This window comes from Carcharodon carcharias, chromosome 9, assembly GCF_017639515.1.
Source record: "Carcharodon carcharias isolate sCarCar2 chromosome 9, sCarCar2.pri, whole genome shotgun sequence".
Classification (NCBI taxonomy): domain Eukaryota; kingdom Metazoa; phylum Chordata; class Chondrichthyes; order Lamniformes; family Lamnidae; genus Carcharodon; species Carcharodon carcharias.
The window spans coordinates 113337112-113625469 of record NC_054475.1 but is presented as its reverse complement, the minus strand read 5'-3'; positions in this window follow the sequence as shown (position 1 = coordinate 113625469).

Genomic DNA, 288358 nt, shown 5'->3' with positions numbered 1-288358 from the left:
TCAAGTATCAAAGACCTGAGAAGCAGCACTTTTGGCTGATATCTATAAAATCTCACGCAGACAATTATATGTGGGAAGACAGTCATATGGAAACCAACAAAGAAGCTGGAGGAATAGAAAATCTTGTGATAGAAAAGGTAGTTCTAGAGAACAAACAAAAGGATGCCAAAATAATAAAGGAGATAGGCTAGAACCTAAAAGTCACGTAAAGAAAATGGTATGCTTTCATTGTAATAAACCTGGACATACTAAAGTGAATTGTTGGAAATTAAATGGGAGGATATTGTAGCAGTAAGAACACCTAAGGAACCTTCAGGAAAGGCTGCATCAACAAAGGAAATGGTTTTAAAATAGTAGCAGTTGTACAAGTGAAATGTGCCCCTTCAGAGCCTACTAGGAAGGAGAGTATGGCAATAAACTCTTTCCTTGGTAACAGCTAAAGAGAGTCAGGCTACTGGAGGGCGTGGATCTATTATGTCAAAGGGAGATGAGTTCCTTTACCCCTCCAATAAAACAAATAAAGAATTTATGGAAAGGTTTAAAGATTTTGTTTGTAGAGGAGAGGTAACTCCCTTATTCTTCTAATCAAGGAGATAAACTAATAAAGATATTGAGGGACACTGGCACAAGTTAGTCACTGATGCTGGTTGATGATGAAATTTGCCTTCCAGAGGGGCTAATAAAGGAAAAAATGTTATTTGGCAGTATGCGCGGAAATTATAAACTCATCCCATTGTATAGAGTTGGATTAATGAGTGATTTAGTAAGTGGAGAAGTTGCAGCTGGGGTAATACATCAACTCCCTGTAGATGGAATTGATATATTCTTGGGGAATGACCTGGCTGGCTCAAAAATATTAGCTTCAGCAAGGGTGTTGGAACAACCAATGGAAGTGAGAGAAGCTGAGATGCTATAGGAGGAACATCCTAGATTGTTTCCTGACTGTGTCATGACTAGGTCTCAGGCTCACATAGACAAGAAGAGGCAGAAGCTATACCAAAGAGAGAATGTAGAAATTAAATTATCTGACACTATTTTTGAAAACTTAGGTAAAAAGGAGGGATGTAAAGAGAATGAGGCTGACATGTGTAGTCCGTCTTCTCTAATATAAATGCAACAGGCTGATCCTGAGTTGAAAGAGCTATATTAAGCAGCCTACTCAGAGACAGAAGAAGAACCAATACCTGAGTGTTATTATTTAAAAGACAAAGTGCTAATGAGGAAATGGTAATCACTTCAAATATCAGCTGATGAGAAATGGGCAGTAGTTCATCAGGTGGCAGTTCCATTTGGGCATCGTAATGAAATTTTACGAGTGGCTCACAAAATTCCAATGGCAGGTCATTTAGGTATTAAGAAAACACAGGCCAAAATACTGAAACATTTTTATTGGCCAGGATTGCATAAAGATGTGGCTAAATTCTGACAGACATGTCTTACATGTTAGGTAGTGGGGAAACCCCAATTAAATCTGCACCCTTAATTCTGATACCAGCTTTTGAAGAACCATTTAGCAAAGTCTTAATAGATTTTGTAGGACCCCTACCTGAAACCAAAAATGGGAATCAATACCTTTTAATAATGATGGAATTTCAATGAAATTTCCTGAGGCAGTGCCTTTGGGGTAAAAATGGTAGTGGAAAAGTTGGTACAATTCTTTACAAGATATGGATTACCTAAGGAAATACAATCAGATTGACGCTTAAATTTTTTTGTCACAAATATTCAAAGAAATTAAGAATAATTTGGGAATAAAACAATTAAAATCTTTAGCTTATCATCCACAATCACACGGAGCATTAGAAAGATGGCATCAAACTTTAGGGCAGGATTTTCAGTCGGTGGCTGGCCACAATTGGTGGGCCCTGGAGCAGTTGGAGAATGGACCACCGTTCGCAATTGCCCTTCAAACGCAATTTCACGCTGGCTAGCCAATTAACGGTCAGCCAGCATGAAAGGTGTGCTGGAAGGCTTAGCCCTGCCGGGGTGGGGGTGGGAGGAGATCAAGGGCTGAAGTCAGCATGGGCGTGGGGGAGCGCAGAATAAAAGCTCCCTGAAGGCAGAGAGCTGTCTCAGGGAGCTGAAGAATTCAAATTCAATAAAAACAGATTTTAAAATCCGGAAAAAATGCCCACACACCAGAATGAGTCACCTAAACATATGGATGCTGAACTTGGTGTTCTTTCAGTTCTTTTGTACTGATATATAGGCATGAGGTGAGAGGACAACTTAATTAAAGAAAAATTTATAAAGCAAAGTTTCAAGACTCCGTTTTTGAGCTATGTATCACATTTTCAGAAAAGATTGACCAAATTATGTGAGTTGGCCAAAGAGCATTTGAAAATAGCTCAACGAACAATGAAAGCTAGAGCGGGTAAAACTGTCAAAGCTCGAAACTTTGCTGCTGGAGGCAAGATGTTAGTGTTGTTTTCTGTTTCTGGTGAACTGTTAATAGCAAGGTTCGCTGCACCTTACCAAATCAAAAAGAAACTGAATGATGTAAATTATATAGTTAGTACTCCAGGCAGGAGGAAAAGTCAGCATGTGTGTCACATTAGTATTTGTCAGGAGAATATAGACAGGAGAAGAGTGTGTTTACAGTGGTAAAAGCAATAAAGAGTGAAATAAAAATTTTGAGAATGAATCAAAAACTGAACCCTCCAATACTTAAATTGGTTAATACAGAGGTGCTTAAAAATTTAGATGCAATTTTATGCTCTTCTAGAAAATTGTTGAAGTGGCTTACGAAAGTTATTCCAAACTCACTAATCAATTTGTGTAAACAGGCCAGAGAAAAACGTCAGTGGCCATACATGATGCTAATTTGCGGGATGTATCACCCATAAAGCAACATCCTTACAGACTCAATCCAGAGAAGTTAGCTCGAGTGAGGGAAGAGATCAAGTTCATGATGGAGAATGATCTTATTGAACTGAGTCACAGCAGCTGGAGCTCACCCATTGTAATGATACTAAAGCTAGATGGATCACAAGGATTGTGTATAGACTATTGCAAAGTTAACACAGTCACAAAGGCTGATTCATATCTGATTTCGCGATTAGAAGACTCTATTGAGAAGATTGGACCTGCAATGTTCATTAAAAAATGACTTATTGAAGGGATACTGGCAAGTTCCATTGACCAGTAAGACTAAAGAAGTATCACCTTTCATAACCTTGGATGTATGTTATCAATGTAAAGTCATGCTTTTTTGGAATGAAGCATGCACTCGCAACTTTTTAAAGATTAACCAACAAGGCCATTGAAAGATTATGTATTTATTGATGATTTGGCTGTGTTCAGCCAAACATGGGAAGAACATTTACAACAGTTGAATGAATTGTTTGATTGATTACAAAAAGCCAATTTGGCCATAAACTTGGCAAAAAGTGAATTTGCCAAAGTGAAAGTGACTCATTTGGGTCATATTGTGGGACAAGGCCAATAGCACCTAGAGAAGCAAAAACAAGGACTAGCTTGGATTTTTCAGTGCCTCCGACAAAACAAGAGATTTTGCAGTATGTAGTCATGAATGGATTTTATCGGAAATTCATTTTGAATTTCAGCACTGTAGTAGCTCCCTTGTAAAGCTTATTAAAGAAAGGCAAGAAATTTGAATGGGTAGAATGTCAAAATGTCTTTGACAGCTTGAAAGCTGTATTGGCTACTGCACCAATTTTAGCAGCACCGAATTATGTTAATCCATTTAAACTGATTGTTGATGCCAGCAGTATAGGTGTTGGTGCAGATTTGTTACAGATAGATCACTTAGGATGGGTGACATGGTAAACCAAAGTACAGTTCATCTTTTCCTTTTACTGTAGAAAATAGGATATGTTGTGTTAAGTAATACTTTATTTGTATTGGCATGTATGTTTTGTTCAGCAGTTAATTCTGCTTACAAAGGTGAACATAAGAGGCAAGGACTGCAGAATATGTAACAGTGAATTGTTTAAAAAACAAACTGCAGTACTTTAGTGCCAAGCTAACTGTGTGCATCAGGAAGAATAAAGCTGCTTAAAATTATACAGAATATTTTTTGCTACATATTTCGTAAATAACTCCAGACATGTACTTTGCTAGTGACTGACAGTGGCTTGCTTTGTTGTACAATCAGTTTGTGCAGAAAGCCAAAAACCTATTTAAGTATCAAAACTTTCGACTTGAGTCTTTCGATGTGTCTACAGGAGGATGAGATGGGAATCGAATGGCCAGTCAATTACTTCTCTCAAAAGTTAAATTCTTGCCAGCGGAAATACTCAGCTGTGGAAAAAGAAACTTTAAGTTTGGTGTTGGCTCTGCAACATTTTGAAGACTACATATCCAACAACTCTTCAGAGACTGTTATTTATACCGATTGTAATACTCTAACCTTTTTAGTAAAGTGCCATAACAAGAATTTGAGATTATTTTGATGGAGTATTGTTCCCCTCCTGCTTCATTAATAATGCAGCCATAAGATACAAGCTGCCTTGCTGGAGGGCAGCTTCTGAATTGCCCGCCATGCCTATACCTCAACATTAGTTCACTCTGGGTGCCATATCTAAACTGCAGCCGCGTATACAGTTCTCAATGGACTGGTCCATTGAAGACATGACTCTGAAAGTCAAGAAAAGTTCAGTGAACGTCATTGGAATGCCTTTTGGAGGCCAGCCATGATGTCATCCACTCCCATACTGCCCGCAGGAGGTCCAGCAATCTCACCACTCTGGGTTGGGAGGTGGCTGCGCAGAGAAGGTCAGCCATCCAGTGCAGAAAGAGGATGAATGCTCTCATCTGTGCTGTCAGGGGAAGGCAACCATCTCATCACTATAAACTCACACGCTCACGAGCCCATCACCATCACAGGCACCTCACTCTCTGCCAGCTCAAGAGGCATCATCACTCACTCTCTCGCACACAATCTCACATCTTCACCTTGTTTCATCTCCTCTGGATTCGGCCTCCTCAGCCCTCAACATCTCGTGGCCACTTGCACAGATCAATATGTGTCCCCACACACACGCTGTGATACCCCCTTTTCCCATTTCAGTCTTTGCTCTGCAGCCTCTTCCCCCCCTTCCCCAAGCAAGGTCTAGCCCTGCAGTCATTGAAAAGTCACCCCTGCCATACAGCTGGCTTGGTAGGTAGAGACCTGCCCATAAGCCCTTGAAAAGTGATGCTGTGCAGCCTGCGAAGCCTGGCACTGATGACTGTAAGTGTTGCAAAGCAGGCAAATAAACCTCAAAGTCCTGAGCACATGCAGATCATTGTGAAACACATCGGAATTCAATCATGTCTACGTGCCTGGAGGATCCAGTGTGGGGGGATGGTTCCAGTGAGCAGGACTTAAAATGAGGTGCCAAAGTATCAAAATTAGGTTCCCAGCATGTGGTGGTGGGAAACATGGTCTGCCATTGATGGGTGGAACAGATGATTGCAAACTGGTTTCACATAGGTGTAAAACCAATTTTTAGCCTTCTCACCATATTGTCTGCTCACGCCCACCATTCTGCCCACTGCCAATGGGAGCAGGTCATTCAGCTCTAATTTTTATGGTAAAATCTTGTACATTTGATGTAAATACATTGTTACTGCAAGAGTAAAATCTACATAAGTAAAAGAGAGGTAGTGATAAGTGGGGATGATAATGGAAAATGAAAATGCCTTTTAAAATATTTTTTTTTCTCTGCGGGGAGATGTTATGAACTAGAGATAGTTTTAAGTAATTTATACCTGTATTTTTGGGTGCTAGGAATAAAATATAGATTTACATTTTTTTTTAATTTGTTTGTTAAGAAAGGTGAAACTTGGGTTTTGGTTTCAGTTTAGAGTTTTCTGTGAAATGTAGCCAGGGAGTCTTGAGGCCTTGTTTGTATACATGCATTTTTAATGAGGTTTTATTTCTCTTGAAGTGAAGAGCTGGGGGGGGCGGTTGGGGGTCAGGGGTGGTTATCATATAGTATATGTAATATAGTTAATGTTTCTTGTTTAAATAATGTTTTATCCTTTTGTTAAAAAGTTAACAGCAGACCCTTGTGAATCTGTTTAGTAAATACTCTCCATGCTCAAAAAAAATTAAGATTATGATCTACCAAGCCAGGTTCCATATTGGGATCTGACCTGTCCAGTAATACCACCTGGGATCATAACACAATCATCAATACACTACAGCAGCTATGCCTGTACCCTGAGAGATACTGGAGTGTATCCAACAAATTTAAAGATCCCTCTGTGTGGTTCTAATATTTACACCCTAAAAGAACTAAATCAGCAGAAAGCATGTTGTGCACTCATGATGGACAACATCCTTTGTTTTCATCCACATCCTTCATGCAAACAAGATACTGAGAGATGTGGATAATGGTCACTACACTTAGATTCCAGGATTCAGTTGATCAGTTATTTAGGGCCATCCTTAAGGTTATCCATTATTATATTATGGTATCTTACAATTTTCAATGCCTTTCTGAGGTGAGGAAGAGATCAGTTCCTATTTTTTCAGGAACTGCCTTGTTTTAGAGGGAACACCAATCCTATGCCTCAAGATGTTGATGTCCTTGAGCTCACAATTGTGCGCAAGCATGTTTATAAACTTCTGAACCGTCCAGCAGATGAATTCTGCTTTTAATTTTCAATCCCTATGTTATGTTTTTCTATGAGGCCATCTTGCTCGCAAACTGGTTGCACGCTTATCTGTCAGCAGGCGAATCAATTGCAATATACTGCAGATGCAGAGAACAATGAGAAATGAAGCACATACTATTTATTTACACAAACAGCAGGGCACTAACATGATGTGTGCTTCTCCAACCCGATCCTACTCTAGACTAACATTAACATGGTAGCATGCGCTACACAGCTATTGGGTTTTACAGTCATGTGTTCAATCTGCTCACATTCTCTTAAAGCTGTACTACACCTCAGATTACCATATCCCTACCCCTTTACTTGAAAGTACATTTTACAAAATATTAACTATTTACAAATATGAACTATTTATACATTTAGTCCCTCGAGAGGCTTTTTCAAACAAGTCAACCATCATAGTTCTACGACTTTGGATAGTTTATCTGAGGCCTCCCTCTCAGGAGCTATCTGTCCACTAGGTTTCCCAAGTGGAACCTGTAAGTTTGCCTCTTTGACTCTTTCAGGCTCAACAGGCTCGACAGGTACTTCCAAACCAAGGGGAATTCCTTTTACTTCTACCAGTGTTGTAGGGTCCAATGGGAATATTTGGTGCACCTTTTCTCATTGACCTGTTTCCGTTTTCCTGAGGTAATCTATATGTCTTCTGATTATCTGACCTTCAACCAATATATGGTAGGACAGGGGTTCTGTCACTGCACTGACTTCACCTGATAGCCATTTGGGCCCATCTCCAAAGTTCTTTGCAAAACCTGCTTCTCCTACAGTGAAGTTTCATTCATGACTGTGGTAATTGTGTTCATTTCTCTGGCCCTCCTGACTTCTTTTTACCCTTCCCCCTAAATTTGGCCTTATGAGTCTTAACCGTGTCCTGAGGCATCTCTTCATTAATAACTCCATAGTGGCAATACGGGTGGTCGTATGTGGCGTAGTCCTATAGCTGAACAGGAAACCTGATAACCTAGTTGCAATACACTCTAGTTTTTTCATTCCGGACTTGAAGGTCTGGACTGGCCTCTTGGCCAACCCATTGGATGCAGGGTGGTATGGAGAGGTCTTAACGTGTGTTATGCCGTTGAGACTTGTAAATCTTTGGAATACCCCGCGGGTGAATGCCGTTCCATTATCAGGCATTATTATCTCTGGTAAACCATGTATCGCAAAACTCTGATGCAATCTGTCTATGGTGGTGGCAGATGTGGGTGACCTCATCTCATATACATCCATCCATTTGGAGTGAGTGTCGATAAATAAGACGAACATTGTGCCCAATAAAGGCCTCATGTAGTCAACATGGAGGCAGATCCATGGTCTTCCTGGCCATTCCCAAGGATGCAGTGGAGCAGAAGGAGGCAATTTTGGTACCTGTTGACACTGCTTTCAGCTCTTATCCATGTTTTCAGTTTCAATGTCCATCCCTGGCCACCATAAGTAGCTGCATTTTCATCCTAGAGATGCCAGGATGGATACTATTCGGTCAATAATGGTTGTCTTCCTCTGGGAGGCACAATGACTCTCGCTCCCCACAGGAGGATGCCATCCTGGCAGGTGAGCTCATATTTCCTGTTAAAATAGAGCTTCATTTTTGTCTGACTTTGGCTCATTAGACCATCCCTACAAGACTTGTTCCCTGACAGGAGACAAAACTGTATCACAGTCTGTCCATTCTCTGATTTATTTGGCATTCACTGGTGATGAATCCAGCAAGTTTAATAACAAGACAAGTTATTGAGTAATGGGGACATTCACAATGCTGTCCTTTAGGGGTAATCAGCTCAGCCCATCGGCCTTGGCAATCTGGCTGCCTGGCCAGTGGATAAATGTATATTTGTAATCAGCTAGAATCAGTGCTCACCTTTAGATGCCGTGCCGAGATGATTGGAGGTATTGCCTTATCTTCCTCAAACAATGCTAGTAGTGGCTTATAATTGGATATGATGGTGAAATGGTGACCATGGATGTATTGGTGGAAATTCTTAATGCCAAATACAATGGACAAGCCTTCTTTCTCTATTTGTGAGTATCTTCATTCTGCCACACTGCGTGTTCATGAGCCATAGCCAATGGGTCGTTTGGAGCCATCCGCCATCCGGTGGCAGCTTACTGCCTCTACTCTGTAAGGGGATGCATCACAGGTTAAAATCAATTCTTTTTTTGGGACAACATGTACCAACAGGGCCGATGAATGTAGTAACTGCTTTACTGCCTTAAAAGCCTGTTGTTGTGAGGCTTGCCAAGTCCACCTGTGTTTTTTCTTGAGTAGCCCATATAATGGAGGCAGTACTGTTGACAAATTTGGGAGAAAGACTTGAGTTCTGTGGCATTTTTCCATGCTGGAACCTCACGAATAGTTCTAACCTTGCCTTCTACTGGGTGAAGGCCCTGCGAGTCGACCCTATGACCCAGGTAAATCACTTCTTTTGCTTGGAAGAGGCTTCTACTCGTTGAATGTCCAGTTGATTTATGACCATGGAAGTGCACCTTGCAGGTCCTTCTCTTCTTCTTTGACATCTTGTTGAACCAGTTCTTGACTATTGTTCCGGAAGTAGGGGCCTCAGATGTTGAGTTCCAGTCCAGAGGTGATTCTTGGCAGCAAGTAAAAATACTTTAGCTGTAAAAGTAAAAAAAAAACACAACTGAGCAAAAGGGATCACCATTCCACTGTCCTTGCTCCAAAGAAATCCTCCCATCACACACGCAGACAGGTAGCCCCACACAAGGCTCTTAAGTCTGACACCATCCTCCTAATTTCCTTGGTGTTAACAAGCAGCTCTATCTGAAACCCCAATTTCAACCACTGCAGCATCACCTTCAAGTAAATGAGAGGGGAACAAGGGCACCATTACTTGGTTCTAGAGGGAAGGTTGATGTAGCAATCCCCTTCAAAATCCATCCCTAATATATTTTAATACTTAACTTATTCCTTTTAACATATATGGCCTTTGGTGAATCTCACAGAAAGAGTTGTGTTACATTATAGGCACTATATAAATCCAAGTTGTTGTTGTAGAAGTTTTGCACTCAGTCACACTACCCTTTATTATACTGATAAGATGCTGTAAAATTCCTACACATCAAATATGACTAGTTAGAGATGTGTAATTATAACTACTTATGCTCCTATTCAATGTAAATTTTCGACAGTGAAACCTATTTTTAATCAAATTATACAGTTACTGATGAATAATCCTTCATTTGTTTTTCAGTTGATCTTTACAGAAGAGTCTTCTTAACAGCCTGTAGTCCAAAACCATTGCATTAATTTTTACTAATAGGTTGTATACTTATTCAGTTTAAATACTCTTGCAAATTTTACCTCATTTTGCTATAATTACCGTATGAATTGTCAAAATGAGTGTAATTACCAAGGCTGCAAATTTATGGTTTTCTCTCTAGTAAATAGCTCTATAATTGACACTTGTTATAAATTGTACTGTAGATCTGTGGAAAATTATTTCCTCAAAGTAGGTGTGAAGTAACTCCATTTGTCAAGTAAACTCGTTTACAGAAAATTTGTGATTTTTTTTTGCATTTGTCTGTTAACTGATGTGGAAATCATGACAGACTTGCTTTCATTATATTCCAAGTATATTAACAAATACCTTAACTGCACCCCACTAGATATAATGTTTGGAATATTGTTTTCCATATTGGTCACCCGGCAGAAAAAGAATATTGAACAGTTCAGTGAAAAGCCACAAAGGTGAGTCTATGACACAGAGGGACCAAAAACGTCATCTACTCGAAGATAGAAAATCCACCTTAATAGTAGATCTCAAACGCTGAAAAGCATGAGTAGTATAGGCGTAACAAAATTATTTATGGCATGTGTCAGTTTGGTTCAGTGTACCACCATTAAGTTAGAATGTCGTGGGCTTCAGCTCCAGTCAAGGAACTGAGGGTAAAGCATTCTGGATGCTGGGTTAATTAAAGGGAGGCTGATGGAATTAAGGGATGTAGAGCAAAAGAGGCTACTTCAGCCTTAAACTATTTGAGTGGCAGAACAGGCTCAAAGGGCTGAAAGACCTATTCCTGTTCCTACATTCCTATGTTCCTATAACTAAGGCAAAGATTTCAGTCCTCCAATGAAGGACTGCGCTATTTTCAATTATGTTATGTTTCGGATGAGACATTGAATTGAGCCCTCATTTACTGGTGCACTTGAACATAAAAGAGGCCATGGCTCTATCTGAAGAAGAATGAGGGGTTCTCTTGGTGACCTGGGTAACAATTAGTTCCCTGCGCAGCACCACCAAACCAAATTAACTGACCATTCATCTTATTAGTGTTGGCCCTTGCTTAATACAAACTAATTTCTGAGTTTGCCTACAAAATAGTTGTAATGGTATTTGAAAACCGTATAATATTTTTGTCTTGAAGTGTTTGGAACTTCCTAAGGATAATGAATTGTCAATTAAGTAAAATTCTTTCTTTGTTTAAGCAGCAATTGTCCAATTAGAAAATGTGCAAACTAAATAGAGGACCAGAGATGAGAAATCTTTTGCCCCACATAACAGCAATAAATATATCGATCAGTTTCCAATCAATAGGATATCTGTCTACATAATTGAACCCTAATCATGTGTATTAATTAGCTAGCTTAAAAATTAGTTGAGAAAATACTAGTCAATGAAACATTTGTTTCACAGGTAAGTATGGCTCAATAGATAGTGCCCCTGCCTCTGAGCCAGAGGGTCTGGGCTGAAATCTCACTCCTGGACCCTTTCAACCATTTCTAATACTCTTCTTCCACCAGGACCCCTCCCTCTGGCCTTTTACCCACCTTTGATATTTTCATTGAGAATTGTAGGCATGGTGCAGGCTGTCTTAATTTCTCTGTTCCCTTCACCCATTGTAATCTGGCTCTCTTGGAACTTGCCACATTCTGTTCCACACACTAACTTCAACTTTGTTATCAAACCTGCTGATAGGGGCAGTGCTGTTGTTGGCTGGCGTACTGACCTCTATCTTGCAAAGGCTGAGCATCAACTCTCAGGCACTTCCTCCTACCTCCCCCCAGGCCATGACCCCACTACTGAACATCTAGCTATTGTTTCCAGAGCTGTCACGGACCTCATCTATTCTGGATATCTTCCCTCAACAGCTTCCAACATCATAGTCACCAATCGTGTACAGCCTGCTTCTACCTCATTCTCAAGATCCACAAAAAGGACTGTCCTGGTAGATCCGTCATTTCAGCCTGTTCCTTCCCCACTGAACTTATTTATTCCTATTTTGACTCTATTTTCTCTTCCCTTATCCAGTCTCTTGCCATCTACATTCGTGATTCTTCTGACACCCTATGTCATTTCAACAATTTACTGTTTCCTGGCCCTAACTGCCTCTTTTTCACTCTGGAAGTCTAATCCCTTGACACCTTCATCACTTATTTTTTGAATGGAAGCCCGAAGAGTCCCCATCCACCACCACTCTCCTCTGCCTGGTTAAACTTGTTCTCTCATTGAACAATTTTTCCTATAACTTATAAAATAGAAACAGAAAATGCTGAAAAAACTCAGCAGGTCTAACAGCAGCTGTGGAAAGAGAAACAGAGTTAATGTTTTGAGTCCGTATGACCCTTCTTCAGAGCTGGCGTAATGACCTTTACCTTGCAGAATGACCTCTACCTTACAGAGGCTGAATGCCAACTCTGAAGAACAGTCGGTTCTGAAGAAGAGTTGTGCGGGCTCGAAATGTTAACTCTGCTTCTCTCTCCACAGATTGCCATCAGACCTGCTGCGTCTTTCCAGCATTTTCTGTTTTTATTTAATATTTCCAGCATCTGCAGTACTTTGTTTTTCTCCTATAACTTGTCTCATTTTCTCCAAATACACAGTGCGGCAATGTGTATCCTCATGGTCCATCTCTGACACTTCCCTTCCTTGACTTCTCTCTCTCAATTTCTGGGGACATCGGTCTACTAATATTCAATACAAGCCCACTGACTCCCACAGCTACCTTGACTACAGCTCGTCACATCCATTAAGGATTCCATTCCATTCTCCCAGTTTATCTGCCTCCATTATATCTGTATTGATGATGTTATCTTCCACAAAGGTGCTTCTGACATGTCTTCCTTTTTCCAGAACCAAAGAATCCCCCCACTGGGGTTGACAGAGCTTTCAACTGTATCCGACCCATTTTCCACACTTCTGCTCTCACCCTTTCCCCTCCCTCCCTGAACCATGATAGGGTTCTCTTTGTCCTTACTTTCCACTCCACCTGCCTCCATATTCAAAGGATCATCCTGCACCATTTGCGCCTCATCCCCTTCTTATTGCACCTTTCTATGCAATTGCAGGAGGTGTAACACCTGCCCCTTTACCTAGTCATTCCTCTCTGTCCAAGGCTCCAAATACTCCTTCCTGGTGAAGCAACAATTTACTTATGCTTTATTTCAATTTAGTCTACTGTATTCTCTGATCACATGATAGTGCCCTCTACATTGATGAAACAAAACGCAGGCTGGGTGACTGCTTTGTGGAACACCTCCACTCAGTCTGCAAGCGTGATTCCGAACTTCCGGTTGCTTGCCATTTCAAATCACCACCTTGCTTCCGTGGTCATATTCCTTTCCTTGGCCTACTGCAATGTTCCAGTGAAGCCCAATGCAAATTGGAGGAACAGCACCTCATCTTCCGATTAGGCACGTTCCATGGACTCAATGTTGAGTTCAACTTCAGACCATGAACTCTGCTGCCCATTTTGATTTTTTCCTCCTAAGTGCTAGCTTGTATCTTGTTTTCATGTTTTTGCTTTCAGACAGAGCTGTCCGTTATTCTGCTTTTAACACATATTCTGGACCAATGTTTTTTTTCTTCACTACTACCATCACCACTCCTTTTGCCTTTTGCTCCATGGCATCTTTGGCATTTAACCTCCTCCAGCCTCTAACCGATCCCTGACCTTCCCTTTTGTTCCAACTGACTCCCTCCCTCATTTTTCAGCAGCAGAGAACCCATCACATTTCTGCCTCTCTTTAGTTCTGATGAAGTCATCTTGGACTCAAAACATTAACTCTGTTTTTCACTCTACAGCATTTGACACTGACCAAAACCACAGCCTGCCTCTTTTCATTCTTCTGGTGTATACATACCAGACTTGCTGAGTTTTCCCAGCACTTTCTGTTTTTATTTTATCCCACTCAAGGACTTGTTGGCCACATGCATGATCTGTTTCAAAAGGATTGATAATCAGCTTGCCAAACCTTTCAAAACTTGCCAGTGTGTGTGGAAATGCAAAACAGATAAATAAGACGAAGATTCTGAAAATCAAGGCTACAAAATCCAGCACTGGAAAGCCACTGGGGGGCTAGGGTTCAAAAAATGGTGTAGGGTCTGTCACCGTTGACTTCTAGCATTGCCTGTGTAATTGCCTTACTAGGAAACGCAATAGCAAGGGAGTCGCGTGTACACACCAGAAGAATGAAGGAAGGCAGCTTGTGGTTTCGGTCAATGTCAAATGCTGATTTGGCACTTAACCTGTTATTTTGAACCTCACAGGTCGTTTAGCAACCTCTTTCAAACACTGACAAATAAACATATGTTAAGCCTGTTGTTGCAATCCCAGCTAAGGTTACTGCTGGTCAAGCCTGATCCCAGGTTGGAATCCGGCTTGATAGATCCTAACTTTTATTTTTTGTTTAGATACGTGGAGAGTGGCTACTGAACAGAGTCACCGGAGTCAGCTGATGAACTTTTAACAAAAGAATGAAACATTTATTAAACAAGAAAAGATGAACTAGATTACAATACTCCTTCACCCACAACTATACCTTTACAGATATATACAGATCTGTAAGGATAACACAAGTTACAAAAACTATCTTATAGTCTACTGTTCACAGTAAATACACAGTCCACGTAAACCATTAAGCAACCTGTGGTCAGACAAAGCACACTCTGAAATCAAGTGACAGATGCCACCCCAAACAGATGCAATGAATCTCTCATCAGCTCCCCCCAGACACTTGTCACACCGAGAGCTAACCAGTCTCACTGAACTCTGTCCTTCACATGAGGGTTTCCAATTTCCTCTCTCCAAGAAATGCTCTTGGAAATTTCTCCCAAACCGACGATTTCTCTCAGATGCCTTCTGCAAGGGCTCACCTCCAAGGTTTCAAGCTTATTCCATGCTCTCTCTCACACTGTCTCAACTGTCAACAGTACACCACTGCTTCACATGCCCATAGCAAAGTATCACAGACCTTCAGCCTTCTCTTCAGATCCCTGGCCTCTCATAAGCCTATATTGCTTTGAATCTGCTTCCTGTAGCTTTCGTCTCTTTAAGCTTGAAGCTTTGAGACTTCCTCTGCTCCTCACTCTTAACTTCACATTACAGGACCTTTGTCAGGTTCCTGTCCTCCCTTTGACTAGAAGGTCTGCTTGGGACTTTCTCCTGTTTCTGTCTCACTCCTTGGCCTTGGGAACTTTCCATTCTTTTAGGAAATCTGCTCTCATTCTGCAGCTCCCCCTCCCAGTGTCCAGTCTCTCTGAAGTCCTGGCTTCAATGGAACTTTGGTTTGGTACTAGCTATCTGTCCCTTCAATGCCCCTCCTGTTGGCAACTACCTCCAAATGAACTTAAAATTGCTATTTTTTGTATGTGTGTGTGTGTGTGTGTGTGTGTGTGTGCATGCGTGCACGCATGCATGTGTGTCTCCCTCATGCAGGTATACAAACAGATCTTTAGACCTGCTGTCTCCATTCAAAAATGAAACTAAACTCCAGGTTTCACCTTTTAAAGTGAAACTAAAACTTGACCTTTTCTTAACACAAACACAGAAATACAAATCAAACGTAAACTTTAAAGTTAAACCTTATTCCTAACACCCACAAATACAAATATAATTTACTTAAACTGGCTCTATTTCCTAACACCATCTACAAATGCTACTTAAAGAGATCACCCATGAAAATTACAGGTGAAATATTTAACTTTAAACATTCTTTTGCTACTGCAGAGTTGGTGGAAGTGCTGTTGTTGGAGGAGCTCACACATATTCTTTGAATCAGAAGAGAGTGCTGCTGGATGTTTGTAAGGATTGGGGTGGATTTTAAAGGCTTCTGCTCAGGAAATTTTCTCCCAGTCATGAGGGCAATAGTTGCAGTTCCTCTTGGGTTACAGCATGACATGGAATTAGAGCAGAGGCAGCAGGGGAGCGAAACTGTTCGCAGAGAAGTAGGAGTTGGGCTCTCAGTCAGGGGCCATATCCACCTAGAGTCTCTCACCTCAGCCAGGAACAAAATCTGGGATGGCAATGCTTCACCAGGGAGATTACCAGTTAGAATTCTACTTGGTTATACTTCTTAATGAAAATATTTTCAGCTTTGAGTCGTCATCCAGTTTAACTTGTTCACATCTTAAGGCCTTATCAAGCGAGACTAGGTGTGAACATTGCATTTTGACTGTTGGTGAGCAAGAAGTCTAATGGATAAGTTGTCAGGGCATCACCTGCCCCTTTGTATTATCAGACAGGAGATACTGGCCCATAACCTTCTATCCCTCCAAAGATGCACTGGAGGACCCTTGGAAGTCCCCATGAAAGGTCTACAAAGTAATTACCTGGGAAGTTCAAAATTCTGTTGGGCAATTACCCTGCAATGGGAACAAACCCATACTCCAATTTAGATTGGGGACTTTGGATTGTTCCAACTGTCTTACAGAAATAATTACCCAGGAAAAGTTAGAAGGATTAAAAACACTTCTATCTCCTAGATAACAATAATAATGAACACCCCCAAAACCCCCAGACCCTCCATAGGACTGCCCTCGACAACACTCCCATTCCCCAGAACCCCTAACCCCCTGATTAGCCTCCCAATCGCCTAACTACCCCCCAACTCCACCCACTGATCGCTCGACTCTCCACACCGACCACTCGGACTACACCCCGTACTGACATCCGACCCTCCCACTGATCAGCTTCTCCCACTGATCACCAGCCCCCACATTGAGCACCCGACACCTCCCCACTGACCACCCAAGTCCCTCCACTGAGCGCCCAACCCTGCCCTACACTGACTACCTTACACACCCCCTTCAAGGCTGGGACTTTTAGACTTACCTTCTTTACCATAGCTAGTGCCGTAAAAAAGGGGACATGGTTTCCTTTCCCCCAACACTGCCGCACTTGACTGAGAAGATTCCTGGACAGCTGCACTGCACTATTCTCACTCGACCCGAGTCAGAAGGTTGGGAGAGAAATGTGCGTCTGCATTTCAGCGTAAGTAAATTGGAGCAGAGTGACAATCTGACTGTGAAGTTTTGGCACATTGTGTTAAACTGATTAAGAGTCAAAAAAACAAGGTTGGAAGGTATAGTTTAAGAACGCTGAGGGTGATTTTGAATGCCAGGGTTTGCCGACTGGATGAGTGATGGGAGTGTCCTGCATTGAATAATGCGAACTATAGTGCCTCTGAGATGATGATGCGCAGGTGCATTCACCCATCTTGACCACCTGAGTGAAATCTTTAAATTTTTTAGGCACTGTTGCCAGGTTCTGGGAGCCACATATTTAACATGCTCGTGCCTGCTCTCATTCCCTTCAGAGGATCAGTCTTGAAAGATTCCTGATCCTTGTTGAAAACATGGCTTCATTCCAGACGTTGATCTCTCTACACAGTGCGCCCTGGGTGGTGTCACTAAAATGAGGATTTTTCTCCTTACCCTAGTGCTTTCATCCTCAAAGGCAAAGATAACCCTCTGGTTTCCACTGCAAACTGTCTTCTTAAACCCCTTTTCTCTGTCCTTCCATCCTCACTTCCAATAACAAGTGTGAGGAGCTCATGGATCTCTTTGTTAATAAGATTGAGACAACCTGATCAGTTTCCTCTGCTGTATCCCTCCCTTCTACTAGTCCACCTGGTTAAACTTTCTTTAATGATCCCATCACCCTGATCTTGTATATTTCTCCAGTATTTCCCCTATCTCCCATCATGCCTTCTCTGAACTCATTGCCCTGAGACACACCACCCATTGCCTTGCTCCCATTCACACTAACTGCTAATCACCGAGCTTCCCCTCCCTCCACTGTATATGGTTGTCTTTCTTCAAATGTTGTCCCTCTCTACTTTAAATTGGCCACCATTACCCCTCTCAAACACCAACCCTTAGTCTCACCATCCTTGTAAACTATGGTCTCATCTCCAACCTCCCTTTCCTCTCAAAAGTCCTTGAACATTTGTTGGCTCCCAAATCCATTCCCATCTTTCCGGAAATTCCATTTTGAATCCCTTCAGTCAGGTTTTCACCTCTGCCACAGTACCAAAACAGTTAATTTCAAAACCGTCCTATGTGATTGGCAAACGTAAACTTTCCCTCTTGGTCCTTCTCAGCCTGTTTGCAGCCTTTGATGCAGTTTTCCCACTCCAGGGCTTGATGGCCAAGGAAGGTGCATTCATTGGGCGGCCAAACATGTTGAATATCAACTTGTAAATCCTTCATACACCAATGGTTGGCAGTAAGAGTGGAAGAAATTCCTGGTCAACCATATGTTGGGAAGAAAATTAAGTCTCTACCATCACTATCCATAACTCCAGGCTGCAACATGCATGTAAAAGTGCATATTGTCACAACAACTCGGACTCCTTGGGGGCTGGGTGGATCAGATTGGTGGCAACAGCACAGGGTTTGATCTCTGTTCTGGCCAGGAGCGGATTCAGGACCTGCCCCCTTGCCCTTCCCGTGTGGAGATCATGGCACTGTGGGTCAGACCTGCCCTGGGGTAGAGGAGAGGAAGAAGGAGGAGGAGGAGGCTCCATTGAAGTATTCTGCTCTGAAATATTAAGGGAATGCCACCCAGTCAGACGTGCTGTCCTTTGAATGAGATGTTAAACCTCAGTCCCATCTGCCAAATCTCAAGTGGATGTAATAGATCCCTTGGCATTTTAAAGAAGAACAGGGATGTTATCCTCAGGGTCCTGGTCAATATTTATCCTTCAATCACCATCAATAAATCATTATCTTGTCATTCTCATATTGCTGTTTGTGGCAGCTTGCTGAGCACAGATTTGGGGAGATGGTGGCGTAGTGGTAAGTCACTGAACTAGTAATCCAGAGACCCAGGTTAATGCTCTGAAGAACTATGGGTTCAAATCCCACCATTGTAGCTGGTGGAATTTGAATTCAATTAACAAATCTGGAATTGAAGGCTAGCCTCAATAATGGTGACCATGAAACTCTCATTGATTGCTGAAAAACCTACCTCATTCACTAATGTACTTTAGGAAAGGAAATCTGCCATCCTTGCCTGGTGTGGCCTACATGTGACTCCAGACCCATAGCAATGTGGTTGACCTCATCTGCCCTCTGAAATGCAAACCAATTCATTCAAGGGCAATTGGGGATGGACAATAAATGCTAGCCTTGTCAGCGAGGCCTGCAGCCCATGAAAGAATTTTTAAAAAAACGCTTGCTGTGTTTCCTACAAGAATTATGACATTTCAAAGGTACTTTATTGGCTGTAAAGTTCTTTGGAACATCCTTAACTCATGAAAGGTGCTACATATTTGCAAGTCTTTCTCTTTTTAGCCTTCTTGTCCAATGCAAATGGAATGCGCAATTATTAGTGGTTCCATTGTGCTCTTTCCTACAATACTATGGTAGGTTGGTACGAAGCAATGAATGCAGTTAGATACTAGATTATTTACTGCTCCAAGTGAATAATAAATGGTGAATTCCATTTCTTGTGGTTACTTTTTTTCCAATAAATATTAATTATCCAGTACCACTAATGTTATATTTTATTACTAGCTCACCTATTGAAACTTTCTTCCTTTAAATCAGATGTTCTTGCATCTATAGAGATTATCAATTTCCCATCACAGGTCAGATGACAGTGTTTACAGCTTGTTCTGAAATGGACCATGTAATCTGTCAGAAACTGTCAGAACTGGTTAAAAAGTGACTGGTTTTATTTTACAGGGATATTATTACTGAATGGCTCCATTGAAGCATTCTGCTCTGAAGCAAATAGGATTATGTTGGAATGAAGCTCTGTTACTGTCACTTATTGTGGTATTTGGGCCTGACAATCTTAAAGGCAATGTTTGCAGGCCAGGGCGATAAGTGCTGCTTGAGCAGTTGATGAAAACATTAGTTCGTTCCCACAAAGTTGAACGTATAGTTTTGCTGTCCTGGTACTTTTATGTTATTTTATACAATATTTGATATGCTAATCCTAATTTTAAAGTGTATGTCTAGACTTATTGATATGGTTCAGCTGCAAATCATCTTGTGAACAGATTCCCATCACTTGCAATGTTGATTATTACCTTTTGGGGGTGTGGGGGTAAGTAATTGGCTGAAATGAACAGTGTTAAATATCAACCATGTAACAATTTCAGCAAGTGGCATGGCAGAGCAGACTTTATTAACAATAATTTTCAGGGATAAAGATGAGGCCTCTTCTGCAAAATTTATCCTCACTCTCTGAGCATCAGAGTATCAGGACTATTTAAAGACAGTTACAGTTTTTATTAACAAAAATACAATGTGTATGAAACTGATTCGCACCTTATATTTGGTATGCTACTGAGGTGTTGTTCACTTTCATATATGGGCAATATGCATTCACTCTTTTAGAAGAAATTAAAGCTTTCCAGCATCCACAGTATTTTCCTCTTCAATCAAAATTGATCAATTATTGATTTATTTGTCTAAAGTGAATGGCAATTAACATGGATAAGTTTCAGTTGTCAAAAGGAAAGCTTCAGCTGGGAAAAACTAAGTGCCCTTTTTTTTTTACAAGCAACAACTCCATCCTTTAGCCTGGAGACCTCCTCTCTGCCATTCTGGACAGCAACAGAAGATTGCACAACCAGTGCTTTGGGCATGTAGCAGCAGTTGGATTTCCATCTCTGTTTCCAGATTCTACCAGATAGTAAGCATGCACCAGGGAAGCATCTAGCCTGGATGAATTGCATGGACTCAAACATCCAGACCATTCAAGATACAGAAGGTGCAGCGTACTTGGACTTCTTTCTGCCTGCTTTTCAGTTTGGTGTGGATGAGGGAGGAGGAGGAGGTGGAGGAGGGAGGAAAATCAGTTCTAATATTTATTCAACTGATGGAGCAGAATGATGAATGCATAAGTGGTAATTCTCAGTGGTTACTGAGAGACACTTTAACTAAAACAAAATATACATATGAAAACCTTTTGTAAGCATAATTATAGATAAGCACAATACCGTATAAAATTTCATTAAAGCTAATGTCCCTAGCATCTCCTTATATCATAAGCTAGAGCTTGGATTGATGCCCCCTCTCTTTACTTTCTCAATCTGAGATACTACAAGTCCCCAGTGATCAATGGTTCTTACCTTCAAGTAGCCAGACCCATGTATCCTTGTGTGTTTTTTGCGATACAGAATTGTAAAATTCTCAATGGTGTCTCACTGTCCACATTGTGCTGCATGTACCCAATTTTTCCACTGAATTTATGGCTTGCATTCGTTTTCTATAGGTTGTATACCCATTGCACTGCTAACCAACAGCACCGGTGAGTCTCAACTAAAGCTCAGACTTATGTCAGTGGGAACATTTGTAATTGGACCAGTTCCTGGATTCCTTTCATGAAGTTGTCATCTCCTTCCTCTGAAAAATTGGCTTGCTGGATCTGATACTTTATGCATTTAGAGCATGCTGCTGTTATGGTCTCAGGGACTGAGAATGCAAAATGCATCATATGAACCTTTTTTTAAGAGAACCCTTGTTCCCTGGCCAGTGCTCCTACATTGTTTTGGATATTAACAGTGTTTCATGTGGCTCATTGACCACTTGTTATAATTTCTCCAATCCAAAGGACCAAACAGAGCCTTCCATTTCTCAGTGGCACAGATTTGGCAGCAAATGACATATTCTGCATCCATACCCTGACCTTGTGCTGCTATCATCTATAGCTGAAATGCTTTCTTTCTGAGAAAATGAGGTACTTGTTCTCCTGGGCTATGGTTAGGTGACTGCAGTTGTTTGGTTGTATGGAAGAGGAATTTACCTTATCAAATACAATTGAAAAATGTGAGAAATAGGAGTGAACCAAATGGCCCCTGAAGTCTTCTCTGTCATTCAATAAGACCATGACTGATCTTGTTCTTTAATTCCACTTTCCAGCCTACACCCCATATCCCTTTGAGTCCAAAATTCTATCTGTCGCACTTTGAATATACTCAACAACTCAGCATTCACGCATCTCTGGGGCAGAGAATTCCAAAGACTCACAGCTCTCTGAGTTAAGAAATTGCTCCTTATCTCAGTTTTAGATGATTGATCTCTTACCATGAGACTATGACCACCTAGTTCTAGACTCTCTGGTCAGGGAAAACAAACTTTCAGCCTCTATCCTGTTGCGTCCCCTACGAACCTTAAATATTTCAAATTGATCCCCTCTCATTCTTCTAAATTCCAGAGAAAATGGGCCTAACCTGTTCAGCCCCTTATCATAGAACTATTCAGCAATCTCAGGAATCAATCTAGTGAACATTCAATGTTCCACTTCTAAGGCAGGTTTTTCATTCCTTAGATAAGGAGGCCAAAACTGTGGACAGCGATGGTCTTACTAAATGCCTGTACAATAGCAGTAAGACTTCCTTACTCTTGTACTCCAACCCCTTTCAATAAATCCAACTAGCCATTTTTTTCTTAATTGCAGGCCAACTTTCTGCCTGTTTGCTACCTGTTTGTGGTCAATGATCACCCTGCAATTTTAGAGTACCAACTTCAGTAATCATTTTTAACCCAGTAAGCTGAAACAGATGCTTTTGAAATTCAATAGTTTCTCCAGCTCATGGGTGCCAAGAGGTCCTGCATATGTTTTTGTGGTGTTTCCCATTATGTCCTGCAAGTAGAAGGGTTCCGGCAAATCAATATGATGTGTGTTATGGTACATGGATTAAACCTTGAACATATCTATTAACATGTCTCCTCCTTTCCTGCAAGTTCTCTAATGGTACCATTTTGCCAGTTATAATTCTGCAAAAACAGTACCTTCTTTAAGTTGCATACTTGAGACTAATGGGCCTGAAAGTGCTCAAGTCCTTTATGCTGCAGGTTTTCATTGTTTATGTGCTCATTCAGTCATAAATGCTGAAGCTATCCTTTATCTGATACGTCTTTCAGATGTTTACTTCACTTGTTTATTTCCCTTGAGGCACATTATACTCATCAGCTGTAATAAAGCAATAAGACTCTCCTAATGCCAAGGGATTAACACAAATAGATGCCTTGTCAGTACAGTGCAAGTTTCCATTGGAATTACTTCCCTTTCAACGTCTCAGAATTGTAGCTGCAGTACCTTCATTATTCTGTTCAGACTCAGCATTGATACATGACCAATTTTACAAATAACACAACTAGCGGCAGCACATTATCTGGAAACAGTATATGTGCTGCGAGCAGCTTTCCTATGTGTATAGTTGGGGGAGTCATGCATATTCATACAATCAACCTTACCATGTCAATGTGCCACTTTCTCCGAGAGACAAAGTCAAGGATTCTTGGTTGATGTGTGACCTGCTGAACTTAAGCTGTGGTCAGCCAGCACATCATTAATAACAGGCACAACACACTCACCAATATGGGTTTCCTTCCCAGACAAAGCTGCCATCATATATTCAGTTCCTTCAGACTATGTAGTTGTTTCTGTGGCCTCAACTGCCTTCATATCAATAATAGGGCTATAAAAGTGCTGCAAAGTTTATTTTCCGTCATTAATATGAACATTGGAGTTAAACTATTGTCAAGTCAAGGGCAAGGTCTATACCAGGCTTGTTGTGGCAGCTGATAATTTGTCATATTAGCGGCACTGACAAATAATCAGACCCCCGTTACTCTCGAACAAGTGTCCTTCATGATCAAAAATCATCTCCCATCCTTGCTCCTCGCATTCAAAATACAATCAAAATGGAAAAGCATTGGTTGCGTTTGAGTTCTGTTATGATCTCAGATCCGTTTCCTTTGTCCCATTTTACTTCCATACTCCAATTATGTCCTACTGTCATTAAACAGTAGAAGAAATAGCAACTTTTATTATTGCCCTAATTATTCTTGGTTAAGTATAACATCAATTCAATGGCATCTGGCCTTTGCTTACTTATGAAAAGAAAGAACAACTTTCCAAAGTGATTTACAGCCAACCATTTGGAAACACAGCAAGCTCATTTAAACAGCAATATGTTAATGTCCAGATAATGGCCCAGATCTTCCAGTTTTCAGATAGATCACCCCCGACCCACCCACCAACTCACTCAGTCTACCCAGATCACTAACCTGCCACCCTATCCTCCCACCACCCAACTCAGCTACAACCATGCCCAGCTGTCACAATGTCCAGCTGCCACCCTACCCAATTATGCACTAACTTCACCCACCTTACCCACTTACAAACCCACACATTCACCCATTCACTTATACACTCATTCACTAAGACACCAAAAAGCTGTTTAAATGTTTAAAAAGGATGCGAATGACAGGCCAGCAAATTATAGGCTGGTCAGTTTTACTTCGGTGGTGGGCAAATTATTGGAAACAATTCTGAGAGACAGGATAAACTGTCATTTAGAAAAGCATAGATTGATCAGTGATAGTCAGCATGGTCTTGTTAAAGGAAGATCGTATCTTACTAACTTAATAGAATTTTTTGAGGAAGTAACAAGGAGGAATTATGAGGGTTGTGCAGTGGATGTTGTCTACATGGATTTTATAATTACATCTGACAAGTTCCCACATGGCAGAATGGTTAAGAAAATTAGATCTCATGGGATACAAGAGAAGGTGGAAAATTGGATCCAAAAGTGGCTCAGTGAAAGAAAACAAAGAGTAATGATCGATGGATATTTTTGCAAATGGAAAATGGTTTCCAGTGGTGTTCCACAGGACTTGGTGTTGGGGCCCTTGCTGTTTGTTGTATATCTTAATGATTTAGACTTAAATGTGGGAGGTATGAGTGGTAAATTTGCAGATGACACAACAATTGGCCATGTAGTTGATTGTGAACAGGATAGCTGCCAACTCCAGAATGATATCAATAGCTTGGTTGAGTGGACAGAGAAGTGGCAAATGGAATTTAATTGAGAAAAGTGTGAGGTAATGCATTTTAGGAAGGCAAACAAAACTAGGGAATACTCAATAAACGGGAAGTTATTGAGAAGTTCCAAGGAGGTGACAGACCTTGGAACGCATGTCCACAGGTCCTTGAAGGTGGCAGCACAGGTGGACAAGGTGTTCAAGAACGCAAATGAAGTGTCTTCCTTTATTGGGCGAAGTATTGAATACAAAAGCAGGGATGTATTGTTGGATTACATGTATTAAATGCTGATTAGGCCACAGGAAGGACATAATTGCTTTGGAGAGAGTACAGAAGAGATTTACAAGATTATAGCCAGGGTTTGAAAGTTGCAGCAATGAGGGGAGATTGGATTGGCTAGGGCTGTTTTCCTTAGAACAGAGGAGGCTAAGGGGTGACCTAACTGAGGTGTACAAAATTATGAGGGGCCGAGATAGAGTAGACAGTAAAGACTAGCTGAGGAGTCAATAACCAGGTGGCATAGATTTGAGGTGATTGGTAGAAGGGTTAGAGGGGACATGAGGAAAAACTTTTTCACCCAGAGGGCGGTGGGCATCTGAAACTCACTGCCTAACTTGGTGGTTGAGGCTGAAATGCTCAACTCATTTAAAAGGTACCTGGATCTGCATCTGAAGTGCTGTAACCTGTAAGATTATGAACCAGGTACTGAAAAGTGGGATTACAATGAGCGGCTAGTTTCTTTTTTCAGCTGGCACAGGCAAGATGGGCTGAATGGCCTGTTTCAGCACCATAACTTTTCTATGGTTCTATGTCTCAGCTTTTCAGTGCTGGTGAACACTTACCACATTATGCAGCTTCTGCCATAAAAAGGAGACGTGTTTTGTCTTTCTCCCGACAATCCAGCGTTACAAGGAAACAGTTCAATGGAAGACCGCTACTCATTTTTCAAGCAGTCAGGATAAGAAAATCCTGCCAGAAATGTGGAATTCCTTAGGGACGCAGAGAAGTAGGAGCAGAATGGCCATCCGATGGTGATTGCCACTCCTCGGAGAATTTGGGCCAATCTGTTTTAGTGATTTTGGTTGAGAGATAAGTATTAGCCAGAAACTGTGAGGAGATCCCTGTTCTTCTTCAAATAGTACAATAGGATCTTTTACAGCCACTTAAAAGGCAATTGGAGCCTTGGTTTAATATCTCATCTGAAAGATGCTCCTCCAATACTACTGCACTGGAGTATCAGCCTTAATTATGTGTTTAAGTCTCCAGAACAGGATGTGAGACCACAAGCTACTGCCTGAGAGAGAGAGAGAGAGACAAATATGTTACCAATTGAGCTACAGCTGATGCCATTATGTTGATGGATAACCATTGTCTGCTGGGCACAATCTTCTGTTAGACATTTCACCTTTGCTGAGGATTAAGTCAGTCAAGTGGATACCATTGCCTCTTTGGTCAGGAGTCCTCATGTTCACTCTGCTGTCAATTTCATGTGTATTTCAGGGATGTTAATAAGTAAGGAGGTACTATTTGTCCTTACTGAACATCCACATCAACTAATTTGAAACCAATCTGCCAATTTTTCTCACTTGCACTCTTATAGACTTCCTGCATAGTTAACTACATCAATCAATTCCCAGATATACCAAAGTTCCTCAAGATTTTTCATCACATAACTGACATATGCTGCCAAATTGATAAAGTTCCTTCTGATGATTGTTATATATTTCTCTGTTTGGTATAAAATGAGCAATTAATCACCAGCCATGTTTCTGCTTTAAATGTTACTTTTTATTCCAGTCTCAGTGTTAACTTCAGCTTTTACTTTGTCATTAGCTTCAGTTATTTATATTTAACAGGCATGTTTCCCAATAAATAGATAACCTACCCTATTTATGACAATACAATGCCATCTTAATAAATCTCAAGAAAAGTTGGCTGGCTGAGGAGTGCAGGAATAGTGTAGTAATAACACATTTATAAAGCACTGCTCAGATGGACACATATCTTGGGTTGGTGTTGTAAAAGAAAGAGGTTGAATAAAATACAAATTACTGGTAAACAGCTTTTGATATTGATGGCTAATGGAACACAATGCAAACATCATTCTGCATTAATAACACACACAAGAATTATATACATACACAAAAATCACAATGTTGGAGAAATTCACTATTTTGTATAATTACAGCTTCCAGTTGTTCTTGAGTCTGTCTTGCTCTATAAATGTGTCAAATTCATGGCAACAGAACAAACACAAATTCAATTGGAAGTGGCTCAGCAATATAAAAAGACTACTTAATAGTGACTAACAGGCAAATAAAGGGTGATTGTTGCTATTATTAAAGATTTGCTGCTTCATAACAGCAGTGCAGTCCAGAAATCCTGCATGATGCAAGTAAAAGAGCAGCCCCATTCTGAAGTCAGTGTTCATTAACTAGCATAAACTACCACAGGAGAGAGAGTTGGATTTTCCTGAATCCACCCAAGGTGTCACCTGTTACCCCAACCCTGCGGTAGTCCCAGCTCATCACCCCTTGGGTTTCAATGATAGCAGCTGAAGAGGAGGCCCAAATCAAACAAGCAGAAGAGCCCTTGAGATGGCAACATCTTTAATGCTGGACATAGGAAAGTGGGGCACTTCATGATACTGCCACCCTTTTGGCACATGCATGGAGTAAGGAGGCAGGTGGTTTTATATGGCATCTAGTGTGTGGAGAGGAAAATAGAAATTTGGGGTGGGAATGAGAAGTCATCATTCAGGGCTGAAGGGATTTGGTAGAGTATTTCCTCTAATGGGAGAGCCCAGAACAAGGGGGCACAATGTTGGAATTAGAGATAGGGCATTTCATAGTGAAATCAGGAAGCACTTGGACATACAAATGGTTCTGAAAGTCTGGAACTCTAACCTTCAAAAGGTTATGGATCAGGGGTAATTATAATTTTTAGTCTTAGATGAACTGGATTTTGTTAGTTAAGGAATATAGAGTTAATTGTTAGTCATATAGTAATAGATTATTTAATTGCATTCAGGTGGTGGGCATAAACTTGCAATTTACTTGGCCCCCTGTATATAGGAGCAGTCTGACACTATGGGTTGGATTTAATCGCCATAAGTCGGGCTGGCCACCCTCCCCTGCGCTAAGGGGAAATATGGCTTGATGATGTCGGCTTGGCAATCCAAAATCATCCCATCAGGCTCCGATGATACGGAAGGTGAGCGGGCTCCAAAATCCCACCCATCATTTTGAAAAAGAAAGAATTAGCAGACTATTGAGCTTGCTAAAGATACAATGAACTGCAATTTTATACAAAAACAGAAATACCTGGAAAAACTCAGCAGGTCTGGCAGCATCGGCAGTGAAGAACAAAGTTGACGTTTTAAGTCCTCATGACCCTTCAACAGAACTAAGCAGAAATAGGAAAGGGGTGAAACATAAGCTGGTTTAAGGGGGGTGGAGGAAGAAGGGAGGGGTGGCGTTGTTGGGACAAGCAAGCAGTGATAGGAGGAGATAACTAAAAGATGTCACAGACAAAAGAACAAAGAGGTGTTGAAGGCGATGATATTATCTAAAAGAATGTGCTAATTAAGATTGGAGAGCAGGACAAGAAAGATAGCTCTAGTGGGGGTGGGGTGAAATAAACCATGGATGGAATACATTTAAAAATAATGGAAATGGGTGGGAAAGGAAAAATCTATATAAATTATTGGAAAAAACAAAAGGGAGGGGGAAAAAACAGGAAGGGGGTGGGGATCGAGGAGAGAGTTCAAGATCTAAAGCTGCTAAACTCAATATTTAGTCTGGAAGGCTGTAAAGTGCCTAGTCGCAAGATGAGGTGCTGTTCCTTCAGTTTGCGTTGAGCTTCACTGGAACAATGCAGCAAGCCAAGGACAGACATGTGGGAAAGAGAGTAGGGTGGAGTGTTAAAATGGCAAGCGACAGGGAGGTCTGGGTCATTCTTGCGGACGGACCAAAGGTGTTCTGCAAAGCGGTCATCCAGTCTGCGTTTGTTCTCTCCAATGTAGAGGAATCCGCAATGGGAGCAACGAATGCAGTTGACTAAGTTGGGGGAAATGCAAGTGAAATGCTGCTTCACTTGAAAGGAATGTTTGGGCCCTTGGACGGTGAGGAGAGAGGAAGCGAAGGGGCAGGTGTTGCATATTTTGCGTTTGCATGGGAAGGTGCCGTAGGTGGGGGTTGAGGAGTAGGGGGTGATGGAGGAGTGGAGCAGGGTGTCACAGAGGGAATGGTCCCTATGGAATGCCACCGGTGTTGGGGGGGGTGGGGGTGGGGGGGGTTGGTGAAGGGAAGATGTGTCATGCTGGAGTTGGCTGAAATGGCGGAGGATGATCCTTTGAATGCGGAGGCTGGTGGGGTGATAAGTGAGGATAAGTTGGACCCCATCATGTTTCTGGGAGGGAGGAGAAGGTGTGAGGGCGGATTCACGGGAGAAGGGCCGGACACGGTTGAGGGCCCTGTCGACTACCATGGGTTGAAAACCTCGGTTAAGGAAGAAGGAGGACATGTCAGAGGAACTGTTTTTGAAGGTAGCATCATCAGAACAGATACGACGGAGGTGAAGGAACTGAAAGAATGGGATGGAGTCCTTACAGGATGCAGGGTGTGAGGAGCTGTAGTCGAGATAGCTGTGGGAGTTGGTAGGCTTGTAATGGATACTGGTGGACAGTCTATCACCAGAAATTGAGACAGAGAGGTCAAGGAAGGGAAGGGAAGCATCAGAGATGGGCCATGTAAAAATGATGGAGGGGTGGTGATTGGAAGCAAAATTAATACGTTTTTCCAGGTCCCGATATCACCCCACCAGTCTCCGCATTCCAAGGATCATCCTCCATCATTTCTGCCAACTCCAGCATGATGCCATCACAAAACACATCTTCCCTTCACCCCCCCCCCCGGTGGCATTCCATAGGGATCGTTCCCTCCGTGACACCCTGGTCCACTCCTCCATCAGCCCCTACTCCTCAACCCCACCCACAGCACCCCCCCATGCAAACGCAAAATATGCAACCCTGCCCCTTCCTCTCTCCTCACTGTCCAAGGGTCCAAACACTCCTTTCAAGTGAAGCGGCATTTCACTTGCATTTCCCCCAACTTAATCTACTGCATTTGTTGCTCCCATGCGGTTTCCTCTACATTGGAGAGACCAAATGCAGACTGGGTGACCGCTTTGCAGAATACCTTCGGTCTGTCCGCAAGAATGACCCAGACCGCCCTGTTGCTTGCCATTTTAACACTCCACCCTTCTCTCTTTCCCACATGTCAGTCCTTGGTTTGCTGCGTTGTTCCAGTGAAGCTCAACGCAAACTGGAGGAACAGCATCTCATCTTGCGACTAGGCACTTTACAGCCTTCCGGACTGAATATTGAGTTCAACAACTTTAGATCTTGAACTCCCTCCTCCATCCCCACCCCTTTTCCGTTTTTTCCCCCTCCCTTTTGTTTTTTCTAATTATTTATATAGATTTTTCTTTTCCCACCTATTTTCATTATTTTTAAATGTATTCCATCCATGGTTTATTTCACCCCACCCCCACTAGAGCTACCTTCCTTGTCCTGCTCTCCAATCTTAATTAGCACATTCTTTTAGATAATATCACCACCTTCAACACCTCTTTGTTCTTTTGTCTGTGACATCTTTTAGTTATCTCCTCCTATCACTGCTTGCTTGTCCCAACAACCCCCCCTCCCTTCTTCCACCCCCCCTTAAACCAGCTTATATTTCACCCCTTTCCTATTTCTGCTTAGTTCTGTTGAAGGGTCATGAGGACTTGAAAAGTCAACTTTGTTCTTCTCCACCGATGCTGCCAGACCTGCTGAGTTTTTCCAGGTATTTCTGATTTTGTTTTGGATGTCCAGCATCTGCTTTTTTTTTTGTTTTTATGACTGCAATTTTATGTTGTGCACTCCATTTGTCAGTAGTCACAAGGGAATAATGTTGGGAGTGATTTGCACCATGTTTGAGGAGACAGCACAAGGGCGGATGAAAAAGCCTGCAAATGGGGCCATGGCAGCATGTCACTACAGAATCTACTGCTGAAGATGGCAGTGTTTGGTTGTTAGTAGACTTTACTCCTTCAGTTTTTATAGGCTGAAATTATAAATAAGGAGAGAGTGAGAGGGAAGGGAGCCTGAAGACAGTAATATCCTTGAGGGTGAGTACTCCAGCATAGGAATCAGAGATCACGTGGCCCTGGGGATTGTGCATTCTGGAGGAGGTTCCTCCAGTGACGAGGAAATGAGGAGAAAGATCCAGAGGAGGTCAACTGCCCAGTTGCACACCGCGGCCTAGTGAGAGACCTGCTGTTGCACAAGGGCCAGAGCAAGGCAAACAATAACAGCCAGTCCCCGGTAGGAGAAGGCGCTACCCTGTACAGCAAGTCTATCGGAAAATGATGAATTACCTGCAGCTTTCAGAACTTTGGTTTCTTCATAACTGTGTCTCTCCAGGAAGGCAGTGACCTCTGTTTATGAATTGCAGGCTAGGAAAATCAGTTCAAATTGCATTCATGGCCTGTTGCTCTAAATATTACTGTGGCCTTGAACATTTTCTAAAATTAATTTATGGGATGTGGGCTTTGTTGGTTGGGCCAGCATTTATTGCACATCCCTACTGCCCTTAAGGTGTGGTGAGCTGCCTTCTTGAATTGCTGCAGTCCATGTGGTGAAGGCACACACATAGTGCTGTTAAGGAGGGAGTTCCAGGATTTTGGCCCAGCATTGGGGCCATTCCAGAAACCAGCCAGAGACCTTTGCGGCATATCTCAAGCTTCAGTTCATCCTTTCATAAAGGGAGTCACGAATGCTATATTTAGGCAACCAACTGACCTCATCTTCTTCACCACCAATAACATCAGTCAGTCCAAGATAGCCAGAAGTTTTGTGTGTATTACTGGATCCCCCAAAGTTCATGATGGGATAGGTTGCACACATGTGGCCATCAAAGCTCCATCGGACCATCCTGGTCATTTGTCAATCATAAAGGTTTTCATTCCATCAACGTTCAACTTACGTGTGACTATTGCCAAAGGAGCATGCAGGTGCGTACCTATTACCCTGGGACAAGTCCTGACTCTTACATCCTTAGGCACTCCCAGATGCCATCATGGTCAATCCACCAGAGCTATTAGAAGGTTGACTTCTTGGACAGAAGAGAAACCTGCTGAAGAGCTGGTTCATGACCCTGTTGAAATGTCCGCAGGCAGAAGCTGAGATGCATTACAATGAGAACCACACATCCACCAGTGCTATCACTGAGCAGATCACTGCTCTGCTCAGAATGAGATTTCAGTGCTTGGATCTTGCAGGTGGGTCTTTGCAGTATTCTTCAATTCGTGTCTCACTAACTGTCGTGATCTGCTGTGCTTTACACGATCTGACTTTCCAAAGAAAGGAAGCCCTGGCAGATATGATCTAATAAAGTGAGCACATTCTCGGGACAATTCTGAGGATGAGCAGGAAGTCATCGTTGAAGCTTGGGGCTGTCCGTAGTCTGAGCCACACCATTTGGCTTGACAGCTGCAAGAACTGGTGAGGAATCAAAGCAGAAAATGCTGGAAATAGTAAGGTAGTCTTTTATCCTCTGTGGACAGATAGAGTTAAATGTAGAATATGTCCTTTTTCTGAACACTTATTATTCAGAAAGGGAATGGGACAGGTGTGCTCGATGTTATTTCCTCCCTACCAAGGATCTTGAATGAGACATTGCTGACACAATAGTCCACAGAATGGAAAAACATGATCTCACCTGCTGCTTCTCCACTGCTTGAATATGTGCTGTAGATGTCGCCTTCTTCAAAGAGTGCTATCACCAAATGCAGATTTCTGATGTAGCTGCCACCAACTTGATACCTTTAAATGAGTGGCCGTGACCAACTTCCAGTTCGTGGCCAAACTTAGCTTCGGCCGAGTGTCCCGCCCTACACACCCATTTGAGCATGGAACCCCCTTCCTGGCGCTAATTGGTTGGCCTTCCACTGGGCAGCCACTGATTGGACAGTTGATTATTGACTCACATGCTGAAATGGTGGTGTAGGGTTAAGCATTTCCCGTTCCCCTCTTTTACCTTGCTGAAAACTGTAAAATGCACCTCTCTGGTTGTTGGGTTAGAAGGTGCATATTTGCAATGTGTGTCTCTGCAAATAAAAGCTTGTAAGAGTCTAAAGAATTGGGTCCGGTTACCAAATAAAGCATTCCAAGGTGCTTTGCAGGAGCAAGATAAAGGAAAATTCGTCACCAAAATGGAGTTGAGATAGATACCATATCAAACTGAATGGCAGACATAAAGCTGAATGCCTCATCACCATTGTGGTGAGGATGGGGCCGTAAAATGCAATGAGCCATTCTAAACTCTATTGACTTCGATGGGAACTTAAAGTCCCGCTGACATAAAATTCAGCCGCTACATTCCTCAGAAAGCCTGCACTTTATTCTATTTGTATTTTATTTTTCATGCAAAGGATTCTACTGGACAAAACAGTACCAATGTCATTTAATCTGCATGCATCAAGTGAATCTGAATTCATTTAATTTAAAATGGAACTAGTTGACCTGCACAATTTTGCATATTATTCACCTTATAAAGTTTTAAACTGAATTACTAGTTGCAGCACAACTGTAGCAGAATAAGAACAGCAAATTAAAATGCTAATCTGATTAAAAATTAACTATTATTTACAAAATTACGTACTTTTGTGGATCCACATTGAGAACTGTGTCAAAATGTAACTACCAGTTAAAGATTAAATTCCAACAAGAAAGAAGGCTCTCAGTAATTGAAAGTAGAAATGTAGCTAGAGTTAAAGGAGATGCCACTGATTTGTCCAAGCAGTGTTTCAAGCTTAGCAAAAACTTTCATCTGTGTACTGAGATTGCCAAATAGTTTCTGCAGATCCCCTGAACTTGGAACAATTACTGGAGCCAGTGTTGAGAGGCATCTTTATTTGCTGAATTTGCAGTTGGTTTTATGTGTTACGACCAGTCTCAGGGCAAGGTTGCTCCAAATTGTTTTGCTCCCGGGTGAGGAGGGATGAACTAGTTCCCCTTCTTTATTCAACCTGCTCAGTTGGTCACAGCAAGGTTAATTGAAAAAAGAATCCCTTCCCATGAGGATACCTTTTCCCAGTCCAAATGTATTAATGTTTTAAAGGGGCAAAGGTAGAAGCGTTCATGCCGCGGCCCTGTTTCAACCAATTATACCACCAGCACGCACAGCAAGTAGTGTATACAACCTTTTTGTACCATTGATTTGATCAAGTACCAACATCATGCCTGAAGACGGAAGTTGTCGATGTCAGAAACACGGGTCTTTTTCAAGACCGACATTGACTGTTATATCTGCTAATGTTGAATGGTTCTTGTAGCTAAACAAAACATCCTCACTACGTTATGCAATGAGTTGCAGTGTGATGTCCTCTGCCTGCAGGAGACACATAGAGGAAGGTGGACACGATAAGATGAAGAATGTTTTAAAAGTAGTCAATTTAACCAGGCTTTCTTGAATCAGAGAAAGAGTACATTTATTAGCTGCTAAAACAGGAGAAAAAATAAGAAAAATATAACACATATACACACAGATTAGAAATGAGATGTGAGTCCAGAAACAAAAGTTTTAAAAAATGTACAAATCAGTCTTTGGCTTGTCTCTGAGGAGTATACGGTGAAACTTTACGGCCGTTAAATTGGGGTGATTCCAGGAGCACTGATTTTGGCAGTTGAGCAGCTGGTTTGGAGATTATTGGTTCTACAGGTTAGCTGAAAGGAGTTGTCCTGTTTCTGTTTTGACTGTGGCTTTGCTGACTTGTGACTTGCTTTTAGCAATCAGAGAGAGATTTTTTACTTGCAAGCACAGAGAGGCCCAATTGATGTTCTTCAGCTGTGATCTTCACAGCACACACACTAGCACCAGAACAGACTAGCACATGGGGACCAGGGTTGCAGTTGTCTTTTTAACCCCTTTCCTTGTGTTTTCCTGGAGGGGAGAAAACAAACGTGTTTTGCCCTGAAATTAATTTCTTTCAACTTAGATCATGTCCAGAGTCTGGGATATAACTCACAGGAGATGATTTCTGCTGAGACGGTAATCTTTGCAACCACAGGAGATTACAGTTCAGTTTTTGCATTGCATCTTTCCCTTTGAAATGTCTCTCTCTGAAGTAGGCCTTTATACTTTTTACGTGCAACATTCTTTCTCTCTGGACTAGTTGGTCAAGTGTAATCCACATAGGAATTTTCCAGCAAGTCGCTACTTTACAGTCCCAGCCAGCTTTTGCTTATAGGCCCTTTATTAAAAAACACATTTTACTTAAAAGTTCAATATGTCCATAAGTAATTCGGGGCTATGATCTGTGATCATGACATATGGTAGATTGATAGCTATGGTAAAATGGGACAAACAAGTTTATGAAAGCAGTTTTATATTGGCTGATGGTGGTTTAATCTAGTTTTCTGTGATTGGTGGCTCAAACCTCATGTTTTCTTTATCAGTTATGACAATAACTTAATATTCTTGCTGATGAAGTTGCTGGTGAACCTATAGCTAATTTTTTTCTAAGCAGCAACAATTTTTTCAGGAAACTGAATAAGCAAATCAGACAACCAATGCTGCGCCTTTATCCAATACTTAACTGCTGCAAGTTCCTTTCAATGTGTTAGGTTGTATGGTATTTATGAAGTTCTACTAGAACAATAGTGTTTCTGAATCATAAGATTTATAAAGATTTATAGAGCAATCATGGATTTGTGCATAAAAGAATTGCACAATCATGTCTTGAGGTGAAACAATTACACAGACAAGGTATTAAAAGAGTCATCCCTCCTTGTTTGGCAGACCTACATAACTTATGTGCCTTCATGGGAAATGGCTTGGTTCCATTTATTTCAGAACATTTTTTGATCTCATGCCGATGAAGTAGTACAAAATGTGTCTTATATTTCTGTATTGGAAGAATAGAATAGCTGACTTAGCATTTCAAGATATATCAAACTGAATTACTTTAACTTATAAGGTAAGTTTACCCACTTGAGCACCGCATTGGGCATTGTTAAAGATTTTTTCTGTCATATGAAATATTAAATTGTGGCTCCATCTGCTTGTGCTGGTGTTTGGATTCGGCAGAACTATTTGAAGAAAAGCAGTGAGTTCACTCTCCCGGTGATTGGCCACCAATTATACCTCAACCTGCACTGCCCAAAACAAAGGAATTTGTAATTTAATTTATTGCTTTTATTGGGATTTTACTTATTTGCCAACATAATAGCAGTGATTTCATTGCAAAAGTAACTTTTTGGTTGTAAAGTGCTTTGTAATGCCCTGACCTTACAGGAAGTGTTTTACATGTGCAAGCTTCTTATTTCTTTTTGTAATATGCCGTTTTCTCACATGGCAATTTTCATTAATAACTTTGAAAACAAAATTTTCATCCACATTTCCTGTACATGATTGATTTCCTGCCACACCTTTGTCATTGTCACCTTGAACCAAATACTGAAATTTTCCACTAAAGCGCTTATTGTCTGTTCAGCACTTATCCATTATAATCTGCCTAAGATCGGAAAATAAACACTGTGCAGAAAGCAACGTTCCACTACTTTGGCTAACTGCATTCCTGTTCTGGTTAACTACGCTGCTGCTTATTACCACTGAAGCAAATTTTTACAGATTCCTTCCAGATCCTAACATGTAAAAGGCATTCTGCCTTGATGTTGGGCTATGCATTGTCAGAAATTTATCATGGGCAGTTTGCCTGAGATTCCAGGGATGAAGTACCTATTTTCCAAACATATGTTGAGCATGTGAACATACAAATTAGAGGCATGAGTAGGCCATTCAGCCCCTCAAGCCTACTCTGCCATTTGATATGTTCTGATCTGATCATGGCCTCTAATTTCCTCTCTACCTCTGATACCCTTTGACTTTCTTGTCAGTCAAGAATCGATCTAACACAGCCTTAAAATTATTCAGTGACTCTGCCTCCGTTCCCCTCTGGGGAAAAGAATTCCACAGACTAACAACCCTCTGAGAGACAAAGAATTCTCCTCATCTCTTTCTTAAATTTTTAAACTGTGTCCCATTTGTTCTTGCAAGGGGAAACATCCTGGGTGGGATCATCCCAGAATTGCACTAAGTGCGGTAGCGGGCATGTAAAACAACATTTTACGTACCAGCCTTAATGGTGGGTTTTCGTACCGTATCATTCCCTTCCCACCTCCTTATTTACGTAGTCATGAGGAAACATTTGTTTCACTGGCAGGCCTTCTCTAATTTTCCCACCAAGTCATCACCTCATTGCTGCTTCATGCCAGGCGTCATATTTGAATTGCAGCTGTGCACACAGCTTTCAATGCTTGCAGCCCAGGACTGCTGCACAGAAGACGTGGCCTCGAAAGTCAAGAAGGCTACAGCCCAATGTTTATCTAATGCGCCCCTGGAATGCCTTCTGGGTGCCTGAGAGGGCCACTGTGATATCCTCTACCCCCACTCTGGCCACAGGAGGCCCATCAGCGTCACTATACCGGCTTGCGAAGTGGTAGCAGTGGTGGTCAGTGCCAATTCTGCACAGAAGAGGTTCACCATCCAGTGCAGACAGAGGATGAATGATCTCATCCGTGCTGCCAGGGTAAGGCAATCATCTCATCACTTGAAACTCACACACTCAAGCCCATCACACATTCACTGGCATCTCCCTCACTGCCAGCTCAAGGGACATTGCCATTCACTCTCTCACACAGACCATCATATGTTCATCTAGCCTCATCTCCTCTGGAGACTTCATCTTCAGCCTTCACCCTCTTGAGACCACTTGCACAGATCAACATGTGCCCCCACACACACCCTCAGATACCCCCCCATCACCAGTATAGCCCTAGTGCTGCAGCCTCTTCCCTTGTCTGAGGCTACTTCTCCCCCTTCTCCCTTATCCAAGTAAGCCCTAGCCCTGCAACTGTTGAAAAGCCGCCCCTGCCTCGTTGCTGCTCTCAAAAGTACAGTCCTGCCTGTGAGCCCCCCCTAGAAGTGCTGTGGTACTGCCTGCGAAGACAGACGTTGATGACCATGAGTGCTGCCCGAAACAAAGTAGGCAAGCAAACCTCAAAGTCCCAAGTGGAGTACAGCTCACCAGGTGCACGTCGTTTATGTTCAGTTGTGAAACACATCGGCATGCACTCACGCCAATGTGCTCAGATGATCCAGCGTGGGGGTTGATTCCAGTTGGCAGGCAAGATGATGAGATGCAAATGCATTGAACTTAGGCCTGACATTGCACGGCGGGAAAGGCGGCCCATCATCGACGGGTAGAGAGGACCATGGCTAACTGGTTTCACGACGACATGAAACTGATTTTTGGTCTTGCTGCCATATTGTCTCCCTGCCCCCCACCTGCCATAACACCGCTGCCAATGAGAGCGGCACATTTCAGTATCCACCCTGTCAAGTCCCTGCAGAATCTTATATGTTTCAATAAGATCACCTCATTCTTCTAAACTCCAATGGATACAGGCCCAGCCTACACAACCTTTCCTCCTAGGATAACCCCTTCTTCATCCTAGGAATCAGTCGAGTGAACATTCTCTCAACTGCTTCCAATGCAATTAAATCATTTCTTAAATATGGAGACCAAAACTGCACACAGTACTCTAATTGTGGTTTACCAACACCCTATACAACTACAGCAAAACTTCCCTACTTTTATGTTCCAATCCTCTTGCAATAAACAACAATATCTCACTCACCTTCATAATCACTTGCTGTACCTGCATACTAATGTTTTGTGATTGATGTGCCAGGACACCTAGATCCCTCAGTATTGAAGAGTTCTTCAATCTTTCTTCATTTAAATAACATGCTGCTGTTCACATTTTCCCTTGGTAAACTCCATCTGCCACAAAATTGCCCATTCACTTAACCTATCTATAGCACTTTGCAGACCCCTTATGTCCTCTTGACACAATCTTTGTGACATCAGCATACATTTGGTTGCTCCATCCAAGTCCTTGATAGAAATTGTAAATAGTTGAGACCACGGCCCTGATCCCTGTGGCATTCCACTCATTACATCTTGTCAAAGCAAAAATGACCCATTTATCCCTACTTACTGTTTCCTGTTAGCTAACCAATCCCTAATGCTCTACCCATGCTGATATGTTAGCCTCTATACCATGAGCTTTTATTTTATGTAGTAACCTTTGATGTGGCACCTTGACAAATGCTTTTGGAAATCCAAGTACAGCACATCTACAGGTTCCCCTATTGCATGTTATTACTTCAAAAAACTATAATAAATTTGTCAAACACAATTTCCCTTTCACATGGCTTTCAAATTTCAAATAGAAAGATGTGGGCTAAAATGCTCAACTTTTAGTCTTATTTCTTGCCTTAAAGATACAAGTTTTGATTAATTTGTTTGCAAAGCTCTCAAAGTTGGTTTCAGCACTCGAGATCCAATTATATCTGGGAGTATTGGAGGGCACTTAGGTTATGGCAGAATGTGTAGGTTTCTTCAAAAGGGAGATTTAAGATAAATGTTCAGTTGAGCTTTTCCATGATGCTGGGGAAACTTTTTGCAAAAACGCCATTCCAAATTTCACTGGCTAACGAGCTATTCTGTCATTGTCTGCAGAAACAAGTCCTAAATGCCCTGTATCTAAACCACATTCATTTCTTCTAAAAACATTGAAAAGTACTTAGATGGGAAGTCAATTCCCATCAATGAGTGGGAATGTGGATCTTTTTCACAGTGTTGTTTGAAAATCCTTGGGCATTTGGACCCTAGTCTGGGGGTTGTTGTCATAGAAGGAGCCAACTGTTTGTGATGAGCGCCACTGTGGTGGAGGGAGGTGGCATTGGGCCTGCCACCCAATCATTGGAACGCCATGAAGAACAAAGCCACAGCAAAAATTCAACTTGTTGGGAGACAACTTCCAAATTCTAAAGTGCTTTCACCATTTTTTTAAATCAATATTGAATTTGAAATCTGGTCCCTGGCTGCTAAGTGGTTATATAAATAAATGAAGGAGCAGGCTATCTACAATCAGAACTAAGGAAAATGAATAGGCAAGCTTAATCATGAAGGGAAAGCATGTCAGTGATTGGAGTAGCAGGAAGTCTAATAAGAATTAAATGTTTCATGAGAAGCTGGGTCAGCTACAAAAATTTTTTAACAAATTACAGATATTCAACTATAATCTGTAATTATATGGGTCAATTCTTCTGCTCTCTCTCAGGCCAAGCATTGGACAGCAATAACCTGTGAAGTGTACTGTATCTTTCAGACTGAGTTGTAGCAGGATTTTCTTTCCTGGCCCACTGACCTGGCCGGGAGCACATCCTGTCCAAACCTAGACCCTGATTGGGCCTTGCAGCAGAAAACTGGGCAGGAGAAAAAGTATAGATGTAAGCCCGAAGCACAGCAATTAGATGCTCTGGGGTCCCAAGGTTGCCTTGGCTAGTAGTGGGGGAGAGGGAAAATAAATATGTAGTTGACAACTTATTTTGGGCTGCCCAATGGAGCCTTGCAGATCACTCAACCTGCAGAGATCCTGGTCTTAGTCCCAAGGCCGATAAGGGCACACTACCAAACAGGAAATAGATAGGAATCCAATCTAATTTACATGAGATTGTCAATGTCTATTGTAGGTACTAGCCCAGTTCCAGAGCAGATGTCACTTACCCCCACCTCAAGTAAGATCCAACAACATAAAGAGGACAAGAACCCTTTTTTTATTAACTTTGTGTTCAGGGATAATCAACACCATAATTTTAATTTTTAAATATTAAAGTATTTTAACACCTGAATTTTACCTTGAAATCAACAACAAACACTAAAAAATTATAACATTTTGTGGAAAGTTGGAAATCTTTTATTATGGGATAGCAACCTCCATGATAAGATTGGACTAGTTTCTCTATCTTAGTTATCATGCATCTCAGAAATTTTCATCATTCAGTGCAGCACCAGGAGGGTGCTGTACTGTCAAAGATGCTGCCTTTTATATGAGATGATCCATGTAGGTACCAACAACATTGGCAGGATGAGGAAAGAGGTTCTACGTAGTCAGTTTGAGGAGGGAGGCACCAAATTAAGAAGCAGAACCTCAAAGATAATAATTTCTGGATTATCACCTGAGCCATGTGCCCATTGGCATAGACAAATGAGATTAGAGAAATGAATGCATGACTCAAATGCTGGTGTAGGAGAAGTGGGCTCTGGTTTGTGGCACTGGCATCAGTACTGGGGAAAGTGGGATCTGTACCGTTGGGACGGTCTACACCTGAACTGTGCTGGGGCTTGTATAGAGAGGGTTTTAAACTGAGTAATGGGGGTCAGGGATCAAATCTGGGAAGATGTGGTAAACCAAAGAGTAGAGACAAGGCCAGAGAGACAGGTATTAACATGGGAAATGATAAACAGACTGTAACAGGAAGGGACGAGACTACAAATCTAAGAGTAAATCAGCAGATAAGGCTACATGCCACAAAAATAACAAAAGGATAAAACTAAGGGCAGAGAATCTTCTGGTCGGCGTACGGGGGAGACCCAACATGGCAACTCGTAAAATGACGTGTGATGAAGTTGGACATGAATCCTAACATCATTGCACGTCATCTCGACATTTTGTTTGGCGGACGTGCGCCAGAGTCGGCTGCGCACCCACTGAAATGTTAAGGGCCTATTAATTCCCTTAAGAAATTAATTAAATTAGTTAAGAACACTGCCCGTCCAACCTTAAGGTTGGCAGGAAGGCGAACAGCCCAAGGGGCCTTCATGCTTTTCAGGAAACTTCATCCACGGGCGTGATAAGGTTTCCTGAAGCTTTTATAAAATTAATAAATAATTTATCCCACCTTTATAAACATGTCCCAACTCATGTAACACTGCCATATGAGGGGACATGTTTGATAAATTTTTACATCATTCATTGAAATTTTTTATTGTTTAGTCAATCTCCCTGAGGCAGCTCCATGCCTCAGGGAAATTGCTGCACTCTTTCACCTGCATGCACGCAAGAGCGCAGGCCCCGACTCTCCCTCCTCCCCCTGTCAGCCATAGGAAAAATCCAGGCCTGAAGACTCTGCATCTAAATGCACGTATCATTCAAAACAAAACAGACGAATAGAAATAAGTAGGTATGATATGATAGCATTACATATCTCTATTACAGAGATATGGCTGTAGGATGACATAGATTAGGGACTGAATATTGAAGGGTACATGACTTTTGGGAAGAACAGGCAGCTAGGAAAAGGCGGAGAGGTTGCTCTGTTAATTAATGATGGTATTAGCACATTACAGAAAGATGAGCTAAATTCGGGAACCCAGAATGTAGAAGTAGTTTGGATTGAGATTAGAAATTATAAAGGCAAGGATTCACTTGTAGGAGTGACCTCCTAATTGTAACTACACATTATGACAGAGTATAAAGAGGTGATAATGGGAGCTTGTCAGAAAGGTATGCTGATAATCATGGGGAACATTAATTTACATATAAACTGTAAAAATCAGATGGGCAAAGGTAGTGTAGATGAGGAGTTCATAGAATGTTTTCGGGATAGTTTCTTAAAACTGCATGTCTGGAGCCAACCAGAGAGCAGGCTATACTAGACCTGGTATTGTGCAACCAAATAGCATTAATTGATGATGTCATATTGATGGCGCCCTTAGGAAGCAGCGATCATAACATGATTGAATTTTAAAGTCATTTTGAGGGAGAGACCAGTGCTTGCAAGATTAGTATTTTAAACTTATATAAGGGCAGTTATGAGGTCATGAAAGCAGAGCTAGCAAAAGTGAACTGGCAAATGTGGTTAAGGAATAGGTCAATAGAGGTTCAGTGGCAGATATTTAAAGGGATATTTCAGAATGCACAGAACAGATACATTCCAATGAGAAAGAAACATTTCATGGGAGGGCCCACCATCCATGTTTAACTAAAAAAAATAAAGGCAGTATCAAACTTAAAGAAAAAGCATATAATTGGGCAAAGACAGGTGGCAGGTTAGAAGATTAGAAAGAATATAAAGAACAGCAAAAAGATTAATAAGGTGGGAAAAATTAGAATATGAGAGAAAGTTAGCTAGAAATACAAAGGTGGATAGTAAGAGATTCCATTTAGATATTTTAATAAGAAAAGTGTTAACAAAGTGAGTGTTGGTCCTATTGAAAGTGCATCTGGGGAATTGATAATGGAAAGTAGGGAGATGGCAGATGAATTTAACAGGTCTACAGAGGACACAAATAACATCCCGGAAATAGCTATAAATCAGGAAATGGAAGAGAGGGGGGGACTTAAGAAAATTGCAATCACCAGAGAAGTGGTATTGAGCATATTGTTGGGGCTGTGGGCTGACAAACCCCCAGGTCTGGATGGAATGGCTAGTGAGATAATGGATGCATTCGTTTTAATTTTCCAAAATTCCCTAGATTTGGGGAAGATTGAAAAATAACAAATGTAATTCCTTTATTCAAAAAGGGAGGGAGACAGAAAGCAAGGAACTACAGGCCAGTTAGCCTAATATCTGTCATAGAAAAATGTTAGAAGCTATTATTAAAGATGTTATAGCAGGGCGCTTAGAAAAATTCAAAGCAATCAGGCAGTGTCAACATGGTTTTGTGAAAGGGAAATCATGTTTAACCAATTTATTGGAGTTCTTTGAAGGAGTCACATGTGCTGTGGATAAAGTAGAACTGGTGGATATACTGTACTTAGATTTCCAGAAGGCATTTGATAAGGTGCTACATCAAAGGTTATTATGGAAAATAAAAGCTCATGGTGTAGGGGGTTACATATTGGCATGGATAGAAGATTGGCTAGCTAACAGGAAGCAGAGAGTTGGCATAAATGGGTATTTTTCTGGTTAGCAGGATGTAATGAGTGGTATACCACAGGGACCAGTGCTGGGATCTCAACTTCTTACAATTTATGTAAATGACTTGGATGAAGGGACCGAAGGAATGGTTGCTAAATTTGCTGCTGACACAAAGATAGGTTGGAAAATAAATTGTCAAGTGGTCATAAGGAGACTACAAAGGGACATAGATAGAGTAAGTGAGTAGGCAAAGATCTGGCAAATTGAGTGTAATATGGGCAAATGTGTATTTGTCTATTATTATCTAAATGGTGAGAGATTGCAGAGCTCTGAGATTCAGAGGGATCTGGATGTCCTAGTGCATGAATCACAAAAGGCTAGTATGCAGGTACAGCAGGTAATTAGGAAAGCTAAAAGATTGTTATCATTTATTGTGAGCGGAATTGATTACAAAAGCAGGGAGGTTATGCTTCAGTTGTACAGTGCACTGGTGAGACCACATCTGGAGTATTGTGCACAGTACTGGTCTCCTTCTTTAAGGAAATATGTATATGCATTAGAAGCAGTTCAGAGAAGGTTTACTAGACTAATGCCAGGAGTGGGCAGGTTGGCTTATGAAGAAAGTTTAGATAGGTTAGGCTGTATCCACTGGAATTTGGAACAGTATGAGGTGACTTGAAACCTTTAAGATCCTGAGGAGTATTGACAGAGTGGATGTGGAGAGGATCTTTCCTCTTGTGGAAGAATCTAGAACTAGGGATCACTGTTTAAAAATAAGGGGTGGCTCTTTTAAGACAGAGAACAAGAGAAATTTTTTCCCTTAGAGATTTGTGAGTATTTGAAAGTATCTTCCTCAAAATGTGGTGGAAGCAGAGTTTTTGGATATTTTTAAGGGAGATCTAGGTAGATTCTTGATTAGCAAAGGGGTTAAAGGTTATTGGGGAACGTGGGGTTAAAGTTACATTCAGATCAGCCATGATTTTATTGAATGGCAAAGCAGGCTTGATGGGCCGAGTGGCCTACTCTTGCTCCTAATTCGTATGTTTATATATTACACTGAGGCCCTGTTTGCCCTCTTAGGTGGATGTAAAAATCCAGCAGCCCTGTTTAAAGAAAAGCAGTGTGGGGGTGTTTGGGGTGTGGGGTTGGGTAGCGTGGTGGTATTTCTCAGGAGGCCTGGCCAGTATTTATCCCTCAAATAGCTTTAGTAACATTAGATTATCTTGGCATTCATCTCATTGCTGTTTGTGGGACCTTGTTGTGTGAACTTTGACTGCATGACACAACAGAAACGACCCTTCAAAATTACTTCATTAGTTCTGAAGCACTTTCTTTCATCCTGAAGCAAGAAAGATGCCATATAAATGCATATTCTTTCTTATTAAAATCCCTCAGCTGCGTTGCCAAGTCTGTGAGAGTTGCTTGCATTGCTCGTAGAAATGAAAAATGGTCAAGCTTTCGTAAAATTGGAATAAAACTTTTTAAAATTGAGTATAAAAATATCAACATAATTTTTAATGTGGGGTTGGCATGTAAAATTATTATTTGCTCACTGGGGAATAGTTATCCCTTAAATCATAAATCATTATTGAAGATTAGACAGTTGGCACTCGTAGCTTGGGAAAAAAAACCTCCAATTTTATTTCACGTGAACTGCTTGGCACTTTTCTTAGTTTGTAATCTTTATTTGAACCTTCACAGAAAGGACTTGGAAATGAGTTTGGCTCGAGTGCTTTAAAGCAATGTGCTCTTGCAAAGGTTTATAAAACCACAGACTGCAGCCACTTAGGCTGAGATTTTCTGGCCCACCCCATCCACCAGGACCAGTCCCACTGAAGTGAATGGAAGTTGAAATGGTCCACCTCATCCACCAGGATGGGACCCACTGTACTGGGGCTGGAAAATCACATCCTTAGACAAATGAGGCAGAAATTTTCCTCACCGGTGGGAAACTGGAATCAAAATATAAACAGAATGTGCTGGAAATACTCAGCGGGTCTGGCAGCATCTGTGGAGAGAGAAAGGGAGTTAACGTTTCAAGTTCACTATGACTCTTCTTTAGAACTGAAGTGAGGTAGAAATGTGATGGGCTTTATGCTGTTGGAAAAACTGGGGCAATAGGGGTGGGGATGGTCAGATAGAGCAAAAGGGAAGGTCAGGGATAGATTAGAGGATGGGAAGGTTAAATGGCAAAATGTTATGGAAGAAAAGACAAAGTGAGATAAAGAAACAAAGCATTGGTCCAGAGCAGGTGTAAACAGCAGAATAAAGGTCAGCTCTGTCTGAAAGCAAAAACATGAGAGCAAGATACAAACTGCCACTGGGAGGGGGGTGGGGGGAATTCAAAATGTAGGACAGAGTCCATGGCCTGAAGTTGTTGAACTCAATGTTGAGTCCAGGAGGCTGTAAAGTGCCTAATCAGAAGATGAGGTGCTGTTCCTCCAGCTTGTATTGGGCTTCGTTAGTACATTGCATCAGGCTGAGGACAAAAATGAGAGCATGAGAACAAGATGGTGAATTGAAATGGTAAGCAATTGGAGGGCTGGGGTCCTGCTTGTGGATTGCGCGAAGTGTTCCACAAAATGGTTACTCAGTCTGCGTTTGGTCTCCCCAATGTAGAGGAGCCAGCATTGTGAGCAGCAAATACAGTAGACTAAATTGAAAGGAGTACAAGTAAATTGCTGCTTCGCTTGGGAAGAGTGTAAAGTAAAGGGCAGGTATTATACTTCCTGTGATTGCACGGGAAGGTGCTGTGGGAAGGGACTGAGTTAATGGGTGGGATAGAGGAATGGATCAGGATGTCGCGGAGGGAATGGTCCCTTTGGAATGCTGGTCGAGGAGGGGAGGGGAAGATGTGTTTTGTGGTGGCATCATTTTTTTTTTATTCATTCATTGGATGTGGGCGTCACTGGCTAGGCCAGCATTTATTGCCCATTCCTAATTTCTCTTGAAGGTGATGGTGAGAAATGGGTTTTCTGTTGATTTCTACTGTCACGTAGATTGGCTCTGTTTTACCTATTTTTAAGTTGTGTGGTGAGTAAATATCTGAATCTGTTTATTCTGGCTCCTCCATTATATAAATTTCACGACTTCTGCCTTTTTGTTTGAAATTTGGGTTAGGTTCTTTACAAAACACATAATGTGCCCATTGAGACGGCAGTAGAAACACTCGGTTCTTTTAAATTGTTGTTTGTTTACAGGCTGTCTGGTTCCAATTCTGCTATTATGAATATGATTTTTATTCATTAAGCTATTGCTTTGTGCTGGTCTGTTAATGGCGGCTGTTTCCCTCCTTTCCACGGAGCCCTGCACTTCCCTCCCGACGTGAAGGACGGCACCATTTTGTGCTCCCTTGATTGCTTCTGAATCCCTGGCTACGCTCTCCATTGCGAACGTCAGCTCCAGTGCCTTGCTGAGGTCTAAATTTGTTTCTGACAACAACCTTTTTGAATGGCGTCTTCCTTAATCCCATACACTAATCGGCCTCTTAACATGTCATTAACCAATGTCCCGATCTCACAGAGCTCTGTCAGTTGTTTTAAGGCTGCTACATAGCAAGCAACTCTCTTTCCAGGGGCGCGACACCTCAGATTGAATTTAAAATACTGCGTTGTTACCAAGGGTTTAGGTTGAAAGTGGCCTTTCACTAGATTCACCAACTCATCAAAACTCTTGGAATCTGGGGCGTTGGGTGCTGTTAGACTATGAATTAGGCGTATGTTTTACTTCCACATGCTAATAAGAGGATCGCCCGCCTCTTCTCTTCTCCTGATATGTCATTCGCCAAAAAGAAAAACGCGAGGCATTCAATATAATGTGACCAGTCTGATCAAACAGCTTGGTGCAGCCAAGATGTGGCATACTGGAGGGCGATAGCTTCAATGACTACAGTGAGGGATCACAATTGTAATGTCCTTACTATCGGCCTGCAGGGCACAGCTAATTCACTACAGTTGAGTTTTTGCAGCTTTCCTTGATGTCGTCGATTGGTTGTGTTTTGCTTCATCGTCAGTTGTTATGTTCTACAATGGGGTTGCATTGCTCGCGAATCTGTTGGCAGGTGAGTCGATTAAAATATACTGCAGATGCAGAGACCAATATGAAATGAAGCACATACTATTTATTTACACAAACAACAGAACGCTAACATGATGTGTGCTTCTCCAACCAATCCTATTCTAAACTAATATTAACATGGTAGCCCACGCTACACAACTATAGGGTCTTACAGTCACATGGTCAATCTGCTCACATTCTCTTAGAGGTGTATTACACCTCAGATTACCACAATCATATTGAATGGTGGAGCAGGCTCAATGGGCTGAATGGCCTATTCCTGTTCCTGTGTTCCTATGTTCCTGAGCCAGTACGTGTACTAAATTATTTTTCCAGAAACCAACATAACCAAAACAGTCATGACAAAAATAATGATGAACTGCTATTGGCCCTGAAAATACAATTATTGGAATGTAATGTCCTATTGGACTTAAAACAAACCTTCAATATCTTGAACCACTGGTTCCAAACAAGTGAATTTGTGCTGAGCCAAAGCAATTAAATAGTTTGAGTTGTTGGAGCACAATAGCTGGTATTGAAGCTAATGAAGTGGGGTTCCAACAGGCATTCATAATTGGTAATAAAAACAAAAAAACTGCGGATGCTGGAAATCCAAAACAAAAACAAAAACAGAATTACCTGGAAAAACTCAGCAGGTCTGGCAGCATCGGCGGAGAAGAAAAGAGTTGACGTTTCGAGTCCTCATGACCCTTCAACAGAACTTGAGTTCGAGTCCAAGAAAGAGTTGAAATATAAGCTGGTTGGATAATTAGTTAATTAGATAATTAGATAAGCTGGTTCATAATTAGTATCCTTGTGTTCACTGATAATGATCTCCCTAAAGACTGACAGACAATTTAATACAATCTCTGTGCAGATAACTCGCTACTAAAATATTCTGGAAGGCTTCTGACACAGTTGTTAATGGAAGAACTAAGCAATTACTCAAACTTTCAAAGCTTAACTATTATGGTCTTTATCTCTTGGTCTTACAACATTTTTCTGACTTATAATTCCTTATAAACATTTTAAATAGGGTACTTGGTTCAGTGTAATGCTTTTGTCACTGGGTCACAAGGTTGTGAGTTCAAGACTCATTCCAGAGCTTAGACACCAGAAACCAGGCTGATACATCAGTGCTCTACTGAGGGAGTGCTGCATTGTCAGGGATCCTGTCTTTCAGGTGAGATGTAAACTGAGATCCTATGTGCCTATTGAGGTTCACAGTATAGCACTCCCTCAGTTTCACACTGAAGCCTCAGTCTAGATTTTGTCTTTAGACTGGAACATGAATCCAGATTCCTCTGACTGAAAGATGAGAGTACTATTACTAAGTCACAGCTAATACTGTAATCTGCAGCTGAAGAAAATCTGACAATCACTGCTAAGTGGAATTTTATGTTGCCTGAAGAGTGAAAGTTAAAAATTATATACGAATAAATGCAAAACAAAACTTGGGTGTTTTAGAATAACCTTTAATCACTTTTTCAATACAATAAATAGTTAAAGAAAGAATAACTTATATAGTGGCCTGAATATTTGCTCCTGGGTCAGGAGCGCAAAGTCAGGACAATTCCCATCTCCTTAACCCTGACCAAGGAAAAAATGCCCCGGAACTTCTGACTTTCAGTTCAGAGGAGAGGACTGGTGTGTAATGGGAATCATGGTGGGCGACCCAAGGAACAGTGCTGAGACAGCACAGGGGCTGCCAGGTGCAGAGGCAGGCTGGGAGGAAAGGCCCATTTCGTTGCTGTGGGATTTTGATGCAGCTTTGAAGGAAAAAAAAAATAGCCCTCTAGCCCTCACCCTTCATACTCTCTCACCTCCCCACACATTCCCATGCCCCATCCATGCCAATCCATGCCACCTCATTCCTCTCACCCACCCCCATAACCTCCATGGCAACCTATGCCCCTTCACTCACCTCCCATGGCCCTTGGCAACCCCCATGCCAACTTAGTGCCAACTCGTGCCAACCCATAACCCCACCCCCCATCCTTTGCTCTTGCAGACTCCTTGCCAACTCACCCAGTATCCAATATGGGCAGACTTCAGGACGCATGCTGCAATTAAATAAATTTCTTAAGTGTCTAGCAATGAAATCACTATTTAAAATAAACGCTCTCATTGATAAAATCTATTCACTACATTTATTTTCCTTGAAATACTTAAAACTTAATAATAACAACAAGGATTTGTGTTCATAGTCCTATTTCAAAGGCTTTCTAAGCACTTGGAGCTGTCAGTCAAACAATGAACTAATAGGCAACCCAATGTAATAATATAGGTTGTGAAAAAAGTCACGGAAGTACTAATCCTATAAGGATAGCTCTCAAGCTTTTGTCAACAGGCAGAGTGATGTAGCCAGGACTTTCTTTTAACACTGCAGTTTTTTTCAAATATTTAAAGGACAAGAGATTTAAATGACTTGACAGCTTGACAGTTTCCTTTCATTCCCCTGCACTTCATTGAAAAGGAGCCATGACATCTTTTACATCTACCTGTGACAAGAGACAAGGCCTCACTTTAACTCATTCAAAAACAATACAAATGACTAACTGGTCCATGCTTCAATTCAAAATGAGATTCTCAAGACAGTAACTGAGTTCCCGTTGATGAATTTACTTTCGTAAATGTTAAAATATGGAACTCAAAGAAGTCAAGCTCTTGCCACATTTTAAAGGAATGGGGAAAAGGGTCTGTTAACCTTAAACATATTGTTGATGAAAAGAGTGGACAAACATTTAACACACAACATTTGTTTTCCTGTTATATTAACCCAGCCATTGAAATGTATATTTTTAATTTTGCTTATTAGTTAAGTACAACAGCAGATCATGGGATGCCCTATGAAGATTTCAAATAGTAAATTGTGTAAACTGTAAACCATCAAGGAAGCATTTTTGTAATCTTATAGTTTTGCATATATTATAGGTGACTCTCCCTTCCCCAACAATTTGGTTTTGTGCATTGCTTCACAAATATGCAGATATTTCTGATGCTATAAAACCAGACCTTAGCCCAGAAATTCAAAGTAATATTTGATCCCCATAAAGGTTTGCTGCAATGCAACTTTTCAATAGATTTGTGACTGTACCTTCACGACTTGAATGCAAAACAGTCACTCAGTGCTGAAAAGCGGCATGTTCATTTGCAACTTTGTACTGTGACAAGAAATATCTGCCACCCCATGACAGAAAAGAGTATAACATTTGTAAAATTTCCATTTCAATAACTGCACACTCTTTCAAGCCTAGCTCATCAGTTTGACTTTTCCATTCACAGTACATATTAAGCTATGACCTTTTCACTTTTGATTGCTAAATTTGCGACAACTGTGCCAAATCTAAGGACAATCTCTGTGAACTTTGACTAGAAATTGGGAGAAGGAGACTGACTAAACTAGGCTTATCTAACCTTTTCGCTTGGGGGTCCACATTTCCATTACTTTTTCACTCAATTTCAGAAAAATAATGTTTGGCACATTAAACTGAACTTCAAAAAAAAATGTTGTGGTATTAAGAAAATGAAACAACTTGCTGAGGAAAAAGCAATGCCAAAGCAATAAACTGTTCAGCTAAAAACAGAATAATTAATAAAAATGACCAGAGTTGCGAGGGTCAGAGTATGTGTTGCACTGTGAGAGTGTGATCACAGCTCTAGTGTTGCAATCAGATGCTCACTAACTCACCTTCACCCACTGTGTGTGGGTGTGAATATATGTTGGGGTGTGGTGGTGAGAGTGAGTGAGAAACCTGGAACAAGGAGTAAGGCAGATGCACACTCACTGTCTCACTCCCACACACACACTGACTCAATCTCTCACACAAGCCAGCCAGCCTCTTCTCCACCACCCCCCCGACCCTGGGTTCCACAGTGTCTCATTCGAACTTATGAACATACAAATTAGAAGCAGGAATAGGCCACTCAGCCCTTCGAGCCTACTCTGCCACTCAATGAGATCATGGCTGATCTGACTGTAACTCAACTTCACACTCTTGCCTACCCCCAATAACCTGTCACCCCCTTGTTTATCAAGAATCTCACTACCTCTGCCTTAAAAATATTCAAAGACTCTGCTTCCACTGCCTTTTGAGAAAGAGAGTTCCAAAGATTCATGACCCTCTGAGAGAAAAAATCTCTCCTCATCTCTGTCCTAAATGGGAAACCCATTATTTTTAAACAATGACCCCTAGTACTAGATTCTCCCACAAGAGTAAACATCCTCTCCAAATCAACCTTTTCAAGAAACTTGGCCTCACAGCCAGCCTCTCTTTCCTAGGGCCATGGCTGCCTCTCTTTCCTGAGCCCTGGAGCTTCTCCTCCTTGGGGCCCTGCAGCCAGCCTCTCCTTCCTAGAGCCCCCACAGCCAGTCTCTCCTTCCTGGGGCCTTGGCAGCCAGCCTCTCTTTCCAGGTGCCCCTAGCAATCTTGCCATTCCCACCTGCCACCCAGTGCTCTCTCTCTCTTTCTTTCTCTCATCCCACCAAGCTCCTCCACCCGCCTGCCTGAAAGAAAACATCTTCCTTCCTGGAAAACTCACTGCTGCTGGCAGCCACTGCTCCTCCAATCACAGACGCTTTCTCTTCCATGTTTGCAACTGATAAACTCACCGATCAGCACCAAATGAGGGAGAGGAATGGCCTGTGATTGAAGGAGCAGTTACTTGCAGATTCGTCCACTCTACTTACCTGTTTGACCAGAATTTTGAAAATTGGCTTTGGGGTTGTATATAGGGCTTCGGGGGCTGGATGCGGCCCATGGGCTGTGGGTTGGACAAGCCTGGACTAAAGCTTGTTGAGGCTTATCATATATAGCTTTTGCTTTCATATGATTTGGTCTGACCTTAAAAGAGTCATCCAGTCCTAATGGAAAATTTATGAAAATATTTGTCAAAGAAAAAGCATGCCATTATTTTCATGGGAACATGTTTTCGACTGAAGAATATGCTCCATACATGATCTGACTAAAATATCTTACGTAATAAGTACTATCTTACAAAGCTTACACATAAAGTACTACAAGCACCGCATGGAGTAGTTCAGGCCAATAGCACAAGCACATTTATGGGCAATCTAGATAAATGCACGATGAAGAAAATAATGGAAGGATATCTGATAGGATAAGGTGAAGCCAAGTGGGGCTTGTGCAGGCCATAAACCAGCATAGACCGGTTGGACTGAATGGCCTGATTCTGTGCTGTAAGCTCAATGTAATTCTATATACTATTGTGGGCAGTTATCAAATATCTGCTGACAACAGGAAATGTGGAATTTGGTAGATTAACTTGCATATCTGGCAACATCTCATCCTTTGACTGCCAGCACATTTAGAGAACTCCAAGATTCTCAAACAAGGCATTTTTTAAATGTTTTTTTGAATAAAAGTTATTCTTTCAAATTGAAGCAGGATCTGTTTAAATGCTCAGCGATATAAAAATGAGTTGCTTTCCAACTCATCAACATAACAAAGCATGGTATGTGTGTTTTCATAATGTTCTAACTCTATTCCTGAAAGTCATTTTTCAATTAAGCCAGTACACAACAAAAGATATGCTTCATTTCACCATTTGTTGAAATTTACCCAGTTCTTTCACAGCATAGCTCTAGTGAATTATCGAACCTCATTTTCTAAAAAGTTTTCAATCCCTCACCGATACTTAAACAAGTAGAATTATAGCAGTAACTATTTGAATGCCAAGAATAAGGTTTAACACTATGATATTAATACTACTTAGCTAAAATAAATGCTTAACTTCTTACATTGATCTCTCTTTACCAAGCTTCCTCTCCTCATTACTTCCTATTTTTATCAGTTTAATCTAACTTTTTCTAATTAATGTGACGTAGGTAACATTCTATTAATGCTTCCCTTTGAGCTAACTCCACTCTCCATTTTAGATCTCAACAAACAAATTTTAGTGGAATGTAATTGAATGCCGGAAGTCTAAAAATTAATTTAGTTGTGTCATAAAATGGTCAGGCTAAACTTGAAGCACTTTAATACATCAGACTAGGAAGTGTTACCAATTATAAACTCACTGTGGTGCTAGTAGCTCAGTGCTATTAAATTAAAGTCACTGGTTTGTTGTGCTCAGGAAATTAAGTTTTATGTTTGAGATAATGGATTTAATTATTTGTGCACTCTATCAACTTTAAGGACCCCAGTGTAATATATATTTGCAATAACATATAGTGGTCTCTGAATTAACCATTAACCACCATTAACCCCTGCTCTACTTTGACCTAGTTCCACTTCAGCAGGGACTGATGCATACCTGTTTTCTTAATTTATCCATTCATGGTGTGTGGGCATCACTGGCAAGGCTGGCATTTATTGTCCATCCCTAGTTGCTGTTCTGAAGCTGATGGTGAGCCACCTTGTTGAAACCCTGCAATCCACTAGTCCAGTTACATTTTGTGTCAATGGTGATTCCACGATTTTGATGGCGATTGATTATATGGTGTTAATACCAATGAATATTAAGTGAAAACAGTTACACTCTCTCTTCTTGTCATTGCCTTGCACTTGTGTGGTGCAAATGTTACTTACCACTGTCCAAACTCTAATGTTATCCAGGTCTTGCTGCATGTGAGCATGGGCTGCTTCATTATCTGAGAAGTTGCAAATCATACTGAATGCTGTGTAATCATCAGCGAAGATCCCCATTTCTGACCTCATGATGGAGAAAGGTCATTGGTGAAGCAGCTGAACAAAGGTGGTTGAGCCTAGGAACTCCTGCAGTGATGTCTAGATAATTGACCTTCAACATTTACAACCATCTTCCTTTGTCCTAGGTATGACCCCAACCACTGAAAACGTTCCACCTGATTCCCATTGACTTTGATTTTGCTAGGGTTCCTTGATACCGCACTTGGTCAAATGATACCATGATATTAAGGGCAGTGACTCTCATCTCATGTCTAAAATTCAGTTATTTTGTCCATATGTGGGCCAAGCCTGTAATGAGATCAGGAGCTGAGTGGTCCTGGCGGAATCAATACTGAGAAGTCCATCCTTTTTTTTAAAGAATATTTAAATATTAGCAAGGAATAAGTAATTCAATTTCTCCACATAGCACTGACCTTCTCCATTTTCCCATCCTCTCTTTATCCCCCTGCACTCTCACTTGGAGTAAAAAGTGATGATGATCTAAATGTCACACATTTACATGGCATTTTCATTATTGCCATCTATGAAATTTTTAATAAGATCTAATTTTTATATCCATGTTAAAGTAGCAAACGGTAGCTTTCACTATCCTTGCATGCTGCTGCAACACTTGTAATAAAACTTTCTGGGAGATTTTTTTGAAAGTCAGCCTTATTTTTCTGAAGCACTATTCTTCACTTTCATGACTCATTAGATTTTGATCTGTACGAAATAGTTGTCAAAAAAGTATTAAACAATCCAGAACAACACTGATTATAACATGGAAAAGCGTGGAGCCTGAGCCATCTCAAATATCCACACATATTGCAGTGTTGAGCAAAACTCAGACCATGACGGATAGCTATTGCAGATTCTCTGAAGCCAGATCTAAATTTTACATCCAAATTAATCTTCAGGTTCATGCCTACAATGTTTGAAATTATACATTTATCAATAGATTTCCATGTGCTTTTGTGCTAAGTGAACTGAGAAATGAAAGTTACAGAATACTGAGTTTTATTTCTGTTTCCACTTGCTGACATTAAGTCCTTCCATTGGCCTATAAAGTTTTCCCTTCACTATCTAGATGTTATGTGGCTACCTCATTCACCTAGGCAGACATACTAAGAGCCTACTGAGGCTAATTAAAGGAGGCTGACTGGAATTTTCTAGTTGCCTCTAGGCAGCAAGGGCAGTTGAGGTTCCCTCTTCCCCCCAACAGAGTGGTGACCTGGCTGAAAAAGCCATTTGTTAGCATAAGATTTTAAAAAGTTGGATAGGTATCACCTCCATCTTGAAGTACCCTCTCTCTCACTTGTCTTTCGTTGCAGCCTGCTGTCCTTTCAAGCTGGAAGGCCTCTGATTGGCCCTCCAGCTTTCAGATCCTGCTTGCTATCCTTAATTGGATTGTGAACCTGTCTCTGGGCCAATTAAAGTGATGTACCATGAAAATAACAATAAGTGGCAGTTCCGTCCCCGTCTTCACACACACCCCACCCCACCCCCCTGACCCCCCCACAAGGTGGTATTGGCTGGAAACCGCCCCAGCCTCTGTTTTTCACCACCAGAAGGAAAATTCAGCCCAATGTGTTAGATAGGTTATTGTTCAGCCTGTGCTAGCCACACTTTGATATTACCATGCTCCTTTAGATGGTCTCTTGATGACATTTTAAAAATATTAATTCTTAGGATGTAGGCCTCTATGATGAGGTTGGCATTTGTTGCCCATTCCTAGTTACCCAGATGAGATGGTGGTTGGCTATCTTCTGAGGCTGCCTGCAGTGGTTTGATACAACTGAATGGCTTGCTATTCCAGAGAGCATTATTTGATGTGGAGCTGGTTTTATGTATGGACTAGACCAGGTAAGGACAGCAGATTTCCTTCCCTAAACGATATTGAGTGAATCAGTTTGGATTTTTAAAAATGAAAGCCTAACACTTATCACTGTCACTTTTAATGATAACAGATTTTTTCTTTGTTTCCACTTACTTAAAACTGAATTCAAATTTTCAACTGCTTGGTCAGAATTTGAGCTAACATTCTCTGGATTATTAATCCAGAAACATAACTTTATTAACATGCTAGAATTCTGTAAATCACCTTCACATGATCAAAAATTACAAAATATTGGGAATAAATTAAATAGAAATAAATAATCTTGGTCAAATTAAACTTAAAGCTTTGGAGAAATCAAGTCCATAATCCATTTAATGTAAATGCACACATTATGTATAATGTACCGTACCTAAGGTAATGACATGTCATTGAATAGCAGGTATTATGATGCAGGAAAGCAATCAGAATATATGTCAAGGCTAGAAGTGTTGATAGAAGCGCTTTCAGGCTGAATATCACTCTCCCCTCAATACAAACAGTTGGAGAATGTTTGGATAAAGTTACTTGGGTTGCATTGCACAACAACATTGTGCAACTTTGTGCGCCACATTAGCCGGGTATATATTCCTGAATCTAGCATCTGACAAGTTTGGTAGTGTCAAAATATTATATAGGATTATATAAAATGTTCAGTTTAGAAACAGGTCCTTTGGCCCAACAAGTTCATGCCAGTGTTCATATTCCATTCACACCTCCTCCTATCCTTCCTCATCTAACTCTTGCCAGAGAGAAGCAGGCAGAATGAGCACATGGCTTCATGAGGATTGCAGGCATGTCATTTTGTAGGCGTTACATGTCAAATCAAAGATATATTGTAACCATAAGGGATTCTGCTCCCTCAAAGTACAGCTGTTTGTGTCCATATGCAGCGTTTCATACAGGCCAGTGCCTGGTGTCCTGGCAGCTATCATGATGCCTTCATTCTGCAGCAGACTGCTATTCCAGCTGCTAGATTCAGGAATTTATACCCGGCTAATAGAACAGCGAGCATAGAATATTAGAGGGTAGCTACAATGAGACAAAGGTGATCCTTTCACATGGCTTATGAGTCCAGTGCACATCTCATTTAAGCATGGGCAGCATGCATATAATGAAAGCTATGCTGTTGCATAAAATACATCAAGTAGGTCATTGGGCTACTTGAGTAATTATTCTGCTGCCTGGACCGCTCTGGATCAGGAATACTGCAGTTAGCATAGTAAGTGTGTGCTCTTGCCTTTCCTATGTTCCTACTTAAATACAGGATCTGTACCTGGTGAGACATTGGGTATGAGTAGCCTGCAGCCAGGGCAGGGATCAACGATAGCATAGGCACTAGCTTGCCAGAAGACAAGTTTACATGAGCCCAGCTGCAGAGATTCAGATGAGGATTTAGGTGGGGTAGCCTGCAGAAGGAGGCTGATGGGTATGCACAATGAAATACTTGTTACATTGGCATGCCTGCAAGAAAGCCTGTATTCGTCAAGGAACATGGAGGAGTGCAGCACCAACTTAGCACAGGGCTTTGTGCAGCGCTTGGAGCCCAACCTTTCCACCGTAAAAGTGGTGGTGAATCCCAATAGCACATTAGTGGCCCCAACAATTATGCAGCGTTTGATGGCCCATGTCTTAGCTTCACTGCAACACAAACAGAGGGCACTCAAGGTCTTTAGCTGCATTGGAAGCTCAGACTGAATTCATGCAAACTCAGTTTGCTGGTACTAAAGCTCAGGCTGCTGTCATCATTGCTGTGGATGCTGGTGCTCAAAGTAATCCAGCAATCTGTCCCTCAAAACATTACGAGGATTACTGAGGCAGGGCCTCAGGGATTAGCAGTGGGTCCATGGAATACAAACCTGCGTTCTCTCAGGATGTCAGCATTTGTCCCCTCCCAGCTGTCAATCTATTAGTGCACATGCTATTGTCTGTCAGCCAAAATTGCTGCTGCCCACGCTGAGGTGGTGCAATCTCTCATCAGGTTTTAAGCCCAGGGCTACTCAAGGGTACCCTGAAAGGTCACCTGCAGGATCCCACAGTGAAAGTCTGCAGATTTTCAGAGGCTCTTTTAAGAGTCACCACAACTTCTCTAAAAGAGCTTCATTCGGCACAACTCTACATAATTATTGTAATCATTTAATACAACAATACAAATGTGATCTAACAATATCTGCCATATTTAGCTATCCTCTAAAGTGTGCCCAGTACATGGATCTAAGCTAATGGCTGCGAGTATGAAAGAAAGTAATGATATTCTTCATCAGTGTCTTCCTACAGTTCCACCATTTTCTCTTCCACTTTCACCATTACTTTGCCAGGTTGCAATTCTTGGGTATCTGAAAAGAGAAAAGCACAAGGGTAGGGGTGTGCTGAGGGGAGGAAGAAAAAAGTAAGAAGTGTACCATCTGGAGCTTGTAAACCAGAAGAGAAGAGATATCTTCCTCCTCCCCATTCCATTTCCTTTCTTCTTGAGGAAATGCAGCCATGCCTGTTCCCCACCCCTACCAGCTGCTGCCTCCAGTTAAGAGCCATCATGTCCTGCATCCTGCAAGAGAAAGGGAAGTCTGCCAGTGAGTATGGTGCAATGTATTTGTGTGATGTGATTGCCATAGTTGAATTATTGCCTGCGTATGCAAGTTGTGAGATGTGGGTGTAAGGTTTGCAGCATGCTAAGTGTGTGAGGGAGAGGCGATGTTATGTTTGGAATGAGCTATGACTGATAAAGATTGTTGGTTGGTGAGTGATGGGGTTATGTTGCATCCCGCAGTGTGTGAGGTTATTGGTGTTAATTCTTGTATCTTTACCAGATCAGAATGAGTTGTAGAATCACTTCCAGCACCTGCTACAGCCAAAATGCACCTCGCCTTCCAGAAGTGCAGCTTGGTTTTAAACAGCAAGCTGGCTTTATCTCGCACTAGCCTCTGAAAATCTTGCACCTCTGCTCAGGCGTGATGTTCAGTCGTGTGCCTTGTGCTGGCTGCAAACAACCATACCTATTTTTCTTTGTTCACCCTCTCCCCCTGTCTAGAGTCATCCTAAACTTCATCACATCCAATGAAATAGGGTCACCAACTCTAATTGACTATATTACTGGAGGTTTTATTTACATGATATCTAATCAAGTGACATAATTTGTCTACAGTGTACAAATGTTACTGCATTTACTTTATAATGGTTGGGCCTCCCAGAGTACAATATCTTTCAGTGTTTTGTGGCAGCAATTGTATTGTGAAATGTTCTTAGATCCAGAAAGATGATCTTTAAAGAGCTGCCATTTTATGTGGGCAGGCCAATTCAGGCCCGCCCAGCGTGACGTCCACCAGGAAGCACTATGCGTTTCCTGTGCGGGTGGTTGGGGGGGTATTCCCTGAGCCGGGAGTGCACTCTTTCACGCAGGCGTGCGAAAGAGGGCACAGGTCCCCCTGAGTCTAATTGCTGCCTCGGCGAGATCAGCCCAGGTTTGAAACATTGAATAAAGATTAGAAAAAAAATTACTGACACGTCCCCTCATGTGACACTGTCACATGAGCTGGGACATGTCAATTTCTTTTATTTGGACATTTAATACAAATTTTAATACCCTCATGAAACCTCATCCTGCCTGTGGGTGAGGTTTCATGTTTTCTCAGAAGCCCGCCTGGGCTCCCGGCCTGCCCACCAACCTTAAGGTTGGACGGGCAGGTCCATTGATTGATTCAATTAATTTATTGATGGTCTTACATTGCCATTGGCAGGTCAGGGAATGTGCAGCCGAGTTGGCTGCGTGCCTGCCGACCTGAAAATGTAAATAACGCGGGGTGACATCACCCTGCATCATTTTATGTGTCGGTGAGTGGGCCTTGCCCCACTTCTTGCCGACCGGAAGATGCAGCCCCTGTTTTCTGACTCTTTTCCAGTGACTGGCAGTGATCTTTTTGACAGGTAAGGCAAGCTATACATGGTTACACAAATTAATCATACAATATTTGATCTTCAGTCCCTGTTTATCCTGAGTTTGGTTTGAAAGAATAACTTTAAAACAAAGCATTGAAAAATTTCCTTTATGCCTTAGCCTCTGTAAATCTCTTAAATCCCAGCCATTTCTTTTTAAAATGTTTTATCATTCAGTCCAGCTCTCTTGTTAATCATTTGCCACTTAGTTTGTCTCTCTTTAAATCCTCAGTCTGTCTCTCTACTAAATTATTCACTGCTACAAATTCTTCACCAATTGCAGAACTGCTTTATTGAAACTTTATCATTTAACAATGTCATTATCCATTGACATATCAAAACAGAGAAAGAATATACCAGAAGGTATACCTTGGAGGTACCTAATAATCATATAATGTTAATTGTTAATTTATAATCACAGACATAGTGGCTGAGCACTTTAACAAGTATTAGCCTATAAAAGGGAGTCAGCATGGATTGTGAAGTATGGGTAATATTTGTACTGTTTGAGGAAGCCACAGGCATGGTGGACAGGATAATGTCTATGGTCATTGTCTATGTGGACGCCCAGAAAGCATTTGATAAAATGCTGCATACATTTTTTATTTCTCTTTTACTCACTTTGTTTTTGATTCACCACACCCACATTGATTTCCTGCTGGGGATTTACAGGTGACATCTGGTATCTGCTGAAGTGGTCATCATTCATGCATGAGTTACTTCCCTGACTGTCATTGCACCATTTAACACAGGGGCATAATGGTCAAGTTAATGCTGTCTTCCTCTGACATCCATATGCCAACTTATAGCAGGGATAGTTACACGAACAGGAGCCTTAACCAGTTTTCTCTGATTTGTATTGCACTGAATATTTCTGGCAGTGCATCAAATTCTTATAAATACAATGACAAACTATTTGTGGAAAGATAATTTGAAACAGTTTCTGTGGTATAATTTCAGAGTGGACAACGAAATAATTTGCAGATCATTTGCGCATGACTACAACTCCTTAAAAGCTGAGCTACTATGATTGACAGCTGCTAGCAAGAACAACTTCTACTGTCATGAGTTAAGAATTTATTTGGGGCTGTTCCTGCTCCATAGTTTTAACTTCACTAGTGGTTGCAACCCTGTAAAACATATGTGAATGGAGTTTCTTTCGCAGTTCTGGCAAGGTTGCAATTTTGGAGCCAGAGCAGCTTTGAGGAGATTTCTAGTTATGGTATCCAACTGAAGGCTTCATGCTCCATTTGTGTTGAAATAAGCATCAATCTTTATTGATCCCATCACAGATTGTGCAATTACTAATGGGAGTACTCACAAATTTAGCCCCAAGTGAACAATATTGTCTCAGTACCACACATGGAAATCTGCTGAGATACTAATTGGTTTCCTTCCACCTCCCTCTTCCCCCAAACACAAAGCATGAGTTGTGATGTGATTGAAGTCTTCAAAATTAAATAGCACTTTAAAGAGCCAATGGACTTCTGTGTTGCATTTACAAAGCATTGACCTAATATAATGAGTAATGAACATAAGAATTTAATATTGTTGCATTAACTTAAATGCAAATTCTCTGGAAGATGACAAACATTAGATAATGCTGGCACTTCATGCAGACTGATGAGCCTACTGAGAAAATCGCTATGAAGTATTCAATGGCTCCTCTAGGCAGTTGTCTTTAAGCAATTAAGCATCAATTAATTAATTTTGAGATCACTTCACTCTGAAGGGACTATAGCTTGGCCTAAATAGCCAAGTGGTTATGGTACTGGGTTTGTAACCCCAAGATCAAGAGTTCAACTCTCACAATGGCAAACTATGAAACAATGTAACTTCATCTGAAACAGATGGAAATGGGTTTGTACTCAAAAGAGCTGAAGGGACTATATATATATATGAACTAATATCAATGGTTTGGCTCTATTTTGGTAAGCTATGCCTGGATAGTTATGTTTGCTGCAAAGTTAATTTTCAATTATGGAGCAAAAATTTACTCTACTACTCATGTACTTTTCAAATTAATATTACCTAGTTTGATAATAGTAAAATTCTATCTGGTGTTATACAATTTATTGAAATAATGCAATAACATTACTTTATCCTGTGTTTTTTTGTCCATAAGTCAATTAAATTAATAATTATCAGTGTTTCTTGGTTTGATAGTTCGATATGCAATTGTCTTGGGTTTGATGGGTAATTGTTACATGTTCTAATACTTGATTAGCTAATGGTTGGTTGAGAGAATATTGAAAAACATTTTTAGCTGTATTTATCAAAACTTGTGTGTTGAAGCAGCAACTGCCGTCAGCTGGTGAGGTAATGGCCAAAATTGAATCATAAAGCAAAAAGTAATGACTCTTTCAAAGTATGTCCTTGATGTCACCTTAATTGCAAAGCACCCTTCAACATCAGGCACCTTGGAGACCAAGGGCAGAATATTGCCATCAGAGTGCGGGGGTAGGCCCGACACGCCGAAGTGTAAAATGACACGAGATGATATCGGGCATCCTGATATCATCGTGCGTCAATCTGATATTGCTTCTGGTGGGCATGCGCCGGAGGTGGCTGTGCACCCGCAAAACTGTCAATGGCCTATTAAGGCCATTAAGAAAGCAATTTACCTTATTAACAATGCTGCCTGTCCAAACTTAAGGTTGATGGGCAGGCAAAGAGCCCAAGCAGCCTTCGGGTTTTCCAGGAAACCTCATCCAAGGTCAGGATGAAGTTTCCTGAAGGTTTTATAAAATTAATAAATAAATTTTGTCAATTTCACAAACATGTCCCAGCTCATGTGATACTGTCAAATGAGGGGACATGTTAAATAATTTTTTATTTTGTTTTTAAAAAAGCCTTTATTATCCACTTAATCTCCCTGAAGCAGCTCCGTGTCCCGGAGTGAAAGCATGGGCCTCGATTCTCCCTCCTCTCCTGCCCGCACAGGTAGCGCTGAGCACCACCGGCCGTGCGTTATGCTGGGCAGGCCTTAATTGGCCTGCTCGCGTAAAATGGTGGCATGCAGCCGATCGTGGGCAGCAATCAGCTTCGTGCCCACCCCCGCCTGCTCCCGCCCAGCCTGCCCGCCATAGGTAAGATTCTACCCCAAGATTCTAAACATTTATGTGGAGCACCAATTTATAGATAGTTTCCAATCCCATGCTCAATTCAAAGAAGAAAGGCTTTGCATTCATGTACCTTTTACATTTTAAGGACATCCAATCAATTAAAATATTTTTGAAAGTGCAGTCCTTGTTGTTAACTAAACAAATATAGCAGGCAATTTGATGAGGTGGATTCAAAATTGCCTTAGTTGTAGGAGACAGAGGGCGATGACAGAAGGATGCTTTTGTGACTGGAAGACAGTGTCCAGTGGCGTACCACAGGGATCTGTGCTGGGTCCCCTATTATTCGTCATTTATATAAATGACATAGATGACTATGTGGGGGGGAGTATTAGTAAGTTTGCGGGTGACACAAAGATTGGCCAGGTGGTTAACAGTGAGGTTGATTGTCTTGGGCTACAGGAAGACGTAGAAGGGATGGTCAAATGGGCAGATAAGTGGCAGATGGAATTTAACCCTGAAAAGTATGAGGTGATACACTTTGGAAGGAGTAATTTGACAAGAAAGTATTCATTGAATGGCATGACACTAGGAAGTCCTGAGGAACAAAGGGACTTTGGCGTGTGTGTTCATAGATCTCTGAAGGCTGAGGGGCATGTTAGTGGGGTGATGAAAAAGGCAGATGGGGCACTTGCCTTTATCAATCGAGGCATAGATTACAAAAGTAGGGAGGTCATGTTGGAGTTATATAGAGCCTTGGTGAGGCCACAGCTGGAGTACTGTGTGCAGTTCTGGTCACCACATTATAGGAAGGATGTGACTGCACTGGATGGGGTGCAGAGGAGATTCACCAGGATGTTGCCTGGGATGAAACATTTAAGTTATGAAGAGAGGTTGGGTTGCTTTCATTGGAGCAGAGAAGACTGAGGGGCAACCTGGTCGAGGTGTATAAGATTATGAGGGGCATGGACAGGGTGGAAAGGGAGCAGCTATTCCCCTTAGTTGAAGGGTTAGTCACGAGGGGACATAAGTTCAAGGTGAAGGGCAGGAGGTTTAGGGGGAACGTGAGGAAAAACCTTTTTACCCAGAGGGTGGTGACAGTCTGGAATGCGCTGCCTGGGAGGGTGGTGGAGGTGGGTTGCCTCACATCCTTTAAAAAGTACCTGGATGAGCACTTGACATGTCATAACACTCAAGACTATGGGCCAAGTGCTGGTAAATGGGATTTGGTAGGTAGGTCAGGTGTTTCTCACATGTTGGTGCAGACTCGATGGGCCGAAGGACATTTTCTGCACTCTGTGATTTTGTGAATTCACAGATGGGCAAGTCCCACAAGCAGAAAATGAGTTTAATGACCAGTTCCTTTTTATTAACTGCTGTTGTTAGAATGATAACTTTCTACACTTCTTCAGAATGTTTGATTAGATCTTTTGTGCACATTTGAACAGGTAGATGAGGCCTTAAAGCATCACCGCTAACAATGGAGCACCACACTTACTGCATTGAAGACAGAAGCAACAACCTCTGATCCAGAGTTTATCTGCCTCTCTTTGCTCTTCCCCCAGCACTAACACCCAATTAAATTGATGAGGAGAAAGTTAGAATATTGTACATATAACTTCAGTGCACTGTTGAGGAGTACTGCATTGTTGGAGATGTTGTATCTTAGTTGAGACATTGGCCGGAATTTTCCAGCTTTGTGCATCATAGCAAGGAGAGTGGGGGACAAGATGGCGAGAAGACCAAAAATTGGTTGCACGCTGGCGTGAAAGCACAGTGGGATCGTCCGAATGTATCCACCATGGTGGAACACTAATCCTGCTGGAGGCCAGCGTGAACCCGATTTGCATCCCGCTAATGAGATGCAAAGTAAGGCCCAACTGGAATCTTCACCCCCATGCCAGATGTTCCATTACACCGACCGGAAAACATGACGTCTAGAACCAGTCTGGACAAATGTGACATGCAGAAGTCGGGAATTATTGTTAGGGCCTTGCTCAGATTGTGAACATCTGAGGAGCAGAAGATGCTGGAGCCCTGTAGCTACCGGACCCTGGAGGAACACATGCATCCCACGCTGGGTGGATTCTCATGGACATGGCTCTGCCGCAAAGCAGCTCATGGAAGGTGGGAGGTCTCCTTCGGAACATCAGGAACATCTTGATCATGGGCTACTATGGATGATGGCCGAGGTAGGGGTGCGAGACGAAGGATACTGGGGGCAGGGAGGGGCGAGAGTGGATGGGGAACAAAGGTGTCAGGGTTTGAGGTTGGCGAGGATGAAGATGTCACGGGGAGTTGAAGTAAGGAACGGGGAGGAGGGAGTATGGGGGAAGAGGGTGAAATGGGTGAGAATGTGGCAAGTGGGGAGGAAGGTGTAAGGGAAGGAGTTTGGAAGGGGAAAGGAATCCATGAGGGGAATGGGTCTTGAGGGAGGAAGGAGAAAGAGTGGAGGAGGGAGTAAGGGGCGGGTATGTAGGTGAACATGCAAGGGAGGGGTGTGTGGAGTCAATGACTGTCTCCTGGGGATCGAAATGAGGGTGGGTGTGGTAGGAGGGAACAATGAGTATGAGTGAGTTGGAAGGATGGGAGGATGAGTGTGCGATGCTAGCAGTAGAAGGGGTGCGAGTGTGATTCTTGGGGAATCGGAGACAGACATGGGCCCTGGGGGTGGGAAGCTGTGGTCGGGGAAATCAATGTGGATGGAGGTGGGGTTCTCAGGAAGGTAGGGAATGTGCACATTCGCCTGGGCAACCTAGAAAGTAATGGGCTCAGGTTGGTAGATGATGGTGGGGAGATGGAAGGTGATGCCGGGGGCGGGGGAGGGGGTCAACAGTGATGGAGGAAAGGACACGGGTGACTTGGGAAGGGGAAAGGGCAGGAGAGCTTATGAGAAACATGACTATGGTCATGTTCTTCAAGTTGAAAGTGAGTGGAGCCTCGTGCTGGACAGGCACAGGCGCTGCATGGGAGTGCAATCAGTGTGTGGGCGGAGATGCAGATCAGTTCAGATGGGCAACTGAAAGAGAGTCCCAGCAGGCAGCATTGAAAATGCTCAGGACAGTGAGATAAGTGTGATGGATGAAGGCTCTGTGTGCGTGGGAGAGTGCTGGCACGAGGCTCTAAAAGACCCTGCCTCACACACACTTCTCCCTCCAGAATCAGGTGCAGCAGAACTACTAGTGGGGGGGATGCAGAGGGATGACTTACGAAGCCTGTAAATGAAGCTGAAAGTGAAGATTTCACATTATTCAGTGAAAATGAATATATTTTCAGATTATAAAGTGACAAAAGGTGTTCACCCGTGAACCACTTGTGATCAGAATTTCTTAACTTTTCTAGGCCTACAGCTTCTTCTACATCTGCAGCAAGGGCGGAGACAGCCTGGGCAATGGTTGGCCCTGTTGCGTCTGATGATTTTGGTGTCTGTCCTCTGGAGAGCTGAAGCCTCAAGTGCCCTGGTTTGCTTTGGCTGTCCTCCTGTGGGCCAACTGCTCCCTCTGGTGACAGAGGACGAGGTTGAGAGGGTCACAAGCAAAGGGGATTTGGAGGGAGAGGACAGCTTGTGAGATTCCTGAGTTGATGACCCTGGGGTGTCCAGCTGCTGCTCCTCCATCCTTCGGATGCTTGAGGGCTCCGGCTTGACTCCTTGAGGGAAAGGAGCACCTGGCGGGATATTGAGGAGCCCTGTTTCCCCCTCATGTTGCCACTGCAGGAACTCACCCATGGCTACCACAATGGAGTGCAGGTCTGCACGCATCTCCACGTTCTGCTGGAGCAGGGGGTTCATGGCATGTATCATTCTTCAATGGAGACCTCCATATGCATACACGTGGGTGCCACTTCATCAGAGAGCAGGCAGACACGCTCCTCTGACTCATGTGCCACTCTGTTGAGGGCTTCCAACAGCTCTGAGTGATGTTCCCCTGCCTTCTGGTGACTCTCCATGATGATTTGGAAGGCTGCACCCAGAGGCTCATCAACCAATTTGAACCTCGCAGTTGCCTCCCAGCAGTCCTCCAAGTGCCAGGGAGCTCGGCTGAACCTGTCCTGTCCTGCTGAGGACATATGTCCGTTTGGTGACCACCAGATTGTGAACCTGGGTCTGTTCTAGATCTAGGTTCTACCGAGGTGCATGTCTTGGCACTGGTGGGGGGTGTGGGTAAGCTCTGTAATGGGTCTTCCAGGCTGCTTATGTCCAGCTCTTCAATGCAGGAGGAGTCCTCTTGGCTGGAGGTGAGGATGTGAATGGAGCTGAAGGACTGTCTGGCTGACTGCACTGGTCACTTGGCAGAGCTCCCTGTGAACCAAAGTAGAGATCATTAGTGCATGGCAGCAGAATTAAAAGCAGGAGAGAGAGCACTCACAGTTGCATTGAGAGAGGGATGATGAGGTGCAGGATCCTCACATGGGTGTTTCCTGTCGACCTCATTGTTGCCACAGGCATGGTACACTTCCTCACAGTCAAGCATGATGGCACGCTCCTCAAAGTGATTGAGGAGCCTAATGTGGGCCACTCCACCGCTGGTCTGGGACCTCTTCCTGCTGCTGTGAGCCAGCTTCTCCTACATGAAAACAGATGGAGAAAGTATGAGCAGGCACTTCGTGGAATGTTTGTGTGTTGAACGGAGCTATGGATAGATGAGGACACAAGCTCCAGAGGATATAAGCCTGATTGAGATGTGAGGTTGTGCATGACAGTTAGTAGTATTGTCCCTTGAGGTGTGATATCCCCGTGGATGTGCGATTGATTTGTGAGTGAGTAAGATGGCAGTGATGAGGTGGTTGACATATCTTGACAGAACAGATGAGAGCATTCATCCTCGTCCTGCACTTGTTGGCTAATCTCCTCTGCGCTCTTGTGGCACTGACTGCTACTGCCAGCACCTCCCAGGCCGATTAGTGACTCTGGTAGGCCTCCTGCTGCCAGAGCAAGGGTAGAGGACATCGCAGTGGCCTTCCATTCCTCCAGCAGGCGCTCCAAAGAAGTGTCACTAAATTTGGGGACTGCTGTCCTCTTCGCTTTTGGGGCTAGCTGTCACCTGGAGCAGTCCTGATCTGAAGACATGAATTAGGCTGCACTCTGGTGCACTTTAAATATGGCTTCCAGAGTGAGGAAGCACTGAGGTCATGGCGTGGTGGGCAAATCTGAGCCCACCTACCAGCAATCCAGCATGTTTCCCATGAATGCATTAATAATGAGGCGGGATACACTGGAAAGGGGACAATACAGCTTGAAAAGCCACAATTGCAGCTGCCTGGTGAAATACTTCTTTTCCTTCCTGCTACCGCACTTTGTGCAAACCTGGGATGAAACTGCCCATTAAATTAAACTAACCCCCATATAATTTTCAGTACACTTAAAGATTTCACGCTGCCTTTTCGAAGAAGACTTCCTGATGTTCTGGACAACATTTATACCTCAAACAATACCACCAAAGTAGCTGTCTAACCGGTTATTTACCTTGGGCATGATCTTCCAGTTGGCGAGCGGGGGCGGGGGTGGAGCCCGCTCACTGATGTGTAAAATGATGCTGGATGACGTTGGCTGGAACTCTAGATATCACCCTGTGTCACTTCCATTTTCATGTCGACGGGGGCACAGCTGAATCAGCTGCACACCTGCCGACCTGTCAACGACCTATTGAGGCCATTGGAAAACTAATTTAGATAATTAATGGACCTGCCCATCCAACCTTAAGGTTGGTGGGCAGGCCAGGAACACTGCCGGGCTTCAGAAAAAGCATGAAACCTCATCCATGGGTGGGAAGAGGTTTCATGAGGGTATTTAAATTTTTATCAAATCTTTCAATAAAAATTATGGACATGTCCCAACTGATGTGACAGTGTCACATGAGGAGACATGTCAGGGAATCTTGTTTTACCATTTCTATTAAAAATTTTAATTCCAAGCCGATCTCCCTAAGGCAGCACTTAGCCTCAGGGAGATCCGTGCGCTCTTTCATACGCATGTGCGAAAGAGCTCAATCCCGGCTGAGGGAATCCCCCCCCGCCCACACAGGGAGCACATAGCACTTCCTGGCAGACGTCCCGCTGGGTGGGCCTTAATTGGCCCGCCTACATAAAATGGCGGCGTGCCCCCAAAGGGGGGCACCGATCGGAGGTGCACCTGTCCACACCCGCTCCCGCACTACCCCCCCAATGGGGGGGCAATTTTTCCCCTTATTGCTGCTATTTGGGACTCAAGCTTGCATTATTTGTCTCTTGTTTCCTACATAAGATCAGTGATTAGAGTTCAAAATAATTAATTAGTTGTAAATAGCTTGGGGATTCTTTGAGAATGTGAAAATTGAATATAAATCCATGCTGCTTCTTTTATTTTCAAAGTAACTGGAAGGCATTTTTCAATGTCCACATGGATGCTGGAAAACTAAGAACTAGAAACAATACTGGCACAGAATTCACTGCCAAAATAATAACGAGTCTTATGGTGCTCACCATTATCAATGTATAAATTGTCCAGCAACTTGTATCAAGGAAGAAAAATGCTATGAATTCCAAATCACCAAAAGCTGTAGGACAACTTATAATCCTCTCCCCTGAGCCTTGCAAAAATGGCAGCTTGCCCTCAACTTCCTGGAGCTTCAAGAAAGTCCTGCATTTGAACATTAATTGCCCTTTAAAATCACTGCAGGAAGTTAGGAGTTAGAAATTTAGAACAGTAGAATGATGAAATTTCTTCAGACTACGGCTGTGGAAAACTTTCTGGTTTGAAGCAGAAACTATGTCAACAGTCATGATTAGATTGGACAGGTGGATAAGAAAGAATGAGGTAAGGAGTGTGGGAACAGGGTGATTCAGATCAATTACTTGCATGGAAGGTAAATGTCAGCATGAATTAAAGCTGAGGGTTTTTTTTCTGTGTTGCGGGGATAAAATTACATTTCCAGGAATAAAATTGATCCTGTTACTTGATCTCCCCTTCATATTGCCAGAATTGCCATTTTGGAACCAGAATCTGTTCTTATCATGCAGTTCGTAAAGCACCATAGAATCATAGAAAAACTCAGCAGGTCCGGCAGCATCGGCGGAGAAGAAAAGAGTTGACGTTTCGAGTCCTCATGACCCTTCGACAGAACTTGAGTTCGAGTCCAGGAAAGAGCTGAAATATAAGCTGGTTTAAGGTGTGTGTGTGGGGGGGGCGGAGACATAGAGAGACAGAGAGGTGGAGGGGGGTGCTGTGGTTGTAGGGACAAACAAGCAGGGATAGAAGCAGATCATCAAAAGATGTCAACGACAATAGTACAATAGAACACATAGGTGTTAAAGTTAAAGTTGGTGATATTATCTAAACGAATGTGCTAATTAAGAATGGATGGCAGGGCACTCAAGGTATAGCTCAAGTGGGGTTTTTTTTATAATGGAAATAGGTGGGAAAAGGAAAATCTTTATAATTTATTGGGAAAAAAAAAGGAAGGGGGAAACAGAAAGGGGGTGGGGATGGGGGAGGGAGCTCACGACCTAAAGTTGTTGAATTCAATATTCAGTCCGGAAGGCTGTAAAGTCCCTAGACGGAAGATGAGGTGTTGTTCCTCCAGTTTGCGTTGGGCTTCACTGGAACAATGCCCCCCTCCACCTCTCTGTCTCTCTATCTCTCCGCCCCCCACACACACACACCTTAAACCAGCTTATATTTCAGCTCTTTCCTGGACTCGAACTCAAGTTCTGTCGAAGGGTCATGAGGACTCGAAACGTCAACTCTTTTCTTCTCCGCCGATGCTGCCGGACCTGCTGAGTTTTTCCAGGTAGTTCTGTTTTTGTTTTGGATTTCCAGCATCCGCAGTTTTTTTGTTTTTAACCATAGAGTCATAGATTGGTAACAGCACTGAAGAAGCCATTTGACTATGCCAGCTCTCTACAAGAGCAAAGTTAGCTATTTCCACTTCCCTGATCTTTAATCCCATAGCCCTGATTTTTTTTGCCTTTTCAAGTTCTGATTCAATTTCCTTTTGAAAGTCACGATTGAATCTGCCTCCACTACATTCTCAGGCAGGGCATTGTGGATCCAAATCACTTATTGTGTTAAAAAGGTTTTCCTCATGCTGCCTTTGGTCCTTTTGCTCAAGTTTATTTTTAAAATCAAACATATGTCTTCAAAAATGAAAATTCTTCTATTGAATAAACAGTATGTTAGTCTTACAGTGTTTAACCTATTACTACGTGGTCATAACGTGGTATTTGGAAATTAAATTCTGTGAGGCCCAGTGCCAGCTAACAACCAGAACACATCAGAAAATTGCAGAAACTCTCATGTAAATGTACTCTATAATTTCTTTCAATGTATTCCTGCTGGTTATCTATTATTGTGTGACAAAATTTCCCCTATTCATTTATGTAACAATCAGTTTTATTGGACATAAATATATTTGATTAAAAATTAAAGGCCTAAAATTAATATTTATTTTCAGTACTGAGAATGCACTTTTATTTATTGTTTGCTTATATTATCTATTAGACTGCATGTGTTTTAAAACTTAACTTGATATCCAAATGCAGCAAGACCTGGACAATATCCACGCTTGAGCTGACAAGTGGCAAATAACATTCGAGCCCCACAAATACCAGGCAATGAACTTCTCTAACAAGAGAGAATCTAACCATCGCCTCTTGACATTCAATGGCATTACCATTGCTGAATCTCCCACTATCCACTTCTTGGGGGTTACCATTGACCAGAAACTGAACTGGATTAGCCATATAAATGTTGTGGCTACAAGATCAGGTCAGAGGCTATGAATTCTGCGGCAAGTAACTCACTTCCTGACTCCCAAAGCCTGTCCACCATCTACAAGTCACAAGGCAGGAGTATGATGGATTACTCATCACTTGTCCGGATGAGTGTAGCTCCAACCACACTCAAGCAGCTCAACACCATCCAGGACAAAGCAGCCCTCTTGATTGGTAATCCATCCACAAACATCCAGTCCCTCCACCACCGACAGTGGCAGTGGTGTGTACCATCTACAAGATGCACAGCAAAAACTCACCAAGGCTCCTTAGCCAGCACTTTCCAAACCCACGACTGTTACCATCTAGAAGGACAAGGGCAGCAGACGCATGGGAACACCACCACCTGGAAGTTTCCCTCCAAGCCACTCACCATCCTGACTTGCAAATATATTACCGTTCTTTCACTGTCGCTGGGTCAAAATCCTGGAACAGCCTCCCAAACAGCACTGTGAGTTTACCTACACCATTGGACTGCAGTGGTTCATGAAGACAGCTCATCACCAGCTACTCCAAGGCCAATTATGGATGGGCACTAAATGCCGGCCGAGCCAGCACTCCCAGATCCCATGAATGAATTTTTAAAAAATTAAATTACTTACTACTTATAAATTACTTAAGTAAGCTATTTTAGGAACCAAAAAAATATTTTTTTTTGCCAAATTAGTGACTTTATATACTGTAGGGGGGTTATAACTATCCCTCATAAACAGGCAATCTCAATAACCTGAGCCTCTTTTAAAATCAATCATAACGCTTCGGTCAGGATTTTCCAGCCCCGACACTGGCAGGCATCATTCGTGGGCCTGACGGGAAAATTTGGAAAGCTGTTAAAAGTCAAAGGCTCTCCAAATTTTCTAGTCTCACCTATGATGATGCCTGTTAGTGACGGGGCTAGAAAATCCCAGCCTCTGAACCACTTGTACTCCTCCAGAGTGACAGATGGCTAGCAAATAGAATCTCTTTTGTATTTTGTTTGAGGAAATGAGGAATAACATTCATGACCCATTTTATATTGAGTCCTTAGATTTAGCAGCAAGCAGATTCAATCTTATACTCAATTTGTGATAGGTTCAAGTCAGATCCGAAAAGTGAATAAAAACTAAAACTTATTAATTGAACCATCATTCTTTTTCTTTTGTGCTAAATTCAGTTGATTTTTAATGTTTACGTTTAAGTGACTGGTGATTTGAATTGGGGCAATTTGACTTGGAAAAGTTGAAGTGAATTTAATAGAAGTGGGCACATGGTCATTAACCAGAAGCTGATTCAGCTCTCATGTTATTTAAATGATGCTTAAATTTCGCCCTGTCACAGTGCTAGCTATGGTAATTCCACCAGCCAGTTCTGGTGAGTTCAATACTTCTTAATTGGAACTCATTTGTAATTGTTTGATTTCCAAAATAAGTTCCTCCTGAACTTTTTTTCTGATCATGTATATTGAGAAGAATATCCTTCAAATGCAAAGCTTTTGAGGATGGACGTGAGAATATGGTTTTCATGTGGTATGAAATTGTCTTTGGCTGTGCTCAGGTAACCCACAGAAATTTTGGCATGATTGCAAAAGTATTCTGATTGGATTTGATGAAATTAATCAAAGATTTTATGCTTTGGTACAAATTTGAGGATCAGCAGGTGGAACATTTCATTTCACTTTGCTGCCTATTCTTAATTTTCCAGCACTCTGTAGGGAAAACTTCATGAATACAATTTCTTCACTGCTGTAACCACTGTTTTCTTGGTCTCCACAGCTTTAATAAATCACTGAACTACATCAGTATTTACTGCTGATCGGTGGTGATGAATGTGAGATTGCCATTGATAATGCACTAAAGATGGTGATTAGTTGTCACTCTGGCTCCAGCTTCCATTAGTGAGCCAGGTTAGCTGGTTTCTCATCAACAATGACCTTCAATATGGCAGAAATGCCAATTTCAGGTATAAAATTAACATCTTTGCCACAAAGGACAAATGTCTATCAGCATTCATGCCATATTGGGGCCAATTACATCTCAAAGGACCTCCACTTAACTCCACCCACTGATGGAGGACAGTCACATTCACTTATCAACATAGGAAGAGGAGTTAGCTGTTTAGCTCCTTGAACCTGTTCTACAATTATTCAAATTATGGCTGGTGCGCAACCTAACTCCATTTATCCACCTTAGCTCCATATCCACTTCATACCTTTGGTTAACAAAAATCTATAAATCTCAGATTTAAAATTAATTAGAACATATAGTAGCAGGAGTAAACCACAAGCCTCTCAAGCTTGCTCTGCCATTCAATACAATCATACCCAATCTAATAATTGACCTAGCATTAATTGCCATTTGCGGAAAATAGTTCTAAACTCATACCACTCTTTGTGTGTAAAACTGTTCCTTGGTGAAGGGAATTTTGTCAACAGTGTGCCATTCCTGATGGCCTAACCAGAAGTGTGAGCCATTCTGCTCTTATTTTTTTCCAGTTTCCCATGTAATTACAATTAAAATTTAAAGTTCTGGTGGTGTGCACAAAAGACATGTGCAATTCTGTGGCGGGGAAGCTTTACAGAGGTGAAACCCATCATCATCTGACAAAGGGCAGCAATAAAGAGCCTCCTGGTCAAGCAGGAGGGCTCTGCATCATGGCCAAAACTTTCCTGCCCAACTCCATTTCCATTAATGTAAGTCATCTTGAGAGTACAAAGGTTGCATGGGTGTGTTTCAAAATTAAATTTCACTTATAAATATTTTACATTACATTGGTTTACTTAATTCATATGTGGATCATTGTTATTTGTTGAGACTAGCTTAATCAGAGAGCTAAAAGTACTGGCACACTTCATGGTTGGCATGCTGAAAGTTCATGTTGGTGTCCAGTGTTGTACTGGCAGTTGTGTGGGGGCAAGGCTGAACTTGCAGTCTCAGCTGGTCCTTCCTTCTATACATTTTAAAGAACTTTATCTGAGAGCACTTTCAGCAGGAATAATTAAAATGTTGGAAGTGAACTCAAAGCCCTATAAGGACTCTGCCAGCCAACACCTGAGTTGGGCACACATTTGGACAGCACTGACACCACCCTTTAGGCCCTCATTTTCTCTCCTTGACCGCCTGCTCTCCTAGATTTAGATGGTTAAGGGGAAATTTAATAGAATAGAAGATAGTAAGGGAAATATATAGGGAGGATAGAGGGAAACTCTTTCTGCTACTTCAGGGCTAGGATTTGGCACATAGACTAAAAATTATAACCAGACCTCTCAAGAGTGAATGGTAGGCCCTTCCCAATTAACTCTCCATGCCCCAAACCCATCCTTTTCCTCTGGATCCCTCTTCCACTCCTCCATGTCCTTGACCCCGCCATCTGTCCTTCCAGGATCCCATTCCACTCCTCAGCACCCCCAACCCAACCCTCAGTCCTATCCCGGATCCCCCTTCCACTCCTCCATGTCCCAATCCCTCTCCATCTGCTCCATCCCCACCACTGACTCCCCCTTGCTGGTTCTGAGCCTTCATGCAAGCTGCCATTCTCCTATTCCATTCCCTTGTGCTGTAGAGTTAAGCAAGGAAAATCGCTGACAATTCACACAACTGCACAAAGTACGTCACCTTTAAACAAATATGAACTGGGTGCGACGAGATTCTGGTGCAACACCGATTTTATCTTGAAGGTAGGACCAAATTTGAAAAAAAATTACGCTAATGAATATTCATGACATACAAATACATTGAAAATATGAATCTTCCACAGGCTGGCGTGAGGCTCGATACGCCGCAAACATTACCTCTGCATCTCAATCTGCCATTGGGAAATCGAGATTTTGATTCCACCTAATTAAGTCAACCTGCATGCCACATTTCCCAATCTTGCAGGGTCCATAAAATCCCCACCTCCCCGCTCCCCCCACTTAAATTCACTCTTGAGTGGTCTGGTTATAATTTTTAGTCTATGCCCTAAATCCTAGCCCTGAAGTAGCAGAAAGAGTTCCCCTCTATCCTCCCTATATATTTCCCTTGCTATCTTCTATTCTATTAAATTTCCCTTTAACCATCTAAATCTAGGGAATTCAACCCCAGTTTATGTAATCTCTCCTTGTAATTTAACCTGCAATTTAGCCCAGGTATCATTCTATATCTACGCTGCACTTCCTCCAAGATCAATACAACCTTTCTAAGGGACCCAGAACTGCTCACGGTAATCCAGGTGTGCTCTAATCAGGGCTTTATATAGCTGTAGAGTAACTTACAACCCCTTGCAGTCTAGTCTTCTAGATATAAAGACCAGTATTCTATTATTAATTTTTCTTTGCAGTGGTTCATGATATGTTAATAATCTATGTTCATGGGCCCTGCATCTCTTTGACCCTCCATTCTTCCTAGCTTTTCACCATTTTAAAAGTACCATCTTCTATCCTTTTAGATCCAAAGTGGATGACCCACACTTTCCATGTTCTGTCCATTCACTTAATCTGTCAAAATCTCTTGTAATTTTGTATTTCTATTTTCTTACGACAGGTGGGAAGGGGTGAACTGGATCGCCTCTATTCAACCTCCTTGATCGATCATAACAAAAGTTTAAGTCTCTTTTTCATGAAGGTATGCCTTTTTCAAATCAGAATGTATTTTACTATTTAAGCTGTGAGCAACAAGGAGCCAATTCAACAAGGTTTCCTTGAGTCAGAGAAAGGGAAAATTTATTAACCACTAAACCCAAGAAAAATAATTAAACTCGTTGCCAAACATTCGGCCCTCGTGCAATCAATCGGGCCCACACCCACACTCGCACACATACACATATATACATACATACACACAGACACACATACCCACACACACACACACACACACATATACATTAAGTGCCTAAACAGAATTACCTGGAAAAACTCAGCAGGTCTGGCAGCATCGGCGGAGAAGAAAAGAGTTGACGTTTCGAGTCCTCATGACCCTTCGACAGAACTAGTTCTGTCGAAGGGTCATGAGGACTCGAAACGTCAACTCTTTTCTTCTCCGCCGATGCTGCCAGACCTGCTGAGTTTTTCCAGGTAATTCTGTTTTTGTTTTGGATTTCCAGCATCCGCAGTTTTTTTGTTTTTATTTTTTACATTAAGTGCCTTTTGATTGTCTTTGAAGCATAGATTTTAAATGCTGCGTCTGACTTAAAGTAGCTGATTTCTTGGATGTTGTCAGATGCAGAAAATGTTGCAATTACTACGAGATCTCGATTCGCTGGTCGGTTTCTGGTAGAGTTGGCTTCTTGAACTAGGCAACACACTTATAAAGAGAGAGAGAGAGAGAGAAGGAGAGAGAGCAGCCCTTTGCCTGTTTCCTCTGCTGAATACTTTCTTGACACCGCTTGTGTCTTTTGCAATCTCTCAAGTGGCTGAGCAGCCTTGCCTTGAAATATTTCACTCACTGTATATTTCCAAGAGGTTTTGGGTGTGCTTGTCTGTGTTAGCCATTGTTTCAATATCCAGTACTTTGTATTTTTCATGCCGCTTCTTTAGACAGTTACAAGGGTGTCTGTATTATAGGAAGTGTCTCTCTTAACAGTCCCCTGAAGGTGATTTGTTTCTCACCTTTACCTTGGAATGCAGCCTTGCATTTTCAGCAGTTTTCTCTGTCTCAGTTCAAATTGCAAAATATTCAGCCAGTTGAAAGTTGAAAAATCATATTTTCAAAAATAAAGGGGCATAGCCTCATGACAATTTACACTGCTTACAATGTTACCTATCGTTGGGTCATTGGCAAACTTGAATATGTGGCTTCTGTCTGCTCTGATTTGGCATCACCTGATATGGAGGCAGGTGCTGGTGCCATTTTTAAAGGCTTTTCAGCCCTGCACTCAGTCCAGTCTTGCACATTACAACTGGTGCAGCAGCACTTCAGAGGAGGCATTTCCTCCAGAGTGGATCATTGTTGAGTCCAATGCAATAATTGCAGTTCAAATGGGGAATCAAGAAAATGGCAAGGAGGTTGCAGGAGACATGCCAGAAGGAAGGTATTGAGTGGTCTCACATTTAGTGATGTTTCCTTCAAGTCCTCAACCAGGCTGCAATGGAAAGGCTGGTGCTTCCCTTGTCAAGGGATGGCAAGAAGAAACTCTCCTGCCTTATTATCTATATATCTCAGATTTTGACAACATCACTGCCAATTTTCAAGGGACCCACATTTCTCCTGACCAATTGTTTTTTCCTAATATCATCGTGAAAATGTTTTGTATTGATTTTGATATTATTTGCAAGTTTCTTGTCATACTCCCTTTGTGTAGCTCTCACTATCTGTTTTGTCACTATTTGCTATTCTTTGTATCTCTCTCGTTCAGTGGGATCTCTGTTTTTTTTGCATGTTTGTCTCTTTCCTCTTTAGTCATTCATGGATTTTTTGACAAATTTGTCCCTTAGGGGTACAAAGTGTTCCTGCATCATGTTAAATTCTTTTTTCAACACCTCCAACTGATCTTTTGGCATTTTACCCATTAACAGATTTGCTAAATTTACTGGAGAGTCTCTGCCTCATTCCATTGAAGTTTAGCCTTACCAAAATCTAGAATTTCAGTAGCTATTTTACATTACTCCTTTTCAAACATTATGTTGAACTGGATCATGTTGTGATCATTGTTAGATATATGTTCATACATTATTCATCTATTAACTAAATCTGGCTTATTATTTATTGCAAAATCTAATATGAATTTCCCCCTTGTTGTTTCTAGGACATATTGTTGCAGAAAACTGTCCAGGACACATTTAATAAATTAACTTATTTTCTAACATATATTTGTCTTCTTATCCCAATATGCATGAAATATAAAACCACTTATTAAAACCACTCTGTCTTTATTACATGCTTGTCTGACCTCTGTATTTACGTATTCTACCATTGAACAGCTGCTACTTGAGAGCATATACAAAACTCCCATAATAGTCTTAGCTTGGTTTCAAACTACTACTTATATTCTCTTTTCCACCTGAGCCTCCTCCCACACCTCACTTCCTAACTAGTTTAAAGCTTTTGCAACTGTCCTATTTATCTTTCTGCTAGTGCCCTGATCCCAGCCCAGTTCTGGTAGACCCCATCCTGATGGTTCAGTCCCTTCCTGTCCCAGTGTTGGCAGTGTTCCATGGAATACAACCCCTCTTCACAACACCACCCCTTCAATAGCATATTCATCTCTATAACCTATTTATCTCTACATCAGTTTACATATGGCTTGTAAAATAATGCAGATGTTATAACCTTCAACGTCCTGTTCCTTAATTTAGCTCTTTGTTCCTGGTGCTCTCCAAACAGGATCTCTTGCTTATGCTTTCCTATCTTGTTGGTCCCAGCATAGATCACAATGACTGGACTTTCCCCCGCCAACATCCTTTCAAGCCTGTTTGTGATTTCCTTTAGGCTAGTACCAGGTAGGTAACATTTATGTGGAGCTCTTATCCATGCCCCTATTTATTGAATCCCTTCCAACTACCAGATTAAAGAGGGAAGGAAGAGGTGACAAAGTTGTCAGTCTCCTGTTCTAAGGTGCCTGATCAGCATTCTGGCTGTTCTTCCAACTGTCTTTATCCTTATCCTTATAGGTAGCACATACAATGTAATTTTGGATAGGATCAGTTTCTGTTGATCCTCATTCCCAAATTCACCCAGGTTCCCCTTATTCTGTACACTATCAGTCAGTCCAACTCTGTTTTGATCCAATACCTCTCTTTGAGATGTGGCCAAGGTCTGGAGCAAAGCTGCCCCTCCCTTATGTGTCGGAGTGTCTCCGAATCACACTCCAGCTCAAAGATTCTGAACTGGAGAAATTCATACAAAATCATGTACTTCAGATGTGTTCACTTGGAACATTCTCGCTATCCATAAACTCCCGCACCATCTTCTTCTTGCATATACTACAGTCCAGACACACCCTGCTCTGCCATATCTTGTTCTAGGTTATTTATACCTACTTTTTAGTTTGCTCTAAGTCTTTTTCTACACACTAACTTGCACTAAGCACTAAAACATTGAACAAAAACTTCAAATAGTTACTGCCTTAATTTTATGCAAACTACTACAGGCATTGGAGGCAAAAAGCAACACCAGCTCTTAGCATCAAATTCCTACTCTCATCAAATTCTCAGTTCTTACACTCTATTTATGCTGCTCTTTGTTTATGACCACACTGGGTGACCACTCTCTTGCACTTGTTACTTTTTTAGAGAATTGTCAGAGAACTTTGAAGTGGACTTGACTGCTTCAGATTAGTTTGCAACGACTATAGTTATCAATTAAGAAATGAATGTTGGCTAACCTGATTTCAGCCATTAACATCAACAGTAACTCACCTCAGTTTAAAAATGTGCCCAATTTGATGTACATAACCTTGTATACTTAAATAGTATTGCAGGCTATGCCATTCTTACTGATCTTAAATGCCATTTATACATTTTCCCACTACTGACAGCTCTGTGAGAGTAAATTATTGCTGATTTCCTGAACAAGCTTAATGAAGATTTATGTTTTATATTATACTGTGCAATTCTGTTTAAAAAGATCCATCATAGAAACAGAAAATTGCACACAAGTTGTGTGCACCGGAAGTAATAAGTAGTTTCAACTAGTCACGTCCCTGGTTAGTATTTGGGGTTTGTAAAGAATAATTACATATAATTACAGTGATCAGTAGATGCAACTTGGTGTATATAAGCCAGTTAGACCTCTGAACTTTTACTTGGTGCTCGATAAAGAAAAGGGAAACAGCCACCAGCAGGATTTTAATTATAGTGTGCTGTCTGTGTCTGCATGCGTGTTTCAAAAGGGAGAATATATATTGTACAAAATTAGTACATAATATCTATCCACTTATCTTTCAATCATCACTTGTTACCTATTTTATATAATTCAGAACTCTTGGTTACGGGGAGACAGGGAGCAGACATTTTTGTCAACATTCCCCTCCTGCCATGTCACAAATGGGGAATTCTTCTGTAATCCACCTTGTAATTATGTCACTTCAAGGCTCAAACTTCACATGATGATACCATTAGAAAAGCAGCATGACTGTCTCTCACAACTGAAAGAAAAGAGGTCAGCAGTTTAGAAATTGAATGAAGAAGCACATACATTTAGGAAATTACCAATGCCTTAACATTAAAAAGTCTCCAGAATGTGATTCTTGCACAGGACCAAACATTTTCGAGGCTTGGTCAATCAGAGGGATAGGCACAAGTGTGACCTTGTAAATATTCTTAGAAATTGGCCTCACTCCTTTAAAGCAGAACTATGTCTGCTTGAAAGAGAAATGTCTTCTAAACTGACCCTTGTCACATTACACCTAGAATGGAAATGGTAGTCCCCAGACAGCCAAGTAGTACATGTATGTTAAACGATAAGGGAAAAGTCACAGGCTATTGTACAGAGAACATCCTTTCCCACCAACCCCCTACCCCTTCCACACCCCTGTACCATTTACCATGATGGAGGAAAGCAACATTTCAACTCCTGGGAATTTAACCAAGAGACAAAAGCCAAATGCAAGGCATTTCATAGTACTAAATCTCACAAGGGATCATTTGGTGAAAGAGGTCTCATCTTTGTGAAATGTAATTGACAAACTTTTTCATTTGTATGCAAATGCACAACATTAAGTAAACTTCAGTAAATGTGTACAAAGTCTTTCATTGTAAAAAAGATCAGCGTGGTACAAAATCCAGAAGAATATGGAGCTCTATCTTAGCCTTACAGGTACTTCCAAAGCGAGGATATTGATTGTTGACTGGTAGAGGTGGTGACAGATTGTTGCTCAAGCAGGTGCTCTCTTCTTCCATCTCTCACCATTCTCCCTCAGTGGCTGCTCTTGTTGATTTGAAGTTCTTGCCATAATTTTTGAGGATGGATCACCATTTTGTTTGTGATTGGGCATTTGCTTCCCATGTTGCCACAACAGAGCAGACTTCATGGAAGCTTTGAGGTTGTCTTTGGAATTTTTCTTTTTGGTCCCCCTGTGTGAACGAGCTCCCTGGTGTTGCTCTTAGTAGAGATACATGTTCTGTTTTTAAATCTCTGACACTAGTTTCTATGGGCTGGATGTTACAGCTACAAATTGGGCAGTCCGGTCGCCCGCACGAATGTAAAACACAGCACGGTGATGTTGAGTTGTCAATACAACGACATTGCGCCAGTCTCGGAAATTACAGAAGGCAAGCGTGTTTGGAAATTGGAAGCCTGCCCGCTATTTTGACATCACCAGTTAACAAGCTTTTGAGCATGTTAATGACCCAATTGTCTTCAATTTTTCATTGCCCATTGCATTTTTCAGGCATTAGGCGGAAAAATGTTTAGGATGCTTTACAGCAGGTATGATGAGGCAGCACAAGATTGGAAGAAAAGGCCTTCCACTAGGATCATGACTGCATGTAGCAGCAGATTCTACTGGTGACAGTGGCAGCATTTATACAATATTTGACTTCATTTATTGACTTTTTTGAGCCTGCTATAAGAAATAAAGACAGGTCCAGAGATCAGAGTGCCTTTAAATTTATAGCTGTAACCAACTTCCTGTTCACGGCATAACCCCTCTGTAACTTTCTGTCTTGGCCTCCGAATTGGGTGCAGAAACCCCTAACTGGCCGCCCTCTTACCAAGCTGCTAATTGGTCACCCGACACTTAATATGCTGAACTGACAAGGCAGGGATGGAGGTGGGGGGAGCAAGCAGACCGCTCAATTTCCATTCTGCCTCCCTTACCCCAACAAACATGTAAAATTCAGCCCTGTGTGTAATAAGGTTTTATTCATGGTTCTTTAAAATGTCTGCTCCATACTTATAGCTTTAGCTTCCAGCAACCTCTTCAGTTCATCTACTTTTCTGAGTCCACATCCAGGTTTAAATAATCAAGCACAGTGAGTATCAATGGTAAATAGTCTGACACAATCAAACACAGAACAATTGAACACTATACACCTGGTTGGGCAGTCTCAATTCAAGCATTCTGACGACATGTTCCGCCCATCTCAGCTGATATGAAATTATTATAACCTCTGTACTTGCCACGTCAGTATCTTGGAGGGCGCTCATGTTTGTTCCTTTGTCCAACCACTTGACCCCCAAGATTCTTCTAAGACAGCATCGCTGTTCTAGGGTCTTAATATGGTGTTTATAGGTTATCCAACCTTAAGCCCCATACTGAAATATGGGGAAAAACAGTGCCCAATAGACTTTGAGTTTAGCATCCTGTCTGATATCATGATTCCCAAAAACCTTGGTATATAATTTACCATAGGCTGAACTAGCACTTTGGATTTGATGGTATCTCTTTGTCAGTGTCATTTTTTGGGATTGATGGCTTCTAAGATATGGAAAATGAGGGACATTTCCAACATTTCATAATGAATCTCAATTGAGGAATGTAGCAGGGCAATTAAATAATAAGGCTAGGAGAACAATTGTGAAACAGCAAAAATGATATATTTAAGTTCAATGTAGGAATAAAGAAGAATTGAAGATCAAGGTGCCAGACTGACAAAAGGAGTTTCAGTGAGATAAGTAGGCCAGCATTTTTGATAGGAGATGGAAAGAGCAGAAAATAGATATATTTCTCCAAGTCAATAAGGAGAGTAGTTGTGTATTGTACTGAGAAAAAAATTTACCATGTGGACTCACTGCATTATTGAATTAGCTTATTTACTCCTCCACAACAGAAACAGAGGGGGCAACTGTACAATATACTACACTCCTTCTCCGCTTAAAAAAACAACTTATACATTAAAATGTAAAATAGTACATGTATATAATTTCCCAGAATACAATTATGACTAAACCAACATCAACAATACCTGAAATTGAACAGGCTGGGTTGTATATTTGTTTTACTGGAATCATAACTGTAACATATATATGACCAAAACTACCAGAATAATTAACACGTATGTAAAACAAAAATGATTTTACAGAACACAAGCATTTAACAAAAATGTCAAGAAATAATGAAAATGTTTTTTTTTTCTTCCTACATACTTTCAATTAACTATCTTGCTTCTTCCTCTGTCTGGGTATCTTCTCCCGTTAGCATGATCTGCTGATTTACGATAATTAATATTGCACCAATGGGCCATAAAAATATGTGTATCTCTGAAGCCTTGCTGCTGCCAGGGATGGTACTCCCTTCTTTGAACCAAATATGATCACAGGTGCTTGGTGGTCTGTCAACAAAGTGAACTTCCTACCAAACGGGTATTTGTGGAACTTTATAAAACCATACATGATCTCCAATGCCTCTTCCTCAACTTGTATAATTTTGCACTGACTTTGCTAAAGTACATGAAGCATTTTCTACAGGCTTCTCAACACCATCTTCCATTGTGTGAGATAACAGCATTCCTAACCCCTGTGGTGAGGCATTGTACACTGAAACCAATTGTTTTTTTGGGATCTTGTGGGCCGAAACAACATAATTATTCAGCACTCCCTTCACTTCTTCAAATGCTTTCTGACACTTGACAAACCACTCCCAAGCTATTCCATCTTTGATCAGTTGATACAATGTATTGGCTAAGTCAGGGATGAACTTAGAATAATACACAACAATTCCTATGAATGTTTTAAGATCTTCTTTGTTCTTTGGTTTCTTTGCTTTCAAAGTCCCCTCAACCTTCCCTTGGTAATCCAGGTAAGTTACACTTGACACCGTATAGCAACACTTGTACTTTTTCAGCTTTGATGCCATATTCTTGAAATCAATCTAAGATTTTGTGATAATGTGCTCTTTCTCTGTTTTACTGCTAATTAGAATGTCATCTAAGAATTAGCACATTCCCTTCATCCTACTTAGTACCGATACCTTGGAACAATGTAAACACCCCAAACAGCAAACTTTCGTACTGTTATAAACCTTTGTGTGATTGAATGGTAAGCAATTTCTTGCTCTTGACATTTAATTCTAATTTTAAAAATGCATTTGACAGATCTACCTTACAACACACCTTCCCATTTACTAAATTAGAAAATAAATCTTCCTTTATCATTTTAACATAGAAACATAGAAAATAGGAGCAGACGTAGGTAATTTGGCCCTTTAAGCCTTCTCCATTATTCAATATGATCATGGCTGATCCTCTATCCCAACACCATACTCCCGCTTTCTTCCCATAACCCTTGAGGCCATTAGAGTCCAAAAATCTAGAAGGAAAAAACAGTTCACACCAGTATTCTAAATTCCCAGTTTTTACTGGTTTTTCCTTCTGGGTTCCTTTTTAAATATATTCAGCATCTTGGCCTCCACAGCCTTCTGTGATAAAGAATTCCACAGGTTTACCACCCTCTGAATGAAGAAGTACGTCCTCATCTCAGTCCTAAATGGCCTACCCATATCCTGAGATGGTGACCCCTTGTTCTAGTCCCCCTAGCCAGAAAAAACATAATTCCTGCATCCAGTCTGTCCAGCCCTGTCAGAATTTTATACTTTTCAATGAGATCCCCTCTCATTCTTCTAAACTCCAGTGAATACAGGCCGAGTCAACCAAATCTCTCCTCATATGACAATCCTGCCATCCCAGGAATCAGTCTAGTGAACCTTCACTGCACTCACTTTATGGCCAGTATATCATTTGTTCGGTAAGGAGACCAAAACTGCACACACTACTTCAGATGTGGTCTCACCAAGGCTCTACAGCTGCAATAAGACATCCTTGCTCTTGTACTCAAGCCCTCTCGCAATAAAGGCCAACATATAATTTGCCTTCTTAATTGCTTGCTGCACCTGCATGCTTGCTTTCAGTGATTCTTGTACAAGGATACCCAGGTCCCTTTGTGCATCAACATTTCCCAATCTAACACCATTTAAATAATACTCTGCTATTCTGTTTTTCCTACTGAAGTGGATAACTTCACACCTATTCACGTTATACTGCATCTGCCAAGTATTTACCCACTCACTGAACTTGTCTAAATCACCTTGAAACTTCTTAACACTCTCCTCACCACTCACATTCCCACCAAGCTTTGTACCATCAGCAAAATCCTTCATCCAAATCATTGATATATATTGTGAATAGTTGGGGCCCAAGCACTGATCCCTGCAATACTCCACTAGTTACCGACTGTCACTCCAAAAAAGACCCTTTTATTCTTACTCTGTTTGCTGTCTGCTAACCAATTCTCAATCCATGCCAATACATTACCCCCAATCCCATATGCTTAAACTTTGCACACTAACCTCTTATGTAAGACTTTATCAAAAGCTTTCTAAAAATCCAGATACAGAATATCCATTGGTTCATTCTTTTCATTTCTGCTATTCTCCTTATTTTCTGTTTGCTTATAACCTCCATAAATCCAATGGATCTGCCTGTTTTTAGAACTACCACAATAAGTGTGGCACATTCACTGCTCTTCACCTTCTTAAAAGCTCTTGTTCTTTTTAATCTATCCAGTTCTTGACTTACTGCTTCTAACTGTACATAAGGCAAAGGTCTAACCTTACAAAATATCAGCTTCAGACTTCAGCTTTGTGATGTCTAATTTTGTCTTTTGCTCCACCTTTCTCAAAGACTACTTTGTGCTCTCTTAGCACTTCCTCAAATTCAGGAGTACTCTTACTGATCCCTACTATAAATACTTTGGTCCAGTTTAACCATATCTTCTTAAGTCAATTTCTTCCCATCAGGGGGATTTTGTTCCCTCCTCCTACTACCATTGGCAACTAATAGGAAGCATCATCATATTCTATCCCAACACTAACTTGACCTAACATTGGAATACAGTTAATAGAGTAACTAGTCAGTTTCACACCAGTTTTGCATAAGGGGATGTGACTTAGCGATTTATTGTACTTCTGAGATAATCACACTACTGCAGCTATATCGACGATGGGCATGACTTGTAATCTCCAAATTCATTTTGACACTTGGCACTGGAATTATATCTTCAGCCCTATTACTCTCACCTTCCATGTGCTGTTTTTCTTGCTCTCTGATTGAGTGCAACCCTTTATTTTCCTGCTCAATAACTTCAACTTCTGTTTCCATATCTATTAAATGCAGATTCAAGGATTTCCAGACACCTGAACCAGCTTTAGATCTACAATGACCTCGGATGGGTGCATGGCTGTAACCTGGTGCCTTACTGCTACCTGGATCATTACTGTTTCTTCTACTCTTGCACGCCATCTTGATATGACTGACTTTCTCGGCGGCGTAACAATTTGAGTAGAAATGAGGGCATTTAGATGGTTGGTGGCAACCATTATTGAACTAACCTTATTTACATCTCTCCAACAAAAACACAGAGGGCAGCAGAGAGACATCTGTACAATATACTTCAGGAGTATAGGATGATATAAAATAAACAGATTTATAAAAAAAAGATGAGGACTAAGAGCACTGAAAAAAATTATGAGAAATATGGAAGATACATGATATTAAAGGAAATTTATAGCATGGATATAAAGTTGTTTATGAAAGAAATAATATAAAGTTGTCTGACAAACAGGAATCAAAGAGTTGGGGTTAATTAGCATTGCTCAATTTAGAAAAAGGTTTGAGTTTTGTATTGAAGGGTTCAGAGCAAAGTCAACTTTTTCCCTGTTATAATTAAACTTGTGCCTCAGGCTCAAGGTACAGATGAAATCAGTGCCACATGTGTGTTAACAACAAAACAATTTATATTTATACAATACCTTTAATGTAATGGAACATCCCAAGGTGCTTTACAGGAGCATTATGAAACAAATTATGACACCAAGCTACATAAGGAGCTATTAGTTCAGATTACCAAAAGCTTAATCAAAGAGGTAAGTTTCAAGAAATGCATTCAAGGAGGAAAGTAAGATGAAGAGGTGAAGGGAGGGAATTCTACAACCAAAGCCCCCCACCCCCCAATGCCCCCCCACCCCCCGCCCCCGGGGCCTAGGCAACTGATGGTATCTCCACCAATGGTGGAGCAATTATAATTTGGAATGCACAGGAGATTAGAGTTATAAGAGCACAGATACCTTGGATAGTTTGACATGATTACACAGATAGGGAGGGTCAAGGCAATGGAGGGATTTTAAAACAAGGATGAGCATTTTAAATTCAGGACATGGTTGACTGGGAACCAATGTAGGTCAGTGAACACAGGGGTGATAGGGAAGCGGGACTTGCTGCAAGTTAAGATGGGAGAAGCAGAGTTTTGAATGACCTCAAGGTGTGCAGGGGGTGGGAGACCATCCAGGAGTGCAAGGGAATAGTTGAATTTAGAGATAACAATGCAGTATGAGTACCTGTATTGTTTTAGATATCCAAACACACCCAGTAGTTGTCCATGCTAATGCTTTCATGAGGACAACAGCCATTGCCAGAGGGACCAACAACACCAATATTCAGTGTATTTAAATTGTAGATGGATCCAAGATATCTGACATAAATTCAGCCCAGGAGATTAAAATCACTCAAGAAGTTGCCTCAATGTCACATTGCCATTCTCCTCCTTCTCAAGAGGCATGCCGTAATGGCAGTTGAGCAGTGAGTGAGTTAATTCTGCCCAATACAGACTTAATTATGACATGCGTGCGGTGCTTCTGATATACTTTGTAATTTTACTGCAATATAACGTATTACCAAAGAGCCATAATGAGAATCTTACATTACTCTCACTCCACCAATAATGCATAGTATTCAGGTCATTGCCTCAATGTTGCAGCAGTTTTAGAGTAATTTAAGAGCAGGAAATTACTCAGCGAACTGCGTGGCATAGAATCATAAAATCATACAATATAGAAGATGGCTATTCAGCCCATTGTGCCTCTGTCAGCTCTTTGAAGGAGTTATCAAATTAGTCTTGCTCCCCTGCTAGCCCTGCATTTTCTTTTCATTTTTAAGTAATTATCAAATTCCCTTTTGAAAGTTCCTATTAAATCTGTGTCAAGGAGGTATAATAATGTTTATAATGTTACTGGAAATTATTTTAAAATAAAGTTTGGTGGTGGCTGTGTCTATGTGTGTGTGCCTTAATTGGATTAAAGCCAAATACTCTAGAGGCTTTGATGTATAGAAGTGAAGTAAGTTTGAAATGGTAAATAGATAAATGGAGGGAAATAGAAGGTGAGGTGTAAAGGGGGAAATTTGCATTTTTAAATAGACCATTCAAAAGAGCGGGTAAAATATTACACCCAACCAGGTGAAACTCAGAAGCAATGTGTTCATTTTTTTTAGAGTTCACAGGTAAAGTGGGTATTATGAAAGATTTTATTCTAAGAAGATTTAAAGTTAAAAAAAACTTAGTGATAATGAGAATTTGCATTCAAAGGGGTAAAAGGAGGAGGTGTTCTAAGATCTAAAGACCCTAGCCTGTAAGCCTCAAGTCTGTCTCTAAGGACACATAGCTGAAAGAAACTCATTTTGAATGTGACTGTCCAGGGTGTGCTTTGCCAGGGGCCTGCATAAACCTATAGCCAGGGTTTCCCAACTGCCAAGCAGGGGCTGGGGCCCACTCGCCAACGCGTAAAATGACGTGGGATGATGTCAGGCGGAACTCCCAATGTCACCCTGCCTCATTTCAATTTTCAGGTCGGCGGGGGCTCAGCCGAATCAGCTGTGCACCCGCTGACCTGTCAATGGTCTATTGAGACCATTGACAAAATAATTAACGTAATAAGTGGACCCGCCCGTCCAACCTTAAGGTTGGTGGGCAGGCCAGGAGCCTTGGCAGGCTTTGGAAAAAACATGAACCCTCATCCACAGGCGGGATGAAGTTTCATGTAGGTTTTCAAAAATTTAATAAAAGTGTATTTAAAAGTGATGGACATGTCCCAACTCATGTGACAGTGTCACATGAGGGGATATATCAGGGAATTTTCTTTTTCCTGTTTTTAAGATTTTTTATTGTGGGGCTGATCTCCCTGAGGCAGCACTTAGCCTCAGGGAGATGACTGTGCTCTTTTGTGGGCATGCGTGAAAGAGCATACTCTCAGGTCAGGAAATCCCCCCCTCCTCCCACCTGCACAGGCAGCGCATAGCGCTTCCTTGCGGATGTCATGCTGAGTGGGTGTTAATTGTCCCACCCATGTAACATGGCAGTGTGCCCCTGATCGGGGGCATTGATCGGAGGCATGCTTCCAAGTGCCTGCTCCTGAAATTCCCTCCCAACAGTGTTTTACTGTTGCCTTACTGGGGGTGTAACTGAGAGTTAGATTAATTAGGTGATTTTTGTAGTTATTGTAGTAGTAATTTTGTAGACATATGTATATGATTACAATCTTTCTTGCATTAATAAATATTTAATTTAATTTTATAAAAAAAACCTCTTGAGACTCAATGGTCTTATTACTACTGAATTTAAAGCCTGCAACTAGAAACTTACAAATTGCAAAAATGGTTTATGAAAGTTGTTTCAAGTTTCCCTCTGGGATTTGAACAACTCAGTCTTTACCATCGGCTGTGTCATGAAAATTGGGAGCTCTTTGCAGGATATATTTGGAATTCGTTAGTTTTTTGAATTGGTGAATTTTAAGGTTACAAGTATGAGAAGGACTTTGAATTCAGGTGTTGGTGGGGATTTTTTAAGTGGTTTTGGTATTTGCTAAGACTTGTCTGGGAGTAGAAGATATGACTGATTGGGTTACAAAAAGTATCCAAGTTTAAGTTAACAGAGTTGGCAGATAATTTACAATTGGGGTTACCTTTGGGGGCTAGTAAATCAGACATAATTGAAGTAATAGCACAGCATTTGAAATCAGAAGGAATACCTGAGAGACATAGTTCTCTAAGGGGTGGTTCATTGGAATGGGCTCAAATTCAGTTGCAAATGAAAATGATTGAATTGAAAGAAAATGAAAGAGAAAGAGCATTCCAAAGGGAACAGGCAGAAAGGCAGGCAAGAGAAAGAAAACAGGAAAGGGAGTTAGAAATTGTGAAGATAGAGAAGGAGGAATGAGAAAGAGAGAGAGAGAAGGAGAGAGAGAGAGAGAGAGAGAGAGAGAGAGAGAGAATTCCAACTGAAAATGTTAGCAGTTAAAAAAGAGACACCAGGAGGTGAGGAAGGGCTTATCTCCAGAGTTGAACCCAGTGGGGAGATGTTTAAATTTTGACAAGCTCTTCCAAAGTTTGAAAAAATAGATGTTGAAGCATTCTTTATTTTATTTGAGAAGATAGCTAAACAGGTGAAATGGCCATAGGAGAACTGGACATTATTGTTGCAATCCAGGTTGATGGGTAGATTGCATGAGGTATATGCTTCACTGTCTGAAGAAGTATCAGTGAGCTATTATGTGGTGGAAAAGGCTATTTTGAGCATGCATGAGTTAGTTCCTGAAGCATAAAAGCAAAATTTTAGGAATATGAGAGAACAGTCTGTGCAAGCTTATATTTAATTTGTGAGGGTAAGATGAAGTAATTATGACCGGTGGATACTGGCATTAAAAATAGGGACAACTTTTGCAGCTCTTAGAGAAGTAATTATTTTAGAAGAATTTAAAGATTCAATTCCTTTGGTAGTGAGAACTCATGTGAAGGAACAGAGGATTGATTCTGTAAGGCAAGCAACAGAGAAAGTTGAAGACTATGAGTTAGTGCTTACAGCTAAACCTTTTTTTTGTCACCTTTCTAAATCTGAAAAGGATAGAAAGTGGGGAGGTGAAAGGAAGATGGGCAGTCAGGGAAGAGAAAGAGTATCTGGAAATTTCCAGGAAGTTTTTAGTCAGAATAAAAAAGAATATACTGAGGATAGAAGTGACATTCTAAAGTTGAGGTGTTTTCATTGTAATAAAGTGGGGAAAAATCAATGTGTTAGAAATTGCAGGGAAAATCTGTTGGATTTATTGGGTTGCAGAAAAATTCTGGAAGTCAAAGTACTGTGGGTTTTGAGGTTCAGGCACAGGAAAAAAACAATTATTTGTGTCCATGTAAAACAGGGAGAATCAGTGATAAGTAAAGAAGTGGGAATGTGTTCCCAGTTTACCCAAGAGAATTCTGAGGAGTAGGTTGCAGGAATGTTTAAAGATTTTGTGTGTGAGATGAAAGTCTTTCCATGTGTATATGGTGGAACAGGTAAAGATGTTAACATTTTAAAAGGCACAATGGCTAGTCAGTTTTTAATTTTGTGGGATAGTGATATTTGTTGTTCTGAGGGAGTATTTCAGGAACAGGTGATATCAAGTGGGGTTCATGGAGATGCTAAACCTATTCCCCTGTGGAAGTTTCATTTAAAAGGTAAGTGGAAAACTGGTGAAGTGACTGTTGGGGTGGTGGAAAAATTGCCATTACAGGAGTTCAGTTTATCCTGGGTAATGATATAGCTGGATCACAAATGTGGGTGATGCCTATGGTCATTCAGCAGCCTGTAGAAATGTTTTCAACAGAGGTGTTACAAGAGGAGCATCCTGGATTGTTGCCAGATTGTGTGATAACTAGATTATAGGTACATAGGTTGAATCAAGAAAAACAAGAAGGATAGGCTGTTCAAAGGCAGGAATAAGATATTGAAATCCAATTAGCAGGCATTGTGTTTGATAACATTGTTCAGGAAGACACAGGAGAGGACAATTTAGCTGAAGTGTTTAAAGCAAGGCAGTTAAATGAGTTGCAGCTAAAGGATTTGCAATTAAAGCAGCGGTATCAGGCAGCTTATGCAGAAGCAGAGGCAAAATGTACTCCAGAATGTTATTACCTTAAGGGTGATATTTTAATGAGAAAATGGAAGTTGGATCATGTCTCAGCAAATGAAAGCTGGATGGAGGTACATCAGATTGTTATCCCATTAGGGTATAGAAATGGGGTTCTGAGGATTGCTCATGGCGGTGGGGGGGGGGGGGGGCGGGGGGTGCCATTTAGGAACTAGAAAGACACAGGCGAAAGTACAGAAACTATTTTATTGGCCAGGATTGCATAGGGATATAATCATATTCTGTAGAAGATGTTACACATATCAGGTGATAAGGAAACCACAAGCAGTGATTAAACCAGCAGCTTTAATCCCAATACCAGCATTTGAAGAACCTTTTACTAGGGTCATGACTGATTATGTAGTACCCCTCCCTAAGTCTAAAAGTAGAAATCAATATTTACTGACAATAATGGATGTGTCTAGCAGGTTTCCTGAAGTGATACAACTAAGAAGATTGTGGAAGACTTAACTAAATATTTTACAAGATATACTTTATCTGAAGAAATACAATGAGATCAGGGTTCAAATTTTATGTCACAGCAGTTTAAGGAAAGTATGAACAGTTTGGGGATAAACAGTTTAAATCAATAGATTATCATCCAGAGTCACAAGGAGCTTTGGAAATATGGCACCAGACTTTAAAAACCATGATGAGAGCATACTCTCAGGATTATCCACAGAATTGAGATAGGGGAGCTCCATTCTTGTGATTTGCTATTAGGGACTCTCCTAATACATCGACTGCTTTTAGTCCTTTAGAACTATTTTATGATCATGAGGTAAAGGGGCCACTGAAATTGATTTATGAGAAATTGGTGGGTCAATATCCAGAAACTACTCTCCTGGATTACGTTTCAAACTTTAGAGAGAGATTAAACAAAGCATGCGTGTTGTCTAGCGAACAATTAAAGATACCACAGCAAGTGATGAAAGTGAAAGCAGACAGGAAGGCTGCAGCTCAGAATTTTACTGCCGGAGATAGTGTTAGTTCTGTTACCAGTACAGAGTAAGTTATTAAAGGCAAGGTTTAATGGGCCTTACAGGATTGAAAAGTAATTGAGTGAAGTAAATTATTAAGTAAATACTCCAGATAGAAAAAAGAAGCAGAGGGAAGAGGAACAAAAAAGGGTATTAGTGGTGGTAGATAGTGAGAAAGAAGTACAAATGCAAGACTCTGAAATTGATTTTCCTCTACACAAATTGGATAATAAGGAGGTACTTGAAAACTTAAATGTAGTATTGAGTTACCTCCCAGAAAATTGTCAAAGTGACTTGGAAAAGCTATTGCAGTCACACAGAGCTATTTGTGGAAGTGAGTTGGGGAGGACAGATTTAGTTGTACATGATGTCTCTGTAGAAGTTTCATTTTTGATAAGGTAACATCCTTATAGATTAAATATGGCAAAGTTATCACAAGTACAGAAAGAAATTGATTTCATGCTTCAAAATGATATCATTGAATTTAGTTGCAGTAATTGGAGTTCTTCTATAGTACTGGTATCAAAACCGGATGGAACACAAAGACTGTGTGTGGACTATTGAAAGGTGAATGTGATGACAAAAGCAGCTTCATATCCTAAACCACGGTTGGAGGATTGTATTGAGAAAGTGGGAAAATCAAAATTTATCACAAAGATTGACTTGCTAAAAGGAAATATATCGTAACACAGTAAAACAATCAAGTCAGAGGGAGTACAACTGCATTAAGTTTCAAGGGAGTAAGACAAGGCTGGATGGCCTCTATTTTAATCCCAGGAGTATTACAGGTAAAACAGATGAGTTAAGGATGAGGATCAACACATGGATTTATGATATAGTAGCCATCACTGAGACATGGTTGAGGGAGGAGCAGGATTGGCAGCTCTACATTCCGGGATATAGAATCTTCAGGCGAGACAGGGGAGGAGGTAAAAGAGGAGGAGGCATTGCATTATTAGTTAAGGAGTCAGTTACTGCAGTAAGGTGAGATGATATCTTGAAGGGGGCATCGAATGAAACTTTGTGGGCAGAGCTTAGGAATAAAAAAGGGGCAGCCACATTGATGGTTGTTTATTATAGACCCCCAGATAGTCAGTGGGAAATTGAGGAGCAAATATGTGCACAATTTGCAGAAGTGTGTAAAAACAATAACAATTGGGTAATTATATTGGGTGATTTCAACTTTCCCAACATTAATTGGGATAGACATAGTATTAAGGGCTTGGATGGAGTGGAATTCTTGAAATGTGTAGGGGAGAACTTTTTACGTCAATATGTAGAGGGTCCAACAAGAGACGGCGCAGTGCTGGACCTAATTCTGGGGAATGAAGCCGGACAGGTGGCTGCGGTGGTGGTTGGGGAGCATTTTAGTGATAGCGACCAGAACATGGTACAATTTAAGCTTGTTATGGACAGAGAAATAGACAAGTTGCAAAAGAATGTTTTGGATTGGAGGAGAGTGGATTTTAGTAAATTAAGGCAGGATTTGGCCGAGGTAGACTGGGAACAGCTCCTTGTGGGGAAATCTACAGAACAGCAGTGGGAAATGGGAAATGGGGAGGGTACAGGCTCAACATGTTCCCTCTAGGGTGACAGGAAGGAGTAACAAGCCCAGAGAACCATGGATAACCGGAGATATTCAGAATATGATGAGAAGGAAAAGAAAGGCTTTTAGCAGGTACAAGGGGACCAAATCAGCGGCGGCATTAGTGGAGTACAGAAAGTGCAGGGTGGAGCTTAAGGAAGAAATTAGGAGAGCAAAAAGAGGATTTGAGAAAGCTCTGACTGGTAAAAGGAGGGAAAATCTCAAGATATTCTATAAGTATATCAATAGGAAGAGAATAACCAGGAAAAGAATAGGGCCCATTAGGGACCAAGGGGGCAACCTATGGGTGGAGCCAGAGGACATTGGTAGAGTGTTAAATGAATACATCACATCTGTCTTCACCCAAGAGAATGAGAATGAAGGCATGGAACTCGGGGAAAGGGATTGCGAGGTTCTTGAGCAAATTGATACAGGGAGTGACAAAGTTTTGGAGATGTTGGCAGCCTTAAAAGTGGACAAGTCTCCAGGCCTGGATGACTTGTGTCCCAGACTGCTGAGGGTGGCAAGGAAAGAGATCGCAGGGGCTCTGACCCAAATTTTTAATTCCTCTCTGGCCACAGGGGAGGTGCCACAGGACTGGAGAACAACTATAGTTGTTCCACTATTTAAGAAGGGTTGTAGAGATAAGCCACAGAACTGCAGACCAGTGAGTCTCATGTCAGTGGTAGGGAAAATATTGGAGAAAAGTGCAGTTGATGTAGTTTATATGGATTTCAGCAAAGCCTTTGATAAGGTCCCAAATGGGAGACTTATAAAGAAGGCAAATGCAAATGGGATAGGGTAATTTGATAAGGTGGATTCAAAATTGGCTTAGTTGTAGGAGACAGAGGGTGATGACAGAAGGATGCTTTTGTGACTCGAAGCCAGTGTCCAGTGGCGTACCACAGGGATCTGTGCTGGGTCCCCTATTATTCGTCATTTATATAGACGACATAGATGACTATGTGTGGGGGAGGATTAGTAAGTTTGTGGATGACACAAAGATTGGCCAGGTGGTTAACAGTGAGGTTGAGTGTCTTGGGTTACAGGAAGACATAGAGGGGATGGTCAAATGGGCAGATAAGTGGCAGATGGAATTTAACCCTGAAAAATATGAGGTGATACACTTTGGAAGGAGTAATTTGACAAGGAAGTATTCAATGAATGGCATGACACTAGGAAGTTCTGAGGAACAAAGGGACATTGGTGTGTGTGTCCATAGATCTGTGAAGGCTGAGGGGCATGTTTGTGGGGTGGTGAAAAAGGCATATGGGACACTTGCCTTTATCAATCGAGGCATAGATTACAAGAGTAGGGAGGTCACATTGGAGTTGGATAGAACCTTGGTGAGGCCACAGATGTACTGTGTGCAGTTATGGTCGTCACATTATAGGAAGGATGTGATTGCACAGGAGGGGTTGCAGAGGAGATTCACCAGGATGTTGCCTGGGATGAAACATTTAAGTTATGAAGAGAGGTTGGGTTGTTTTCATTGGAGCAGAGAAGACTGAGGGGCAACCTGGTCAAGATGTACAAGATTATGAGGGGCATGGAGAGGGTGGATATGGAGCAGCTGTTCCCCTTAGTTGAAGGGTTAGTCACAAGGGGACAAAAGTTCAAGGTGAGGGGCAGGAGTTTTAGGGGGGATGTGAGGAAAAACTTTTTTACCGTGGTGATGGTCTGGAATGCGCTGCCTAGGAGGGTGGTGGCAACGGTTTGCCTCACATCCTTTAAAAAGTAACTGGATGAGCGCTTGGCACATCATAACATTCAAGACTATGGGCCAAGTGCTGGTAAATGGGATTAGGTAGGTAGGCAGGTGATTCTCACGTGTCGATGCAGATTTGATGGGCCGAAGGGCCTCTTCTGCACTCTGTAAAAAAAAAGTAAAAAACAAAAATTGTCAAGTACCATTATCCGAGAGAGCAAAGGAGTTATTGGCTTTTGTGACACTAAATTGGCTCTATCAGTTTAAAGACATACCATTTGGTATGAAGAATGCACCTGCAACATTTCGAAGACTGACAAAGTAATTACACATCTAAGCAATTCTGCTGTTTATATTGATGACTTAATAGTTTTCAGTTGGATGTAGGGGGAGCATTTGCAATATCTGGAAGAATTATTTACTTGATTACAAGAAGCTAATTTGGTGAGAAACTTCGCTAAAAGTGAATTTGCAAAAGTGCAAGTTATGTTTCCAGGCCATATCATTGGACATGGGAAGGTGGCTCCAAAAGATGTGAAAGTCAAAGCTATCATGGATTTGCCAGTGCCTTCAAATAAATGAGAACTTTTGAGATTTCTGGGCATGAGTGGATTTTACTGGAATTTTTGTACCAAATTTTAGCACTGTGGTTGCTCCACTGACTGAACTATTAAGAAAGGACAAGACATTTCAATGGGCACTGGAGTGTCAGAAGGCATTTGATAGTTTGAAAATTGTATTAGCTACAACCCCAGTTTTGGCAGTATCCAATTACGCCAAGCAATTTAAGTTGGCCATTGGTGCAAGCGATATGACACTGGAATTGAAACTCTGATAGGGCATTTATCACAGAAGTTGAACGCACAACAGAAGATATTCAATGATTGAAAAGGAGATGTTTGGTTTGGTGTTAGCATTGCAGCATTTTGAAATCTATGTGGCAAACAATTCATCAGAAACAATTGTTTATACAGACCACAATCCTTTACAGTTTCTGGGCAAATTTTGAGACAAAATGTAAGGCTATTCAGGTGGAGTTTATTAATGCAACCATTTAACCTATAGATTATATATGTCGCTGGATGAGAGAATCTGTTTGCGGATGCGTTATCAAGAGTTTGAAGTTTAAAGGGAAAATTGGACATTTTAAAACATGAACACTGACCTGGAATGATTTCTGCTGATACCAAGGATTTGTGTATATATATATTGCTATGTTAATGCATGCATCTGGTAATGTAATAGTATAAGTATATAGTTACGTGTAGGAGGCAGTGTAAGATGGGTTAATAAAAATGAAGCCATCTTTTAGAATTATGACAGTTCATTTTCTGATGAGGTGGATATCAAGAGGAAATTATAATCTCTATAGTGAAAATTGAAATTATTTAAAAATAGAGTAGTATTTTCTGTGTCGACATATGTGTATGTATCTTAATTGGATTAAAGCCAGCTGGTCTAGAGGCTTTGATGTATAGCAGAGGAGTAGGTTTGAAAAGGCAATTAGGTAAACATAGGGAAATAGAAGGTGAGGTGTAAAGGGGGCAATTTGCATTTCTAAATTGACCATTCAAAAGAGCGGGTAAAATATTATACCTAACCAGGTTAAGTTTAGAAACCATGTGTTTATTTTTTTGGAATTTATTAGTAAAGTGGGTATTATGAAAGGGTTCTACTGTTAGAAGGCATAAAGTTTAAAAAAAAACCTAGTGGCAATGAGAATTTGCGTTCAAAAAGGAAAATATTTATAAAGGAAGAGAAGGCCATTAATAAATTGAATTGGGATTCTAAGATCTAAAGCCTCCAGCCTGTAAGCCTCAAGTCTGTCTGCAAGGAGCCAGAGGTGAAAGAAACTAATTTTGAATTTGACTATCCAGGGTGTGCTTTGCCAGGGGTCTGTTTAAAACTGTGTTTTACTATTGAATTACTGGGGATGTAACTGAGAGTTAGATTAATTAGGTGATCTTTGTAGTTATTGTAGTAGTAATATTGTAGACATATGTGTGTGCTTACAATATTTCTTGTATTAATAAATGTTTAATTTAGTTTTAGAAAAAACCTCTTGAGACGTGGTAGTCCTATCACTATTGAATTCAAAGCCTACATCTCGAAACATACAAATTGCAAAAATGGGTTATGATAGTTGTTTCAAGTTTCCCTCTGGGATTTGAACAACTCAGTCTTTACCATTGGCTGTGTCATAATATCCATTTCCATCAGTCTTTCAGACAGTGCATCCCGGATCATAACAACATTATGAAATTTCTCCTCACCTCCCCCCTGGTTCTTTTTGCTAATTACCTAAGATTTTGTTTCCACTGGTTACTGACACTCCTGGGAGGGAAAACACTTTCTCCCTTGCACTCTGCAAAATGTTGAGCACCTCCATTAATCATCTTTGTTCTAAAGAGAACAACTTCAGCTTCTCTAATCTCTCCAAGTAACTCTGAAACCCCTCATCTCTCATTCCACTCTAATATTTTTCCTTTGCACCCTCTCTGAGGCCTTGACTGGTAACTGAATTGAAGCTGAATGAAGATAGAATGAGGTGTGATGGCTCAACTGCCGTCTCCACTTTCTAAGTCTCATGTATGTCTGTATGTGGATGTATAAAATGGCTTTCCAACCCCAAAGGTAGTCATACTTGTTTTTACTTTGCTAGTGACTGCCTCTCTGATAAATATCTAGATGGTAACAAGAACATTTACATATGCTTCATAGACTATGAAAAGGTGTTTGATCATGTTTACCACCAAAAGCCAGCAGACGCTTTACTGAAATGTGACATTGACAGTAAAGAAATGAGATTTATCCAGGGCCTATATTGGGACCAAATTGCGAGGAGTCAGGAGGAGGCCCTTGGGCACCCAAAGGGAGGAGGAGTGACAGACACCCCAGAGTCATCCACCCAGGAGTCTCATAAAGGTGTCCTGCCACCCCAAATTCCGTCTGCCTATGACCAGATTTACCCCAGCAGATCAGGCCGGGGAGGGTGCGCCTGCCTCAGAGCAGGAAACCCTTAGCAGGTCGGGACCATACAGGCCTCAGGCTTCCAGAGGATGCCAGCCAAAGTCATATCAGACAACAGGGCATAGCAGTCAGCAGGCTGCCTCCACCTCTGTTGTGAATGTTGGGGCTGCACTTAGAAGTAATGGTAGAGTAAGGAAAGTTAAGAAGTTTTGAATGCACAGTGGTTGCATGGGTATTCCTTCACTGCATATAATCTGCATTATTGTAAATATATTTTGCATTTATCCCCCTCCAAGTCTCAGGTATTGAATGGCTAATTCGTGTGATGCAAAGTCTTGAATACATTTAAAGGGAACTAATGACCCCCCACCTCAATTATCTCCTATCTTGTACTTTAGTTCCATGAAGTCTCACTCAATCTGATTACAGTTGATTGCCTTCAGTTCCGCATCAGCAACCATGAACAAAGGCCCTTTTTATATGAAAATGATGGCTGGATAATGCACATATAACCCTTGCATCTGAGGCAGATATTATGTGACCTCATGAGAAATGTTCATGGAAGGTTAGTGATTATCCTGATGATGTCATGCTGAAGTCTGTAGTATGTGGATGTTATAAGTCTTTATTGTGACCCAAGTTGGAGTCTTTTCACCAAAGTGCACTTTGCAATGGCCTTTATTTAATGACTGTGAGGTTTTGGTAAAAGTATTATTCATCGTCGAGCAACATAGCTTTTCATGCATTAGTTCATCTCCATTTTTAAGGCTGGACATATTCCTTTATTACTCCTCATGCATAAGCCTGAGCAATGGAAGTTAGATCCACTTGGTGACATTTGAAATGTCTGCTTGACAGGAATGAGTGTGTGCTGTCAGAGATGTGTGCTCATCCTGATGAAGCTATCCAATTACCTGTGAGGATCTTACTTTGCTCTTGAATGCTGTCCAGCATTGCTTGATGGAATCCCTATGTGAAGGCACAGAATGAAGGCACAGAGGCCAATCAATATGGAATTCATTATGTGATTGTGCATTCAGTGGCTTACCTTCTTAGCAAGGATTGGCCTTTGTGAGATGGACAATGTAGAGGACTGTAATGATATGAAAGCAATGCTCTGGCACATCTTCTGAGTGTTCATCAGCACCTATGAAGGGAATAAGTTATCATTGACTGCTGTGTCAAAACTGACTGGGCCACGTCTCTCCCCGATGCCAAGGCAATTCAGGACATAAACTTGGCTGGTTTCTGACAAATGCAGGGTAATGAGTGTTTATCAATAATCACACGATGGTTCTGCTGATCCACGCTCTGTGAAGACAATGCTAGCACAACTCGCAGTTTTGCATCCATGTGACAGATCTGTCATGTGACAGATCGCTGCATCCTGATGTCCGATGGGCACCTTGGGTCTCAGTATCAAGAAGTGACCTCTATATTAATCATGCATGAGAGCTGGTGTTTGGAGAGATGCTGCCTTCCAGATGGTGCTCGTCTTCAGACTGTCAAGTGATAACCATTAATGGATCTTTTTCCTATTGTATTATTGCTAAACTGCTGTCACACTGGTGTGTGTGCATCGATGTGTGCAATAGTGATTCTGCCTCTTGAAGGCTGCCATGGTCACTGACTTGTTTGCAACATGGTTGAAAGGACTGCTCTATGTATTGTTGGTTAATGATATGCACGGGTGAAGAACTTATCCCATTACACACTGGCCACATGGTACCTGGCTCCTGCATTTTCAAATTTTGACCTCATTGTTAGGGTTGAGGGTGACTTATGCTTCCTTTGTGATCATTATGAGATGGATGACCTTTTATGAGGTGTTGAAGATGATAATGAAGGTGTTGTTGTCTTTCCTGCATCGAAGCATGAAGAGAAATGCGCTCGTAACGACTTGTCTTCACCTTATTCCTCCTTGAATCTTGTGGCTATGAGTTTTTCATGGGCAAGTCTTCTGCATCGTGCCCATGCAATGGCATCCTCATGTTGCTCATCTGAATCCTCACCCTGTTCAGAATCATCCCCTTCAACGTCCTCATCTGAGGAGATATGTAGCTTGTCCATGTTTCCCTTTCGCAAAACATCCCCCCTTTGCAGTGCTGGGGTGTGCAGGGCACAGCAAACAACAATGATGGAGGAAACACTCTGTGGTGTATTGGAGAGCCCCATCTGGCCGGGCCAAACATCTGACATCTTGTCTTTACAAGACCAATAGCTTGCTCAATTAAGGAGCTTGTGGCTGAATATATAGCATTGTATCACTCCTCAGATGCACTCTGGGGACACTGAATGGATATCATAAGCCATGTCTTTAGGAGGTACCACTTATCACCGAGGAGTCCACCCTTTAAGCACCGAGGGCCCTCAATAATCTGTGGCACCTGCAAGCAACACAAGGTGTAAGAGTCATGACAGCTCCCCCAATACCTAGCACAAACATGCATGATCTGCTTTATGTAATCACAGATTAGCTGGACATTTAGAGAGAGAATTCCTTTTCTCTTAATGAATCTCATAGGCTGCTGCCAGGGAGCTCTCAAAGTCACATGTGTACAGTCAATGGCGCCCTGCACTTGTGGAAAACCTGTGATCGCAGTGAATCCCACAGCTCTGGCAGCCTGACTGGCTTTATTCATGCGAGGCTGTATGTAATGGTGAGCTTTATTGAAAAGGGCATTAGTCACCTCCTTTGCATATTTATGTGTCACCGATTGTGAGATTCAGCAAAGGTGCCTAGTGGATCCCTGGAAGGATCTGATAGCAAAAATTTTAGTGCAGCAGTACCCCTAAGAGTAACTGGCATCCGGAATACTCTCCATTTCTCTGGATGAGTTCAGCTCCAACAATACTCAAGAAGCTTGACACCATTCAGGACAAAGCAGCCCGCTTGATTGGCACCGCCTCCAACAACTTAAGCATTCATTCCCTTGACTACCGATGCATAGTGGCAGCAGTATGAACTATCTACAAGGTGCACTGCAGCAACTCACCAAGGCACCTTCGACAGCACCTTCCAAACCCCTGATCTCTACCACCCAGAAGGACAAGGGCAGCAGACACATGGGAACACCACCACCTGCAAGTTCTCCTCCAAGCCACACACCCTACTGACTTGGAACTATATCACCATTCCTTCACTGTTGCCGGGGTAAAATCCTGGAATTCTTTTCCTAAGAGCACTGTGGGTGTTCCTACAACACATGGACTGCAGTGATTCAAGAAACCTGCATACCACCAGCTTCTCAAGGGCAATTAGGGATGGGCAATAAATGCTGTCTTAGTCAGTGATGCTCACATCCCATAAACAAATTAAAAAAAAGATATGGAGACCAAAGTTGTGCACAGTACTTCAGATTTGGTCTTACCAAAGCCCTATACAACTGTAGCTAGACTTTTTTTTTCTTGATTTTAATCCCCTTGAAATAAAGGCCAGGATTTAATTTACCTTCCTAATTGCTTTCTGTTGCTTACCTGCTTTCTAACTTTCTGTGTTCTTGGTACAGTTACATCCAAGTCCCATTGAACATCAACATTTACAAGTTTCACATCTTTTAAAAAATATTCAATTTTCCTATTCTTACTACCAAAGTGAATAACCTCACACTGCCCCACATCATATTCCATCTCCCACCTCTTTGCCCATTCACTTAACTTGTCTATATCACTTCACAGTCTCTTTGTGTCCTCCTCACAGCTTGCATCCAACGAGCTTTATATCATCAGAAAATTTAGATACATTATCCTGTAAAGAATGGATTAATGGACTGGCTACAAGGTAAGAGCAATTTGTTATGTAGAAGCTGGATGGGTGCGATACTTGCTAATTACATCAATACCTATTAATTGCATTTATACTGCTGAATTGAATAGGACTGGCAATATATTATCAAGTCAGTTTAGTGAGTGACTTGGAGGGGAACATGCTGCCCTTGTCCTTCTTGGTGGTAGAGGTCGGGGGTTTGGAAGGTTCTGTCAAAGGAGCCTTGGTGAGTTGCTGCAGTGCATCCTGTAGATGGTACACACTGCTGCTACTGTGCCTCCGTGGTGGATGAAGTGAATGTTTGTGGATGGGGTGAAGCTGCACTCATCTAGGCAAGTGGGGAGTATTCCATCACACTCTTGACTTGTGCCTTGTAGATGGTGGAAAGGCTTTGGGGAGTCAGAAGGTGAGTTACTCACCACAAGATTCCTAGCCTCTGACCTGCTCTTGTAGCCACAGTATTTATTTGACTAGTCCAGTTCTGTTTCTAGGCCATGATAAGTCCCAGGATGTTGATAGTGGGAGATTTAGTGATGGTAATGCTATTGAGTGTCAAGGGTGATGGTTAGATTCTTTTTTACATAGAAACATAGAAACATAGAAAATAGGAGCAAGAGCAGGCCATTCTGCCCTTTGAGCCAGCTCCACCATTCATCATGATCATGGCTGATCATCCGACTCAATAGCCTGCTCCCGCTTTCTCCCCATATCCTTTGATCCCTTTTGTCCCAAGAGCTATATCTAACTCCTTCTTGAAAACAAACAATGCTTTGGCCTCAACGACTTCCTGTGGCAGCGAATTCCACAAGCTCACCACTCTCTGGGCAAAGAAATTTCTCCTCATCTCAGTCCTAAATGGTCTACCCCCTATCCTCAGACTGTGACCCCTGGTTCTGGACTCACCCGCCATCGGGAACATCCTTCCTGCATCTACCTTGTGTAGTCCTATTAGAATTTTATAGGTCTCTTTTGATGAAGAAGATCATTGCCTGGCACTTGTGTGGCGCAAATGTTACTTGCCACTTGTCAGCCTAAACCTGGATGTTGTCCAGGACTTGCTGCATTTGGACATGGACTGCTTCAGTCTCTAAGGAGTCACAAATGGTGCTGAATGTTGTGCAATTATCGGCGAATATCCCCACTTCTGACTTTATGATGGAAAGAAGATCATTGATGAAGCAGCTGAAGATGGTTGAGCTGAGGACACTACTCTGAGGAGCTCATGCAGTGATGCCCTTGAACTGGGATGATTGACTCCCAGTAACCATCTTTGTTCTAGTTATGACTCCAACCAGCGCAGAGTTTTCCCCCTGCTTCCCAATGACTCCAGTTTTGCTTGAGCTCCTTGATGCCACACTTGGTCAAATGCTGCCTTGGTGTCAAGGGCAGTCACTCTCAACTCACCTGTTGTAATGGTAAGAGGGCAACTTGCCAAGGAAATGTAGTAAATTGAACTATGAGCTGGATTTTGAGCTCCCACCTACCCCTCCCCACAACCCCCCCATCAGCTGGATGTGCTTTGGTGTTGAGCCCACCACCATCTGCCACCCCATAAAACAGTAGGTGGGCAGCATCAAAATTGGCAGCCCGCCCACCACTTTTACATAAATAATGAAAGTGATCATGAAAACTAGTCCAGACTACATGTGACTCCAGACCCACAGCAATGTGGTTGACTCTGAACTGCCCTCAGAATTGGCCTGGCAAGCCACTCATATCAAGGGCAATTAGGATGGGAAACAAATGCTGGACTTGTCAGTGATGTCCACATTCCATAAAAGAATAAATGAAAAAAAACCTGGACCAGAATTTTGCCTTGTTGGGCAGGCCCCCACCATGTTAAAAAATGAGGCCATGGGTTAGATGTGTGAAGTCCTTGTTAGACACTGACCAATCATGTAAAGGGAAGAGGCCAAATTAAGTATTCAGTATTAAGTATTGATCTAGTCTGATCTAGTGTGCTCTTCAACAACCCCTGAATGTTTCCCAAAGTGTAAGAAGATCAATCATGGGGGAATGATGATGAAGGCATGAAGATATAACACGTCAGCGTTCATAAAATTCTGAGCATTCCAGCAATTGGGATCAAAGCTGGAGGAATTTGTTCTGATGAAGATAGATGGAATGACTTTTTGGTCTGGATTATTGTACATGAGCTTTGTTGTAAATCATGATTTTTGGGGAACCTTGCTGGCAATCCCATCTGGAGACACATGGGGTGGAATCGTCCCAGATTTGCACTAAGTGCAGTAGTGGATAGGTAAAATGATGTTTTACCTGTTGGCCGTGTTGGCGGGATTTCACACTGTATTCTTTCAAACCCGCCACATTACTTATGCATTCCTGGGAAACAGGCTATTTCGATGGCGGGCGGGCTCCGATTCACCTGCCATCACCACTCATTCTCTTACACAGACCCCCCAAATGTCCATCTGGCCTCATCTCCTCTGGAAACTGCCTTCTGAGCCCTCACCATCTTGAGGCCACTTGCCCAGATCAACATATGTCCCCACACACACCCTGGGTTACCCTCCTTCCCCAGTACAGTTCTTGTCTTGCAGCCTTTTCTCTTGCCTGAGGCCATTTCTCCCCCTTCCCCAAGCCAGAGCTTGCCCTGCAGCCATTGAAAAGCTTCCCACATATCGGTTTCATGACACCATGAAACCAGTTTGGACTAATTTGCACCGCCTGCCGATGGTGGGTTACATTCCCTGCCATTGGACGTCGGGAACCTCATTATAATGCCTCAGCATATCATTATATGCTGATCTGGTAGGTAGAGACCTACCTGTAAGCCTCCCTAAAAGTGATGTGGTGCTGCCTGCGAAGTCTGGTGCTGATGACTGTGAGTGTTGACCGAAGCAAGGTAGGCAAACAAACTTTGAAGTCCCGAACGAAGTGCAGCCCGCCAAGTGCATGCTTTATATATACCGTTCTGAAGCGCACCGGCGTGTTTTCCTGCTGACGTGGACAGACAATCCAGTGGGGAGGAATGAGTCCGGTGGGCTGGCCTTATAATGTTATGCTGATGCATTATAATGAGGTTCCCGACGGCAGGGAATGCAACCCACCATCAGCAAGCGGTGCAAATGATTACGAACTGGTTTCATGACGTCATGAAACTGATTTTTGGCCTTCTCACCATATTGTCTGCTCACACCACCGAACACACCCGACACCAGCGGGCAAGGAAAACCCCGGCCATAGTCAGCATACAGTGCTGACAGCATATATTGGTCGGTCAAAAATGTAGTGGCTGCCAAGATTCTTCGATACATTTTTAAATCAGCCTTTAAAGTTTACCACTTGGTGAAAACCTATTACATTCACTGTTGCTGTAATACTGTGATTTCCTCTTCACATTGCCAGTTTGAAAGGGCATTCCTACTCCAATAAAGTTGTCATCTAGTTTTTCTTACCCTCACAACACAACGTTGTGAAAGAAACTGCAAATTACAATTTAATCACAGTATTGTTAAAGTGCCATTGTTTCCTCGTCTATATTATAGTTACTCCAAATGTCATTCTGTATTTGCACAATACAGTGAAATTCTTCTTATCCCCAAAATGCCAATAATGCACTAAAGTGAGTCTGAGCAAAGTGGCTGAAACACAAAAGCAACTACATATTACAGTGACTCAGGTCAAGCAACTCTAAACAGTTTCAAATTATTTTTTATTTTACATTCCCTTGAACAATATATGTTGTATTCCATAGTTACTAATGTAATGTGTACATTCTAGTTTGGAGATGATATGGTGCAAATACATGTCAATTAAATTTGAACTCATAGACGGATTCATGGTTTGTCATGAGAATGATTCACGACAGAATGCACTTTCTCATTTCCTCTTTTGCTAAATAATTTTATTTTCTTGGAATCTGTTTTGCCTCCTATCCTGCATTTTCAGCAGGACAATACTAAGTTTGATAATGATAATTCTTTAACAACACAATCAATATAACAATAAAGTTCTAACATTTGACAATGGTGTGACTGTGCTACTAAAATTAATATGCAGCTGAAAGACAGACACATACTTTTAGACTATAAAACTGTCATTAAATAAGATTGATTTAATTCAGAGTTTAATATTTCTTACATCATTGATTTAATGACAGCATTTATCACTACATCTTATCAATTTATTAATGCATCTCCATTTTGCAAGTAATTAGGTTGCAACAAGCAGAAAATCATCACTTCCTTGTCCTCCTATTCGGTTCTGTTTTGAAAAATGAGTAGCTTTGCACAGACAATCTACTGTTTCCAGGTAGACATATCTCTTTCTGTCTTAAAACTAATGAAACATTTCAAATCTTTAATTGCTTTGTGACTGTGCACATCACACTAGTGACTTTTATCAGCCAACCACTTTGTAATGGAAGCTCAAGCTGAAAACTGACACTGGTGCATTCACGCCAAGCCTGACATTGAACAATGAGCTGACTTGTGAGTTCTGCCTGTTTAGCAGAATGATTTCATCCCTGGACCGCTGGCAGTGAAATGTTCCAATTACCGACACAGTAGGGTCAGTCGGGTGAGAGAAGAATTGATGGGCTCACATTGATTAATATCTTGTTTTGATGGACTGAAAAGAGAAAATACAAATTAACTTGACTAATGTGTGATAATAACCTGGAATGCAGAACAAAATGGAAGTCAGTTCTGCAATAACAAATTCTTAATTGGGGTTTGGCTTTTTTGTTGGTCTTAATTTTGATTCTAAGATTTTCTGAAAAACTTTTCTTTCCAGTAATAGCATATGAAAGTATCCTTGTCAGATTGAGTAGGAAAGCCTTATTTACTCAGAACACATTTAAGTCTTTTAGTTTATGTTTGCCCATTTCAAAACTCTCTGTACAAACCTCATCTGTAGTAAATAATATGTCATGATTTTGACTTTCTGTTAATCTCAGGGTCAGGTCTGTACAGGGGATTAATGTAAACCAGCATTGTTGGTTTGTATGAGTGTGCTGTGACTTCAGCTTGCTTGGAAAAAAATAGCATAAGGCATTCAGGGTAATTGATGGCACTTGTTTTGTCTGTCACCTCTCCGCACTACCTCCTAAGTGGAAGAAACTAAGGCTAGGGTTTTCCAATCCCACCAGTGGCGGGCATAGCCGTGGGCAGGACAGGAAAATTTGGAGAGTGACCAAAAGTCAATTAACTTTTGGCCGCTCTCCAAATTTTCTCATCCCACCCATGACAATGCCTGCTGCAAGGCAGGACTAGAAAATACTGCTGTACGACTTCCCAATTTTCAAAATTAGGGTTTTTTGATTTGACTTCGACCTTATCATCAGCAGCAAACCCCTTTGCCTGCTTTTCTTGTGGAATCCATGTATAAGCTTTGGTTAAATGAGTTTTGTCACTTTAATGTTAAAATATTATATTCTATCTGCGATGATTGGTTTAATGTTTAGAATGCCAGGAGACTGTGATTTCTAACGATGGCATTTGATTAATCGATTAATTCTGCTTCATATTTAGAAGATAAAATAAACCTTTGTATGCAATACTCAAACTTTTGTTTCTCATTTCATACCACCTAGAACCATGAAGCCTACAGTGAACTGAACAGAAGTAATCTATAACTTTTACTGAAGGAAAACATTTTAATGCTACTTTTGGTTGCTATGGTGCTTAAATTGACTTTATAAGCTGATGATAGAACTTGAATTTCAGTGCTATGATAACATCATTTTACAATTTCTATTTTGAGACGACAGGTGATGTATAAATATTGAAACATCTTGAAATGAACAATGTTAATAAAAGTCACTTGGTTATTGTTTTGTATGATTAATTGGGCTATCTCTTTCTTTGTAATAAAGGTGCCTTGTGCTGCAAAGTTGGTCCAATATACAATATCACACTAATAGTTATAATTCAGGGCTAAATATTGATTTGCGCTGTTTTTCAGGCGTGGGAGTCATGATTCACAACCTGCCCGCACCGATTCCAGTAGTGATAAGCAGAAGATACATTTTGTGTTATCACCTCATCTATATGATTGCAGCATAGGGCCAGCAGCTTGATGTGCAATTGGCTGCCTCTGCATCAGCAGAGCAGTGCAGTGTTTGCAAGGAGCACATGGTACAGTCAGCCTTCTGTTCTTAAAGGAAGTCTTTCAAAGGAAAGCTGCATTGAATAACATGAAGCTGCTGCTGAATACTATTGGTGCAATTATAAGCAAAGTAATAGAACACTAGGAACGAGAGAGGGTTCCAGCATGGCAAATGTGGTGCTAGAGGCATTAGTGAACTGAAAGAGAAATGTCATCCATGGGGCCAGGAAGCATTCAAGTACCACCCTCAGAAGGAATTGGTGACCGATGGTCAGGGAGGTCAATTCATGGCATCTAATCCAATAACCTGACAGCAAGACAACAAGAAGTCTCATGGCCTCATGCGGGTGATCAAGGTCAGTGAATGCATCTTCACACGGCATCTCATACTCACCACTCCACCAGTCTTTCACACTGCTCAATGCATTACACCTCATCACTTACCCAGCAGCACTGTCTGGCACTCAGGCCTAACATACAGATACTTACCCTCACACACCCACTTCTCACTGCCTCTGCATCTCTCCAGCTATTTAGCTGCCACAGGCACATCACCCAAATGTAATGAAACATAGCACTTGCATTTTTCCCTTTCTCTGGAAGGACAAGTTAACTCATAATAGAAGGGAGTAGAGCAGAAGCACCAAGGTCAAGGACACCTACATCTCCTGAGTCCTACTGATGAGATGTCTCTCAACATCATGCTGCTGGCTGCGATGGGCCCATGGCATACAGCATCACTTACTCTTTCATGGGATGTGGGCATCGTTAGCAAGGCCAGCTTTTGGTGCCTATCCCTAATTGCTCTTGGAATGAGTGGCTAGCTAGGACATTTCAGAGGGCAGTTAAGATTCATTCATTGCTGTGAGTATGAGGTCACATATAGGTCAGACCGAGGAAGGTTGACAGATTTCCTTCCCAAAAGAACACTAGTAAACCACATGGTCTTTACAACAGTTGACAATAGTTTCATGGTTACCATTACTGAAACTAGCTATTATATTCTAGCCTTTATTAATTGAATTCAAATTCCACCAGCTGTCATGGCAGGATTTGAGTCCATGCTCCCAGACCATTAGCCTGGGCCTCTTACTCCATTGACACTACCACCACTCCGTCATCTCCCCATATACTGTTCATTGAGAACATTGAGGATGATGGTATGTTCCTGCCTTACATCCCTTCTCAACTCCCAGCACACCTTCATCCTGATATCTGGCATCATGGCAAGCTCAAACAGTATCACCTTGGACATTTTGCTTTTAGACATTCAAGAACTACAACCTGACCAGCCACCACAGCCCCAAGAATAGGGGAGAGAGCAACAGCTCAGCATGGGTGAAGAGCCCCTGTCACTTGATCTAACACTCACAGTTGCCAGCTCAGATACTGGCACTGTACATAGCTTAGAGGTATGGTATAAAGTTGAGATCTGCATGTGGTGTGCCATTTGGTACGAGTGGACTGCTGCTATGCCAGGAAGAAAGCATGGTTTGTGTGCCAGCTTTTGTTGCAGAGGACCTAGCTGAGGACGTCATTGGGGCATATAGGATAACACTGATAAGCAGGCACACGGAGATATGGGGCATATTGGCTGGTCTGCCAGACAACCTCATGTCACTTCTAAGAAGCATGAAGGAGTCTCCTTTAAGTTGGCAGGGGACATTGTGCGCAACTTGCCCTCTCTGTGGCCTTCCAACTCCTTCTCATATTGTAGTATAAAGAGTTAATAGTTATTAAGCTAATATCTAACATACATCATCAGTGATGTCAGATCACAAACCACTGGAATTCAAGGAGAGATGCTTCTGGAAGAATCATTTACTTAGCTATCTCTGTACATAGTTGTATATAGTTAGTAAATGTTAGGAAGTTCTTGGATGCCTTGTTTCCAGTGGTCTAAGATAAACATACTCTTGGATCATTTATGATATTACTTCATGGCTGCATGGTAAACCTACAGAATAGCAAGGATTCCTGACAAAACTGCTGATGGGAAGAAAGTGAAAGCCATTGAAAATATAGCAGTGAGGTAATGACTGCAGCAAATTATCGGAAGGAAATGCGCCAACTGAGTCCCAAGAGAGCTGAGTAAAGTAACAAACAATCATGGAAAGTGTCCTACCTATACTCAACTCCTTTGACCACAGGGAAGGCCCTGACCAAGCAGCACACTGGCAAAACTGACGTTGTAGATGCAGCATTGGGGTCGCTTCGGGGTCAACAAATTTCTCTACTCCATTGGCAACAACGCAGACAACATTTTAGTAAGACACAGTTAATGAGGACACAGCAACCTATGAGGTGTTTATTAAGGCCTTCAATTTGTTTTTCAATCTTCAGAGGAACATTGTTATAGACCAAGTAAAATTTAACAGGTGCTGTCAGAAATCCAGAGAAAGTATCGTTTTTTTTCCAATATTGATCTGTATCATTTGGCTGCTAGTTGTAAGTATGAACTAATGATGAACTAATCGAAGACCACATTGTGGTGGATGTGCTTGATGAAGCTCTGTCCAATTTTTTTGCAGTCCAAAGAAGAACTAACGTTATTCAAGGCAGTTCAATTAGCCAGGCAAGCTGGGCTACAGAAGCGGAACCGAGTTTTAATCCGAAGTGACAGAGACCCTTTGTGGAGTCCAACCACTGATTCAGTCCAGTTTCTGACTAATAGAGGTACCAGTGTACCCACTAAAATCAGGCCAAGAATGAAGAGGGGCAGTTGCGCCATTATCCACTGCTCCCATTGTGACACGAAAAACCCCATTGGTGCAAAAACTCTTCCACCATAAATGGAGAGTTTCATCCCTGCAGGAGGTGGGGCCACTTTAAAGCGATATGCCAAACAGAAAGCCTCCAACTCAAAAATATAAAGGGAGACCAGTCAGATCAAGTATTATCCAGGAAATAGAAGAGACAGAAGAACACAAAGTGCCTTTCTTAGGTGACGTTGCAAAATCCAAGGCAGCCTTTTGGAATGCGGATATCATAGTCATTGGCCACAAAACCAATTTTAAGTTGGACACAGATGCAGGAATGTCCATTCCTTCTGATCCAGTACAATGACTGAAGCCTGAATTCCTCAAACTTTCTACAATTCCACTTCACAGTCCAGGGACACGCCGCTGAAGGTGTAAGGGCAGATCTCCCGCATATCGATATTATGGAAAGACCTTACCAACACTCTTTATGTTATTCATAATCAGGATTGCTCTTTATTAAGCAGGGAAGCTGGTAAAGCTTTGCAGTTTCTTTATGCATCAGATGCAGTAGAAACCCAAGCCCACTCAGAATGGTTTTTAACTCATCTCCATCAAAGAAGCGTCACACCTGCAGCCACAGGAGGACATTTTAGAACTTGCAGTACTCTTTGTGGAAAGGCTGGATGAAGAATGAAAGCAAGCCACCATTGACCATGGAGACCAACAAGAGCAGGAAATTCTGTACCTCACATTACTTTATGAAGAGAGAGGGAATGAGGATGATAACCAAGAAACCACTAATGAATGTGACCAGAATATTGCTAAGAATGTGACCAATGTGCCAATCCACCTGACTATTCTGGTGAAGACATCAATGACATAGAACAACCTAGTGCAGGCACCGGCTTTCACAAAGAGAATCCAGGAGCAGAAGCACTGATAATAGCAACAAAAACAAAAATAGCTGGAAAATCTCAGCAGGTCTGACAGCATCTGCTGAGAGGAATACAGTTAACGTTTCAAGTCTGTATGAATCTTCATCAGAACATACGGACTTGAAACATTAACTGTATTCCTCCCTGCAGATGTTGTCAGGCCTGCTGAGTTTTTCCAGCTATTTTTGTTTTTGTTTCAGATTTCCAGCATCTGCAGTATTTTGCTTTTATCACTGATAATAGTAGCTGCAGAACATAAAGCTGACTCTCCAAACTCTGATGTCATGACTGAAGCGAAAGTGACTGGTACTGCTGTTATACTAGCTACTGACCTAACACACAATTCAAATGTACAAGGAAAGGGAATATCTCCAAATCTAGTAGGAGCAGCAGAACAACAACCTAATCCAGTAAAACACTGTATAATAACAGAACCTGAGATGACATTCAGCTCTATCTCAGATGTTGCCTTCACTGCTGAAGCTCTCAATGCCAATAGCTAGTTGTCACAAGGCTATGCCCCTTTAATTTTGAAAATGTGATCTTCAAGCTTTCAACCGTGTGGAAATTTTGCAATTTGAAATGAGGCAGAACCCGCTACTTAAAAATGCAAAGCCACCTTCTAAGGAGAAGGTGAAAAACAAACAAGTCACCCTCAAGGGAATGCGAAAAGAGGGACATTTCCTATAATTCATAGACTTATGAAAACTTATCACTGTCTAAGGGAAAGGCATTAATAATGCTTGACATTGAAACAATGGCTGCTATAGGCAGACCCACCCAAAATCCCTGGGAAATACACAATGGGTGAAGTATAACAGGACAGGCTGCAGCCACTGCAGGGATGTTGCAAGAACGTTTTCATCAGAGGAAACAAACGGAAAGTTGGGCTCTTTCCTTCTGTCCCTTTTGGAACAAGTCTAATACCTGGTTCCAAAGTCAACTTACTAGAAATCTACCAGCGATTCGAGATCTCAGGCTGAATTGTCCTGGATTTGCACTATGTGCGGTAGTGGGTGGGTAAAATGTCGTTTTACCCCGCCAGCTGCAATGGTGGGTTTTCACACTGCATCATGCCAAACCCACCACGTTAATTATGCACTCCCAGGAAACAGCGTTTCCATGGCAAGCAGGCTCTCATTCACTCGCCTGCCCGCCATCACCCACGGCTGCATCACATCGGGTATCATATTTAAAGTCTAGCTGCCAGCACACATCTCAGTGCTTCCAGCTCACCACTGCTGCATGGAAGACATGCCCTGAAACTGAAGAAGAATGCAGCCCCCAGGTTCAGCGACGTGTCTCTCGAGCATCCTTAGGATGCCACAGAGACACGCTGGGATGTATTCTACCCCCACCCTGGCCGCAGGATGGGCAGCACAGCACTAACCCAGCTTAGGAGCTGGTGGCAGCGGTGGTCAGTGCCAATGCCCTGCAAAAAAGAACAGCCACCCAGTGCCGCAGAAGGATGAATGATGATCTCCATTCTGCCAGGGTAAGTCACTCTTTTCATCACTCCCAATTCACACACTCACAAACCCATCACACATCCACAGCACCCTCACTCACTGCCGGTTCAAGGGACAACACCATTCACTCTCTCACATTCACCTTCATTGTCCTTATCCCGTCCACCCTTTCTCCATCTCTATTCATGCAGAACAAGCTGGCACACAACAAGAGGGAGAGGTCGCAGACCAGTGGAGGAATGCCTGAAATCCAGGTCCTCACGGACTTTGAAAATAGAGCCATCCAGCTGGCCGGCGAGGATCTGTACCGATCCTGTGCTGACGGTGAGGTTGGCGGTGCTCTGACAAGTGAGGGTCTATCAGTGCAACATCCATCAGACAGCTGTGCTGTGAGTGATGTGTCCTCTTTTACAAGCCACTGCCATGTATTAATTACCTCTCCTTGCTTTCGCAGGCACATCTGCCAAACAGCCGACAGAATCCATGACCCAGGACCTCCAATCAAACCCCAAAGAAACCTCTGAAGAGGAATCTGGATACACCCTCTCTGAAGTCCAGTCACAGCGCTCACCTGTACCTTTCATCAGCACAGAGGGACACACGCCTCAGTGGGACCTAGCTTTAGAGTAGCCTGGGGATCACAATCCATTGAGCACATTGCATCGTCCGATCCAAAACAGGTAGAAGCAGGGACTTCCAGTTGTCTAGCACTTGGAGGACTGCTGGAGGCTAGAGCATTGCTGATTTTGAGTCAGATGACAAGCCTCTGGACTCGGTCATGTCACAGTTGCTGGAGCAGCAAAGGCAAGTTCAGAAACGTCAGGAAGGGATGTCCACTGCACTCCTCAGATTGCAAGGCACGATGGAGGAGTCCGTCTGCCTTCAGGCTGAGAGGATAACATTGGCATTCCAATGCACCGAGGTCAACACTAGCAGGATGGTGGCCACCATGGAGACCTATATCCAGTACTTCACTCTTGCACTGCTGCGCGGGCTCAAATCTATCGCTGATGCCATAGTTGGCCTCCAACAGTACGCGCGAGAGGAGTGCCGGGCAGCTCGATCTCAACTATTAGGGCCTCCATTGCATCTCCATTACAGAAGCCAGCTACCTCTTCTCCACAAGGAGTCAGCCAGGGGCCCCCAGGCACCCATAAGGAGGAGGATCAATAGCCCATTCATCCAGTGACTCCAAGAGTGTCCGGCCCACCCGACTCCCCTCTTCCTGTGACCTCAGCAGCTCCAGCTCCACAGGCTGGGGCCCTCCAAGTCTCGGCCCTCCAGAGGACACCCGCCAAAGTCATCACAGACAGGGCGTCACAGTCAGCAGGCTGCCTCCACCTCCACTGTGGATATCCGGGGAGCACCAAGACGTAGCAGCAGGGTTGGGAAAGTTAAGAAGATGTAGTTGCACAGCCTGGGCACAGATGTTAATCATACTGTTCATTATGGTCATTAAGCTACCAAGGAAGTCCCCCTGCTTATGGCTCCTTGTTCTGATGAGCAGTGTTCTTATCACTCAGATGTGAAACCCTTCTGCACAAGATAAAGGTAGGTGTCTCAGTCCAGGGCCTTTTCCCTGTGCCCTGTGCAGCCTTCAGGCCACAGTGATGGTCCGGTTTCACACTCCCTGGACACATTACTGATGCCTGCACCTCGGCAGTGCTGGTCATTGCTGCCAGAGTGTAGTGGGCAGGCGCCACAAAGTTCTCTCATTCTCTCTGTGTGCTCTTTTGAGGTGGGGTGGGCGCCCATCTCCTCAGCATCTGTAACCACTGATGCTCTGTCTTGAAGGCCTCAGGTGCTGAACGTGGACAAAGGACAAATGCTTCTAAAGTTTCATGGCTGCATCTTTATGGTATGACCCTGATCACATAGTGCAAGCAAGCTGTCCTTGGCCATACACGGGTCAGACATTCTCAGAGGCTATGTGAAGGTCCATGGAGTGTTCTCACTGCATGTCATCATCATCCTCCTGCAATCAATCGACTATTAGGGCCTCCACTGCATCTCCATTACAGAAGCATTCTCACAGAGGATGTTCGCACTGCCCTAAGCCAGACTGGAGTCAAATGTTCACAGATGCGATGTGAGGATCTACGGGATCACCTCACTCTATGGGGTCATGTCATCATCATCGTCCACAAACCTGGCAGCTATGAAGGCCTCCCGAGTGCGCCTGCCTCATCTAGCCAGTGGGAGGGCCTCACCCCCCTCATCATCACCTCCGGGGCCCTCTTCAGCCTCATCCTGGTCAGTGTCCTCCTCATCGGAGTCCTCCAGCCCCTCCATCTCCTCCTTAACCAGCTCATCTCCCCGTTGGAGCCCCAGGTTGTAAAGGGCACAACAGACAATGACAACGTGTGACAGCCTCTGCAGACTATGTTGCAGGGGTCCACCAGACTGGTCCAGGCACTGGAACCTCATCTTCAGCATCCCTATGTCTGCTCCACCAAGTTGTGAGCTGCAGCATGAGCCTCATTGTAGAATCGCTGTGCTGCAGTCTGAGGCTGCCGCATAGGTGTCATTAGCCATGGCCTCTGCGGGTAGCCCTTGTCCCCGAGAAGCTTCTGTGGGCCCTGGTAGACCCCAGGGCTCTGTGTTCGGCTAAGGATGTAGGCATCATGCACACTCACTGGAAACTGTGCACACACCTGCAGGATGCGTTTGTGGTGGTCGCACACCAGCTGTACATTCAGTGAATGGAACCCCTTGCGGTTGATGTAGTCCACTGAGTGTTGCGATGTAGATCTGAGCGCCACATGAGTGCAGTTGATCGTACCCCACTCCTGTGGGAAACCCAAGATCTGGGCAAGTCCAATTGCTCTTGCATCCTGGCTGTCCTGGTCCCGGGTGACATGCACAAAGTTGTGTGCCCTCTCAAAGATGGCATCCGTGACCTCATGGATGTATTTGCGGGTGGAGGCTTGTGAGATTCCACAGAGGTCACCTGTGGAGCCCTGAAAGGAGCCACGTAGAAATTGAGCGTCGCCGTCACATTCATGGCCACTGGCAGTGGATGCCCTCCAGGTCCCCGTGGCACCAAATCCTGCAACAGCTGGCAGATGCAACTGACCAGTCCTCTAGACATGCGCTGTCTTTGGCGACACTGGTTCTTGGTCAGCTGCAGAGGTGAAAGGCGGTGTCTATAGATCCTGGATGTCACTAGGTGCCGACCAGCAATGGCTCACTGTGGCTCTTGGGCGGCGTGTGCGGGAGCCTCAGCTGCCCCTTCTTCCTGAGGTTGCTGCTTCTGCCTCTGCAGAGCCAGGAGCCTCAGTCACTCTTTCCTTTGTTGTCTTTGCAATCTGTAGACCATCAGGCAAACAGTTAGTTCACAAGGCTCCATAATCCTGATGTGCTCCTGCTGCAGGATGAAAGAGAGAGACATGTGGTTAGTATAGGTGTACTGAGAACCTGTTCTGGTTAAGTGTGAGGGCCCCTTAATGCTTCCTGAAGACTGCTGGCCACCACTTGGATGGCCAGAAATTAGTGTGCTGCATGGCTGCTCTGTTAGCTTGAACCATGGGGGAGACTGATCCAAACCAGGATGCTGACATTGCAAGGAGCTGTAAGAACCTCCAGCAGTGACTGCTCCATGACCAGCTTTATCGAGGAGATTGTACAACATGTGCAGTCATCCAACTGTTCTGCAGTCCGCTAAAATGCTCATGAAATTGCCATTGGGGCAGTGGAAGGGGGTGAAAAGCTTTGTAGCTCTTGGTGGTACTTTAATGCTTCTGTGTTGCTTGAGTGGGCAGATAAACTAGGGGTCCAACCCTAATCATATTAATGTGGCTCACCTGAACTGTCTCAGTTGCAGAGGAATGGTCACTTTAAATAATGTGTTCCTAATGTGTAACGACTTCCCCACCCAACCTGGCCCCCACTCTGAATGCTTGTGCACTATATTCAAAGGTAGGGCTGCCCTTAACTGCCCCCCTCCCCCCACCTGCCACGACTCACCTCAAGGGCAAGGCTGCGCTTGCCACCCACTGCCACCAGTTGCCTCAATGTCAGGGCCAAACTTAAGAGTCCCCGCCACATGTCGCCTCAATGGCAGCACTTCCCTTCGCCTCCCACCCCACCATGAGTCATCTCAATGGCAGGCTGCCACTAACCCCGACCTCCCAATGCCCCTGAAGCTTGAAGTCCAACAGGCGACCCTGGCGAGTGCTGCACAATGTTACTGTGCACTCACATCCGAGTTCCCCTGAAAGTGCAGGCCGCCAAGTGCACACCTTTTATGTGCTGTTGTGAAACACATACTTTCCCGCTGACATGGACAACAATCCAGCGGAGGGGGACGATTCTGGCAGGCTGGCTTGATAATGATATGCTGATGTACCACAGTGAAGTTACTGGCTTCTGATCGCGGGAAACGCCTCCCGCAATTGGCGGGCTGAGCGGATGATCGCGAACTAGTTTCCCGCCATCTCGCCGTTGCGCCATATTGTTCGCTCACATCACCGATCACGCGTGATGCCGGTGGGCACGGAAAATTCTGTCCCTCGTAATAATTGCAACATCTTCTAGATCTGATTGCATCCATTAAACCAACTAATCCAAATTGGCCGCAACTTTTATACCGAAGGACGCTTAAACGTATATTATTTTAACATTTTTTATTGGACTCTAATTTCCCTTATCTCTGATGTGTATGTGTGTGTATTTCCCCGAATGACTGCATAAAGGCCAAATACTTGATCTCGCATTTTTATTATTTTTTTCTCAAATTTCGTGGTTAACAAATTTGCTCTTTTTTTAAGTCAAGCAAACCTTATTTGATTGGCTCCTGACTGCTCCCAGCTTAAATACATTTGGGGCTGAATTTTCCCCCGATTGTAGGGATGGGGGCGTTGTGCGGGGGCAGGCGGGAGTGAGCACGAACCCGCTTGGTGGTGCTGATCGGGTGTGTGCTGTCATTTTAGATGGGCGGACCAATTAAGGCCCGCCCAGCTGAGCGCTCCCTGTGCAGGCGGTGGGGGGTATTCCCTGAGTCAGGGAATGCAGGTGCCGCAGGGAGAACAGTTTAAGTTCTGGAAAATTTAATAAAGGTGAAAAAAAAATTTAAGGATGTGTCCCCTCATGTGAAACTGTCACATGAGCCGGGACGTGTCCATTAATTTTTTCATTAATTTTTATTTAATTAATAAACCCTTCATGAAACCTCATCCTGCTCGTGGATGAGGTTTCATGAAAAATGTGAAGGCTGCCTGGTTGGACCTTACGGTTGGATGGGCAGCATTCTTAACAACTTTAATTACATTGTTAATGGCCTTAATAGGCTTTTGTGCAGCGGTGGGCAGGAGCGAGCGCGAACTCAACGGTGGCCCCGATCGGGTGAGCGCTGACATTTTACGTGGGTGAGCCAATTAAGGTCTGCCCAGTGTGATGCACACCCAGAAGCACTGCGCACTCCCTGTGCAGGCAGGGGGGACTCCCTGAGTCAGGGCCTGTGCTCTTTTGCATGACTGCACTCCCGCCGAACTGACAATCTAAATGATGCGCGGTGATGTCGGCATGCTTGCCCGACGTCACCACGCGTCATTTTACTTGTCAGCGAGTGGGCCCCACCCCCGCTTGCCAACAGGAAAATTCTTCCCTTGGATTCGGAAGAGGTATACCCTTGCAAAAAAGAAGCTTAAATCTTTCTTGTGACCAAGCAAGGAGGTTGAAAAGAGTGGAGCCAGTTCACCCCTTCTCACCTGGTCATAACATAGTGAACAGCAAACTCGCAATGATGTGAAAGCAAAGTGTACACATGCTGAACAATCACAAGTGGAAAGACAAAACTCCAGGGTATTGACAGAAGTTGCATCAAATCCACTTGAGAATAATATTCATCCTCCTGTTCATCCATCAGAGTCATTCTTGGAGGTGACATCATTTAGGGCACAGGAATCACTGAATGCATTTAAGCAATAGATACTTCTGCTAGACACCAAAATTGCTGGATCAGAAGATTGAAGTCCCACTGCAGCTATTGAAACCAAAACAGAAGCTGACCAAATCTCATTCCTCCAAGAAAGAACAGCCAGCAGCACAACCTGTAAAGGGGGTACAAGAAGGAAGAAGAAAAAGAGAATGTCTATTCATCACCTTAATACAGTATACCAGAAACAGGAATCTCTGTTCATTAATACAAGTGTATGGCGAACATGCATCCTATACGTCCTCTAAGAGAGCCGGGAACACAATTGGAGAGTGAAGACACTAACGCCAGAGTCTTTGGGGGTGTAAGGGGAGGTAGGATGTGTGAATGTGTAAATATTTAATGAGTAGAATGAAAGACTTTGGGGGGAAGTAGTGTGAAGAATTAATAGCGATTATGCTAATAGCTAATATTCTTCATCAATTAAGTCAGGTCATGTGTCACTGGAACTTAGAGATAGATGCTCCTGGAAGAGGTCTCGTGCTTATCCATCCTTGTATATAGTTGTACATAGTTAATAAATATTTGTAAGTTCCTGGACGCCTTGTTTCCAGGAGTCTACGTTAAACACACCCTGGAACCATTTATAATATCACTTCAATACCAGAGACCCAGAGAAACTGCAATTGCAGTCCTTGTATCTGCTGCAGTATTTTGTGTGGACAAGTTACTAAATCCTCTGCCATCCTCATGGGGATCCAGTAAAGATCAATGCTAGATCCGCAACACTACAGCACCTCCAAGAGCACTTGAGAATACTTCCAGATACTTTGCTAAAGCAGAGCTTCTTGAAAGCCACCTTACCTGCAACCTGTATGACAGGTCCTTTAAGAAACACCAGCGCAGCTTTTGCAACTGAATGTTTGAACTTTTGTAAGTGACATATACATTTGCAGAATGGACCTACATGCTCCAAATTTTGAAAATGGACATCACAAAAACCAACTGAGCTTTGTGATGTTATGATAGCATCTGTTCAGTTGCTTCTGGTGCTCGTAGGGGGTGCTCACATGAACATCCTCCTCAAGATTGTTCGCTGCATGGGCTACACTGGATTTAATGCTGCAGATCCGAATTTTATGCTCTTGGTATTTCTTAGTAGCCCAATATGACTGGCCATTTCTTTAACATCTTCCCTGGAAAAGAGCCTTTACGTCCACTTTATTCTAAAGCATTCCTGATAAAGGAGCATTAAATTACCACAATGTTAAATGAAGCATTACATTGGGCAAAGAGATGTTATCAATATATTCCTGATATATTTGTCGTTAAGTACCTTTGGAGATTTTATTATCTTAAAGATGTTATAAACACAGGTCATTGTTGATGTTTTATTTGGTTACAGCACTAAGGTAATAAGTAAATTTGATTTTGATATTGCAAGAGAGCTAAGACCTCACACTATATTTTTATAAGATATTTAAAGTATATGTTCATGGATATTTTCTAAAATTTTAAATCGGGACAATGACCTTTCTAAAACAGCTTGAAGCTATGTCTGTCTGGGACCCTGAAAAAAGGGGCTATTTGGCAGTATCGCAGGAACTTGCGCCTCTTTATCTCTGAAGAGATGCTAATGACTCCTGTGTGCTGCAGAGACCAAATTCAAAGGAAATTATATAAAGTCCATCTACATTTCATAATCCAGGCCTGGCCAACCAATGCCAATTCATCTGCAACCTCACGTTAAGATTTAATGGTTGGAACATTAACAATCTCAGGAACCCAGACAAAATTATATACACCCTTTGTCAAAGCAAAAGTGGAGAGGTGGGATTCATGCGACATGACTCCCCTAACTGGTAGAATCTATAATATTGTCTTGTGGAGCTGCAAAACTCAGTCTGCCATTTTTCCATCTACCAAGCAGGAGGCACAGAAAAGGGGCTCTGTCCAGGTTTAAATGCCTGACCCCAGCTACATTGTTGTGACTGGAGCCTCTGTACCATCACCTACAAGACTGATTCATTTCCACGTACCTTTCTCATCAACTCTATTAGAAAAGTGAATTATCCAGCATCAATTCAGCCTGCTGTGAAGGAATACACCATTGGACTTTGATTCTGGACTCTGGACATACATGAAATAATAATTCTTTTCTCTGTAGTCTTTGCCCTATAAATTTTTCTTTATCTATCCCCCTCTTTTATTGCATGAGTGCAAAGGTAGCAACATTGCCACTCTCTTCCCACATTTGAATGTGTGGAAATAAACTAACCCTCTGAGCTCATCCTATCATGAGTCTTCTGTGGAGTTAATAATATAATTTGGATCACACCAAAGCTGAGGGCTTGAGAAATACGCCACTGCTTATAAAAGGGGAAGCAAATCAAAACCATCTTTCTGTTTACAAATGGGTGGTGAAAGGGGAAAGCAGGGCTGCTTAAATTAATTCCCCTCCTGTCAGTGACAATATCCACACCTCTTGCTGTCTGTATCCTGCAACTAACATCAAAGGCAGTTGGAAGAAAACTTTTCCATGAAAAGGCAAGTGTGTTATTGGAGGATAACAGAAGTCAAGGGGAGTGGTGATCACTATTTTCCTCCATATCTGGCTGTGAATCCAACTCTTTTCTGAAAGGGATGCTTTGCCAATCCAGCAGAAGGATGAACATCAGATTTGCACCTTAGTTCTGACTTCCCAGTTCAAGCCTAGGACTTGTACACTTAATCTAAGCAGACACTCAGGTGCAGTATTAAGGGAGTGCTGCATTATCATTATCACTCTCTTTTTGGACATGACTTCAGGCCAAGTTCCTGAATACCTGTTCAGAAGCAGTGCAGAAACCTGGTCAGCTGTTCATGTACTGTGCATCTTACCCCTTACCAGCCTGCCCGTCGGTCCTGATGTTAACCTCCGCTAAAAAGCAAGTGAGCAGGGCACCCATTGGAAGGCAGTGGAGTCCAGCTTTAAATATGCAGACGTCACTAGGGCCTGACGGCAGTTGTAAGCCCAGGCTTTTCAGGAACTCAGCAGGCCAAATTTGTTAAGAAGAGGAGCCAGGGCCAAAAGTGGGTCCAGAAATGTAAGTTCATTTTAATTCTTTAAACATTTTCCCTCCTGGTCAGTAGGATCAGAAGTGCCCCTCCGGGTCACACTTGGAAATGTGATGTCTCTCCTGCCTGAACCAGAATGTCCTTTTGCAAACCCCTCACTACCACCCATCCAACCCAACCCCCAAACCCCACCCTCTTTGGGGCTGGGGACCATACCTTCCTTCCATCTGAATTCCACACCCCACCAACCACCACCCCCCCATCCGCACCCCCCCACCCCCCCACCCCCCCCGCCACCCCCACCCCCACCCCCACCGATCACTGGTCACTTAGTTGAGCTGGAATTTCCATAGCAACATGCAAATGAGGTGAGGGAGTTAAAATCTCCTCCACCACATCTTGTGGAAGACTGGATGATTTCTCAACCAGCTCACTGCTCCACGCATCTCTGCCACACAATTTTAACCGGATGTTCATTTTATTTGCTGTTTGTGGCACTTCTCGGTGCACCAATTGGCTGTAACATTTGCCTATATAACCAAAGCAATTGTCATACGAAACAAAGCATTTTGGGTTGTCCTGAGGAGACGAAAAGCAGTTCTGTACAAAGATATTTTTTTCCCATTCTTTCAGCCTTTGATCCTTCCTTCCTTTCTTTCTCTTGGCGTCTAGGAGATTGCTTTTCCAATCTTGCATTGTTGCTGCTCTAATTTCTTAGAGATTCTCTGTCGCTGCTTCAAATGTGAATACTGACGTTTTACAACATTAAATATATTAGTGCTAAATGGAAAATTATCCACAAAAGAAAGACAATGAGAATCATGAAATTGAAATATTCTGACATGTAACATGTGGTTTATTATCTTTTATTCTTTCACAGGGTGGGGGCATCACTTGCTAGGCCAGTATTTATATCCCATCCCTAATTGCCCCTGAGAATGTGGTGGTGCCTTCTTGAACCACTGCAATCCATGTAGTTGTTGGATCCTGATTACCAATTTGTTGGGACTTATGGATCCGGGTTGCACACTTGTTTTGGAATGGCAAAGTTGGTATAATAGACAGAGTTGACCAGCAGACAGTTCTTAGGTGGAACACTTTCTGTTTACTTACAAAGGTACTCAGCAGCTACACTTGTATGCTTTCAACTCAAACCATTTCTCCATACTTCTTTCTAGCTCAGACTACTGACTGCAGAGGTAGCCTGTACTACTCTATCGGTTATGTAAGATCAGGTGATCTTCCTTCATAACATCCTTCTTAAAGATACACTACGCATTACATAAAAAATAATTAACACAGTTGTGTAGATGCATCTACAGTGCTGTTAGGAATAAAGTTCCAGGGTTTTAACCTAGTGAGAGTGAAGGAACTGCGATATAGTTCCAAGTCAGTATGGTGTGTGATTTGGAGGGGAACTTGCAGGTGCTGGTGTTCAAATGCTGTCCTTGTCTTTCAAGGTGGTAGAGATCATGGTTTTTGAAGGTGCTGTTGAAGGAACCTTGGTGAATTTCTGCAGTGCATCCTGTAGATGCTAGAGCCTGCTGCCATTGTGCTTTGGTGATGGAGGCAGTGATTGTTTAAGGTGGTGGATGGGGTTCCAATCAAATGGACTGCTTTGGCCTGTAGAGCTTCTTGAGTGTAGTTAGAGCTGCACTCATCCAGGCAAGTGGAAGTATTCCATCACACTCCTGACTTGTGCCTTGTAGTTGGTGGACAGGCTTTGGGGAGTCAGGAGGTGAGTTACTCTCCACAGAATTCCCAGCCTCTGACCTGCCCTTGTAGGCACAGTACCTATATGCCTGGTCCAGTTCAGTTTTTGGTCAATGGTAACCCTGAAGATGTTGATAGAAGGGGAATCAGCAATGCTAAAACCACTGAATATCAAGGGGAGATTGTTAGATTCCCTCCTGTTGAAGATGGTCATTGCCTGGCATTTATGAGGTGTGAATGTTATTTGCCACTTTTCAGCACAAGCCTGGATTTTGTCCAGATCTTGCTGCATTTGGACATGGACTGCTTCAGTATCAGAGGAGTCACAAAAGGTGCTGAACATTTTCAGTAAATATTCCCACTTCTGACCTTATGATGAAGAAGCTGAAGATGGTCGGGCCTTAGACCCCTGAAGAACTCCTGCAACAATATCCCCGGACTGATGTGTTTGACCTCCAATAACCATAACCACCTTCCTTTGTGCTAGGTATGACTTCAACCAGTGGAGAGTATTACCCTTGATCCCCATTGACTCCAGTCTTACTAGGGCTCCTTGATGCCACATTCAAATGCTGCCTTGATGTCAAGGACAGTCACTCAAACCTCATTTTTTGAGTTCAGCTCTTTGGAACCAAAGCTGAAATAAGGTCAGGAGCTGAGCGGTTCTGGTGGAACCCAAGCTGAGTGTCAGTGAGCAAGTTATTGCTAAGCAAGTGTTACTTGATAATACTGTTGACAACCCCCTTTGCTGATGATCGAGAGTAGACTGATAGGGCAGTAATGGTTGGATTGGATTTGATCCTGTTTTTTGTGGACCTGTACGGGTAGATAGCAGTGCTTTAGCTGTACTAGGACAACTTGGATGAGCAGCGACTGATTCTGGAGCACAAGTCTTCAGTACTATTGCCAGAATATTGTCAGGGCCCATCGGTGTCTTCAGTTGTTTCTTGATATCACATGGAATGAATTGAATTGGCTGAAGGCTAGCATTTGTGCTGCTGGGGGCCTTAGGAGGAGGTCAAGAAGGATCATCCACTTGGCACTTCCGGCTGAAGATTGTTGCAAATGTTTCAACCTTGTTCCTTGAACTGATGTGCTGGGCTCCCCCATCATTTAGGGTGAGGATATTTGTGGAGTGTCCTCTTCTGGTTGGTTGTTTAATTTTTTCCCACCATTCACAACCAAATGCGGCAGGACTGCAGAGCATAAATCTGATCTGTTTTTTGTGGGATTGCTTAGCTCTGTCTATTACGCTGTTTGGCATGCAAGTTGTCCTGTGTTATAGCTTTATCAGGTTGACACCTCATTTTTAGGTATGTCTGGTGCTGTTTCTGGCATGCCCGCCTGCACTTTTCATTGGACCAGGATTGAACCCCTGGCTTGATGATAATTGCAGAGTAGGGGATGTGCCGGGCCATGAGGTTACAAATTGTAGTCAAATACAATTCAGCTTCAGCCGATGGCCCACAGTGCCTCATGGATACCCAGTTGTCAGTTGCTGGATCTATTTGAAATCATTCGCAATTAGCACGGTTGTAGTGTCAAATTTTTAAAGCTTGCTGTTTAAGTTAACCACAATCAAGCTTCCTCAAGACAACTTACAATCTGCTGGAGGAAATTTATCTGATTCAAGATTTGTTCTTCAAAGATCTGGTCGTATAATTAGAAAATGCATTCCTGATTTATTCTGCACTAAATCTGGCTAATGGCTTTACAAATGTACATTCTGCCCTCATTAAAAGTCTATCTGTTATGTTGCAGATTTTGTTTTATGTTCATGCTGTGAGTTAGCGTCAACATGATGCAAATGGTGATTTTCTCACTGTATTGTACATGCTATTACTTGACTTTTTATTTTTAGCACCTTGTTTTTCAGGACCTGATAAATATTTAAATTAGGAAATAATTGCACCTTCCTGTGATATTATTTGCTATTGGTAACACAGATACATTGTTGCCAGTGCCACATTGGACCATTCCTCTCCTCATTCATCCTCATTTTACAATGTATTTCTTTCTTTTGTCCTTTCACTCCCACCCTTCTTCCCACAGCAATGGAACATAATGAAAGATTCCCAGCATAGACACAATGGGAAGAATGGCCTTTTTCTATACTGTATCATTCCAAGATCCTATGATCCTTGTCCTCAAGGTTGCCAGCAGCTGTCTCGGATGTTCTTGGACTAACAGGTGTGAGCTAACATGTTGACCATTGTTGGGCTACCTGATTGTGGGGCAACACATTCTACGTGTTCTTGTTTGATATCCACATGAGTTTTTCAGGAGGTATCATCGGATAGTGATGAGGAGTGGAAACAAAGGATGTTTCTTCTTTAAACCCCAAGTAAGCATTGTTAACCCACATTGTGCCCTGCCAAACCTAACCTGTCAAGTTAGATGAAAACTAGAATTTTCCTGATTTGTGAAATTGGGAAGCCAGATAAATGTATATTAAGAATTAGATAAGACTGGATACCATGGTGTCTTTGTATATCACCATATCTATATTCTCAAGTATAATATAAGGATCACACCCTTACACTGTTGATTTAAATTTTGAAATGTCCTCACAAACAACTACTGCTTTGAAATCTAAACTTGCCCCTTCTAAGCACAGAAGTCCTATCTCTTCCTCCTCCTTCATTGCCTAAGAGGGCTTTGGCGACCAGGGATTTTCATTGGATTGGTCCATGATTATGCAGTGGTTTGCCGTTGCCTGCAGTATGGCTGATCAGGAAACTCTCTTGATCTTGCTGCTTACCATCAGGCATGTTTGGAGGATTTACAGGCTGATAATCATCCTGTTTGTCCACATTTCGAATGCACCTCTTAAAACCATCATGTCCTGAAGTGGGACTTGAATCCAAAGCTTCTGACCCAGTGGTAGGGACACTACCATTGAAGTCCTATGTATGCCACAAATGTAAAAGCAAAATTATTATATGTATTATGTGCTTCCCCCAAAAAAGCCTTTGTGCCAAGCTTTATGTCACAGAAATAAGCCATTTCATTAGACAACATCAGGTCCCTTTTCTGTGAGAAGGAATCTAAATTTGTGGATCAATATGTTTGAAGTTGCACATCCATACTTGAATGTTTCAGCTCCCTGTTCATATCAATTAATGTTTACGCCATAAGTTTCTGGAATGTAAATCCATCTATGATGTAGCCAGGTTAATGGTAAATCAGGGACCCGATTGTTAGAGCAGCCAATGGCCACTCCCTCAAATTAATCCTATAGCACTAGAAATAATTGGGCCAGACACTAAGGCTCAGGTTTTTGCCACAACTGAAAGCCTCTCTGTTGTCGCAAAAATGGCGGAAGCACCCGAAAATTGTAAATTCTGCCCTAAACAAGGCACTTCCCATTTTTGTGGGGCTGGGAGTGGGAGTGGTTTGTGGTTTGCGTTTTGCATGTGTACGGTTCACAGAGCCAGCTGAACATTTACATTAGCAGCTGCCTCCACTGAGGTTGGATTTTTGTATCCCAAGAGTGTGAAACCCGAACTGTGCAGATCAGACCCAGTAAGAGCAGGTCTGAAATCTGTATAGCCAGGGTAACCCTTTGGAGAGGAAAGGTACCCCTTTGGATTGGGTCCAATCTTTGGGCAAGGTCAGGTGCCTTTTGGGGGAGGTCAGGTGTCCTTGGGATGTTTTAAATTTGACATTATTGTGCATAAAAAGTGTATAAACTCATTACTGCTAGGCTCATTGGAACTGTCAACAGACCTGCCAAAATCAACTGTTAAAACTGTCAAAAGCAGTTGTGAAGAGTGTATCTCAAAAATGTCAAGAGGACCTATCAGAAGTGCCAAAACAAATGTCAAAAGTACCCGTCAAAGGGTGCTGTCAAGCTGTCAAGGCATTTACAAGTCCTATCCTTTAAGTCTTTGAAAAACATGTCTTGGCTGTTAAACAAAAGTCATTGTTGATTCATTTGTCTGTTGACATAAGCCTGAGGGTTTCCATTACAGGATAACTGCTGCATGACTGAATTCACAACTATCCATTACCAAGCTGGAGTACTTGCCCTTTCATAGTTTGATTGATACCTTCAAGTAGCTGCAGACTCTTTGAAGTGGAGCAATGAATTCCAATGCTTATTGTTCTAAGGGATTATGCACTTGAAAGAAATGTTTGATGTTAGAAGGCTTTATTTAGTTGAAGGAATCTAAATGTAGTAATTTTTTTGTGAATGAGCATTGTTAGGGGGAAGGGGATAAGACCTCACTTTTCATAATATATTATGAAATTAGGAATAGGCATTCTTTGAGGGCTCTGTCCAGGTTTGAATGCCTGGCTCCTCATCGACACTGTTTCTACTGGAACTTCTGTACCAGCACCTACAAGACTAATTAACCTCTAAGTGCCTATCCCATTGAGGAAGTCACCTCTATGGGAAAAGTGAATCATCCAGCAGCAGTTTTCAGTGTGCCAACTATGTGAAATAAAACACCATTGGACTTCGATTCTGGACTCTGGGCTCACATGAGACAATAATTCTTATTTTGCCTGTGGTCTTTGCCCTCTACTTCTTTCTTTTCTCTATCCCACCTTTATTGTATGAATGAAAAGAAGGTTACATTTTTTTTATTCATTCATGGAATGTGGGCTTTGCTGGCTAGGCCAGCATTTATTGCCCATCCCTAGGTGCCCTTGAGAAGGTGGTGCTCAGCTGTCATATTGCCATCCTCCTCTCAAATTTGAGTATATGCAAATAGACTAACACTTTTATTTCATCATACCTAAATGGTGGGAGGCAATGGCATAATGATATTGTCACTGAACTAGTAACCCTGAGTAATGATCTGGGGATGTGGCTTTGAATCCCGACACCGCAGATGGTGAAATTTGAATTTAATAAATATCTGGAATTAAAATTCTAATGATGGCCCATGAACGCATTATTGTAAAAATCTATCTGGTTCACTAGTGTCCTTTAGAGAAGGACATCTGCTGTCCTTACCTGCCCTTCATGTGACTCCAAACCCACAGCAATGTGGTTGACTCTTAACTTGCCCTCTGAAATGGCTTAGCAAGTCACTCAGTTGTATCAAAAGTCTAAAAGGAATGAAACTGGTTGGACCACCTGGCATCAACCTAGGCACTGAAATGAAAATGTCAAACTCAGCTCTGTTGACCCTGCAAAATGCTCCATACTAACACCAGGGGACTAGTGCCAAAATTGGGAGAGCTGTTTCACAGACCAGTGAAGCCACAGCCTGATATAGTCATCCTCACTGGAACAGACAAACCAGACATCACCATCAGCATCCTAGACATTTCCTGTCCCACCGGCAGCACAGTGGTATACAATCAGGAGGATACATCAACATCAATGTCGGACCCCATTAAGTCTCATGGTATCAGGTCAAACATGGGCAAGGAAACCTCCTGCTGATTACCACATATCATTCCCCCTCAGCTGATGAATCAGTGCTCCTCCATGTTGAAGGAAGCACTGAGGGTGGCAAGGGCAATGTATTCTGGGTTGGGGGCTTCAATGACCGCCTCCAAAAGTGGCTCGGTAGCACCACCGCTGGCCAAGTCCTAAAGGATATAACTGCTAGACTGGGTCAGCAGCAGGCAGTGAGGGAAACAAAAAGAGGGAAAAACATACTTGACCTCATCCTCACCAACCTGCCTGCCACGGTTGCATTTGTCCATGACAGTATCGGTAAGAGTGACCACCGTAAGTCGTTGTGGAGATGAAGTCCTGTCTTCACATTGAGGATACCCTCCATTGTGTTAAATGGCACTACCACTATGCTAAATGGGATAGATTTTGAACAGATCAAGCAACTCAGGACTGGGCATCCATGAGGCACTGTACGCCATCAGCAGCAGCAGAATTATACTCAAACACAATCTGTAACCACATGGCCTGGCATATCAGCCATTCTACCACTACCATCAAGCCAGGCTATCAACGCTGGTTCAATAAAGAGTGCAGGAGGGTATCCCAGGAGCAGCACAAGGCATACCTAAAAATGAGGTGTCAACCTGATGAAGCTACAACACAGGACTGCTTGCGTGCCAAACAGCATAAGTAACAGGTGACGGATCAGATCTAAGCTCTGCAGTCCTGCCACATCTAGCCATGAATGGTGGTGGACAATTAAACAACTCACTGGAGGAGGAGGCTCCACAAATATCCCCATCCTCAATGATGGAGGAGCCCAGCACATCAGTGTGAAAGATAAGAGTGAAGCATTCGCAACGATCTGGAGGTCCCCAGCATCACAGGTGCCAGTTTTCAGCCAATTCAATTCACTCCATATGATATCAAGAAACAGCTGAAGGCACTGGAAGTGCAAAGGCTATGGGCCCTGACAATATTCCAACAATAGTACTTATGACTTATGCTCCAGAACTTGCCGCATCCCTAGCTAAGCTATTTCAGTACAGCTACAACATTGGCATCTCCCCAGCTATGGGTGAAAAATTGCCCAGGTATGTCCTGTACACAAAAAGCAGGACAAGTCCAACCCAGCCAATTACCTGCCTATCAGTCTACTCTTAATCATCTCTAAAGTGATGGAAGGAGTCATCAATGGTGCTAACAAGTGGCACTTACTTAGCAATCTTCTAATCACTGATGCCCAGTTTACACCAATGCAGCATTTGAGCAAGTGTGGCATCAAGGAGCCCTAGCAAAACTGGAATCAATGGGAATCATGGGGAAACACTCCAGTTGTTAGAGTCACACTTAGCACAAAGGAAGATAGTTCTGGTTGTTGGAGGTCAATCATCTCAGTTCCAGGACTTAACTGCAGGAGTTCCTCAGGGTAGTGTCCTAGGCCCAACCATCTTCAGCTGTTTCATCAACGACCTGCCTTCCATCATAAAGTCAGAAGCTAGGATGTTCGCTGATGATTGCACAATGTTCAGCACCACTCATGACTACTCAGATACTGAAGTAGTCCATGTCCAAATGCAGCAAGTTCTGGACAATATCCTGGCCTGGGCTGACAAGTGGCAAGTAACATTTGCGCCATAAATGTGCTGGGCAAACATCATCTCCATCGAGACAGGGGCTCACGGGCAGGTCTCTACCTACCAGGCCAGCCATAAGACTTTTCAATGGCTGCAGGGCTAGGGCTTGCTTGGGGAAGGGGGAGAAGTGGCCTCAAGCAAGGGAAGAGGCTCCAGGACGAGGGCTGTACTAGGGAAGGCGGATATCCTAGAGTGTGTATGGGGACAAAAGTTGATCTGTGCAAGTGATCTCAAGATAGTGAGGGCTGAGGATGAAGTCTCCAGAGTAGATGAGGCTAGATGGAGATGTGAGAGTGTGTGTGAAAAATTGAGTGGCGATGTCCCTTGAGCTGACAGTGAGTGAATTGCCAGTGAATGTGTGATGGGCTTGAGTGTGTGGGTTTGGAGTGATGAGATGCCTTATGCTGGCAGCAAGAATGAAATCATTCATCCTCTTTCTGCATTGGATGACCAGCCTCTTCTGTGCAGCATTGGCACTGATCACCACTGCTATCGCCTACCAAGCTGGAGTGGTGAGATTGCTGGTCCTCCTGCAGCCAGAACCGGGGTAGAGGACATCAAGGCTGGTCTCCACGGTGTCTAAAAGGCATTCCAGGGATGTGTCACTGGATTGGGGGGGGAGGCTGCAGCCTTCTTGCCTTTCAGGGCCATGTCTTCTGTGCAGCAGTCCTGGGCTGGAAGCATTGAGAGGTGTGTGTGTGGCTGTACTTTAAATATGGCACTCGGCATGAGGATGTGGCGAGGTGATGGTGTGGTGGGAAAATGAGAGCCTGCCTGCCATCAAAATGGCATATTTCCCAGGAATGCATAATTAATGCAGTGGGATTGGGATGGTATGGCATGAATAGCCTCCATTGCTGCCAATGGATGAAATATTCTTTTTTCTGCCTGCTATGACACTTAGTGCAAATCTGGGACAATTCTGTCATTAGAACTTTATTTTGTAGAACTTTATTTTATCTCTTTTCTGCATGATCCTGAGATATCTGCGTGGTGGATACTAGGTGGATTGACATGGTAAGTGTAAGAACAATGGGTGCTGGGTGGGGGAGTTGGGCTGGCATGTTTTGGCACTAAGTTGGCATAAGGCCTATAAAGGGCCATGAGGATGGGTACAGGGACATAGGTTGGCATGGAAAGTATCAAGGGTTATGGGGGCGGATACAGGGCATGAGGTGGCATGGATGGGATGTGGGGAGTGCATGGGCAGTGAGGAATGAGGGCTAGAGGGATGTTTCATTTTTTTAAAAACTTGGACACAGTGCCAGACCCCCTTCTGCCCAGCCTGCCTCCACACCAAGCATCCTCCTCGGTACTTCTGGGGTCACCTGCTCCAACTTTGGACATTCCTTACATTCCTACCCCACTCCCTGGACTGAAAATCTGATGTCTGGACAACCATTTTTAAATGTCAGGTTCGCAGAGCCGGGCATTCTCCTGACTCTGTGCACCTGACTCGTGGATGAAAACCCAGGCCTAAGAGTCAAATGGTAATGTGGCACTGGGGAGGTAAGTGATCTGCAACTCCTGCAATCAGTAATGGTTAGAACAACATTTTAAAAGGCTGTAGAAAGTAATCTCAAGTGCGTATATATTCCTGTTGGGAGCACTTTCCCGATGCTCTGTATTCACCTGCAGGGAATCCCAGTTGGACATCGCAGACTTTTAGCACATTTATTGAAAGATATCCCTTCCTGTTGACAAGTTACAGGTTCCTCAAGTGGAACATTCAGTGGCATGTGGGTAGCATTGATAGCCCCCAGTAACCCTGAAGCCAATAAAATGACGACATGCCTCTTTGCTGTGCACATAACATGTCAAGTTTATTTAAATCAGATGCTCTGTGGAAGAAAGCATCTGTCATCTTTTGAATGTGGCTTCTTGCCAAAGAAGGCCCAAATGTCTGACTGATAGGCATCAGTGATGTAGAAACTAAGGGCTGAGCTCACCTTCATTGCCACTGAAATGGCTGTGAGAGAGCTGGACAGCAGCTTGAGGCCTTCATGGAGTCCATGCAAATACATGGCCAACTGCTCCTTCGTTGAACTGCTGTCTGTGCATGCAGAGCCCTTCGGACATCCTTTACATTAGCACTGTCCATAGGGAGGATAGTAGCAAGATCTGTTCAGTCTCTAGCAATGGTGCCTCAAGAGATGCATTTGCTTTCTCTGTTCCTCCTCTATATGATCCAAAGGGAATGCCCCGTGAATAGGCCTTACATGTAGAAATAGGTGGTTGGGTGGGGGTTGGCTGAAAGGAGCTGCCTACAGCCACCAGCAACACACTGGATGGTGAATCTGGCAAGAATAAACTGCCAAGAGATTTAGTAAAAACAAAACTTTTAGAACAAGTTTTAGACTCTTGAGACTCCACATCTTTAATGGTCCCTTTGATGACCTCCCAGACTGAGAGCCATGTGGTGACCATAAAACATGACTTGACCTGGTTCCTCACATGAGTATTTTTCATCCTAACTTGCTGCTGTGCAAATAATAGGTCAAATCCAGCAAACTGATGATCCCTACAATGGAAGGCTGAACAGCAAGACAAACTTTAATCAACTTTGACAAAGCAAACACATAAGCATTGCCAGCAAACTATGGTTCAACTTATGGTGTAACTCACTCTATTTTTTTCCCTGGAAGGTTTTATGCATTGACAATGATGCACACCATTAATGCATCACAATGATAACGCATTTTGCAAAACATCCAAGCCCCAAGTTTCTTACTGTGGGCTGCACAGTAAAATATGTTAAATTTTTGCTATGCCTTGAGGCATTCATTAGAGATTCTTTCTTTGTACATTTGATCAGGTGTTTGGGTTCTTGCAACTTGTGTTGGAAATGAGGATAACATATGACTTTTAAAGAATGTTCAAGGATGTTTAGTGCCAGTAAATTACTAATTTGCAATTATGATCAGCATTCATTCAGGATGGGTGGGGGTTGGGGTGTACTAGTCACTCAGCATTAACATTGACCATTATAGTAGTGGCTGTAGAGAAGAAAATTTAACTTGAACAACCCTGCATTTAAGATGATAGTGTGCAGAGTCTGATGAAAAGCAAGATTTTATTTTATTACTCTCCTTAGTGTTATTATTAAATCAAATGTTCTTGGTGAATGAACTAGGTCATGTTCTTAATACTAATGCAATTCAATCAATCCCCAAAGAGCAAATGCAACCTCTTAAAAACAATCAATTTTACAATTTTGTAGGAAATCATTCTTTCGCAAATTAAGTAACAGAGTATGTGACAGTAAATGCAATGCCTAAGATTGGATTGGCTGAGGTTGTAAAAAGATGAACGCTTGGCTAAGTTAAGAAAACTCTTCTTTTGTTTTTAAGATTAATTTGTTTCTGTGTCACAGATTACTGCAACCATTGTTTTTGATATGACAGTGGTACCAACCTTGTCATGCTGATTCCTGGCATTGGGATTGATGGATAAATGAGTGAACTTATATTCAGTGATTAAAAATGCAACCATCATGAGCCTCCTTTTACAAATATTCAAAATTATATTTTAGCATAGCATCTTCAAAGGTTGGAGTTGTCTAAATGTAACATTTAATTATCCCGGGCGACTAATCAAGTGAGTTTTGCTGTCCACACTAATTACTATGTTCTGAAATACATCAAGAAGGTTAATTGTATTCTTTCCATATAAAACTAGTAAAGTGCCATCATTTCTAATTGCACAGATTTCTCTCTTTGAACCAAGGCTGCATTATAGAACTAGAATTGAAATTAAACAACCCATAATTGCCCAAACCTAAATTAATTCACCCATTAGTTCCCTCAGAGCTATTACCACATATATTGGCATATGACAAGTCAAACACTTAAGGTAACGTTCCCAAAACTCTGAAACCTGTTAAAAAAAATCTTGACCATTACATAAGCGGTAGATGGACATTAAAAAGCTTCTGTTCACCAACATATTGAGCAGGCCTTTTTACTGAACTCATTCACAGAGAATGGGTATGCAATTTGGGATTGCACCATACGCTGTGCAGATTTAGCTCTGTGATGTGTCTCCAACAGATTGGCTCCCTGCCCAGACCTCCATCTGATTGACAGACAGGGGAGGTGGGCGGTCACTGGCAATCGCAGCAGCAAGTGGGTCTGCGGTGGGAATGGGAAATTCAACTGGGGACAGGGGCAGATTTATTGGGGTGGTGGGGGTTGATGGAAGGGTGATGGGAAGGGTTGATGGGGAGGTAGTTATGTATAAGGGTTGATGGGGTGGGAATGATGAGGACGGGGTGAGGAGATGGGGAGGCAATCAGGGCATGGGTAATCAGGGTGGTTGGTGGGACGGTCAAGAACCAGCGAGGTGCTGGAATTGGAGAGCTCGGGGAGTGGGTAGGGGTTTGGCGTGTCTGGGGCAGAATTGCGGCTTGATGATGGTGGGGGTAAAATTTGGGCCTGGTGTTGGTGGCGATAAGATTGAGGCCTGGTGATTGTGGGAGTAGAATTGGGACCTGGTGAAAGTTGGAGTCTCGGAGACTGGTGACGGTGGGGGTTCAGATGATTCAAGGGAGGAAAGGAGGTGGTAGAGCTCATGGAGTAGGGTGGTGGTGGGGGAGTATGATTGGGGGGGTCCAAATGGTGGAGGAATCTCAGGTAGGCACCTGGATCCAGGAGATAGATGTGGAGGCATTTACCACTTGAGTCTGCCAAGCCCTCATTTCAAGCAAGGCGCCGGGTGACCCGACAGCAGCTTAATTTCAAAAGCTGCAGGACGATGAGGCTCAGAACCTTATTATCATATTTAAAATTGCAATCCACTTCCTTGGATTGGATTGGTCACCTGCCCAACTTCTGGTTTCAGTTAAAGCTGGAAATGGTTGAGTTGGAGGTGCGTTTGAGCTGGGAAACAGGTTCCAGGGGCTTTAGCCTCCTAATCGACCCAAACCTGCCATTGCTTTTAGTTCAATTGATTGACTTTCTCTCCCTCTCTTCCCTTCTCCTTTTTCATTTCAAACAATGAAATGCAGTCACTCTGCTGCTCCATGACTGTGATATGTAAATAGCAACTCTTCTCTTAAATCTGTTTTGTATCTTGACTGTGTTTTAAATTTCTTTTTTACAGCTTCCTATAGACCAGGGCACTGAGGGTCCTTGTTATGTTCTGACTGCCGCCTAGGCTGAGTTCAGCACTCTCAACGTCCCAGGCCATAGTTCTACCCCCACCATCACCAGGCCCTAATTCTATCCCCACCATAACCAGTGTCTGAGGAAGAGTCATACAGACTCAAGACGTTAACTCTGTTTCTATCTCCACAGGTGCTGCCAGGTCTGCTGAGCATTTCCAGCATTTTCTGTTTTCATTTCAGATTTCCAGCTTCTGCAGTATTTTGCTTTTATTTCAGCAATCTCATCATCATCTGAAATTTTCCTGACCTGGATAGCTGGATCCCAAAAAATGTGCAGTACCCTTACCAATTGACCCATTGGTTTGAGGTAGTGGGTTGGTGGAGGGCAGGGGGTTGGGGGGTTGGGGCGATGGTGCATGAAATATAGTCCTGTAGGAGACTGCTGAATGTTGAAGTAAAATTGCTCAATGAGAAAGTAGAGGGTAACATTAAAAGCTTTTAGGCAAAAATTGAGAGCGATTTCAACAACAACTTATATTGATATGGTGTCTTTCAAGTAGCCAAATGTGCCAAAGCACTTCTCAGCCAAAGCTGAACAGTGAGCCACATAAAGAGACATTAGATGAAGTTGTTTGGTCAAAGACATGTGTTTAAAGGACAAAGAGAGGTAGAAAGACTTAGAGAGGAAATTCCAAAGCTTAGAGCTCATTCAGTTGCAGATGCAGCTGACAATGGTGGAGTGAAGGAAATCAAGCATGCTCAGTTCTGAAGTTGAACAGGTGAGGATGCACAATCTTGAGTCAATTATATATTAAGGATGGCACCTGATCTGAAGGAGGACAGAGAAAACATTTTAAGGACGCCCTGAATGCCTCATTGAAAAGGGGACAAATCGACATTGGTGCACGGAAGGAACTTACTGCTAACCATGCGGTGCAGCCAACAAGCCGCAACACAATTGGAAACTGACCTCAAAAGCTCTGCTGTGGAGAAGCAATGAAAGCAGAAGGAGAAGGAGAAGAACCCCGGTTTGAGAAACTTCCCTCCGCCCCCTTCTTCAGGGCAATTCATGACGCCTCTGTCCAAAGACCTGTGGTTGTAGGATTTGGCCTGCTGAGTCACCTGAGAACACACAAGTCATGAATCCTGGCAGACATCGTCCTCATTTTGAGGGACTGATGATGACAATGGCAATAGGTTCTTGCTTTTGGGGGGAAGGGCACTGGTCAAAATCCTTTAACATGATTTGGCCCATGAAGTCTTGCCTTTATAAAAGCAGTCATAAAGTAACAATTCAGGTACATGAGACTGGCATCACATTTGGTAGTGAGACAGAGTTCCTCTCTCTACCAGCTTACAGAAGTATCAGACTATTAATTTTAAACAGGAGTAACAGTTCTGTGAAATGGTGGAGAGTTGCATTTGGTATGAGAGCATTCAAGGACAACGTCAGTGACAGTGACACCTACCCTTTTCAGTAAGTTAGTTTTCACCATGAAAACCTTATTTCTTCATTCCTGACCTTTTATATTTATTGGCAAAGCTTATTTTGAACAAGCAAAAAATTTGGGTAGTGGATGTTTCACAATGGTAATCACAATTGCACAAAAATGATTTATAGATGAGGGTAGTGTAGATAATACAAATGGGGTACAATTACTATTGAGAGAGTAATTTATATGTTCAAAATGTCACTCTTGCAACTTATGCTGGAAACTTATTTAAAATTTGTAACAAATATTGATCAAATGAGGTTTGACAAAATGGCTGTGAATTGGATAGTGTGCAGTCCATCACAAATTGTCTTTAACCTCAAATATCACATTTATTTACCCTCAGTATGTTTCCTCTCATGCATCACAATTTTTAATAAATTTAAATGCTTTAAAGGCAGAAACTGAGACTGTAGTCCTGAGTGTTGACATCTGAAACAAAATTGATGCGTTATTTTTGTGATGTATAGCTCAGTCAATCTTCTAGAACACATCTGTCCCCTTATTACACCATTTTTCTTATTTTCCAAACAAGCCATCTCTCTTATGTTGCTTGTGAACTTCTCCACATTACATCTTCGTCAGTCACCCTATGCCGCGTGTATGACAATATAAAGAGATAACAGTGTGATATATATTGATTGTTGCACATTGGCGTAAGGCTTTGAATTTAAGTTGAATCCTGGGTGCAGTCAAGCTGTGGTTCATTTGCTAACACATTTGCCTCTGAGTCAGGTGGCTGCGGGTTCAAGTCCCACTCTCGGACTCAATCATCAGAATCTAGGTTGACTCTCCAGTGTAGTATAGAGGGACTGCTGCATTGTTGGTAGGGTTGTTTTGGATGAGACAGCAAAGTATCTGCCCCCTCAAAAGATGAAAAAGACCCTATAGCATTTTTGTGAAGGAGAGGAGGAGAGTTATTCTCAGTGTTCTGGCCTATACTTAGCCATCAATCAACTTTACAAAAACAAATTATCTGCTCATTATCATATTACTGTTTGTGGGGGTTCGCTGTGTGCAAATTTGGCTGCCACATTTCCTACATTACAATAGCGACTACAGTTCAAAAGTACTTCATTGGCTGCAAACCGCTTTGGGGTGTTTGGTGATCGTGAGAGGTGCTAACTAAATGCAAGTTTTTTTCTTTTAGAATGCGACCTCTTTGTGACATTCTCTTCCCTATTTACCTTCCTTTGTGGACTACTCAAAATCTGATGCTGTAGGGGGCCGGGACACACGATTGATGGTTAAAGGGACAGGGATCTGGCTCTGTACAAAAACCTAGGTCTCCAATGACATCTGGAATTTAGAGCTCTTCTGCTTTACGTTACAGACTGTCACCAAAGATGGGAGTATATTATGTCTGACATTGACAACTCTCTTTCAATAAAGTGCCAAGATAGTTGGGTGAGAAACAGCTTGATAAGTGAAGGGCTCAGGAAGTGTAGAATTTCAAATTGAAAGGTAAAATGGTCACTGCAATAATGTGAACTTGTGTTCACGCTCCTGGTATATAGCTACGTAATTGCTTTAAAAAAAGGGAAATTCTGTCATGTGTAGTAAGTTGCTGAAGAGGGCAGTGTTGAACCATTAACAGCATCTCAAATGAAAGTTTTGTTTAAAATGTGCTTGCTTTACAGTATTACTGTAGAAATGTAATAAAAATGCAGTAGTGTACATTTCTCACATATTAGACAAATGAATTCTCCATCCATTGTTACTTTTTATTTCCAAGTACATTAATATTACTTTCTAAAAGGTGGAGTTAGATAAAAAAAATGATTTAATGTTTTTATTTAATTGTTTCTATAAATCAGGATAAAGATGTGTTGGATGAACTGAGCTGTACTTTATTCTACTAATTAGTATCTAAAAAGTTTATGATGCAAAAAAAAGATGAAATTCATTAATCACGAAGAGTAGATCTTGAAAATGTTCCATTCCAATTTGAACCATACCCTAGGAATTATATTCACTGAATGAGATGAATTTTACAATGTAGCAATGGTGACCTGCATATCTACATGAAGACTATGGCCTGGAATTTCCTCCAAGGACCCAACAATGCTTCAAATGTTATGTCCATTTTTATCAACAGCAAAAAATGCCAGTCCCATTAGAATATGCCTGCAATTAAAATGAATGTAAATTGGTGTAAACAATTAAGATCCAAGAAAATTCCAATCCTACATCAGTATGCTTCATCTTTTGAGACTTAAAAATAAAGTTTCAACTCATTTTACCACCATTCATGCACATCAGGCACAACAAATTTAAGAAACTGGGGATGCTTTTCGAGCTTTAATGTGACTCAGACTTAAAGCGCAAAAATCTGTTCAAAGAAACAGGAAATACAGAGAAGGTCTCAGTGAGGGTAAATTTTAAACAACACAGAACAAAATTGCAATTAGGAGATGAGAAACATGTCTGTTTCCTGTTGTAGTATTGTGCGCTACACATTTACACCTAAAATTACACAATCTTTCAAAATGTGTAACTTATCTATGCCCAGGATACTTGTCCTGCTGGACACAAATGCAGAAGACACTTCAGTCCTGTGTATGTTGACATGAAGCATAAGAATAGTACCATAAAACATGCTAACATAAGCACATACGAACACATGAGTTAGAAACAGGAGTAGACCACTTGGCCCCTTGGCCCCTCAAGCCTGTTCTGCCATTCAATAAGATCATGGCTGATCTGATTTTAACCTCATATTCCTGCCGGCCCCTGATAATTTTTCATCTCCTTACTTGGCAAGACTCTACCTACCTTTGCCTTAAAGATATTCAAGGATTCTACCTCAACCACCTTTTGAGGGAAATTATTTCAAAGTCTCGCAAACCTCTGAGAGAAAATATTTTTTATTATCTCTGTCCTAAATGGGCGACCCCTTGGGCGGAATTGTCCCAGATTTGCACTAAGTGCAGTAGCGGGCAGGTAAAACAACGTTTTATCCGCTGGCCACAATGGCGGCTTTTCATGTCGTATTATCCCAAACTCACGGCATTAATTATGCATTCCCAGGAAACACGCTGTTTCCATTGGTGGGCGGGCTCTCATTCACTCGCCACACCATCATCTAGCCACTTCAGCATGCAGGGTGCCATATTTAAAGTCTATACTACATCTCAGTGCTTCCAGCCCACGGCTTCTGCAAAGGAGACATGGCCCTGAAAGGCAAAAAGAATGCGGTTCCCAATTTCAATGACGCATTCCTCGAGCGCCTTTTGGACACAGTGGAGGCTTGCAGTGATGTCCTCTACCCCTCCGCTCTGGCTGCAGGATGGGCAGCAACCTCACTAATCTGGCCTGGGAGGTGGTGGCAGCGGTGGTCAGCGCCAACACCCCTCAAAAGAGGACATTGACCCAGTGCCACAAGAGGATGAATGATCTCTTCTGTTTCGCCGGGTTAAGTCACTCTTCTCATCACTCTCAACTGACAAACCCATCAAACATCCACAGGGCCCTCACTCAATGCCAGTTAAAGGGACATCACCATTCACTCTCTCACACTCACCTTCACTGTCCTCACCTCCTCCATGGGATCACTCACCATCCACAAATGCCAGCCATACTTATCATCTGGCTTGGCAGGTATCCTGCTTACACTTTCTCCATCTCTATTCATGCAGGACAAGCTGGCACACAACCACAGGGAGAGGTTGCAGACTGGTGGAGCAATGCCTGAGGACAAGGTCCTCACAGACTTTGAAAACAAAGCATTCCAGCTGGCTGGCGAGGATTTGGAGCATTCCTCTGCTGACAGTGAAGTAGGCAGTGATCTACCAAAGGGTTCAGCAGTGCAACATCCATCAGACAACAGGAGTCACACATTCTCAGAGGCTATGTGAAGAACTATGGTGTGTCCTCACTGCATGTCATAATCATCCTGCTGCAATCGAGTGACTATTAGGGCCTCCACTGCGTCTCCATGACCAGAGCATTATCACAGAAGGTTTGTGCGTTGCCATAAGCCAGAGTGGAGCCAAACATTCACAGATGCAATGTGATGATCTATGATGCCTCCTCACTGAATGTCGTCATTATCCGCCACAAATCCAGTAGCAGTAGGGCTTGGCGAGTGCGCCTGCCTCATCTAGCTGATGCGAGGGCCTCATCCCTGTCATCGTCGCCTTCAAGGGCCTTCTCGCCCTCATCCCCATTGGCATCCTCCTCATCAGAGGAGACCTCCAGCTTCCCCATCTCCTCCTCAGCCAGCTCCTTTCCCCGCTGCAGTGCCAGGTTGTAAAGGTCACAGCAGACGATGACTGCGCGTGATATCCTCTGTGGACTGTATTTCAGGGCTCCACCAGACCGGTCCAGGCACCGGAACCATATTTTCAGCATCCCGATGGTCTGCACTGCCAAGTTGCAAGCTGTAGCATGAGCCTCATTATAGCGTTGCTCTGCTGCTGTCTGAGGCCATTTCACTGGTGTCATCAGCCACAGCCTCTGCAGGTAGACCTTGTCCCCAAGGAGCCATCCCTGCAGTTTCTGTGGGCCCTAGAAGACATCAGGGATCTGAGACTGACTGTGGATGTAGGAGTTGTGCATACTCCCTGGAAACCATGCACAGACCTGTAGGATGCATTTGTTCAGTGAATGGAATCCCTTGTGGTTGACATAGTTGACCACATGTTGTGATGGAGATCTGAGCCCCATGAATGCAGTCGATGGCACCCTGCACCTGTGGAAAACCCGAGATCTTGGCAAATTGAATTGTTCTTGCGTCCTGGCTGTCCTTGTCACGGGCAAAATGCACAAAATTGTGTGCCTTCGCGAAGATGGCATCCGTGACCTGACAGATGCATTTGTGGGTGGCGGCTTGAGAGATCCCACAGAGGTCACCTGTGGAGCCCTGAAAAGAGCCACTGGCATAGAAATTGAGTGCCGTGGTCACTTTCATGGCCGCTGGCAGTGGATACCCTCCATACACCCCATGGTGCCAAATCCTGCAGTAGCTGGCAGATGTGACTGATCAGTTCCCTAGACATGCGCAGTCTTCGGCGACACTGGTTCTTGATCATCTGCAGGAATGTAAGATGGCATTTATAGACCCTGTGTCACTAAGCGCCAACCAGCGACTGCTCATTGTGGCTTTTCGGTGGCTTGTGTGGGAGCCCCAGTCGTCCCTTCTTCCTGAGGGTGCTGCTCCTCCCTCTGCACAGGCGGGCGTCTTAGTTGATCTCTTCTCTATCTCTTTTGCTCTCTGTAAGCCATGAGGCATACAGCTAGGTCACCAGGCTCCATGATCTGATGTACTCCCCCTACAGGATGAGAGAGGGAGAGATGGGGTTTGCATCAATATATTAAGAACCTGTCCTGACTAAGTCTAAAGGCCCCTTAACACATCCCGAAGAGTGCAGGTCACCATTTGGATGGCCAGATGTTAGTGTGCTGCATGGCTGCCCGAAACCCTAACCACCTGACCGATTGGCAGCAGTGTTGCCCATTGGACTGCATGCTGTGCTCTCAGCTCACTCAGCCATTCTCTTAACTCACAACTGTTAGCTTGAACCATGGGGGAGACTGGTCCAAACCAGGATAATGACATTGCGAGGGGCTGTGAACACTTCCACCAACGACTACTCCAAGACCAGTTTTAGCAAGGAGATTGTACAAAGTGCTCAGTCATCCAACTGTTCTGCAGACCATTACTTTACAATCTATGCCAGAGGAGTGAAAACCTCTGGTGCACTTTGTGGCACTTTGATGCCTCTGCATGCTTGAGTGGGCAGATAAGCTAGGAGCCTGACTCCCATCATATCAATGTGGCTTCACCTGAACTATCTCAGTTGCAGAGGAATGGATATTCTATACAAGGCTTCCTTAATATGTGGCCGCTTCCCTTGCCCAGTACTGGTGCCAGTGACCCATAAACTGGAACCCACTTCTCCCACACCAGTCTTTGAGCCACGCATTCATCTCTTTACTCTTATTTGTCCTATGCCAGCTTGCACATGGATCAGGTAATAATCCAGGGATTATTACTTTTGAGGTTCTGCTTCTCAATTTGGTACCTAGCTCCTCGTGCTGACTATGCAGAACCTCTCCTAGTTCTACCTATGTCACATGGACCACAATGACTGGATCTTCCCCCATTTCACTGCAAGTTCCTCTCCAGCCCTGAGCAGGTGTCCCAAACCCTGGCACTGGGCAGGCAACACAACCTTCTGGGCTCGGTCTTTGCTGCAGAGAACAGAGTCAATCCCCCTCACTATACCGTCCCCTACTACCACTACATTTCTGTTTGCTCTCCCTGTTTGAACAACATCCTGTACTATGGTGCTGACACAGGAATGATCTGCTGATATCACTGAAATACAATGTTGCTTTATAATTACTCCATTGGCTATTTATTTTAGTTTCTTGAGATCAAGAATAATTTTAGAATGCCTGTGTGGATGTAGCCTAAAGCTTAACGCAGTGGCTCTTTAAAAAGGTACTGTAAAGCATATCTTCAAGGTCTAACCTCTCACAGCAAAGAACCTTTCATCTTGGTCTTATCATCGTCCTGGAGATTTCCCTGACCACTAAATATTGAAGAAAATGCCTAGTATTTATCACTGATGTTGCATTTATGCTCCATCTGGTCCATTCCTGTAAACAATGAAATATGACAAGTAATATTCTAAAAGCAATATTTTCCTAAAAGCAGTAAACAGACAAGAGTTACAGGATTCTTTCTCTTCCTTTACTTCAGGGCTTGAGTGCAAAAAATAAGGCTGACGCTCCAATGCATTAAGGAGGAAGTACTGCAATGTTGGCGGCGCTGGCTTTTGGAGTAGATGTTATACCAAGGCCTCATCTGCTTGGGTGGATGTGAAAGAAATAATCGCACTATTTTGAAAAAGAGCAGATTAAGCCCAAGAATATTAACTCTTAAAAACATGAATATATATTTGTGATGTGTTATTGATAACAGTGGTGAGATTATATGAATCCTTGCATTACTGTATAGAACTGTAAAGAGATAAGAAGAGGAACTGATACCATAATGACTGATTAAAGAAGCTAAGAGAAAGTAAAACTGAAGACAATTGGAGAAGGGTCAGTACACCCTGGTGACTTTTTTGCGGGGGAGGGGATCGGGTAAGAGGAATAAACCTGCTTCTCTTGACCCACCTAAAAATTGTTTGGGCCATGTTTTTGAGAGACCTGGAACAATCCTTTTAGGACTGCTGTTTGGTGTGTTCAATGTAGTGTGTATGTGTATGGCACACACTCCACCCAATTAAGGCTGAATATTGCAATGTTCGCCACGATAGGAGTTAAACCTCAGCCTGTGTTAAACAGCTTCCTGCCTGTTTTATGTGGGCGGGCTGCATGTGCATTTACAGGTCCATCTGAAAATTTGCACCAGAATGTTTGGGCACAATAGGGCAGCTGAGGTAACAACACCCCTCTCCCCCACCCTGCCCTCTCCCCATACCCCTCACAAGTTTTCAGTTGCTGGCTGATCATTCCCCAGGTGAGAAACTGGGTGGCAGGTAGCTGAGAAACACTCCTACAGTCTCTACTCTGCTGACTTAGTCAGACAGCGTTAGGAAGATAGGGGCTTTGGGCCATGAGGCCACATTGGTGTTAGGTTTTATGACAGCCTTTGTTCATAAAGAAATTCATATTTCAGTTGTTTGTACAGTTCTCGAACTCCACGCATATGCAGAAACAGAATTAAAAACAACAAGCAGTAGAATGTCAGCTGTACTTTACTAATTAAAAAAGTGCACAACTCACAGTAAAAAAATCAATGCTTCACCTCTCATCACCTATTATACTTGCTGTAATTCAACTCAATGTGCTGACAGTAGAACACTGCCTCTTTGTCACATTATTTCTAACGGTAGATTAAAAAAAGAAACAGGGTCACCATTTAGTTCTTCCCTACCATTGCAAAATAGAGTTAGCACATGCTACATTATCTGCAGAATTACCATATATAGCAAGACTGCTTTGAATTTTCAACATAGCCTATCATTGTCCAATTAATTTATTATGAAATACAAAACATAAAAGTGATTTTGATATTGTGAAAAGGTTTCACTAATATGGATCAGTAATAACCCGTTGGATCCTAGTTAAGATCACAGCGATATGATTATTTTGCAAGTTGGAGCAATCATAATTGTCACAACTGAGGCACAGCTATTAAAGGTTTTGTTAATTGCTTGTTGTTTTATAAGTAAGACATTTGGCAGCTTGGCAATTGCCTGAAACCTGTTAAATGTGAATGACTTGTACTGAGTTCATCATAAGGGCATTTTGTGCATAATTTACATGAAATTGTTATGCTGGCAGTCACAGTTGTATGCTACAGATGCAACAGTCAATTGTGTTGTCGCACAGTAGCAGCATTTGCATAACCAAATTGTGCTTGCCTCTTTAAATTAGTTGATCTTGTGTCAATTGACATGAGGTCTCACTGGCCTCCTGTCCTTATTAGTTACTGTATTGTAGATCTCACTTTATTCGAGGGAATGGAATTTTCTGCTACATTGCAACATGCAGATTCTTTAAGTTTTGTCCTCAGTTGATGTTTAATTTGTTTTCTGAAAATTCAATGTTGTCTTTTCAAATATTCCTCTCTCTTGTTACTTGCTCTGCTAACATAAATTTCAGCTGGCTGTGGACCACGTCTGTCCTCAGTAACCTTTTCATCTGTGCTTCTGTCCCGCTTCACCACAATTCCAAATCTAAAACATGACTTGCATCCAACCTGAAGTGACAATCTATTCTTCACCAAGTTCACTTTAGACATTTTCCATGCAGCTGAGTCACACATTCTATTCTGCTTCGATGAAGTTCATTGCCAATACATTACCACATGAAGCATGTTAACAATGGAGCAAAACAATCCTTTGAATATTTCATTGAGATTAAGCAATGAGTTAGAAGAGCAATGCTATTGAAAGCAGCACAATGTAAATTGGATAATCTGAACTCCTATTGTCAGCTGATTGACGTGGAATCATAATTATCTGATAATGGCAGGAATAATAATAATGGTTGGAAAAAACATACAAAACTGGGCACAACTTGAAACCCATTACAGCAATACTTATTTTGTCTTTAATGTAGTAAAATATCCCAACGAGTTTCACAAAATTTGATACCGAGCCATGTAGGAGATATTAGGGCAGATGACTAAATGCTTAGTCAGAGATGGCTTTTAAGAAGCGTTTTCAAAGGGAAAAGTGAAGGAATGAGGCAGAGAGATTTAAGAAGGGAATTTCAGAGCCTGGTTCCTTAGCAGCTGAATACATGGCTACCCACGTTGGAGCGATTAAAATTGGGGATGCACAAAATCAGTAATGCCATAATTAGAGGAGCGCAGAGATCTTGGAAGGTTGTAAGGCTGGAGGAGTTTACAGATAGGGAAGAGTAGGGCCTGGAAGGATGTGAAAACAAGGATAAAAATTTTAAATTTGAGGCATTGCTTAAATGGGGACCAATTTAGGTCAGTGAAGTAAGGGTTGATGGGCAAATGGGATTTGGTGCATGCTAGGACATGGGCAGAAGAGTTTTTAATGACCACAAGGTGATGGACAGTGGAAGATGGGAGGCCAGCCAGGTGTGTGTTGGAATATTCAAGCTTAGAGGGAGCAAATTGGATCCGACCCAACCAAATATAAATATTTAATTTGTTTAAATTGTACTAACCAACAGTCTACATAAATATCTTAGATTTATTGTACTGATTTTAAAACAAAGATCTAAAATAACATCTGACATCAAAATACAATTTTACACTTAAAGTAATTTAGATTGATAACACTTCAGAGGCAAAAGCTGACTTGCACATGCTTGTTTAACACATAAGCAGCTCCACTTGCATCCTTATTGTTTTAACATATGCAGGAGGTATTTATTTTCAGAAAGTGGCCAACACATTAACCTCGAATGGCTTCTATTGTGTAATACCTGTTACAAACAAAAGCCCTTTTTTACTCATAAAGGTGCAACTAAATGTCAATCAGCACTATAAGCAGCTGCCAAATTTTGCAATCTTAAGATCAAAATTGCCTGAGCTGTCTCATTTCTGTCCAACTCATTTGCTAGATTGGAAGTGTTTAGCTGCTGTCTCTTGCAGCATTTATACGACTGAGTTTCATCATGTTAAAAAGCTAGAACACTTTTCTTCAATAAGATATTGATAGCAAGACTTGATCACAAATAGATGAATGCTTCTTCCTTGAAAGCCACAGGAACTGAGAGTAGGGCATATATTTCCAGAGGGTCTATAGACAATGGGTTAACTTAGTAGATTGGTTTGACTCATACTGCTATCATAATTATAGCATAGCTTTAAAACAGCATTTCCATTAGTTATTGGCATTCATTTCTGACACCAGAACATTTTGGAATGATGCCAATCAAATGAAAAGTATCAAGTAAACCTAGGATGTACATGAAATATTAAAATCATGCAAATTTTGAGTGTTGTTTGTTCTAAAATAGGCAATTAATAACCCAGTTTGTTAAATGCTGAGGAATTGTACAATTGGCTATGAGGCTTCGTATAAAATTGACCGCAATCTAATTTCTTTCAATTATGTAAGTGACAATGGGGTTAACTTGTCAAAATCGACGTAACTGCACAGTGGGGGCAAAGTGGAGTCGATAGACTTAACACCTCATTAATGTCATCAATAGTTTGCTGCAAATTTCAGCGATGCCTATCACTGGACAGCTAAAGCACTTGACTGTTTTAGACAGTAGCCCCAATCAGGTAAATCATGGTCTTGTGATTTGCCAAGGACCATAGTTGAACTGCAGACAACTTCTTAAGTGAAAACGTTAAGTTTATTTACAATATACTCAGCAGAAATTACATGTGTGCTTTCAACTCCCACTCTATCTTTACTCTGACTGCTGAGGCAGCCCACGATATTCTCCTCTTGGTCACTACAGATCATGTGATCTTCCCTAACAAGTATTATTCTTAAAGGTACATTAGACACTAAATAAAACCATAATTACTATATTCCTCCCCCCTTAACTTGGCTATACATATTATATTTACAATTGCATACTTTTCAAGACAAAATAATATTCACACCGGGTAAGGAATTTACAAGTTCAGTCTTTCAGGTGGTTTCTGGTACGTGTGGAATGTCGTAGCTCCACAACTTCAGATTCTTTGTCAGAAACCTCCTTTTCCGGAGTTGCCTGAACATCAGGTGCTTCAGTGAGCACTTGCAGTTCTGTATCCTCAACTCTTACAGGAACATCAGACATGTCAGTCCTGTGTTGAGTATCCTCAACAGGAAACGCAGACCTGGTCATGATCACGGGTGGAACAAAATCTTGATGATTTGTCTCTCTCTTCCTTAAATGGTCCACATGTTTACAGATGATCTGGCCTTCCACCTCTGCATGGTAAGACATAGGTTCAGTCGCCGCACTTATTTTACCCTGTAACCACTTTGGTCCTTCCCCAAAGTTTTTCACGTATACCGGCTCTCCCACAGTAAATTTCCTCTCGTGACTATGCCAATCGTGTCTATTTTTCTGGCTTCCCTGATTCCTTTCCACCTTTCCCTCTAAATGCGGCATTATCAAGCTCAATGTTGCCCGAAGACAGCGTTTCAACAATAACTCCGCAGGTGTGGCACCTCTTGCTGTGTGAGGGGTAGTCCTGTAATGAAAAAGAAAGCCTGCTAGCTTGGTACCAAGGAATTGCCAGTTAGCTTTTTCATGCCTAACTTCAATGTTTGAACCGCCCTTTCTGCCAGTCTATTTGAGGAAGGGTGGTATGGTGCCATCTTCACATGAATGATACCGTGGAGGCTGATAAACCGTTGAAACTCAGCACTCGTAAATGCCGTGCCGTTATCGAAAATGATTACTTCTGGTAGTCCATGAACGGCAAAACTCTGACATAGCTTCTCAATTGTAGCGCCCGACATTGGTTAATTCACCACATATACATCCAACCATTTTGAATGGGCATCAACAATGAGCAGCAACATTGTTCCCAGGAAAGGTCCAATGTAGTCAATGGGTAGCCAAACCCTGGGTCCACCTGGTCACTCTGTGAAAAGTAATAGAGCTGTCACTGGCAACTTTTGCAGTTGCTGACATGGCACACAGTGATTTACTAAACTTTCTATTTCACCATCCATCCCTGGCCACCATAGATAGCTGCGTGCTATTGTCTTCATTCGGGAAACTCCTGGATGGGCACTGTGTAATTCCCCTTTGGAGGAACTATCACTCGTGCTCCCCACAATAAGATGCCACCCTGGCCGGTTATTTCATGTCTTCTGTTGAAGTGTGGTTTCATTTCATCTGATACGGTCTCCTGTGACCAGCCATGTAGCACTTGTTCTCGTCCTTGAGATAGGACTGGGTCCCGACTTTCCCAGTCTCTGATCTGTCAAGTACATACCGGTGAGGAATCTAAGAAATTTAACAGTAAAACAAGTTCCTGTGGAACTGAGACATGCTCATCATTTTCTCATAAAGGCAAGTGATTAAGGGCATCGGTGTTTGCAATTTGTTTGCTAGGCCTATGTACGAAAGCGTGTTTGTATGCTACCAGAATTAAACTCCTATTAGTATTTCTGTATCTTCTTTCTACCTGCCTCCTTCTTTCTAGCACAGACTTTAACCTTGGCCTTCTTCTTGACTTCACCATTGGCCAGACTTCTCTCAGATACAAGCTCAACTTGTCTGAACTTAGTAGCTGAGTCTCCCAAAATTTCATTATCTGTCTGCTTCTTGGAAAATTCTGCGACTTTTCTTCCAAAACCTCTTTGACTTAATTTTGCTGATTCTTTAGCTCTTCCATCTCTTTTTTGTATTTGTTTGCTGCCTCCTGTAAAATTGCATATTGTTGTGTCTTCTCTGCCAAATCATTCTTCACTTTGTTCACAGAGGTGCTGAATTCTTTCAGTTATTCTTCATACTTTTCCAGAGATACAATCTTTAACCTGAGGGAATCTTGCAGTGTGTGAATGTCTTTCAACATGTTTTCTTCTTCCCTTTGAAGGTTTCTCACCTCATCTCAAACTCCGTCATCAAGCAGGATCATTTGAGTTTCTTATGCTGTTCTTCCAGGGTTTGGCTTAAAAGAGCCTGCAATTCTTCAGGTTGTTGAGTCCTTACACACTCCTTTTTCAAAACAGGAATGCTTCCAGCTTCTTTTTAGAATCTCAGTGGCCAATCAAGGTTGATTTCCCTCAGCCAGTTTTGCCCTAGACATCTTGGTCCTCTGCCTGTCAATACTAACACCGGTAGTTTTTCCGATTGGCTTCTATAATGGACAGTTAATCTGCTTATGCCTTTTACTTGAATGTCTTCACCTGTATAAGTTTTTAACTTGGCAGCTTTTCATTCCGAACTTAATTGATGTTCACCAGAATTCAAATATCTGAAGGTGTGTTCCCCAATTACAGCAATTTTAACAGATTGTTAACAGAAAATTAAGAAATAATTGTAGGGGAAACATTTTATCAACATCTACTAACAGATATATTAAAAGCCTAAAAGTTCCATTTTAACAGATTTGCCATTTACTTTCACTGTGACAAATATTGGCTCTGTCTTTCAGATTAAACAATGAGTAATTGTCTGAATTTGTTGTTTCAGGCTCTTCTACATTGTGGATTTAATTGGGCTTCTTCTTCTGTTTACAAACCTGCTTAAATCTTTCCTTGCATTGCCTCATCATATGTCCATTTCTGTGACAATAGTAGCATGTGATTTTTTTTAAACTGCCTATTGCTAAAAGATTGATTGTTTCCACCCCTAGTAAAAGTATTCTTTGATTTTGCTGCTAAGTTATTTTTTCTTTATTCTTCAGCCTGTGGGGGCTGTTTCCCGCTTTGTGGCGGGATCTCGCTTTTTCACGCCACTTTTGGCAGAAGTTTTCCACCCAATGTGGAGGGCGGCACAATTTTTCACATTCTGTATTGCTTGTAAATCCCTTACAGCGCTTTCCATGGCCAGCACTATTTCTAACTCCTTCTTGAAATCCAGATTCACTTTGGACAATAACCTTTTCTGAATAGTGTCTTCTTTCACACCACACACTAAGCGATATCTGAGCATGTATTTCGTAGTTGTACCAAACTCATAATGTTCTGTTAGCTGCTCAAATGTTCCACATAGCATGCAATTGTCTCACCTGGGGCTCTACTTTTGTGAATTAAATCTGAACCTCTGCATCATGACTGAGAGCTTGGGTTGAAAGTGATCCTTCACGATGTTTACCAAATCATTGAAATACTTTGAATCTGGGGCACTGGGTGCCGTCAAACTTTAAATCAAACCATAGATTTTGTTCCCACAAGTGCTCAAGAGGATCACTCGCCTCTTCTCTTCCCCCATAATCTCGTTCGCTTGAGAAAAAAGAGCATGAGGCATTATATGTTTGAGACAAATCGTCTATGGCTAGTTCAAAAGAATCAATTTTCCAAAATTGTGGCATTTTGAGAGAGGATAACTTCTTCAATTTTAACAGAGCTTGCTATGTACAATCACTGGGTGAGTTACAGTGCTGATTTATTTCGAACTCGATTTCTTCTTTTCAAGTGCTTTCAACTCCCACTCTAACTCTACACTGACTGCTGAGGTAGCCCATGCTACTCTCCTATTTGTTACTACAGATCAAGTCATCTTCCCTAATAAACATTCTTAAAAGTACATTACACGCTAAATAAAACCATAATTACTGCAGGAGAATATATTTTATATAGAAACATAGAAAATAGGAGCAGGAGTAGGCTATTTGGCCCTTCGAGCTTGCTCCGCCATTCATCATGATCATGGCTGATCATCCAACACAAAAGCCTTTTCCTGCTTTCTCCCCATATCCTTTGATCCCTTTTGCCCCAAGAGCTATATCTAACTCTCAACTACTTTCTGTGGTAGTGAATTCCACAGGCACACCACTCTCTGGGTGAAGAAATTTCTCCTCATCTCAGTCCTAAATGGTCTGTCCTGTATCCTCAAACTGTGACCTCTCGTTTTGGACTCCCCCACCATCGGGAACATCCTTCCTGCATCTACCCTATCTAGTCATGTTAGAATTTTATAGGTTTCTATGAGATCTCCCTCATTCTTCTGAACTCCAGCAAATATAATCCTAACCGACTCAATCTCTCCTCATATGTCAGTTCCGCCATCCCAGGAATCAGTCGAGTAAACCTTCCCTGCGCTCCCTCTATAGCAAGAACATTCTTTCTCAGATAAGGAGACCAGAATTGCACACAATATTCCAGGTGTGATCTCACCAAACCCCTGTATAATTGCAGCAAGACATCCCTGCTCCTGTACTTGAATCCTCTCATTATGAAGGCCAACATACCATTTGCCTTCTTTACCGCCTGCTGCACCTGCATGCTTCCCTTCAGTGACTGGTGTACGAGGACACCCAGGTCTCGTTGCACATTCCCCTCTCTCAACTTATAGCCATTCAGATAATAACCTGCCTTCCTGTTTTTGCTACCATAGTGGATAACCTTGCATTTATCCACATTATACTGCATCTGCCATGCATTTGCCCACTCACCCAGCTTGTCCAAATCACACTGAAGCATCTCTGCATCCTCCTCACCGCTCGCCCTCCCACCCAACTTTGTGTCATCTGCAAATTTGGAGACATTACATTTACTTCCCTCATCTAAATCATTAATATATTGTGAATAGCTGGGGTCCCAGCACTAATCCCTGCGGTACCCCACAAGTCACTGCCTGCCATTCAGAAAAATACCCATTTATTCTGACACTTTGTTTCCTGTCTTCCAACTAGTTTTCTATCCATCTCAATACAATACCCCCAATCCTATGCACTTTAATTTTACACACTAATCTATTATGTAGGACTTTGTCAAAAGCCTTCTGAAAGTCCAAATAAACCACATCCATTGGCTCCCCCTCATCAACTCTACTAGTTACATGCTCGAAAAATTCCAGTAGATTTGTCAAGCATGGTTTCCCTTTCATAAATCCACACTGACTCTATCCGATTCTGCCACTGTTTTCCAAGTGCTCAGCTATTAAATCTTTTATAATGGACTATAGAATTTTTCCCACATCAGGCTGACTGATTCCATAATTCCCTGTTTTCTCTCTACTTGCTTTTTTAAATAGTGGGGTTACATTAGCTACCCTCCAATCTGTAGGAACTGTTCCAGAGTCTATAGAATCTTGGAAGATGACCACCTATGCATCCATTATTTCCAGGGCCACTTCCTTAAGTACTCTGGGATGTAGATTATCAGGCCCTGGGGATTTATCGGCTTTCGATCCCATCAATTTCCCCAATACCATTTCCCTACTAATACTGATTTCTTTTCATTCCTCCCTCTCAGTAAACACTGTGTTCCCCAACATCTCTGGTATGTTATTTGTGTCCTCCTTTGTGAAGACAGAACCAAAGTATGTAGTTAGATGGTCACCCATTTCTTTGTTATAAATCCATTATAAGTTCCCCTTTTCCTGACTGTACAGGACCTACATTTGTCTTCACCAATCTTTTTCTCTCCACACACCTAGAGAAACTTTTATAGTCGGTTTTTATGTTCCCTGCAAGCTTACTCTCGTACGCTATTTTCCCCTTCTTAATCAATCCCTGGTACTCCTTTACTGAATTCTAAACTGCTCCCAATCTTCAGGTCTGTTGTTTTTGTTAGCCAATTTGTATGCTTTTTCCTTGGATCTCATACTATCTCTAATTTTCCTTGTAAGCCATGGTTTGGCCACCTTTCCTGTTTTACTTTTGCGCCAGACAGGAATAAATAATTGCCACAGTTCACCCATGTGCTCTTTGAATGTTTGCCATTGCCTATCCACCGTCATCCCTTTAAGCAACATTTCCCAACCCATCATAGCCAAATCACGCCTCATACCATCGTAGTTTCCTTTGTTAAGATTCAGGACCCTAGTCTTAGAATCAACTACGTCATTTTCCACCTTGATGAAAAATTCTATCATATTATGGCCACTCATTCCCAAGGGGCCTTGCACAACTAGGTTGCCAATTATTCCTTTCTCATGACGCAATACCCAGTCTAGGATGACCTGTTCTCTGGTTGGTTGCTCAAGGTATTGGTCCAGAAAACCATCCCGTATACGCTCCAGGAATTCCTCCTCTACGGTATTGTTACTAATTTGATTTGCCCAATCTATATGCATATTAAAGTCACCCATAATTACAGATGTTCCTTTATTGCATGTGTCTCTAATTTCTTGTTTAATGCCATTCCCAACATCACCACAACAGTTTGGGGGTCTATATATATATACAATCCCCACTAACTTTTTTTTCCCTTGGTGTTTCTCAGCTCTACCCATACAGATTTCACATCAGCGGAGCTAATATCTTTCCTCACTATTGCTTAAGTTCTTCGTTAACCAGCAATGCAACTCCACCGTCTTTTCCTTTTTGTCTGCCCTTCCTAAATACTGAATACCCCGGGATGTTCAATTCCCATCCCTAGTCAACCTGCAGCCATATCTCCGTAATCCCGACTATATCATACCTGTTTACAGCTATTTGCGTGGTTAATTCATCCACTTTATTGAGAATGCTCCTCGCATTAAGGCACCAAGCCTTAAGGCTTGTCTTTTTAACATTACTTGTCCCGTTCCCACTATTTTTCACTGAGGCCCTGTTTGATTCTTGCCCGTTTCTCTGCCTTTCACTTTTCTTTTTCCCCTTTCTGTCTCTTGTTCTTGATCTCCCCTCCTCTGACTCCTTGCATAGTTTCCCATCCCCCTGCCATTTTAGTTTCATCTCTCCCCAACCATTCTAGCAAATATTCCCCCTAAGACATCAGTCCCGGTCCTGCCCAGGTTTATACAGGTCCCACCTCCCCCAGAATTGTCCCCAGTGTCCCAGGAATCTGAAACCCTCTCCCGATATATCCTGCTATTTCTACTCTGTCTATCATGTGACACTGGTAGTAATCCTGAGATTACTACCTTTGAGGTCCTACTTTTCAACTTACTTCCTAACTCCCTATATTCTGTTTTTAGGAACTCATCCCTTTTTTTTACCTATGTCATTTGTACCAATGTGTACCACGACTACTGGCTGTTCACCCTCCCCCTTCAGAATGTCCTGTAGCTGCTCTGAGACATCCTAGACATTAGCACCAGGGAGGCAACATACCATCCTGGAGTCTCATTTGCAGCCACAGAAACACCTATCTATTGCCCTTACAACTGAATCCCCTATAACTATTGCAGTCCTACACTCTTTACTCCTCCCCTGTGCAGCAAAGCCAACCATGCTGCAACAAATTTGGCTGTTGCTGCTTTCCCCTGAGAGGCCAATCCCCTCAGCAGTATTGAAAGCGGTATATCTGTTTTGCAGGGGAATAGCCACAGGAGATTTCTGTACTGCCTGCCTAGTCCTCTTGCTCTGCCTGGTGGTTACCCATTCCCTTCCAGCCTGTGGACTCAGCCTGCGGTGGGACTACCTCTCTATACGCACTATTCACGATACTTTCCGCCTTGCGGATGCTCCACAGTGTCCCCAGCTATCGGTCCAGCTCCGAAACCTGGGCTTCCAGGAGCTGCAGCTGGAGACACTTCCCACACACGTGCTGGGTCCAGGCACTGGAAATGTTCCCGGCTTCCCACATAGAGCAGGAGGAGCACAACTTTGAGCTCTCCTGCCATGACTTACCCCCTTAAATTACATTAAACCTTTTGGAAGATACTTAGTATCAAATAATATCAATTGCTCTATGGCCCTTCTTCCCTGCTCCTCATTGTTACAGAATATAGCTCTTAGAAATAATGAACCACAAAATAAGACCTTAAAAACTATAAGCGATAAAAGTAGTAAATACTTAACTGAACGTACTCACGGTACTCAAAGGATCACCTTGTTCCCTTCTCACCAAGCTCCCAAAGCAGCATTCCAGTGCAGACTGTGATGCTGACTGTAGGACACTCTTCCCAGACTCCTATGAGATCAGGAGAAGCAAGGGTGCTTCTCCAAGCCTCACCAAAATAATTGGGCCACTGGCATCCCAGGGTACCCCATTCCTATCTCTCAGCAATTATGACACCAACCCCTCACAACCCTTCAGACCTACTTTGCTGCAAGCCTGGTGGTCTTGTCGATGCCCACTATTAGATTGGCCTTGATCAGTTAGGCTGCATCGGGAGTCACATTGGGTGGCTTCAGCATTCCAATTCCATTTAAATGAAGGGTGGTGGGGGGGCCTCAAAGTGACTTTAACCACTTGGCGCCGAGAAGGTTTAACCTGCCAATCTGCTGCTCAGAAGTTAAAATCGACACATAAGTTTTGGAATAATCCATCTTTTTATTGCTTATATTCATTCTCAACTTCATTGTCGCTCACTGATCCAGGATTCCTGGACATCTCACCGAATCCTGCAGCTGCCTTTTGAACCCTGATCAACAGAGTGATGATTAAAGCGGAATTGTTAATCAGAAGCTCTTGGATGAAGATGTCTTAAGACAGCATGTGGGAAATAGTTTTCAGTGAGGTATATGTGGTCAGTTGACACTCACTGCAGGAGATACTATGACGAGAATGTAAATTTAAATGTAAAAGATAAAAATTGAAATATGATAAACAATCTTTTGGGGGAGGAGGGTGAAGATAATGGAATAGTGGTGATATCACTGGACTAGTTACCCAGAGGCTCAGGATAATGCCCTGAAGATACAGGTTCAAATCCCACCATGGCAGCTGGTGGAGTTTAAATTCAGTTATTAAAATCTGGAATCAAAAGCTAGGCAAGGATTTTTCCCTTGTCGGGCGGGCTGGGCAGGGGCGGATGGGAAGCCAACTGCCGCCCGCGATCAGGGCTGGACCGTGATTCCACAATTCAGTTCCAACCAGTGTGAAATGCACCTGGCAGCGCTGCCTGTCTCGGGGATGGAGGAGGGTGAGCGTGAACTTCACGCATGTGTGCGCTGGAAAAACTCCCTGAGGCACAGAGCTGCTTCAGGGGAATGAACAGTTTTGAAAACAAAAAATGAAGAATTTTGAGGCATTAAAAACATGTCCCCTCATGTGACTCTGTCGTGTGAGCATGGATCTGTTAGAAATTAGGATGACATTTTTTTTAAATGATGGATTGAAACCTCATCCTGCCCGTGGATGAGGTTTCGCAAAAAATGCAAAGGCCACTTGGCCTTTTCGCCTGCCCGCCAAATGTAAGGTTGGATGGGCAGCAAAAAATTTAAATCGATTGGATTGTTAATGGTCTGAATAGGCATTTTAATTGTCGGCAAGCGCACTGCCAACTCCCGCGTGTGTCCCTGCCGACCAAAATGTCATGTGTCATTTTATGCTCAAGGGGGACGGGTGCACGCCCACCAGCTCAGTGAAAAATCCTGCCCATAGTCTCAATAGTGGTAACCATGAAACTATCATTGATGGTCATAAAAACCTTTTTGGTTCACTAATGTCCTTTAGGGAAGGAACTCTATCATCTTTACCTGGTCTGGCCTCCAGAAATGTGGTTTACTCTTAAATGCCCTCTGAAATGGCCCAGCAGGTTATTCAGTTCAAGGACAGTTAAGAATGGACAACAAATGTTGGCCTTGCCAGTGATGCCCACATCCCAAGAAAGAACAAATAAAGAAAAGATTTTGGGCAGAATTTTACGGCCCTGTTCCGGTGGGGACAGGGCCGTAAAATGTGGCAAGACATTCTAAACTTCATTGGCTTCGGCAGGAACGTAAAATCCCGCTGCTGTAAAATGTCACCCTGACACTAAGTTGATCAGAGTGGATAGTCTTGTAAGTGATAGAGGTCATGATCAACAGTTCAGATTAAATACACCCTTTATTTTTGATCACAGATCATTGAATACCTTTTAAAATTAATGTATGTTGCATTTGCCTCTATTGTTCATAAAGAAAATGTTTTAAAAACCGGATTTTTTAGTACTACAGGTTTTCACATAACATTTCTTGATATTTTAAGAGTAAAAAAGCAAAAGTGTGCATTTTTTGTGGCTTGCAGTAATGCATAACCTCCAACCTCCAGTAATGTAAGTGCACATAATAAAAAACTAACTGATGCATTTATTCAGGTGCCTGAATACTCTGTGGTTAGAAAAAAAACTCTTCCATTTCACAGGGACCGTATAGCGAAAGTCTGATAAAATCACATTGTTGGAATAATCTAAATTTTGATTTTACGCTGTGTGTTATCAATAGCAACTAATATGATCTTATCATATTTTTGACATTAGGAAAACAAGGTTAGTACTACAGCCACCTACACTATGCACTTAACAGTGATAAACTGTCAACCCAAATTGAAATCTCAGTCACCAAATGAATTGGGCTCATTCAGATTTTGAAGCTCTTTTCAAAATAAATAACAGCTACATGCATCTGCCTTAAGCAATTTTGCTATTATTTCTCCCAGTATTCCCATATGCTATGAAATATTATCAGGAGCAAGCTAGAAATGTGCTTGCTTCCCCACTTGATGAGCTTTTGCTGCCAGCAGCGGGAATATTTTGACATGTAAATGCACAGGGTTTTGTGTTTATATTGTGTTACTTTGTGTGTCTGATCCACATAGATGTAACTGTGTTGCTCTGTGTAGTTTGGTTCACTTAGTTTCATGTTGGCCTGGTGTCTTTGGGCAGAATCTTCCTGTGCAGGCCCAATCAGAGGGCCAGCAGCTCTCCAGCCTCAGCAGTCAAACCTCGAGAGACAGATCTGAGAACCTGAGGGTGCCTCAACATGGCATGGAGGCACCCCAGGAGGTGTAAAAATTAAAAATTTTAGAGCAGGAATGGGGACTGGCCACTCAGACCTGAGGGAAAATCCCTCCAGTTGGATTCTTATGGTCGTGGGACATTTCTTTCTTGCCCATAGCCTCCTTTTGGGGGATGGAACCTCTGGTTCTGATGGCCACATGTCGTAGGGAGGCCACCTCCATGGAGCTGGAGGCTGTCTTGTACAGCAGGGGGCAACTTGCAGGTGGCAAAATGCCAGTGAGGGCACAAAATGGCCCCTAATTAGTGTCTTAGCTGTTTTAATTGCCTGCCTGCCTCCGTGCAGCAGACAAGTGATTCACTTCCCAGCTCGCCCCAAGAAACCTACCCAGCAGGAGGAATTTGTCAGGGAGCAGTTCCTACTCAGCTCACCCCTACTTTCCTGGAAATATGACCCCCACTCCTATAACCATGGGGCCAGGAAACTTCTGTCCTTTGTTTCAAAACTCTCAATTTCTCCAGTGGAGATGTCGCTAACACGGCTTGACACACTGTGAAGAAAAAAATCCCTTTACTCTGAGATTTAGATTGTCAAAATTGCAGGACTATGTCCCACTCTGAAGTCTGAATTAATTATAGCATATACACTTATATTGCTTACTTTTGGCAATTGATTGGAGGAATTTCTGCTCTAATCAATTGCGTAACTATTAAGAACCAAAATTGCACTTTTGCATAAAAAAGTGAGGCAGCAACTCAGCAATCTTTGGGTTAATGTGCTCCAGTATATGGCACTTTTCCTAAAATGTAATCCAATCTGAACATATTTTGGTCAATAATATTGATTCAATGGCCAATGGAGAGACAAAACATAGAAATGTTGATATGTATGTCACAGGAGGAGGCATTTAAGACATTGGGCAGAATCATCTGGTCCCGTTGGCAACGGGTGACATGGCAGGCGTGAGCGTACAATGTGGTGAGAAGGCCAAAAATTGGTTTCACACTGTCGTGAAACCAGTTTGCAAGCATTCGCTCCACCCATCAATGGCAGGCTGTGTTTCTGCTGCTGCACATCGGGAACCTAATTTCATTACTTTAGCATCTCATGATAAACTCTGTTTGCTGGAATCATTCCCACACATCAAATTTTACTGCTCACATCGGTGCACCACTGCCATTTAAAGGCATGCACCTGGCAAGCTGAACTTCAAGGGGAACTCAGAGGTGAATGCACAGAACCTCATGCATTTGGGGTTGAAACAAAGGACAGAAGCTTCCCGGCCCTGTGGTTATAGGAGTGGAGGTGACATCTCCAGAAAAATAGGGGTGAGCTGAGTAGGAACTGCTCCCTGACACATTCCCCCTGCTGGGTAGGTTTCGTGGGGCGACCTGGGAATTGAATCACTTGTCTGCTGCACAGAGGCAGGCAGGCAATTAAAACAGGCAAGGCACTTTTCCTGGCTGGCTTTCAGTGCAGAACTGAGGCAAGGGCTCCACGGTGGGTGAGGCTACGGGGTGCGGAGGCAGGGTAGCACAGACTGAAGGAAGTACACAAGCACTTGCTGGGTTGGGGGGCGGTTGAGAGGAGGGGGTGTGTGGGAAGTGACCACGCACTTGGAAAAGCTTGTCAAAAGTGAGCATTCTTCTATAGCTGAGACTGTTCAGCTGCAGCTCCATTGATATGCTTGGAGTTGGGCCTCTGGAGCTTTTCTGCCCACGCAAGCAATGCAAAAACATGAAAGTGCTACCAAATGCTCCAGAGCTTTTCACCCCCCCAGGCGCAGACTGCAAATTAACGTGCGTTTTAGGGGACAGCAGAACAATTGGCGAATTGGGCAAGTTGTAGGATTCCCTTGTGAAAGGTGGCTATGGTGCAGTCACTAGTGGAGGCACCCAAACACCCTTGCAATGTGTTTATTAAGGTTTGGACCAGTATCCATCATGATTCAAGCTAACAGTTGTTATGATCCCAGCTGAGGTTGCTCCTGGACAAGCCTGATCTCAGAGTGGAGCCCAGCTTGATAGATCCTAACTCTATTTGTTTGTTTAGGTACGTTGAGAAGGGTTACTGAACAGGGTCACCGGAGTCATCTAATGAGCTTTTAACAAATGCATAAAATATTTATTAAACAAGAAAAGATGACTAAATTATAATACTCCTTCACCTGCAACTATACCTTTACAGATATATACAGGTTTGTAAGGATAAGACAAGTTACAAAAGCTATTTTATACTCTAAGGTTCACAGTAAGCAAAGTCCATGTAAACTAAATGGTGACCTGTGGTCAGACACACCAGACTCTGAAACCAAATGACAGATGGACAGATGCTATGGTTCTCTCCTTAACTCCCACCAGACGTTTGTTACACCGTGAGCCAACCAGTCTCACTGAACTCCGTCTTTCATGTGAGGGTTTCAATCTCCACTTCCCAAGAACTCACCTTGGAATCTTTTCCCAAACTGAAGCTTTCTTTCAAATGCCTTCTGCCAAGGTTTCAAGTTCTCCTTCTGATGTTCCTCTCCCATGGGTCACCACAAGTATTCAAACTTTCTTCCATGCATTCTCTTTCACTGACTCAGCTGTCAACAGTACACCACTGCTTCACATGTCCATAGCAAAGAGTTACAGACCTTCAGTTGCCTCTTTGGATCTTCTGACTTATTATAAGCCTTTATCGCTTTGACTGCACTTATTGCAGCTTGGAGCTTTAAGCTTAAAAGCTTGGAGCATTTCTCTGCCCTTCACTCTTAACTTCACTTAACAGGACCTTTTCTGACTTCTGTCCTTCCTTCACCAGAAGGTCTGTTTGGGACTTTCTCTTGTTCCACTTGCTTTGATTCTTTGGGACTTTCTTCTTTAGCTTGTGACTGGCTATTTGAGCCTTCTAGGTTGCTTTGTTTGGCAGCTGTCTTCACACTAATCTTAAAACTGTTGTTTCTAGTTTCTTCCATTTGTGTCTGTGGGCGGAACCTGTCTCTCTGGACCTCGGTTGCTAGGCAACAGCCTAGTTTTTCTACTCTTGTGTTTGCTTAACTTTTCTTACAGTCATAACCTCTCATTAGAAACGTAGGCACATTTTAAAATGAAACTAAAACTCAACTTGACCATGTCTTAACACACAGATACAGAAACACATATCAAATTTAAACATTAAAGCTAAAACTCATTCCTAACACCCACAAATACCAATATAGCTTACTTAACCTATCTCTATTTAGTAATTCAGCGCAGCCTTGCCGGTGCAGGTTATGATAATGCCTATGCCCAAACTGAGAACACAGCATGCAGTCCAATGGATGAAGCTGTCACCACTCAGTCAAGTGGAGGTGGGTAAGCATTTGGACAGCCAATGAACGTGCTGCACACTGACCATCCAAGTAGGGCCAGCACTTCCCTGCAAGCCTGAAGGGGCTTTCAGACCTAACCAAGATTGGTTCTTAGGACACATATGCTAACCCACGCATCTCCCTCTTTGATCCTGCAGGAGGAGAACATCAGGATCATGGAGCCTAGTGATTTAGCAGTATGCCTCATGGCTTACAGGGAGCAGAGAAGAAGAAGGTGAAGGCCCCTGGCTCGACAAAGGGATGAGCATCTCCCCCGGAAGAAGGGGTGGCAGGGTCTGCTGTGCACGCAGCTGGAGATCCACAGAGAGCCATAGCTCGTAGATGTTTCACTACACCCAGGATCTATAGACATGCTTGTCATTTCTGCAGATGATTGAGAACCACTGTTGCCAAAGACTGCCCATTTCTAGGGAACTGGCTAGTTACATATGCCATTTGCTGCAGGATTTGGTGCCACAAGGACATGGAAGGCATCCACTGTCAGTGGCCGTGAAGCTGGCTATGGCACTCAATTCTTACACCAGTGGCTCCTGCCAGTGCTGCACAGGTGACCTGTGTGGGATCTCAGAAGCCTCCATGCACAAGTATATCCGGGAGGTCATGGACACCATCCTTGTGAAGGCACAAAACTTTTCGCATTCAAACTGGGACCAGGGAAGCCAGGGAGCAAGAGCCCTGAGATTTGCACAGATCTCAGGTTTTCCACAGGTGCAGGGTATCATTGACTGCACTGACATGGCACTTAGATCTCCATGGCAACAAACAGTCAACTACCTCAACTGCAAGGACTTCCATTCGCTGAATGTTTAACCACAAACGAATCCTACAGGTCTGCACACAATTCCCATGGACCATCCATGACTCCTGCATCCTTAGCAGGTCTCAGATCCCGGACATCTTCCAGGGTCCACAGAGGCTGGAGAGTTGACTCCTCAGGGACAAGGGAGACCCAGAGAGGGTGTGGCTGATGAAGCCTATATGGCAGCGTGAGACTGCAGTAGCACAACTCTACTATGAGGCTCATTCCACGACCCGGACTTCGGTGGAGCAAATGATAGCCATCTTGAAATTGAGGTTCTAGTGCCTCAGCATATCCGGTGGAGCACTGCAAAATAGTCCACCAAGCGTGCTGTGCATCTTCATAGGTTGCTGCATGCTCCACAACCTGGCAGTGGGGGGAGGACCTGGCTGAGGAGGAGTTGGATGATCTGCACCTCTCCTCCGATGAGGAGAATGTTGAAGGGGATGATAATGATGGAGTCCTTGAAAACGAGGATGCTGGCAATGAGGCCATTGCACTGGCCAGAAGAGGCAGGCATGCTCGGGAGGCCCTCATTGCTGCAAGATACGTGGAGAGTGATAATGACATGCAGTGAGGACACTCCATAGATCTTCACATAGCTTCAGTGAATGTCTGACTCCTGTCTGGCTGAGGGCAGCTCGCTTGTGCTGTGTGATCAGGGTCATATCATAGTGACCCAGCTGTGAAACTTTAAGTGCACCTGATCCTTTGTCAACCTCCAGCACCTGTCCCCATCAGGAGTAGCCCCACCTTAAAGGTGCTGAGAGCACACAGAGAGAATGACGGAATTCTGTGATGCCCATTACATTCTGGCAGCAATGACAAGCACCATCAAGGTACAGGCATCAGTAATATGTCCAGTGAGTGTGAAGCTAGACCATCACTTTGGTCTGAAGGTTACACACTGCACAGGGAAGAGGTCCTGAACTGAGACACCTGCCTTTATCTTGTGCAGGAACCAAGTTTCAAATTTGAGTGACACGAACACTGCTCATTATAACAAGGAGCCATAGGCAAGGAGACATTCTTAGGAGTTTATTTATAATAGTGAATATTATGTTCAAGTGATTAACACCCATGCCCAGGCTGTGCAACTAGATCTTCTTAGCCTTCCTAACTCTGCCTTTACGTCTTGGTGCCCCCTGGACATCCACAGTGGAGGTGGAGGCAGCTGCCTGCTGACTGCTGTGGCCTGTCTGTGATGACTTTGGTAGGCGTCCTCTGCAGAGCTGAGACCTGGAGGGCCCCAACCCGCACTGAGTGTCCTGCTGTGAGCCAGGTCACCTTCCTCGGCCTGTGGAGATGGAGCTGCAGGGGTCACAAGAAGAGGGGATTTAGATTGGCCGGACACTCCTGGAGTCACCTGGGTGGATGGCCCTGTGGTGTCGAGCTGCTGGTCCTCCTTCCCTATGGGTGCCTGACGGCTGCTGGCTGATTCCTTGAGGAGAAGGGGGAAGCTGGAATGTGATCGAGCTGCCCCACACCCCTCTCATGTTGACACAGTTGGAGGCCAACTGTGGCATCAGCAATAGAATTCAGCCCACGCAGCAGTGCAGGACCAATGCCCTGGACCAAGGTCTCCACGGAGGCTGCCATCCTGCCAGTATTGAGCTCAATGCATCGGTATGCCAGTACTCTAACTTCGGACTGCAGGCAGACAGATTCCTCCATCATCATTCGCAATCTGAGGAGTGCACCAGACGTCCCTTCCTGATGTTCCCATCATTGTCTTTGCCGCTCCGGCAAGTGATTGAGGACCAAATATGGAGGCTTATCATCTGACTTGGACTCAGCAGATTCTTTGCCTCCAGCAGTCCTCTGAATGCCAGCAATCTCAGATGTCCCTGTCTCCGCCTGCTGTGGAACAGATTGTGTGGTATGCTCAAAAGATTGTGATCCCAATGCTATTCTATAATCTAGATCCCACTGATGTGTGTGTCACTGTGCTGGTGGTGGGTGTGGGTGAGCACTGTGATGGGCCTTTAATGGTGCTGCCCTCAGGGTCCTTTTCCAAGGTGCTCTCGGTGCTGGTGTTGGGGTCAAGGTTGCCTGAGGGCAACGAGGCAGATATGCCTAGGAGAGAAAGTGGAGATTTTTAATGCTTGGCAGTTGTGGTACACACAGAACAGTGGACTCAGGGTAATGTTGAGAGAGGGCTGATGCGGTACAGGATCGTCATGTGGGTGTTCGCTGCTGACGTCACCATCGCCGCAGGAATGGTCGACATTCTCTCTGCCAGCTCTAATGCTCGACTTTCGAATGGAGTGAAGACCTTGATGTCTGGCACTCCCGCCGCTAGTCTGGGACCTCACCTTTTGATTGTGTGTGATCTTGTCCTGCATAAAGACAGGTGGAGAGAGTGTGAGCAAGGCACATGCCAGGCCAAATGAGATGGATGTCAGGCGTGCGTGCATGTGTACTGAGTGAAGCCATGAATGAGATGAGGAGACAGTCTCCAGAGGAGATGAGGCCAGATGAAGATGTGATGTGTGTGAGACAGTGAGTGGTGTTATCCCTTGAGCTAACAGTGAATGAGATGTCAGTGAATGTGTGATGGGCTTGTGAGTTGGTGAGTTGAGGTTCATGAAATGGTTGCCTTACCCTGGTAGCACGGATGAGAGCATTCATCCGTTTTCTGCACTGCATGGCTGACCTCTTGTGTGTAGCATTGGTGATGACCACCTCTTCCACCACCTCCCAAGCTGGAGTGGTGGGACTGTTGGGCCTCCTGCAGCCAGACCCGGGTAAAGGACATGTCAGCAGACCTCCATGGCACCCAGAAGGTGTCCCAGGGGTGTGGCACTGAATCGGGGGACTGCAATCTCCCTGGCTTTTGGGGCCATGTCGTCTGTGGAGCAGTCCTGGACTGCAAGTATTGAGAAGTGTGTGCAGCTGCATTTTAAATATGATGCCCAGCGTAAGCAAGCGGCGAGGTAAGGGTGTGGCAGGTCAATTGGAGACCTGCCACCAGTGACCTGGCATGTTTCCCGTGACTGCATAATATATGAGATGGGAAGGGGGTGACACAGCTCAAAAACCCGCCATTGTGGCCGATGGGTAAAATGTCTTTTTTCAAGCCCATTACTGCACTTAGTGCAAATCTGGGATGATTCCGCCCACTGTTTCTGTGCCAACTGATAAAAGAGCAATAGAAATGAATCCCATTTTCCGGTTCTTGGTCATTGGTTATGTGTGGCATTTCAAGAGCATATCCAAGTACATTTAAATGTGATGAGAGTTTCTGCCTTTACCACCCTTTTAGACAGACCCTCAATACCTTCTGGGTGAAAAAGATTTCTCCTCAACTCCACCCTAATTTTTCTGTCAATTACTTTAAATCTATGGCCCCTTTCTATCTACCTCTCTGCTAAGAGGTATAATTTACTTTATTCATTCTATCTGAGCTCCTCAACAATTTAAACGCTTCATTAAGTTTCCCCTCAGCCTCCTCTGTTCCAAAGAAAATAACTCCAGCCTATTCAGTCTTACCCTATAGCTAACTTCACCAATCCTGACTATGTCCGCATAAATCTCCTCTGCACTCTCGCCAGTGCAATCTTACTATAATTATGGTAATGAAACATGTATGTAGTACTCTAACTGTGGCCTAACTAATATTTTACACAGTTTTAGCACAACCTCCCTACTCTCATATTCTATGACCTGTCTAAAAATAGAACGGATCACATTTGCTTTCTTAACTACCTGTCCTACTATCTTCAGGGATCTGTGAACATGCGTTCTAAGTTCCCTCTGAACCTCTACAATTTTCAGTGCCCTATAATTTAATGTGTATTCATATGCCTTATTTGCCCTCTCCAAATGCATCACCTTACACTTCTCCAGAATGGGTTCCATTTTCCACTTTTCTGCCCACCTGACCAATCCATTGCTACGTTCCTGCAGTGTACAGCCTTCTTCCTCGTTATCAACCACACCACTGATCGGCTGCAAACCTCTGAATCAAGCCACTTATATTTAAATTTAAATCATTAATGTGTACCACAAACATCAGGGACCCAGTACTGAGCACTACAAAACACCATGAGAGAAAGCAATCCCAACACAAAGTCCATTGACTGCCGACTGTTATCCTTTGGTTCCTGCCACTTAGTCAATTTGTGGTCTAACTTTCTACTTTTCTTTTAAATTTCATGAGCAGTCTTCCTTGTAGGACCTTGCCAAAAGCTTTTCCAAAATCCAAGTGGACCATTAAATGCTCTACCCTCATTGCCCCTAGCTCTTTGTTAACTTCTTAAAAAACTCAATCCATTTAGTTAGACATGACTCTGTCTTAACAAACCCATGCAGACTATCCTTGATTAATCTGTGCCTTTCTAAATAATGACGATTTATACTCCAATGATTTTTTTCCAATAATTTTCCCACCACTGAGGTTGGGTTGACTGACCTGTAATTATTCAGTCTGTCCTTCCTCCCTTTTTTCACAACGGTACCACATTAGCTGTTTTCCAGCGCCACGCCTATGGGCAGAACGGATTGGAAAATGGAAAAATCTCAAAGGCCAGAAGCTTCGGGTCAGTGAGCGGGGGCAGGGCCCACTTGCCAATGCATAAAAAGACGCACGGTGACGTCGGGCATACGTCCTGATGTCACCGCGCGTCATTCAGATCTTGAGATCGGCAGGCGTGGGGCGGAGTTGGTTGCATGCCCACCGAACTGTCAAAGGCCTATTAAGGCCATTTAAATATCAATTAAACTAATAAACTGAGCTATCGATCCAACCTTAAGGTTGGCGGGCAGGCGAAGAGCCCAGGTGGCCTTCACATTTATTATGAAACCTCATCCATGGGCGGGATGAGGTTTTGTGAATGTTTTTGAAGTTTAATAAAATATTTTAATAAAATTCATTGATGTATCCCAGCTCATGTGACACTGTCACATGAGGGGACATGTCTTAAATTTTTTTTTCTTCTTTATTAAAATTTTCAAAAATCAAACTCATCTCCCGAGGTTCTGTGCCTCAGGGAGATTTCTGCGCTCTTTCACGCAGCACAGGCCCCGACTCAGCCTACTCCCCCCTCCCGCCAGGTAGGATCAGCACATCAGGGTGCACGTCACACTGGGTGAGCCTTAATTAGCCCGCCCACATAAAATTGCGGCGCGCAGCTGATCATGGGCGGCGATCGGCTATGTGCCTGCCCGAGCCCGCTCCCATCCAATCCCCCCGAAAGGGGAGAAAATTCCGCTCCAAGTGATAACTTGTCTGTAATATGTTGGTGATGATCTTTGTTAATTTGCTCAGAATTCTGCAGCTTTGTTCAGAACATGTGAATGTTCCTATGATCCACAGAGACATACAAATTCCTGTTTTTTTTAAACAGCATTTTGTCAAGATTTTCTGGCTTAGAAGTCAGAAGTTATTGTATGATGGAGCAGTACATTGGCACTCCACCATTCAGTGGCACAGATATGAATCTTGTGCTGCATTGCCAATGTTAGCTACATTCTCCTTTGGCATCCCTTGGCAGAGGGAAATCAGATAGGGTGTCCTAACTGAGCCATAGTCATGCACTAAGTCAGTTAAGAGCAGCAATAGGCACTATCCTGGAAGGAAACTACCCACCTACTTTCACAGTTGCCGAGATGTATGTGATATTTAAGGGAGGACATCTTCAAAGGAATTCCTGTATGTAGAAAGAAACATTTCTTGGGCTATCAAAGCTATTTGAAAAGTATTGCACTGTCTGTAAGATGCTGAAAAGACCAAGGAACTAATGGAAGCTCAAGTCCTTGGAGCTATTGCAAAATGAGAAGACAATTTATAGTATCTAATATAAGATATTTTTCTTTCTTGAAATAACTAATGAATAGAATGACAAATTGCATTATTGGATGTTATGAATAGACTTCAGGTTGAGATCCAAAGCAGATCTTAAAGGATGAGCCATTATTATTGAGGTTTATTAATTAGCTATTAATTGCAATACTTTGTAATTTCAATTTAGTTTAAGCAGCTAATTGCATTGCGGTGCTGATCTGCTACTATGACTAGTGAAGCACGGCAGGGTGTGCGTTAATGGGAAAGTGGTAGTTGACAAACAGCTGGGGCAAGAACTCTTGTAAATTGATGAAAGCAGCTATATACAGGCTGAAAGCTTTGGAGTTCTTTTTAATAGGTCCAATTAATTTTACATGTTACAACTTGTGTTTGGCAAGCGTGGCCCAGCATAAGTGTCGGATGGTAAAATTTACCATTTTGATGCAGTTCCAAAAAGTACTTCAACTGTGAACTGTTGTATCTTACATAGAAATTAAAAATACAAATGATGAAATTTTAACAGCGAGCTGAATGTTAACCCTGTAAAATTGGTGCGTTATGCTCTGGTCAGGGATTACAGTGCAAAAATCTGGAACAGGAACTAAAGCCACCTCAAACCCACCTTTTGTATTTTTTTACACCTCAGATCTATGCTGAGATAACACACCAAGTTATTTGTGTGTAAGAACTTAATTTACAGTGCTTTGACATGTCTACTGCATGCTTCAACTCTGGCTTTCAGCTCTTTCTACGGCTTTGTTTACTTTTCTCTGAGTCCACACCCAGGCTTAACTAACCAAGCACAGTGAGCATAGGTCAGTCAGCAGGCACACATAATCAAACAGAAAAATGGAACCATTAAACACTACGCCACCCACTTTTAATTATATTGGAGGGGGGACAAAAGGAGGCGACCAATTCACTTTTGAGGTGTGGGTTGTCTATTTAAATGTTACAGTGGACACAACTTCATTTAAAAGGCAATTTTAGTTTTAGCTCATGCCAGCCAGGTTTCCTGAACCTTGGGAAACTCAGCAGCTTAAAGAGGGGCTGAATACAGGAGGTAAATGGATTCATAGCACTGTTTGTGGGCTAGGAGGAGCAGGAATATATCCTTCAGGCTCAAAAAACTACTCAGCAAACCACTCCTACCCCTGGGATTTGTCTGATCCTACCCATCCAAATACCATTGGAGACACCCAGACTGCACACTGTTGGACCCCTCAAATACCATGGGACCACTCCCACCTCCATCGCAATCGGGACCTCCCTGGACCCCATGAGATGCTTCCCTCTCTACCACAACTGGGACCACCCTTCCCTGCACCTCGCGCAACCCCCCTCCCCCCCCCACCCCCACCCCGCCATCAGGTCTGCTCTGCCATTCAATCATGGCTGATAAGTTTCTCAACCCCATTCTCCCACCTTTTCCCCGTAACCTTTGATCCCCTTACCAATCAAGAACCTATCTATCTCGGTCTTAAATATGTTCAATGACCTGGCCTCCACAGCCTTCTTTGGCAATGAATTCCATAGATTCACCACTCTTTGGCTAAAGAAGTTTCTCCTCATCTCTGTCCTAAAAGGTCTTCCCCTTACTCTGAGGCTGTGCCCTCGGGTCCTAGTCTCTCCTATTAATGGAAACATCATCCCCATGTCCACTCTCTCCAGGCCTTTCAGTATTCTGTAAGTTTCAATCAGATCCCCCCTCATCCTTCTAAACTCCATCGAGTATAGACCAAAGTCCTCAAACATTCCTCATATGTTAAGCCTTTCATTTCTGGGATCATTGTCGTGAACATCCTCTGGACCCTTTCCAGGGCCAGCACATCCTTTCTGAGATACAGGGCCCAAAAAGGCTCACAATATTCTAAATGTGGTCTGACCAGAGCCTTATAAAGCCTCAGCATCACATCCCTGCTTTTATATTCTAGTCCTCTCGAAATAAATGCCAACATTGCATTTGCCTTCCTAACTACCGACTCAACCTGCAAAATAACCTTAAGAGAATCCTGGACTAGAACTCCCAAGTCCCTTTGCACTCCAGATTTCTGAATTCTCTCCCCATTTAGAAAATAGTCTATGCCTCTATTCTTCCTACCAAAGTGCATGACCTCACACTTCCCCACATTGTATTCTATCTGCCACTTCTTTGCCCATGCTCCTAACCTGTCCAAATTCTTCTACAGCCTCCCCACCTCCTCAATACTACCTGTCCCTCCACCAATCTTTGTATCATCTGCAAACTTAGCCAGGATTCCCTCAGTTCCTCCATCTAGATCATTAATATATAAAGTGAAAAGTTGTGGTCCCAACACTGACCTCTGTGGAACTCCACTAGTCAGCGACCGCCATCCTGAGAAGGACCCCCTTATCCCCAATCTCTGCCTCCTGCCAGACAGCCAGTCTTCTATCCATGCTAGTACCTTGCCTCTAACACCATGGGCTCTTATCTTACTGAGCAGCCTCCTGTGCGGCATTTTGTCAAAGGCCTTCTGGAAGTCCAAGTAGATAACAGCCATTGGCTCTCCTTTGCCTAACCTACTCATTACCTCCTCAAAGAATTCTAACAGATTTGTCAGGCATGACCTCCCCTTGATGAAACCATGCTGACTTTGCCCGATTTTACATTCACTTCCAAGTATTCTGAAATCTCATCCTTAATAATGGACTCTAAAATCTTACCAACGACCGAGGTCAGGCTAATCGGCCTGTAATTTCCAGTCTTTTGCCTCATTCCCTTCTTAAACAGGGGGGTTACATTAACAATTTTCCAGTCCTCTGGGACCCTCCCTGACTCAAGTGATTCCTGAATGATCACCAACACCTCCACTATCTCTTCAGCTATCTCCTTCAGAAATCTGGGGTGTAATCCATCTGGTCCAGGTGATTTATCCACTTTCAGACCTTTCAGTTTTCCTAGCACCTTCTTCTTAGTAACGGCCACCATACTCACCTCTGCCTCCCGACTCTCTTGAACTTTGGAGATGTCACTCATGTCTTCCAATGTGAAGACTGACGCAAAGTACCTATTCAGTTCCTCCGCCATTTCTTTGTCCCACACCACTACTTCTCCAGCATTATTTTCCAGTGGTCCAATGTCCACTTTTGCCTCTCTCTTACCCTTTATATATCTAAAAAAAATTCTTGCAATCTTCTTTTATATTACTGGCTAGTTTACCCTCATATTTAATCTTCTCCCTCCTTATTTCTTTTTTAGTTGTCCTCTGTTGGTCTTTGTAGGCTTCCCAATCCCCTGGTTTCCCACTGCTCTTCACTGCATTGTATGCTTTTTCTTTAGCTTTTATGCTGTCCCTGACATCTCTTGTCAGCCATGGTTGTCTTGTCCTCCCTTTAGTATGCTTCTTCTTCCTAGGGATGAATTTTTGCTGTGTCTCCCAAATTACTCCCAGAAACTCCTGCCATTGCTGTTCTACTGTCTTTCCTGCTAGGCTCATCTCCCAGTCAATTCTGGCCAGCTCCTCCCTCATGCCTCTGCAGTTGCCTTTATTCAACTGTAATACCGTTACATCTGATTCCAACTTTTTCCTCTCAAATTGCAGGGTAAATTCTATCATATTATGGTCACTTCCTCCTAAGGGTTCCTTCACCTTCTCCCTTAACAAATCCGTCTCATTACACATCACTAAATCTAGAATTGCCTGTTCCCTAGTGGGCTCCACCACAAGCTGCTCCAAAAAGCCATCTCGTAGACATTCCACAAATTCTTTTTCTTGGGATCCACTACCAACCTGATTTTCCCAGTCTACCTGCTTTTGAAATCCCCCATGATCACTGTAACCTTGCCTTTCTTACACACCTTTTCTATCTCCTGGTGTATTTTGTGCCACACATCCTGACTATTGTTCGGAGGCCTGTACATAACTCCCTTTAAGGTTGTTTTACCTTTGCAGTTGCTCAACTCTACCCACACAGATTCTACATCATCACACCCCACATCATTTCTTGCTATCGATTTAATTTCCTGTCTTACTAACAAAGCAACCCCACCCCCTCTGCCAACCTGCCTATCTTTTTGATAGGATGTATATCCTTGGATATTTAGCTCCCAGTCCTGAAACCCTTGCAGCCATGTCTCCGTGATGCCCATCACATCATACCTGCCAATTTCAAACTGTGCCACAAGCTCATTTACCTTATTTCGTATTCTGCGTGCATTCAGATACAACACCTTCAGTCCTGTATTTCCCCTCCCCTTTCTCATTGTCATCCCTTTATCTGATGTGCTTGATGTTAGATTCCTAGCTCTTTCCAAACACTTTGTCCTATTTTGTGTTCTGGAGACTTTAATAGCCTCTCCTGGCCTCTCCTTTCTTTTCAGTTTTTTCATAATTTTCCATGAAGTTGAATCCACCCCCCCCACACGCTAACCTGCTGTTTCCCATTTGTTTCCCATTAGTCATGCTTCTTGGAGTTTTACCTTTCCCTCCTCCCCCACTTTCTAGTTTAAAGTCCTGTTGACCACCCTATTTACCCTTTTCGCTAGAACATTGGTCCCAGGTCAGTTCAGGTGGAGACCGTCCTAACTGTACAGATCCCATCTGTTTCAATACTGATGCCAGTGCCCCACGAATGGAACCCTTCTTTCCCGCACCACTCATTTAGCCACGTGTTTACTTCCCTTATTCTCGTGTCCCTATGCCAATTGCACGTGGCTCGGGTAGTAATCCGGAGATTATAACCTTGAGGACCTGTTCTTTAACTTAGTTCCTAGTTCCTGATAATCCCCAAACAGGTCCTCTTTCCTAGTCTTACCTATGTTATTTGTCCCAACGTGGACCACAACAACTGGATCCTCCCCCTCCCTCTCCAATATCCTTTCAAGCCGGTCAGAGATGTCGCTCACCCTGGCACCGGGCAGGCAATATACCATGCGGGACTCTCGATCCTACTTACAAAGGAAACTATCAATTCCCCTAATTATAGAATCCCCTACAACTACCACTTGTCTTTTTGCTCCCCCCTCTTGAAGGGCCTCCTGTGCCATGGTGCCGGTCAGCTGGCTCATCCTCCCTACAGCCCTCTTCCTCATCCACACAGGAAGCGAGTACCTCGTACCTGTTGGACAAGGTCACAAGCTGAGACTCCTCTGTTCCTGAACACAGGATCCCTCTACTTGCCTCACTTGCAGTCATACCCTGCTGACCCTGACTACTGACCGGACTTGAGGTACTTAATCTAATGGGTGTGACTGCTTCCTGCTACAAAGCATCCAGGTAATTCTCCCCCTCCCAGATGTGGTGCAGCGTCCAGAGCTCGGACTCCAGCTCATCAATTCTGAGCCAGAACTCCTCCAGCAACCAACACTTGCTGCGGATGTGGTCACTGCGGCATGCAATGGGATCTGCCAGCTCCCATATCATACAGCTACAGCACATCACCTGCCCAGCCATCTCTACTTAGATAATTAATATATTAATTAGCTTTGCAGTGATTTTTTTTTCAAATTTGGTGCAGATTTCCTACCAACCAATCAGGTCACAACTTTCTGGTGACGTCACTTTTTCAGTTTTGGCTTCAGTTACTCTGTGCCCCGAGGTCACCGCTCCGGTGCTCCTCCCTCTGAGTCTACTCCCTAGAGACAAGGCCGTGAATCCCCGAGGTAAGCTAGATTTATACTCACCGCTCCAGTGCTCTTCCCTCCGAATCTGCTCCTAGGATTTACTCACCAATCAGCTGCTTTTTCTTTAAAATCCACTTTCAGAAGAGTGTCCCTCATAGGTCTGGTGCCTTCCTGAAGGCACTGCCTCTTTCTCTCTCTATTTTTTTAGGTTTGAGGAGGAGGGAGGGATGGAAACACTACAGCAATGTAATGTTTGGGGCTATTCCGTTCTTTGACAGTGGGTCCTCCTCGATTCCTTCCTGAGTCGCGGTGGCTGCGATGACTTTGCCCAGAATGCTTTGGTCACTTCTCACCAGCGCCCTCTGTTGGATGCCCTTCCTCCTGTTGAGTGCAAGAGTCCTTCTCCTCGATTCCCCCTTGAGTTGCGGTGGCTGCGATGAGTTTGCCCAGAATGCTTTGGTCACTTCTCAGCAGCGCCCTCTGTTGGATGCCCTTCCTCCTGTTGAGTGCAAGAGTCCTTCTCCTTAATTCCCTCCTGAGTCGCGGTGGCTGTGATGACTTGTCCCAGAATGCTTCAGTCACTTCTCACCATTGGATGGTGTGGGGATGAGCCTGGTTTCTAGTATGGCATTGTGCATCAGTGACTTCATACTGACTTCAGAGAAACTAAACCTGATCATTCTAATGAGTTTAAACCAAAATATTATCTTACTTAACTCCAAATGGAGACAGTGGGGACATTTTAATTTGCACCAATAATGGGTTTGGGTGGATGGTGAGTTAAAAGTGGACATTCACAATCCGTCGGCTTCTGCAATTAACTGTAATGTGTTAGGCTGCATGCAGGCACCCACCACTGGAGAGGCAGGTTGTCAATTTCAATATATGAATTGCCCAATCTCAGCAACAATAACATGGCTTTTGGAATTTACCTTTGGGTGCATGGGTTTCTTGGGCTTCCTGGAACTCACCAGTGAGAGCAAGGCAAGAACACTGCAGTAACTGAGGGGCTGAAGAACTAACAGGGGAATAGGCCAATCAATATTGAAACCATACCGGTGACCTGTTGCCTGAGGGTATGAAAGGCTTTGTCCACAGTGCTTGTGCTGAGAGGTAACTTCCCAACTTTGGAGGTTTTGTCATCTGATCCACACATTGGAGCTGTTATCTAACAGATCAGTATAGGCGCCACTGAAGCTGTTTTATTTTGGACCAAGGTGACAAGTAACATCAACAACATCAGCAGCAGCAGGAAGAGCATGAGAGATGAGGTGGACTCTCCACTGCTGTCCCTGTCTCCACCATCTGTGCTCACTTTTGATGCATGAGGCACCAAATTATCCTTCCTTACTGGTCCAATCTAAATGTAAGTATCTGAACTGCTGCATGGTCTGCATGAGTCCTGTGACAGTGGATCCTCAGAGGGAGTGAGCTCCTCTAAGGAGTTGTCATTGTCATCCTCCTGCACTACCTCATTTGGGACACTTGCAACATGAGTAAATGTTGTATGTCATATGGCTGTCAGATAATTCATTCTGTCACCAGGTACTTGGGAGGTCAAATCTCGCCATCCTCAATGGTCAGACATGCTGAAGCTCTGCTGTTGTTCAGCAGCTCCTCCTCTGCAGCTGTCAGTATTGAGATGGCTGGAGGGCTACCTCTGGTTCCCTGCCTCTCTCTCGTGCTCTGTGTTGTCTTCTCCTGCAAGCGGGGAAGAAGAAATTTATGGGTAATGTGTTAAATAGATGGAGGAGAGTATTTTTTCAGAGTGCTTATGAGGGACCACATGACATTATGCAAAGATGGGTGTAAATGTCAATGGTGGATGAATAGATGGACAATATTTGCAAAGTCAGTTGGTATGAGGAGTAATGCACTGGAGCAGGCTTGGGAAGGCAGAGTGATGGGGTTGATGTAATGCACACATCATGATAGAGTTGAATGTGTCGCTGTATTCATCTTTCCTACACTGCTTATGTCAGTAAACTGCTTTCAGCATTGGGTCAGATGCTACACTCTAGCTGCTGATTTGCTTGGCATAGCTTCAGCTACATCTTCTCCATTTCCTTGCCAGACTTCTTCTTCCCAGCAGAAGGAAAAGTCTCTCCATTTGGCCCTTACAGCCCCCAGCATTATCTCTAAGGAAGTGTCACTAAAGTGAGGCTCAGCCTTTGAGTGTGTCCTCTTCATTCTGTTACTTATGTTCTGCTCACAACTTCCGAATCCATGAAATTTCATGTCTACAGTGTTCCTTCAAATACCGGAGTCAAAATTGACTTATGGGGCTAAACTTCATGCCTGCCCAAGCTAATTGGTCAGGAAACCATTGCGGTTCTGGCCACTGCAGTACAGGAAGGTATGTTCACATCATAGAGGGTATGGAGGAAATTAACAAGGATGCTAGCAATGGAGAATTTTAGCTTTGAGAAAAGGTTGGATATTTGGGCATTGTTTTCTTTGGAATACAGGAAGCTGAGGGGATATTTATTTGAGGTGTATAAAATTGAGGGGCCTAGATAAATTGGACAGAAGGAACCCATTTCCCTTAGCCAAGAGGTGAATAACCAGGGAACATAGATTGAAAGGAATTGGTAGTAGGATTAGAGTGGAGCTGGGAGTGGGGGTTTGAATTTCCCAGTCTGAAAGGGTGGTATCCTCATTGCCATTGAGAAAACACTTGGGGCAACATTATCCCCCCATCAGGGCATGGGCGGGCGGGTTCCCTATCGGCGCCCCTGATTGTGGGCGTGCCGCCATTTTATGTGGGCAGGCAATTAAGGCCCATCCAGCATGACGTCCGCTCGGAAGGACAGAGCACTCTCTGTGCACGTGGGGGATTCCCTGAGCCGGGAGTGCGCTCTTTCGCACAGGCATGTGAAAGGGAGCACACATCTCCCTGAGGCAAATTGCTGCCTCAGGGAGATTGGCTCAGGTTTGAAACATTAAATAAAGGTGAGAAAAAAAATTACTGACATGTCCCCTCATGTAACACTGTCACATGAGGTGGGACATATCAATTTATTTTATATAGAGATTTCATACAAATTTTAATAGCCTCATGAAACCTCACCCCGCCTGTGGGTGAGGTTTCATGTTTTATCAGAAGCCCGTCTGGGCTCCCGGCCTGCCCACCAACCTTATGGTTGGATGGGCAGGTTCATTAAGCACTTTAATTACATTTTTAATGGTCTTAATAGGCCTTTGACAGTTCGGCGGGCGCGCAGATGAGTCGACTGTGTGCCTGTCGAACTGAAAATCTAAATGACACGGGGTGATGTCAGGACAGATGTGCGATGTCACCCAGCGTCATTTTACGCATCGGCGAGCGGGCCCCGACTCCCGATCGCCGACCGGAAGATACAGACCTTGGATATGCAATTGAAGTGCTGTAACCTACAGGGCTGTGGACCAAGAGTTGGAAAGTGGTCTTCAGCCAGATTGTTCTTTTCTGGCTAGCACAGACATGATAGGCCCAGTAGCTTCCTTCTGTACTGTAACTGTTCTATGTTTCTATGTTTAAAACCATTAATAATATGTTGATACGGTGGCTGGGTTAAAAAGCCACTGACACATACACATATGCTGCACTTACATAGGGACTTTGTGTGTGCTACTGGAATGCCGCTCCCAGCACACCAGAAAGTTAAAATCTAGCCCACTTGCTCTAATAATCTTAGCACCTTATGAAAAAAACTGTAACTATTGCCTAACCAGGATGATAATAAGAAAGGTTTAGTAAAACGTAATGAACAACAAGCTTATCTGCTCTGGCAAGCTTCAGCCCTGTGAAGTAGGCTTCCCACCCAAAAAGCTTCCAACCTATCAATCAGACAGCCTGTGGATGGGGAGCCCCCTTTAAAGAGCCCATGCTGTTTAGTTCTAGAGCATTCAAGAAACCTGATCTTTTGGATTTCCCGACCTCACAAAAAGTTTACTGCCTCGGCTCGCCGCTGCCTCGCTCAGAACACGCCTCCAGGTAAAATCCAAGCCAACATGTCCGTAGCTGCAAGGAAAGACAACTGTTTCCAGAAGAAATTATCTGTGCTATAAAAACAGTAAGGACTAAGTAGCGATATGAACTGTGAAGAAATGGTTCTGTTCTTTCTTGGGGCAGACAGCTATAGGGAGTGTGAGTAAAAAAGAGGACTACAACATTAAGGGTGCAGAATGATGAAATCACCCACTTAATAGTTAGCCATTATAAATATTGTGTTGTTCCCAGGCCAGTAATTGAAAGTTGCCCATAAACCCATTTTGCCCATAAAATAACTGTTACCATAGAATGCCAAATTAATGTTATATCACCAGAAATGTCATGCAAGGAATTACTGTGAAGCGTTAAAAATTAAAATCAGTTTGCAACAGTATGTTGAGATACTTTGATTTAAAGCCGTTATACCTCTTTTCTACTAAAACAACTTGTAAAACTGAGTGGATTTCAAAAATGTTAAGTCCATTTATTAGCTGTCCCTCTGTGAACAACCAGATGAAGAGTCATCTTGAAGGTGTCAAGTGCTCTAGGCACACATGAAGCACTGTTTAAAGTTCTAGTTAACATAAATGAAATTTTCTCCTCCTGCTGGCCAAGACTCTGCCTCCAGTGAAGACTGAAAGCCTGCCCCAAGCACTGTGATGTCGGACTTACCAGCCATCCAACTTCTTTCTAGCCTGCCAGAAAGCCACCATGTCAATCTGTCTGGCTTTCATTGCAACAATTTAAAACAGTCCTGTCATTAAAATTAGCAACACCTGCGAGACATCCATACTTTATGGTTTCCATCTACAAATTCTGTCACCCATTTCCACTGTCCCCGGCCCACCTTTTTTCTGGCTCTGTGTGATTATTAGGCCCTGAAGCACTGGGAAACAAACATAAAACTGACTATACCCTTTAGGGCAGAGAGTTTAACTTACTCACACCCAGCCGCTTGCGCTGAGTAAAAATTAGGCTCCTTGTTCCTGTTTTTACTCTGAAAGCTGATTTTGAGAATTATGTAAATTGCCCTATTTAGTTACTGTGAGGCCGCTAATCACTTTGCATTAACATAAGATATTGGCCCTGAGATATATTGTGGTGTGGCGGGTGGGGTTGGTGGGGCTGCTTGTGGAGGCAGGGAGTTAAGTTGAAAATTATGGATGGAACACCAGTTTTGTGCCCTGCCCAATATCATGCTCCATTGACTTCACCCAAGCCTGACAATTTCCAATGGGCAGTTTAGGATGAAACTTTCCCCTTGGGTGCAAATAGTAATGAAAAATATTTTTGCGTGATGAATGAAGTTTGGCAGGAGTGTTCCTTGGAGAATATTTGAACATTTTATTCACTCGCAGTATGTGAACATTTCTGGCAAGGTCAGCGTTTGTTGCTCATCACTAATTACCCTTGAGAAGGTGGAGGTGAGCTGCCTTCTTGAACCACTGCAGTCCATGTGATGTAGATACACCCACAGCGCGGTTAGGGAGGGAGTTCCAGGATTTTGACCCAGCAACTGAGAAGGAACGGCAATATTATTCCAAGTCAAGATGGTGTGTGACTTGGAGGGGAATTTGCAGGTGTGGTGTTCCCTTGCATTTGCTGCCTTTGTCTTTGTAGGTGATAGAGACCATGGGTTTGGAAGGTGCTGTTGAAGGAAATGTGGAAAATTGCTGCAGTGCCATTTGTAGATTGTACACACAGCTGCTGCTGTGCATTGGTGGTGGAGGGAGTGAATCTTAAAGGTGTGTGTCAGGGTGCCGACCAAACAAGCTGCTTTGTCCTGGATGGTGTTGAGCTGCTTCTGAGAACGTAAATAAGAAACAGAACTGAACCAAGGTGAAAGGTATGAGTCAATCTTTAAAGACATGCCTCAAATAAAAGAGAATGGAAAACTACTCAGGTGTGATTGTTATATACAACATTTTGATTCCATTTCAAATTTAACCAGTGAAATATGAAAATGTCGGATTCGACTTTGCCTACTCCAGTTTCTGTTTGAACTTCACCACTTTCTGACATTTCATAGAAACTGCTTTCCCATGTTGAAACATGATCCTGGATATGTGTTTTTGGTCTGTGTCCATGCTTCATAGGTGCTCATTGATTAAGGTTGTGCCTGAGTTTGATGCAATGTGGAATGGGGCAATAGAAGGACTCTTAACTGAAATTGGAACTTCTTCAGTGAATTACGAGATGTTAGCTTTGATTGTCCCACTGGAAATGTAGTGGGGCTCACGTTCCTGACCTGAAGTAATGCCTACTGCTTGCAACTTTATAGGGTCAGCCTAATTTAACTGTGGCTGTGCAAGCGAGTCACCAGAGGGACCCCATGGATGCTGCTGCTACAAAATTTAAAGTGCTGCAGCAATGTGAAGAGGCCGGCATCAAGTTTGTTGTGACTTTAGTAGCTGGAGGTGTAGCTGGTGCAGGTGGTAGAATTAGTTTTCAGGTTTTGCTTGTACAGCAGGTGGAATAACTGACTGTTTCACTCATAAATCAAAGAACTACAAGGTCACTGTTCCTCAGACAAGTGGAGATACGTGCATCATTACTTGCCTATTCTCAAGTGGTGGGATGATGTGGGCGAGTGTAAGAATCCTCTAGTGACCTCTCTTTGGGTTGAATTCCCATTGGAAACTGCATTGTGACACTACAGCAGCCAGAGTATAATGAAGACAATGGGCAGAACATTGAGCTCGGTGGGCGGGCGCGCACCTGACCCGGCTGAGCATAAAATGATGTGCAATGACTTCGGGTGGGCGCCCTGGCGTCATTGCATGGTCCCGCAATATTTCGTTCGACAGGTGCAAGCTGGAATCAGCAGCGCCTGCCGACAATTAAGAGGCCAATTAAGGCCATTTAAAAGGGAATTAAATTCATATTTACACTGTCATCCAACCTTACAATTGGCAGGCAGGTGAAAACACCAAGCGGCCTTTGCACCTTTTAGGAAACCTCATCCAGGGGTGGGATGAGGTTTCCTAAAGCAAATAAAAATAAAAATAAAATAAAAATTTTGCACTTGAATTAAAAGCATGTCTCTGCTCATGTGACAGAGTCACATGGGGGGACATGTTTTTTGACATTTTATTTAGTTCATTAAGTTATTTTATACAGTGCTTCATCTCCCTGAGGCTCGGAGCTGCCTCAGGGGGATTGAAGCACTCTTTCACCTGCACGCACGAAGTTTGCACTAGGCCCACTTGTCCTTCTCCCCATGCCCGCACAGGATGCACTGAACGCTGCCACTCATGTTCCACGTTGGGTGGGCCAGCAGTGCTGATCGTGGCCATGGTCAGCTTCCCAACCATCCCTGCCCGCCCCAACCGAGCACTCCCACCAGGGGCTAAATTATGCCCAATGCCACAGAAACTGCCAAAGACTATTCAAAGACCTCTTTGTCAACAGGTAAAAACAAACACAAGAAAATTTTGACATTGGACCAACTAGTAACTAGCTTCTTTAACGTAATTGCCATGTGAAGCTCAGTGTTCATTTAATGCTGAACACCAATTTATAGTTTTATGAATGATAGTTTGATGCGTTGGTTTGCATGAGTTTGCTCACAAATGGATGGATGTTACTTTATCACAAAGCTGGGTTAGAAGAGTTTCCAAATGAGGAAATGTTTATAACATTATTTTGTTCTCAGGGAGAAGGGGAGCACAAGTACTTCTCTGGGTCCCATAAGAAAATTTTAGGCCTTTCATTTGCTAAATTCCCTCCCTGATCATAAGGCTCTCCATACAATTTAACTATAGTAGCTGGGACGATTAGCTCTGTCTCCATTGATGGTTTCCTGTTGCCCAGCATTTTGCTCCCAGCCAACAGCCAGAAACTTCTTCCTACAAGTTTAAGGCAGGAAACAATCTAGGGCAATGCACATGAGACCTGGGAATTAAATTATCCAGACCTCACATTGCCAAGGTCAGGGCAGTTTGCCACCTATGTCAGCCCTCGTGTTGTATTTTGCACCTTGAAGATATGCAGAGATGATACAGATCAGGTTCTTTATGTGAACAGGACTTTATTACAAAAACTTTTTTAAAATGTTGGCAGCATCCTTTCTGTTTCTCTTTCTCTGTAACCACACCTACAGGCTTAACTAACAGCACACAGCACAAAGAACAGTTGACAGACACACACAATCAAACATTGAACAACTGAACAATTGAACACAACACTCCACAGATACTCCATCTCTCACTGTTCCTTTGATAGAGGAGGCTTGGGTGCTACAATTGCAAGCAGAATTCTGTTTTTGTTTTGGATTTCCAGCATCCGCAGTTTTTTTGTTCTTATATGGAAGTGTAGTGTGCTGAACTGTGATTTATCAGGATATAACACAAAATGGGCCTTAATTGTTCTGCAAAGGATTATAACTCAACCTGCTAACCAAGCAACCATTGCTGCTGTTACAGTCTTTTTTGGAGCAGGTGGCTCTGCTTTTAAATTCCCAACCAAGTTAAAATTGAGGTTTTGGTGCCTAAGTATCACACTTATAGTTCCCACTGTCTGATGAAGCCCTCAATTGTCATTCCTGGGATCCATTGTCCTAGTTCAAAAGTCATTGTTGGTGAACCCATGTTCTTGTAATTTATGAATAACTTGTTCATAGAATAAAAGAGGTGATTTTGATTTTAGAATCAATGAGAATTATTTAAAAGTCCATTAATTGTTCATTATGATATCTGGTAAATAAAAGTGGACAATTTGTTAAGGCTGTGAAGATTTAATTCTTCATTGTAGTTAATGAAAATTCTCACTGTCATGCACTGAACAATTTTCTGTAAGTTTATACTAGAAAAAATACAATGTAAGCAGAAGAATTTGTGAGGGCTAGAAAACTTTGTTTTGTCCACAAAATATAGATGAGATTGAATATTACTAGTGTGTCAGTGAAAACATTCCGCTGTGGATAATCGATAATAATCTATTTTCATTTTGTTCTTGAAATTGTTTCCAGTTTTTCTGAATACTGGAACAGAATATTGCCTTACTGCCACTACAGTGCCCGTAGTTGAAATACTGGATGGCAAAATATCATGAAGGAAAAATTTAAAGCTTAAGTGAGCATAAAAAGAACCCATTTATATGTGTTGTCATAATAACCCTTGTGCATTCCTCAAAAAATGACAGTGAGAAAACCTGCACATATGTTACGAATTTTAATAGGAAATTATTCCATAGACAGAACCTATGCAAAATTAAACACATGTAAAAACACAATTCTGCTGAAATGCAAATAATAATTTTGTGGAGTCTCTGCCCAGGAAAAGCCAACAATATCCATCAATAAAGTTTGGAGCATGGATCATTAACCATTGACAGGCCATGTGGGAGGAGGACTTAGGTTCTGTCCAAGGAAACATCAAAGGGCAAAGGCAGTAACATGGAATTGGGATGGATGGAGTTGGTAGCAAAGTCTTGGAATTAATTCACTATGAATTGATGGAATTGCGGACTGGTGTGTGAGGCTACCTGGGATGAACATATTCGTAGACAGGAGAATGATTCACTGAAGATGTCCTGAATGAAGTATTATTTTCACAGCAAAAATCTTTGTGATTCATTTAGGAAACTTGGTCCAAGTGAATGGAGGTCATGTGGCACAGTAGTAGCATCCCTACCTCTGGGTCAGAAGCTCGGGGTTCAAGTCCCACTTCAGGACTTGATGGCCATGAAAGGTCGATTCATAATGCACTCAAGCAGGTTGATTATCAGCCTGTAAATCTTTTCAATATGCCTGATGGCAGGCAGTAAGAGTGGGAGAGATTCCTGGTCAGCCACACTGCAGAAGGCAAAAACAAACCACTGTTTGTACTTAGCCAACCATTATCATGGACCAATCCAATTGAAGTTCATGGTCACCAATGCCATCTTAGGGCATGGTATCTGAAGGAGGACTACCAACTTAGCTATGGTCCTTTCTGCTGCAAAAGGTAATTCACCCAACTTTTGATTTTTGGGTAGAATGCATAGAATATACGGCACAGAAATAGGTCATGCAATCCATGTCAGTATTTATGCTGCGTATGAGCCTCGTCCTATCCTTCCTCACCTAACTTTATCATCTTGATCCTCCAGTCCCTTCTCCATCATATGCTTATGTGTCTTCCCCTAAAATGTATTTATATTGTTCACGTCAGCTGCACTCTGTTCCATGTTTTCACCATTCTCTGAGTAAAGAAATTCCTTTTGAACTCCCAATTAGATCTCTTGGTGACTTTCTTGTATTGATGACCTCTAGTTTTGCTCTTTCCCATAAGTGGAATTACTCTCTCCCTCTATCTACTTTAAAACTTTTCATAGTTCTAAAGAGCTTGATTAAATCACCCCTCAACTTGCTCTTCTCAAGGGCCTCAGCCTGTATCCTTTCCTGGTAGGTATAACCATGTATTTCTGCTATCATCCTAGTAAATTTTGCATCAAGTAATTTGGAACATACATCTGAGAGGTCTGATGCAAACAACGCTTCCATAATGGATTACTAATTTCCACATTCCAGTGATAATACTATCCACCATGCCTTAAATTTGAATCTTAATTCGGAGTGGAATATAATGTCCTTGTCCTTAATAACTGGTGACAGTAGCATTTGTATACAAACCGCACAATCCTAAAGTTGATCTTCACTGGAAAATAATATAAAAATTACTAATGATGATGGTAGAACTTTCTTGTTGAAGGCATGAGGGACAAATTGGCTGAGGTGGATTGGGGAAATACATTAAAAGGTATAACTGTAAATAGGCAATAGATTGTCTTCAAAGAACTATTACATAGTTTACAGCACCTATACATTCCTTCAAGGTGCAAAAACCCAAAAAATGTCAGTCAACGTGGCTGATAAAGAAAGTTAAGGATAGTATAAGATTAAAAGAAAAGGCTTATAAAGTTGTCGGAGGTAGAAGTGAACCTGAGGATTGGGAGGTTTTTAGAATACAGCAAGAAACTGGTAAAGAAAGGGAAAAAAGAATATGAAAGCAATCTAGAAAAGAACATAAAAACGGACTGTAAAATCTGCTATAGGTATATAAAAAGGGAGATTTTGGCTAAGACAAATGTGGGTCCATTACAGGCAGAGTCAGGAGAATTCATAATGGGGAATAGACAAATGGCAGAGTAGCTAATGATTACTTTGTATCTGTTTTCACTGAGGAAGATACAGAAATCTCCCAGACTTAGAGATCCAAGGGACTAGAGAGAATGAGGTGTTAAAGGAAATTAATATAAGTAAGAAGGTTGTATTGAAAAAATTAATGGGACTGAAAGTTGATAAGTCCCCAGGACCTGATATTCTGCATCCCAGAGTGTTGGAAGAGGTTGCTATGGAGATATTGGATGTATTGGTGATCATTTTCCAAAATTCTATAGATTCTGGAATGGTTCCTGAAGATTGGAAGGCAGCAAATGTCACCCCACTATTTAAGAAGGGAGGGAGAGAGAAAACAGAGAATTACTGACCTGTTAGCCTTATCAGTATTAGGGAAAATACTAGAGTTTATTATAAAGGATGTGATAATTGGATACTTGGATAATCATAATCTGACTGGGCATAGTCAGCATGGATATGCGAATAGGAAATCATGTTTGGCGAACTTGTTGGTGTTTTTTTAGGATGTTACTAACAAAATTGATGGATGTAGTATGCTTGGATTTTCAGAAGGGTTTTAATAAGACCCCCACACTGAAGGTTGATTAGCAACATAAAAGCACATGGGATAGGAGGCAATACAGTGGCATGGATTAAGGATTGGCTAACAGGCAGAAAACAGAGAGAGGGAGTAAATGAGTCATTCTCGCATTGGCAGGCTATGAATAGTGGGGTACCACAAGGATCAGGACTTGGGCCCCAGCTGTTCACAATATATATCAATGATTTGGATGTGGGGACCAAATGTAATATTTCCAAGTTCACAGATGATACAAAGCTAGCTGGGAATGCATGTTGTGAAGAAGATGTAAAGCAGCTACAGGAGGATTTGGACGGACTTAATGAGTGAGCAAGAACATGGCAGATGGAATATAACGTGGAAAAATGTGAGGTTATCCACTTTGGTAGAAAGAACAGATGTGCAGAGTATTTCCTAAATGGTAAGAGATTAGAAAATGTAGATGTACAAAGGGACCTAGGCGTTCTTGTCCATAAGTCACTGAAAGCTAACATGCAGGTGCAGCAGGCAAATAGGAAAGCTAATGGAACGTTAGCCTTTATCACAAGAGGATTTGAGTACAGGAGTAGTGAAGCCTTGTTTCAATTGTTTAGAAACTTGGTTAGACCACACCTGGGGATGAACTTTCTCCTTGTCATGGGGTGATTGGACGGGAACGGGCATGGGCGAGCGTGCAGCTGATCGCCGCCCGTGATCATGGGCTGGCCAATTAAGGCCACCCAGCGTGATGTGCACCTAGAAGTGTTGTGTGCTCCCTGTGTGGGCGTGGTGAGTAGGCTGTGTTGGGGCTTGTGCCTTTTTGCGCGTGCGCACAAAAGAATGCAGAAATCTCCCCGAGGCATGGAGCTGCCTCAGAGAGATTAGCTTGATCTTTAAAAATTTTATTAAGTGTCACATGAGCTGGGATATGTCAATGAATTGTATTGAAAAATTTTATTAAACTTTAAAAACCTTCAAGAAGCCTCATCCCACCCATGAATGAGGTTTCATGATAAATGCAAAGGCCATCTGGGCTTTTTGCCTGCCCGCCAACCTTAACTGGGCAGCTCAGTTAAGTATTTTAATTGATATTTAAGTGGCCTTAATAGACCTTTGACAGTTCAGCGGGTGCGCAGCCAACTCCGGTGTCCACCCGCCGAACTAAATATCTGAATGTCGTGCGGTGATATTGGGACGCATGCCCGACGTCACCCAGCTTCATTTTACATGTCGGCAAGCAGAGCCTGTCCCCGCTCACTGATTCGAAGATTCTGCCCCTGGAGTACTGTGTGCAGTTTTGGTCCCCTTACCTCAGAAAGGATATTATTGCCATTGAGGGAAAGCAACAAATGTCTACCAGACTTGTTCCCAGAATGACGGGACTGTCTTATGAAGAGACAGTGGGGAAACTGGGCCTGTATTCTCTGGAGTTTTGAAGAATGAGAGGTGATCTCATTGAAATCTACAAAATACTTAAAGGAATAGACAGGGTAGGTGCAGGTAAGATGTTTCCCCTGGTTGGGGAGTCTAGAACCAGGGGGCACAATTTCAAAATAAGGGAGAAGCCACTTAGGACCGAGATGAGGAGCAATATCTTTACTCAAAGGGTTGTGAATCTTTGGAATTCTCCACCCCAGAGTGGTGTGGATGCTGTCATTGAGTATATTTAAGGCAGGGATTGATAGATTTCTGATTAACAATAATGCAAAAGGTTATGGGGATAGTGTGGGTAAAAGGCATTGAAGTGTTCGATTAGCCATAATCATATGAATGGTGGAGCAGTCTCGATGGACTGAATGGCCTTCTCCTGATCCTAAATTTTAATCATGTGCAACAAGAATAATTCTTTTGTTGCCCCTGTGGCAAATCATGGGCAGCTGTTTCTGTGGGGTTGTTCTACTTTTTATTGTGCAGCGTGTTAACGTGAGTGTCACATGCTGTACACAGAGTCGGCAAATTTTGACAACAGTCAGCTACAGGACAGACCCCTCGCTATTTAAAGGCATCACCATCTAACTTTAAGGTGAAGTGCTTTTGACTGTTTATTTGCTGCTGCAGTGTTTGTAGAAATATGTGTTTGAGGAATTGGAAGAATTTCTTTCACTCAGAAAGAAGTGGTTTTGGGCCGTGGGAAGGAGTTATATGATTTTTGACGGTCACAGTGGTTCTGTACACCAAGAGACAGGACTTCACTGACTTTTCTTTAAGCAGATGGAAGCAGATGTAGCAGGCATATGGGTTTTCCAGGATAGTGGCTTCCCTATGGTGTCGGGAACTGTTGACTGCACACACATGGCCTTGCGAGTGCTGCATCTCAATAGGAAGTTTGGCCACATTTCCAAATAACACCTCTAAATGTGTAGTTGGTGTGTGACCATGCCCAGAGCATCATACTAGTGAATTCCCTCTATCCTGGTAGTAGTCATCATGCTTTCATCCTGAACCAGTCAGCTGTCCCAGCCATCTTTGAGCCACCATGTTGCATCAGCGGTTGGTTGCTCAGTGATGAGGGGTACCCACTGTACACATACCGAAGGACTCTCCACTGCCACCTGACCACGTGTGGACAGCACTTGTACAGTGCAAGCAAAGCTTCAATATGGCACATTGTGGAGCAGACTATTGGCATCCTGAAGCAATGGATCCACTGCTTGATCTGTTCAGGGGAGACCTTCACACCATCATCCCTACTCATGTTGGTTTGCTATGTCCTCCACATCCCAGACATCATGAGGGCATAGCCCTTGTCACTAGGCCTTCAGTGACCATCTCAGTAAGAGGAGTGGGAGGAAGGGAAGAAGGAGGAGGAGATGGAGGAAAGGAGGCAGCATTCATATCATTGTTCCAGATGTGTTGTCTGTGAATATCTCATTATACTCCAGTTCCCCTGAAAAAAAATCACCAGATGACTAAGGTCCACACTTCCCAGCCTTTCTATCTCCATCTCTGGTTCCAGGCTATCATAACATCCTCTTGGCCAAAATCCAGAAATAAATGATTCCACAACACAACCATTTGAGACAATTTATCCAATAACAGTTCTGAAAATACATGCTAGACAGAGCTATTCATCCTTGTGAATATCCTTAGTGCCTGAGTTGGAAATGCCTTTGCCAGTCCTAGTGATCATATACACTGCTACGTCTGTGGCTCCAGCATGTGGGAGGCTATTGACTTTCAATGGAGGAGACCACAGATAGCTTTGGAGGGTGAGCTCCATCAGTTCTAAGCTTTGATGTCAGACTGCACCATCTTGGCATGGGTGCCAGAAGTTGGATTGGCTGGTTGGCAGGTAAAGCTGGGGTACTGGTGGGAGCACAAATTCTGTATCTTGAGAGAAGGCAGCAGGATTGTGCACCAAGGAGCCACACCCCCGGAGCAATGCATTAGCTGAGACATTGCCCATCAGATGCTGCATCATGACCGGGTCTGTAAGTGCTGTTATGGAGTTGGCTGCCACTTTCAGGATGGAAAGGATAGACAATAATTTTTACATAAAGCCTTGTGCCAAGTTGGAGCCGGAGTGCTCTATGCTCCTTGATAGTGAGATGAGGCTGTCAGGCTGGTCAATGCACCAGTATCGTTGGTGATATGCAAATAAGTTTGAGTGCAAACTTGGAGAAAAACATGTCTTCTCAAAACTAGTGCAATTTAGGGCACAAATTGCACCCAGATCACCAATTATGTACAAAATAGAAATTCTAGACCTTACCGTTGATATAATTACCACTGTTACAAAGATCATGCCTCTATCAGTAGAGAGAACACAGGCATCTGAATTATGTTCTTACCTCACCTTAACAGAAGAAAATGAGGAGATCTGATTCTGAGAGTAGATTTGTGGACATGCATGAACTGAGATGGACAAGAAGTAGTATGTCTGGGGAGGATGAAGTTCATTCCGGAAGGATAGGAATTATTCCAAATCTAGAAAGAAACAAAGTGAGCACACTATAAAGAACTTTCTATGGTCAGCTCCTTTGCAACAGTATGTAGCTCTACAGACAGATGTCTGCTCGTGCAGTGAGTGATCTAATAGGGATAGCAGGAAATTGGACTTATGGGTTACAACAACTTCAAGGTTACTGGTCACATTAAGTAAGATATTTCAGAGTTCTTTTAGAAAGGTTCTAAAGTCATTTTATCTTGTTGGTTGTCTTTGTCAAGGATGAAGGAAGAGGAGAACTGAAGTTGACCAGCAAAATTAAGTGAAAGGAGTGATGCACAAAATGGAGCCTATGGACAAGTGATAATGCAGTTCAATGCCCAAGATACTGTTTGATAATGCTCCATGATCATGTGATTTTCTTGGCAAGTCAGGGCATCCTTCCCTAAGGATAGCTTTTCAGCATACTTGGAGCAGGTGGAAGCTGAATTGAGTTGACTACTGCCATTGGCAGTGTCAGTCCTATGGCTCATGTCAGCACCAGGTGTCTTTTCAGCAGATGGCACAGCCCTGCATTTGGCGGCTCCTTGCTAACACAGAGCTTGTGGAGCTAGTTCCCCATGATCATTAACAGCCATATGTGCTTTTGGCTTCAGTTATGCCTAGTGGTCAATTTAGCTCTTATGCTTGTTGATCTCTCACTCATGTCAGTGTTCATTTAATGTCATACAAGGCATAGAATGCTATGAACTTAGGGCTTTCTAAGTTCCCTTTAGCATTAAGATTAGTCAGGGCTTCACGTGTTTTATTCATGCAAGCAGAGTTGCAGTCATAATCTCCCATTGGAAATTGGTAAGGCTCTCATGGACCTTACAAAGTGAGGCAGAAGCATGTCTCTCTCAGTAAATGTGAGCGAGATGGTGCCAGTTTGTGGGTGCAGGCTGCTTCTAATTTAATCTGGCTTACCTGCAGCCCCCCCACCCCCCCACCCCACTGATCCCCTTCTTCATTCTGCAAAAGGTTCATTATAGGAGGATTATTTTTGCTGCAATTGTTGTCTTTGCAAAGAAAAAACATTGGTGGTCTCACAACTATCACAGAAGTTCTCGACCATGTGACAGCTATAAAACAAAGAATAATAAAAAAAACTTCAGGCATTGCCCTGGGAATGCTTTCTCAATTCTCAGGGGTGGCCACTTAAATGTAATTCCACTGCACCAGTGTGATTAGTAACCCTGGAGACCATAATAAATGATTGGGAACAAGAATCAGCAATATGTGGGCCAGAACATCAGGATGGATGTTTTGATGAAATCATCAGGACTACTTCACCATATTACAATAAAGCTGCACTCTCCCCCAACCCACCCACCCTTTCAAACTCACATTCAGGCTGATAAAAACATAAAATCTGGCATAATGAATTTCAACATTTTTCTGTTCCGATATACCCGCTTCACTGTTCAGAAATTCTATTGTACTATTTCAGCAAGGATTAAACCCAGGTGATGCTTTTCACCAGCACCCTCTGTATCCTCAGATGAACACTGATGCTACTATACCCAAAATTCACCACTCCCAAAAATCCAGAAGGAAGCCATGCTGTAAGGGATCTCAGCTTGAAAATCAGCGATATAGTGTTGTCACTCAATACATGGTGTGCTGGAAGCGCAACATTGGTAATTTAATGTACAAAGATTCAGGCTCTAATTTCTAGCATGTTTACAATGCTGTGAACATGGGGCAAGAAAATATTAGCATTTCATTCAGTGTTATACATTGGCTTGATTTCCTTCATCAGCAAAGCAGCTCTGAGTCATTTAGAATTCTTTGACAGGACTTCACAGAGCCACAAGAAGAAAGTTACTTTACTGCATAACCCAATGAAATCTACCTTCTAGTAAGTTGGGATAATTCATTATATAAGTTAGAATGTGATGACAGAAACCACATACTGCTTATTGTATGGAACATCCCAATGATTCACTTAGGGGCTTGTAAGTGATCTGTTTTTTTTAGCTGTCAGCAAAACAGCTGAATAAGTTGAACTATATCATGAGATGACGGATAAAACCATCTAACCATCGATGAGGGCAGGTGTTTTTGCTGGGGAGCTGGTTCAAAGAGGACCTTAGTTTTCTGGGTGTTTAATGAAAGGCCCATTTTCTCAAACTTAGAGGGGAAGGTAGAGCGGAATCAGAGTAATCAAAAATTGAATCATGATATTCACAACAAAGCTCGTACATTCACTGTAGGAAACAAAGTATTTGTGTGGAATTTCTGCAGTGAACCATGTTGGGTTCCTGGAACCATTGTCTCGGAGACAGGTCCCTTATCCTTCCTGGTGGAAGTGGAAGACAGAATCGTTTGAAAACAAGTGGACCATATTTGTAATAAAGGGACATTCCAACAACCAACTATTCCTCCTCCTATTAACTTTGAATCATCAATCCCTGATTAATCGACCTAGAATAGAATGCCCGATGACTCCATAGAGTTGCCTAGCCCAGAATTACCATTTGCTAATGATGTGCCTTGTGCTGCAATTCCTGATCATGTTGATCCTGTGGAGGAACCTCAACTGGTAGAGCTACGCTACTGTAACCGAATAAGGAAAGCACCTCAGAGACATCATCTGAAGTTGTATATATTTTCATGTTGCTAGATATTCAAATGTTATCTGTAAATAGAAATTGTAATACGAAAAGGGGGAGGAAATATAGGGCAACATTTTCCCACAGTCGAGGGGGAAGTGCGGGAGTGTGTGCGGGCGGGCTTCCGATCGACACCCCCAGTCGGGGGTGTGCTGCCATTTTACGTGGGCGAGTCAATTAAGGCCCGCCCAGCATGATGTCCACCAGGTCGCGCATGCACACAAAAGTGCGCACAGATCTCCCTGAGGAAAAGGGCCGTCTCAGGGAGATCGGCTCCGATTTCAAACTTTCAATAAAGGTGATAAAAAAATTTCCCTGTCATGTCCCCTCATGTGATATTGTCACATGAGTTGGGACATGTCCATAATTTTTATTTAAACATTTAATTAAAATTTAAATGCCCTCATGAAACCTCGTCTCGTGGATGAGGTTTCATGTTTTTTCAGAAGCCCACCTGGGCTCCTGGCCTGCCCGCCAACCATAAGGCAGATCCATCAATCATGTTAATTAGTTTTTAATGGCCTTAATAGGCTGTTACAGCTGCGCACCCGCTGAACTGAAAATCTAAATGACACGGGGTGATGTCGGGATGCATGCCCGACGTATCCCCGCATCATTTTACGATTTGGCGAGTGGGCCTCACTTCTGCTCACTGACTGGGAAAACCTGCCCATTGTAACTGAAGATATAGTCTTTCCTGCTGCCTATCAGGGGTCATGTGATGTTTTTTAGGCTCCAACCAATGAGCCTTAAGCTTAGGTAATCCGGGGGAGTGGAGCTTCCTGACAAGACTCCTGATTGAGCATGTAGTATCTGAAAAGCTCTCTGTGGTAAAGTTTATCTGTTTCTTGTTGAAACCTGTCTGCTCCATCAAGTTATTACACTGTCTATGAGTTCCACCCCTTTGGATGAGATGCATAATTTTAATCCATTAACGTAAACACGAGTGCTGGACATTAATTGTGAGCAGATGAACTATATATTGGATAGACAAGAGTCTTGATACAAATTGAACACCTGTGATTGGCTCAAAATATGGTGTAGATTCCAGTTTAATGCCATGTTTGTTCAGGCATAGTGGGAATAGGTTCTAGGTGATCTGAACTGAAATCAGGGAAAAATACTGAAATCATAGTCAGATTTGATTCTTTCTTTTCCTGATCATTGACCTCAAATTCCTCCAGGTTCTAGAATGACTTTTTCAAAAGCCAATTCACAGATAACCATGAATGATTTTATTCACATGACATTGAGCAGTGGCATATGATTTTTCTGAACAATTATCTTCTAAGCAACATAATTTGTTTTACAAAAGGCAACAGGAAACTTCTATGAACAGATAGCATCTTGTTCAGTCTCCCAACAAAGCCTACAGTTTCTGTGCTCTGTAAGAACATTATTAGCTTCCGGCAGGTTAGAGACAGAAAATAAAGGACTGACAGATCTTTGCAATAATGCCTCATTTGTGTTCATCTGTGAGTTTTCAAAGGTCTCATTGTTTGTCTGTTCTTGGAATACTGATATCTGTCGAGCAGTTGGAACCTGTGAATCAACAGAATCCATTAAGATAATACCTGTTTCAGCCGTTTAGTGCTGCACAGAGAGAGAATATTTCTAATTATTATTAGCTCATAACAATAAACAAAATTGCTGCATGGGTATTGATTATTATGATGCATGGTTTCGATGTACTCTTAAAACAGATAACTCAAAATCCATTCATCATATTTCTACACACAAAACAAGCTTTAGCTGCTTCCATGCATTAGTCTATCCCATCATAATCTAATGAGGGGTAAATGAGTTTCTTATAAGGATGTAGGATGTAGGTGGGTGAAATCAATCACTGGGGCTACTTAGTAAATCAGCCAGGGTAAAACATATTGGATTTTTTTTCCTTAATCAGTAGGGAAAGAGACACAACATGGGGAAGAATATTCCTTATGCCGCCTCTGTTCACTTGCATTTGAATAAATTAAAATGTTATTTTCTTTCCTGATGAATATGTACAATTTCTCAACAAATTTGTGGAAAGTGGTATTCAGCTTAAATGGTTTGACTCTACTCGAAGGCTTTTAACCTTAGTCAAATTATATTTGGCGCTAAATAGCAGAAAGGTATGCCTTATGCCAACCTGTTGTTTTGATGATCGGTTTTCCAGGTACTAGCATGTAAATTATAAGATTTGTTGAATTCAGTTTTACAATTTGCCAGAGTATGATTTGAATTCATGACCTGTGGATTGTATGTATTATAAACAGTTAAACTACGGTGTCCTCTGTGCATTTTCCCACTGTGTGCTGCTATTGTTCATATGATCACAGATTTCTAGCAACAAGTATTGTCTGGGGAATTTTTTCTAACCCTATCAACATTTTTTTTTTTTTGATTTACACAAGAAACTACATTCCTGGAAAGAAAACATTTTTATTGTTAAACCCCTGCTATTTTGTGCATTTTTTGTCTTTGATCAGAATAGCATGATTTACATCATGGCAGGAAAATAGTGCAACATCAGTTGTGCTGTGACAAAGATTGTACAATAGCTATATATTAGGAAAAACAAGACACTTATTGCTTATACACAACTTTCAACTTTCTGTTTTTATTATCAAAAATATTATTTTAAGGTCTTAAAATTTGCTTTCTCTTAAATAATCACTAGGGGTAGCTCTATGCACATTTTTTTCTCCAACTGCGCTCAGTTAACAAGAAGTTAGTTTAAAAAAAACTGTAACATCTTGTACCAAAATAGCTTGACATATTTGCTCCCAGTTTGAAATATTGTTTCATCATTTTTAATCTTAAAAGGCATAAAGTACAATAACAGAGACATGAAGAATGGCCCCACCCTCTTCATTTATCCAAACTGAAGCAACCTCAATAACAAGTTACAAAACATAGACAGAATATTACGTTGAAGTTAACATAATAGTATATTTATTTCCAAAATTAATGCAACTTCTTTACCAAGAGACTGCTTAGAATGTGGAACTTGCTACCCCAGGGAGTAATGAAGGCAAATAGCAAGGATACATTTAAAAGGTAGCTAGAAAAGTACGTGAGGAGAATGGATTGGAAGGATGTGCGATAGGGTTAGATAAAGTTGGGTGCGAGGGGGCTTGTGTGGAGCATGAACAAAAAATGTAGGCTAGTTGGGCTAAATGGCCTGTTTCTGTGTTGTAAATTCATTAGTCCATAACTTCCAATCTGTGGGGCTTCGTGCCTGGAAGGTAACCCAAAGATGCACTGGGGAACCCCACCCTACACACCATTACCACCACCACCCCCACCCCCACACATCCCCAGTCCCTGGCCCAAAAAACCCCAAGTAAGGATTACACTGCAAACTTCCACTGGGGAATTACCCTATGCAGGGAACCATCCCATCAACCGATTTAAATCGCAGATTTGGAATGGTCCCAACTATCTGACAGGAATAGTTAGCCATGAAAAGGAAGAAGAATTAGAATCACATCAAACTCTTGGCTAACTACAGTACTAAACTACAGTAAAGCAACGCCCCCAAATCACCAAAGAGACCACACAACTACATACTCCTACACCCTCCCCCACATGAACCCCAACTCCCCGACTACTGTCTCAACCCTCCACCTCTCCGACTATTCCCCCAACCACCCCAACAACCCTCCCGACTCCTGACTACCCCACATCTTCCCCCAAATGCCGTCTGGACCCCCAATTATCCCCAACCCGGCTACTCGCCTGAATGTCCGACTGTCCCGTACCCTAACCTCCTGACCCATTGACTACAACCGGATACCATCTACCACCTTCTTGAACACCTGACAACCCACATAACTACACCCCCAACTATCCCTAACTTACTCCCCCATCACCCCGGGACCCTCCCGATGCCCTAACTGCACCCCCTATCCCCCAATTATCCTCCCGGCCTCCCGACTATCCTCCCAACTGCCCAAATAGCCCCTCACCAACCAGACTCCTGAGCCCCCATGGGACCCCTGGCTCAATTGCCCAAATAGCCCCTGCTCCCCCAACCATGGCACCTCCACCAACTACCTTCCCTAACCCACCCCACCCCCCAACTATCTTCAAACCCTGACCGCTGGATTCCCCCTGCATGCCCCTTGACTACTCTCCTGACTGCTCAACTACCCCCATCCTCCCGACAATGCACCCGAGCCTACACATAACTACACTCCTATCTCCTCAATTACCTTCCCAGCCCCCTGATTACTCCCCCATGCCCTGACTATGCTTCCAAACTCTAACTACCCTCTCAATCCTCTGATTATGCTCCCGACTTCCCGACTACCCTCCCGACCCCCAATTACCCACCACTCCTTGACTATCCTCCCCATCCGCGGCTGACTCCCTGAATGCCCAACTATCGACTGCCCTCCTAACCCCTGACCAACTTCCCACCCCCTCGACTACCCTCTGCACCCCTCCCCCTGACTAAACCCCCACCCGCCCAGCTACCCTCCCAACTGCTCAACTGAAAGCACCCAGAGGTGAGACATCTGCTCTCCAGTAGGATTTCAGAGGGGGAAATTCTACTCACCTGAGCAGGGAACCCTGACACTGACCTGGTATCACGAGATTAAATGCAGTTTATTCCACCCAACATTTCAGGCTGGTGACTTTTTGTCAAAACCACAGGAAGTTAGAGATGTAACAGGTTTTAAATCACTGCAGAGGCAGAAAAGGGAAGGCAAGGGAAGGAAAGAAAATAAACGGAAGAGTAGAGTGGAAGGCATAAGACATTAAATCACAAAAAGCATGATGGCGCAAAAGTGGATAGTATTGGAACAAGCAAAGAAAAGAAAGATGGGTCTAGAGGTGGTGTCAATGGCAACAGTACCAGCATTAACAGTAGCTGCCATCCAAGGAAATTTATTTGCTGTCAAATTATCATGCTAAGTTCTTCTTGGCATTTTATTAATCTTAGATGATGCTTGTTAAGAGTTTCCTGTGCAATCTGTCTCTCATCCAGCCAGATTTTTAGGTTGATGAAGATCTAGAATCCCATCCCTAGACCTCCCTGCCACTCTACTTGTCTATCCTTCTTGAAGGCACTCCTTAAAACCTATGGACAGAATTCTGCCCTTGGTGGGTGGGCTTGGCGAGGGTGGGCGGGAAGCAAACTGCCACCCGTGATCGGGACTGAACCGTGATTTCACGCTGGTGGGCCAATTAAGGCCCACCCAGTGTGAAGTGCGAGTGGCAGCGCTACCTGGGTGGGGGGGCAGGACAAGCAGGCTGAGTGCAAACATTGTGCATGTGCCTGAGTGAGCACTTCGTAATCTCTCTGAGGCACAGATGAAGCTTTGTTTAAAAAAGAAAATAATGAAAATAATAATGTAATAAAAGATGTCCTCTTATGTGACTTTGTAACATGAGCAGGGACATGTTATTAATTCAATTTTAAAGCTTTTATTTTATTTTCATTTGCTTTTGGAAACCTCATCCCGCCCGTGGATGACATTTCCAAAAAAAATGCAAAGGCCGTTTCGCCTTTTTGCCTGCCTGCCAACCATCACTCATTCTCAGTACTTGGTAAGGCTTTCAAGTTTCTATACTCCCCTGTTCACTTACCTACTCATTCATTCTAATATATAGAGAATTCCTGGGCAAGCTGGAATGTCAAAGTATCTCTCATGTGATATACACTTACTCTCTCTACTAAGGAAGTAAATTTCACTCCTTTAAAAAGGACTGGTTCAGCCTCAACTGGTGTACTGAGTCTAATTCTAGACAACACATTTTAGGGGGGATGTGAAGGTGTTAGAAAGAGTGCAGAAAAGATTCACTAAAATGATTTCAGGGATGAGGGTCTTCAGTTACGTGGATAGATTGGAGAAGCTGGGGCTGTTCTCCTTAGAAAAGAGAGGGTTGAGAGAGATTTGATGGATGTGTTCAAAATCGTGAGGGGTCTGGACAGAGTAGATAGGAGGTAAAAGCTCCCATTGGCAGAAGGGCCAAGGACCAGAGGACATGGATTTAAAGTGAATAATAGAAGAACCAAAAGCAAGATGAGGGAAAAGTTTTTGTTCAATGAGTAGTTAGTGTGTGACTTGGAAAGTGGTGGAGGAAGATTCAATTGTGGTTTTGAAAAGAGAATTGGATAATTATTTGAAAAGAAGAAATTTGCTGGACTATGGGGAAAGGGCAAGGAAGTGGGATTAGGTGAGTTGTTCTTGCAGAGAGCGGGTATGGACACAATAGACTGAATGGCTTCCTTTCATGTTTTGTGGGCCTTAATAAAGAGGATTATTTATACACACGCTAACCTGAAAGTCTAAACGTTACATCACACATGCACACATATGCAAACCCACACATACACATACAAGAAAGATACAGTTCAAGAGAATAGTGAACTTTTACAAGTTATGGACAAAAAAATAGTTCATAGTTCACATGTTTGGCTCATCGGAGGAAAAACATTGCAGGACTGGCGAAGTTGCGTTTTTACTCTGAAAGGGTAGTTTAGGTGGGTTCCATAACTGTAGTCTTAGATCAGGGATTATTTTAGAATTGCCTCGAAGAGATGGATGTTCAGCAGTTTGCAAAATTAGTAGCTTATAGTTTCTACTTACAAGGAGGTCAAATTTCTTTAGAGGTGGGCTTGGAATAGGAATCAGGCTGGAAGACTTTTTAAACTTACTCCAGAAAAGTATATACTGAATGCAGTCCATGTTTGAAGTTATAGACAGGACTTGCCTTCACTGGGCATGACAATCAGCTTCAACTGCTTTGCAAATCAGGGCAAGAAGATTAGCAGATAAAGAAATGCATGGTGATTTTCTTAGTATTTTTAGAAAGGAATCGTTAATCTGACATAAGATTTACTTAGTTAAGAATTTTTGGAAAACATGGGGTGGCATTGACCGTATTTCTGCATAATACCCATTCAGTGGACAAGTTGTCCAGTCATTATATTGAGAGGAACCTGTGCTTGATTACAGTAAATCAATACAACTGAAGAAGTGTTTTGTTCATAGCAATTCTACTGAACTTCCATTGTTTGTTGGCTACAAAATACATTTGGTTATAGGTGAGACACAGCCATGTAATGGCATAGGTGACTGGCCATTCCTTTCAGTCCTGTAACAGATGGTGCAATAAATGGCATTGCTGGAATATAAAAGATTTTGAGTGATGTGGTAAAAAACTCAATAACAGGTGGTACAGAGATGAATTAGCACACGAATAAAGCCAGATCTGTTACACAGAACAATAACCAAAGAAGAAGAAGGTCACTGAATTGTAAGACAGTTGTGTGCGAGAAGCAAAGGTCAAGAGATTTGTAGTGGGTGAGAATATATAATTTAGTTAAGAAATGCTGAGTAATGTAGTCAATCTACAAATGTGGTCTGCCTTTTATTGTCCAGTGAGTGGTTGGGTATTAGGGCTGGAACAGAGTCATTGCATTGTACAAGAAGCTGTATATTGCATTTGACTGCACTGCATAAAACCTGATGGTCTGTCTGGAGTGCTATAAGATTTATTATGAGTATTTGGAAATTTGCATTCACAATGTATATTCCTTTCTACTTTTTCTTTATATCTTTCCATAAGGGTAGCTGACCTTCCTGCAACTTCCCTTCCTGAGGAAAGTACTGTTATCTCAGCTGTAGATATCTCCACAGCTACCATCTGTGGTGCTGTGTGATTAGTCCTCAGGTCATGTAATACAATGGGGAGAAACAGCTCTCTATTTTTCATCTCTCAAAGTAAAACTATTTTGCTTCTGTGCGTCATTTCAACTAACTGCTATGCTTAGAACTGGAAAGCCATATACATGTGGCTGATGAAGCATTGCAACTTCATTGCCCTCCAGCTGTGCATGTATTATCTTACTCTTGGGTGAAAATGGCATGGTAATGAATGAGAAATATTTTACATTTGATTATTAAAAATGTGTTTTATTTTTAATTGTCCAGATGGTATGTAACTACCGGAGTGATATCCATATTCCAGTTAGAGTTTGCTTGGTGCGATCTTTAGCCCTTCACCAGTGCTGAATGTGTAATATCATAATACATACGTGACTCAGTAAGCAGGAATAGACTATTGTCATCAACCGTTCCTCTTGACTGAATATTTATTTGTTATACATTTTTTTGTATCTCATTTCTTTCTCAGGTTAGAGATTTGTAATATTTGGTTTTGGAAGGGCCATTTTTGGCTTTGGTTATCTTGTCAACCATCACATGTTCACCAAAATAACAAATTGATTAAATATTACGCTCATTCATGAACACAAATCATATGCTATAAGATGTCAGGACATTTTATCACTCTACTGAAACTTTTACAAAATTTTGTAACACATCAAATCCAGTGCCACTCTTTGAGCAGCTCTATTATTTTACAACATGTAGAAATATAGTATATACAATCTTAAATTGTATGAAAGGCAAAGAAACATTTTGTGCCCAGACTGTCTGTGACCTCAGTGCCAGACAATTCATAACTTTCACATTCAGACACCAACTTAGGGATGGGGCTCACCTGCCTGCAGCATATACCCAGGCCTGGCATTGTGTATGCTTAGAACATAAGGACATAAGAAATAGGAGCAGAAGTAGGCCATTCGACCCCTCCAGCCTGCCCTGCCATTCAATAAGATCTTGGATGATCTGCCCCAGGCCTCAACCCCTCTTTCATGCCAGCTCCTCATAGCCCTCAACTCCCTGATATTTCAAAAATCTATCCACCTTCTCTTTAAATACTTTCAGTGATCTAACCTCCACAATTCTTTGGGGCAGAGAATTCAAGGCATTCACTATCCTCTGAATAGGTATCTTTAGAGCCACTGAATGGCTTTGGCCTCATACATAAAATTCACTAGTGTTTAGTATTACTATTATTATGCAGTGGAAACATTGGATGTGATACTGAACTTGGGCTGAAATGCAAAATAGGTGACAGCGAATTGATAGCCCATTTTACACCCCACATGATTTTAGTTTCCATTGAAGACCAAGTGACTCTCCTTACCTCAGAGTAGAGGACATTACTCTGTAGGGTAAATTCTGCATTTCAATGCTTTTGATGTGGTGCTGTACAGGGTAGGAGATCGCTTGTAGATATAGTCAAAAAGAAGAAAGAGTTACATTTATATATCACCTTTCATGACCACTGAGCATCCCAAAGCACTTTGCCACCAATGGAGTACTTTATATTGAAGTGTAGTCTTGTTGGAATGTAGGAAAAGTATTAGAAAATTGGACACAGCAAGCTCTGATAAACAGCAATATGATAACGACCAGACAATGTGCTTTTGTGATGCCAACTGAGGGATTAATAGTGGCCAGGACACCAGGGATAACTTTGTTGCTCTTCTTCAAAATAGTGCCATGGGATATTTATAATATGCTTCATGCTGTTAGAAGCATTGGTAGCAAGTTCAATGGTGTTGACCAAAAACCAAGGCAAACTGGGGCTGGAATTTTTTGCTCCTGTTGGCGGCGGGCGTGTTTGGTGGTGTGAGCAGACAATATGGCGGGAAGGCTAAAAATCATTTTTTTCGCCGTTGTGAAACCAGTTTGCGATCATCCGCTCCACCTGTCAATGGTGGGATACATTTCCCACCGCTACACATCCGGAACCTAAGTTCAATACTTTATCATCTCATTATAAGGCCTGCTCGCTGAAATCATCCCTCACGCTGGATCGTCCGTGCACATCAGCATGTTTCACAAGTGTACGTAAGCGATGTGCACCTGGTGAGTTGCACTTCGCTCGGAACTTTGAGGTTTGTTTGCCTACTTTGCTTTGGGCAGCACTCATGGTCATCAGCACCAGGCTTCGCAGACAGCACCACATCACTTTTAGGAGTGTTCACGGGCAGGTCTGACCAGCCATAATGCAGTGGTGACTTTTCAATGGCTACAGGGCAAGGCCTTGCTTGGGGAAGGGGGAGAAGCAGCCTCAGGCAAGGAAAGAAGCTGCCAGGCAAAGGCTGTACAGGGGAAGGTGTGTATCCCAGGCTGTGTGTAGGGGCACATGTTGATCTGTACAAGTGGCCTCAAGCTGGCAAGGCAGCCTCCAAAGAAGATGAGGCCAGATGGAGATGTGACGGTATGAGTGAGAACGTGAGTGGTGATGCCCCTTGAGCTGGCAGTGAGCGAGATGCCAGTGAATATGTGATGGTCTTGTGAATGTGTGAGTTTAGAGTGATGAGATGGTTGCCTTACCTTGGTGGCCCAGATGAGAACATTCATCGTCTTTCTGCACTGGATGGTGAACCTCTTCTGTGCAGCGTTGACACTGACAACCACTGCCATCGTCTCCCAAGCTGGAGAAGTGTGATTGTTGGACCTCCTGCGGGCAGGATGGGGGTGGAGGACATCATGGTGGGCCTCCAAAAGGCATTCCAGTGATGTGTCACTGAACTTTTCTTGACTTTCAGAGCCATGTCTTCACTGGAGCAGCCCTGGGTTGCAAGCATTAAGAACTGTGTGCACAGGTGCATTTTTGCTATGGTACCTGGAGTGAGGAGATGGTGAGGAGGATGATTCAGAAATTGCCTTCCAATAAGATGGCATGTTTCCTGTGGCTGCATAAGTAATGAGGCGGAAAGTGGACAATGCGGCACGAAAACCCATCATTGCGGCCAAAACATCTTTTTTCATGTCCACCACCGCACGGTGCAATTCTGGGACAATTCCACCTTTGGTCTCAGTTTAATGTCTCATCCGGAAGGAAGTACAGCACTGCTTCAGTATTGCACCAGAGTATCAACCTAGATTTTGTACTCAAGTCCTGGAGAGAGACTGGAACCCAGCATCCTTCTCACTCTGAACAAGATTACTATCCAGTGAGCCACAGCTGACACAGTTTTGTTTAGAGTGTTGTCTTGATTCTGCAACCCGCGCTCCCATTGATCAAGGCTCCACCCCAAAGAGGAGTAAGCTAATTTTAGCCTTATATTGCATTCATTCAGTGAATATGGTTTACCTGGGAAGTATAACCCTTGTCTGATTTGTATGCTTCAAAGGCTATGATTCTGGTATGTCAGATTTAGATAATAAACTTGGTGATTTTCCCAATCTACAATATCAGACAGTCATTGTTTTAATTGTGCTAGAAGTAAAAAAAAAATGTTTCTTAAATTATTACACTTTCCGGGAGTTTTCACTGTAAAGGAATGTCTGTCTTAAAAAGCAATTTTTTTAACCATTATGATAGACTCCATGAAGAATTTAGACATATTGCTAAACTAGCTGAATGACTATGTGGGAAAACAGTCATGTAAGACCATTCTGAATATGAATAAATAGACATTGCTGCAATTTGAATAATTATATGTGGCCTTTGTGAAGTTACCAAAATATTAAGAAAATGAAAGGAATTTTAAGGATCTTTATATTTACTGTTTAAAGGATTCTTTACTCTATAACATGAAGTATGCTAGTATTCTATTTACAATATTGTTTAACTTACTGTTAAAATAAATTGAATTGATTAGGCCACTAGCTGAAGAGCATTACAAACAATCTGCACAGGTTCTGGAAATGAATCAGTGAAAGCTTTAAGGTAAAATCAGCATTAGTACTTTACTTGTGCTAATTTGAATCAATTAAACATTGCTCTTTTTAGCACACTTCCATTACAGGTGACTAATTTACCTATCGTTTTGCTTTATTTGGGTAATTGAATATCCAATGAAGATTAAAAGACTGGTTTAAAATTAAATCCTTAGTTTGAATTTCTAGAGGTGCGCTGATTGATCATACATGTCCTTTCTGCAATGCGCAGAGCCAGTGTTTCTTTCAATATGTATTCAAGGTATTTCGTATGAAAGAGAGAGAATGTGAGCAAAAACAAATATAATATGGTATGTTGCAACATCCATTAACTTCTGTTAGTATTTGCTTTATTGTCTGTGGTTTATTAATCTGCTCCTTCAGTGACAGCTCTACTTATGGCACTTGGGAAAGGTGCTTCTTTCCCTACAGGGTTTTGCCAGCCAACCTTGTGTGCTGGTCACCGTTTATCAGTCTTTGCTTTTGATAACAGATGATCTCAACCCCTTACTGTCCAAACAGAAATCAAGTCCAGACTGAAAGTTAGTTTTTAGTGAAATTGTCAACTTTACTTTCCCTGGTGGGATTTCTGGTTTAATATCTGGCCTGAGTAGGGAATGTTCTTACCAGTAAACTGAAAACAGCTATGAAAAATTCAGAGTAGCAAGGAAAGAACTATCAATTATTTAATAACAGGAATTATTTCATCCATTGGTGTGTATTTTCTTCTTCAAATTGAATATATGATCCTTTTCTTCGCATTACCCTACGTATAAGTCTTTCTCTATTCTTATATGTATTCCTTACACCTCACATGTCATGCTTCAAAGTGACAAATATTTTTAAAAATGGAAGGAAATGCAATGATTTTCTGTTGGTTTCTTCTGCCCTGGGGCCAGAAATTTATAAGTATATCTCAATCTGTTTAAAAAAAAACATGTTCATAAGCTTGCTTGGCCAAAATTAAACTCTAATCGATCTGAAGATTCACAGCCAATAGAATTTGTGACATTAAAGCCAGCTGTAATGCCAATCGGCAGAATAATGCACTGTGTATCAGATGCCATAGTGCTCCTGTTTCTATAAAAGAGTGCATCATCCTACTTATCAGGAAAAATGTCATGAGACCAGCTAAACATAATAAATTCATGTTAGGAATGAAATAATGAACCAGGTTTGTATAAATGAAGTGCATTTTGGTACAATCTCACTCGGGGGGTTGTACTTGTTATGGGGAAGGTCAATTACTTTGCTTAAGATGTACATACAGAGTCAACACTTGGTTCTTCCAGTATTGATCTCATGAAGTTTCCCTTTTATGTGCATACACCATGATAGTCCTCCATACTTAGATCATCATTGTCATTTAAAGTCCTTTGGGTAGTCCTTTGTATGGTGGAGATGGCTACTTCATAGCTGTTCTGCAATGTAAGAGAGGCTGAGCAATCATGGCTACTATACCATTAAAAAATTAAATAGAAACGGCTTAGGAAGTTATGGACCTTGAAATGACCGTGCAAGAAGCGGCTTATTAGATGATGTTACTGGATGCCTATCAATTATTCTGCAAATGATGGAGACTCACTATAAGGCCAGCAGCCTAAATCAATTCATGCAGGAATGGGCAGAGCATACCTGACAACCACCTGTGACTGTAGTACTGGGCAAAATATCTGAAATTGATCTTCAACCATCAATCCATGATCATTTGGGTCATCATATGGTCTGGTTCTAGATCAAACCTGGTAGTCTCATTGCCCTGAATGGGAAATGCACAGCATATTGTATATTAAATAGAGTCTATCAAAAGAAGTGATTAAGTTGCCATTAAATAATATGAACTTTTAAGATCAAATATCTCTTTACTTTATAAATGTTCCTGAACACAACATAATCGTTTCAGTTTGTAAAGTGACTATTCTAAACCTTTTGAGAGGTAGAAACGAGACATAAGCTAATATTGAATGGTGGAACAGGCTTGAGGGGCTGAGTGGTTCACTTCAGTCCCACTGTTCCGATGTGATCTTGGCTTGCAACATTGATGGTAAAATGACTATGATGCAAAGGATGGCACACCTAGATTGCTCCTCCCTTAGATTATTCATAACCAATCCTTTCATTACTTGAAGTTGTGCATGTAAACAGCAATGTAAACATGGTCACCACCACCAATTCTATCATTTACATTGTCCTATCTCATACTTACTCAATGCTCAGCATGACTCAAGTTCTGATTGGTTACTGGCTCCTTCTTTCACACACACTAAATCCACCTTTTTAAATGGAAAACTTTTATAAAGATAATTTTGCATATTTTGCCCTTACAGTACTTTATAGTTGTTGGCTGTGGCACAGCAACTGGTCTTTGCTAACTCTACTGGATAAACAAAATACAATGCCATGTAATGCAGAGTACAGCTTCCATTGTGATCACTATGCTTTTGAACACCAAATTTATTCTGCACCTCCTTTGAGGTTTTTGCATCATGAGAATTCCAGGAATAGTTAATTATGGTGATGAAAAGAAATTTAGGATATTGCGGTTGGACAAATAATCCAGAGAACATGAGGTCAAATCACACCATGGCAGTTTTAAGAATTTTTGAATTCAGTTTTTAAAAAATGAAATAAAAACTGGGTAACACTGGAAGTGGCAATGATAGATTGTTACAAGAACCTGACTGTTTCACTAATGCCTTTTAAGGAAGGAAATCTGTTTTCCGTACCTGGTCTGGCCTATGTGTCACTTCAACCATCAATGCAGCAGACTCTTAACTACCCTCTGAAGTGGCCTAGTGAGCAATGCAGGGAGACACGCCTGCAGAGAGAGTGAGACCCCCGCAGAGAGAGAGAGATGCCTGCAGAGAGAGAGAGATGCCAGCAGAGAGAGAGAAACCCAGGGAGAGAGACACCCACAGGCAGTGACATTCCCAGAGAGATTGACACCCCCAGAGAGTGACACCCTCAGAGAGTGACACCCGCAGAGAGTAACACCCGCAGAGAGAGTGACACCGGCAGAGAGAGTGACACCGGCAGAGAGAGTGACACGCGCAGTTGGTGACATTCCCAGAGTGTGACACCCGCAAAGAGAGTGACACCCGCAGAGAGAGTGACATTTCCAGAGCGTGACATCCCCAGAGAGTGACATCTTCAGAGAAAGTGATACCCGCAGGAAGTGACATTCTCAGAGAGTGACATCTGCAGAGAAAGTGACATCCGCAGGGAAAGTGACATCCGCAGAGAAAGTGACACCCACAGAGAGAGTGACACCCGCAGAGAGAGTGACACCCGCAGAGAGAGTGACACCCCCAGAGAGAGTGACACCCCCAGAGAGAGTGACACCCGCAGGAAGTGACATTCCCAGAGAGAGTGACACCCATAGAAAGAGAGACACCCGCAGGAACTGACATTCCCAGAGAGTGACATTCCCAGGGTGATACCCGCAGAGAGAGTGACACCCGCAGAGAGAGTGACACCCACAGAGAGAGTGACATCCGCAGGAAGTGACATCCGCAGAGAAAGTGACACCTGCTGAGAAAGTGACATCCGCAGAGAAAGTGACACCCGCAGAGAGAGTGACATTCCCAGAGTGATACCCGCAGAGAGAGTGATACCCGCAGGAAGTGACATCCGCAGAGAGAGTGACACCCACAGAGAGAGTGACACCCACAGGAAGTGACACCCCCAGAGAGAGTGACACCTGCAGGAAGTGACATTCCCAGAGAGTGACATTCCCAGAGTGATACCCGCAGAGAGAGTGATACCCGCAGAGGGAGTGACACCCGCAGGAAGTGACATTCCCAGAGAGTGACATTCCCAGAGTGATACCCGCAGAGAGAGTGACACCCGCAGGAAGTGACATTCCCAGAGAGTGACATTCCCAGAGTGATACCCGCAGAGAGAGTGATACCCGCAGAGGGAGTGACACCCGCAGGAAGTGACAACCGCAGACAGTGACACCCGCAGAGAGAGTGACACCCACAGGAAGTGACATTCCCAGAGAGAGTGACACCCACAGAGAGAGTGACACCCACAGGAAGTGACATTCCCAGAGAGTGACATTCCCAGAGTGATACCCGCAGAGAGAGTGACACCCGCAGGAAGTGACAGCCGCAGAGTGTGACACCCGGAGAGAGTGACATTCCCAGAGAGAGAGAGACACCCTCAGAAAGCCTGACACCCGCAGAGAGAGATGTTCGCAGAGTGACATCCACAGAGAGAAATGCTCACATCCCAAAAGTTAAAAAAAAACAAACTATACTGGGGCTATTTATTCTGCAGCTGAAAAGACTAAAAGAACATTTAATAGAGGTTGTTAAAATTATGAAGGATTTTGGAAGGGTGACTAGTTAACGATAATTTCCTTTGTTCGGGGAGTCCACAACAAATATTTACCAATTTTAAATTCTCAATAGGAGGGGAAATATCTTTGTACAGAGCTGTTGGAGCATGTAATACTGTCCCTGTAAGTATGTAAGAGAGAACAATGTGTCTGTTTGGGAAAATGAAGACAAATATTTAAATTAGATGAACACTTTGGGTTATAGGGAGAGTACAACAGTGGTATTAGATGTGAATTGCTTTCATGAAGGATTGACACTTTCTCTGCAATATATGCCTCTGTTTCTAATTATTAGAACAGTAATAGCACTTGTATATGTCCAGTAGTCTCTGAACTACTGAGCACTTTGTGCCAATTATCTAAGAGTCACTTGGATATAAAATGTGAGCCAGCAGTGGGCGCAGACTGCACGTGGATAGTGCTTAAAAGATCTAATTATTTTTCTGATTAGTGACACTAAATAAAGAAAAGAAAGATTTGCACTTGTATCAGGTTTTTCATGACCTCGGGTCATCCAAAGGTACTTTATAGTCAATTAAGTTCTTTGATATATAGTTACTGTTGTAATGTTAGACATTCGGCATCGATTTGTTCTCAGTAAGGTCCCACAGACAACAAATGTTAAAATGACCAGGTAATCTGATTTTTGATGATGTTAGGTGGGGGATACCTATTAGCTGGGGCACTGACGGGATCTCCACTGCTCTTCTTTGTCATGGAATCCTTCACGTTCATTTGTGGAAGGGCTCATTGTAATGTTTCATATTCATAAAATGCCACCTTTGACAGTGCAGTGCTCCCTCAGTATTGTACTCAATTGTCAGCCTGGATTACATGCTCAAGTTCCTGGAGCGAGAGACACAACTTTCTGGCTCATTGGTAAGAGTGCTACTACTGAGCCAAAGGTGACACTTCTGCTAAGTGCTCCAGAGCAAAAGGAATTAGTTCTGTGCAGAGTTGATTGCTGTAGGTAACAAAGGCTGTTAATTGTAATGTAACCATCTTAATTCTTGTGCAGTACCAAACTTACTACACATGTGATTGCTGTTGTTCATCATTTCTTTTGACTTTGAACAGATGGTTTAGCTTTTTAGGAAGAAAATTGTCCTACTTTGCTATCAGCCAAATCTATCATCCTGCAGCCATAGAAAGAAAAGAGTTTCTTGTGGCAATTTCTATGAACCAACAATATACACTGTGATTTGATTTCTTCATATGGATTATGGAATGCAATAATGTACAATATACATAGACAATTGAATACTAAATATTTGTGAACACAAGTTGGTAATATTATAAATAGATTAAGATATCATGACTTATGTAGATGAAGCCTGACTATGAAAATGTTTGGGAACACATTCTGGTGTGGTTAGTGGCCATCCTGAACACTGCCTGCCTGACTTGCAGCAAAGTTTGAAAATGCGCCCCCACCTCCCCGCCCCCCACTTTTTTTTATCTAAGTACCATTGGTGCATTTTAGATCTATCTTTATCACATTTCCAATTGTTCTTTGACATTGGATGCTTTATCTTAAAGCTGTTTACTCTCCTACTGTATTTGCTTTTCCTTCACTCATCACACCATCTGAGGTTCTTTCCCCGTCTTTGATAAAACAATCTGTATTGGTACAGAATAACACAAACATCAATCAACTGGAAAGGGTAATTGTTCCTTTTTTTAATATATATATTTTGCAGTGGAATGTTCCCCTAAGCTTTCAATACAAGTAGGCTGCTTCCCAGGAAAATAACACGGCCAACAGAAATTTATTTATAATGGGAAAGTAAGAAAAATGAAAAATTAGATGTTAAAAGCTTTTAGCTTCCATTTTATAAACCAAGAATCACTGAACTAAATGTGAACAGCCCTGAGAGACTCATCTGTGTTGCAACGCATAACATCATTGAGCAATGAACTAATTTCAGCTCTAGACAATAGATATCAATAAACGTGTAACCAACTTGCCATCAACGAACATTTTCAGTATTGTTGCTCATTGACTGAGGTAGTTATTGTTATATACCTTAAAACTAGTCTCCCAAGAATCCATATGTTTGGCGTCATTAATGCAATTTGGCTCTAAAAAGGCATCTCTGCCGGTGTGAGCTGCACCAGATACTATTTTGGTAAGGGTAATAACAATTGCACGGGGAGCCTCTGCTGGAAGTATACAGAGTGGGCAGTGTGTAAGTTTAATTTGATGCCACCTCTGGCATTTTGCGGCTCAAGGTGGAGGCCTCGTAGGCTGAGATAGATCATCCATTTGGCACATTTAGCTGAAAGTGATTGAAAATGCTTCAGCATTCTCTTATGCACTGATGTGCTGCAACTCTCCATCTTTGAGGATGTCCCACGGTGGATACTCCAGCAACAATCTCTGATGCTGCTGCTGGAGATTTCAACCCTCTGATTGCCAGGGCTTGTCTGCCTGGCCCTGGCACGTTAAAAAAAAATTCTTACCCAACTGTCAAGGGTGCTTCAACATGGAGGTTCCCTCTCCTTTTCCCTGCAGCTTCACCTGCAGCCACTTCTATAGATGGCGCTGCTGAGGCTGCCAAGCTGCAAGCCCTCTGATTGATTGGACTGCAGTTTATGGAGCTGGACAGCCACCCTTCATTGGATGACAGTCTTGGCGGCAGCCTCTTAATTGGCTGCCACCTTTAAAATCCCCTCTGGGGTCCCGTGTTTGCCTGCTTGCGCTCAAGAGCCGTGTTTAGTCTGGCAGTTGGGCCTATGGCTGAGCAAGATTCCAGTCTGGTAATGGGTATTTATACCCCCAACCAGATTGTACCTACTCTCACTGTTTCTTCCAAGTGGTGTTCAACATAGAAGGGTACTGATTCTTTAGCTGAGGAATGGGCAGAAAGTAATAAGCAGTAGGAGGTTTCCTCGCCCATGTTTGGCCTGATACCATGGAAGTGCATGGGGTCTGGGGTCAATGTTGAGGACTTCCAGGGCAACACCCTCCCAACTGTATACCACTGTATCACCACCTGTGATGAGTTTTTCTTGCTGGTGGGACTGGGCATGCCTAGTGTTGGTAAAAGCAAAATACTGCTGATGCTGGAAATCTGAAATAAAAACAGAAAATGCTGGAAAAACAAAGCAGGTCTGCCAGCACCTGTGGAGAGAGAAACAGAGTTAATGTTTTGAGTCTGAATGACTCTGAAGATGAGTCATTTTCTGTTTTTATGCCTAGTGTTGGTGATGGAAGTGTCTGGGATATTGGCTATAAGGTGTGATACATTGAGTATGACTGTGCTAGACTGTCGCTTGACTGGTCTGTGGGACAGCTCTCCCAATTTTGGTACAAGTGCCCAAATGACAATGAGGAGGACTTTGCGGTGTTGACTGGGCAGGGTGTACCTTTGCCAATTCCAGTGCCTGAGTTGATGCCAGCTGGTCCATTGGTTTTATTCTTATTTGACTTAGTTTTATCAAGTTGCTTGTTAGGCTGTTTCAGAGGACAGTTAAGAATCAGTCACATTGCTGTGGGTCTGGATTCACAAGTAGGCCACAGTGGGTCAGGGTGGCGGATTTCCTTCCCCAAAGGACATTAGTGAACCCAATGGGTTATTATGACAATCAAGTAGCTTCACGATCACCATTACTGATCAGCTTTTAATTCCAAATTTATTAATTAATTGAATTTAAATTCCTCCAGCTGCCATGGTGGGATTGGAACACTGCCCAGTAATGTTGCCACTGTTGCAGTTCTTGGGGGTGGGATTTTCCTTACCTGCCAGCTGCAGCCATCATCGCAAGTGAGACGGGAAAGTTTGGAAAATGGCAAAAAGTCAGTTAACATTTGGCTGTTCTCCAAATTCTTCCACCCTGCCCATGACGATGCCCGCTGCTAGTGGGACTGGAAAACCCTGGCCTGGGTGTCAGAAAGGAGAAAGGCACAAGTGTGGACTTGTGGGGAGGGCAGTAGAGGAAACCAGGAGTTGCACAGCTACACAATTTGCAGCTTGTTAGTCAAACAGGATTGTGGATGAGGGAGAAATGGGATGTTGGACGAAGGATTAGGTATGAGCACACTGTCATTTTCAATGGTTTGAGCCCTGTTGCTAGTCATAAGCTGAGCAATGGCCACTTCAGTTATGGTTAAGGACATGTAGCAATGCCTGCCTGTCACAATCGCACCCACCACCCTCCCATCCCCATCCATCACTCCCAACATATGGTTTCTGTTTCTGCTTAAATGCCACCTTATCTTGAAAGAGAGTGGGAAGTGTGTTGCTGCGTGTGGTGAAATGTTTTTGGCTGATGTACTGGCAATGGTTGAATATCTGGCAGTGTGTGAAAACTGTGATATGTAGGGTGAAGCTTTCCGTTAAGTGTGTGAGACTGAGGTGAAGCTACAAATTTGTGGATGATAGACATTATTGGTAAGTGATAGGTGTGTGGTGCACTGGATGACTGGCCTTTCCTACTGCTCAGTTTGACATTTGAAAATGATATCACTGACCTTGACCATTTGTATGAAGTAATTGAAATGCATCTTGGTCCTTTGGGCTTGGCTCCTAGCAATGGTCATAAGCTATCTGCTCTCACTGTCTTTGCAGAGCTTCAGGAGGGCCGCCTGGCCCCATCTGAATAGAGAACCTCACTCCTGCTCTCCACCTCCACCACCAAGGTCTCCAGTGCAGCATCTGAAAACCTTAGAGCATGATCTGTTTTTTGTCCATAATTCATTCTTATTCCTGTTCAGGCTCTCTTCCAAATACATTTCCACAACCATTTTTAAGAGGTGCAGGGTGGTCTTTAAGTCGTGCTAACTTTCTGCAAACTTGGGCCTACTGACATGTGCAGTCATTCAGCAGTGTGTTTAGTGCTGGCTACAAACAGTGATCATGGAATTTATCAAGGAGCATGAAGTTGGCACCTGCATTTGGAGGCCAATGAATTTTTCCCCCCATACTCCATACACTTAGGATTTTAACCAGTTACTAATACAAATAAATAATTTTCCATGGATCATCTTTAAATGAGGATGCCAGGCTCTTTCTCATGGGGTTAAATGGTCTAAATTAAATCCTGTACGCAGCAGTGCTCGGTAACTGACTTTGGGTATCACATTGGGGTTTATTGCATATTTTCAATGAAACATTTAAAAATTACTGAAATCTTGTTGAAGATTGAGTCAAGGTTAAATGACAGCTGCAGATTATGACATGGTTCAGAAGAGTTGTAATAACTGCAAAATATTTAGCAACATTTCTTGTCCTTTTACTATTTGTGTCTATTTTCTTATTAAGAAGCTTAAGTCCAGGCCAAGGCTCAGACTGCAGAGGATGAAAAAAATTGGAGAGAAAATGGAACAATTTGAGTCATAGTAGCTAAACTTGGATTTTAAGAGTGTGAAAGTTGTTGAAAAGAAATGATTCTATGAAAGCAGTCAAGGGTTTTCAGATTACTGGCCTTGGAAAAGAATGAAAATAAAATAAAACACCTTTATATTTTTCCTTTCAAGACTTAATGTCCCAAATCACTTTACAGTCAATTAAACGCTTTAAAATGTAATCACTGTTGAGATCCCACAAACTACAATGAATTAATGACCAGATAGTCCATTTTAGCATTGCAGGTTGAGAGAGAAATATTTGACAGGACACTGGGTAGAACTCCCCCGCTCCTCGTCAAAACAGTATCATGAGATATTACACATCCACCTGAAAAGGCAGTCAGGTTCTCGGTTTTATGTATGATCTGAAACATAGCATATCCAACAGAGCAGCACTCCCTCAGTACTGCACTGGAGTTTCAGCAGCTGAAGTTTCTGGAGTGGTACTTGAAGCCACAGCTGTGATTGTGGTAGTGAGTGCTACTGCTGAGCTGCAGCTAAAATCGCAGTCATACAATGAATTTACGGACACAGGCTTTGACTTAGAATGAGGCGAAGTAAGTTCTAGCTTTTCTCAGAAGCTTGTTGCACAGCATAGAGAAAAAAGATAAGCTATAATTAGCTGATTTTAATTTGACTCAAACTGGTTTTCCTGTACTTTCAAGGAAATCACTCTGCAAATAAATCCATTCAACACAATATTATAATCAATACTGATAAAGATCAGCTAATCATCGGAAATTCTTTCAGCAGTGCTACAGGAAGAATTAAATATTATGATCTCTTTAGTGATGCTACTAGGGTGTATGATGCTTTTAATCAGCATATCAACGGTATGTATACTAATGGTACAGGGTCATGTGGGACTGCAATACGCTCACCTTTCAAGGGACAGAGCATGTTAGAATTTATTTAATTTGAGATCAGATTTGTTCCAAATTCAAAAATGAAACAATAGTTGATTCTGAAAGACTGAGATCTTGTTGGGAAAAAATGGTTGGTCTGTAATGTACCAGCCTCAGCAGCTTTTTTTGAGAAAATGAATGTTTTCTTCTTTAAATATTCAGCAAAAAGAAATATAGCATTTTTCCATATGCCATGCACTTATTGTATGATGAATCATGTTAGCAAGGTGGAGTCTCTACTTGAATGCACTGTTTGGCTCTAGTTCGGGTGAAGATCTATATTTACATTACAGTAGAGCAAATCTTCACCTTGAAGAATCCATTGTGTCACTCCACAGAATGGATGACAGTGGAAGATTCATGATCCATGGTGCTATAATTAACTGTTATCTAGTATGTTTAAATCCTGAGTTTAATATTATTTTGGACCCTTATTTTCATTTTGCTGGATTCAACATTGTAGATCAATGAAGTACACTGCTAGAAACATTACAATGTACATAAGTGTTTTGATAAATCTTATTTGAAAATGTTTTATGGGAACAGAAAGTTATCAGACTTGGTATTAATGTTGTAAAGAACATAGGAACATAAGGAATAGGAGCAGTAGCAGATTATATGGCCTCTTGAGCCATCTCCACTATGCAATACAATCATGGTTGACCATTAGTCTCAATTCCACCTTCCTGCCCGGTCCCACATCCCTTGATTCCTTGAGAGGCTGAAAATCAATTTACGTTAGCCTCAAATATATTCAGCAATGGAGCATCCACAGCCCTCTGGAGTAAAGTATTCCAAAGATTCACAACTCTTTGAGTGAAAAAAAAAATCCTCGCCTCAATCCTAAGTGACCAGCCCCTGAGCCTGAGACTTCTGCCGTTTCCTAGATTCCCCAGCTGGGGAAAAAACCTCTGAGTCGACCTTGCCAGGCACCTTCAGAATATTATTTGTTTCTGTGAGATCATCCCAGGGACCAATTTAGTGAACATTCACTGTACTGCCTCCAATACAAGTATATCTTTCCTTAAATATGGAGGCCAAAACTGTGCACAGTACTCCATGTGGTCCCACCAAAGTCCTGTATAATTGTAGCAAGACTTTCAAGGGTCCTTATACTCCAATTCCCTTGAAGTAAAGGTCACTATGTCATTTGCTTTTCCAATTGCTTGCTGTAGCTGCATGTTAACATTCTGTGTTCCCTGTCAACATCAACATTTACAAATTTCACAACTTCTACAAAATATTCTGCTTTCCTATTCTTATTAGTGATGTGAATAACCTCACTTCCCACATTATAATCTATCTTCCACCTTGTTGCCGACTCACTTTAACCTGTTTATATCTCTTTGCAATCTCTTTACACATTCCTCAACACTTACATTCCCACCTAACTTTGTATTGCCAGTAATCTTAGATACAGTATTCTCAGTCTTTGCCTAAGTCATTAATATTGTTTGTAAGTTACTGAGGACCCAGCACTAATCCTTGTAGCAATCCGCCAACTTGAAAATGCCCCATGATCCATAGTCTTGCTTCCTGTCTGTTAACCAATCCTCTATCCATGCTAATATATTACCCCCAACCCAATTAGCCCTTAACTTCTGTATTAACCTCTTGTGCCACACCTTATTGAACGTCTTTTGGAAGTCCAATTATACCACCTCTACTAGTTCTGCTTTATCCACCTTACTAGTTACATTCTCAGAAACACTCTAATATATTTTTCAAATATGATTTCCCTTTTTATAAAATCCTGTTGACTTTGTGTATGATTTTGACTCTATGACACTATGATTTTCAAAATGCATTGTTAAAGACGTCCTTAATAGTATATTCCCATCATTTTTCCAACATCTGATGCCAGGCTAACTGGCTTTTGTACCCTTATTTTCTCTCTCCCTCCTTTCTTGAATAGTGGTGATACACTTGCTAATTTCCAAACTGCTGGGACCATTCTAAAATCTAAGGAATTTTTGCTTTCAGAAGGTTGTCCACTGGTGCCAGAAACTGATCATTTCCAAATGCTTTATATTAATAGTGTTGCATTTATGGTCTGCTTTGCTGTAACAGAAGTAATTTTGGTTTACATGTATTGGCTAGTATTGAATTGGGCAAACTATGTAAATTTTCTGAATTTGTCATTTACAGTGTTATCGAGTGGCACTTACACACTAGTAACCTGCTTGCTGATGCACAATTTGGTTTCTGCAGAACCATTCCATCTCAAACCTCATTACAGCCTTGGTCTAAAAATGGACAAAAGAGCTGAATTCCAGAGTTGAGATGAAAGTGACTGCCTCTTGCTGAGACCACATTTGACCAAGTGTAGCATAAGGGTAGTGTCCTAGGTTCAACTGCTTCATCAATGACTTGCCCTCCATCATAAGGTCAGAAGTGAATGGTTGGACAATGTTCAGTTCTGTTCATATTCCATCAGATACTGAAGCAGTCCGTACCCACGTGCAGCAAGACTGGGACAACATTCAGGCTTGGGCTAATAAGGAGAGAAACAGTACCCAAGCCACACAAGTGCCAAATAATTACCACCTCCAATAAAAGTGAATCTAAAGACCTCCCCTTGACACTCAATGTTATGACAACTTCTGAATCTCCTACCAACTTCCTGGAGGTCAGCTTTGACCAAAAAGTTAACTGGACCAGCCTTATAAATACTCGGGCTACAAGAGCAGGTCAGAGGCTGGGAATTCAGCTATGAGTAACTCACCTCCTGACTCCCCAAAGTCTGTCCACCATCCACAAAGCACAAGTCAGGAATATGATGGAGCACTCCCCACATGCCTAGATAAGTCCTCAAGAAGCTCAATACCTTCCAGGGCAAATCAGCTTGTTTGGCACCCCATCCATCATCTTAGACATTCACTCCCTCCACCACTAGGACAAAGTTGTGTGTGCCATCTACAAGATGCATTGTAACAACTTGCCAAGCCTCCTTCGGCAGAACCTTCCAAACCAACGATCTCTACCACCTAGAAGAACAAGGCACAGATGCAAGTTCCCGTCCAAATCACACGCCACCTTGTTGTTAATTATATCACTGTTCCTTTACTGTGGCTGGATCAAAATCCTGGAACTCCTTCTCTAACAGCATTGTGGATGTATTCACACCACATGAACTGCAGTGGTTCAATAACATGGCTGACCACCACCTCCTCAAGGGCAATTAGGGATGAACTACAATGCTGGCCTTGCCAGTGACGCCCACAGCCCAGGAACAAATAAAAAATTCATGTTTACTTCAGTCTCAGTACTATTTAGGAGATGGCAGTGGTCCTCAGGATCATCCTTTCAAGATGGAAGTTGATCATCCCTGGATAGATTTCAACAGCATCGCACATGATGGGGAACATCAAAACACATACTAGAAAGAACACACTTCAGTGAAAGAGATCCCATGCTTGTCATCTAAACAGAATACACAATGGACAACAATGAAGTATCAAGTTCATCCCACTTATGCGAAAAAGCTTGTACAACTTGGTCACAACACTTGGGTTATTGTCTGTTTTTCAACAGCAGAGTGAAGAGGAAATTCTTTTTTAAAGTATATAACCTTCTATTCATGTAGCAGTAAGATTCTGACGTGCCGAATCCAGCCGGAACTGTACAACCCACTTCACTTAACATCAATGGATTCATTTTGGAAAAAATCATGTTGAATAGATGAGTTAAATAAATCGCGCAACAACTTCTGTGTTGTTACATTTTAATTTCCTGCTCATTCCATGTTGCAGGAATAATTTTAACTTATATTTCATGCAACTGAACCACATTTCCATCAGCCTTTACCTCCTCAGCCACAGTAACCTGGAAATTATGCTGCTGATAGGTGTGAACAAGCACACATTACCTCATCTTAAATTCCATTGTCCATTTTTTAAAACAAATGGGTTAATCCCTGGGTTAAAAGAATGGATATTGAAATTTCTTACAGAGCCATTCTGTTTATGTGTTATTATCGCTGATGATAATAGCCACAGCTTCCAACTAGCATCGGAAAGAGATGGCCCACAGGTATTAGAAGAAATAAATACATACTTAACTGCCCTTGAAAATTACACTGTAGCTCAGGTGGATTCAAAAAGACCATGCCCCTTTTTACAGCGCTTGCTGCCGTAAGGCAGGCAAGTTTAAAGGGCCAGTGAAATTGACTGGCCAGGGAGAAGGTAAATGTCTCAGGTAAGTGGATAGGATTTGGGGAATTAGAGGCCAGGGGAATTAGAGGGTAGGGGTTTCAGGTGGGGTGTAGGGGGTGTGGGTTGGGTTGGGTTGGAGGTCGGGGCTGGGGGTTTCAGAGGTTGGGGTGGGATGGTTGGAGGTCGGGGGTTGGGCGGTCAGAGATCGGGGTTGGTTGGGGGGTCAGAGGTTAGGGTGGGGGGTTCAGAGTTGGGGGTGGAGGTTGGGGGGTTGTATGTCAGGAGTATGGGGGCAGGGGGGTGTCAGAGGTTGGGTGGGTGGGGGGGTGGGATGGTGGACGTCAGGGATGTTGGAGAATCCTGTTTGGTGGGGTGGGGGGGGGGGGGGGCTGGGAGGGGTGCGTGTGGTGGTGGTAGGATTGCTGGTGGGTTCCCATGGGATTGGTCTGGGTCTTTACAATAGTTACCCAGAAGTTAGAAGAGGTTTTCATTCTTCTAATCTTTTCTGAGTGACTGTTGGTGTAACCGTGGTGGAAACATCTGAAGTTTGTGATTTAAACTGTATTTTCAGATGCTTCCCAGAGCAGGGCAATTGTCCAGAGGAAGCGTGCATTTCTGGGCAATTACCATGCAAACCCTACCTGGGAACCTCCAAGAAGGAGTCCCCAGTGCATCTTTGGGGTACCCTCCAAATCTGACGCTGGGGAGTTTGGAGGTTACAGCTCAATATTTAAATTATCACTTTTTAAAAATACATTGAATTACGAGGAATTTTTTGTCCTGGGATTCCATGCACAGTAAATCAAAAACAAGTGAAAAGGGCATCATGCTTTGTCATTCTTCAATATTCCAATATCAAGACAAATTGCTCAGGATGACTGAGAGCCAGCACAAATTGAAGGTTTAACCTAATACAAGATTGACTGAAAGTCATGTCATATCATGGCAATCAAATAAGTGTCAGATCGATGAAATATCACATCACAAGGGGTACTTACTAGATGGTTCATACTGTATATCTAACAAAATAGAAACATAAAAAAGTACCTTGTTAAAGATTTAGAGAATATTTCTTCATGACATTGTTCTGCTCAGAAAAATTGACAGGAGCAGCTGGAATCCTGAACTGGTACAACTAAGCTCTAAGCATAAACTGAAATCTGCTGTTTTGAAAGACTTTAGTTATCACCTCACCTGAACCTACCACAATTCACAGCCTTGCCGCCTAATCTTTGTCTGAAAAATCAGCATAATTGCAGATGTTCATATCTAAGAATACAGACACAATCTACAGAATCAAATCTCCCATTTGAAAAACAAGTGATAACAAAACTTTGATGTACTTCTGAGATCCCTCTTCAGCACCAACAGAAATCCATTTCTATGATGATCTTAACTGCAAAAAGCAGAGTCATGAAAGTGAATTCTATCTTCCATTTCAACCTTAGTCATTTGAAATATGCTAATTTTTTTACCACAGAAATGCAACGTTAATGACCAAAAATATTTAATTCATATAATGTCCAGAACCCGTGAGATATTTTCTAAGACCCAGTCAGAAGCATGCATCTTCCATGAGAGACAGCCTTGGAAAGGATAGTTAATTTTCTACTCATGAGGCAGCCATATGGCATGAATGGGAATAAAGCTCTGTAGGGATAGGGTGAGAAAATGGATATGATGTAGAAGGACTTTTTGAACGACGGGACAAGCTTGAGGCTCCATATGGCCTATATGGTCCTTTTCTCATGTTCTAGTGGTATTTCTGATTGTTTTAGAAATGGGCAACCGCAAGGTGCTTTAGGCTGCAGATTCTCTGTTAAAACCATATAATATATGGAGAATTATCTTTTCAAGTTTTGGCTTTTTTAACAACAACATTATTTTCATTGTGAAACCAAAGAGTGATTTCAATAATATATTTCTGAACCATTCTTAATCCACATAGAAAATAAACAGGAGTCACATGATTACCTTGGATCAGGGGTGTCATCCCAATTTTTTGAGGTGCAGGGGCTCTAAGAAAATGTGTTGGCTATATAGTTTCTAAATCTGCTACATTATTTTCCTATGTATTAATCATTTGAGTCCCTAAACATCAGTAAAACTATGCGTTTAAAGTGAAAAATATTAGTGCTGGTAGGCAAATCTTTTCAAGCCATGTGGTATTTTGAGTCATTAGGCTTTAGAATAGCTAGACTTTCATTATGCAACAGTTTAATTATTTAATTCAAGACTATTAAAAAATGAATTACAGAAAAGTTTACTTACTTCTGACTGGGGGATGATACATAGAGGGAGCACTGCTTTTCTTGATTTATATTTATAACTGAGAAATGGGTATACAGGGCACAATTTCAACATTTTAAGATGATGCAAGACTTGGAAGTATTGTGAACTGTGAGGAGGATAGTGATAGACTTCAAGGGGATTTGGAAATGTTGGTGGAATGGGCATACACGTGGCAGATGAAATTTAATATAGAGGAGTGTGAAGTGGTACATTTTGGTTAGAATGAGGAGAGGTGCCATAAAATAATGGGTACAATTTGAAAGAAAATGCAGGAATAGCGGGAACTGGGAGTATATGTGCATAAATCATTGAAGGTGGCAGAGCAGGTTGAGAAAGCTGTTGATAAATTATACTGAATCCTGGGTTTTATAAATAGAGGCACACAATACAAATACAAGTAAGTGATGAATCTTCATAAAATACTGTCTCAGCCACAACAGGAAGGATGTGAAGATTTTAGAAAGGATGCAGGAAAGATTTATATGAATAGCTTAGAGGATGAGAGACTTCAGTTATATGGATAGATTGGCAAAGTTGGGGGTATTCTCCTTGGAGAAGAGAAATTTGAGAGGAGATTTGTCAGACATGTTCAAAATCATGAGGGGTCGGGATAGAGTAAATGAGGAGAAACTGTTCCCATCGGCAGAAAGTTGAGAACACTAAGGTGATTAACAAAAGAACCAGAGGCGACATTAGGAAAAACTTCTTCATGCAATAAGTGGCTTGGATCTAGAATGCACTGCCTGGGCATGTGGTGGAGACAGATTCAATTGTGGTTTTCCAAAATGGGAACTGGATAATTATCTGAAGAGAAAAGATTTTAGGGAAAGGGTGGAGGAGTGGGACTAACTGAGTTGCTGCTGCAGAGAAATGACACAGAGACAGAGACAATGTGCTGAATGGCCTCCTTCTGTGCTGTCATCATTCCATGCTTCTAGTATAGGTCCATTCAAGGAACTTGAAAAATACATGAAGAAGAAAGAAGCTGAAGGTTACCCTGATAGTGTGATCAAAAAGGATAGGAGGAAGTTTGTGTGGAACTTAAACACCAACATAGATGGGATGGGCCAAATGGCCTGTCCCTGCACTGTAAATTCAATGTAAAGCTGCCAGCAGGGAATACAAGCAATAAACAGCATTTCATATCCTCAGGCCAACACAGCCAAGGAATTAATGTTCAGAAGACAAATGCAGAGGGGTGTTTGGGATATTGATTCTTCTTTAATTCCCAGGAAACTTGAGCTTCAAAGACCTGAAATGTCTGTTTATGTGAAAGTTGTGTGCAGTGAGTTGTAGGGTCTGTATTATTTTACTGTCAGGGAGTTGTACAGGAGGGCTACTGCTGTTACTGCTGCTACACATTGACTCAGAGACATTCAGCAGCAGCAGTGTGAGGCCTCGGACCCTAGGCCTGGCCTTCCCTCTCTCATCTCTTAACCTCCCAGGCTCTGGATTCACAGCCACACTTCAAGCTATGAACATTCCAGTCAACACTTTCTGCCCAGCCTGAACACAAACTACAGGAACTCATTGGTTTTGGGATACAAGGAAGAAAATTCATTTCCAATATATACAATATTTAAGCATAACTTTTGAAAGAAAAAAGTTCACAGGAAATTAATTGCCAATATATTTATTAGCATACAGAAAAGTGTACATGAACTACATGGGCAGAATTTTACAACAGTGGGATTTTACATTCCCCTTGTCATCAATGGGATTTATAATGGCTTGCTGCATTTTACGGCCCCACCCCCGCCGAAATTCTGCCCCATGTGTGTATTGTGTTATGACCCAGCAGTTGGTAAACTTTGAGTTAAATCCCAGAGAGAAAATTGAACAACTATCTTAATCAATATTTTCAATTGGTATGTTTGAGATGCAGCTCCAAATTCAGGAATAAATCCATAAAGACTCATGAGGTCTTTTATATAAAACCAAATTAAACATTTATTAATTTAACAACAAATTTAAGCATATACACATGTCTGCAAATTACTACCATAATAACTTTTAAACAAATCCCCAAATTAATCACTCCCAGGTAAATCTTCACCAAGGCAACAATAACTTATAGACTTTAAACAGACACCAGGCAAAGCACATTTGACTCTACAAATTCAAAATGAGGTTCCTTTCAATTTGGTTCCTTTTCTGACAGCTATAGGCTTACGGGCTGGTTATATCTTACATGCCTGTGTCCTATACACACAAACTCCTTCCTGTATATACCTAGCTTCCTCTTTGAATGTAAATTTTCCATTGTATTACTAGATTTTTAATTTTACCTCTCCTAACAATAATCCTTTCATTTCATCAATGTTTTTAGTAATATAAACACATTGCTTAGCTTCTCCCAGCTAGGTACAAGATTTTACCCATTCTTTTGAATGGTCTATTCCACAAATGTAAATTGTACTTTACCTTTCAACTAACTTACGTTTATCTAATTAACATCTCAAAACTACTGTACATCAAAGTACCCAGACTAGCTGGTTTTAATCCAATTAAGACAAACACAGACACATACATAGATACAGACCCTATGACAATTGCAATTTAAAAATAATTTTCAATTATAGACATTAATCTCTTCATGATAATTGAAAGAACTTAAGTACACCCAGTGGGTATGCTTAGAAAATATTTTTAACTTGGTACATGCGTTAATCCACCTGCACACAGGAAGTGGACAGGCCATTCAGTCCATTCAGTCCATGCTCAGAAACATCTCTCCAGTCTCCTATGCCTGACACAGGAGTATGTGCAGCTGTACATTGCAGTTAATAGGTTAAGTTCTCATTCCAAAGCTCACTTGAAAAGTAGTTCGGTAAAGCCCACTTCCAAGATCAACTTAGAAGTAAGAAAATAAAGCATACTATGTATTTTACATAGTACAAGAATTAATTGTGAGATTACAATGCGCTAAGCCTTAAGTATCTTAATATTCCAAAAAAAGGAGACCCAAACTGATGTTTTAAAAGAGAACTTGGTTGCTTCTGAAACTGGAAGATATCCTTCCTCCCCCCACCCCCACCCGCCCAAACCCCCTGCAACATTTGATAATCAATAGTTCAGAACAATTTCACCTTGTCCTTTGCTTTGCTTGCAGGAGTTCTGCTCAAAATGTAATAAAGTGATCCACTGAAGTTTCTCAATGGAGGACAACTTTGAAGTCAAGAAGCAGTTTTAGATCTCTAGGGGTGAGGGTAATGTGTTGAAATGGGGTTCACTGGTGGCTTCAGAGAGGCACTTGCAAAGTCTATTTCCCGGATGGTCATTCAAAAGAGATTATTCTTGCTGCCACAGAGCAGTAAAAGGTGAGAGGAGCAGTTTGCAACCTATTCTCTCAGTCATTCCGATCCAATAATTGAAAAGTCGATGGAGAGGAAAATCAAGTGGGGCATGTAGTGCTGGAGCGACCCTCTGGTTTGTTTTGACAGTACTACACACCTGCCTGGGATCAACAGGTGTGCTTTGAGGTGTAATGTTTAATTGTGAATGCAGATGAGGTTGCTTATCCATCAACTCAGATTCTTACCTGGAGCACAAGACTTACCAAACTAAATTCATCCTTATTTGCTGTTATTTTTGGGTTCCAGGGATGACTATTAAGTTAATTCAGGAACATCCACTTCCTCGACAAAATGAAGGGAGGGCAGATGATTCCAAGAAAATTGAATGCAGACAAATTCTCAACCTCAAATGGAAGTTTCAACCTTGTGCTCTTTGCTGTTGTGATGAAAGCCAAATGTCATAGAAAAGAATGAGATACTTGCAAGGCTGACAATCAGCAGGAAGAACCTGAGACAAGCCACTCCTGAGACAATATTATCCTGCAGAGTACACAAGAACCATCAAATCTGTTGCAAAAAATCAATGCTGAAAACTCAGGCCCTTCAGCACAGTTAAATCCTGGCCAGGATCTGCAGTGAAAGCAGGATCTCTAAATTTAAAAAAAATATAGATTTATGTTATTGTGAACAATAATCCTACCCAGCGGTAATATTTCAGTGCCACCAAGATCAGATTCATCAATTTGATCACTATTCACGTCTAACTATACCCGTAATCATATATTCTGGATTGTAATCTTTATGAAGGAACCTTTGTTAATCCACCATGTTGAACAGTAGGAATCACTTAGTTGGGGAAAAAGCAGGTTGTAGGCAAATAAAAAGCTAAACAGTTTGGTCCGACCTTTCAGCCTGCTAATGAATAACAATGTAACCCTCAGGTGTCACAATTCTTAACATATGGTGCAATCTCACACTAGATACCACAGAGCGACATTTTACGCTTAGGGCTCAAAATTCAATGATTCAATAATGCTGTTCAAATATGCACACAAACATATAACAGAAACTCTTATTTTTTTCCTTAAAGCTGTTCCTAAACGTGGATTCAATATTTACGTTCTCAAGGAGAAACTTTACGAAACGACAGTGTTCATCCTTTCTATTATAAACGTAATAGTACTTAAAGAAAATAAGTCAAAAAGGTATTCGTAACATCCAATTTTAGCAGTGCAATAGAATCCCCAATCAATTATTTGGGGAAAACATCTTTATACAGATCATTGAATAAACCTAAGTTCTTTGTTAAAACTTCAGATTATCTTCTGAGTAGGGTGTGGAGGCAAAAATTACTGGAGTGACGCCAAGCAACAGTTGAGGCTAAGATGAATGATTGGCCATTTCTATGAAAGAATAACCTTGATGGGGTAAATTGCATCCATTATCCACATTTATCATTGTGGCCTTTGTGAGAACAAATCATACATTCATTCCGATGCCGCAATGGATTAATGAATATGAATTCTGCCTAAAAACTGATATATGCAACAAAATAATTATACACACTAGGTGCAGAGTGCTCCAGCTGTTTCAGTTAACTGTCCAGTTTGGATGAATGGTGTTTAGACAGCCAACTGCCCATTGCCTTGGATCATCTCTTGGAGGGAAATTGTTCACAGATTACATTGTTCTCATACAAATTCTGTTGAATTTAACATTTATGAACACCACTGATGCAAACTCTGCTGTTCTCAAGCCTTTTGAACAGCAAGCACTGTCAAATCTGAACTTGAGAAATAAATAAGATCAAAAATTTTTAAACATTCTCGATTGGACAGATACTTACTGCAGTTTAAGTGTGTGAATCCAAGCTGTGGAATTAAAGAGTTATTTTATGATAGTGTACAAGACAGTATCACTTCTATATACCTGAACAGACTATGTTAAAAAAATCCCAAATCAACTATGAGATGTAACTCAAATATAAAAATTGAGTATAATGTTATTAATAGTTGATTGGTAGTACAGAACTTGCGTATTGCTGCAAAAAGAGACATGCTATTGAAGCTTTACATCTTGCACTCATCAGGGCAGTTCGCAAGAATACCAATATTGTATGAGAAGAGAGTGCTGATTGGTTGGCAGGTGGACTCTGATTGGTAGAGGCCTTGCCATGGAGAATACACCTGAGAACAGCAATGCCTCTACCAATCAGAGTCCACTTGTCAACCAAACAACAGTCTCATCTAATGCAATTTAAATTGTTGTTTCCTTTACTATTGGTTCTGGCGAACTTTCCTGATGAGTGCAAGGTGAAAACTTTGACAGCCTGAATATTATTCAAAATGAGCTGGTAGTAGTCCATCAAATAGGTCAACTTAAAAAAAACCCTATCTTTTTGTTTTCCAAATTATCCCACAACTCTGTATATCCCACTCAATAGGCTTCTCCATGGACATTGCCAATGCCTTTATTCAAGTTGTCTATTTGAGAAAATGAACTCTCATGGTCTTTTGACTTTAGATGTTTTAGCCTAACCAATGTTTCATGATTGTCAACACGATTTTGGAATGGCCATTTCAGTGATAGCCTTACCAGCTATATTATTCACTCTGAGCTCCCCTTTTGTGCGCTTGATGAATTATTTGTCGTTAATTTATTTGTAAGGCCTTTGACGAGGTCCAGCATCATGCATTTCCAAACAAGTTATTATCAGCCACAGGTTAAGTTTAAGTTTTCCTCTCTTGCCACTAATGGCTCATCTCCTAACTCATTTTCCACAAACTCACATTTTCTATGCCTCTGTCATCTCACTCATTCTGTTCTTCTTCAAATCAATGACTTCCTTCACTTATAGTCCAAACTTATGTTTTTGCAAATGATTCCATGCAACATTTTTTAACTTCCTTCAGATTGTGCCCTGTAACCGAAATATCCATAGAATTGCTTTAAATGTATTCTCGAAATGGTCATATTAATTGTAGGAAAAGTAAAGGGTTAATGTTAATTACACCAGGAGAGCTAACACAAACAAAACTTCCCTTACCAGGAGAAGTCAAGCCCAGGTATGCCTCACTACAAGGGACATGAAGACATCTGTATTATCTAGACTTGTATGGCATCATTTGTGAGAAGAGATCTGAGAAACTTAGTTGTAAGCTAAGTACCCTGACATATTTAGATACTTGTTGGTACTTGATTAATTTGGAGGTCATGGAATACAAGCATGGCTGCGTAAGCTAACTAGAAGCAAAAGGGGTGAAATCTTCTAACGTACCACTCAGATTGGTCAATAGAAGTGAGAAGGTTCCTTTGGAAATTATGTATATGGATAGTCTTTTAGAACTCAAATATATAATGCTCAATTTTAGTTCTAATTTAGTTCTTCTGGTGGTCTTTGTAGCAGAAGGGACGTGATTTCTTTGTCTAGCATACGTAGGAGGTCATCAATGTAAAATCGGAAAGTGCTTCCCCGACAGAAAGGGAATAAGGTTACAAAATGAATAATTTTGCAACTAATCCATCAGATGTATGTGTCACTTAGACTTATAGGTTTTCCTGAGATCAAGGGAGGTGAGATTTAAGCCAGCTGCTGCAGGTGCAGCTTCCAGCACAGAAGGTGAACCAGAGCAGAGGATACGAGAGGAATCAATAACACCACAAATTGAAGTTTATCACTCAGAAGGATTCATTACCCAAAGAAACCAAAATAATTAGTCCACTTATAACAGCTCTTAAGGATAAGATGCTAAATTCTGGAAATATTACTAACTACAAGCATGTACAGTTTATTCAATAGTCCAGCTATCTAATGCTGTCAACATGCCAGCCAACTAAAGAGTTGAATCCTAAATTAATCCACTATTTTATATCAATCTCAGACATCGATTTCAATTGTTAATTTACAATCACCAAGCAATGAATGCTAAATTTCTGTGACATGACATTGCAATTTGTTATTTATTTTTCAATTAACTCAATGTACTAGTTATCTGCATACTCAATGCTTAGGTTTAAGTCCTAATTATAATTTTAAGGTTAACAGTTGTAAATCCAGGACTTTGTTATTTAACTTTGTTTTTGATAATTGGTGACAAAGAGTTAATTCACTTAGTAGTTTATTTAGATCCTGATGGGAGGATGGTGGTATAATACTAACATAACCAGACTAGCCAAACTTGGTATCAAACCACTAGCCCTAAACTAGTTAATAAACAACAGATGGTTGGAGTTAATGTAGAAGGGTTTATGACTTGATGAATATTCTTCTCAGGATATCAATACCAATGTTTTCACAACTTCTTCAGAGCTCACAAATTCTAGTTCTCTAACATTAACTCTTTATCTCTTCCATGTCCTTCTAGGGGGCAATAAAAATCTTGTTTTGCTTCATTCTTTGAAATTATAGTTTCTTCATGTCCCTCACAGTCACAAGTCCAACCAACAGCTATGATCTCCTTCCTTTGGCGGATCCACCAATAATTTTTTAATCTCTTGATGTTCTTTGATATCTTTTCTTACCTCAACTAGGCCTTTCCTCCATTGCTAAAACGACCTTCAAGCAGTTCAGGGATGTTTTCATTCATAGAAAACAATTCAAAATTCCCGATAGTTACAATCCCAGAGGTGGAAAGGTTCTTCTAATACATCTCTCATATAGTCAGATAGTCAACAAAAACTCTGTCCTCCACCTTCAGCTCCCTTTCCCTATCCCAACTTTTCTTCCTTCTTCACTCTGTTAACAATATCACTAAGGTTAGTGCTCATCTGAATGTTTGCCTCTTGTCCCTGCTAAGCTCCAGACAGGTCATACTATATGTTATTCACTTCAAATGTTGAGATCAAAGGCTGAATTTTTGGGTCCCACCAGAGACAGGAACAAAGGCAGTCTGGGGTCAAAAATATCTGCGCCTGTTGGCATGCTGGTCCTCTGATGCTGTTCCTGATGCTGGCCATTTTCATCAGGTTGGGGAAGGGTGGCCCCATGCTCCCCCTTAATCAATAACGAAAGCTACTTAAGATGGTTAAAAAGTGCTTGTATTTTTGCAGGGTTGCACAGCTACGTGCACTGTCTGGAAACAGAGTAGCTAAATGGAGGTGGGCACATAGTGGGGAGGCAGTCATGGCTGCCCCAAGGCATTAGCTGGGCCCTAATAAAGGATGCATGGTGTGAAGCATGATTTGGCCAATGGGAAACAGGAGAGTGGTCAGTAAGTGCTTGAACAATGCAACTAGGTGTTATCACCTTGCTGGCATCCAGAGGGCATAGGAGGAGGGGACAAGGCTGCTAAATTGAGGGGGTTTGTTTCTGGAGGGGAACTTCAGCACAAGGAAGGCTGCAGCTGGCAATGGGGGCATGATTCTCAGATTTTGGGCCCATTGGCAATGAGGAGCAACACCCTTCACAAGAAGGGTGGAATCCCAGACATCAGGGGGCCAGGGGCAAGGAACAAGGTGCAGGAAGGACACAGAGACCTACTCTCAGTACAGGATCTACCACCAGGGATGGAGGTACCTGGAGGTCACCAGGAACTAGTGCTACATGAGAATGCGGCTCTCCACACAGATGGTGACTGACATCTGTGCCCTTGTTGCTGATGATCTCAGATCTTGCAGCATTCATTGAGTAGATGTCAAAGCCACTGTGGTCCTCTTTACCTCTGAATCTTTCCAAGAATTACCTGTGGAACTTGGTGGCATCCAGCAAATTGCAGCATACTACTGCATCTTGAAGTCACTGATGTCCTATATGCCAGAGATGGATAGTACATTAGTTCCAGACAGAGGGGGCCCCGCAGACACAGAGAGCTTTAGGTTTGGTTTCCATTGCTGGATTCCCTCAAACACAGAGCATCATCAATTGCACCCATGTAGCCATCAAGGCACTGACTGAAAGCCCACTCAGGTTCACCAACAGGAAGGGCTTCCACTCCTTCAAAGTTCAGCTATTCTTTGACCACAACAAGACCTTTCTCCATCTGTGTGCTCATTTTCCTGGCAATTGTCATGGCTCTTTCATTTTACGGCAGTCCAGGCCATCTTAGATCTTCACCACAACCTCAAGAAGCATAGCTGGATTCTAGGGATCAAGGGATGGATGAGATGGTTATCATCTAAACCCCTCTCTAAAGAAGTCCCAGCCAGAGGCAAAAGAATCAAAGCCAGGGCCATTATTGACCATTCCTTCGGGCTTCTGAAGATGCAGTTCTGGTACCTAGTGGTGTCCTATAGTACAATCCTACAAAGATCTCACTTGGTATGGTAGTCCACTGCGCAGTCAATAACATGGCCTTCCAGAGAGACATGGACCTTGAAGAGGGTGAGGCCCTGGAAGGACGTAATTCATCAGAGGAAGAGAAGGAAGAAAAGGGAGGTTGCAGACCATTGAGGTTCTCTAGCTACTTGGCCTGGCATGGTTCTTGAGAGGTCTATTCAGGATGCCATGGATGTCAGAGATCACCTGATTCAAGAATATTTTAACTGAGTCCCTCTGACCCAGATGAATGGCATGGCATGGAATTTATTCTGAGGTGTCTGTTGAGGACACAGCTTGGAATATGTAAACTCTTATTGCCAATAAAGGACATACATCAACCTGGAGGTTTTACCTTCACCGTTGAGGAACCCTTGCTCTCCTTGCTCTTTACCACTGCATATCTGTTTTCTTGTACCACTATCAATATAAGGAATCTGGCTACAAGAGTCATTATTTGCACAGTGCTTGTATAGGAAAGCAGTAAACATTACAGGTAGCCTGTGACCTAGTCAGTGTTCCATGCTTGGCCAATCCTGCTCATTGCTTCCCTTGTGACCTCAGAAGGTGAAGGCAGCCTTCTCACTTCTCTCTGCTTGTGGCTGGGATGCAGGTGGCTGTTGTCCTTGTCATGGAGGTGTCTGCTGCACCTGAATCAGTGCAGGGGCAGCCTCTATCACTGGCCCTGCAGCATAGATAGTTTGTCAGTCAGAGGAGCCAAGGAGACTGATGATGCCCTGTTCCCTTCTGTGACATCCTCAGTCCTTGGCTGATGGCCTGGTTGACTGGAGGAGCCACTTGCTGGGGTGACACTGGTTTTCCCTCCATTCATCTCTGTGCCACCAACGTAACTGACTGATCAAGTCTACTTACTGTGGCATGCATCCTGTGAGAGTCTGTGTGCAGTTTCTGCATCTATTCCAAGTATTAATGTATGTGGCTCTCCATGAGATTGGCCACTATCTCCTGGCCCTGCCCAAAACTGATTGGCAGCCATTTTGAGTAGCCAGTTTGTGCCCTAGGCACCCATACCTCCCATGTTCAGGAGTAGCATGTAGCCTCAGGCTTCGCAGCTAGTATATCTATTGGATGCTGATTACCTGTCCTGAAAGTTGAGGGTGGCACTCACCTTGCCAAGATGTATTAGGTCATTGAACACTTGATCCACCCTCCTTGAGCCACATTGTTTTCTGAATGTGGCAGCAATGTCCATCCACGTGTCTGCTTAGTCTGAGAGGGTGGCCCACTCCTGTCATCCTCCAGGAAGACGATCTCCCTCCTCTCCCTCACAGCCTTCAGCTCCACATCTGAAAAATCGAGGGGCTGCCCTGCCCTACATTCCAGGCATCTGGCTCTGCTGAGAGATTATGGAATTCAAGTCTTCTGTGATCTTTCATTTTGCTCTAACACTCAAACAGCAGCCACAATAATGGCTGTTGTGATCAGTTTACATCAGCCTAATAGTCCCTCCACTCCCACCCCTGTGGTTGTTATTTGGCCACCAAATTTGTCTTCATAACAATTCAGGGATTGCCCCCTTGAAACTCCTAGGGATAGGTTCATGACCCAGAAACAGTCCTAACTTCTCTTTCCAGCCCCTGCATTGAAAATCTAGCCCTGAGCCTTAAAGTACAGTTTGACTTCAACTAATTCTTTCCAAAGATGTCAAAACTGTGGAAATCCTTATCTTCCATCGCCTAAAATCTAAGATTAGTGTGTTACAATCTCGGGAGGAACCAGTAACTTCAAAAAAAAAGAAAGAAGAAATACAAAATCCCTTTTATTTACTAAAAGAATGAAGCCACAAGATTCCATGGCTTAAAGCAGAAGAATTTCACTATACATGAGTCAACAAAGCAAAACTAAATGCTGTCTATTGTCATGGACAGCAAAAGACATGTCATATTCCTAATATTAAACAAGAACTGTACTTGTATGGAAGCTTCTGGGACTGCCTTTATTTATTTAAGAAGGAAGACTGATGAACTGTTAAGATGGCTGCCAAAGAGATCACGTGACCTTTGCAACTTCAACCCAGACTATCAAGTCAATGGACTGCTAGACCCCATGTGTCCAGGTTTCCACTGTAACAAAGGAAAACTGACGAGACCAGTTATTCACAAGTTAAGTGTGAAAGACTTTCATTTACATACCATTGAATATCTATAGCTGTTGCCCATGTGATTGAAATCAGTTCTCTGATAATGAAATTCTTTTGTACCAGATCTCAGCAGAGATGTGGGACAGTCTGCAGAATAACATCAACAAGACAACAGCTGCAGAATAGGGTTATGCCACCTTTTGCTTTCAAGAACCAAAAGGCTTAAAAGCCTTGTAAAAGTGACCCAGCCTGATTCCAAAACTCTGAATTCACCTGTAATGAAATTGGACCCTCTGATCCAACAGCTGCAAGTGCCTGATTTGATGACCTACTAAACAGTCTTCTCTTTGAAGGAACTTTTCAGTAATCTTAACATCTGATCCCCAGCTGTCTAAACTTACCCAAACTACAATTCAAGAGTGGAAGAGTGTCCTTCTTCACTGGGCTCTCAAAGACATGTGAACTGTTAACTATTCCTTTGGTTTAGTACTTGTAGAAGTTCACTATCTTCTTAAGTTGTATCTGTCTGGAGTATGTGGTATGTGACCGATGTAGAGCTTAGATCTTTCAGGGTGAATGTGTGAATAAATAAGCCTCTTTGTTGAAACTCTTTAAGTTGACCACACACTAACAGGGGTTTAGAAACACACCTTGTGAAACAAAAACCACACGGATTATGGACAGAAGGGAAGGGAATTGGAGATTTCAGTTCTATCTATTCTCCCCTGTCCATAACATTGTCCTAAACTCTAACATCCAAAATTAACATGAGTTACACATGAATTAACAAGCAAATTGTCAAATATAAACTAAAAATTTCACATTAAATGACAAATACAACTAAGACAGGTTTTATGAATTGGCTCAGCCGTCCAGTCAGATTTTAGTCATCACAGTCACAAAGTCCTTCAAACCCTCTCTTCCTCACGAGGAATTTCAGCTACTATCCTTCTAGGAGCTATTCTGATCCCCAGATGATAGCTACAGACAACCAACCCAGTTCCACATGTACGGCAAGAGTCACCAGATATGGCACACATCTGCAGAACCTGCTCAACTTGGTCTGGATTGGGTAGACTCATCAATGTTACCTTCCAGTAACAGAAACAGCTGCAGCAACTTTTTCCTCAGCTCCTGAACCTGGACTCTACCTCCTTTAACTTGCCTGTTCCACTTAGCTTGGACTTATCAGTGTCCTTTTATATCTTTTAAACAGTTCAATTTGCCTGAAGTTTTAGTTTCTAAGTCTCAGTTTATTTTTGTTTCCTTAGAAACTGGGAAGGTCAGTTTCCTTTCCATGTTTGCCCGTCCAGTTTCCCTTTCTATTCCCTTTTCAGTTCAGTTTCTGTTTTAGTTAGGGTCTGCCTCAAAACTACAAATGAAATTTAAAAAGCAGATTCCTTCACAATTGTTACTTAATCATGATATCCTGAGTTATTTTGTAATTTTTTTGACCAAGGACGTATCTGCAGTTCCCTCCTTCTTCCCTTCATCATAATCTAGAAAGCCAGTTGGTGAAGAATAGAACTGGAACACATTTATATTTATGTGCAGAGTTCAATATTACAAGACCACCACCTCCTAATCCAACAACCACAGGTCCAACCTATGTCTACTTACAGGATTCATTAGTTAATGCCCAACATACAGTTAAACACAATAAATGCTTCACTTAAATTGTTAATAGATAAAAAAGAATTGGATAACAAAGATGAGTTAAACTGTTTCAGGAAATACCCAAATGTGAATGTCAGTTCAAACTCAGAGGTCAGATCAAACATTACGGTAATGCTATTGTTCATTCTTTGAGAGCATCTCATGTTTTGTGGTGAGTTGTTTGGTGACTGTGAGACCTATTTTTGCTTGGACTGAACAGTAGGTCCGATATACACTAGATTAGGAATCTTAATTCACCACGTGAGATTTCTTCGACTGGTGTTTATGTTTAACAACAACAACATTAAGGGCAAAACAAAAACAGAACTACCTGGAAAAACTCAGCAGGCCTGGCAGCATCGGCGGAGAAGAAAAGACTATTGTCGTTGACATCTTTTGATGATCTGCTTCTATCACTGCTTGTTTGTCCCTACAACCACACCCCCCCACCCCTCTCTCTCTCTCTCTCTCTATCTCTCCGCCCCCCACACACACACCTTAAACCAGCTTATATTTCAACTCTTTCTTGGACTCGAACTCAAGTTCTGTCGAAGGGTCATGAGGACTCGAAACGTCAACTCTTTTCTTCTCCGCCGATGTTGCCAGACCTGCTGAGTTTTTCCAGGTAATTCTGTTTTTGTTTTGGATTTCCAGCATCCGCAGTTTTTTTGTTTTTAACATTAAGGGCCTTATATTGGGAGGTTTCTTCCTGAATGGTGACTACAGCTGAATGTTTGACTCGCTCTAAAGGAGAAAATTATGGATATGGTTTGCAGCTACGAATGAACTGACTAACTGCCTCACTTCACCTCACAAATTAACTGCTTCATTTACTTACATTATACCAGATGCGAGTCAGACCAATAGAAAGGAGTGGAAAAGGAGCAAAGGTGAGTAGATTCTGTCAGAGATCAGTCAAGTTGCAACACTTACGAGCTGGTTATGGTAATTATTGTTTACAATGTCCACATCGGAATACTGAGCATCTAAAATTGTTTACAATGGTATCCTGCAGCCTTACTTGAGAGGCCAGGCACATATTTGAAGAAGTCACTGGACTAATCATGTAAATTGTCATTGATAGACAGACTGGGGAACTGAATTACATAGCCCCAAAACCAAGCACAAGGATTGCAATGCATGATTAACTGCACCCATTCAGTATAATCCAGGCAGCATGCCAACTTCATGCTTGCAGCTCATTTGAATGATTTTTGCCTGCAGCCAGCGCTGACCATGATGATCATGACCTGCACGCATCAGCATGTGATCCAAAATCATAATTTCCTGTCAACACTTAAAGTTAACCTGCACTGCTTAACTCTAGCCTCTAATTTTTAAATGAAAGGTGTATTGTTGCTGGAGTAGGTGCTGGCAGTCTGGTAGGAGTTGAAGCTGACCTGGAAAGCAGTGAGGAATGGTGCAAGATAGGAGAGAACAAGCTCCACGATTTTCAGATGTTGCACTCTAGGCCTTGATGCGGGAGAGGGAAAGTAAAAGAGATATCCCATATCTGCAGAGGGCAGAGGCTCTCTAGCTATGTGTTCACAAGGCAGGAGGGGAAGCTAGCTATGGAGGTCATTGTCAGGAGCCAAGCTTTGTGGATCTGGCTACAGTGCCGCAACATGTTCAATGGCCCCACACGAATGGCCAAGGTCAGTGAATGAATCTTCAAATGCCGTATCCTACCATCTACATCATTGGCCTCAAGCGCAATTCAAATCACCACATCCCCATCAGTTAGCTACCAAAACTCTATCAATCAGGACTCATTTACATACTTCACTTCACCTTCATGTCTTAGTACTCTGCAAAGCTCACACACCTACCTCACAGCTTGTGCACACTGCCAACTATTCAACCAAGACAATCACATCAGCCAAACAGGTTGGATGCCACACACTGACCCTTTCCTCTCTCTTGTCGAACAAGGTGGTGCATAACTGGAGGTAGCAGGAACAAAATGGAGGTGAGGGGGTGTGGGTGGTAGAAGTGGTAACAGGTACATCCTAACACCCATGGAACATATGGTACTGGCCATTATTGGAATTCCCATTGCTGAGGCCATGGTCAGCAGCAATATCTAATCCTGCATTTCATGTCCCACTTCCCCCTCATCAAACATTCTTCCCTGATTTAGAACCTGCAGCCTTCCTCTTGTGTTTTTTTCCTTTCAGGTACCCAAGAAGTGCAACCTGGCCAGGCTGTTGGAGGAACAAGAAGAGAGTGATGACAAATAGACAGCACTGTTATTTGATTTCATGCATGCAACCATCCGCTCAGATATGGACAATGGGCTTATCTTAGAGTACAGATTAGAGGGGGACTTTGCATGCTGTGAGACACCATGACTGGGCTGTGGTCAGGGTGGTGGTTAGGAGTGGGTAGTGCAGTGGGGTGCAATGATGGTGAGGTACCAGCTCACGGAGGGTGAGGTCACATATGGGTTTTGCTCCAGAGAACTCAGATAAGTACTTTAATGGGGCAGTCTTTGGAGAATGCTGATAAGCAGGTACAACAAAATGCATTGCTGAATTGCAAAGTCTGCTAAAAAGCCTATGGTCAATGTCATGGAACATAGGGGAGTCCAACACCAACTAGACTCATAGCTGCTTGGGGTTGTCGTCCTTGGCCACCTGCAATCTTCTATGAAAGTCAGGATCCTTCCAAACATGTTGCAATGACTGGGCAACACTGTATTAGAACAATGGGACAGGCAAAGACACACAGAGGACAGAAACTAAGGGAGTGCACAAGGGTGAATAGATTACTTTTTATGAAATATGGGATGATTTCATTTATAAATTCAATTTTGAATGGTTAGTTTGTGCTGGCTTTTATGTTTGCATTGTGGCCAGTAGGCAGCAACAGAGGAAAGATAGGGTCTGGGTCTCTTGGTGAATGAGGAACTGGGCTTTCAGTTACTGGTATTGCACTCAGACATATTCTTTACAGATAGCCTGGAGAAAAAGGTCACCTTGGTTGCCTCCTCCCTTCCTCTTTCCTCTATTTTTCCTCTTTCTCTTCTTCACACTCCTCAGATGCACATTGTAAAGCTGGTGGGAAGGACTTTGCATTTTTATGATTGCGAGGTTATGTAGCATGTAGAGGTCACATACTCTGCTGAGTACTGCAGGTCTCCTCCAGAGGAACCCTTGCTTCAATGTGCCAATGGTCTGCTTGATCATCTTTCACACAGCAGCATGACTTTCATTGCAAGCGTACTGACTGCATCTATGTAGGTCATCAGCCATTCCACCAGTGGATAGCCCTCCTTTATTTGCTGTGGTGGCTCAAGTACAGATAGCATGGTGGACTGCCATTGAATGAAGGCATCATGACTGTTGCCAAGATACTGGCTGTTGGCCTACATGATTCTCTGCCTATGGTCACACACCAGCTGAATATTGCGCGAGTAGAATTTTGTTGGGATGGTGTTACAGAGCGTCTCTCTTAAAGAAGTCTTCGTAGTTTTCTGAATGTTAGCATCAATTCTTTGTTGACTACTTGTAACTATATCTATAGTAAAGGGTACAGGCAAGGGGCTATCTTCATGTTTAGGTCCTAACATGTCTCTGCTCAATACCACACTGACCCTAGGTCTGGGTCATGTGTCTTCTTACATTGCTGTGTGAGTAGTACTATACTCAGTCCCACATTAACCAGACCCTTATACTACAAATTTCTGTTGGTTTTGATATAGGACAGAGTTGACATGGAGTGGCCATAAAGTTATATGCGTGCAGTCCTTAGCACTCTGCATCATGGGTGCTTGTCTCTGGTAGTGAGAATTAAACATTATTGAGGAGAAGGCCTCAATGATCTCCCTTAAGGAACAGTAGATGGCAAACTGTGAGATGTTGCAATTATCTCCAACTCTTTCCGGGAAGGAGCCAGACGCATTAAAGTTCATCGCCATGGCCATGTTGCAATTTTGTCTGTAGCAGGTAGCAGATTCAGTGCAGACACCCTTCACTGCAGGACAGACTTCTCACATACTGTTCCTCGCTGAGGCTCAAGGAGGAGAATTGACCCCTGAACATCCTAGGCGGATATGGTCTCCTACTGGTGCCCCTTCTCCTCCTCCTCCTCCCTCCCCCAACAGCTCCTCTGCTCTGCATGGTCTTTGTTCATTTTGAAAGCCACGCTGTATCCCAAGAGGACTTGTGCACCATGTCTGAGAACAGTTGATTTGTGCAGAAGCCTTGGAAGTTAGGAAAAAACCCTTCAGTACCTGCCACACTACTCCCTGTATACTTCTGTAACTTGATAAGACCATAGAAAGCACCAGGTGCATGTAGAATCATAGCAATCAGAAGAAATTATGCTGCAACTAACCTCTAAGCAGTGGGGAATCCTTAACATAATGGTAGTGGGATCTTGTCCTGCTGTTGAACAAACATGCAGCTGTGTGAGATTAAGAGAGGGCATTAGGTGAATTGCTCGGCTTGAAAATATCATGGCTGGAGTCAAATCGGCATTGCACACTAATGGATATCACTATCTGTCTGATTTGTATACTTTTGGCAGATGTTCACTGTGCACATGCTAATAACCTCTCCAATATGATATCAGGTGCCATTTTCCCCAGAAATGTCTGCACATGTCAAGTACACAGTTTTAAAGCTCAAGGACATCCGTAGCATCTAAAGACAGAAAGTAGAGAGTGGGAGTAAAGTGTAGTTATTCAGAGTGGAAGTAGCTGGTAAGTGATGTTCCACAAGAATCAGTGCTGATCACAATTTCCAATAACAATTTGGACTTTGGAATCAAAAACACAATTTCTAACTTTGCAGATGACACTACATTGTGGAGGATCTCCAATACTGAGGAAGAATGGTGCACATTATAGGAGGACACTAATAAACTTGCAGAATAAGCAAAAGATTGGAAAATAAAATTCAGATAAATGTGAGTTAGCAAATTTGGTAGTGAGCTCGCTTACCACTTGGAAGGTGCGAATCTAGATGAGGTAGAGAATGAAGGAATTTCAGAGTACAAATACACCAGTCACTAAAAGTTGCACCATAGGTTAGCAAGGCCATTAAAAAAAGCAAAACAAACACTCAGCTTTATTTCTAAAGAGATTGAATTGTTATGCTAAACTTGTATCGAATTGTGGTTAGGCTACACGTAGAGTATCACATGCAATTTTGGGTTGTCATTTTATAAAAAGGATATAGAAGCATTGGAGAGGGTGCAGTGAAGATTTACAAGGATGATATCAGAAACGTGTGGGTATAAATATCAGGAAAGAATTGACAGGCTGGATCTCTTTCCCTCTTGAAAAAAGAAGGCTGAGGAGTTGCCTAATACCATAAAATAATGAAAGGTTTGATAAAGTGGATACAGACAGAATGTTTCCTGTGGCAGGGAAGAGCATAACTCAAGTCCATTGATATGAGATAGTCACCAAGAAATCTATTAGGGAATTCAGAAGAAAGCTCTTTACCCAAACAGTGGTGAATACGTTGGACTCAGCCACAGGATGTGATTAAAGCAAATTGTATTGATGCCTTTAAGGGGAAGCTAGACAAGCAAATGAAGGGAATAAAGGGTTTCAATGATAGAAATGGATGAGGAAAGATGAGAAGAGGCTCGAGTGGAGCATAAACACCAGCATTTACTGGTTGGGCTGAATGGCCTATTTCTGTGTCGTATATCCTATGCAATCATTTTTTTTTATGTCTCTTGCTAGTCTACTGTCATATTCTCTTTTTTTCTTTCCTTATCAATTTCTTGGCCCTCTGTTAATTATAAAATCCTCCCCGTCCTCAGACTTACTATTCTTTTTGGCAATATTATAAGCCTCTTCCTTTACTCTAATACCATCCGTAATTTCCCTTGTTAACCAAGGTTTGATCACATTTTCTGTGGGGCACTTTTTTGTGCCCTTAAAGAAATATTTGTTGCAAATGATGAATTAATTCTTTAAATGTTAGTCATTCCATGTCTACCATCATATCTTTGAATGTAATTTCCCAATCTGTCTTAGCCAACTCAGCCCTCATACTCACATAGTTTTCTTTGTTTAGATTCAAGACCTTAGTTTTGGACTTAACTAAATCAAACTCAATACCATCACATTATTGCTCTCTGTTGGAGGCCCCTTTGCTACAAGGTTATTAATTAACTTTTTCTCATCACTTAACACTAGATCCCAAATAGTTGGTTCCTCAACTTACTTATCTAGGAAACTATTTTCCCATACATTTCATGTATAGTCCTCCACACATTTACTGCAAATTTGGTTTGCCCAGTCTGAAAGAAGATTAAAACGCCCACCCACAATCCCCCCATCCAGCCATGATTACTCTATACATGCATCTCTAATTTCCTGATGTACACTATTATTATTAATGCTAGAGTCTCTCAAACAACTCCCACCAACCTTTTCTGCCCCTTGCTGTTTCTTAGTTCCACCTGAGCTGATTTTCTGAGCTAACATCCTTCCTCTCTACTGTCTTTATTTCATTCTTTATTATCAGAGCTACATCTCCTCCATTTCTCTTTTGTCTATCACTTCTAAAAGTGAAGTATCCTGGGATGTTTAATTCTTAGCCTTGGTCATTTTGCAACCACAATGGCTAAATATATTAATTTTTCAATTATGCTATTAATTCATCTAATCTGTAGCAAAAGCCCTGTACATTCAGATATGGTGCCTTTAGATTTGATTTTTTTCTAATTTTCTCTGATGTTACCTTAGCCATTAATGTCCTTTTACATTTGTTACCTCTCTGTCCCTTCCTGACCCAGTCTGCTTATTATTATCCTATACACCGCTCTGCTTTGGTGCTTTGACATTTCCATTGCTGCTTTTGAATTTACCCTTTGCTCTATTCTCCCACCTCCCCTCTATGAGTTTAAAGCACTGTCTAATGGTCTTGTTATTTGATTCACCAGAAAAAAATAGTCCCAGCCAGGTTAAGTGGAACTCATCCCAATGGAACAGCTCCTTCTTTCTCTAGTACTGGTACCAGTGGCCCATGAGGTGAAACCACTGCCTCCCAAACTACTCTCTAAGCCACACATTTAAACTTCTCATCTGTTTGTCACTGTGCCAATTGGCACATGGCCCAGGTGCCAATCCAAAGATTATTCCCTTTGAGGTTCTGCTTTTTGCTTTGCAACCTGACTCCTCAAACTCTCCCAGCAGAATATGATTCCTAGTTCTGCCTAGGGTCATTCATTATGTGGGCAATAACTTTTTCCTCCCCCTCCCACTCCATGTTTTTTTCCAAGTGTAAACAGATGTCTTTAACCTTGGTACCATGGGGAACAGAACCTTCAGAGTTCCTAATCATGACTGCAGAGACCATTCCCCTGACTATACTGTCCCCTATCAATCCCACATTCCTTCTCATTCCCACCATTTGAACAGCTTCCTGTATCACGTTCAGTTTGTTTATCACGCTGCAGCCCTTATTCTCATCCACACAGGTAGCATGTATCTTGTACCTGTTGGTCAAAGTAAAGGGCTGAGGGTTCCTCCATAATGACATGCTGAATCGCCATACCTGTCAGTAACCATTAACCAACTCTAAAGTTCTGCTTAACCTAAGGGATTTTCTGGGACAAAGTGTCCGCCTGAGAGTCTCTATTCCTGATGCCCCACAATGATTTTGAATCTCTGGCCCCCAACCCTCCGCTCCTCTCACTTCACCTGCAGGTCTGCTCTCGAACCTTATGTTATCCTTGGTCGCTCCTCTTGTTCTCCTGCCCAGCTGCTGCTGAGGTTGAACTCAGAGTGCAGTCACCATATGTTGTTCAAGTGCTGAGCTGAGCTTTAAGCACCACATACAGTCCATCACCAAGCCCCTCTAATTTTCTACCTCTATTTCTACCTCTAATATATCAGCCAGTTCCATCCCTATATTCCTCTCACAGTTGCTGGAACTCTCATCCATGCCTTGTTACTTTCTGCCTTAACATTTATAATGAGCTACTAACTATCCTGCTTAACAAAACACACATGACCTTTCAACTTCAGTGGAGATGTAAAATAAGCAATGTTGAATCGGGGTCAAAATCAATGGTTAAAACCGGATATGAGTCAACATCCTGGATCTCCCTATCTAACAACATGGTGGGCTTACCTATGGCACATGATTCCAGTGTATCAAGAAGGTGGCTCACCTTCTCAGGGGCAATTAGGGATGGGCAATAAATGCTGCCCCTGTCAGTGATGCCCCTATCCCATGAATGAAAGATAAATTGCTTGTAATATGCCTGACCTGATTTTCTTTTCTGTTTCAAATAAATAGCAGAGAAAGGCTTTCATCATAGCAGAGAAAGGTGTTTGATATAATTGTAGCATTTTTTTACCACATTTATTTTACTCTCCTAGGATAAGCAAAGGTTTTTGAACAAATTTTAAATGATTGACATAGGACTGATTCTAGCAAAGTCAGTCAATACAGAAAAGATCATTGGCTCCTCTCCACAGGACAGCAAGTGCTCTTTGAAGTGTGTACTGATGTTAGTAACATGAGTGTGCAGAAGAAGAGCTGATGAATGACGAGCTCTCCCCTTGGTACTACACAAATACTTTATATAACATTCTACATAAAACCTCTTGTCAATTCTTTCAACAGCTCCCATAATAAATAAAATTAAAATGGTATTCTGAAGCACAGTGACTTTTAATATCAGTGATAAGATGGACAGTTTTGGATGTTTTATGAGTTTAATTACTGCTTTTCTTATTTTTAGAAAAAAAATCAAATGTATAACTCAAAATGATTAAGTGACAGAATATATCAAAATGGAACAATTGCTAAAATTAGATATAAAGATCTGAGTAGTGAAAGAAGGAAAAATTTGAGATTTTTAAAGGGCCACTTTCTAAAATGTTTAGTAAACATTTGTTAAACAATATGATGCAATGACAATTTGAACTGAGGGCATACATCAAGCTATTTATACATGTTACTAAAAGGTGAAAATGATACATTTGTTCAAAATGTTTTCCAACTTTTGTGCATGAAAACAAGTTTCATTTTTCTGCAATAAAAATAATAAATTAGCAACAGTCAGCTCGGTAGAACTGAACTTGAATATTGCTGAAAAGAAACACATGTACTGAAGCTTTTCACCTTGCACTCATCAGGACAAATGCAAGAATGTCAAATTTGAAACTATCACAACAATTTATACTACAGGACAAAAGGGTACTGACTAAGCTAATTAAATCAAACAGAATGTTCCTTTGGTTCTTCATAATAGGTAGAGTACAGACTGTACTCAACCAGCTTGCAAAACTCAAAACATAATGTCTAGTGTTACATGTGATTCTGTAAGTGGGTGGTATTTGATGAACAGTCCTGAGTGTACTAACAGCTACACTAAAAACTACATTAAGATAATCAGTCTTGCTCATAACGTGGCCCTGTTATGCTTGCTCGAAGTGGCATACATTTATACACAGGGACCCATTCTCTGCAAGCAAGGGGAATATGTTCCAGCCTTGTGCCTCTTTTTTTTTGAATTACATGGGAAATTGGGGAGCCTATAGTGTTCTCCATGGCAATACCACAGCCAATCAGAGTCAACTTGCCAACCAACCAGCATTCTTTTCTCCTGTAGTTTAAATTATTGTGATCGTTTGAAAACCTGGCATTCTTGAGTTTGTCCCGATGAATACAAGACAAAAAGCTTCAGCGACATGCCTCTCTATTCAGAAAAATCAGCAACAATACAGTTATAATGTTTGCTAGACCAAAGTATTTTTGAAATACTTTACTTAGCTTGAGAGCAATAGGACAGGTTGAAAAGTCATGAGTTATGAAAAGAACAGAGATCATAGACTGGACTATTGACCAGGATCGGGAAGAATAATCAGCTGAAAACATCATGTGACCTTCCATTCGAGACTATAGCATGTCATTCCACAGGGAGGCTTATATAGCAAATTCATTGTGCTTTCCATTGGAGAATAGAATCTAGATTCCCCAAAGCCCTGTCACTTGTAGTTCCTTTGTTTAACGTAATTTTAATCATGTATTCTGGGATGCTGCAGGAAGTCAGATGAAGCATTGTTAATTGGAGCTGTCTACATTGAAGAAATGTCTCTCACTTAAAATTTGATTGACATGAGTGACATAGATTTAAAATCCATTAAAACCATAGCGGCTCCAATTATTTTTAAGAGTGTCACACAGGTGTCAGTCCTAATGATTGACATTTTCTGGGCCTGCTCAGTTTCTAAGCAATTAATGTTAAATTGTTATGTTTAAGCCTCTGTTAGATAACAGGCCTTTACATAATTTTGTGACAAAAGCAGTTCCAAAATAATGAAACACACAATGAAACAACGCCGAAGGTTGTCAGAAGGGGTGTGCTGTGATTAGCTGTCATTGCATCACAATGAGAATGGCAGCCAATCAGACTGCATAGCTGCAAACTGTAAAAGGGATTACATTACTGACCAAATCCAAAAAATGCTTTTGAGGAAAGGAAATGAGCATTGCTTTGACCAGAACGACAACCACTTCCAATCAGATAATTTGCATAAAATCTTATGCACGTGCTCTTTTCCATTTATGGGATGTGGGCGTCGCTGGCTAGGTCAACTATTATTACCCAGACCTAATTGCCCTTGAGCAGGTGGTGGTGAGCTGTCTTTTTGAACTGCTGCAGTCCATGTGGCGTAGGTACACCCACTAGGCTCTTATGGAGGGAGTTTCTGGAGCTTGACCCAGCAACAGTGAAGGAACAGCGATATATTTCCAAGTGAGGAAGTTGAGTGGCTTGAAGGGGAACTTCAAGGTGGTGGTGTTCCTATGTGTCTGCTGCCTTTGTCCTTCTAGATGGTACCAGTTGTGGGTTTGGAAGGTACTGCCCAAGGAGCCTTGGTGAGTTTCTGCAGTGCATCTTGTAGATGGTTCACACAGCTGCTACTGTGCGTCAATGGTGGAGGGAGTGAATGTTTGTGGATGTGCTGCCAATCAAGCGGACTGCTTTGTTCTGGGTGTTGGAGTGTATTCCATCACACTCCTGACTTGTGCCTTGTAGATAGTGGACAGGCTTTGGGGAGTCAGGAGGTGACTTACTCACTGCAGGATTCCTAGCCTCTGACGTTCTCTCATAGCCACAGTATTTATATGGCTAGCCCAGTTCAGTTTCTTGTCAATGGTAACCCCCAGAAGTTTGATAGCGGGGTATTCAGTGATGTTAATGCCATTGAGTGTCAAGGACTGATGTTTAGATTCTCTCCTTTTGGAGATGGTCATTGCCTGGCACTTGTGCAGTGCAAATGTTATTTGCCACTTGTCAGCCTATGCCGGGATATTGTCCAGGTCTTGCTGCATTTGGACATGTACAGCTCCAGAATCTGAGGAGTCGCAAATGGCGCTGAATGTTGTGCAATCATCAGTGAGCATCCCCAATTCTGACTTTATGATGGAAGGGAAGTAATTAATGAAGCAGCTGAAGATGATTGGGCCGACGACGCTACCATGAGGAACTCCTGCAGAGATGCCCTGGAACTAAGATGATTGACCTCCAACAACCACAATCATCTTCCTTTGTACTAGGTATGACTAGTTTTCCCCCTGATTCTCATTGACTCCAATTTTGCTAGGGCTCCTTAGTGCCACACTCAGTCAAATGTTACCTTTATGTCAAGGACAGTCACTCTCACCTCCATTCTGGAGTTCAGCTCTTTTGTCCATATTTGAACCAAGGTTGTAATGAGGTCAGGAGCTGAGTGGCCCTGACAGAACCCAAAGTGAACATCAGTGAGCAGGTTATTGCTAAGTAAGTGCTGCTTGATAGCACTGTTGATGACCCCTTCCATCACTTTACTGATGATCGAGAGTAGACAGGTGAGGCGGGAACTGGCTGAGTTGGATTTGTCCTGCTTTTTGTGTACAGGACATACCTGGGCAATTTTCCACATTGCCAGGTAGATGCCAGTGTTGTAGCTATAATGGAATAGCTCGGCTAGGAGCACAGCAAGTTCTGGAGCACAAGTCTTCAGTACTATTGCCAGAATATTGTCAGGGCCCATAGCCTTTGCAGTATCCAGTGCTTTCAGCTATTTCTTCATCCATCTTTTACTTGTATGCTCAGTAAACTTTACTTGTGTTGCTAATTATAGCGACCATGGCTTATTATTGGGAATAACATGTCATGTAATGTGCTTTATAATTGGTTGGAGATGGCAGTGGCAGCTGATGAAAACACAATGCAGCCAAGTGTTGTATTCAGACAGAGGTGCTCTATCACATTCCAATATTTAATGTATGCAGTAGTTGAAGGTCTTGTTAGTATTATTGGGAGGAAATTGGATAAGGCCTGAAAATGAGTATGGGGATCAGGGTTTGCAATTATCCTGCGCATTCTCCTTCGAATGCAAGCAGCATGCAAACCTTGTGCTGCCTGCTCATTTTCATGATTGTAGCAAACAACCAATGCTAGGAACACTGCATTGTGGCTTCACACTTCAGGAAGGGGCACAGAATCTTGTGAAGTTAGAATGAATTCAAGCTAGCCTGCATGATTTAAAGCTAACCTGTACCCCTTAAAGTACGGGTGCATTTTGACTGAAGCAGGTGTTGGAATACATTCAGACTTGGACCTTGAAAAGGCACAGGAGTGGTTCAACATGGCAGAGATTAGGGTCCTGGGTCCTCCGTGACATCACCGGTTTCCTCAGTGCAGGAGGTACAGAAAAGAAGAGAGGTCTTCTATCAGCAGGACCTCAAAACAAACTCTATGAAATGGGAGCAGTTAAATGCGCAGGTCAATGCCAGGAATCTCAACCCAAACACCTGGATGCTGTGCACAAAAAGCTCAATGAGCTCACACGAGTGGTCAAAGCCAGTGAATGCATCTTCAAATGTCACATTTCGCCAGCTGCACCACTGGTGTCACATATTGCTCAATGCATCATCACTCACTGTTGGAGAGCAACAATCTCTATCAATAACTACTCTCACCTCATATTACTAGCTTCAGCTCACTTTCACACACTTAGCACTGCTGCAAGACTCACATTTCACACAGTGCACACACTGTCACTTATTTAATCATGAAAACCACATCGCCAAAACACACTGCGTGACATTTACTGACACACTACCCTCTGTCTGGCAGGGCAAGTTGGTGCATGAGTGCAGGCATCAACACCTAATCAATGGGGACAGTCATAGTCACAGTGGTCCATGACTGAGACTTTGGCCAGCAACGTGGCTGAAACCATCAAATGTGATGGGCTTTGCTCATACCTAACCCATCTTCTCACATCCCATTTCTCCCTCATCCCACAACCTCTTCTGATTCCAAGTTGTAGGTGGTGGAAGGACGTACCTCTTGCTTTCCCTGCTTTCTGTTTCCCACACCACAGCTCTATCCTTGTGCCTTTCTCCTTCCAGTTACCTAAGAATTGTTACCTTGATCAGGAGTGCAAAGTGCAAGGAGAAGAAGAGAAGATAAAGCACCATCACCTGATATCACTTTCGCAGCCCTCAACTCAACTATTATGCCTTAACGGGTAGCAGGGTGACAGGATCTGCATGTGGAGAGTCACTGGTCATGAGTTCCCCTGCCAGCAGGGGAAGGAGGAAAAGATAACACAAGTGCCAGCTCCCCGGACAGTGAGGTCACAAATGAGTTCTGCTGTAGGGGGCTCAGATGAGGGGGTTGATGGCAAACCTGTTATCCACCCTCAGACTGACAGCATTCATCCTCCCACCAGTGTGACTTCACTAGTGCCCAGGCTGCTGCTGCCCATGGGAAGGTGGTGCAGTCTGAAGCAGTGATACTAGGGCCATGTCATGAGCTTTCGCAATAACCTTTTATGTAGCACGTCATCAAATATTAAGCACCCAATTGTCTCCTCAATTACATTTTGCGCGGCAGGTGGCAATTGCTACTTGCATGCTGTCCATATTTGCTTTGGTTGTGTACCAAAGCCCAGTGGTCAGTGGATAGCCCTTGTCATGTAGTAGCCTCTCTCTGGCCTGATGTTGCGGCTCAAAGGCTGATGGTCCAGTGAATACAAGCAAAATGACTGCTGCCGGGAAACTGGGCATTCGCCTGCATGATGTGCTCCATGGTTACACAACAACTCCACATACAGGGAAAGGATATCTTTGCAGATGCAGCATGTCTCTGCAGTAGATTTGGCATCCTCAAAGCAACATGTGTGTAGTCAATGGCAGCCTGCACCATGGCAAACCTGCTATCCTGGTTAAGCTACATGCACACACCCCCTGTTTCTCCCTGACCAGAGAGAATGCAAGTTCACAAATACAAGGTCACCTTCATAGCTGCAGGCAGTGCTGTCCTTGCCTCTGCACATTCTCCTTCTCAAACTGCGGATCACGGGAGATAGGAACTACTGCACCAGTGAATGGGGGTCAGTGGTCTGAGCAGAACCTTTGAAGTGGGAACCAAAGACTTCACCATGTGCAAGACAAGCCCAGTTGACTTTGCCAATTTTAAAAAGCAGTAGAAAACTCATAGCCCTCCTAAAAACTCAGCAAAAGCCAGTAGAAATTGGTTAGCAACTGAAAGTAGTTGATTGTCCCTTTAAGTAGCACTGGTGGGCCAGGTTGGGGGGTGGGGGGTAGTGTTCTTCCTGCTGTTGAGATTTGAGTGTTTAAAAGGGGGCATCAGCAGAAGCACTGAGATTGAAAGTGGCAACGCTTCATCCAAATAGCATTACACGCTGACTGACATCACAATCTACTCACTTTACATACATCTGGCACACTTTCCTAATGCCTCACCGAAATGGCTTTCAGCCTGAGCTGCACATGGTGCTGATGACTACTTACAGCCAAAATGACATGCGTAGTGCCAAAATTAGGGGTGCTATGGACCCCACTTTTGCAGCTATTGGCTTTTGCGAACATTATACTTCGTACTTGAGCAAATTAGAGTACTTACTTTAGATATTAATTTGTGGACACTGTCAATGTTAGTGCTGTGCAATGATTCCAGGGAATTACAACTGTTCAAAGGTTTTTATCTGACATGAAATTAGAGACATAATACTGGTAGGAAACTGAGGTATTACCAGTCCTAGCTTTCTTTCAATGTCTCCCCAGTTAATTTATTACAATTTAATATATAGGTTTCCTATTCATTTTCTTCCACCATGTAAGACCCTGCTCTTATTTGAATTGAATTTCATCTGCCACTGTCCTGCCTCCTTTCAAACATTTTTCTGGGTTATTCTGTAATCCCTTGATTATCTTGTCAAACTCTACAGCTCCTCACCTTCCTGCTAATTTGGCATCATCTGCAAATATGGCCAAAATGGAGGATGTATTAGCTGAATGACAGATGCTGAACTAGCTACTAGGGAGGCTGGAATAGATCGCGGCATGATGATAGGATCGACACTGACCATAGATAACAATAAAAAACTGCAGATGCTGGAAATCCAAAACAAAAACAGAATTACCTGGAAAAACTCAGCAGGTCTGGCAGCATCGGCGGAGAAGAAAAGAGAGGACTCGAAACGTCAACTCTTTTCTTCTCCGCCGATGCTGCCAGACCTGCTGAGTTTTTCCAGGTAATTCTGTTTTTGTTTTCGACACTAACCATGTCCAGTTATTGCAAAGCAGCAATCAATAAAGCAAATTAGAAAAGTACAAGTTTGAGATATCATACTGAAACTTTGGCACTCTACTTAACTTGCACCTTGAACATTGTGTCCAGTTCTGGTCATTGAACTTCTTCCTGTAAATACCTGGAGTCATCCAAAAGGCAGATACTGTAATAGGGGGAAAGACGGATTTTTAAGGGGCGATAAGCTTGGTGGGATCCTTATCTGCCCTTGCCTTTGTGAAATGGATCTAGATCATCTTGCTACATACTTTAGCACCAATTTGTGCTGTCAGATTCTACAATATAGTTTACTTTCATAATATGTCATATATCTTTACACTATACAAAGCTATGCACATTTCAGCACCTTCTCGAACCTTCATTCTCAGCTTGAACAAATCTACTTTTGTATCTGCAAGGCTCAAAATGACAGACTATCCTTATTGTTGGATGATGCAATGGACCTAGCTGTCATCGCTTTCCTCTGATCAGAATGAGTGATAACAGGATTGTTCATGCTGCTTTCCTAGCTGTGAGTTTTTCTCCTTTCTCCTGGAAAGTTCTCACAAGCCCCTATCTCTCTCCCTATTCCAAAAGTCACTTTATTTTTCTTTGGACTGCTGTACTTTCCACTGTCTGAAGATGCTCTCTTTCTCTAGCCTCTGCCATACTCAAACTACGATTGTTCGGTTGTTTAGAGCTTTATGGTCTCTTTCAGGTTTAAGGCTCTTTGTAGGCAACTGTTTGGGCATACAGGGTTTTCTGAAGCATATTTTACCCAGATGTATCACCCTTTGCATCAGCAGCATAATCTCTGTTAGTTTATTTACATCACCACCCCTTTCTACACTTTCACAGATAATTTTAATAAGGCAGGAAATACACTATGTCATCTAGAAGAGTAGTTTTACACATTGGCCAGTGTTATTTCAATAGAGTAAATTGTGCAGTTTATAAAACTAGTGTCGCACCTAAGCCTGTCAACCTCCTGACAGCTGGTTAAGTTAAAACTGCTCTGTCTCAGCTGAGCTCTCAGGTGCAGAATCCACTCTAGTTCTCAGTCTTAGTCCCAGGCTCCTGCTGCCCTGATATCATTGCTGTCTCTTGCACCAGCACTTTCTCTGCTTCCTGCACTCAGCCTCTGTGTTTCACTGCCTGATTCTCTCAGCCCCTCACTCAATTTTTGTCTTCCTGTTACTGCTCAAAAGCACCCCCTTAGTTATAATTCTCAGTCTTTGCTGATTCAAAATCCTGTATTTCCTTTGCCCATTGTTCTCCATGGACCTTTCCCCCTGCTTCTAAAGAAAGACACACCATTTGGCTCCCCTGCACCCTTCAGCCTTCCCTTGCTTTTGCCAGCACTAGCTTTCCAGCTCAGTTTTTTTTTTAATTTACTTGGACAGTGACACTGTCTTTGAGCATTGGATACTGCACTCCTGCTGATTCCATTCAGATCTACCAATCCATCATGTGCAGTCACCTCAAGTATGGGCCAACACAATGGCCCATACACCTGTAATTAATTTTGCAAGTTTCTAGCTGAACTCTTAGATGGGACATTACATTCCTGAGAAGAAGCTATACATCTGTCACAAATTATGTTGTATACTTTGTAATAACACAGAACAGAAATAATTTCAAAACCTAGGCTCAATTAATTCCATGCTCAGCACTCCAACTCGTTACTACTCAACTTTATTTCACTACATGAAATAGATGTGACTGAAAACAGAATCACACAGTATAGAAGGAGGCTATTTGGTCCAATGTACCTACAATGGCTCTTTATATCCAAATAGCACCTCACCCCTATTCTTTCCCCATCGCCCTGGAAATGTTTCATTTTCAAGTATATATCCAATTCCCTTTGCAGAGGTGTTCAAAATCATCAGGGGTCTAGACAGAGTAAATAGAGAAGAACTGCTCCCTTTGTCAGAGGGGTCAAGAACTAGAGGACACAGATTTAAGGTGATTGGCAGAAGAACCAAAGGTGACATGAAAAGTCATTTTTCTGCACAGTGAGTGGTTAGGCTCTAGAACACTCTGTCTGATAGGGTGATGGAGGCAGATTCAATTGTGGCTTTCAAAAGGGATTTGGATAAGCACCTGCAAATGAAAAATTGTAGAGTTATCGTGAAAGGGTGAAGGAATGGAATTTAGCTGAATTGCTCTCTCAGAGAACCAGCATGGCATATTCTGATAAAAGTTGCATCAGCTGTTTGTTATCCAATGTGTATTCACTAACAATGGGTTTGAAAGACTGAGGCTCTCGGGGGGTTTGAAAGATAAAAACTTCAGACATACAAATCAAAACTGCTCCAACTTTCTTTTAGATCTTGGGAAAATTGGAAAACTTTCATGTCATGCATTGTAGATTCGTGAGTTACATTTGAAGTGCACATATTCTTATTGCAGCTGAACAGCTGGCTTCCTATCCTCGCAGGGGTTACTACAAAGCACTTTGTTAATAACTAGGGATCTTCAAAAGGCTAAAAGGGAAAGCTCTGACCCTTGATTTTGACAATATTTGAGAGCAGTCAGCATCACTTGAATGAAGTGTCATTGAAAGTTTGGGAGAAATTAACCTATAGGGCTAATATAAACACGTAAGAAGGCTTTTTGCTTTTGAGGTTGACCGAAAAGCAACTTTACTTTAAAGCAAGCTACAAGACATCCTTAAGCATTCTAAGCAAAGGATTGATTCATTGTTAGAGGTTCGATGCTCAGATATTCCCACCTGGTAACCCAACAGGCTGTAACCTACACAGAAAATGAAAAAAAACTTATTCCGTTTTCATCACCAGTTGAACTTAATGAAACACAAAACCCCACTTCTCATTAGCAGAGTCTATAATCTGTGGGGGATTGCAGCAAGACTCTTGTTTTAATAAATGGAACTAGATAATAATGAAAATTTCTATTTTCAATCATTATTTCTGATTTTTAGTACCTCTGAAGCATCACAATGTTTTTCATAGCCCTTCAGATCACATTTAATGCATTCTGATTTTGTGGTACATCCAGCTCAAGCAGTTTATACACAGTTCAAAGAGACCACATACACATTAAATCAATACATGTAGTTTGAATATAGAGTGACTGATATTTGCAGAACCTTCCAAACTTTAGTGTCTGTTAAAAAAATGTTGTATGAGCCTTCACTTTTTACAATCATGATAGACAGATTGTTTTTCATCATGGATGGTTGTCAGAACTAGGGACAAATGAAGTCTGTTAATTTTTGTAGGCTTGCGGTTCTAAATACTTCACAACTGACAGAATGATCCTCGTGAACACTAACCTAATTGAGTTTTTTGTGGTTCCAAGCGATGGCTAACATTCTAATCCATCTATTGTTATGTCCAATGAATTTTCTCAGTTAAGTTGGAATCTGAGCAAGAAGGAAGGGATAAAAGACCATCCTGTCTTCCTCCTCTTTCATCTGCTGTCAGGCTGATGCATTGCACAGAGTGACTTTGTGCTCACTTTTCAAACCATCAGTTAGGCATAGGCTCACCTGGAGAACTGAAGAATGGGAAGATATAATGGCCAGAAAGTCAGGGGTTAAAAGAAAAATTGGCAATGATAGAAATTGGATACAAAAATTGAAAATACTTGAAATGTACTGAAGGTGGATCTGCATCAAAAAGATCAAAAAGTGTCAAAGCTGGATTAGTGTTATAAACAGGTTAGTTGGGGTGTAGGACTTTGGTCTGTTCCACAGCTTATCCACTCAACTTTCCTAATCAAGACTTTGCCAAATATCCTGGGTGGAATGGCAGCATTGAAATGCTTAGCAGTTGGAGGAATTGAAGCTACTGCCTTTTAATAAAGGATCGCATGTTATTTTGTGTTTGGAATAGCTGAAAAAATTCATGAAGGTTGAGGAAAGAGCTGCAGCAGAGGGGTTGGCCTCAAGAATAACTTCAGGTCTCTGATTCATTCCCTGATCTATTAGTAGTAGATGCAAATAGCCATATTTACCAGACTCCTGGAAGCTGAGACACCACATAACAAGCTGATGCAAGTATTAAGGAAGGGGATTATTGAGGTAGTTAGTCCAGCTCTGCCACCCCAAAATTCATGCAGAATATGAAGCAATTAATTGACCTTATGAGGTTAGTTAAGGTAAATTAAGGTGCTGTTCCCCATGCATATCTTTTAGGAATGATAGAAGAATGTGTCATGATGATATGACGTGTGCATGTGGAATATTAATCTTTAATTTCACCGATGGTCAACTATATATTGAACTTCTTTAAACAGCAAATTCTTTAAAGCAAGCAGAGGCACCTATTTACAATGGCTGCTAATTTGCATTTGTGAAAGCCACATTCACTGTCATGGAGTCAACAAGACAGCCGAACCCTCATTAGAACAATGGCATACCCTTGGATGTGTAAAAACATCCTTTCTACATTATCAAGGGGGAGATGGGCTATTCAAGGAGTTAATAGCTGAGACATTAATATTCAATCAACTTTAGCCACCACAATGGTTAACAGGCTACAAGGAATTAATCATCTGACCTGTTGGAGAAGACTATTGATCTATAGAGCTTCTAATAATATGTGACAGAGAATCCCGCTGCCAGAAGGGACAATGACTGTGCAGTTTGAAGGCCTGTCACATGACAGCAGCCATCTTTACTGCCAAGTACAGAGAACAGCTGCTCAAGCTGCTAAAATCAGCAAGTATGAAGAAGTCTGCAAATGGACTGGTAATATCTCTCACCCTGCTGTCTCAACTTTGGAGCCCTATCTCTGTTACAGTTTGGAATCCATTACAGTGATAGAGAAATTCAATCAGAAGGAACCTCAGCTGCAATAGCATCCATGTTTGGATGGACAGTTTACAGTGTAAAAGAGGCTGTCTCCAGAAATCATAGCTTACACTGGCTGTAATCCCACCAGAATTTTAGGACCACTATTAAAGAAACTGTCTCAGTCACAAACAACGGTAAAAATCTGATGAACAGTGAGGTCTTTATTTTTGGCTTTTTATCATTGAATCTTAATCTGGCCAAAAATTAACCTCCTCTATTGTATAACTTGTAATTTTGCATGCGTCTGTCTTCTGTGTGTGTGTGTGTGTGTGTGTGTGTGTGTGTGTATTGCAAAGGTCAGGACATGTGTTTAACTTTTAAAATATGTTTTATTTCTTTAGGTAGCTTTTCTAGCTCAATACAAATGAATCCCTTTGTGTTTCAACTCAAGAAAACCTGTCAGACTGAGTTATTTGCAATCAGCACATAAATGGTTAAGTACAGACACTGAATTGATACATTCATCCCTCTAAATTTCAGAAAAACCTATTACAATCAATCAAGGAGTGGGAAAGAAAGGGAAAGTCCTGGCATATGTCCTCACCCAGTCATAAGAAATAACTCACCTCCTTCCCTCTCATGCTGTCTTGGTGTCATTCTGCGGTTAAGAGAAAAATCTTTAGAAACAACACATGATGTTAACAGTTCACAGTTATTACAGGATAAAACTGATAGAAACTTTTGTCATCTGCACATATGGAGTTAAACGTAGAAATCCAGAAGTTGCTGTTAGAAATATCCTGCTCTTCATTGTGTGTGCTGTTATAATCATTGCCAATAGACTCAACACTGAAATAACTATAGTAGCATGAATTTTGAATGATAACCCTGAGTTACTCTGATATAAAAATGGCTGACTATGTTAAGGCTGGTTCATTCAGGGGAAAGTTTGTTTTTAACAGTGCAATATGTGATATTTACTTCAGAATAACCTCTCTGGCCTTGGAAAATTAATTTTACAAATGTGGAGTCTCCTTTTCTTAGAAAAATATTAATGCAGGAGATTTTTTAAAAATGGAAATCATTTCTGTTTAGTTTTTCTTTCCCTACCTTAATCCAATCAATATTTCCCAATCATTATTTTGCTTTCCATACACCATTTAAATCTAATTTATATTGTCTGTTTTATACTTCATGGTTTGAACTCTGCATGTCTCAGTAAAGATTATTCATTCTGATTGATTGAAGAGACATACAGAAAGTACTCTGCTCACAGATGCCATAGATCCCCTTTAGAGTATGCTGCGCTGAAACAGATGCCAGATTAGGGGTAATCTTCAGTGCAAAATCTCTATACAAAATTATATGTGATGTGTGCAGCAAGCACCGCTCCTTGACCATTAAGAGAAAAATGTGGGCCATTGTTAATAGGAAGAGTCTTTGCCCGTGATAGTCCTTTAACTCTATGCTCTCTGATGGTAAAGGAAAATTACGATTCAACTAACTACAGGAGGAGCATGAACAAGGGCCAGGCTTTGCAGTTCATAGGCAGAGCAAGAGGAAAGACTGTAGAAAAGAAAGAAAATAGATAATTTTAACTTTATATGGATTGTCACAGTACAGCAATGGCCACACATTCAACCACTACCACTGCAAGGATTCACTGAAATACTTACGCAGTTGTACCGCATTTAAAGTTTTTTTTAAACCCTAGGGATGATTTTGATGTGATAGAGCAGACCATTGATGTGATTAAACAACACTCCTACAACCTAAACAATGCTGAAAGAGTCCTGCAGTACTCAGCAAAGTGGGTGTTGAAATTTGTAGTGGTCTGTTGCATGCTGCGCAGCTTCACATCATGATGGCACAGCCCTTGCTACCAGCCATACAGCGAGCAGCTAAGGAGGAGAAGGAGGAAGGGGCAATCTAGTCAGCCCCTTTTCTGACCTGCCCAGCCATGAAGAACTCAACTGAGTACAATACCAGTAAACACAACTCCAATTCTCCATGCATTAAGAGTCCCAAAGCTTTGTTGTTTCCCTCTGTTGTTGGTAATCACAAGGTCTAATTGGCTTCAATGCAAAAGTGGAAGTCAACAAAAATAACCATTCCAATCCAAATTTATAAATCAAAAACATGCCACATTGCATGCAAATACCAACTAATCAGCCTTATACATTGTCTTATTGTTTGCCTTCTGGAGGCCTTTCCCCGTATTTTTGTACGTATGTAGTGCTACCCCAGTGGCTGCAGCATGGCAGGCAGAAGGCTGCCACTCGCACTGTGGAAAACTGCAGCTGGCCTTGGAGGATGACCATAGTATCTCGGAGGCCTGGTTTTGGATTGCACCACCAGTCTGGGCTGGCTGACAAATATCAGCAAGGGTGCTGTCAGAGTGACAGCAGTGAGAGGATGAATACAAAGAGAAAAAGCAGATTCATGTTCCATGGAGACACTGCCATTTCCCCAGTGTGGCACCTCAGCAATTCTAGTAATCTGTTGGAGGACAGATTGCTGGACTTCTGTCCCATTGAACACTGGTAGCCTCAGCTGTGATAATAGCAGTGTCAGCTCATATCATTTCAGTCTGAGATTTCTGCAGCACCCAGATATTGATTGGCTTAAGCTCATGTTACAATGGATGCTGAGATATCAGCCATCAGGAGCTTCACTGTGGTTGGGTCTGCCCATGTGCTCATGGGTTGGCCACCACTTCCATGTTGGAATTGATGGACTCCAAGCTGTTTTCAAAAACCTGTGCCAAGGCAGACTCATCCATGCTCCTTGACACTGAACACAGGATTTCTGGCAGGCCTACCAACGCACCAAGCTTTTCCTTGTGCACACCTATCAGCCTCCTTCTGCACACTGCCCCACCGAAGTCCCCACCTGAGTCGCCTGTATCAGAACTGATGTTCTACTTCACCGTGTGAGGAGCTAACCATTGGGTTACCCTTTCCCCCTGCCCAGGCTGCAAGTCATGCCCGATAATTCACCATGTGCAGATCCTGCTTCTAAGCTTTCTCTAAATTACATGCATCTGAGCTAGTGGCTGCAAGTGTGAGAGTAATTGACTGTATTTCTTCTTCATTACTATCTTTACTGCTCTTTCAGACTCTGGCTGGGTTTCTTCTGAAAAAAGGAAGGCATAGAGTAGTCTTGTGGTGAGGGTGGGAGGGGAGAAGTAAGAGCTGCAGGCTTACACCATCTGCGGCTTATAAATTAGTAGAAATTCTGAGATGTGGGGGAAGTAGCGTATGAGAATGAGGATTAGGTATGAATATACTGCCATTTTCGATGGTTTTATCACTGCCACAGGCCACGGTCTCAGCGACGGCAGTTCCAATGATGGCCGGCGATGTCTCCTCCATGGGGGTCAGGATATGCAGGTGTGCTTATCCATAGCTGGTTAGCTCCTGGTGTCTTCAGTCATGTGCCACTTTGCCCTGCAAGTAAGAAAGAAATGTCAGTAAGCGGGATGCTATTTGTTTGGCTAATGTAACTGTCATGATTAAAAATCTGGCACTGCATGCATGCTATGAGATATGAGTGCGAAGGTTGTAGCAGTGTTAAGTGTCTGATGGTGAGGTGAAGCTATGAAATTGATTCCTCTTTAGCACCTTTAGGTGATCCTCTTTCGGCTTTTTTCATGTTACATGGGGTCGTCAGAATGATGGTTGATCACCTTCATAATCAACCATAATTTTTGGACTTGGCCGGTGGTTTTATAGCCAGGTTCGCTTCCTGCGACTAACCCTCCCATTTACCTGGGCTGGGGACCAGCACCAATATCTGCATTCTCTTGTAGCCAGCAAGTGTTGGAGTGGGCCTTGAACCTGGGGATTTGTAGCTCAGCGGCAGGAGAACTACACACTGGTCCACTCCTGCTGGAAGGTGAAGCTATGAATGTGAGTATAAATTGTGATTGATAGAGAATGTCGGTAGGGGAGTGATGGCAGAATGTGTGTCTATGTGGTGCATGGAGCAATGTTTCAGGCTGGTGATTCAATTGGTGGGATATTGCATTTGAAGATAAAATCACTGACCTTGACCATTTGCATGAGGTCATTGAACTTCCTGTGGCTCTGCATTCATGGCATTCAAGCTTGACTGCTGGCATTGCCCGCCACGGCTAGCTACTCCCACTGCCTCCACACAGTTTGCCTGGTGGGTCTTCCAGCACCTTGTGGATGGAATTAATCTCTCCTCTTCTGCACCTTCTCAATCAAGATCTGTAGTGCAGCATGAAAGAAACTTGGAGCATGCGCTCTTTCGTGGCGTGTCATTTATGAGTGTGTTGCTGGTCAGAATCAGTTATAGCACAACTTTCAGCATCTGCTCCAGCCACAATGTATCGCCCCTTTATGAAGCGCATTCTGGCTTTAAGTACAGATGCAAGGTCACAGACCTGAAATGTTAACTCTGTTTTCCTCTCCACAGATGCTGCCTGACCTGCTGAGTATTTCCAGCATTTTCTGCTTTTATTTCAGATTTCCAGCAAGTGCAGTATTTTGCTTGTGTTTAAGAAGTGCAAGCTAGCTTTAAGTGGCGCTATCCATTCAGTTTTGGGCTCCCTGCTGATGTGTGGCCATTCAACTGAGTGGTCAGTATTGACTGCACACTACAATCATGGAAATTAGCATGCAGCATGAAATTGACATGCTGCCTTGCATTGGAAGCAAATTGCACATTGCGATCCCCATAGCCATTTTCTGCATGGGTCTATTGATTTCTCAATGCTTTATACTGTGGGAAGGAGGTTGCAAGGTAAGCTTCATTGATGCCAAGATGACAACTATTACTAAAGGGCAGATAAACTCCCAATATCATGCTGGACATAGCAGGAATGAAGAACCCCCGAGTTAATAAAGATTTTTCTTTGTTGTACAAACGTACACATGTAATTGGAGATGTCCAACAAGCTACTTCCTTCCTAGATGGGTTCGCAGCACTAACCCAATTATTGTCACACTAAAAATGCCTCATAGAGACAGGTGGAGCCTTGCCTGCAGCATTGTTTATCATTGGAACACCAAATGAATTTGATGTCAATAAATCATACAATTGGAAATCACTTTTCACGTCAACTTTCTCATCCTATATAATGGTTTTGAATTTCAGATATGCAGTGTTTCAATCATTGCACAAATTGCACAGCCTGAGTCTGTCTGCAAAACATTAACAATAAAGTCAATGGTAAGCTGCAACTTCTTAAAATATCCAAACTTTATCTCTGAGTTTCCATCAATCAGCACCAGGAATTTTACAAAAGTGGGTGTGTACCTCCAAGTGCTTCTGGATTTGAAGTTTAAAATTTAAAGTTGTACTGTTTTCATGAAAATGTTTTAAGCACCCTTTGTTTGGGAGGGGAGACAGAACCATGCATCATGTTTGTCATGAAGTTATCTGTAGATGGTGTGATGATGCATTTCCTTGTGACTTCCATCATTGATCTTAGAAAAGAGCCGAGTGTTCAATCATGGTTGTTTCTGAGTGCAGGCTGGGATTGAGATGTATGCTTGCCCTTTGCCAACAGACATGATTCAGGCAGCAGACAAACATTGTGCTGTCTGCTCATCAATAGGATTGTGGTGTACAGCTTAGGACACAATGCGCTGCAGACTGGCTACACTTTCAACCTGGGACCACGTGAATGCATGACCAGCACAAGTTACAGTTAGATTGCACTTCTTGAGGGCAGCCTGGACCTTTTTATGCAGCTGTAGCAACTGGCGGAGCCGTATCAAAAAATGCTTCAGAGAAGGAATAAGCGTACCAATGGAATAACAGGGCAGAGTAAGAGAGAGAGAGCTCCCAGAATGTTTAATGAGATACTGGAGGCCTTAGTCCAAGATGTAGAAAGGAGTAGAGAGGTCATATTGCTGCAAGGATCTGGGGGACCCCCAAGTACACACTGTGAAGGGAATGAGAGCAGGTAGCCACAGAAATCAATTGAAGGAGTAAGTCCCTGAGAATCTGGGTGTCTTTCCGGAAAAAGCTCAATAACCTCACACGAATGGTCACTGAATGGATCTTCAGATGCCATATTCTATCCCACCGCACTGCCAGTTTCTCACAAATATACCACACCCCATAAGTCACCCATCAGCTGTAGATACCAGTGCTCAAAGAGACATGCAGACTCTCACGGTGGTCCCACAATCTGTGCTCCAGCAGATTACTAGGATTGCTGATCATACCCAGGGGAGTGGCATGTTGCACAAATCTGCTGTCCTCTCTGAGGGTGACAACATTCATGCCCCACCACTGCTACTGCACTAGTCCCCTTTCTGTTGCCTATCAGCCAGCCAGCCCAGAGTGCTGCAGCCCATGCTGAGATGATGCAGTACAAAGCTGCTCGAGGCATCCTGCAAGGCCATTTACAGTCTCCCCCGCTGAAATCCAGCAGTCTTCCACCAGTTATGCTGCAGCCACTGGGACAGCACTGTGCAGCACTAGGCATCTGAAGGACAGGTTTGGACAAGATACCTTAGTTCAATTTTGTATGTATTATTGGAGGTGTTGTTAGATGAAGTTGTAATGGGATTTTTTTTTCTGTGGGGTGGTCAGGGGGGAGTGTCTTTTATTTCAGGATTTTGGCCAAGTGACTGCTGTGATGGTCTGTGACAGAGAGATGGAAAGGAATGAATTGTGGAGCAACAGTGATGTGAGGATGATTTTGGGGGAACTCATTAGCTACTCATGGACTGCCTGTCCAGAGCAATGGTGTCCCAGATGCCGCCTTATCTTGTCGTCCTCCTCCTTTTCTTCCTCCTCTTGCTGCTCCTGATCCTCACTGAAGGGCTGTACCCTCATGACAGCAATGTTGTGTATCAAGCAACAAATCTTCATGAAGACACTGGAGACATTCTCCAGTACCAATTGTACGTATTCCCTGAGCACTTGAGGTAGTGGAACCAGTGTTTAGAATGCTGATTGCTGGCTCCACAATGTTCTTGGTCGCAGCACAACTTTGAATGTATATGCACTGTCCATGTGTGGTCTGGCAGCAGGGTGGAATCATGAACCACATTTAGAGACGGTCCCCTTTGTCACCAAGCAACCAGCCCCTGGTCCATCGTTGTGGCTTGAATATTGCAGGAAAAGCTGACTGACACAGGATAAAAGAATCTTAGCTGCTGCCAGGCAAGGCCTGGGAGTGAAGGGTGTACAAGGTTCTAAAAATCAGGGCCTGAGCTCTAAGGGGGCCCGGGCTCATTGGCCAAGTCTCCTGTCATTTGAGATGATCAGTGTCCAAAGCAGCCCATATGGTCATGTAGACCCCTCTGATTAATGGGCAACTCGGCCAATGATTGCTGTTGTCCTGAATAATATCAATCATCGGCTGAGTAGGAAACACCAGATTGAAAGTCCCTCCCTTCTTGCTTACCTTATTTTGAGACTTGTTTGAGGACTGTTCAGTTTCTGTTGGAACTTGGCCTTTGATGCTTTCTTCACGTCAGATCTCACTGGAAGCTGCTGGAGTGTAAGATAATGTAAAGTGCCTAGTGCTTGTCCTCTAAACCCAGAAGGCCCTTCCTAACCACCCCCCTCTCTATGGTGTGTCGTTTTCACCCCTGGGCTGGGCCTTTCCTGACCTGACCTCCTCCCTGGGTAAACACTGACTTGTATGACATGAAGCACAGGATGTAAAATTAGAAGCCTGATGAATGTGACTCTTGGATGTGGTGGAGTGCACCGATTATCAGCCCTTTGCTACTTTCAGAGCTACCATTTAAAGAAGGGCACATAATCATCATTATTAACTGTGCTGGGGAAATAATAGGCTTTACAGCAGTTGGAACGGCTAGGCACATGAAACAAATGCATTAGTGGTTATTAGCTGCAAAACCGCAGTCCTGTGGTGATCTTTACCTTAAAGATGTTCCTCCTTCTTAGACAAGGGCAAATTATGATTGCAGAAAATGGCCTGATGGCAGATTGAGGAATTTCTCATTAATCATAATAAATGTATGTTTACACAAGGCACATGGGGAGTCTCAATGCAAAGTCTAAGTGCCATTTGCTCTTTCTTTGTAAGGCTCAAGGACACAATTGTCCATAACTTAATTTCATGAGATGTTGTCTTTCCAGAACTTTCCATGTTCTGCTTAGCAGGGGTGTAGTGTTTCTTTAACACAGGATGTACACCAATAATTACTTATTAAATCCAGTTTATTTCTATTTATGCATATTTAAAATTATGTACATCTTATATTAATTAAATATATTTCTCCAGGAACACACTTCAGCATCTATATGAAGAACAAAACAGTAAAGAGCACTTAGTCTTCTATTCATTTCATTCTTTGACCAACCACAAAGAGATTTTCAAATTAAATGTCTGACTGGCTTCCTCTCGATGGTGTGTGTCCTGCTTCCTCACCTTCCTGCCTGACCACCTATCTCTTGATGGTATGGCTCTGGTTTCACTTTGCCTGCCAATTAGTTTACACAACCTCACAAATGTGCTCCTCTCAGGAAACACAGCTACTGTGAAGTACTTAAGTTGTCAATTTTGTTATGTAGGGAATTCCGACACCCAATTTGCATTTAGCAAGATTCAAAAACAGAAAGGACCAGATTCCGGGATTGAGGTGAAATTAATTTATTGGGTGCTACAAGGTACCTTAAAGTTCCAACATAGAGTTTGCAGCACATGCACACACTTTCTAGCAAAGTGTGCCAGATGCCATATTGGTGAATGGTTAGTGATGCACATCTAATGTTTCCCAGAAATATGTAGAATGGGCAGATCATGACCTCAACCTGTGAACAACACTGATCTGATGCCAGCACTGCCATTTTAGAGCAACAGACTTTAACCTGCATTCTCTCTTAACCTTGCACATTGAATGCGTGTTCCACATGCACGATTGAGGGGGAGGGAGCAGGAGTATAAGGGGCCCAGAAACAGGAAGAACACCAGGGCCCTTGATTTCTCTCCCTGACCCTGATGCCAGGACTGCTGTCAGGATAATTTGCCTTCACCAATATAATGTCTGCGTATAGTCGAACACTAAGAGTGAAATCCTTGTGATTTCAGTGCATCTCCTCATTGAGCTACAATTCTGACAGAGCTCTGTGAATGCAATAGTTGGCTCCCTGCTCCGCTGGGAATCCTGCTACCTTGGCAAAGCCAGTGCCCACTCCTACTGCTTCTTTTTGTTTAGTGAGCAGAATGAAGTTTCTTCTCCTTAACCTCACTAATGCAGCTATGAACTGTGAGATGTTGGTAATGTTGTTGGCTCTAATCTGGAAGGATCCTGAGGCATAGAAATTTAGGGGCACAGTGATCTTGATGGCCACTGGCAGCACAGTATTTACCTTTGTCTGCAGCTGCAGGTCTGGGTAGAGAAGGTGGTACAATTCAGTGAGCATTTCTTTGGTGAATTATAGCCACCTCAGACACTGCTCCTGGCTGAGGTGGGGGTAGAAGTGCACTCCAAATACCCTAGGTAGGTAAGAACTTCTACTGAGGGCCCTCCTCCTCCTCTGTGCACAGCACTCCCACCACCCGCCCCCCACCCCCCCAACCACCTGTGTGCCATTTCAAAATCATTTTGCAGCTCAAGAGGGATTGTAACTATAGCCGACATTACTGAAGTAAACTTCTCCTGACAAACATTCTGACTCCTCTGACCACCTTGTCAGAGTCCAGTATTACTCCATTCTAACTCCAATCGCTTTTTAGAGCTCCTCCAACAATACTGTATACAGTACTTCCACTGAATCTGCAGCAATAAAAAAAAGTCAAGAAAAAAAAATTCAAGAATACCACACCTGAAAGTCCCATGCTGTTCCCTTGAAATAATGTCATTTGGGGATTGCATATATGTATGTTCAGCTGGGAGTGTTTAAGAAAGGGCATTGACATGACCTGCAAAGTCCAAAATCGCAGGTTGGACACAAAAAAATCACATTAGAAGCTGAGTGATGTAACAATCTGCCCACTCTGCATGCTTCTGCTCACACATGGCATACCTGTGCTAGCACTGTTCCAGATATGCTGCATCGCACAGGCTGCTATAGAGTTAGGTGGAATCAGATCAGCCAACATTTTTAGGCTCTAGGCTCCCCTAGCGCTGACACCAAGCAGCGCTTTATGCTCAAATTTGCGACCAGCTATCCTAATATTTTTCAGGAAGGAAATGCCCAAACTTCTTTTGAATAGGATAAAGTTGTTCTGATTCACAGTGAACGTGAGCAACTGCAATGTCTGTAATGCATTCACTGAGCAGATTATACTCCTTGCAACTTTGAAATGCAAGTTCAGTTCATCAAAAAGATTTGTAATATTTGAAAGAAAACTGAGATCACTAAATACAGGTGAGTTCAGGGTATTTCTAATTTTCATTTTCAGAAGTAAGTGAATATGAAGTGAAAAAGTGGCGTGCTATACATCTTTAAGAGAATGTAGTTAATTGACCATGTGACTTATTGACCAATCGCTACACATCGTGGGCTACTTGGGTAATTGTAATTCTAGAGCTGCGGGTGATTGAAGAAGCACACATGGTGTTAGTGTTCTGTTCTTAGTTCCAATAAACTACCAGTATTTGTTCAGTTAATCGGTCTCTCTCTATATTGTTTCAAGCACCAACTAATGTGTTAATATCAAGGGCACAGCTAGCATTTGCCAGACAAAGTGAACCTGATAACCGAAAATATAAAACTGCCGTCGGCCCAAATTTTTGCTTCCAGGTTGGATGTGTAGAGACAGGTGAATTCCCAGTTCACCAAACCTGACCTTTAAAAAGGTCTGTCTGGACATTGGATTTTTTTGTCTGGGGGAGAAGAGGGGTGCTAGATTAGGAATCAGGGCAAATGACTCGGAAGTAGGTGAGGAGGCTGCCGGGTGCTGAGGCGGGCTGTGAAGCGCAAGGCCTGCCTCAGGGCTCCGATATTGTGTCCAGAAATAATAAAAATAAAGATTGAAACATAAAACAATCTCCAGCCTTCACCCCTCACCAGCCCTCAGCCTCCAGACACTCCCTATGTTCCATCCATGCCAACTTATGCCACCTTATGCCCTCTATCCATCCCCCATGGCCCTTATAGCCCCCATGCCAACCTATGCCCCTGTACCCACTCCATGGTCCTTTATAGTCCCAATGCCAACATATGCCCCTGTACCCACCCCCATAGCCTCTCATATCATCCACGCCAATCTATGCACCATCACCTACCCCCATTTGCCCCTTATACACTCCATACTAATACATACCCATGTACCTACCCTAATACATACCATGGCCCTTTATAGATCCAATGCCACTTAGTGCTAACACGTGCCAGCCCATGACCCTTTATTTTTACACTTAACATGCCAACACACAATGGGCAGACCGCAGGAGCCATGCAGAGATGCGATAAAATGAAGTTCTATTAAATATAGTTATAACAGCAGAATTTTATGTCCCTCCACTGGCAGGTTTGTATGCAGTGGGTGGCCGTAAAATTTTTTGGATGGCCTTCCCAGTGGGCTCTGGCCTACCCCAACATCATCACAATTTTACGCTGGGACGGGCAAGGCCTAGGCCAGCCTACTGTCTTTGTCCCAATTGAGGCCCTAAAGTGGCCAATTATTGACCACTTAAGGGCACTTCCTGCCCAGGTTCAATTTCCAGGCTAGCAGGAGAGGTTCAGGGACGGGAGATGCCGAAAAGTAACCATGTTCAGCACACAGGCCAGAAGTTGGGGGAGGGGGCTCCATCAGCAGCCTCCTTTTAACATTGAGTGCCCCCCCCCCACCCTCCAAAAGGTTTGGCCCCTGCAAATGCCCAACATCCCCAACTCCCTCTGCCCACCTCTCTGGGCCCCACCTTCCCTTCCCACCCTGACAGCCCCACACTTACCTAGTCCTGGAGTCCCAGGACTTGGACTCAAGAGACCGCTTGCAGCCCCAGTCATGTCCACTGCAGCTTCTGATGCTGCAGGGATTAGAGAACTGCTGGCCAATCAGATTGGCCAGCAGCTCTCTGAGGTGGGACTTTCTTCTGAGTGAGGGGCGGAAGTTCCACCTCCAATCAATTAATGCTCTTTGGAGCATTAAATGGCTGCGGGGCAGGCAGTATCAGTGGGCATGTGCTCTCTGCCGACTCCTGGGATGGCGGGAAGGGAATCACCGCCATCCTAAAAATCCTGGTCTAGGTGTCTATTGCAGAAGCAGCAGTTTCAGAACAAGACACACCACTTTCTCAGTGCAACTAGTTAAGATCTGGTGCAATGCAACTAACTAAGGTGTAAACACACATCACTCCCTGAAGCTGGATGAAATCCTTGGAATGGATTATTTGTTATATCTGTGCAGGAGCAGTCCTTTTTTGAGATAGGAGCTGAAGAAACTTATTGAGATAGAGAAGGAGAAATTTTGCTCTGCAGATGATCATGCTGGATCTGATGTGGGAGTGCGTGATGAGCTGACATGGGATGTTTGAAGTGGGAAATGTTCCACTCTCCCCCAGTAACATTCCTCACCTCAATGAGTGCAAAATTCAAAACAATAAAAATAATTCATGGAAAAGGAGCACAATAAGATGAAATCTCTTTTGAGGAGTCTTATGGCTGAAATTCCTTCATTATGTCTAATATCAAAATATCTTGCTCTGGTTTTGCACCATAAACCAATCTGATAAATACTATATTGTGACATATTAGTTGTGCAAGTCGGGTCATCTGAAGCTAAGAATCAAACACCTCTGGTTAGCTCATCAATTGCTGAAATTAATTCCCTCACAGCTGCATGCATCTTTTAGGTATTGTTTGTGCTGGTTTGAACATTTCCCACTGCCAAATGGATTTCTGTGGCAGATTTTTTTTTTTCCTTGTGAATCTGTTTTCAACAGCATTTTATTTTAATAAGGCAGCATGGCTTCACTGGCAATGTCACCATCTTGTGGTTGGAAAGCAGGTATATGACCTGAAATGAAGCTTTTTCCCAAAGGTTGGACAACCAGCATCCCCTAAGCTGTGTACACTGCTGCGACAGAACAGTTGATGTTCACAGCCAAGTTTTATCAACTTTAATGTAAGTGACAAAGATTACAATAAAATAGACAGCCTTCCTTCCATTCTGACCTGGAAAAATCATATATTTTGAAATAATCACAACATTGATTATCCATTTTGGCCAATTGAGGCACCTTACCAAGAGATGAGACCTGCAGTGAACAACTTGGCATTTAAACAATAGACTGGCCATGGAACATTTAGGAAGTGACACCTCTGCTATCAGCACAAACACAGACTTGAGATATGCTGCTAGGATCTGCAGTGGAAAGGAAGAGGGAGGAATGGAGCTTCTGCTCAGGTAAGTGGAATGAACAATTACTGGTGGCAAGGTAAGTGAAAAAAGAAGGGAAAAGCAATAAAGGAATGAGACACAGAAGAGAATGAGAGTGGAGAGAATAAGTAAAAAGAAAGGGATGAGAGAGGGGATTGAATGAACCAGTCACCATACTAGGCTTGTCTGGCAGCATCGGCGGAGAAGAAAAGAGTTGACATTTCGAGTCCTCATGACCCTTCAACAGAACAGTTCTGTTGAAGGGTCATGAGGACTCGAAACATCAACTCTTTTCTTCTCCGCCAATGCTGCCAGACCTGCTGAGTTTTTCTAGGTAATTCTGTTTTTGTTTTGGATTTCCAGCATCCGCAGTTTTTTTGTTTTTAACCATACTAGGCTTGTTTTTGTTCTGTGGCTTCTGCCAATTTAGCCAAATGGCTTACTTTCAAATGATTTTAAGGCAGCCCAACATTAGCAATACCTTCATTTAAACAGCATGAAACCAATCGCAACATATTGTCCGCTCACACCACTGAACATGCCTGATGCTGGCAGGCATGGAAAATCCCTGCCCAAGTTTACTACAATTGGCAACGAGGATAAACAGCTCTGAGGTGGCACCTTGCCTTTTGATTCTTAAGGCAAGAAAGAAAATTATGCTCATCAGTCATGCTGCTCTTCAGCAGAATCGACCCATACAACTCGTCCATGGAAGACTGGAGTTAGTACAGGTTTTTACTTTGTGGCGAACAAAATAACAGTGTAGGAGAAACAGAAAGTAATTCTTCTAAGTGTCTGCGGGAGCAAGACATAGAACTTCATCCATAGTCTGATGGCTTTGAACACGCCAAATTCCAGACACTTTAATGCTTATCATGTCTGTTAGTACACTATGACCAATCTAAGGAATTAATACTCCCTTGTAATGGAGTGGGAGTGGTATTGTCACAAGATGGATGATGGATTTGAAAGCCTATTAGGATGTGTCTCCAGAACCTCTCTGCAAGTTGAAAAAGAAGGCTTATCTATCGTATTTGGATAAAGAAGTTCCATCAATGTTTGCATGGTCGACATTTCACCATAGTGTCAGGTGACAAGCCATCTATGGTTTATTTAGTGAAGATAAAGCAATGTGGCTGATAACGTCTGCCAGAATTCAATGATGGGCTTTGATTTTGTCGGCATATGTGTACACCTTTATGCACTGTCCGGGTGTGCATACAGTAAATGCAGATGCCCTCAGTCATCTTCCTTTGTCAGATATCATTATACATGCGCTAGTGCCTCAATGTGTTGTACTGTGTTGAATTTCCTGGACTCCTTGTCGGTCTGTGCAAAGCAGATAAAGAATTAGACAAACCAGGATCAAATTTTATCAGGAGTCCTAGAACAGATATTGCAAGGATGGTCGAATACTCAAGTATCAGAAGAGTTAAAACAATTCTATGCCTGTAAATCTGAATTAAGTTGACAAGATGAAATCTTGTTATGGGGAGCAAGGGTCATCATCCCTTCGCAAGGATGAGAATCACTCTTGGCAGAGATTTGCAATGCGTATCCAGGCATTTCGGAGATGAAAATGCTCACACAAAGCTATATCTGGTGGCCAGGTATAGACAGTGATATAGAAAAGGTGGTTAAACACGGTCTCCAGTGTCAGCAACAACAGCAGTTGCCTATTTCAGCTCCACTGCATCTGTGGGAGTGGCCTGGTTGATCCTGGGTTGGACTACATATAGAATATGTAGGTCCATTTTTAGGTACCATGATTTTAGTGATTATCTACGTGCATTCTAAGTGGATGGATGTGTATGAAGTTATATCACTAACATTGTGTGCAACTATTGAAAAGCTGTGCCAATGTTTTATTGTACATGGCCTTCCAGAAGCCATTGTTTTGGATAATGGCACTGCTTTCATTAGTATGGAATTCCGGAGAATCATGAACCTAAAAGGGATTAAACCCATCAAAACAGCGCCATATCATCCCTCATCCAACGAGTTAGCAGACAGAGCAGTACTAACTTTTAAAATAGGCATGAAGAAATTATCCGAAGGAACATTAGAAACACGAATTTCAAGATTTCATTTCAACTATCGCATGATTCCTCATGTAGCAACAGGTTCAACACAGTCTGAATTTCTAACGAAATGCTGCCTTCATACAAGATTGAGTCTGGTGTTCCATAACTTACAGGGGAAGGTGGAGAAGAGCCAGAGTAATTCGAAAGTGAATCATGATGTTCATAGTAAAAATTGAAAACTTACTGTGGAAGAGAGAGTTTTTGTGCAAAAGTTTGGAACTGGACCTAGATGGGTTCCTGGTATAATTGGCTCTAAAACTGGATCTTTATCATACCAAGTGGAAATGGAAAACTGGATTGTTAGGAAACACGCGGATCATCTAAGAAATAAAGAGACATTCCAAAAATCAGTTACTCCAACTGAAACTGAAGTCAAACCTTTGATAAATGAGGTGCCAGACCGGCACAGAATAGACATACCTAATATCTCTGTTGAAGTAAATAATTCTGAACTGCCATTGTCTAAGGAAGTCCCTGATGCTGCAGCTCTTGGTCAAGTCAATCCAGTTGAAGAATCTCAAGCCGTAGAATTATGTTTAACTGAATCAGAAAACCATCTCAAAGACTTAATCTATACCGTTCTCTATAAAAATAGTTGTAAGTCTTTCCTCATAACAATAGTTCTCATTCTTGGCATCATCCTGATGAAGCTGTTATACATTTTAACATTTTCTCTGTAATTGGGTGCTAAGAACTGCACATAATGCTCTAAATGTGTTCTGACTAATTGCTGTGCAATGATGTTTCATTACAAATCACTTAATGAATTTGTAGCCTGAGGGTGTTGCACTTACAGGGCTAACGAGGGACTGAGTACAGTTCTGCCCACACTGTGATGTAAGAGAACACATGACCCACACCTAGGGGGTCAGTCTGGTGTTTGACAGAGACGTGTGTACCTGCAAGCATGGCTACAGCTCCTAACTTGAACACTTTACTATATATATGTACATCATTCTTGTAGTTAATAATACATATAGCTAACCTACTTAAGACTGCAAAGACTTCATTAAGACCCACAGATATCCAGCACCCTACAACAGAATTTACTGGCTGGAAACCACTAATCAAACTTTTAAAAAGACTAAAGCCGCATTCCAAGGACTTGAAATCACAGTCAAAGATGGCTGCACGTTTGACTCACTGTACCTTTACATTAATTGGAGTCCACCTATCTGCAAGAACCCATCAAAGACAATTACCTTAGCAAAATGCAAATAAACTACATCTCCAGTCCCCACTTACAGGGCATCCAGGGGAATCAGCATTAGGCGTAATCACATCAGGCAAAGGACTCTGGCTGAGAGAGGTATTCCCAGCCATTATAATCAAATTACAACTGGAATACGCTGGCCATATTTGGGTAACTAGGCGGTTGGAGAGAGAGGGAGATGTGACAAGCCAGCTAAGCCTTTGTGTGTTTAAGCACCTGTTTTCTCTGCAGACTAGCACAAGCACTGAGAAGCCAAAGATCCCTCTGTGCATTTCTCTCTCCAGACAGCAAGTTTAAAACCATATCTGCAGTTTTTTGATTCTCCATGTGCCACGGACAGAGATTTTAAAAAGAACTCAGCCACAGGGCTATCTTCAGAAGAACAGATAAGTTATCATTCTACATCTTTAAACCGCCTTGACACCAGCCCAAAGGATCAGCAAGTTCAGCCTGAAACCAGCTGAGTTGCCAACCTTCAAGAACCATATACCGCTTTAATTTTACTAGACTATAAATTGCTTAATCTATCCTTCTACACTGTAATCCATGAACGAGTGTAAACTTTGACTATTTGTGTATGTGAAAGTCGAAGCGTTTATTATTTTTCTTAGACCGGGTTAAGTGCAATAAAAAAATTATCCTATTTTGTTTTTAAAAACTCAAGAAAACTTGTTTGTATTTGTCATTCATAGTCACAACATGTAAACAGTTAAACACCCACTGAATTGGCAGGCATATCCCATTAAAAAAAATTCTGTTGCGACCCAAAGTGTGTGTGTGTGGGGCCGGGGGTGGGGGGGGGGGGGGGTGCGGGGGGGGGGGAGCGGTAGATGGAAGCCATTTGACCCCTCCTCACTTGATTGTAACACTAATGCTTCTTCATTATTTCTTTACTCACATATTCTGTGCCCTATTTACAAGATTCAAAATAGCAGGCGATGAGTTCATTTTTTTACTTATGGGTGCTTGCATTTTAACAGAATTTTGGTTTGGAATCCTTGGTTCACTTCAACATCAGCCTATTGCATGAATGTCTCCATTCCTCACATGTATCCATGCTAAACTACAATTCCCACACACATGGCCATTCAATTAAAGCATCTATGTCTTCCAGAACCTTCTTCTGTTTCTCTTCACTCTTTTCCATGCCTCCAATCTTGTGCCGTCATTGCTTCCTTCTGCCTGAGTCCAAACCATATGTATGTACTAAGACCCATCAATGACCCCTGAGCCACATCAGTTGCCCCCTCTTTCAGTGTAAGAAGCACCATTGACTCCAAAATCTTTACTCGCTGCCCATGAACTTACTTACTATCCATGTTGTTTGATTTCCTATTACATTATCCAGCTGATTTTTTATTGTGAGACATCTTATCGAACATCTTCTGAAAATCATATACACCACATTGAATTTTTTATATCTATCCCATTGTCTATGTTGTTCTGCCTTTATTTATGACAGCAAAACATAGTATCTTCTGAAGATCATGTGTGATATTAAATTGGTAATACACATTGGGATCTACACAAAAGTGTAAGACTTCAAAGACTTCAGAGTTTACAGAGTTGAGTGAGTAATTGGGGCATTGATTAGTGCTGTATCGTGCATATGGGGAATAGTAAATATCCTTAACAATTTCTTTGTAGCAGGGTTCAGAAAAGAAACTACTGACTCTTGCCTAGAAGTGGCAAGCATTTTTTTTTTAGAAAATGAAAATGGAATTTGAAGGACATTAAAAGTTACCAATGAGAAGCTGACCAAAATGTTGAAGGACTGAAAGAGAACAACGCTTGCACTGTTTTCAGCATTTTTTGTTTTTATTTCTGATTTCCAGCACCTGTAGAATTTTGCTTTATTTAATGATTTGTGTTTGCTGTTTTGAGGCTATTTCAGGCCACTTTTTTCATGTTATTGTCTCAATTGTTTGTCTTTCTGCAACAGTACCGTTATAGAGCTATAAGGTGTGTTTTCCCAATAGAAAGCTTCCGCTTTGAGGTGGATCCCCACATTGTGGCACTGGGTTGCAGTGTCTGAGTGGTCCTCCATATTCAGCAGTTGGTATCGCACAGCTGTCCCTATATATAAAGCTAACCAGGCCTCACCTTTTCAGATGATTGATGCAGGCCTGATGGCACAGATAAATGTGAAGGCCAACCTAACAGCTTGGCCGGCTGTTCTTTAGGATTGCCCAAATCACAGCATGTCACACCTTATGTGATATTGCACGAGAAGAGACCTGACGGTGATCATAAGCTATTAAAGTCTAATTCCTGCACTTATAAGATACTACCAAGCATAATTACTGGCATTGCTGATCGGAAGTGTTATCATAAGGTCTGAGTCAGATGCAGAGCAATAGCATCTGCTGTACAGGCACCCACTACTAAAATGCACCATAGGACTCACACAGCAAGTAACAGTACTGGTCAGCTACTCATTTCTTATTCCCCTGCTTGTTCTGTTTTCATAAAAGCTGTTAATGGCTTGAGATGCTTTTTCAGCATCTCTAAAGGCTTTCAGAAATTATTGCCCCTCCATTTTGATGCATGCATATGCTCTCGTGTGCTCGTGCCATGTATCCCAGGCTGCCTAAATGTGCAAATCAGCTGATCAAAGAAATTTGAACAATATTAACACACTACAATTGATGTACCTTTAGTACCTGAATACTTAGTTAATTATTTCCACTATCTGAAGAGACTGAAAGGAAAACTGGCAGTTACTTACATCTGAGGTGAAAGCTGATCTATTCTGAAGATATTAAGAATAATAAAAAAATTGATTTATTTTGACTGTACAAACCAACTATTGTACAATGTAATTTTCATTTTGATGTCCATACTAAGTTTTTTAAATACACTAATTTGTACTCAGTTGTTAGATGAATTCAGGAGGAATTGATGCAGAATTTCAGTAAATATCTTACTGAAATGTATACATTACTCATTTTCAATTTAATGTAAATTTGAAATCCTTTGTCAATGGAGATAATTCAATTATTCTTAAGCTGAACATTGCTGGAAAAAGACACGTTGTCAAAGCTTTTCATCTTGCACTCATCAGGACAATTCACAAGAATACCAAATGTGAATGGAACAGCTATTTATACTTCACGAGGAGAGAATACTATTGTTTGACAAATGGATTCTGATTGGTAGAGGTGTTGCCATGGAGAATACACCAGTTAACTGATGACTGACAGTTATCTGCCAAGCTTTGCTTGGATTCAAGTCAGTCAGGTTGACTCTGGTCGAGACATTTGCTGGGGGAATAAAACAGAGAATGGCTACCGCCTATTTTGTTTAGTTGAAACAGGCACAATGTGTACATATTTTCTTTCTGTCTGAAAAGAACAGAGCCTTGTGTATTCATATATGTAGCTTATAGCATGAGCAAGTATGCCACACTGCGAACTTGACTGATGATCTTAATCTTTTTTTCAGAAATACTCAAATTCTGTACTACCAAGCGACGATATATTCTTAATTTATATGCTGAGAACATGGACCACAAAATTTGGTTCATTAGAACCTTTATTTTGGCACTACAAGTGCTGTTTTGTATCCACAAGGGCATCCATGCTGTGCATGCATTCTCCTAATATGAGCTGTGCTGGATGCAACTTTGATGAAGGCTAAGTGAGAGCCAGGCTGAATATTGAAAGAGCAGAATGGAAGTGAAAAACTAAATAAGGGAAGCAAATGAGAAGAGACTAGCAGCTAATATAAAAGAGAATCTAGAAGCCTTCTCTATGCATATGAATAGTAAAAGGGTGATAAAATAAGGGGCAGAATTTTAGCCATGGCGGACAGGTACAGAGGGGGCAAGCAGTGGTGGTCCGGAAGCCAAATGTTGCCCAGCGATTAGCAGCGCACCACAATTTCACACTGGTAGGCCAATTAAGGTCTGCCTGGCATGAAAGGCAGCTGGGGAATCAGCGAGATGGGACGGGCAGGGGCAGGGGCATGATGTCCGCTGGGTCCAATGGCGACTGGCAACTGTTTCAAAACCAGCCCAGGCAGCCCCTGAGAGGCTGCTAGGGAAGGACGTGGAAGTGAAGATGGATCCCGTTGCATTTGGACATGAAAGGCAGGGGGGCAGGTCACTGAGGCTGTAGGTCCTGTGTTTCTTGGATGAGTGCCTCGCAGTCCTCCTGGAGGAGGTGGCAGTGAGGAGAGAAACCCTGGTCTCCAGGGATGGGATGAGGAGGCTACACACCCCACGAAAAAGGCCTGGGAGGAGGTGGCATCCAGAGTCAGCAGCTATGATGTGGTGAGGCGCACATGGGTGCAGTGTCGGAAGCACTTCAATGATCTTCTGTGATTGGAAAGGGTGAGTACCATGTTGGCATGGATCACTTTGCAGAACAGTTAAGAGCTGCCCATCCCCCATGGACCTCAGAGGTGTTAGAGCATGAGTGGCAAATGTCAATGAGGCAGGAGTTGGCCGAGAGGGTGAGCCCTGGCTGCCTGGACTGAATGCCTTGCGGCTCCAGGGTCACGACTCGGATGTGCCCTGCGAGGTGTCCCTCAGGTGAGGCTGGCCATGGTGCAATGGTGCTGCAGGTAGAGAGTGGACTAACCAATGCTGCTCTGTCGTTTCAGAAGACATTCTATAACAATATCGAGAGGTCATGGACTGGCGGGGGAGCCCAACATCTCCTAATCCTCACAAGTTATGAGCAGGAGCCCTTGGAGCTCGAGGGGCGCCATGCACCCCAGTCAAATGGCTGCGGTGCGGTTGGGGTGCCAGACGAAGGCAAGAGTGCAATGTACTGAGGTGGAATGTCGGCTACTGCAATCATTCCAGTGTAGGCTCTATATTGATGTGAGCCTCAAGCTTTGATACTGGAAAGACGAGGGCTCCATGATGCATATCTCTGTCTCACCAGGGTGCCTGGCATGCACAGTGACACAGTGACATAAGCTAATGACTTCTTGTCCCTTTTAGGTTCACCAGCAGGTGGTCGCCATGAGGAGCCTGAAGGCCCACACCTGACACTGGGGGACCACCATGCTGAGCACATACATGAATCACGCCATCTCTGTCAAGCAGGCACCAGCACAGATACCAGAACATCGGTGGACATAAGATCGCCTTCTAATGTCTTGGTGCATGTTGGTGAGGGCACTTCATGCTCGCGTGAGGTGCAGGCGGAGGCAGAGAGTGCCCAGGGCACCGGCCGTCGGACGATTGCTGGGGACCAGGAACGTGCTCAGTTGGTGGCTAATGATGTGCCTCTGGAGTCGTCCCTGAGGTAGCAGATGCTGGAAGTTCAGCAGGGTGTGTGTGAGGGAATGCATGGCAAGGCAGCTGTGGAGGAGTCCCTGCAGAGCTTTAAAACTGTGTTGACCCTCATGCCAAGCGCAATGCCTCCTCCATGGAAAGTGTGGTAACTCTCATGGAGAGGCTACACCAGGGACAGAATCAGGGGTTCCTGGGGTTGCGCTCGGACCTGCAAACCTCAGCTGGTTAGTATAGTGTGGGAGATGGATGAGGCACCCAGTATCCCATCTAAGTGCCCGTCCATCAATGGTAATCAGGGGGGTCCATTACAACCTCACATTGGCGCATGTGCTGCTTATCATCTCTGCAGGCTCCTCTCAAGCCATTCTGGATGACTGCAGCAGCTCCTCTGCCCCTCTGCCAGTGACCATGGCATCTGATGAGACTGCAGTGACTGAGGAGATGCCAGCCGTGGCACTGGCAGCTCCCTCCCAAGTGGGGCCTTCACAGGCTCCACGGGCCAGAGGATGGCCGCCAAGTTCATCACAACCAGCAAGACAGCAGAGTGAGCAGGCTGCCTCCAATGCCAGTGCCAGCGAGGGTGGAGCACCTAGACGTAGCACCCGCAAGTGAAAACTTAAAACACCTTAAGCACAAGACAGATTTCTCACTGGTGATATTTTGTTTCCCCATTTTGGTTTGAATTTTTTCATGTAATTAAAAATATCAGTTAATATTCATTTTAGCTCTGTTTCATAATCACAAGTAAATGAGATGTTATTTTGTGCTATTGGCCTCTGGATGCTTCATTTGTTTTGTAGGTACAGGGAAGGCCATTATGTAATGATGGATGTGTAACTCCTAAAACTGTATTGCAGTGGCACATTGTGTATGTTGTTGGCCAAGGACCTGTTCCTCTCAGATCGAGTATGGAGCCTGTAAGCCCTGGCATGTGATGGTCATCCTTATCTGGTAGGGTAGCTGAAGGAGCATTGGATCAAAGCATCCCAAGTGTCACTGACTCTCTGGAGGTTACCCAGGTCAGCGTCTAGGCCCTCAGCATTTTCCTGAGAGTGCTTGTCCTCGGACTCACTACAGGATTCATCATCTGTTGCCTGTGCAACTGCATCAAGATCTTCTTCCTCCACTGCATCACCCCTTGCCAGTGCCACATGCAAACACTATCAGGGGCACATGCTCCGATGGTGTTGTAGTGCACCTCCTAAGCGGTCCAGACATCAGAAGCGCATCTTGAGAAGACCTATGGTTCTCTCTACTGCAGCCCTTGTGGAGGCATGGCTCCTGTTGTACTGCTGCTCGGCCTCTGTTCTTGGGCAGAGAGGCATCATGAGCCCCCTTTTGAGGTGATAGGCCTTGTCATCTAGCAGCCATCCATCCAGCCGGGCTGGAGCACTGAAGAGCCTCGGCACCTGGGAGTGTCTCATGATATAAGCGTCATGGGAGCTGCCAAGGTACCTTGCACAGACTTGCAGAATCTGCATCTTGTGATCTCGCACTATCTGTACGTTCCTGGAGTGGAATCCCTTCCTGTTGACAAAGGCACCCGGCTGACCCACTGGCGCCTTGACAGCCACGTGTGCAGTCGAATGCATCCTGGATGCGGGGGACCCCAACAATCTCTGCGAGCTTCTGCAAGCTCTGCCTGGCTGGTCTCGTCCTTACGGTAATGAATGAAAGTCAATACCCGTCTGAACAGATATTCTGCCACCTTGACGCAACTGTGGACAGCTGATTGGGAGTCTCCAATGAGATCCCCTAGTGAGCCCTGGAAGGATCCAGAGGCACAGAAGTTGAGGGCCACCTTCAGCGCCACTTGTGTGGGGTGTCCACCCGTATAGTTGGAGCTAATCTCAGGGCTGATCCCGACAGATGGAGATCACTGTTTCCAATGAGAGATAGAGTCTCCTTCTGCTCTGCACCTCAGGCATTTTGAGGTAGCTGCATCACCACATGTAAACCCTGGCAGCAGGATAGAGACATCTTCTGCGGCCCCTTCCACCTTGGACTTCCTGTTGGCCCTGCCCCCTTTGCACCTGTGCTTCTCCTCCCACAGGTAGTTGCCCTGGAAGCTGCATTGGGACACCTGGCCTCCATTCCCTTCTGACCCTCTCTTCCTCCTCAGAGGAGACCACAATTCCCATTACCAGAGTAACAGAAGTCTATCTGATACCTGGAAGGGCCCACATGGTCTGAATCCTCCGGCAGCCTGAAAGACAATGAGTCCTGAAATGTAGCCTAGAAATGCTCAGAATGCAGCTCTGAAGCGAGATGAAGCTGTCCAGTTCACAGAAGCAACCAGCAACAAGTTTGATCCAAAACTCCTCGCTACTCACATTGACAATGCCACTGACCCTTCTTATCCTGCCCATGGATGAACTTTTGCTAATTGTGGCCTGCCCGCTCTGCCCGTGCGACGGCCGAAAAATCGCACAGGCTACATAAAGTTGGAGACAATTGGTGCCTCAAGGGCCTTAACTGGCCTTTTAATTAATGGCAAGCGCGCCTCCATCTCCATTGCACACCCGCCTAGCAAAATATCACATGAGTGCGTGTTGCCGTTCAAGTGGGTCGGGTGTGGGCACACCCGCCAAGCAAAAAGTTCTGCCTAAGGAGTGGGGCCAATTAGGGACCAAAAATAGATTTACTCATGGAGGCATGGGCATGGCCGAGGTACTAAATGAAGTCTTTGCATCTGCTTTTACCAAGGAGGAAGATCTGCCAAAGTTGTAGTGAAAGAGAAGGCAGTTGAGATGCTGGATGTGCTAAAATGTAATAAAAAGGAGTTTTTAGAAAGGCTATCTGTACTACAAAGTTGATAAGCCACCAGGACTGGATCAGATGCATGAGGATACTGAGGGGAAAAAAGTTGCTTGACCCACCAGCTGCAATGGCAGGTTTTTGCGCCATATTGTCCCATTCCCGTTTAATTAATTATGCAGCAATAGGAAACATGCCATCTCGCTGGTGGGTGACCTCCAATTTGACTGCCGCACCATTACTTCACCACTCTTGCAGGGCACCAAATTTAAACTGTAGCTGCGTGCACACCTATCAATGCTTGTAGCCAAGGAGAGCACCGGTAAAAACATGGCTCTGAACACCACGAAGAGTGCAGCCCCCTTGGTTCAGTGACACATTCCTGGGATGCCTTCTGGACACCGTGGAGGTCCACCGCAAGGTCCTTTACCCTCAATCTGGCCGCAGGAGGCCCATAAATCTCACCACTTGGGCTTGGGAGGTTGTGACAGGAGTGGTCAGGGCCAATGCTGCCATCCAGTGCAGAAAAGAGATAAATGATCTCATCTGTGCCACCAGGGTAAGACAACCATCTTATCAATCCAAATTCACACACTCACAAGACCATTGCACATTCACTGGCATCTCACTCACTTCCAGCTCAAGGCACATCACTAATCACTCTCACACACACCCTCACGTGTTCATCTGGCCTCATCTCCTCTGGAGACTGCCTCCTCAGCTCTCACTACCTTGAGGCCATTTGCACAGATCAACATGTGCTCCACATACACCTTGGGACAACTGTCTCCCCCAGTACAGCGCTCACCTTGCAGCCTTTTTCCTTGCCTGAGGCCATTTCTCCTCCTTCCCCTAGCCCTACAGCTGTTGAAAGGCCACCCCTGCCTTACGGCTGGTCTAGTAGGTACCTACCTGTGAGCCCCCCTAAAAGTGATGTGATGTGGCCTTGAAGCCTGGCTCTGATGACCGCGAGTGCTGCCTGAAGCAATGTAGGCAAACAAATCTCGAAGTCCCGAGTGAAGTGCAGCTCGCTAGGTGCATGTCGCTTATGTATGGTTATGACGCTGACATGCCCGGATGATCCAGCATTTGGGGGTGGGGGTGTGGGAGGGGGGGTGCTTCCGGCGAGAAGGGCTTATAATGAGATGCTAAAGTATTGAAATTAGATTACTCATGGACAGTGCCGGGGAAACATGGCCTGCCATTGATAGTTGGAGCAGACGATTGCACAATGGTTTCAAGATGGCGTAAAACTGATTCTTGGCCTTCTCACCATATTATTTTCTCACACCTGCCATGTCGCCCACCATCAATGGGACCAGATGATTCCACCCACTGTATTTCTTGATCCATATTAATGACCTTGACTTGTATGTACAGAGCACAATTTCGAAATTTGCAGATGATACAAAACTTGGAAGTATTGTGAACATTGAGAGAGATGGTGATAAACTTCAAAAGGATATGGACTGGCTGGTGGAATGGATAGACATGTGTCAGATGAATTGTTGCAGAGAAATGTGAAGTAACCCATTCTAGTAGGAGGAATGAGGCAAGGCAATATAAAATAAAGCATACAATTCTGAAGAAGGTGCCGTGACCTGGGTGTTATATGTACACAAATCGTTGAAGGTGCCAGGATAGGTTGAATAATCAGTTCATAAGATATAATGAATCCTTGGCTTTATAAATAGAGGTCTAGAGTACAAAAGCAAGAAAGTTATTATGAACCTCTATAGAATACTGATTCAGTCTCAACTAGGGGCACTGTCCAATTATAGGCACTACACTTTAGGAAGGATGTAAAGGACTCAGGGAGAGTGCAGAAAAGGTTTATGAGAAAGGCTTCAGGGATGAGTGACTTCAGTTATGTGGATATATTAGAGAACTTGGGGCTGTTCTCATTGGAGAAGAATAGGTTGAGAGGAGATCTGATAGAGGTTTTCAAAATCATGAGCAGTCTGGACAGAGTAGATAGGGAGAAACTGTTTCCACTGATTTAAGGTGAATGATAATACCAATGGTAACCCCCAGATGTTGGTATTGGGGGATTCCTCAATGGTAATGCTTTCAATGTCATGGGGAGACAGTTGGACTCCCTCTTGTTGAAGATGGTCATTGCCTGACACTTGTTGGTGTGAATGTTATTTGCCTTTTATCAGCTCAAGCCTGGAAATTGTCCAGGTCTTGCTGCATTTGGATATGAACTGCTTCAGTATCTGAGGAGTCATGAATGATGCTGAACATTGTGCAATTATTGGTGAACATTTCCATTTCTGACCTTATGATGCAGGGAACATCATTGATGAAGAAGCTGAAGATGGTTGGGCTGCTTTGTCCTGGATGGTGCCAAGCTCCTGAGTGTTGTTGGAGCTGCACTCATCCAGGCAAGGATTCCATTACATGCCTGACTTGTGCCTTGTAGAGGGTGGACAGGCTTTGGGGAGTCAAAAGGTGAATTATTCGCTGGGGGATTCTTAGCCTCTGGCCTACTCTTGTAGCCACAGTTACAGTCCTATGGCTAGTCCAGTTCAATTTCTGGTCAATGATAACCCCCAGGATGTTGATAGTGGAGGATTCAGCAATGTCTTGCTTGGTCCAGCAAGACATTAGCATTTTTAAAAAAGGTACCTAGTGTATAAACTGCATAAAATAAATATAAATACTTTGAAAAGGTACACTAGAAAGAATATATTCTGCAAATACTCTATTTTAAAGAGCTTTTAAGACTCAGAATTGTTTTCAGAAAACAGTATCTTCAACTTTTTGAAGTTGCTTGGGATAACAAGCAGATTATGCTAACGTAAGCCCAGCACTCACTCAGATCTCAATCGAAATCCTAACGAGTGCTGCAAGCTGTTAGACTGCTTTGTTTTCAAAACCAGTGTGAGATCTTCAAGTCTGCTGGGTTGAATGGAGATCAGCTAATAAAAAATGTAATTATTTTCCATCCACTGAAGTGCAGTGGGGAAAAAAGAGATGACTGTAGTGAAGATGCAACTGAGAAACAGAGGGACACAGCACTGAATGTCAGGCTGTACTCACAATGGTGCTACCAAATATTTCTTCAGCAATCCAGAAAAAGCTGCTGCATTTACCAAGCAGTTCTGTGAGAGTATAACACCTGTTAGAAATGAAGTGCTGAGATAGAGATGGTACACATTCAGATTACATGCTTCCCAATTCCTTGTACCAAATTGTAGTGTCATACTGGCTCAGATCTTCTAGTCTCCCGATGGTTGGAGACTGGACACATCCTGAAGTATGCACTTCAGGGCCCCTCAGATGTCCCAATGCAAGAACTCTGCAGGAATTGCCTGGGAAGTTTCAACTTCTGATGGCAATTTCCCTGCTCTTTGAGCCCTCTGAAAAAGTCTCCAAATCTGAGTTAGAGTTGGAGACTTTGAAGGGTTCCGACTCAGTCACCTGGATAGTTACCCACAAAATATTAGATGGGAAAAAATCATGTCTAGCTCATGGGTAACTATACAACTGAATACCACCCCCCTCCCAACCCCTTCCAAACCCCCACATCCCACTGACTAGCCGAACTAGCCCCCTGACCTTCAACCATCCCTGACCCTCCGACCCTCCGACCCTCCCAACCCTCTGAACCCCCCACGGCCCACCTGACCTTCCAACTCCCATGTGACCCTCAGACTTCCTTCGACCCTCCAATTCCCTCCTGACTCCCTGACTCACCTCTGATCCTCTGACTCCCCCTGACCCTCTGATACCTCCCCAACCATCTGACTCTCTATTGACCCCCCCCACCACACCCCCCCCACCCCCACCCCAGCCCTCTAGGTCCCCATCCACCAACTCTCTCCTGGCCCTTTGTCTTTCATTTGACACTCCAAACACCCCTGACCGTCTGACTCCATCAGAACACTTCGACTCCTCCTCCAACCCTCCGACTCCCCAACCCTCTGTCTCCCCCGGCCTTCTGATTCCCCCTTGACTCGACCTGACTTGACATCACCACCCTATCCACCCTACCTACTCTGACACATACCACACTGCCAATCTTTACCCTGCTGCCCTACCCACCCTGCCACTCTCCCAAGCTGGCACATTACCACCTTGCCACACTAGGCCCCTCTTACTCACTCACTTCACTCACACACATTCACTAACACTCTAAGAAGCTACCTGAATTTCCCAAAGCTTTTCACTGTGTGAGTGAATGAAGACTTCCAGAACAAGGCAGCTAGAGCCATAAAAAGGGGGCATGGCCTGGCTTTCCCCAATTATTCCGCCCCAGGAGGGAGGTCACCCAGAACAGGTACGGTCCGCATTTCTGAAAAAGGCTCAGAAGCTTAGGCCAGATATGCGAAGCTTCATCTTACTGTTAAATAATGGGAGTGGAGTAGCAATCCAATGATGATTACCACTCCTGAGAAGATTTGGCTCACTGTGTTTAAGCCTCGAAGAAAGTGAGCTTATTAAAGCTTTCATCAAAGTACCAACCTGCTATGAATTATGTTATTTTTCAGAATGTGTTGCATTAAAAATAAACTGCCATTTTTAAACAAAGTGTGTTGTAATCTGCATGGGAATTAATGTTCCTGTGGAACTCCTGAAAAAAAATGAACACAGTATATTTATGATGGGTTTTGAGGAGTTTTTGAATTAACTTTGAAAAAAAAATACATTTTTCATTTTCTATTCACTTCAAGCAATCTATTTTTTCTACTGGTAGCAATGCATAAGGAATAAGCATTTTGTTATAATGATCATTGCTGATTACAGTTTATAGGAATAGGAATTTATTGCTTGTCTTGATCATTTTGTGCAGTCATTTTATATTCCTAGCAGTTGAAAGATGCAGGTAAAATTTAAAACTATCACACTCACATACATTTAAGTTGCTTTGATGCAATCAATACTGGCAAACTGTGGGTTTCAGGCTGGAACTGATTCATGGCCAGTGATGTTTATACTTCCTACTGAATCTGCCCAGGCTTCCTACCATCAATTCTGCTTATTATATGATATCCAACCAGGTCTTCCCACATGGATTCACACTTTGAAACTAGATAAAGGCAATGGAATTCAGAATAAACACGTTAAGCTTAAAAACAACAAAAGCAGCTCTAGTTAAAAGGTCAGGTTTATGTTATTAAAACTCGTGCATAATGCATGCACCTCCTTTCCACGGAACTTATTTTCTGTTATTGTGATTTGTCATGCTATTTGTTATGTCAGTGTTTCCAATCTATATTTGTTATGTCAAATGGCATGATGTAATTGCCACTTCTGGATTCTTTGGGCTGGGGGTGGGTAATGGGAAAATTCCCAGCTGGCCCGCCCACCTTGAGAGGAAGTGCCAGGAAAGGTGGGATTTTCATTGTCAGGGAAGTGGGTTCAGGCCTCAGTTGGGTCAACTGACCCAGGAAGGAACTTGGAGGCAGCCACAAGGGCTGGTGGGTGTTGAGACAGGCTGTTTAAAGGCCCATCTCGATACTTTGGTACTTGGTCCCAGTTGTAATGAAAAAGTAAGGTCCTCTGGTCCTCACCCATCACACCCCCTCACTCCCCCACACATTCCCCATGTCTCATCCATGCCACCTCATGCCCTCCCACCCACACCTGCTACCCATGCCAAGCTATGGCACTTTGATCCCCACTCACCCACTACACATAAGAATGCATAATGAGGCTTGGCTGAGAGCCCAGAAATGCATGAGAGTACTGAAACACTTAAGCCCAGGGAAAACATTGTGTGATTGACATCTCTGGCCTTCTGATCCCTTGTGTCAATTGCACAATGTTTATTTATACAAGGTAAAGAGGTTTTAAAAGCTTGCAGTTTCAACCATTGATTCTTTGAAGTGTCTGGTGATTGACACTTTTATTGTCCAATAGAAAAAAGGAGTTTTTTCTTTAAGAAAGTGGAAAGTTATCAATGAATGGCTTTTTTAAAGCTTTTTATTTTACATGTTCTCTTGTCACTATAGGGTTTATTGGTTCTATGCAGTGTATTTGGGTGAATGGGCATGGAAGTGCACAGCTTAGCATAGGGGCATGAGGGGTCATAGGAGTGGGTGGGGGCATACCTAGCATGGGTGATGGGGTGGGGGATATAGTTTGGCATGAGGTCATGAGGAGAATGTTTTGAACTTAACTTTAAATATGTTCCGTCATCCAGGCTATGGTTCACGGCACCTCTGAGGTGATTTAGCATACAAGTACAGCATGCAATTAGGAAAGCAATTGGCATGTTGGCCTTTATCACAAGGGGATTGGAATACAAGGACAAGAAGCCTTGCTACAATTGTACAGGGCTTTGGTGAGACCACATCCAGAGCATTGTGTGCAGTTTTGGTCTCCATATTTAAGGAAGGATATACTTGTATTAGAGGCAGTACCACGTAAGTTAACTAGATTGGTCCCTGGGAGGTGACGGTTGACTACAATGAGAGGCTGAGTGAACTGGGCCTATGCTCGCTGAAGTTTAGAAGAGCAAGAGGTGAAATCATTGAAGTCTACCAGGTTCTGAAGGGGAGACATCAAAAGATTGTTTCCCCTGGATGGGGATTTAAAACATAGAGACAAAGTCTCAGGATGAGGGCTGATCATTTACGACTGAGATGAGGATAAATTTCTTCACATAAAGGATGATTAACCTTTGCAACTCTCCACCCCAAAGGTCCATGAATGCTCCATCATTGAACGTATTTAAGTTTCACTTAGATTTTTGCTCCCTCAGGGAATCAAAAGATATGGAAATCAAGTGGGAAAGTGGAGTTGAGGCCAAGGATCAGCCATGGTCTTATTGAATGGTGGAGCAGGTTCGAGAGGTCACATGGAATACTTTTGCTCCTATTCCTTAAGCACCTATGTTCTTATATTCTTATATTTTTATGTTCTTAATTTAATGACCTCAAACAAAAGGACAGGGTCAGTAACTGTCTCTTGAAATGCCATATTCTACCAACTGCACTACCAGTATCATATGGTACTCAATGCACCAGATCCCCAACACTGACCTATCAGGAAACTCTATCTATCAAAACTCATACCTAACATTCATAGTTTCAACTTGCCCTCAAACATTTAGCACCACAGCAAGCCTCACACCCACATCCCATAGCTTGCACATAATGCCAGCTATTCAACTGTGACACCCATATCATTCAAACATATTGCACACACGCACTGGCACACTTTCCTCTCTCTTGCAGGGCAAGAGAGAACATAGCCAGGGGCATCAGGAGCTAGTTTCAGGGCACAGACATGGCTGTATGTCCATACCTGGATGGAGGAGTGGTATCATTGATGCCGCCATCACAGGGGGCATGGCCAGTGGTAGAATTGAAGTGACAGAAGATGATGCTATCCAAACATCAAATTCTCATTTTCAAATCATACATCCCCTTTATTC